Source organism: Scardinius erythrophthalmus (assembly GCF_964197995.2).
Source record: "Scardinius erythrophthalmus genome assembly, chromosome: 25".
Classification (NCBI taxonomy): Eukaryota; Metazoa; Chordata; class Actinopteri; order Cypriniformes; family Leuciscidae; genus Scardinius; species Scardinius erythrophthalmus.
This window is the reverse complement of record NC_138245.1, coordinates 22767414-23048925: the sequence shown is the minus strand read 5'-3', so window position 1 is coordinate 23048925 and position 281512 is coordinate 22767414. Positions and strand designations below refer to the sequence as shown.

General features: G+C 37.8%; 6 protein-coding genes and 1 long non-coding RNA gene across 10 annotated transcripts in view; 2 read left to right on the top strand and 5 right to left on the bottom strand.

Annotated features, from left to right (window-relative positions):
- Positions 1 to 536: 536 nt before the first annotated feature.
- Positions 537 to 7788, bottom strand: cfap107 (cilia and flagella associated protein 107). The gene is made up of 4 exons (XM_081357639.1): positions 7375 to 7788; positions 5780 to 5890; positions 5201 to 5375; positions 537 to 1290 (listed from the first exon to the last, which is right to left on the bottom strand). The coding sequence occupies exons 1-4, from the start codon at positions 7483 to 7485 to the stop codon at positions 1034 to 1036; spliced, it is 654 nt and encodes a 217-aa protein (XP_081213765.1). The 5' UTR covers positions 7486 to 7788; the 3' UTR covers positions 537 to 1033.
- Positions 7789 to 8200: 412 nt separating this feature from the next.
- On the bottom strand, positions 8201 to 14361 carry aadacl4 (arylacetamide deacetylase-like 4). 2 transcript variants are annotated; one of them, XM_081357645.1, is made up of 4 exons: positions 14212 to 14361; positions 9420 to 9645; positions 9267 to 9330; positions 8201 to 9167 (listed from the first exon to the last, which is right to left on the bottom strand). In XM_081357645.1, the coding sequence occupies exons 2-4, from the start codon at positions 9607 to 9609 to the stop codon at positions 8384 to 8386; spliced, it is 1038 nt and encodes a 345-aa protein (XP_081213771.1). In that variant the 5' UTR covers positions 9610 to 9645; positions 14212 to 14361; the 3' UTR covers positions 8201 to 8383. The 2 variants fall into 2 exon arrangements, with proteins under 2 accessions (XP_081213771.1, XP_081213770.1); XM_081357644.1 differs by lacking the exon at positions 14212 to 14361 and adding an exon at positions 13249 to 13342 and having other exon boundaries at positions 8202 to 9167.
- dhrs3b (dehydrogenase/reductase (SDR family) member 3b) lies at positions 13538 to 21842 on the top strand. The gene is made up of 6 exons (XM_081357646.1): positions 13538 to 14318; positions 19633 to 19776; positions 20057 to 20176; positions 20383 to 20621; positions 21200 to 21325; positions 21444 to 21842. The coding sequence occupies exons 1-6, from the start codon at positions 14124 to 14126 to the stop codon at positions 21526 to 21528; spliced, it is 909 nt and encodes a 302-aa protein (XP_081213772.1). The 5' UTR covers positions 13538 to 14123; the 3' UTR covers positions 21529 to 21842.
- A 33425-nt stretch (positions 21843 to 55267) lies between these two features.
- On the bottom strand, positions 55268 to 75699 carry lrrc38b (leucine rich repeat containing 38b). The gene is made up of 2 exons (XM_081357080.1): positions 73408 to 75699; positions 55268 to 57658 (listed from the first exon to the last, which is right to left on the bottom strand). The coding sequence occupies exons 1-2, from the start codon at positions 74033 to 74035 to the stop codon at positions 57411 to 57413; spliced, it is 876 nt and encodes a 291-aa protein (XP_081213206.1). The 5' UTR covers positions 74036 to 75699; the 3' UTR covers positions 55268 to 57410.
- A 28893-nt stretch (positions 75700 to 104592) lies between these two features.
- ephb2b (eph receptor B2b) lies at positions 104593 to 246722 on the bottom strand. Of its 3 annotated transcripts, XM_081357151.1 has the most exons (18): positions 196840 to 196867; positions 196652 to 196714; positions 194626 to 194676; positions 188989 to 189068; positions 179280 to 179964; positions 144192 to 144347; positions 140811 to 141146; positions 126259 to 126383; positions 124902 to 125064; positions 123351 to 123459; positions 123026 to 123090; positions 120520 to 120642; positions 120180 to 120427; positions 116349 to 116564; positions 116111 to 116260; positions 113484 to 113677; positions 111225 to 111380; positions 104593 to 109928 (listed from the first exon to the last, which is right to left on the bottom strand). In XM_081357151.1, coding segments are annotated over exons 2-18 (2967 nt in total). In that variant the 5' UTR covers positions 196653 to 196714; positions 196840 to 196867; the 3' UTR covers positions 104593 to 109819. The 3 variants fall into 3 exon arrangements, with proteins under 3 accessions (XP_081213277.1, XP_081213275.1, XP_081213276.1); XM_081357149.1 differs by lacking the exons at positions 194626 to 194676; positions 196652 to 196714; positions 196840 to 196867 and adding an exon at positions 246627 to 246722; XM_081357150.1 differs by lacking the exons at positions 194626 to 194676; positions 196652 to 196714; positions 196840 to 196867 and adding an exon at positions 246627 to 246722 and having other exon boundaries at positions 120520 to 120633.
- A 16171-nt stretch (positions 246723 to 262893) lies between these two features.
- LOC308685686 lies at positions 262894 to 264438 on the bottom strand. Its single transcript, XR_014029483.1, has 3 exons — positions 264239 to 264438; positions 263701 to 263774; positions 262894 to 263610 (listed from the first exon to the last, which is right to left on the bottom strand). It is a non-coding gene; the product is annotated as an uncharacterized lncRNA (long non-coding RNA).
- A 17042-nt stretch (positions 264439 to 281480) lies between these two features.
- Positions 281481 to 281512, top strand: part of lactbl1b (lactamase, beta-like 1b) — a gene marked incomplete at its 3' end in the record, with an annotated part of 14242 nt that continues 14210 nt past the window's right edge. The window contains exon 1 of the mRNA XM_081357492.1: positions 281481 to 281512. This exon is cut by the window's right edge and continues 99 nt beyond it.

The following is a 281512-nucleotide window of genomic DNA, read 5'->3' as shown; positions in this document are numbered from 1 at the left end:
TTCAACATAATTAAACACTTAATGAGATATGAGTTATGAAAGTCCCCTTAGAATGTCGATAAATGACTCGGCTATCTGAACTAGCGCTGTGGTCCAAATGAACTGTTGATTCTGCGTGCGCATGATAATGGAGCACATCGTGTACTGTGAAAAATAAGAATAATTTGCATGGTTTTTATTAACATGGCAAAGCTGTTTTTTCTCTCACATACACAGTGAATTGTGCTTAGTGTGCATAAAAATAGACCTGCAAATACACACCAACAAGTAGTAAGCAGAGAAAGAACAGTCTGTCAGATGGAAATATCTATGAAGGTCTTAAATATTGATAGACCATTATTATTTCAGTGGGGTTCAAAAGTTTGAGACCATGTAAACTCAGATGTTCTTTCTTCCACAGAAGCACAAGATGCTCTTTAGATCAATCTCAAATCATGCTGGAAAACAGGATCCTCAGGTCTTACACTAACTTTCTGCTGTCATTCAAATATAAAAATGGGACAAACCAAATACTAAGACACTTGGAAATTCATGTTAATGTTTCTGTTCAGCTTTTCACTTTAATTGACATGCAGAAAATATAATGTAATATAAAACTAATGCATTAAATGGGGAAGTCATGGCCTAATGGTTAGAAAGTCTGGTAACCCGAAGGTTACGGGTTCGATTATCAATAGCGGCAGGAAATGACTGAGGTGCCCTTGAGCAAGGCACCTAACCCCCAATCGCTCACCTAACCCCCAATCGGATGCCACAGCAAACTGGTTAAATGCAAAGGTATGGGTTACCATACTTGGCCTTTGGATGTCACTTTCACTTAAATTCTAAACGTATTTGAATTGTAACGTTTGGACTACATTGCAGTATTGTATCTTTTTTATTTGTCTTGGTTCAAAAACACCAAAATGCTCCTATTCATTCAGTTTTTAAGAGTCACTGATCAATAAAATAAGGTAGTCTAAGCCCTCTCCTGGTTGAGTCCAGTCTGTGTGGTACTGGAGGGCTGAAGGTGGTGAGAGACAAAGGGTAAGGGTCACAGCAGGCTGGCTGGATTACTGGAGACCTGCCTGCAGGGTCTGTGTTTCAGTGCCAGGTCCATGTTGCTGTGGTTGGCAGGGTGCTGACTGCTGGAGAGCCGCTTGGGCATGCTGACGTGGCGAGAATGACAGAAGGTGCTGATGGGGTGCAGAGGGTATGAAGCCTTATACACACTTAGTGTGGGCACAACTGCTCGCTGTTGTTGCATGTGAGCCCGCCAAGATTTCGCCAAGCCAAAATTAGTTGGGGGGCCTGTGTGTAAAAAAAAAAAAAAAAAAAAAAAAAACAGAGGGAGGCATAGAGAAAAAAGAGAGGCATGGAAAATGGAAAATGTATGTCGTTTCTGTGCCACTAGCGTCACCAAACAGTAGTATAATGACTCAATAAAAAGAGCAATGTTGAAGGGTAATCATCAATAACTTAACTTTAACATTTGTATTTATTCAAATATAAATATTAGATGAAAAACAAACTAAAAATTTGTAATGTAGCCTTGGCCAACTGAAGTTGAAGCACTAATAAGATTACTAACTGGAAATAATCAGAAACTGAACTAAAAATAAACCTAAATAGTAGCCTAATATTTAATGACAAATTAGAAAATGTATAAATAATAGGCTACTAAAATAACACTCTTTGGGAAATCAGCTGATGAATGGCTTAATTATAAAAAACGAAAGAAAAAAAAAACGATTGTTGTCCAAAAACGATTCATTTTTGTGGATCAATTGATTCATTGAAAAGATGACTCAAAAGAAAGATAAGAACATAATAACAGTGATCATTTTGAGTAAATCACCTTTATTTTCAATAATTTCCTCACACAGAGCTATGAGTCATGAGAATCACTTTTATGATAGGCCTACTCAAATTACTTACCGGTAAGTACATTTTTTTTCAAGTAGGCCTATATGTACTTAATCAGACATATCATTCCTCGTTGTTTCGAACTGAAGAAATCGCCACCTCCTTTTAGACGCCATATCCAATTCATAAACGAGCTGATTCTTTCCAATGAACCTGATGAATTGGCTCACAAATTACACTGAACAATTCATTTTTAAATCTGACTGATCTGATTGCAGCTGTTCTTGAGTCAACGACTCACTGATTCAATGATCCGGTCAAAATGAGCCATGAACCGGGATATCAGATTGTACAACTGATGGCGCGAAATGTAAGTTACTATTTAGTATTGATTATTGTAAATGACATAAAAATCATGACAGCACATTTGTACACTTGAATTATAAGTGACTTAAATTGATATTTTAGTATATTGAAGTTTTTTTTATATTGTATAATAAGTTTTGGTAATAAAAAAAAGTTTGATTATTTGCAGATCAATAGCCTGCATAGGCCTATTACATGTCTGCATTAATCTTTCTTATTAGTGCAGACTACTGACTAGTGCTGGCAAGAATAAATTAAAACATTGTTTATTGATCAGTACTTAGTTTTAATACTTAAAGGTGCTGTATGTAACTTTTTTTATAAAATGAATCCTTTTTTTATTGCCCGTCTGTGAAGGGGTTGTAATCACACATTACATTGATCCACTTTTCGTGTTTTGCTATTACCTCTGAAGGCCAGTATTCCTATTTTTATGTGAAGTCTCCGGGTCGGATTTTCTGCGAAATCCACCGGATGTGACGTGCATGCGCGCTCCCGAGCCTACAGTCTATTGCAACTGCACTGCAGCTAACGACATGGAGTCTGATAACACCAAAAAATGACCTGCCTCCAGCACAACACAGACTCCAACACAGGCTCCAACACAAACTCCAAAAAAAAAAAATATATATATATATATATATATATCTGCTGAAGCTCGTCAGGCCAAACGTCAATCGGATCGACTCAGGACGAAAACACGGATCAACATCGGCAGAGCGTTTGAATTGTGGAGAGACCTCCGTTTTGAAATAGCAAGGTAAAATATAACATACATAAGACATGAAATGAATACAAAAGACTGTTCCATGATAACAAAAAGCAGGTGCTTTAGGATGTAACTTTTATTTTATGTTCTAGATCTACTGTCTAACGTCACTCATCCCACTACTATCATATTGTTTATAATACACATTTCCAGACATGTTCAGTACAGTAATATTACTTACTGTCTTATTGTTACACTGAAATTGTCCAGTCTAGTTGACTAACCGTTTTCGTTTTCATTCATTGACCTATGTTGACATTGCTGATTGTGAAAGATACACAAATAGTTAGTAAAATAATGCTAGATAACACCACATGTCGGCAAAATACAGTCAATGTAACGTTATCATGGTACGAGCATGGAGCATTAGTTCTACGTCAAGCTGATAAAAGTAGCCTATTATGGTAATGTTGCAGTGGGAGTTTACATGAGTTTCCAGCATGTTGTGTGATGCTTTCTCCGTTGTGTTGAAAAGTGTGGCCGCCGGTAGTGAGTTCGCGCTCTTGAGTTTGAGCACGCGCACGAGCACTGTTGTTGCAATCTGAAACATCACCGCTAGAGGCCGCTGGATCCTACATACAGCACCTTTAAAGGAGACATATCATGCTTTTAAATTGTTCCTTTTTACATATAAATCATACATTTGTAGTCTATATAAAGCGGAACTTATAACAATAGGTCTGAATTCCTCATTATTATAGCTCCACAGGCCCCTTTTCTACCCCTTTTCTGAGGTGCGTCTCAATCAACCCGTTTTGGTGCGGTCTCTTTAAATACAACTGAGACACTTCATACCCCGCCCCTCTACAGGTTGCAGAGGTTCAACTCCACCCCGTTCAGCCATTTTTGTAGTTTGATAGCAGAGATACGATTATCTAGCGGCACAGAGACTTTTTATTCACACGTTATTAACAAAATGTCAACAACGGAAGACTTGTCCATCCAGCCTTACATGTTCGAGCCAGAGTCAGAGCCGGAGCGAGATGAAAATGAAGACGACGAATCTGCAGAACAACGTCTTCATATGGATGTATCGCAATGGTGTGTACTGTATTTACACATGAAACTTTGGTCTTCCGATCTTTTACCACCGTGTCGATTTATTTTGATTAATATGTGCGAGGGAGAGAGAGCAAGACAGCGTCTAGTTTGGAGACGGTGATGTCTTGTTTACACGTTCGTCTGGCTCTGAAGAGAGAGAGAGTGAGCGCGCGCGCGACCGGGTCTCTCTCTCTCTGCTCGTTCTTTCAGTTAAACATGCGTCCTGACACAAGCGCGGCAGTTCATCTACATTAGACGGTGTAATGAAGTGTGTGGGTTACTACATCCAACAACCGAACATTTTAACTTACCCTCTCGTAACTTCTGCATCCTTTAGCTTGGACTACAAAATTGCAGTGAGAAATAGAAATGGCGGATTGCTCGAAGTGTTGGGCCGGGAGTCAATGTCCTAATTTGGCAGTTCCGCTGCAAATACTGTGACGTATTAGTTCACAAAACGTCATAGATAACAGAAAAATCGGAACAGGTTGAAAAATATGACCAAAACAGAATATAAAGATATCAACGAAGCACCTGAAGAGAATAATTTCATATTTTCTGTACTTCTAAACACTCCAAATATACAGCAAAATGCATTTAAGGGCTAAAAAAGTGGATTTAGCATGATATGTCCCCTTTAAGTACATTCTAAAGCAAGTACTTTTGTACTTTTGCTCAAGTAAAATTGAAAATGAGTACTTTTACTGGAGTAATGTTTTATTAGGGTATCATACTTTTACTCAAGTACTTGATTTCTGTTCTTCATCCCCCACTAGGCCTACTTAAAAAAAACTGGGAAAGCACTATTAAAGCTCGAAAGCATCATTAGTAGAAATAGCAGTCGGTAACTACAAATCTCCTTACATACAGGTTTGAAACAACATGAGACGAGAGTAAGTAGCCTAAATTATGACAATTTTTTTTTAATTTAAACTATTGATTTAAATCAGCCACTGAAAAATATCAGACATCAATTTCTCATGCACATTTGCCACTGATATTTTCTCTCTGTGCTCCAATAAAAGAAGAAAAAAATAAAGACATTTGACTAATAATAAAAGCCAACGTATTAAAATAACTGATATCCATGATGATTTACAGAGATGGTCTCCAACATTAATTCAAAACGCTGGCCGAACAGCATTAAACCCCATCTGGAGTGAAAGGAATGCTTAATACCTTGGACTGGATGGTCTGACCTCTCCGGGACCCAGGCCAGTTTGTCAGAATGCCAGGAGCGCAGTGTGGGCAGAGAGGAGGAGGCCTTCCGCCCGTACGACTCATCATAGAGTGTCACCAGGTAGTGGGAGGAGGGGACGTCATGATGAGAAAGTAACAGTCTTGTGGGAACACCCTAAAGCATGGATTAAACCCATGGATGCGGTTTATCAGACCAGTGAAGGACAGGATGAATCATTTACAACGTACAGTTAACTACAATGCTTCAAATAGGTATAGCATGTTTAATATTTAGTCAAATTCAAAGTGAAATCTGCATTAGCATGCAAAGAAGTGTCTCAACTTAGTTTAAAAGTGAAATCATTCTTTATGGTTTTGTAATCTCTTCAAGGGTCTTTTAAAGAATCACAATTATTATTCAGAGTTTTACAGTGATAGTTCAAAGCTCCAATACTGATATTTTGGAGTTTGACATCTATGTATGCCTGCCGTCTGTCATCAAAACCGAACATGATTTACCCACTGGTGTGTTTATGATGTTTGGTAAATGATGCATGAACTGATGGATTTGTCCCAAACCTCAGATCTGTGAAGAGCCTTTCGCCGCATGGCAACATCAGGCCTGTGCAACATGTGGGGCGTGTAGTCCAGCCTGTTGGTGCTGTTTGCTGTCTTGCACTCTCGAGCGAACTGTCTCACCACACACACATACATTGAAACACTCAGTAAACAAATCCCACGCTCAGCAGAGCTCACGGTCCCTTATTGATCGCAGATGTGCTCTCTCGGGTCTGTTCCTGACTAGGGGACTGCAGCACGACTTGCATCAATCCCATTTGTCTGCCTCCAGTCTGTGCTGACCAAGCTGATCAGCGGCGCTAATCACTTTTGCATAGATCTGAGCACTGTCTGAAGAACTGCATCCCTTTCAGGGTTTAAACATTGCAGTCTGACAAGTGCTTAAGTAGTGTGTTAACTACTCGAAACGAGAGTGATTAGAAATTGTCTCTAAATAATCACCAGTGTATGTTATAAAAAATGTTTTTATGTAATATTAAAATAAATCGGCAACTTTTAATAAAATTGGATTTGAATTTGCCTAGAAACTAAATTAGCCTATTGGTTTCAATTTCAAATCAACTAACGTTATGTTATTTAGAATTTCTTTAACTCGGCCAACAGTTTTCATGAGATCCTCACTAAGGGTACGTTTACACGACAACGATGTACTTTTCACGTACAGATGACGTTTTCAAAACGAACCCCGTTCACACAGATCCAAGAAAACGACTAAAGACGATGTATTATATGGAAGGCCAATAGGACCAAAACGTGAAACTAACTAAACACGTGATTACGCCTTAACACATTAGTTTCACACGTTTTGGCCTTATAAGTTTGGGCCAGTAAACTGAACATGTAATATGCATGAGCATGACGTCACCGTTTTCACAAATTCGTGTTTTTGTAGTTTACACTGAGATGATAATGGTATCGTTTTCAAAAACTTGAATCATGGATCCTATTTTAAAAAGTTTGTGTTTTCATGCCCCCCAAAAATGAAATGAACGACCAAAACGCATAAAAAGTTTCCCGTTTTTAGTTGAAGTGTTGTGTAAACGGCCCCTAAATCATTTACATTTATTGTGAGTATTTGATGATGTAGTCGCTCAATAGGAAGTTAGGTTCGATATTTGCAGCTCTTTGGGTTTTTAAAGTGACTCTTGGTAAGATATATATCATTGCAGACTTTTAAAATCACCAGTGTTTAGAGCATTAGATCACAGCAATTAACAAAAGATCCAGACAATATTCATAATGGACAAAATCAAGTACTGCAGTACACCATTTCTCATTCACAAAGCTGTTTTTCTCAGATACAAGTCACAATATGGAAGAAAATATGATCGCAACTTCCGTTTAATGTCGACTTTAAAATAGTTGGGCCTTTGGTCAAGAACCCCTATGCAATGTTCCTGGATCAGATATACTGTCCATCAGGCATTTTGATTTTGAATTTGCATGTGCCTTGGTGTATCAAGATGAAACTTAAGTTAATAGTTAGACTATAAATTATGAATAGTAAAAGAAATGCATACTAGTGCATAAAGATATTTAGCATCAGTTAAGAATACCCACACAACACGATAATGTTATAAAAAAAATATACCTACTTGTAATTTCTCCTCCACCCAATTACCAATGAGTACTTTGTTGCTATACTTCTGCTCTATTCTCCAACCAGGCTGGCTCCACTTGTCATGAGAGTTTTCCATTTTTTGCATGCCGTAGTTACTTCAAATGCAACACTACTTCACACTCTCAAACCTTCAACATGGTTAGATGGTCAGTTATGATGCAGGCTTCCTTCATGACATCATCACAGCAGGAGACATTCTAGAGTTCCGTTGCCATGGACACACCAAACACCACTGCTGCCACATACAAAGGAGCAGCTGCTGCAAAAGAAGTTTCATCAGATTCCTTTAAACGCACCACGCAAATGCTGACTAACACTCTGAATGATGATAATTAGCTTCACTTGTAGCACCAAAGGAGACTGCAGTCTCATACAAATGAGGCTGTACAAGGGACATGCGATGTGGGAGGAATGTTAAGTGTGTCACATACTGAAATAGCATTCATGATTCAATGGACAAATTGTGCATTGTTTGTACATAACAAAAGCAGTTTAACACTTACATCAATCAAAAACATTGCAAATCAAATACAAAATTATTTGATAAATCGAATGTGACTGCTTTTTCTTACTAGGTTTAGTCACAGAATATTGCTAGATGACAATGAATCTTTCAAGGAGAAAATTGGTATAGAGTGCAACAGTTTATCAGCGGCCATTGTTAGAGAAGTATTTTTCCTATTCATTGTTCCCATAGGGATTTAAAAAAAAATACGAATAAACCAAACCAACCAGCTCCGAGATGAATCACATTTCAAACTTTGATATGAAGTAAAAAGTATACAAGACAAAGGTAAGATTGTGTTATTAATGGATTTAATGATGAAAAAGAAGACAACTACAACCAAATGAACCAGACTGTTCAATTCCAGAACCTGACTGTTGCGTTCTGGTTAAAGTGTATTTTTGCTCATTCATTTATCATGAAATTGTTTTTACAGGCCATAATCTAAATCATTCTGTCAAATCTTTTGACTTCCCAGTCAGAGAGTCTTTACATAACTTACAACGCTATCCATACACCTTTGAGAGGATTCAAATGTCATCCAGCCTTGGTTGAAGAAGCTGATGATCCCATGGAAGCCATCAGATAGATGCTCCCACTTGACATCCACTCCTACATCCTTCAGTCGCTTCTGGAACAGAATGCCATCGTCTCTCAGCACATCAAACTCACAGGTCAGGACGAAGGTGGGCGGATTGAGGCGAAGAACATCGTCCTCGGCTAGTAAAGGGGAGATCTCTGGATCTAGGCCCTGTTTGATGATGTGATAGACGTCAGCATCGTGGCTTGCGATAACTGGCGGGCTTATGGCTCCCTTTCTAAACTGTGGTGGAAGATTATCTGGATCCAGCCATTTCTTATAGTGACGTTTTAGCTCGGCAGGAACATGCTTGCCTTCCAGAATCTGCTGGCTCACAGAAGTATTCCCGTTGAGGTACTGCAGGAAAAAGAACACCGTTCGGCCTCTGAACAATATGGGCACTGATTGGTTCTGCTGGTATGAGGGCAGGTGGAAATCTGCCATCTGCAGAGCCGGGTAGATGAGAACCTGGGCACAGGGAGATGGCAGATGACCATCCTGTGTTTTCAACAGCCTCTGGCAAAGAGCGGCTGCCAGGTTCCCCCCTGCACTGTCCCCACCAACTGCCACCCTGCGTGGGTCCACCCCGAAATCGGTTGCCGCTACTGACAGGAAGTGGCGAGTCACAACCTCACAGTCGTCCAAGTGGGCAGGGTACCTGTGCTCGGGGGCCAGACGGTAACTAAATATGGGAAACAGAGAAGGAAAACGACAGAATAAGATTATGAAATTCAACCGGACAGAATTTATAAATAAAACTGAGTATGTCAAGTCAGCTAACCCAACAGACACAACTGTGGTGTCACTCTCCAGTGATATATACTGACACACTTCATCGTAATCATCTGTGGAAGGACAAACAATTAAAACATCAGTACTTAAACATCAACACAACAGTATATTACTGTGCCTGTGCATGCATGTAGAGTTTTACCAATACAGCCAAACATCCAGCCGCCACCATGAAAATAAACCAGGCCCCTTTTATTCTCTCCCGAGGCAGCTGTAGGCTCATACACCCTTACTGGAACTCCACTGAAGGTCAAGTCCTTAATATGAAGCCCGTGGGGCACTGGCCCTTTTCTGGCCATGATAAAAAATCTGCACCATCGTGTAAAATTCATCTGATGACACAGCCCCAATCGCTCCAGAATTTGGCCCTACAAAAGAGACAATGATATGCCAATTCACAATATTCACATGTCATTAAATGAGCCACTCAGGGGGTAAAGAACTCAACTTGGCCTTTTGAATGAGGTAAACATGTTCTGAGATAAGCAGAATGGCTCTATTTTGCCCTTGAGAGAATATCAAGTTAGTGATTACAGAAAAACATTATACTTGCTATGCCCAGTTTTAATTCATCAGACATTACTGAAGAGTTATTAAATAACTGAGATGGACTTTGTATTGAGCACTTTAATGTGACTAAAAAAGGCTTTGTGCTAAAATATTCAGAATAAAAACCAGAATCACAGTATATCCTACATAACAATCATTAGTCCTTTTTTAGAAATAAGGAATTAAGAATTTGACAAGAAATGGGTCAATGATTGGATTTGCCAGCGAATGCAACACAAACAGCATGAACACTCACCACAACGTTTATCCCAACATACGCACAATGAATCGCATGTAGTTTCCCAGGATTAGCAACTCCAGGAGGAATATTTGAATTTCTCAGCTCAAGGTATACTAGGACAATTACCAACAAACAAAAAGCAGCAAAAAGAGCTGCAAACACAATGATCAGAATTGCAGTTGCAGTGTACATGGCTGTTTGAATATGCTGCACACAAAGCAATACATGTTTAAGATACATGTACCCTCCCACTTTTATTGCAGATATAAAGTGAAGGAGAGCCAAGGTTGCCAAGTCTACAGGTTTCACACCGAACTGGGATGGGTCAAGTGTTGATTTTTTGCCAGAAGTTTGAGAGAGTTTTGCACAATTTTTTATGGACTTTTTGTGGCAGGATAATGGTGGTTATGATTATAATACAGTGAGATTGCAAAAATAATGTCAGCAGAAATAAGTTAATTATGGGTGACTGGCCTATATTAAGTGGATGGCTAATTAAATGATAATATAGCATAATGGCACTGTACACATTTATATTCTAACAAATATTATGCCTAGCAAATATTAAAGTCTACAAATAAAAGGAAATCTAATCTGGCGATCCTGACAAATGCCTTATCCCCACAATTCCAACTGAACAGATAACACACATCAGCTAATTAGTAATATCAAAAACAAACAAGAAAATATGCTGGCTGATTGTTTACATAGATATAATTGATGGTGACATGGATTTAGAGAAGACAAAACACTGCATATTCACCAACTGGAAAATAACATAGTTCCTTTAATCCTATTACTATGCAAATGCAAAACTATTTTCCATGACAGGTAATGTTAGTACTTTGGCTCCCACTGAGAATACATTCGATTTATTTAGTGAACTTTCACTATTGATCTGTAGATGGCAGTGACACTCTAACTGAAAAGAAAAAGCCATTGTGTTGAGCATCATCGTGCTGTTATATTTCCACAACAAAATGTGGAAGATGAAATAAAGCCTCACAATCAAATAAAAACAGAGGATAATAGTTTTACAGTATTCTGCGATACAGTAAATCAAATCAGCATCTGTGATTTTGGCCTATGTTTGATCATTAGATCCAGAAATGGACCAATTTAAATGGAACATGCTTTTTCTCCCATCAGACAACCATTAAGCCTTCTCTGAGAGTTGCTGGGCCATTACTAAGAGGCACATCATAGCACAAAGCAGTCTTTGTGAGGCTGCATTTCAACCAGTCCGGTCTGAGCAGCCCTCTATTCAGCTTTTAAGCAGTAGAAGCAGAGGCCAGGCCAAAAATCACAGTCTGGAATCTCCACAACGGCTCCTGGGTTTACTGCTTGAATTTAAGAGCCGTTTACAAAGGTCTCGATGTTCTGGAGGTGCACTGGTCTGCAGGAATCCTTCCAGTTTGAGCACTGTGGACTGAAACCAGCAACAGGAGACCCAAGTGTAACAACATTTAGGGCAAACAGTACCAAACACCTGTTCACATACACACACCACACTGAAGGAGTTTGAATTGAGAAAGAAAAAATAGGGAACAAATAACATTTATTTTACAAACCAACCTTTACAAACGTTACCAACAGTTTAATTTATCTCATAACCCATACAGTATTGCGACCAAAATACAGTCATCATTATTACAATAAAGGTAGCTTGACACTATCAATGCCATAAAAAATTACTAAATATAATAACTAAAATACAAATAAATGACAGGAATATTGAGTATCCCAAAAAAATAAATAAATAAATAAATAAATAAATTAGTTTTAGGACCATTCTTTTTCTTTTCTTTTCTTTTTTTATATATTACAATAGGCCTACACTATAATATCCGTAGGCACGCCCATTGATTACCACCATGCGGTTAAGGTAAGGAATGCCTCGCATTTATAATGTAGACCTATAGGCCATGCTATAGCCTACTAAAATATATTTTCTGTTCATACAAACATGTCTTGACAAACTGGTTAATTTTTTCCTAGACAGTTCAACAAGTCCTCTGTCGTGTTGACACTTGTGTTAGCTGGCAGCGTTTTGAATTGAAACAGTGTCAAATTCGGTCACAAGAGAATAAAGCACTTTAAAACCTAGGCTGTTAAACTGAAAAAGCCAACCCAGTGAATCTTGCAATCACATATAACAATACAGAACGATAAAAAAGAGCATTAATTATCGCGTTTCGATATGTTTTGAATTAATCTTTCATGTCAAGGAATCGTTTTACTCAAAAACTTGTTAGTGAACGAACCTAACTAGATCATCTCGTTCCTGTATATCTGCTGACCGATTGAAAGAGTCGTTCGTCCAGTTCGTTAAGTTTACGTCGAAAGAAGAAGAGAATGAATGCTGACCATGCACAATTAAAATGACATAACTTCATTATTTATTCTTTATCAAATGATTAAAGTCATGCCCAGTAACTTACAAAATAGAGGAAAATTACTGGCTTTCTTTCCCCGGGAAGAGCAGAAGTAGGCCTGCACGCAAAATTATTAGAAAATGACATGTTTCGTTGTTTTATTTATGTATTTATTTATTTTGTAAGAGTAGAATCTAATTAAAGCTGCAGTCTGTAGCTTTTTTGGGTTAAAAATGATCCAAAATACATTTTTGAGCAAGTACATAACCAGCCAGTGTTCAAAACTATCTGCTTGCCTTAGCTCGATTCAAAACGGTAAGCTTGTGGTACTGGTGGATTTGCGCGGGAAATTCGAGCATGTCTTTGCGCCATTATGTCACATCTGTACACATAAAGAAGGTGTCTCGGCTAGTAGGCTATGTTGCCTGTGAGGATGTTGGAGGTGGAGATTTATAGCCTTTTCTCACGGTACTTGATATAATTAAACGTATCAATTTGTTGGCGGATCCAGAAAGGTTCAAACGACAATCACCAGTGACAACTGGAGATTCACCCGTTGCAAAACGCGAAAGACTTCGGAGAAAAAGAGACTGCAACCGGGCCCCATGCGAAAACAAGGATAAATATCGGAAGGGCGTTAAATGTAGTCACGCAATGCTGATGTTGTTAACATTAACAATTTGAGAACAAAGTATAATTTGCACGGTTTGACGTGATATATAAGCGATCGTTAGATTTAATCCGCGCGATTTACTGCAATGCTTTTCCCCTTAGTTGGTCAGAACAAAAGTGGATGTTATACTTACTTGTTCAGACGACATTTTCCGGTGAAAATTCTTATGTTGGTCATACTTCCAAAAAGTAGCATCTGTGATTGCGAATGACAGTATCCACACCACCACCAGCGAGGTGATTGACAGCCACACATTCTCCTCAAAACATTGGATTCATCCGCGCTGTGCCCTGCCGAGGCACAACCCACATAAAGTTGATAATTCCGCGAATAACTGCAATTGCAGATTTCGAACAGAGATGGCGACAAAGAGGAAAAACTGCGGACTGCATCTTTATAAAGTGAATGATAAATGTCATTTTAGTGAACCGATTCAAAAGGTCTGAATCACTGGTATGAATCAAAATCCCCACGACTAGTAACAATAAGCACAGGTTGAGAGGCAATGAAATTGCCTTTGGTACCAGTTCTGGGGGAGGGGACTTAACGTCATAAAGAAACGAACCCTCACGTCGCCAACGTTTGATAATACTTCTGTCAGTCCTCCAGTTGTCAATCAAGATAAATGGTCTCTTTAAAACCCCTATCAGACCTGAGGTATCGTCATTGGGTGGCCGCTGTCAGTCGCGACAGGGCTCCGTCTCCGGTTCAAAGCAGCAGCGCACACTTGTCGCAGCAAGAAAACCGCTCCGTGGATAAAGAGTTTATGTGGAATTAAGGTGCGCAAAATGACAGATCTTCCGCCGAGGCAAACATTAACTGAGTTGGATAGTGGTAGATAGATGCATTCCAATATATTTAGTGTGCGTCAGAGCTGCAAAATTAGGCAAATTGCCTTATCCACTCATATAAATAGGAGTAAAGGTAATCGCTCCGAGCAAGGATTCAATTAGTTGAGCAATTGTTCCATGCGAGAACTGAGATAAGCGGAGACTGAGACGGAGTGAAATGGATCTGAAGGCGCTGGGCTGCGTTGTGCTCTTACCTATTCAGATACTCTACTATATTGTCAAGGCGACCGTGTGCTGGGTCTTACCGAGCAGGCGGAGAGATCTGACCGGAGATGTGGTGCTTATCACGGGTGGCGGACGGGGCATTGGCCGTCACCTGGCTAAGGAGTTCGCCGTGCGTGGAGCTAAAAAGGTAAAAACATGATGTATCATTCCTCTTGGTCATATTGCTGCGTAATATTTCTATTCAACACTTTTTATAAATAGTGCCAATGTTAGTAGATAGCCCATAGTTTCAATGCCAGGTGGTCTGACTCTTTCTTTCTCTTTCTGGCAGTATGACTGATCATTTTAATCATCTAATTTAATATTTTAAGCATTTAATAATAAACATTTCATCGCTGTACATAGCGGTATTTGGCAAAAACATAAAATAATTATTAAAACAACTACTATCAGTATAAACACATTATTTAGCCATTTATATTTAATGATTGATGTTACTATCAAGAAATCGCAATTGTCATGCACATATCGGCCTATAGTAAAAATAAATACATTTATTTCAAATAAAATAAAAAGTTAAATCTAAATGATTCAAGTAGGCTACATTGCACTTAATTCTCTTAATTTAATTATACTGATGAAGAATATCAATAAAAAAATTAAGTAATGGAAACTAAGTTGTTTCAACAACGATGAAAACAATTGTACAGTGTAGCTTGTAATAATCATAACTGTAGAAACTATGTTTAAGTAGGCTATGCTGTGTTTAAGTAAGTAACTGTGGCTATCATGGTAAGCTATTAACACAAATCACTACCCTAAATGGATGAGTTTTTTTTTTTTTTTTTCACTCAGGCTACTCCTCTCCCTAGAGACATTATAATGTCCTCTTTAAACCCATTGTCTTAACAGTGCATAGGTCATGACCCCTACAGTCAACAGACCAATCGAAATGTAGAGCTGGATCCCAATGTCTGGTTCAACTTGTACAACAAACTGGGTCAACTAACAAACAGCTAGTTTTTGGAAAAACAGCCTTCTTTCAAACTTTGACAGCTCTCATGTTCAAATTATTACACTGGTCTGGGTGGAAACCCCTCTACAGAGGCCAGTGACCCAAGAAATTCATGGTGCCAGCAACTTTGACCTTGGCTAAACGCTTTAAAGATTAGATGTCTGACCTCTCTTATGAATGTTTACTGTATTACGAGCTCTATCAGCAGTATTTAATGGCTTTATTAAATATCTCACATTGGCAGTAGTGTAGGCTAATGTTTTTGTGTCTCAGCAGTAAGATTGCAAATAAGAGTGATGTGTGCTGAAAGTCAAGAGCTGGGAAGAAATGTCTCAGCTGCCTCACCCACACAAGACATTGCATTATAAATAGACCCAGTGGCCCAACTGCAATAAACAGAGCTTAATAACTTCTGTAACCACAGTGACAGGGGCCCCAATGCTTGGCGGCGTTACACCCAAGGCTTTGATTTAAATGCATTTCCCCCCAGGACAAGCTTGTGTGTATGGGGCTAAATAAAAACCCAGTGTAAAAGTCACAGTGCAAACCTCACACGGCAAACAGCTCGGAGACCTCAGATCCCTGAATGCTCGCTGACACAAGTCACCTTTTACATCATCTCAGGGCAAAGGTCTTTGAAAGAAGCAGCTTTGCAGCAGTATGCTAAAGGAAGCCACCGTGCTTGTCAACACCCCGTTGTTAGCCATTGTCAAGGTGTGAAGACTCTGGAAAAGACACCTGCAGTGGCAATCTTCACAGTTAGCCCATTCTTAAGGAATGCTAAAAAGGCATGAATCATAAATGAACAGGGTAGGAGTTAACTTGACCACCCTTGCCTCTAAGTGGGGGTTGTAATTTTCCAGAAAGCAGGCCGTTATTATGGCGTCCAAGAGGTCAGCAAGTCCTTACTGCATGGTAATTCAACACTGGAAATATTCTGCAAAAGTTACATCATCGCCCACTAACCAAACCCTAAACGATGATTTGAAGAACCAAGAAAAATATTTCTGGACGTTACAGAAGCACCATCATCGGTGACGTGACCATCCATGTGGTCCCATGGCTGATGGCTTAAGGAAGTGTGAAGGAAGTGAGCCCTATGTAAATTACTTTCTGTATGTGTATGGGTTCGGGGGAGGGTGGCAGGGACCATACAGCTCCCAGCTGGGCAGTGCCCTGTGGCTGACCCTTCTGTCTCCACACTAATTAGACAGCGGCAGGCGACTGCCTCCTGAACTCCTTGTGCCCCCATGCACATACAGACCCTTTCCGATGGGAGCAAAGTGGATTACTTAGGCTACGTCCACACTATTCCTTTTGAAAATGCATCTTTTTCTTTATATTTTGGCCTTCTGTTCTCACCGAGACTGTGTTTTTGAGCTTTTTAAGACGCTCTTGCAACTGGATAAATTTTGCGTTGTAGTGTGGACTGTGAAAACAGAAGTATTTGAAAACAATGACGTTTAGTCATGTGACACATACTGTACCGATTGATAACTATGCTTATACCAGTATGTTTCTGCTATGTGCTGTTCACTTTCACAATGTTGCTTCATAATACATTCTTGCAAAACTGACAGAAAATGTACTCGCAATTTCTGTCCTGCAGCAAAATCTAGACGTGTTTATTCATGCACAGTTCGATGATTTTAGCATTTTTCGGCATTTGGAATACAAACTAGAATGCAAACTTGTAGGAAATGCTTGAAAATGATTGTGTACGGAGAGCGTTTTGAAATGAAAACACCATTTTCAAATGTATTTCGGATTAATGTAGATGTTGCCTTAATATAGCAATAAAGATATAGGTTAAAACATCTTTCTAAAAATAAAAGAACAGCAGAGTCCATACCACAATTATAACAATAACACCTCACCTTCAGAATGTTTTTTTCAGCTGATGAATGATAAAAACATTGACAGCCAATCAGAATCCATCCTGCTTTAAAGCGCTCGATTTAAAGCGGCAGACACTCAAACTGCAGTGTGCTTAAATAAACAGAATGGTATTTCCCACTGATGTGGACACTATTATAGTTATCATTCTTGGTGTGAACAGGCCTTTAGCGTGCAAATCGGTGAAACTACTGGTCTTTTATCATGCATTTCACCTAAACAATAGATTTTATGCTCCTCCATAAGCGTTTCATACACAGTGTGTTTATCTCTACGGAAACACAATATGTGTCCTCACAGGACCGGATTAAGCACGGTTTGTTTGCTTCTTATTTTCGCATATTATATGCTAATGCGGTGCACTCAACCATTGCTACTCTAAGGACTTTAGTGATAAGACTTGTAAATGTGATGTGTGCAGATGAAGCTCATAGTGTGATTGTATGGGAGACCACCTTGTGAGCTCTTGTTCTCTGACAGAAATATCAAGATTGTTGTGAAATCCTATTATAAGCTTAATCAAGACCTTCCCAGTAATTAGCTCAAAGGCCATGCATATAAAGCAGACACATACAAACACACAGGCAGGTTTATCAAATAAACGTCCATTAGGCCAAAGAGGTGAAACCACCTGCAGATCAGACCATCTTTGGCCTAATTCATCAGCAAACACCACTGATAGAGATTTCTTTAGGTTAATTAGGATGGCTAGCATTACATTGTTATCGGAGCAGAAAGAATTTAGCTAGAAAAAACACTAAGTACAGTAGTCTTAAATTGTTGTTGAATAATAATATCTTCACATTTCAAATTGACCCTACTTTTCCACATAGGAGTTGGCTGAAATGCATACTTAATGAAACGAACACACCACATGCTCAGAGGGACTGGAAATTTCCACAAGCCCTTTTAAAAAGAGAAAAACATAATTGGACCAATTACAGGCACCCGTGCAAATGAACGTGTATCATTCTTCACTATCAGCCAGCAGTGTGAACAAGGTTACTGTCAACTTTAGTATTGTTCAGTCAGTTTTTGCTGTTAAACACAAGGCTTTTTAAGAGTAAAAGCTTGAAAATAGACCCTGGGTTTAGCTGACAACAGTATTTCGGCTCTAATCAAATTTAATGTTAATGGAAGGCAAGGCCAAGTCCCCTTCACAGGCCGTTGTTATAAAATATCACAATAATGGCACTCTGGAGCTTGTTAGCTCTCCACAAGTCTGTGATATATTCACAGATTTCACACACATATTTTTACTTATGTGTGGAATCGTATTTACACCTTTATTTAGACCTCTATTGTTGTTATATAAAGTTAATTATAATTACTCTGGACATGTTTTTGTTAAAGCAAAAAAAAAAAATGTTTTTGTTAATTGAAATAAAGCTAAAATAAAAAAACATGAAATATAAATATAATCTAAATAAAAATCATAAAAATGGCAAATGCACATAATAAAATTACTAAAACTTAAAATACAATAAAAAATAAAAATGGCAAATATAAAAATAAAACTAATTCAACATATTAATAATCCTATCATAGTATATAAATATACAAATAGCACTTTAACTATAACAGAGCTAATAATAAATAAATAAATATTTATCATAAATCATTTTTCTAAATGAGCATGCCCCCAAAGAGAGGTTTGTCATATTTAGTTAACTACTGCAGCCAAACATGTACAGAAAGGATAGCCAAGATAACCAACACACTATTGTGCACACACTATTATGTGGTTGTTGAAGCAGAAAATGTCCGGGTCTGTACGCCCAGCAGGCTGTGTAATCTTTATGAGAATTTGTCTGTGAGAGATGAGGCAGCATCACTGATTTCATTACCTTCTCTTGACCTCCCAGACTGAAAAATCTAATTGACCAATCACTGCCCCCCATGTTCCCTGTCCCAGCCAATCCATTGTAGTCCATGCAGTCATCTCTCTTAATCCTTTCCCAAACTAATAGTGGCCTGTGAAAAATAGCCCCACTGTTCCTTCAATGAAATGGCCTCTTCTGTTCTTACTATAACTACTATGTTTCACATGTTGGTGGTGCGGTATATATTCCTCAGAAATGGATCAAGTTTTTGGGGTAAAACTTGCATAATTCTGATTTAAAATATAATTTCTGTGGAGTACTATATTCTGCTATTCCTCATATTGAGTTATAAGTAAATGTGTTTTTAATTTAAAAGGGACATACTGAAATACAAAAAAATAGATTATATTCTGACTCATGCTTTTTGTGTCAAAAGTTTTGGCATGAATATAGGACACATAGCCTCTTGTGTTTGCAAGTATACACCCAAATTGAAGAACAAGACTTGATAAATTAGGTAAGACACCATTCAAGCACAAGAACTGACAATATGAAATACTTTCAGGCAAATTGAATCTACTTTGAGACACTAATTCATGACTAAGCGCTTATCTGCGCTATTGAACAGTGACCTAGTATGGTTTTGCTTCCAGAAAGATGATTTATTGCCAGTGTGGCAGATCACATTATGTTTTGTAAACCTTTATATTTCTGGTCGGTTTTCTGTTCTGTTTCACCTTTGACCTTTGGTCCCTATCTCCAAACAGCTAATCCTGTGGGGCCGGACGGAAAAATGTCTGAAGGAGGCGTGCGAGGAGATCGCCCTCATGGGGACAGAATGCCATTACTTTGTTTGCGATGTGGCCAACAGAGAAGAAGTTTACAAGCAAGCCAAGGTTGTCAGAGAAAAGGTATGCCCCATAATATCATACCCTGAGGAGTTTCTTAATATGATTATAATAAGATTAGTTCAAACTGGTTGACTCTAATAACCTCTAATAACCCCAGTGCTGGCTTTGTCTCAGCTCTGCTGCCTTCCACCCCCATAGTCTGGATAGAGATTACACCTCGCGTGAAATGTCTGGGTTAGATAAGGCCCAGCAGAATGGCTGAGCTAACTAGCCACAAAGGAAAAGGAATAATCTGCTTTGGAAAGAATGTCTCACAGTGGGTATTTTGTTCTGATGGTAGGTGGGAGATGTTACCATTCTAGTGAATAATGCTGCAGTGGTGCATGGGAAGAGTTTGCTGGACAGTGATGATGATGCTCTTCTGAAGTCACAGCACATCAATACAATGGGACAGTTTTGGGTAAGTACAAAAATCAAGTCCCGTCCTAATTGTTTTTTTCTCATTCGAGAAGCTGTTTTACTTGGATATGCGTTACAATAGGGAAGAAAAGATGATTGCAAACTTTCGGTTTCATGCAGACATTTACATATTATGTTCAATAATTTTCTTCCAAGTGCCTACTTCCAGGGATTTAATTCAACTTTTAATAATCCTTTCATCCACAGACCACAAAAGCCTTCCTGCCTCGTATGCTGGAACTGCAAAACGGCCATGTTGTGTGTGTCAACTCCATCCTGTCTCTGTCACCCATCCCTGGTGCTATAGACTACTGCACCTCTAAAGCATCATCACTAGCCTTCATGGAAAGCCTCACTCTGGGGTTGCTGGACTGCCCGGGCGTGGGCTGTACCACTGTCCTCCCGTTCCACACCAACACTGAAATGTTTCAGGGCATGAGAGTCAGGTGAGCACATGGGTACAGCACAACTGGATTTACTATTAAAAACACCACTCATATAGGCAGCTTTTCCACAATCATGTAAAATGGTTGATGGCTAAAATAAAATTCCGCCCCATATTTCCTCTTGATTATTCTGTTTCAGTTGGCAGTAAGTAAAATGGGCTGGAACATCATTTCAAGTATTTTTACGTCAATGTGACATCTATTTACTTTGCTAATGCGTGGCTGTGGTCTAATTTTGAATGATTTCTCATTATTCCAAAACAATTTTCTTCATAATCTTTAATCATAATGCAATAATTTGCTTTTCCTCCAAAGCAACTTTAGTTTTCACATAGTCAGACTTTTTTTATATTATTGATCAAAAGCCAAATCGCTTTTAAGCCTTTGTTTTAGCAAACTAACATTTGGTCTGGCTTCATTCTGGTGTGTAACGCCCACTTATCATGATCCAAACAATTCCCAATGGATAAAGTCCTGGACCACCTACCTTTAAATGCAATACAATGGTACAAATGGAATAATTGTAAGTGTGACAACCAAGAAACATAAGTGTATTTAACTGGGGGTTTTCTCTGCAGGTTTCCCCAACTCTTCCCTCCTCTAAAGCCAGAGGTGGTAGCGCAGAGAACAGTGGATGCTGTTAGGACCAATACAGCTTTTGTTTACTTACCCTGGACCATGCATGCACTCGTTATCCTCAAAAGGTACAGTCTGATTCGTTTTACAAATAAAATAGTATTTCAAAAGCAAATTATTTCAGCAAACATGTTTCGGAAACCCTCATTCATTACATTTAATCACTTTGTTTTACCCATCAAACAGTATGCTACCGCAGAGTGCCCTTGAAGAAATCCACAAGTTCTCAGGAAGCTACACCTGCATGAATACTTTCAAGGGACGGACATGAGAGGTCTGGAAACGACACGTTCCAAGTGTTACATGTTTTTATAGTCAAACAGCTATGGAGTTCTTATGGAGTATTCCAGAAGCAATGAGTTAGAAGAGACAGGCGGCACGCCAGAGCACGTAGTGCCTCATATCCAGGACCATTTTAAGGTTTTCAGTGACCTGTGGGTTGAATTGTTGGATAAACACAGAATGGACAGAAAAAGCCTCAATCGAACGCTGTACTGTATGCGTACTTTAAAGTTTTTATCAATCACCTTTTAATTACTGTCACTGTAAATACAGCATCTGAATAAAACACAGTTTTAAATATTTTAAAAGTCTTTTATTGGGATGTTTTAAAATCAGCAAATTCCAGGCTCACAAAGTAAAGCTGTAGTTAGACTAGCCCTGGGCATTATACAGTTGGAAAGTCTGTGTTGTCCCACAAGCGGTGAATGCCTCTTCAGCACTTCATTCTCACCAGCACAACAGGCTTGACCTGGTGCTCTAGCACGTGCGCTGACTCGTTCCCCTGTCAGAAACATTCACCGTGCTGCTGCTGCAAAGAAATGAAATAAGTCAGATATGTTTTGCTTCATTTTTCTGAGTCTTGTCTCTATTGAGAAGATACAACAAAGATGTGAGATTGGTTTATTTTCAAAGCAAGGCTTGAGTTACCTCAGACTTTATCTTTGTGTTGAAGGTTTGGCCCGATTGTAACTGTTCTCAGAACAAAGTACAACATTTTGAAAGCACAAAGTTACAGGGAGACCAAAAATCACAGGGCTTGCTTTATGGCAAGCTGGAAATATTTAACCACACATCCATCCCACTGTTGCTCTTGCGTTATGTAAAAATACTCATGTGCTTTGCTAAAATTACTCCTGCAGTGAAAGCACTGCACTCATGATGTGATCTGAGAGGCTATTTAGTAAAGGCTGTTGATTTAGAAACATATTTAAATTACAGTTTTTTTTTTCAACTCAACATGCTAATTAAAAAGAAATATTGAAAAAGGTGCAAATTAATCATACCCTCCCATACAACGTCTATTCAATGAATGAATTGAATTTGTATATATTTATTTACATATTTAACATAGATTAATTGCATTTATTAATTACATTCATTAAATCAATAAAGGCCCTTTCCCATGCGGTAAATAAAATAAAATAAAATAAGATTTTGGCAGCCTAATGAAATAAAAAGAACTTTTAAGTACTAAGACTACTAAAACTGAAATAAAGCAGAAATATTTAGAAAAAAAGAAATAAAAAAAGCTATTAAAAAGGCAAAAACACAAAATAACTAAAACTTATTTCGTTAAAATAAAAACGAAAACTGAAATTATAAAAATAAAAGCAAATTCTAAATATATTCTAAATATGTATGCTAAAATAACACTGCGATTGGCATTCCCTCGGTGTGTTAAGTACTGTGCAAACATCAAGTTGAGCAAGATAGCATATGAATTCACCCACATCTGAAGTGCAAAAACTAAGTTCAACCCTCTGTGCAAGTAACAATGAAAAATAAATAGAAATGTGGGATCTTTCTGACCTCTGGCTGCCAGATAAACCACATAAGCATTCATATAAATTACAATGAACCATGCAAGCACCTTCCCCATCAATTACAGCTATGCTGCACATCCTGATTTTGAGTAGAAAATAAATTAGAACATGCTCAGTTAAAGGATAAATAGGACTCTCTTGTGGGACTGGTTTTTATTGCCCCAGAGTGGGCCGTTAGAAATGCTGCAAGAAGAACGTGAAGTTGGATAAGAGTCATGAAATTGGGGAGCTGTATGCAAGAAGAGAGAAGGGTTCAGACCCCAACGGGAAGGTTCAGACCAGAGTTAGTTAAATACAAGATAAATCCGACCACAACATAAATCATAGACTTATCATGCAGTTCTCACTGTATTCATACTCGCTTGCAAAGCCTGCTTGAAATCCTTAAACCATAATTGCAATCCATCCTCAGTGATCAGACTTTGATCAGAATCCCTATGAGATGTAAAAAGACACATGTGGAACAGAAAAACAAAACAACAGACAATGACTTTTTCCCCACCCGCAGTAGATTTATTATTCCCAAACACAGACAAAACATTTCTTCACAAAACACTGCTTATTAATTACTCCTCATATGTGAATCTCCCTCAGAGAAGCCTCATAAACCATCGCAGTACTGATAATTCAATTCAGAGCTCTTGTACATGTTTCACGATTTCTCCGATCAACTCAGTCCCTGCGGATTCATGAGTGGGAATCTTAATGTTGCAGGTCTGTGGTTATGCATTTATAACCGCTGTACTTTATTCTGCCGAATCTGTTTTCCATATTAGTCTGTAATCCCATTTTTTTCTTTCAATCCATATTTCCTGGCTCATGGATCAAGGCGGCTTATGAGGAAATTCAAAAAGCCACAGAAATCCTAAAAATGCACTTTAAAAGAGCAATGTCATGGTTGATTGAATAAGAGAAAACAAATCAAGGCAAATACTTGAATCTCAACTAGCTTTAAATATATTAACATACACGATTTATAGATTTTTTTTCCTTTCAAACTGTCTTAAAATACGTTTTAAAAAATATTTAGTTGTAGTTGTGTTCGGTGTGGCTAATCCTATCAGCTACCTTTAGGACGTTCCTGACACCTGGAACTGGATGGAAGTCACTGTAAATGGTTCTTTAGTGTTGCTACACTCCTGATTAGCACTGTTGCTAGTTCAGCATGTCATTCATCCATCATTCAGCAGCTGATCTGACAAAATGAGACTTTGCTGACCCCCAGCAAGGGGCTGAACTCCATGCCTCAGTTGCCCTGTCTGCTGAGAATTATGGGCAACTGAGGCATGAGGTTAAAGGTCATGCATAGTGAGAGTGCTAACTGCAAGTTCTTTGCAAGGCACTGTTCTTATGCCAAGACAGAAAAGTAGAGTTTTTATCTAATGGTATAAAGCTGCTCAATACAACTGAATTCACCAAATCCAACATTTATATTGTTTCATTTTAAATTACATTTCAATCAACATGTAAGTCATATAACAGCTTTGCGTGACACAATTTAATTTGTTAGTTATACAGTACATGACTGACAACTTCTCCAATGGGCAAAACAATGCAAATAAATAGTTGATTCAGGAATCAAATCAGTTGTGAATAAATCATTGAGACCACTTTTGAGAACTGGATCCTCTGATTCACTTAAAAGATCCGACTCAGGATGATTCGCTCACAAATTAGACTCATGAAATTTCATGAACATGCCAAGGAGACGAATATCAAGGTTTTAAATAAATAATGGTTTATGTTTAAGTGTACGTTTACACGACAATGGTGTAATAAAAATGGAAACGTTTTTCCTTTGCGTTTTTATAATGTTTTTACAGACGATATGCAGAAATGATATGCAGAACAGTATGAGGATCAGTATATCCAGGCATAATTTTCAATTTTTTGGGCAAACTATCCCCTTAAAGGGATAGTTCACCCAAAAATGAAAATTCTGTCAGTAATTACTCACCCTCATGTTGGTCCAACCCCGTAAGACCTTCGTTCATCTTCGGAACACAAATTAAGATATTTTTGATTAAATCTGAGCGCTGTCTCACTCCTCCATAGACTTCTAAGGGACTGAAATACTTTTTGCGCGCTCCATAGACTTCTAAGGGACTGGAATACTTTTTGCGCGCTAAAAACAAACAAAAATAGCGACTTTATTCCACTATTCATTTCCTTCTCTCTGGGCCTCGAGAGTTAACGTAGTGTTTTTGCGCAGCGCGTCAGTGTTGCACGTCACCACGTAGGTTCACTATTGGCTGACGCTGGTCATGTGTGTGACGCGCTGCGCAAAAACACTACGTTAACTCGCTCGTTATTTTTGTTTGTTTTTAGCGCGCAAAAAGTATTCTCGTCGCTTGATAAACTTAAGATTAAGCCACTGTAGTCACTTGGACTATATTAACGATCTCTTTAATAACTTTTCTGGGCCAGCAAGTTTCAGTCCCTTAGAAGTCTATGGAGGAGTGAGACAGCGCTCAGATTTAATCAAAAATATCTTAATTTGTGTTCCGAAGATGAACGAAGATCTTACGGGGTTGGAACAACATGAGGGTGAGTAATTACTGACAGAATTTTCATTTTTGGGTGAACTATCCCTTTAAGATGAATATTCCTAATCTATATCCTGATGTGTGGTTGTAGCAGAGAATGAACAGTTGCATGTTCCCATATCAGACACTACACCTGGTAATACCAGAGTACACAATGCTAAGCTAATGCTTCCTCTATAGATGAAGCATACAGAAGAGCAGTGTTCTTATCAGCAAGCATCTTTCCTGTGAGCTGTGGTGAACTTCCACTCCCGCTATATCTTTTTTCATTAGCGTCGCTTTCTGAAACACCGTTATCACTGTGGTAGATCAAAGCAGGAACAACAACAGAACCACGAACATCACAGCCAGGCGAGAAATTACATAAGGGCTGCGCAGCCATGCCAGATCACCTCGCCTTTATGACCAGGCTGTTTATTACACTCACGCTTTCATCTAGCTGCAAAGGGCCTACACCTCTGATATTGAGATTACAGTGGAGACAAAAACAAAGACTTGACATTGATTATGCAAACTGATCTCTGCATGTAGTCACTTTTAATGGAATAGGCATGCGCGTTTTACAAATTAGTCAAATGGGTAGTTCACTCAAACAATTCAATTTCTCACCCTCATGTCTTGACAAACATGTATGACTTCTGCAAATCACAAAAGAAGATATTTTGTAGAATGTTATAACTATTTTTATCCTTATAATGAAAGTCAGTGGTGTCCAAACAACATTGGACACCACTGACTTTCACAGTATGGACCACTTAATATCAAAAATATCTTCTTTGTGTGTTTCAAAAAAGAAAGAAAAACATAAAGGTTAGGAACAACATCAGGGTGAGTAAATTATGACTTTTTTAATTCTTTTTTTTATCTTTTTTTTGGTGAAATGCACCCATTATAGTGCTTTAGAGGCCTCTATGTTATCATACCCATGAGTTCAGCCGGCCGACAGGGGAAGAAAGAGACGTCCTACATGCTTGGAAACAAGAACGAAAGCCAGTGGAAAATGCAAACAGACAGAGGGAGTGGGGTGCATGGGTTAAACACAGTTTATGATTTGGCAATGTATTCTGGGGTCTTTATGAAGGCCACCAGGCTGCAAATTAGGAGCCTCCACTAAAAGTGCCGCTCCCAGATGGATCATTTCAGGCACGTTATTTACGACCCAGGCCACTTCATTGTCAGTTATGCAACCGTGCTCTGTTCTCAGGCATTGCACCAGAAAAAAATATCCCCCTTACTGCCAGAGTCCGGAGTTAATCAAGCTAGGACCATTAGTGGGTCATGAAAAGGATACATGCTCTTCATAGCACCCCGAGCTAATGGGGGGAACAGCTTAAAGAGCTTATGCACACTTTAAACACGCAGATCGAGTCATGACTAAGTGAGAGACCAGATGTGTTTGAACGCCTTCGGCCATTAATAAACACCGACTCAGAGGTCTTCCAGAGGAGACAAATAGAGTTACCTTTCTGTGACCCTGTTGCACTGTGTTTGCTCCCGTTGGATTTATGGGCCCGTTTGATGTCAATGTAAGAACCCATGTGGGAACTAAATCAAAAAATGTGACAGAGTTCTCACTCAGGGTTGCGCTCACCAGATCAATAAATCTGTCAGATCAGACATCATTGATCCTTTGGGGAAGACTTCTTCACTAGCAATTGCTTTGAGATTACTGGCTTGACATGCAAGGATGTGTGGCAGCTCTGGTAATCAAATTGTCTGAGGTCGGGCTTGCAAAAGAATATAGGGATGTTACAACAGAGGTACTCTGAATATGGCCCGAGTTACAACAAAGCATTGATCACAAAGCTGTTTAGCAGTAAGGAATAAAAGATGTAGCCTATGGAACAACACTTATGAGCTAGAAAGAGGTAGGCACTTACAGTTCTAATAATGGATTTAAAGCAATAGTTCACCAAAAATATTTATATTTTGTCATCATTTCCTTACCCTCATGTTGTTCCAAACTTGATTTCTGCAGAACACAAAATAAGTTACTTCTAGTTACTACTAATACGTTACTACTAAAATATCAGTCAATGGGGTTCTACAAAATATCTAAATAAAGACAGAACGTTCATTTTTTTTTTCATTAAACTATCCCATTTAACAAACCCAAGAATTATGCTACTCATGGAAAGACTGAAAGCTTATGTCTCAAAGCCCAAACACATGCAAGGAACTGAGAAGGTGAAAATAATGGATTTGGAGGGCAGCATTAAAATAATGAATACATGTATTAATATTCATTTAATAAATTTGAAAATAGACATCTCAATAAACAAACTGTTAAAAGCTGGGATTTCAAATTAAAGCACTGGATTTTCAAGAGGCCAGGCCCAAAATAAAAATGTCTTTAACAGGGTTATTGTTGAACATGGCCCAAAACTAACAGATGCCCTTGTTATGAATCACCCTTTACTGCCATAATAGTACTTACCCCCAAAAAAATACTCAAACTCAATTTTCACTCAAAGAAACCTTTTTTTAATGGATGGCTTAGAGACCGCAGGCAGACCAGACTACTGTATGTAAAGTCTAATATTTGTATCTGCATCTATCGTAAAAATCTATATACTTGTCCCTGGATCTCAAAGAGTAGATTGTGGCACTAGCACTGCCAATGCCATGGATTCGATATTCAGTGAGTGCATGAGCTGATAAAATGTACATTTTGAATGCATTGTAAGTTGCTTTGAGTGAAAACGTTGTCAAATGCATAAACATTGCACTTTGTGACAATATCCTTCATCCTGAGTTTATTGGTAGAGCTGCAAATGATGGTCAGGTCATGAGGGCTACTAGTCGTGAAATTAAGCAATTGACAAATCCCTAACCCTAACCCTAAATCCAACAACCAGAAAGTTTTTTTTTTGGAAGTCATGATGTCATGCATCAAAAGATATTGGCCTAGTTTGGACTGTTTAAAAACAGAAATTCCATCAGATTTTGACCTATTAAGCCAAAATTATGTTTGAACAACAGTCCAAAAGAAACCAAATGAAGTAAATGGTGCAATGATTGAGTGTATTTTGAAACTCCCCTTAATTCACAGTATGATGGTTTCTTAACACTGCTGTAATCTTTTGGCTGTCGATTTTCATCGGAATCAAATATAAATCTACACGTCAGGGTGGAGCTTCTGACTCCTATCGTTACAAGCGCAGTAAATTCCGAAATATTGCACTCGTTAAAGAAGGAAATGACTTTTGGAAATTGTACAAATGTGTATCAAAGCAAGGACCTGTAAACCGAAAAGAGTCCTGAAACCATGACCTTGCTCTAGTGAGTCTACAAAGAGCTCAGCTCTTGGCAGCTCATAGCTCCATATTTCCGAGTTGTCATGGTTCGAGTGATGTGAACTGAAGATGAAGACAAGCATGTCATTTGCTGGAGCAACACAATACCCGCTGCATGACCCTTTTTCCCTGGCTGCCACCGCCAGGCTGGATGGGGATGAGCATAGCTGGGCTGGGGCTTGCTGGAACAGAGTCTTGGAATCCCCACATCTGGCTTATATCTGTGGCTTACGGTCATTTGATTTTTGGCTGATGGTTTCCAGCAGTTCCACAAAGGCTGGATTGTTCTGAAGACTCAGGGCTTTTCTTCTCCACTCAGCACTGGCGCCGGTGACCACAGCTGGGGCTGCTTTTCGCAGACGCGGTTTCAGCCCCGCAAGGACTGGAGACAGGGAGGAGATGAGCACAGCCCACTCAATGGGGACACCAAGCTCCTATAGACCCTTCCAGCATTTAATGTCAAGAAAGACTGTTATGTCAAGTTATTTTCTGGACGTCCACCCCACTTTGATTCACGGCGGTTGTGATGTTCCAGTAAGTGGAGCATCGCACGGATTTCATGGAGAGAAACTGTTGTGAGGGGCTTAGACCAAGTTCCATTGCTCTGGTACATTCCACCTCTTCAGACCCATCCTCCCCTGTTTTTCTGCAGCGCATTGCAGGGCTGACAACTGGGTTCAACTTCAGGTCAAGCTCTTTGCTTGACAATGGGCAACCCAGTCTTGAATTGGAGCAGATCAGGCAGTTTTCCCATAGGGTCCTCACACACACTCAGATGGGACTTAGCTTAGTGGCCTTTCCCGTTTCAGCCATGCCATTGGAGATCTCGGCATTCTATCTCTCTGTAGACCTTTGCAGGCTCCATCCGTCTGTGTTCTTTCTTAACGGCATTTGAATCAGGGCTACGTGTCCATTCAGTGGAAAACAAGCTTAACCAAACTCTGAATTCAAATGTTTTTTCATTGTGCTGTTAATGTAATTCAAGCTTTTTAGCACAAGTTGTCCCATTAGCACACTGAAAAAATACAATACAAAAGTATTTTTTGTCTTGTTGTTCAGTACTAATATCTAAAAAAAATTTTTTTTTAAAGAATACATTAATACTTTTATTCAGCAAGCATAACATTGATAAAGAGTGGCAGAAAATACATTTACATTGTTACAAAAAATATTTAAATAAAATAATAAATTAATAATAAAATTAAATATTTTTTTTACTTTCTATTCATTAAGGAATCCTGAAAAAAAAAACGTATCACAGTTTCTACAAAAATGCATAATACAGCGTAATGGCATGCATAATACAGCGTGCAGTCGTTTTCACTGATCGTTTTGACATGTTGTCTATACGCAAATCTTTTACATCTTACATCGTTGTAAACTGTACTAAAGTAAATTGTAATAATTTTTCACAATTTTTCAAAAACATTTCAAATCCTTCCAAACCCATAATACTATAATATAATTGTATTATCTGAAACTTGTTTTCTTATAAATAATTACATATGCAATATATTAAAAAGAAATATAAACACAATACACAAAGAAAAGGTATGTTATATTTTTTGCATGTACATTCATCTTTTTTTAAGGATGATTTTTACTCTGGAAAAGAAAAAATACAGATTAACAAACTGGAAAACTATACCAATGACTTTTTCTCCCCATGACATCAATTTCCCAGGGAAGTAAAGTGATGAGTTTGACACTTACTATAGTAATTTTAGCAATACAGATTGGCAGTAAAAAATTTTTTTCAAAGAAACGTTGTTTCTTGAGCTCTTTTGGTGACAGGGCTGTAGGTATCTGCAGAACAGAATGTGCTGGTGCGGTCGAGCCAGCAGAGGACATGGATCCTACACATTTTGTGTGTGAACTCTGGCTGAACCCCTGGGTTACTGTTTCAGGCACGCTCTGACAGCCTCACCCCAATGACCCGGCTCGCGACTACGCAGTTCACCAAGAGGTCCCCTGTTCATGCACACCAGTCCCATCAACCCCCCGTGCTACCCCTCCATTATGCCCCACTCTACCCTCTGCCCTGCTCTTCAGTTCCACTTCTCCCCCCTTCAGTTTGCCACAGTCAAGGAGATGGGTTGGGAATCTGTCTTTGTTGAGTCTTTTAAATATGGACACAAATGTAAAACAATTTGTTTTGCATACCAGACATGCTGGTAAAACAAACTCTTGCTGGGAAAAAGCGAGTTCAATGAAAGTTTAGATGTCAGCTAAAGTGCAGCATTTGCATACACATAGAGCTTTTAGTCCAGGATGTACTTGTACAATAATATCAACAGATTTCAAAGGCTTGTCTTGCTATAAATGGATAGGAGAAATAAATTTGACCTTCATTTTAGCAAATCAGGGTATGCTATAAATCAAGTCATTTATCTTTTCCTTGGCAATAGTAAGATAACAACAATTTGGTCACAAGAATGCCTTAGAGGTAAACTTTTAGTACAACAGCATGCAAGTAAAAATCTGATCTCAGCATCTGCAATTAAGAGAGGTATCAGTTCAAAACCATTTTTAAACAAATATTTTAGGGTTAACTTGATCTTTCTTTTTGATGCACTTGTTAAAATCTGAATTATCGAATGGGATTACGATGCTGGCAACAGAAAAGTAAAAGGTTGAGTTTAAAAAAAAAAGAACAAACTTATTGTCGTACATGCATAAATGAAAAGCAAGATGAAGGAACAACACTTTCAGCTCAACCTGTGAAGGCAGAACTCCATGTAATACCAGTCAACACATAAATCGACTACAGCTGGGTTCCACAACACTAATGGCAGATAAAACAGCAAGAGACCACAACTTCACCACTCACATCTTGAATGATGTCTTGCAAGTTCACACTTTATAACGTCATGACAATCTGTCTTCCGCAATAACTTAACTTAGGCAAAGGAACTTCCTATATATAAAAAAAGAAGATTCTTAAAATTCTACTAAAAATTATAACTCAAAAAAAACTCATATGCATTGTTGGCTCTTGTATTATGCGTTTCTTGTGATATTCATGATAAGTCATTTTGGATAAAAGCGTCTGCTAAATGATCAAATGTAAATGAATAAGAGATTATGTGTTACTCATGGGCTGTTGCAACTTTTTATGTTAATTTTTGTTTATGAAGAGAGCAAGATAACAGATTTTAAATTCAAATTTCCTTTGTCATCAGTTTTCGCTGTTCATCCTAATACATTTTTTAGCAGGTTCTACTGTGGGGTGGTGCCTAGAAAAGCATTTCAACAAAGTCCCCCACGCCACACCTCATGAAATGTTTTCTTTTCTTCTTCAGTTTCTTTAATCGCAGACATCCATTTCTGAGCCCCAGGGTTCAGTCTTTGTCAACAAACACCTGCTCGCTTCAGAAACATGAGTTTCATTTGCAGTGTCACTACATTAACTCACTTCTCTGTGTAAGCCAACTCCTCATCTCATTATCTCCCAGCCAACACCCTCCATTACTGTCCCGGGTGTGACATAATGGTACGGTCTACTTATTCAATCAAAAGACTCCTGCTGGTGCTGTCTGTGCAAAGTGCCAGAGAACTGAGGCCACCCCTGACTCCTGAAGAATCCAGTGACTGACTGTCTCCTCTCTATCTTAACCCAGGGCAATATCTGTCTCCATCACCATATGGTCAAACAGACTCTCACCTGGAATCGACAACCTTTTAATATCATGTCACAGACGGTGCTTTAATGATGTGCCTGCTGTAAGAAGCTGCTCGGGGTTCATTTGTTCTCTTTTGAGGTGAGACGTTTGGTAATTAATTAGTTGAGGTACCAAGGGATTCATCACCAATATTAAAAATAATTATTTCATTTTATTGATAAATGAATAATTCTATACTAGTGCATCTAAATTAATGATCAATGCGAGTCAATGCAATCCCGCACTCCCCCAGCTGATTTAAGTGCTAAGGCCAAAATGTCTATCAAAAACACAAAGAAGGTCTGCGTCTGCACTCTAAAAAAAAAGGTGGAAATTAGCATTCACAATTAAAATAACCGATAATAATAAATTAAACTAACATCTAATATCGACCAATAACGAATATATTGTGCATCGCGAGAGGTATCCCAAGAAGACAAAATGCTGTCATGCTAAGGAAAATTTCAGCTCATGAAAAGGACAAATACTTTAAAATTAAAATGAAAACGTAAAAAATAATTCTCAAGATGCTTTCCCAGCATTCTCAATTCAGAGAAGTTCTACCATAACATTTTTGCACTAGAGGGTCCTGAGAGACTTCCTTCCAGGTCTCACGGCCTCCATGAGCAGCCCCTTCCACCATGCGTCGCTCTTCCAGTCAGCCAGGGAAAGACCTGAACTTGAGATGACCCTGCTGAGCGAAGTCCCCATTGGGTTCATCTACAGGCCACTGCACCGTTCCCTCCCATCCTTCCCCCAGCCCCACTATCATTCCTTAAATTTCCTATTTCCTTTGGTCTTGGAGTTGGATTCAATAGACATCTGCATAGAGAACAGCCCCCTCCGCTATCACTCCAACCCCCACCCATCTACTGTCACAGGAGGATGAGATCTTGTGTGTTTGCCACACCCCCATGACACCACCGATTCTCTTCCCTGACTGCAAGTCTCCTGTACTGACACAAGTACACAATAGTGTTTGTTATTGTCAGTGCAGGCATGCATGCATACATGCATTCCTGTCAGCAGATAGCTCTGAGTCAGTGCTGTGTATGAGGGTGAGCGTTTGCACCTCATTAAAAGAAGGGCAAAGGCTGCTGGAAAATCAAGTCAACAGAGAGGAACTTCGCATGTGGTTCAAGTTAACAGTTTCCAAAGTCTTTTTCATCATCATACCAAAGAGATGTCAGAGGGTTAGAGTCAGAACTATATTAATATTCCTTAATATTAGCAAATTAGCAGAAAATGAATATTTGATGTTAAAAAGAATGTTTTGGGTTCAATAAAAGCTTTTTTTCATTGCATTTGTCATAATACTCATCAATATTTTAATTATAATAATTAAAAGATTATAATATATCAAACTATCTTACAAAAGTTTCAAAAGGTCTTTTATGTTTATTTGTTTTTGAAAAAAAGTCACTTCTGCTCACCAAGGCTGCATTTAATGAATGCAAAATGCTGTAACAACAGTAATATTGTGAAATATTATTACAACTTATTTTAATAAAATTTTAATATATTTTAAAATGTAACTTATTCTTTTGCTGACGAATTTGATGAATTTGGAGTAATCAGACATTTTTTTTGTGTATAAATTTCTTAAAAATAAATCTTAATGACCCCATATTTTTGAATGGTAATGTATATACACATATAAATATTATTTAGGCAGTTTATTTACTGTAATTGTGGTTACAGTATTGCAGAGTTCCTGGAGTGTCTGAAAACTTTTGGTAGATTGTCATATGCAAGTTGCTTTGGATAAAAGCCACTGAAAAAATGCATGAAAATGTAATGCCAATTATGTGAAAATTACCAATTTTAAAACGGGAGCTCTGATGACACTAAAGTTGAATGATTGGATATGGCATTGCACAGAAAAGATATCACACTATTACTCTTATATGCTTGTAAATGTTCATGTCTTGAGACCATACTTTTGAAACTGTGTAATTGGCTGGCCTATTCCACTGTAAATGCAGTGAATGCAACCACGATTTCTGCTTTAAAAATAAATAAAAAACTGAAGAGTGAGTTAATATTTTTTTTATCCAAGTTTTTATTTTATTTATTATCTGTGGTAATTTTTTTATCTTAGCTTCTTTTGAACCTGGAACATTTCTTTAAGCATCGCTTGAAGCCCTCTTAATCATCTGCATATGTGGCTTTGAAGAAATGCTTTTTTTTATTCTCTTTTAAATCAATATGAGAAATCTGTGGCAAATCACTTTGAAAGTCTGGAGTACGATTCCACATCAGAGGACCCATTAAGTGAGGATGCTGCAGTGAGGGAAGCCATAGCAAGATTTCCTCTTGCTCAGATGAGGGTGTGGGCCATGAGGTGATTAAAGACAGAGCAAGCCGAGACCTGGGAATGCCATTAATGGAGAGTGCCAAGCAAACGGCCAGAATAATGCTGCAGACTTTTCCAATTAGCTCATGAAAGACCCATCACAAAGTATAGCCTGGTAGGAACAGTCCCAGAGAATGGACTTTCAAGGAAAAGCAAGAACATGCTACCCAAGAGTCCTTCAAAATCCAAACCCCTCGGAGAGAAGAATATAGGCAAGGAAAGAGATATTTTAGTTACCTTCTCCAAGATTAAATTGCTGCTAGAGAGCAGAGTGAATTAATACATCTTAAAATGGCCCTTATGAAAATTGGATTTCCATTAAGTACCGTAGCAAGGAATTTTAACAAGGTAAAGGGCCGATGTCTTGGCAGCCAATTCATGCTTTTTCCTGCCATTAAAAAGTCTAATGCTCATAATAGGTGCAAATTAGAATGTTTTCACAAAATTAACCTCATGGCTGTCGTTAATTTAAAGCAGATAAGACGTGGCTATTAAACGCCACAGTAATGGGAAACATCTCAGTATAAGAACAGCAAGAGACTCACAAAAATACATACAGTGGATAAGAGAGGACAAATTGATTACAAAGTTCTTAAATGTCAACGGACAGAAATTTAATTAACACTTGGATTTACACATCATTTTGACCATTAGCATTTTTTATAATCCAACTCTCTATAAAATGTTTAAACATGATAAAAAGCCAGACAGAGGACATAAACTGTCTTCAACACTATAGCTTGGATCAGCAGATGTTCTAACTTCCTTCATTATGTACTTGCCAGTTTTTGTTTGCAAGGAAGGTTAATTAAACTTTATTCATGAAATACATAAATAGTATGGCAAACATATCAACAACCAAAAATGGTCAACCTACATTTTCTCCTGAAAAAAATTTATCTAAGTAATTTGCTTAATAATATTATTTATATTATTAATAATAGATGTATTAATATTGTTGTTGTTAGTATTATTATCCCATCCACTCTCTCAGCTTCTCTTATCACTTTTTTTTTTTTTATGTATAACACTTCTTCTTGCTCACAGGTCATGAACTGAAACCTCTCTTGTGCTTTGCTGCCACTTTGTGGCGACATTGTGTTTCGCATTCTTATTATTCGACCTACAACTGATCAAAATGAATCGAAGATTTAAAGAAATTCAATAAAAAATGTGGTCCTATCAGCTAAAGGCCTATAGAGCACGGTGATCTCCAAGGCTAACTTGGTAATCGCTTTAATTCTGTGCATTTTTACAAGTCTGCAGTTACTTAACTTAAAGGTGTACTGTCGATGTAAAGTAGAACTCCAGAGAATGTTTTGAAAATGGTGTTGGAAATGGTCTCACTGTGATAGTTGTTAACTTTATGTGCACTTGTTACCAGCTGTTACTGGCCACGTACACACTGTAAAGTTTCAGGAGTGTAACCGCATTAAATGCGGGAGTGAGACCCCTAATTTTTCCTTCATGTCTGTATAGAACACGACTCACTCCGGAAACTGCAATGATTGACACAATGGTAACCTTAACAATGTTCCGCCATCTGGCGTGTTTGGTATCCACTATTCTGACTAAAGTAAATACAGTGACAAAGACTCATGTGTTCAGCAATTTTAACTAAAGCAGTCTTCTCCTTCTTGTTTTTTTTTTTATTTTTTTTATGGCGGTTGGCAAACAACTTTAGGGTGCATTACTGCCACCTGCTGGTTAGGAGTGTGGGCCAATAGTCTTAGAATGGAAATTACGGTGGATATTATAGAGATCGTCAGATTTAAGAGTAGAATGCTAGTAAGAACTACTAAACTTGCCTAATTAGGTCAGCAATTTCAGTTTCTGCAGAACCATATGTGGCAGCAGTTTCAGGCCAAACATTGGTTCTGCAGAACCATATGTAAAAGCAGTTCAAGACCGGACGTTGGTTCTGTTGAACCATATGTGAAAGAAGTTTCAGGACAGCAGTTTCAGACCAGATGTTGGTTCTGAAGAACCAAATGCAACAGCAGTTTCAGGCCAGACATTGGTTCTGCAGAACCATATGTAACAGCAGTTTCAGGCCAGCAGGTTCTGACCAGATGTTGGTTCTGCTGAACCTAATGTAACAGCAGTTTCAGGCCAGACGTTGGTTCTGCAGAACCATATGTAAAAGCAGTTTAAGACCAGACGTTGGTTCTGTGGAACCATATGTGAAAGAAGTTTCAGGACAGCAGTTTCAGACCAGACGTTGGTTCTGAAGAACCAAATGCAACATCAGTTTTCAGGCCAGACATTGGTTCTGCAGAACCATATGTAACAGCAGTTTCAGGCTAGCAGGTTCTGACCAGATGTTGGTTCTGCTGAACCATACGTAACAGCAGTTTCAGGCCAGACGTTGGCTCTGCAGAACCATATGTAACAGCAGATTCAGGCCAAGATTTTCAGGCCAGACGTTGGTTCTGCAGAATCTCATATGTAACAGCAGTTTCAGGCCAGCAGATTCAGGCCAGACGTTGGTTCTACAGAACCATATGTAACAGCAGTTTCAGGCCAGCAGATTGGAACTGCTTTTGCATTTGGTTCTGCAGAACCAACATCTGGCCTGAAACTGCTGTTTCATATGGTTCTGCAGAACCAATGTGTGGCCTGAAACTACTGTTACATAAGGTTTTGCAGAACCAATGTCTGGTCTGAATCTGCTGTCCTGAAACTGCTGTTGGTTCTGCAGAACCAATGTGTTGCAGGAAACTGCTGGTCTGAAACTGCTGTTACATATGGTTCTGCAGAACCAACTTTAATATTTTAAAGACAGTTCGACAATACTTAAAAACAATATTAAGTTTGAAAAATAAGAAACCTTTAAAATTTGTTAATACTTGTAAACATTTGAATGTTTTTATTTACATTTTTATGTATATTTCTATCTTTTGTTTTTATTAATGTAGCTATTTTTTCTGTTTATCCTATTGCATTGAACTCTGTATCCTATTGGTTTGAACTCAGACCTATTGGCCTATTGGTTTGTTAGACTTCAGAATTATTAAAGGCACATGAAGGTTCATGAGGTTTGAATATAAATGTGTGTTGCATATAATTTCTTCCATAGGCTAATTCTAATATGAGATTTTTTTTTTTAAAATATTGAGTTTAATTGGTTAATTTAATGATTGTATACTTTGCGGGTTCACACTAACCGTGTCTGCCTACAACCACAAGGTGCAGTCATAGTTCATTTGGCACATGACACCACAAGGGGGCAACCTAACATAAAAACACTCCATCCAGCTATTTTCAAGATTAAATAATGACATTTTTTTAATGCACAAATAAATAAAATAATTTCCTTGTCTGATATCCAAAAAGATATAGTGCTAAAATATTTTAACCTCACCTTAATTAAAATCTGAGAAATGGTTGAGATATTACTGAAAAGACATTGTTTACTCAAAACGTAACACTCACACTCTCTCAAACGCTCGTTCCTTATTTAAAAATCACATATCCAAATGTTCTTAAGCAGCTTCTTTTTTTTCTTTTTTTTTTGCTGACTTTCATCCACACTCTCCTCACAGAACCTCAATCTGTAGTCATTGAATACATTTCCTCAACCAGTGTGCCAGTGTGTTACTGATTTCCCATTGCTACTTATGGCTATGGGTATAAGTGAATATGATTTTTTACCATGGTTAAGATTGCTGTGGGTTTATAAGACCTCAGGCCCTTGATAATGGTTCATTCTGGCAGATATGATTAAGCTCTCTGACTCTGACATATGTAGTCTGGCTAAGCATAAGTATGTCTCTCTCTTACACCGAACACATTCTCATTTACACTTACATAGGCAGTATTTTGGTATGGATTACACTTCTTTATTTGATCTCTGTATATGCTGTGCTAAGCATTTATAGGGTAGTCGTAGTTTTTTTTTTTTTTTTTTTACAAAAATAAAACATCAAATACTACGAAATATGAGATTATGTGAATGAACCAATTTTTAGTGACCACTCAGTTCAGGTTAAATTAAATGTGCATTTCTTAGGTCTAATGAGGTGCCTATGAGCTTCATTACAGCCAAGGATTTCACTGTCAAATTAATGTGGCTATTAATGACCAAACAACAGTTAGTAAATAAATATTTTTTGTTAAAGATACTAAAATATTCCTTTAAGTGTGCAATACTGTATATGTTATTATATCTTAAACAAGGTAAAAGCATAAAATGTTAAAGTGTAAATCATTCTCCCTCAGTTCTAACAGCTCTGTGGTACAGCGATCTGTCAGTTTGATTGACAGCTGGGCTGATTCAGGGTTTTTGTCCCCATAGTCCCCATGTGGTGTGACATTCAGCTAGTCTGACAACACACTATCTAAGACAAGAGTCAAAAACATGATTTCTCTAGGTTAGATTGGCCTCTAGCATGCTTCTAATTCTTTTACTGTCACTACAAAGGGAAAGTGATTGGCTGCATCCGAATTCCCATACTTCTTTACTATAGTAGGCTAAAAACAGTATGTGACAAAAGTATGTCCGAATTCACAGTATTCATAAAAAGAGCAAACAGTAGCCTACTAGGCAAAAAGTAGGCGGATGACTTACTATTTCTGCTGAGATTCTGAAGTGTGCATACGATGGACACATTGGGCCTGTCAAAATACACACACTTGCAGTCTTGGCCACTTGAGAGCGTGTGCACGCGACAAGAAGTAAGTGTGCAAGACTGTCCCAGGTCTGAAAACTGCCAAAGAGCAGTACACTTAACGCACACTAAAGCAGACTTTGCATATCCTGTCATTCATCATGTTCAGAAACTTGCGTGCCCCGATTTTGCGTCATATAGGAAAACTTTCCAGTGTATGTTAAATTAATTATATACATATAATTTGATTGTAAAACATAAAGTGTTGCACATTTTATTGGTGCAGAGACTTCAGAGATTATATGTAGTTTGTAAAACGATTGAAAATGAAGCACCACAATCACGCGGTGATTAAGTGTGTCCCATTGAGCAAACAAAAATATTAAAAAGCTATAGTCTCCACACCCAATTTAACATTTTGGCCAAACTCCGTAAACACTTCTATAGACAAGCGGTCGTGCAAAAACCGCAACTGTGGGTATTTGGACAGGCCCTTTACTATCTGGCCACGGGAGAAGATTTGTGAATGGCAACTGACGCTGTAGTTCACATGATAATGACAACATGGTGAATGTAGTACGTCCGGATTACATTAATACTACACACATTCATAGAACATCATTTTTAACGGCCATGAAATAATTACTTAGGCCTATTCAAAATAAGTACCTACTCACGATTTCGGATGCACCCATTGTGAATATGCCTTGGCTTCAGAGAAACTTCAGAGAAAGAGTCTAAAGGGACATGGTGAAGGCAAAAAATTTTTTTTTGAAAAATATATATATTTCAATGCTTTTGCGTCACTCGCAAAATGTTTCTTGGGGGAAACCAATACTTTTGGGATAGAACGCAAAAGTTGTGCAAGTGGACTCAAAAGCATTGAAATATTTTTTTTTCTCGCATCTCATTTTTGCCCTGTTACTTTGTCCCCTTAGGCGTTTCATACTGCCCTCTGTTATAACTAATATATAAAAACTATATTATATTAGTTTTAAATATGTACAAATACAGCCAGGGGTTGTAGGATACTGTATGAGAGATATAATAAGCCTAGCTTTGGATATTTGGATCACACTGATATAATCGGCACCATGGTTTGAACTCTTGTTTGTTAGACTTCAGAATTATTAAAGTCAACTAAAGGTTCATGAGGTTTCAATTTAAATGTGTGTTGCATATCATTTCTTCCATAATTCTAATATGAGATTTATTTATTTATTTTTTAGTTTAATTGGTTAATTTAGTTTACTTGTTCTAATATGACCCAATAAACCTAGTGATTGTATGCTTTGCAGGTTCACACTAACCGTGTCTGCCTACAACCACAAGGTGCTGTCATAGTACAGTTCATATGGTGCATCGCACCACAAGGGGGAAACCTAACATAAAAACACTCCATCCAGCTATTTTCAAGATTAAATAATGACATATTTTTAATGCACAAATAAATAAAAGAAATTCCTTGGCTTAATTAAAATCTGAGAAATGGTTGAGATATGACTGAAAAGACATTGTTTACTCAAAACTTAAAGGGATACTCTACCGTTTTTTCATATTAAACTATGTTATTCCCTTAACTAAGACGAGTTGATTCATACCTCTCTCATCTCAGTGCGCGCACTTAATCGCTCTAGCGCACGGTGACACTTTTAAAGCACTTAGCTTACCCCAGCATATTCAATGGTATCTAGCAGCAATGAATTTAGAAGTGACCAAACACATCAACGTTTTCCCTATGTAGAAACAGTTACATGAGTAGTTATACGACCAAGTATGGTGGGAGTACTTCGACTGGCGCAGTAAAAAGTCACGCCTGATCCTCTTCCCACTATTGACAGAAGTGAGAAGAAGAGGATCAGGCGTGACTTTTTACTGCGCCAGTTGAAGTACTCCCAAAAGTGCTATTCCGCCATACATTATAGTTATCCTTTTTAACCCGCTTAATCTTAGAAAAGCGCCACGTTTTATTTTGTGTCACCATACTTGGTCGTATAACTACTCGTGTAACTGTTTTTAAATAGGGAAAACGTTGATGTGTTTGGTCACTTCTAAATTCATTGCTGCTAGATACCATTGAATATGCTGGGGTAAGCTAAGTGCTTTCAAAGTGTCACCGCGCGCTAGAGCGATTAAGAGCACGCACTGAGATGAGAGAGGTATGTATCAACTCGTCTTAGTTAAGGGAATAACATAGTTTAATATGAAAAAACGGTAGAGTATCCCTTTAACACCCATACGCTCGTTCCTTATTTAAAAATCACATTTCCAAATGTTCTTAAGCAGCTTTCAGTGCTGACTTTCATCCACACTCATTCCTCACAGAACCTCAATCTGTAGTCCTTGAATACATTTCCTCAACACATGGCCAGTGTGCTACTGATTTCCCATTGCAAAATGCTAAGTTTCTTGGGGGAAAACAATACTTTTGGGAGAGAACGCAAAAGTTGTGCAAGTGGACACAAAAGCATTGAAATAAAAAAAAAATTCTCCATCACCATGTCCCCTTAGGCGTTTGAACTGCCCTCTGTTAATGTGATGAAGTTCAAAAGACCCAAACAGAAAGATGATTTCCTGCCTAATGACACCGAGGGATTTAATTATCATGGGTCAGGAAATGAACAAGATCTGGAATCTGGAGTTTTTTCACTGTTAATTTCCTACCAAACTATGGTCTACCACCAGATCTATCAGATGAAAAACAGTATATAAAAAAATAATTAAAAAAATAGAAACAATATAAAACATGTTGAAAATTGCACCTTTACAAGTTGAAGTGTACACCAAGTCCTACTGTAGTTGTACTTTGCAGCTCAACCTATTTCTGTCTCTTCCTACTTTTCTTACACACTCTCTTAGATACACTCAGAGGGGACATGCGACTTTGCATCATGTGCTAATTAGCTCAGACAGGCCTCTGAAGAGAGCCAGAGAATGCTGAGTGAGACAGGAGCACAGCCAAAAGCCAGGCCACTCGCCCATGTGTAGTTTTCACTCCCATTGCAACAAATCAAACAAATGTTGCATACCTTTTTGCGCAGCAACATTATCAGCCTAATGGTTTTGCTGCTATTGTTATGATTTCATTCAAATGTTTTTATTTTAAATTAATGCATCTTTTCACATATGCGGTGTGCATTCAGGCTGCCTTGAAGCCATAGTGAACCTCACTCTTTTTAGAAACATCTTTGCACACTGTCATATCGTGTATTCAGAACTAAATTAGAATGAGGTGCGAATACATTCAGAGTCTTGCTACGTGCAATAAACTAAATGTTTATTTCCTCATCAAATAGGAACACCTTGTTCCCAGCAGCAAGCAACTAACTGAGACCTCACAGATTGCATCCACTTAAAACTTAATCAGAGAACATTAAAATAGTAACTCAGACCTAATATATCCATTTGTACAGTTCATATATGTATTTGGCTTGTAGCCTAAAGGGCTTCCAGGCATGGCACATTAACTGCCATAAAGTTATTTCGTTCTCAGTTAATTTGCCTGAGTTTGTTCCTCTCGCTTTCAAGCATGCTCACGCCACCCGCCCACTGCTTGTTATTTACTTTATTTCGTATTTTTCGTAATCATTCTCTTCTCTTGCTTCGGGCCACTGTAGCAGAGTCCTAATTACATCAGATTCATGTGCACTGAGGTGAGCAAAACAAAGCTGACCTTTTCAGGTATGCACTCCTTAACATGCTTTGAAACTTATTTTAAGGCTCAGGGGAAGAAAGTAAAAAGGTGTAGATGATATTAGATTACATCTTGGAGACCTTGACATTTGCGGTGTAAAAGGATCCCAAAACAAAAACAAATTTTATACAAGTGTGCTATTAGTATAGCTACTTTTAAACTAAAAATAAGTATATTTTAGGTCAACAGAAATATACTTAAAAACACTTAAATACTTGACTTATAAGTAGAAGTATATTTGGCCTATACTTGTACTCAATCAACTAAATCTTAAGTAGGCTATAATTAAGTATTCAAAGTATACTTGGCTTGTAGTTGTATTTACTCATTTGATTGAGTAGCTTATGAAATTCTAACAGTTTTACATATGGCCTCTTTAACTTACATTGTTTGAAAATATTGATTTACAAAGAAAACATGTTTCCAATTCTGAGTATCTGAATTTGTGTAGGCTATAGGCTAGTCCACTTATGATTTTACTTCAAATCTACTTCACCCTTTCCCCGCCACTGACAGAATTTTCTGGCTATTCATGTTTTCACTGTTATATGGTAGGGGGCGCTATTACGCATCTTCTGAAATAGTACAGAATCTCCTGATCAAAACACAGTTGAAGCAAAACAAGTGGTAGAAGATTGTAAAATAATGCAATCAAACAACATAAATTCAAAACTGCCTAACGTTACTGAATGAAATATTAGCCCAGAAAGGGTTAATGACTAAATCTTTGGGGGTGTTGATGGACTATCTACTCCATCTGTATTTTGATCATCGTTCTGAATCCAAACAGGACATAGTCTTTGAGGACAAATGCGTTTGTTTAAAATGCTGCTTTTTTTTCAATTAAACTACTATTGCAGAGATGGGGTTTGGGGCTGGGTCCGTGGGACAGTTTCTGGGGGATGAGTCTGAGGGAAGAACAGGAGACAAGGGTAAGGAGAATGCAGAAGACAAAAGGTAGGCTAGGTAAAATAAAAAGTGAACCCCCAAAAACAGTCCCCTGGACCCAGCCCCAAAAGTACTTCTTCCTGCCTCTATGTATTAATGCTCATGGGTAGCCTAAATGGGTTCCATTCCGACCTTAACATTAAAGGTATAGCGGAGGATCTTTCCGAATTTTAGATAAGACCCGCCCTCACCACTTTTTGAAAAGTTTGATTGATTCACCAGAATGATTGAAAATTAGGAGGACCAATAGTATAGGTGATCCACCCGGAAGTAAAAAATCCTCAGCTATACCTTTAAGTATTTTACTGTTATATGTCAGCAAGATTCAACAAGACATTTTCAACTGGCTATACCCAATGTTTAGATCTGTTGTGGTATTTATGCAAATTAGCAAATACGTAATTAGATTAAGCACCGTTTCACCATGTTAACAAACAATAAAAAAAAAAACTTGTAATACATTTTTTGTTTGTCTTGATTTAAGTAATCAACTCTGTAATTTTCATGGTGATATCTAAAGGTTAAAATTTTTACCCTATTAACGTGAGAAAAAGAATGAATAGGCGTATAATTAGGCTATATTTGGGTCTTTTTCGAAACTTTCCCCTAATGGGATTCTTCTGGACTTTTTTTCCATTACTCAGGACATATTGAGGACACAAAATCAGTTGATTTTGCTTCTGTTGCAATTTGTCTTACCTTTTTTCATAAAATGACTGGACTAATAACAAGACATACCAGAAAGCAATGAACACACTGAACCGAGGCACATGACAGGATCACATGATGGGATAATGGAATCACATGCCAAAACCAGGAACATGACATTGGGAAAACTTCAAAATAAGAGACATGAAACCATGGACATGAATACAAAACCAAATGTGACAGTAGTATATACTTAATGTGCAAAAGTATATTGTGTAAATATTAAACTATTAGTATGCTGTTAAAAAAAATGCAGTTTTTTTTTTTTTACTTGTTAGCTTTTTTTATTCTTCACAGGATCCTGAAAAAAAGCCAAACATTTTCACAAAAATATTAAGCAGCTGTTTTCAACATTGATATTGACGTTGATAACATGTTTCTTGAGCACCAAATCATCATAATTTAGAATAATATCTGAAGGATCATGCGACACTGAAGACTGGAGTAATGATGCAGAAAAATTGATCAATTATTTTATAATATATATTTAAATTATAATAATCCTTCACAATATTACTTATTTTACTATATTTACTGATCAAATACATGCAGCCTTTAAGAGCATAATAGACTTTCTTTTAAAACATAAAAAAATATTACCTCAAACTTTTCAATGGGGGTATATTTACATGCTTTATGATGTCAAAAAACAAACCTTTTATTGTATTTTAATGTGGGAAACATTTAACTAAATTGTAGCTTCTTAACTTTAGCTTTGGTTGCCTGAAGTTAACTTCATATTGTATTTTTGTTTTAATGCATATTTTCCTTTTTTCACCATAATTAGTTTGCGATCAAAATTACCGCAGTACCTTTCCTGGACCCCCTGCTGGATAGTTTCAGCACTGTAAAATCAACACCTGTCTTCATTATGCAGTTACTCTGCTTAATTTCACATGAAAACCTCTGTAACCTCTGTATTTAATAGCACATAATTACAGTACTGAATGATTCAATTACAGATTGCTGTAACACATTCAAATGTATAGTGGCGATTAGTTTCATAGCTCACTGAGTGAGGGTAATTTCTGAGGGAATAATAATTAGATAGTATGTAACAGAACAAGAGCTTCTGACCAGTTCGCAATGTTCCATTTACCTGTACTTTACTGCAGACTCAACACTTCTTAACTGAGTTTAAATAGGCCATATGGATCTATGCTCTATTTTCAAAAGCTTTGCGAATCAAAGCTGTTTGCTTGCACACTCTAACAAGTTTGCTTAGTTTGTAAGAAATACACTACGATGTAGGTGATCTATACATTTCAGATATGCAAAGGCATATTTCAATCGTCAACTTTAGACATTCTGCTAACTATACGTAACTACATGCCAACTAACTCTAATCAGTAGGGGAAAGGGGGAAGATAAGGGGAATGTTCAGTTTTAGCACTTATTTTGCATGGGACAAGAACAAATAGGAAACAATAAAAAAATTTAAAGTCACCCCATCTGAATCAAAAGAGCGTAGCATCCTTTTATTCAATATGTTCTTTGTGATTGAGCAGAAGGCTTTTGAAAGGACATCCTTTTGATGAATGGCTAATAGATCGACCTCATTAAGGATGACAGTTGTGATTGTGAATGTGGTTTGTCTCCCTCTCTCCGTCTTGCTGTCCGTCTCCCTCCCTGTTTTCCTGTCCAATCAGTTTTGCCACACTGAATTAATCTGAGAAAGACGAGTAGACATCAATCACATCAGAGGGATGTGGCCTTGGAGGAACATCCTATTAAAGCTCATTCACATTGTACAAGGCCACATCCACCATTTCCAAGCCAGACACAATACTGTCAAGGCTGGATAGATGATTACAGCGAAAACCAGACGCGGAAATTAAAATCTGATGATTACCCACAATCTGCCCCGTTGTTGTCTGTACAGGCTTTGTTTCCTAAAGGCATGTGAAATGCGCTGATTGATTCTTTCTTTTTTCCCCTTCAAATGTCAGGTTTGTCAGGGGTCAGAATGCCAGGTTGTTGAAAGGTAAGTGTCAACTTCTGCCCATACGCATGATTCAGGTCACATGCGCCTTTTGCATCATAATATCAAAGCTGTCCATACGCCCTCAATCTGTCAGGAGCGAACGGTAGGCCTGCTCTCTGGCGCTGCTAGACATCTGTAATCCATCTTCTCCATGCAAATGTGAGAGTATCATACAGTAAATTTAATGAAAGTCTTTAGGTTATTATTCACAAGGAGTCACTGTATATGTAATTCTGCTGTCGTTTTAGTGGTGTGATATGTGTACAGATGGCCACTGTGGAGAGCATGTGCAATTATATACTGTATTTTTCGTGTGATATTTTGATGGCACTGTACAATATGTTATGCTGTGTGTGATTAGATTTTGGTTTGAGGTCAAAGTTGTCCTTTTACTCACTTGTGCATCTCCAGTGGTCTGTAGCTTTAGACACACACACACACACACACACACACACACACACACACACACACACACACACACACACACACACACACACACACACACACACACACACACACACACACTCACTCTTGAACTACTGTACCAGACCTATTGATCCACTTGTTTGTGTATCATTCTCCTTACTTTTTTTTTCAATGCTCGCCAAGGCTGCATTTATTTGATCAAAAATATAGTAACAATAGTAATACTAAAAGATATTATTAAAATTTAAAATAGGCTACCTGTTTTCTGTTTTAATATATTTTAACATGTAATTTATATATTTATGATGGCAAAGTTGAATTTTCAGCATCATTACTCCAGCCTTCAGTATCACATGATCCTTCAGAAATCATTATAATATGATTTGATGCTCAAGAAACATTTCTTATTATTATCAATGTTGAAAACATTTGTGCGGCTTAAAGGGTAACTAAACCCTAAACCAACTTTTTTTAGTTAATGATCTGTAAGAATGGGGCTTTATTAGTGCTGTTCATTGATTCGAGTAACTTTTTTGACATTTGGGTATAAAGTGTTTTAATTCTACAATATATGGTGTAAAAACGTCTGAGTGCTGCCCTCCTAAGGTTGAACGGTGGCTACTGCAGTTGAATTTTCCTATTGGATGTTGCGGTACTGCGTGACGTAAACGGTACTGCGTGACGTAAGCAGGTTCCAGCTCACCACGCCCTCCCTTGGTACGAGCTCACCACGCCCTTGGATGAGCTAGCGTAGATTTATCTGTATTTAGTACAGTGGTAGGTGTAGTGTTGCTAGTGGCAACAGCACTGCTGGACTGCATAGCTTTCCAGCAGACTTGGAAATTAGACGCCAGTGTTTGCATGCACTTGGCCTGGAAGACCGTGAGTGTGAAACCTGCATTTTACACGGAATTGCTTTTCCAACGCAATAGAGGTGGAAATGGGCTTCTCCACACAGCTCGCGCTGAAAAGCGACGCAGTGCCAAACGCTGCTCCTCCTGCATGGACTCGACCACCGCAGCGGCGTCTTGATGTGAGTGATCATATATATTTTAATCACAATTTATGGTTAGGCTAAAGTTAATCCTCTGGGGTCGACAAACGCGGCAGCGCATTTTGCTGGATTTTTTCACATAGCGGCAAAATATGAAAATGCCTACAGAGAGTGCGCGCTATTGACATCTACTCGATAAAAGTCATCAGATGCATGTACTTTACGTCGTCTTGCGACCCTGTGAGTCACTCTCCATTTTAGAGAGTATGACAGCGGTCTCAGGTGCACGCCCCCTCCCGCTCACGGTTCGTCCCCTCTATCTCCGCTGGGGTCTGCCCACTTTTCTAGCATTTTTCAAATATTGCCAGTGGGTGGAGTCAGGCTCTGACCAGGGGTTTAGTTACCCTTTAATAGAGCTGGTAAGTCCCGCCCATCCGTAAAACCCCAAGTGGACCTCTAGGTTGAAAAATCGTCAATGCAAGTGAATGGGAGAAAATATTTATTTTTTGTGTTGTTGTTCACAATTATTTGAATTGTGCCATGAATGTGAACATATGTTGTCTGTGAAATTTTTATATAATTTTCATGTTACGAGTTTGACAGTATATGGTATGATTCTTCGGCTAGCAGTTGTGGAAAAGACATAACGAGAAAGACTACATGTCGCCAATGTGACGTCACCCCATAAAGTTGACTTACCCGTGGTTTTCGCCAACTACAATGATTTTGTCCTCTCCCTGAAAGAAGGCGGTGAAGTGCACCAAAGACACAGCCATGTTTAGCGGGATCCGTGAGCTAGTCCGTGTGCGAGTGGTGGTGACGTTTCAAACGCGTCGAAAGCAGCGAAGAGTTGTAGTCCACAAAGTGCTCTCACACAAAGTCTAACTGTATCAAACTTCTACCCGCTAAATTTTAGCATTCTTTACACGAAAAATTATATAAAAAATTCACAGACAACATATGTTCACATTCATGGCACAATTCAAACGGGACCAGAAAATAATTATTTTCTCCCATTCACTTGCATTGACGATTTTTCAACCTAGAGGTCCAGTGGGGTTAGCGGAAGGGGCGGGACTTACCAGCTCTATATGTTTGTGGAAACTGTGATAAAAAAATTCCAGGATTCTTTGATGAATAGAAAGTTAAAAAACAGCATTTATTTAAGACACTTACTTTGTAACATTATAAATGCTTTACTGTCACTTTTTTATTAATTTAATGCATTCTTGCAGAATAAAAGTAGTATTGTCTTTAAAAAAAAAAAACTCTCTCACCTTGTAATGGTAGAGTAAATAAATGTGACAATTGGTTAAAAAAAAAAGAAAAGAAAAAAAGAAATCTTACTATTTTCAAGCATTCTCTACTGTAAATGAATCCTCTTTTTTTTTCGACCAATTGTAATGTTAGTAAAAAAATAAAAAGTTTCGGCCCCAGAGGCTGCCGTACAGTAACTTGAGAAACCTACTTTACCTCAAGTTTAAGCTCAGACCAGCAAGCTTTCGCACAAAGATCTCTCTAGAGGTGTCTGCTTCTTTCTTCAGCATTCCTCTGTTTCTCTCTCAGGTTTCTAGGTCATCCTACTTCTAATTCACTTCACATTGTTTGCTGGGGGTAAACATGTATAATGTATATATACACATATAGTATTTCAAATATTTAAAATATTAATAATAATAGGTTAAACTATATTTTTTATAGTCTTTTTTGCATTTTATTTTATTTCTATATTGCCGTGGTTCAGAAATGTGCTACACAGAATACTGCAACTAATAGTCAATATTATTGCTAAACGCCTGTTGCTGCTCAACTATTTCTGGACTTTTTTGTTGTTGTTGTTGTTCTGGCAAAAGTGGGGACATTATTGTAAAGAGACAGTAAAACTCCTCCAAAAGGCTTAGTGTATTTACTGTTCTAAGAAAACGCTCGCTGTGCCACTGTACAGAGAGAATAGGGTTTCATTTCCATCTCATGTCTCTGGCTACTCTTGCACATAAAATCCTGGGAGTATTAGACCTACGTTCTTAGAGAGTTTGAGTGTGAGTGTGTGAGTGAAAAATAGAGGTCACGCCATCTTAATCGGAATAGACTTCTCTGTAGTGCGTCATGTGAACCACAACTAATGAGAAGAGACTGAGCTCTAAGCTTAAAGTGACCTGTCAACCTCCTACCTTAGCACTGAATCTAAAATCAGAGGATGGGACCTGGTAACATAGTCAGACACTGATCTCCTGAAAATGGCACTTCCTCTTAGTGTGAGCAGGACAGACAAGTGTTCCCGCCTCTCCCTCCTAGCTCACGCTTCGGCATCCCACCGTGCAAGCCTCAGGCCCTGTAGCCATGGTAACCAAATGAAGTAAATGCTTGCAGGAGGGCTCTCTATTTCCACCCTTCATTGCCTGAGTGTTCTCACCATAGATTTTCTAACACCAAGTTTATGGAGAATGGCATTACCGTTTCTCTTGCACACTTGCGTCACTGTCCACCTATTACTTTATGGTGCTTTTTGGAGTCATTAAAGAATCATGTGGACAAAATCCAAACAGTGAAATCAGGGGCTGACCATCTGCTCTATTATAAAACAGCAATGTGGGCAAACACCTGTCACATGACCCAACTAGATGCCACTTCTCTCCACAGCTGTAATATCAAAAAGCATAATTTGTGAATGCAAACACCGACTTGGAAATGACGTTAATCCATATGTGCGTGGAAACTTACAAGAAAAGTGGGTTTGAACGGCTAGGTATACTGACTAAATTAATATCATATTCATATTCAGTTTCTATGATAGATAAAGGAATAGGTCACCTAAAAATTTAAATGTCCTTCATGTTTTGTTTTTTTTCCACTGAAAATCTTGATTTCTGATGCAATTGATTTTATCATATTTGATTTGAGAGCAATAATAAACAATAAAAGGGATTATGTTCAGCCAATCACGACATATTTAAGTCTTGTCTTGACTTCTTGACTTCAGTCAAGACTTGTAATAGGCATTAGTCATATAGGCTACTTTCATATATGCATTTTTGTTATTGTAGTTTATTTATTTTTTGTCCTTTTTGGAGCTTGACAGATGTGATCTGCTGTTAAAAAATAAAATCATACAGGTTCAAAAAGACATGAGGGTGAGTAAATGATGCAAATTATATTATATCTTTTATTATTTCTGAGTGAATTATCTCTTTAAGATTTAAAGGGAAAGTAAAAAAAAGAAGAAGAAGAAGAAGAAAAAAAAGAGAATTGTTTGTTTCAGTCAGTGGTCACCAAAACTCTTTGACTGAACATTCTTTAAAAGATCTACTTTTGTGGTCTTCACAAGAAAGAAATGCATACAGATTTGGAACGACATGAGGGTGAGCAAATGATGACAGAGTTTTCATTTTGAGTGAACTAACTCTTTAATGCAAGTTCTGAATCAATATTAATTTCAACACCTATCAGGTAACAGGTGCATTTTTGACAGTTTGAGTTTATAACTTCCCTACATAGATTGCTTTCATCATTTGATTCTTCAGATCTATAAAAGTATCTAGCCAAACATGCCGTTATTGATTACTGAGACTGAAGTCCCTTAGAAGTCTCTTTCACAGAGATGTACATTGCTATTTAAAGAAATGGTAAGGAAAATGAAGAAAATCAATGTAAAGAAAAAAAGATCAGTCGAAAATAGTTTACTGTTTAATATATTGTACAGTATTTCATCAACAGTGCACTGCCATATGGAGTAAAAAACAAAGTACTGAATGATATCACCATTGGGTCATGCAGGAAAAAACCTTCATTTAATTTCTTCCCTCTTTCTTTCTACTGTAACTACATAGTAGTTGGTTTTCTAGGTATATTGTGTTCAGTTAAGACTGAGAACAAATATACTCCATGTTATAATGCAACACACATCTTTACTACATCGCTCAGTGTGACAGTTGTGACGCAGGATAATAATGGGAGCTCTGGGCTCTTTTCAAATGACACACATACTGAATTATTGACAGATGATACAGCAATGAACACGCTATATTTTACTCGCTATTGTAGACAATGAAGCAAAAGTATTGTTTTGATGCATTTTGTCATTGCACATATGAAATGATCCATGTAAAATCAGCTGCTGTTCTGTTTGTAGTGCTAAAAACTTCGAAGTCATGGGTTCCCTCAGGAATTTCAAATGAATTAGCACTTTTCAATTTATGATTTTAAAGAGGACCTATTATACTTTTTACATTTTCAACTTTAGTTCATGACAAAGGTTCAGTGTGCACAAAGTCCGCTCCAAAGGGTGACACTCTATATCAGTACTTTGAACTCCCTGAAACGCCTCATTTGTAGTCTTGTTTTCTTCAGAGAATGTACACATCATAATATTCTTTATTTAAACGGACAGTATGGAATTTTTCGCCACTAGGGGTCGCTAACCTATTTACAATAACAAAGGCGTAGATTGATGACGCAACATTTTCTAAGAATTATGGATCTTGTCATAGTGCCATCTCGTCAACGTCAAGCCGACCGATCTAATAATGTTTATGGATGACTGAATACATCGATGCTTTTATCATGACTGTGATATGAAGCAGTTTGGGATTGCTAAGAGACAGCTATCAGCTCCACACGTGACGCGAGTCCCGCGGATATAAAAGGAATAAGGACATTTCATTCTACCGAACTACACGCAGAATTACTACTCACAGGTCAGTTTATTAGACAAATAAAACTTGTGAGGTAACGCAGCGCTGTTTCACTTGGTCTAACATTACACTATCACACTAAACTGCATTTGAATGTGTTGAAATGTATGTGTTAGTTTGTCTGTATGAGACTAGCAGTAAGCTAGATCAACATTAGAATAACATACAGATCATATTCTGACATTTTATCATTGTTGAACTATATAACATTGATTAGTTTTATGTAAATGTGCTAACCTGTTTAATAAAGTACATGTAGGAGCGGTCGAAGTCTCGGACGTGGAGCTCTCGTTTATATACTGTCTATGGGAGCTCTCGGCATCTCGAAAACACCGCGCTGATATTGACTCTCGTATTAGTTCTCCTTTTTTATCCAAAGTCTGCTTGCCATGGTCCATAATGTTTGAACGAAACAACAACAGCGTGCAAATAGACATTGCGAACTACTCATTTGTCCACATCTGTCGCTTTGGTTACTATAGACGTCTCTGGTTCATAGCTCTGGTTGCTATGGCAGCATGAGCGGAAACCAGGGACAACGCGGATATGACGCCATTGACGGCGACAAAACGGAAATAAAGAAACGGGACGTGTCTTCGAATTAAATTACAAATTTCTCCTGGTTTGAAAGTTGTTGGAAACAGTCGGGATAATGTAAGTACACAACTAAAAAAAAATATGTAACATAGATATAGTGATTTTTGCTATTTTTAAAGCAAAAAAGTTACATATTGTGCCTTTAAATAATTTCCGCCCTAGGTGTACGCAAAAAAAAAAAGGTGAGGCCTGGTTGAGTAGTTAGTGTTAGTAGTGTGTTGAAACTCATGGTTTTGGTCAGCGTGACATTTCCAAAACACGCTCAAAGTTGTTGACCAATCACAACACACTTGTCCAACCAACCAATAAAAGCACATTGTGCTTTTCAGACGGAGGGGCTTCATAGAGACCGGAACTAAACAGGGCTGCGTTTCCCAAAAGCTTTGTAAGCCTAAAGGCCCTTTCACACCAAATGCGTAACGAAAAAGCGAAACGAAAAAGCGAATAGTTCGTGTGCGAATAGTTCGCATCAAAACCATTCACAGCAGCCGCGACGCGAATTTGCGACGTCTGTGATGTTCAGAGAGCTTCAACATTCCAAAACTTTCGCGCCGACAGCTGAGAAAACATGGACACTTCATCATCATCATCCAGTGAAGACGAGCTTTTCATTTTCTTTAAAAGACAGAAAAGAAGGTTTTGGGTGCACCCAATCTTAAAGAACAGAGAGTCTGAAGGGGAGTATGCTAATGTGCGCAGTTTTTTTGCGTCTTCAACTAAACACAGTGTGTTTTGTAATGTCACTACACATTACATGTAACACAAGAAGTAAGTTAAAATCACTCGACTAGAAACTGTAGATATCACACAGAGAATGTATAGTATACTAAAAGCAGCCCTAAATAGTCTCACTACATTTTGTTACATGTTCAAACTAAACACGGTCTCTGTCTCTATCTTTGACGATAATAGTGTTAGCTTTCTATCCCAAATGTAGTTTAGCCTGCTAGCCTACACAGCACAGGACTAAAACTATCACACTATATACTCACAGTCGAGATAACCTAGTTGGTTGGCAATGCTACGCCACACATTGTCTTTCAAATCGTTGTCCTTGTAGTATGTGATTGGCTGAAGCCTTTTCTGTCTCCGCAAAAGTAAAAAAAAAATCGACATCGAAGCGAAAAAAAATAAAAGTCGTTTTTTCGCCGCAGCACATTCACGTTCGGTGTGGAAGCACTCATTACACAAACAGCTGATCAAAAAATAAAACCATCGCGCGAATTATTCGTGCGTCAAAATCGCGTCCAGTGTGAAAGGACCTTAAGTTGCTTTTAGAGACAATTGGTGGCAATTGTTCTAAGATCAGCTGATGCTTTTGGGAAACGCAGCCCAGAGCGTTACTGACCAGCTGGGAAGAGAGGTGCCGCAAAAAATGTAAAATATGTTTTTTGAACATTCAAGCATGAATATGACCTATTCTAGTAGACCCCAAAAACAAATTCAAGACTTAGTTATAAGGCATAATATGGCCTCTTTAAATATCAATAATAAGATGCTTAATCTAACAACTGATTGTCTTTATATAGCGACTTTTAAAACATTTTCTTTTTCAAATTTCACATTTCAGGTTTGACTATGTATAATGTATGTTGCAGAACAAAACATGAATGGCCATTCATATTATTATTTTTTACTCTTATTTTATGTTTTTTTTTTTTTTTTTGATTTTATCCATAAAGCATAACCTGCTATTCAAAAACTTTGAAATTCCAATGGGAAACCATGCCGAGGTCGGCCTACAAACAGACGTCATTGCTAAACAGCTCCATTGTCATGGCATATGAAGTGTCTATAACATTCGGAATTTTCAAGAAGACAATACCTCATTTCACTTGCAAATACATACAGCTAGCTATAAATATTTGGGTAAATATGTGTGTGTGTGTGTGTGTATGAGGGGGGGTTGCAGCAAAAAGCTGCAGGTTTGATTTATGCTGATGATACCATGCTACAGTCGAGCTTTGAAAGATTGTGCATATGGTCAACCGTGTCCTGACACTGGAAAATTTACACTACATTGATATGCATTCGTGCTTTCTTACATCCAACACAATATGATGGCTGAGGTTGTGACTGGAATAAAATTAATTTAAAATAAGACGGCTATTGAATCACAATGATTTCTTTTTCCATCCCCACCATTTTTGAAGACTAGCACACTGTCTGCCTCATTTCACAGATCCGATTAATTATTCATGCACTGCAAAAAATGAAGTTGTGATACCTGTCTGGAGAAAAGCTATATATTCTCAAAATAGCACATCCAGAGCATCTGCTAATGGACAGCAAAAGTGGAACAGTGGATGGTGAAAGATATTGGGATATTAATGAACGTGATTGATTGTGCAAAAGACACGAATAAACCAATTCTTAAGACACATGAAGCCCTTTCAAATAAGGATATGAAAGAAGCAAGATGTTGAAGTAATAATAAAGGAAAACAAAAAACAATCAAATGTCTTTTCCTGACATTCGAAAATCATTTGCCCCACACAGTCTACTGACAAAATAATTTTCTTTAAACAGACGGTATTGATGGAATTGACATCATTAACAAATTTAGTTATACACTGTAGTATTATTATTATTATTAGTTGAGAGACACTAGACAGCAATCTGAAGACACATGAATGTACAATGGCCTCAAAACATATTTGGACACTTAAGTCACACTTACAAATTCTGCAAAGAAAGGATGCTGTACTTCCCTTTTCTGCAATTGCTTTTTTCACAAAACAGTCTCAAAGCAATTTTTTCTTCTGTATACATTTAATTGAATTATTCATTAACATACAAATACATCATATAAGGCATTTTTATTTCAACCGATCACAAATCTTTTGTTTGTTGTTTTTGTGCTTTGCTTGGTTTAATCTTGCAATGGCAATATAGAAGTTTGACTTAAATATCCAAATACTGTTTAGGCCCACTGCATGCCTTTTTCAAATATACCTTTTAAGACATGAATAATACAATGACATTTGTAGTATGTACTTATCTTTATCCCATAAATATTGTCTTCAGTCACATTAAGGGTAAATATGTGAGTAGTACCATAATTACGCTAAATAAATGTAATCTTGCTAAGATTACAGATTCTCTTTGAAGAAAAATAAATCTATATTTCAAAACACATTAACCTCAGTCCCTCAGTCGAAGCGTTCTTTGGCAGATCTGGGCTGAACCAGTATACCTGGTGCTTTGAGGGCAGGTGTAACTTAGCTAGAACCATTTTAAAGTGCGGCATTTGACACGGCTATTCACATTAAGCTCTATTCTAAACTTTCAATTTCAGGTAATGCTTTCTAAAATCTCTCTAAGCTCATGTTATTTTCCCCCATCCTTTCAAAATGGAAAGAAAATGGCTTCCATCACATATACTTGGCTGTATAAAGCTGGATCGTTTGACTTCTGACTCACCTTGCATGACTTCGTATAGCCATTTCATCAGCGCTGGTCTGAACCATTGCTGCCTACCTGTGCTAATTTGGCACAATCAACAAGTAGCACAGTTGAAATTTGCTAACTTTATATTGACTACATGAAGGGTAACTCTACGGACAATAACACTGAGAATTCTACTGCGGGACAGGATCTCAAAGAATTTCCTTCAACCTGGAAGTTTGCATACTAAGGCTTACTTTCATACCAAAAATCCTTTGATTCTGAGGGTACTGCATCCGTGCTAGCCACTATCATTCAGGCTATTTCTGCTCAAGTTCTACCTGGTGTCTGTTCAGTCACGCTGTTTGTTTGAACTCTGTCAAGAACTGGCAGCTCTGAATCATATTGAAGGTCGTTCGGCTCCCTCCTCATTCTTCACTCTCCTCCTCGTCCCCTTTAGTGCCCTTGCTCCAGCGCTGAAAACAGTGGACGGTGGATGCCAGGAAGAAGCTGGCCATGATGGCGGCCACCGAGACGGAGATGCCCGAGAAGATGATGATGAAGAAATCGGTGAGGGTGAGGGTGATCTGGCACTCCCGAAAACTGTCCTGGGAGAGCTGGCTGAGAGGCACACGGCGTCCATCAGTGAGCAAAGAGCACTCCATTCCTTCTATACCTGTATAAGAAACACAAAAGCATAATATAGTTTTTAGTTATTATTATATAGGCTTCACATTACAATGGCTAGATCAATGTACATGGTTTCCATAAAACAAACTGTGCAAAGCAGTTGCTTAAACAGATTTAGGCCTAAAAGCCCAAGTGGTCTTCCTCTGGCTGTACACTTTCCTGCATGGGCTGTTGAGTAATAGTCTACTGTGGAGTGGAAGATTGTTAAAATTTTAACTAAGAAAGCAGGACAAAGTTTGAATGTGGCTTAACGGCCTATTTTGAAAGATTTAAAAAGTGTTTCTTGAGCAGTAGATCAGCATTTTAGAATGATTTCTGAAGGATCATGTGACACTGAAGACTTCAGCTTTGCCATCACCGGCATATTTGACATTTTAAAATATATAAAAAAGAAAAGAGTTATTTTAAATTGTGATAAAATTTCAGTTTTACTGTTTCATTTTTGCTCAAATAAATGCAGTCTTGGTGAGAATAAGAGACTTAAAGACAAATATAATTTTTTTTTTTTTTATAAAATACAGTAAATTACTCTTCCTGTTATTCCAATGTAACTTCATGTGGGTTGTGATCAATTCACACTCACACTTAAACTTTAAATTTTGCACAACCCTAATATATAGACATTCATGTTGTCTGTATATCTGATAATTTAATGATATCATTGGTTTAAACTGGACTATACTGTAACAGACAAAAAAACAATGACCATAATAGTACAGCTATATTAGTTTACATACAAGGACTCTACAATTGCACTGTATGGACATTCAGATCAGACTCATCTGACACTAATGGAATTTGTGGACTCGTTTCAAGAACTTTTGGATTTTTTTACAGATGGAAATGAAATGGCAGGGGGCTTATGAGAAGGCCAAAAATAGCTCTCATGTTTATTTATGCCACTGTTTGACCAGGACAGAAGTCAGACTGTCAGCCCTCACTCATTTAAAACAGAAGTAAAAGACACACACACAAGCACACACTCTCAGTGTGACCCTGTTGACTCACTGCTGTGTGTTAATGAGACTGAATCAAGGGCATATGAGACTCAGGCACATCTACCACACATAATCATGAAATCCACAGAGAAGAATATCCGACAACAGCTATCAGCTGCGCGGAGAAATATAATCAACTCACATTATATAAACGTAAATTATATATTTGTGTATGCGAGTAGATGTTAATAAGAGAGTGATTAGAGTTTACGCAGAGGAATCCGACAGAAAAGAATGCATCTTCATCTAAATGAGCAGAAAATAAAAAGAAATAAGAAAGAAAAGTAAATGATATCAAGGCTGGCTTGTTTTCTTCTATGGCTGAACGCTTGAACGCAAGAAATAAAACAGCAGGAGCATGTCATGAGATCCAAAGATGATAAAACAAGTATTGGGCTTTTTCACTGGTCTCTCTCGCAGTCAGAACGTGCGGTCTCACTGAAGAATGGGAGTGATGACATGTTCGCTCTCATTGCTTTTAACTGCCAGGTCATCCGATGCACTGGAGCGTGAGGCTCTGTGTGGGAGATGTAACTATATCCAGAGCGAACTCACAGTTTGTGTGGGAAAGCTGCACAACAGCAGAAGACGACAGAAGTGTGAATCTAGCATCTCTCATTTTCACTTGCTCTGTACTGTAAAACACTGCAAGCATTTCGCATGCTTCAACTACTATTTTACAGTAAATTACTAAATTCTGCATTTTACTGTGAAACAGATAACATAGATAACATACACTGTAAAAAATGATCGTAATTTTAACGGTAAAAGACTGTAAAAATGCTACAGTGAAAAACTGTTAATTGGTTAACAGAAAGTTTCCGTACTATATACGGTAAATAACTGTAATATATCTAACGGTACATTTAATGTAATTTTACTGTAACATACCGTTACATTTACAGTTTTTGAAAGTGAAAAAACAACTCGTATAATTTACAGTGAAAAACGGTAAATTGACATTCCCACAATTCCCTGTGACAATTCACAAAGAAACACTTTGTTTCTTCATAGTTTTCTTCGTTTTTTCTAATCAGTTATGTACATTAGGGGTTTATGTTACATTTAATGTTGTTAAATAATGTTTATTGCATTTTTAAAATTTCATGTGTTACCATGATGGTGTTTAATGTTTGTGTGAATGACACTGTGCAGCTTCTATAAATATTAGTATTAACTTTCTTGTGGATAAACTGCTTGTGTTGAGCTTGATTGATTATGTGACTCTCATCACTGCTGTGATTGGTGGTTATCAGTAGGGCTGGGTAAAAAATATCGATTTCTCGATTTTATTCGATTCTCATTTTTACGAAACAATATCGATTCTTAAATCCCAAGAATCGATTAATCATCCTGTTTTCAGTTGAGGAATGAATGGATCATTGTTGCTCGCATCCCATCCAATAAATCGCAATAATCTTTGTGCTTTGTTATTATTGATATGAAACAAAGTCTCAGATTTCAAATTACGTCCATTTTCTTACGAAATTCAAAAACATAAAGCGTTTTGGCGCTGTGACGTGAGATCGCTCTTGCGCAGCTCAAAGAGAAGCAGCAGCGCGGAGCGCACGTGATCTTCTCTTCCGCCTTAATAACACCAGTTACAGCGCGAAATAAACATGAATGAGCATCTGAAAGTGTGTTAAAAGATAGAGTACAACTTATCGAAGTCCGTATCATGTCTCATGGAATCGCTCAATCAGTGTTTCAACCGTGCAAAGAGGTTAGTAAACAATGTCATGTCATGTAACGTCACATTTACCTCAGAAAAACCATATCCAGTGACCATAAACCATAGACTGTGCCATAAACTCGTTAGTCAGCTAGAAAAGTTAACTCTAGAGAGGAGCATTTTGTTAAATATATGCACCATATTATATATTCATTATAATTTTTAATGTTCTTCAATATTTAATGCATGTTTGAATAAATCTGGAAAGTTTTTTATGACAGCCATCATTTAAAATTGTATATGATTTCATATAACTTTATTATTATAAAAATAAATAAAAGTGTATTTTAAGTGTTTGTATACAAATCAGTTAATTTTTATCTTCAATATTATAGTAGGCTAATGAAGCCTATAGGCTACAAATGACTCCCAGTTACAATAATAGTTAAGAGATTTGTTTTCCTTGAGAAAATTTGCAATGTATTGTACCTGATAGCCAAAATAATCGATATTGAATCGAATCGAATCGTAATCGAAATCGAATCGAATTGCAAGCTTGTGAATCGAAATCGAATCGAATTGTGAAATTTGTGTCAATACCCAGCCCTAGTTATCAGTGTACAAAACAGATATTAATACTTCAATAGGATGGTAATATTATCATATTACTGAAATCCAATGTTAAATATACATTTTTTTTTTCGTAAAAACAACGGGAAGAAATTACCATTTTTTTTAAGTATTTTTCTGTTTTTTAACAGAAATTTTCTGGCTGTTTTTTACGTTTTTTTTTTTTTTTTTACAGTGTATTACAGTAGGGTGATAGCCATAAGCCCGGAAATGATGTATAATGTAAAACAATGATTAACAATTAATATGTAAACATTTTTTTAATAAATTATTCTGAAATTTACAGTGAAGCACTTTATACATTATTTTAAAATTGAATTAATCAAGTGCAAGGGCTTATAGGTATTCCCCTTTATATGGAATTTCCCCATGCAACAAGATCTGGTTATTTTACTGTATTTTTGTTTTAAACCATATTGTGTTATTAGGGGGGAAAACAACAAGATATTGTGCATTGATTTCGCTATACATTTCTGTATTTATAGTATTTTATTCTAAAAATAGCATGCTTAATTCTACATTATTAATTCAATATCATTCATTATTTTACATTATGCATCATTCATGTAAAATAATGAATAAATAATCTACCAGTGATATTTTATTATAAAATACTATATTCAGAAATTATATACAGCAAAATCAATGCACGGTAGGTCATTTTCACTCATAACACACACACACACAAGCAAAAAAAAAAAAAAACAGGATTGTGTTGCATGCTGGGTTCCCACATTGTTTGTGTGTGATGAAAGATTTGCTGTGATGAAAAAGTGATGAAGGATTTGCTGACTGTCATGGGAGTTCAATACTAATTTACCATAATAGCTCTGAAGTTAATTCCAATTCAATGAGGTACTGTTATTTTACAGTATGTACAAGCATTATAAGTGCTATCCAGTAATATGCGGTCACATTCACAGTCAGTGCGTATTAAACGCACGTGTAATTTCATTTAACAGGATCTGATGTAACAATTAAAGCCTATAAAGACAATTTAAATATGGGTTGTCACAGTCATGGCCTCAGCCTCAGTCCTGACACCAGCCAGCCGTGTGCTTTTATTATGCTACTGAAACTCATGTTCGTTTCTGGCAACTAAATGATCATTTGAAAAAGGAAACCTGTTGGCTAAAAAATCATGGACAGTTGTGGACTGATACACTCCACAGGCCTTGAGGTTGTCAGGATATTATTTACAGGATGATATTAGTCTGATACCTGTTCTCGTGGCATTAGTCACCAGTTCTCAATTACAGCCAGGACTACCCAATGCCAATATGATACGTAATGCGTCACCTGTCCTTTCCAACACAGCACCATCATCACAGGTCATGAGATTAAAGAGGCCATATGATGCTTTGTAATACGATTGTTTCAGACAGACTAGCAATGAGATTAAGGTGCTGAATATGTGAAAAATAATGTTTTTTGAACATTAAAGCATTAACCTCTAGTGCACCCAATAAACAAAATATAGCATCATATTTTACCCCTTTAACAACTGTGTCATGGCTGTAGACAGATATTTAGCAAGGAACTTAACATTGTAAATATTTCCACAGAAACTGGTGTGTATTTTTGTGTTAAATTACTGGCTTCTTAGATAAACAAGTTCAGTGGGCTAAATGTCCTGCAGGGATCAGGCATGACATGTTGATATGATTAACTCACAGGTGGAAGTACCGGGGGAAGTCGAGCAGGTGGGTGGATGATACCGGAGCCAAATGTAATGGAAAACCTCAAACACTGAAGTGGAGCATAGTTGGAGTTTAGCTTGTGGTAAAAAAATCAGTGTAATATACATAGTTTTAAGTCTAAAATAACCAATTTTTTTCTTAGTTTTTTGAGTAAATTATTTGACAGCCTTGATTGTTTCTAAAATATTTTTCTAATGATAAACAATATTTTCCACTTTTATTGATAGAGATAATACAGAGAAAGAGGACTCAAACTCAGGCTCAACTGCTGCTCTGACTGCTAATTGTTTTAACATGATTTGATAACTGTATTTATAACTATAACATACATTTATATAAGTACATAGCAAAAAAAAAAAAATGTATGCACCTCACAGCATTTACATTACTTTCTCTTTCATCTCCAAGTAAGAGTCTATGTATCGACATATTGATTTACACATTAGATTCAAGAACAAGTCTGAAATGTGAGCTTGGACAGTCCATATGTGTTTTAGTGTCAGAATAACTCACTGGAGGATGAAGGAGACAAACGGCCTGCATTTATATTCACATAGCTTCGTCACACTCATCGCTCTGCTAACTTCAGACACTGGCCTTTGGCACTTTAAGAGGCTCTCTTTGATCATGTGATCCTCACCCGCCTCTCCAGGTTGATTAATGTTTCTTAACACTTCACATATACCTGCGCCAGGTATATTCTTCTTCTTCTATTTTCACTCTTAGGAGATGGAGAGCACAGGCTGTGCTCAGAGAGAGATGAATTAATCAATACTCTGTGGCAGGAAATATTATTAACCTCAGCGCATCGTGGCCTGGTTACGGTTTGCAAATGATTTATTTCCGTCACAGGTTACTGTACTTGAACTGGTGGCCTGGGCAGCCTGCTATATTGGAGCTATATTTTGCAGATATGAGGTTTCTGAAATTTCAATCATATTTATATGTCCGCAGGTGCACTGTGCCACGGTTCAAGGAGATTTTGAACACTGTTTGAGATGTATGTGTTGTGTTCATTGAGGGCACTAACCAGGCAAAAACAACTTGTCCTATAAAGAGCCTGTGGAAATTTTCAATATGTTTGTTTTCCGAATACAAAGGTCAAGTTTATTTAAAGGAACTGTTCTACTAAGGATGCTCTGATTGATACTGAGGTGTCAGTATGTTCCCCTACCATAAAAAAGTAAGCTGAAAAGTGGAGCAGCTAATATTAATCAGAGCCCATAAAGGGGAGTGTTTGAATTTATTTAGGAAGGGGAAGAATGAGTCAGAACAGTTGGTTCAGGACAACAGGGCAGAGGGTTTCAAATGGAAATTACTACATGTGGATAATTTTTACAGAATTGTTTATATATATATATATATATATATATATATATATATATAGTATTTCTGTTAGTATTTTGCAATTATTAAATTGCGTTTTTTTATATAATTTTCTTAACATAAATCTATCCACTTAGCTTGTTGATGCAATGTTTCATTTAATAATTTTGTTTATTATTTTTTGTTATTCAGTTTATTTCCGTTTACCAAGACTGCATTTATTTGAACCAAATACAGTAACAAGAGTAATATTATTACAATTTAATATAACTCTTTTCTATTGTATTTTTTTCCTGTGATATCAAAGCTGAATTTTCAGCATCATTACTCCAGTCTTCAGTGTCACATGATCCTTCAGAAATCATTCTAATATGCTGATTTGGTGTTTAAGAAACATGCTCAAAAACATTATCAACGTTAATATTTTTGTAGAAACAGTGATAAAAACTATTTCAGGATTCTCTTTTTTTTTCTTTTTTTTGTCAAAAAACAAATTTATATTTAATAGAAAACTTTTAAAAAAATAATATAGAGAATATATTCATTTTAAAATACATTAATATTCAAATAAATATGACCCATAAAACTTGCTAAAAGGAATTTGTTCCTTGTTCATCCTGCCACAATGTCTTGTTAGAGGAACTGTAAAATATATGACTCAATGATAGGATGAAGTTTTGCATTTTGCTTCAGGTGCATGTTAACACTGTAAACGTTGAAAACGATACTAGGTCTCTTCACACCCTCGGCTGTGAAAGCAGAGCTGTGAACACTCAAAGTGGTCAGATTCTGAGGCCCAGAGGAAAACTAACACACTCGCTTGCTTTTAATGAGAGGATCTGAGACGAGCTGTGCCTAGACAGTGTCAAGTTCTCTCTCTCCTGAGTGTCAAAAGATAGTCTTCTGTCAAACATGTGTCCAGGATAGCTGAGATTAATCACGCTGATTTTCTCTGACCTTTCAACCTAAATAAGTTTTGCTACAGGGAGTAAGCCTAATTCTGTCAATTTGAACATTTATTCTGACCCTGTTATACCTGGGGTGCACGAGTACTACAAACCATGCCCCTCTATGTTACACTTACAAGTTTCGAGTGGATATCACTGACCTAAACAATCTTTGGGAGAAAGACTAGCTTAGTAGCTTATATTACTTTTGAATCTAATGAAGTATGAAATAACAGCAGTAAAACATAAAATAAACTATGCTATCAAATTAATACACTCATGGTAATTAGGGGTATCACGATTTTTTATTTTTTCTGGTGCGCTGTTCTAACATGCGCCTAGTTACTGGACTAAGTTATCTTACGAGTCTTGTTGCAGTGTCAAATACACACAAGGTTTACATAAACACAGTTGGTTAATTGTAAAATGAAAGCAAACATTTTAGAGAAACTCTGGTGCGTGTCATGTGCGTTTATATTAGACGTGTCTCGCTGGTCTTAAAGTGACAGTATAGTATAGTATAGACAGGGACAGCCCGGTCTCACCCCAAAACGTCACGTAGTGACGCGTCTTGACCAAACGGCAACATACGACGAAAAGGGTACCCCTAAAACGTCCATATGAGACGAAGACATAAGTGCACCAGCAACGCCTCCTAGCGGTACCCTAACACATACCTAAACCTACCCATAACCCGAATCGTCACATATGGACGTTTTAGGGGTACCCTTTTCGTCGTATGTTGCCGTATGGTCAAGACGCGTCAGTATGTGACGTTTTGGGGTGAGACTGTGTTAACAGGGAGTATAGTAAACATGCTGCTGCTTAAAGGGATAGTTCACACAAAAATGAAAATTCTGTCCTTATTTACTCACTCTAATGCTCTTCCAAACACAGAAGTGTTCTGTTTGTTAACAGAGTTGTTGAATGTTAAAATAAGGTGAATTAAATAAAAAATAAGGAACATCCTGGATCTGTTTTTCGCTCTTCTTTATTCTTTTTTTATGTATTATAGAAGTATCGGATCGGGACTCGGTATCGGTAGATACTCAAAATCAAATGACTCGGACTCGGACTCGAGGGCAAAAAAACCTGATCGGGACATCCCTATTTGTTACCTATGGCTTTGTTTTTAAAAATAGGGACATTAGTTTGGCTGTAATGCTCCATCACTTTCAAAATAGTGTAAAACCAGCACGAAAAAGAATCGTGATAAAATCGTGATATTATCTTTTTGCCAATATCGCCCACCCCTAATGGTAATTATAGCTAAAAACCTACCCCCTAAACCTAAACCTTACCCTAAACCTACCCCTTCCATAAAATTAAAATGAAAATACTTAAAAAAACTGATTAAATCAAACAGGATGACTGGTACAGCGTCTGGTGATCTTATGTTTCACGATCGGTATGTATTATCACTATGAGGATAGTGAAGCTTAAAAAGTGAGGAAACTGAAGTAGAAGAAGAGCAGAACTAGTGACAACATCAGCAATTTCAGAGGAAGGGGCTCTGATGACATCTCGAATGGCAGTTTCATTGTAGGGGGCGTAATTTAAGGTAGCGGGGAGTAATTAGTAGGGGTGTGGTTTGTAGTACTGCGGGACACTTGTTTTCTGAAAGAAGCGTTAGCCAAATTCAAAAGTTCCGTTCGTTACCAACATAGTTCAACGATTTGGCGTTTCCCGAAACCATAGTTGGGCACATAAGCAATCTAACATTCAGTACATTCTATATCTTTCAATCAGAAATAGAATGTATATGTATATAGATATAATTTATGTCTTCACTAAAATTCATTGTCATTTAGTTCTTCCCCATATAGTGAACCATGTGGCATTCACTATACAAGTTATATAGTGAACAAGTGAGGGATTCAAATGCCATCAAGCAAGCGAACAGCCAGGTGATTGTCGGCACTTGATGGATTACATTCAAAATTAGCGTCTGGTAAGAGGAATGAATGCTTCGGTGTAACGCACTCTCTCGCCAGTGATTGATTTACTTGCCCGACGTGAGCCTGATATTGGAGTCTGGCATCTTCCCCATCTCTAACTCCATTCAGGCCATTGATTGTAGGCGCATGAATAGTCGGTGTGCATTTCAGCGTATTGACAACCTTGCCTGACCTCAGCTTAACTCTAGCTTTGCTCTCTACCTTGTAATACACTGCACAGAAACTCAAGGGCTCTCTTTGGAGGTACAAGTATAAGCTGTTTGATTGAGCTCTGAAAATGGAACTGTTTTGCATGTATTAGCATTTAAACGGAAAATCACTGTTAAAGATGAAGCTCACATAAAGGTCAAGGGGAGGTAGAGAATTAGCAAGCGAGATATTATAGTAAAGAAGCTTTCGGTCCTGTGTCAGCAACAGCCGTGCGTGACTCATTCTAATCAGGAGGGGTTTCCCTCAAACAAGGGACTCAGTGATGTCACAGAAACACACAGGCTTGCTCTTAGTTAGACATACTCTGCATACCATTTGTGGCATGAAGCATACGGTGGAGTTATTTTAGCATGCAAAAAATACACACTATCGCACTTACGGAAACATGCCAGCAGTCAGAACCGCAGTGGGGGCAGAACATACCACATGCATTTAAAACAAACTATGTGCTGAGGATTTATTTGATCTCTATTACATAATAAGGATATATGCAGAAAGTACAGCATGCCAGTCGATATGCAGCCTAGGACATGCCAGATGGTGGAATTTAGTTTAATTATAATGTTGTTGTTTTTGTGTGTGTGTGCATGCCATTTCTGTCTGACTGTTTACTTCATTAGCAGGTCATATTTTGATCATGTGATTAAAGACTAGACATGATAAAAGCTTAGGAAAATAGTCTTATTCAAGTGGTTTGTTCAACACTGAGTGTGAATCAATTCGTAGAGGTCATGGGTTCAATTCCTAGGAAACATACTTATAAAATGTTTACAATAAATAAACTGTGTTGCTTTGGGGGAAAAAAGTGTTGGCCAACGATCAGCGACGTTCATCTCAATCTGAGGTCAGTTTATAAGGTTTTCAGTTGACACGTCTTGGGTAAACAGCTGGTTGTAAATCAGTTAAAATGAGCCCCTTCAGGCTACTTTTACACTGGTCAGGGCAGTCTGAGGTCAAAGGTGATGTTAATTATAGATGCGCTTTGTTCTGTCTCAACCATGAGCAGTGATGACAGCGGTGGATCATGTTTACACTTGTTTCCCTCGTAAAAGATTCATAGCAGCGGCTGCTGGTAGACTGAGAAAGTCCACTGAACACATCCTCTCCTGAGGACACTTTGTGTGAGTGTCAAAAAGAGTCAAGTTATTTTCGTAAAATCGTAAATTTTCACATTGATTTCATGTGGTGAAACTATGTAGGGAATTCAAGTTCTCACAGCCAATAAAAGCATAAACTGCCACATTTAACTGTGGAGAAATGTGGAGAAATGTTAAGGAATATGCAAATTAATATACAATAATTATATTAAACAATTATATTCATAATAATCTTAGAATAATTTTAATGATAATAACAATTAGTAGTAGTAGTAGTAGTAATATACATGCCATCTTGTCATATATATATATATATATATATATCATGTGCATCTCTTAATCACAAGCAGAAGCATATGATGGGTCACTTAAATACATGGTCACATTATAAAAAGTATGCACAGTTGGTTAGATTAAGGCAGCACTTCTTACCCCCCTCTCCTGTATACAATTCATAAACTGATCTTGATCTTCATTAAAGTTATAGATTGATTTTTTTTATGTTGATTTTATTAAAAAAGGCACTTTAGTCTTATATGTATAAGCCGAGTAGTTAACGTCTGTTCACTTTCTGATCGGATTTAACTTCATATTAATCCATCTGTTAAATGGCAACCACCAGTGACTAGCTCTTTGCCTTCATCCACCAGGCATAGTTCAAAGGTCACATAGTAAAGGGCCCATCAGTCCATTAAATCATTACATCAGCCATTATCCATTGCAGCCCACACTGCCAGGCTGCCTAGTCTGTGTTCAGGGGCGTATGATCACATGTGCACATGGGAAATCAAAATGTGTGAAAGAGCACCAGCACAAACAAGCGCAGAGCAAGTCTGCACTAGCTACACACCAGACACGATAAGCGTAGAATCAGTGATGTCAATAAAAGCAGAGCCATCCATCCAGTATATATGTCTCTGTCTGTCTATCTGTCGATCTATGTGTGTGTATAGACTTAAAAAACTGTTTCCTGTGACCATTAGCTCAAGTGATTTGGTCTTGATATAAACCAGGCTTGGCAGTGATCGACTGTAATGGGCTCTCATTTATTTTGATTGTTGATGCTCACAGAGGATTATCTAGACGCTCTCTATTCTCCAAACGAGTCTCCATCTGTCAAACATAGTGATGATGCCACATACTTGTGTATTGAACACACGCATACAGATTGCAAATACTATGCTATTGAACCTAAGTGCGTACTTAACATTTCAGCTGAACATATCAGTTTGAATGTGGTAGATAATTGCATCTGAAACTGCAATAGCAGAGAGATTGAGAATAAAATGGTCATTCTGGGATTCAGCAATGTTTCTTATGATTTTTTTTTATATATCTGGGTAAGACAAAGTCCAAAGACAATTACCAAAACTAAATTAAGCATAAACATATCAACAGCTCTTTGACGGAATATAATGTCCATTTTCCAAAGCTCTGAGCAAAATTTATTGGACCTGACCCAAGAAATCATCTTTCAGCCAGGCAATGCAGAGGACGACTCTAAATGAAAATGACCACAACCTCAAAAGAAAACTTAGAAAGTGCAGTCTCACAAAAATAAATTAAATAAAAAAAATTACTAGAAAGAATGCGTCCAGTAAAAATGGCCCTCCCCAAAACAAAAAATGGTCTCATGCTCAAATATATGAAAAAAAAAAAAAGACTTCTAAAGGCACTTTTTGGAATTGAATAAATCGATTAAATGCTTATAAATGCCACTATAGTGACTTTGAATTATCAATAATATTTTCAATATTATTATTAATTTGGAGTTGGGAATTGTAATTCAATTATATAATACAGATCATGTAATTCATTTGATTACAATTTTTAATTGTTTGACATTAAGAAAGTAAACAATGACCTAAATGACCCTTACTGTACCATCACTATCCAAACCAGCAGATGATTTAAGGAAAATGCTATTGAATAACTCAACTTTGGGAATAATTTATTGCTGAAGCTCTGAGATCACATCAGAAGCAACGGTGAGAGGATAATCTACAGTAATATTTTCAGCTTCTAATCCAACAATTTCTTTCTCTTATCATTTTTCTCATGCAGCTAGAAATAGAGGGACTGATAGTTCCTGCTGCTGGGAAATCCATCTTCTCATTAAGGGGATAATCCACGGTGAGCGCTGATAATGCAGATATGCATTCGCGAATTGTGTCTGACCAACGCAAAGCATCTCGGGTAAGATCAGCAGTTCAACTGAAGAGTTTAAGAGGGTAATAAACCATTCCTCTGATAGGAGGAGAACAGCTACAACGTTTATTTGATTTAAAATTCCATTTTCCTAAACCTTGAGGCAGAATATACCATCTCTCGATAGACTCTCTTTCTCCTGAGAATTTACTATCACATTTCTTATACTAGAAATGCAATGCACCAAGCATAATCTACTGTATTCAAATCAGTAATTGCAGCAGCAGTCGTTGATTAGATCACAACACATCAGTCACTAAATCTAAATGAATTAGCATGGTACTCTCATTCATCATATAAGTGAAGTCCATCTCTAGATAGATAAATAGCCTATTAGGACATACTGTCCATGCACAGTCCAGTCATCTGTTTATGTCCGCTACAAAGGTCATTCTAGGCTGTTTGTAGTTATCACCAGCTGCTCTCCGACTTCCTCAAGTCATAAGAGCCCAGTGATGCAGAAATAAGTGGAAAACATGAGGTGAGATGTGCGCTCCTAACTCAATTTCAGAGTGCATCTACGGTGTGCCTGTTGGTGGGTATGCCGGAGGCTTGGCTCCACTTTTGGCTCCCCGTCTGCTGCTGACGCTGATGCTGATGCTGATGTGAGCTTGGCTTCCTTCTCTCGTACAATTCATTATTACCCTCTAATAACTGCGTTGAAAGCCCATGATGAATGTATTTGTCGGAGCCACTGAGGGATCTCATATTTCACCCAGTGCAACTTCTTTTTAATGACCAAACTGAAATGGACATTAGCATAGCAAATGTGAATGCAATGACAAATAATAGTCAAATGTGATTTTCTGTTCACTGTGGTTGCATTCTCAGATACTTTTAGAAAAGACTAGGGCCTGGTTTCACAGACAGGGCTTAGACTAAGCCAGGACTAGGAAATTTAAGTAGCTTTTATAAACGTGCCTTATAACAAAACATCACTGGTATGCATCTAGAGACAAAACAATGGCACTGACATATTTTCAGATATGTCAGTGCAAGTTGCTTTCATTTAAAACAGCTCAAACATGCATTTAAGTCTGGGACTAGGCTTGAGCCTTGTCTGTGAACCCAGGCATATATGTTTCACAGTACTCATGAGGACTGCATTTTATTAGCCATTGTGTGGTTACTCCGCAAGAGAAGCTGTTAATTTCTCCTTGCGCTAAAGTAAGGTCATGTTCATATGTAAACAAACAGCGCAAGCAGCTCAGCTAAATGACACATAATGGAGCTCTGGGGCTGCATGGTGTTTGCCCATTTGATAATGTTTGTTCAGAGTTATCTATTTTCCATTTTATCCACAGGGAAATGATAACTAGGACGGTATATACAATTTCAAGTTGTAAATCTCCCTGTCCTCTTGCGGTAAAATCTAGCATGCAGATAGATAGAGGGAGATAGAGTCAATTTATTCACCATCTGATTTATGGGTTTATGCTGCTTGTGGGTTTTGTTGTAAACCATAAAAAGACACAGTGACCGTCATTTATCACAATGATATACAGGTTTGCTACATGTATAATATGTATTTAAACAGAATGAAACAACTTTCAAATGAAATGTTATAAACTATATGTCGAAGAGAATAAAAACAGATGATGACTGTATATGTTTGTGATCTATTTTTGCATTTTATTTCAGCTACATAGTACCACTAATATGTGTACTTTTCAGTCACTAGAGGAATTTATGTTTTGCTTTCAGTAAATATGCTTCTTTCTAATTTCGATGTCGATGAATGTCAAATAAAGTGTCCAGTGGAAAATCTTGATCTATTTCACAGAGCTGTATTTATCAGACAATGAACTGAATCTCTGAATAAGTTGATTTTTTTTTTTTTTTTTTTGCTATTGTGACCCTTCCCCTGAGAATGATGCTCTTTAATTTTCTCTCTTTCTCTGTCTCACAAAATATGTTTTTATGACTGTCTGAGTCTGAAGATTATACCTGAACATCTATCCTAAAAGTAGTAGCTTTTTATACTGAACTTTACTTTAAAAACAGTACTATGGCTATACCATGGTACATTAAGGGTGTTAATATCTTACTTTCATGTATATTTTGATACCGAATGATTACCATATTCATGCATCATGGTTTTGTTATGGTACAATTATTATAGTCCAAAAAAAACATGGTATTACCACAGAAGAGTAATACATACAGTAAAACACCCGAAAATTCGAATTCCATCATCATTACTATAAACTTTGTTGTTCCAAACCTCTTTCTTCCAAGGAAAATAAAGGAGAAAAATGTTTCAACAGTTTTTGTCTATAAAATGAAAGTCAGTGGGTCCAAAACAACACGGGACCCCAGTGACTTTCAGTGTATAGACAAAAACGCAGAAACATTCTTCAAAATTCTTATTCTTTAATGTTCCACACAAGAAAGAATGTTATATGTTTGGAACAACAAAAATTATTACAGAATTTATATTTTTGAGTATACTACCCCTTTAACCTCTGTGAATACTACCACAAAGTAATCACAGATCAGAAAAAACAGGTTATTTCCATCACTGTCACCTCAATGAACAGCAGAACAATATCACAGCAAGAAGCAATTGATGAAAGTTCCCAGATAAATAGCATGTCCATAAAACGACTGTGTGATATATCACACACACAAGCACCCTGGCCTGGCGGGAATAAGCAGGTGTTCGGCATGCGTAGCATGTCCAATGTTCACAAACCACATCCCCATATGGAATGTAAAATGTGAGCTCTGTAGAGGATAAGGGCATCACTGCATACTTAAACATTGCACAATATTTTGGCACTGTCCTCATTTATCTGTCATTACTCTGGAAATCCCTTGTAGTCATTGTAGCGGTGGGAGAGAGCTAAATTTAGATCAGAGGAAGAGGTCCCTTGTTTAATCTGGAGTAATATAAATAGCAAAGAATCTTGTCATACAGTAACGTTTATGCAACAGTAAGACAAGGCTCAACAAGCTACAATAGTTGATGTCAAATTCAAGGACTTACCATTGGGAAGCTTGTGACTGTTTTCCACCAGCCAGGTAAATAGGTTGGCAAAGTTGCAGTTGCACACCCAAGGGTTGCCCTCTAACCTAACCACCCGGAGGGAGGGCAGCTGGCTCAGGGCACTCACCTGTAGCCCGGACAGGGCATTGCGTTCTAGTTCTAGTTCACGCAAGGAGGTAAGACCCATGAAAGCATCTTCATTGACCATGCTCAGATACGGGTTGTTGCCCAAGCGCAACTTAATTAGGCTCCTCGACTCTCCAAAAGTCCCTTTGGGGATCTCGGTCAGGTTGTTGCTGCCGAGATCCAGGAAAACCAGCCTGGAAGAAGTGCTAAGGGTGCCCGGCTCAATGTGTGAGAGCGAGTTGTTGCGGAGGTCCAGGTAGACCAGGTCACTGTAGAGCACTAGGAAGTCCGAAGGAATCCGTGGGATCCAGTTGTCTGCCAACAGTAGCCTCCGTACGTCCAAGGGGATCTCGTCCGGAAGACGGGTAAGTCCTCGGCCGCTACAGTCCACAGTGTGAGGGTCTGGGCAAAGGCAGGTGGCTGGGCAATTTTCCCCTTGAGTCAACAAAGTGAAGGAGAGCAAGGCAAGGACAGGCTGGAGCCGGTGGACACATGGCAACATGGTCAAGAAAGAAGGGGAAAAGAGAGGGAATAGGGTTCTGGGGTGAAGGGGATCAGGGTCAGAGGGCAGGAGATTAGGAAAGGGGAGGGGAAGGGGAAATCGAGAAGAGAAATAGAGGAATCAGTGCCAGCGCAGGAGCATCCTGCTGTCCTGGGCAAGAAATCTTAAGGCTTGCACATAAAGCAGCTCGAGCAAGACGTGGACGCTGTTTTCCAAGAGATCATGTAGCAAGCAGCCCTGGAGTGATGAGCAGACTGCTGGCTTTGAAGGCACGAGGGGAGGAGAGATAGCGAGCTGTGGGAGGGAGCACGAAAGCATGAGAGACTGAGAGAAAGGGGTGGAGAAATCAGCAGACAGAAGTAAACAGAGACCAGAGAGGTAGAATGAGTGGAAAATCAGAGGCACGGACAGATTGGCAACGAGGAAGAGGAGGTGGTGGTGGGGGGGGGATCTTCCAGCCGCTCTCTCGCAATTAACCCGCGCTTGATCGAAGTCTGACACAAAAGGATTCAGCATAGAGAGGCTCGGTCACGGTGAGCAAAGAGTGACATTTTTGCATCCCTCCATTTGTCTCTCAGCTGAGCGCAGGAATGAATGCTTGACCGCCGGCTGTTCTCATGAACCTTGGCACTTTGGAGCCGTTGTAACTGAGCTGTCATGGTCCTAATGAGGAGAATTCCCACAGAGAATTAGGTGCAGGGCAGCGGTGTGCTCTTCCCTTCTCTTTCCTCTTCTTATCTCCCTTTCGTCTGGCTCCCGCGTGCCGTGCGATGCCAAGGCACGACTGTGTCTGATGAGAGGTTGTACAGCACGGTTTTGCAGCTCTGTTGCTATGGTGAGGAAATCCAAATATCCACATAGAAGTTGTCTGCATGCAGATTAGAGACCAGCGTGGGGAACGGGGGAAGTCTATCAGCATGCTGGCTCATGGACTCCACTGCTTTTGTCCTGTGTTGTCTTTGCCGTTTAATATGGAGGGATGAGGCGACCATGCACTCAACACGTGATGTCATTTCCTAGTAAGATTAATGGTCACACAATTGCAACAGATTTTACATGCAATCATGTTCTTGTGCTCATATCATTATACAGCCTCTTCCACATCCACATATAAAAATCTATTCTGTAGTTCTGTCAATAAATCTGTCAGAAAAGTATTTGGACCCACATAACAGATTTTAGAAATTCTCTAGACTTGACCTTCATATGACATAAATCGATTTCAAACCAATCCCAGAGTTTTTTGTTGTTGTTATTAAACATCAGTGCCAAAGGTAATTAGGGAAATTTCTAGAAAGCAAAGGGCACGTCTTCATTCATTTAGCTCTCGTCGGGCAGTTCATTCAATCATTGCTGCTTAAAGTAAAGGACAGCGAGCCGAGGAGGGGCTAGACAGCATAAGACACTCATACAGATCCTTCAGCATCTCCAGACAGGTAAATGGAATTAGGTAAGCAGACTTTGGTCACGACACAAAGTAAACCAGGAAATGACATGAATTGTACAGGACAGGTGAAACATGCCATAATGGGGTCACAAACATATCAGTGTGCAATTTAATAGTGCATTTGAAAGAGACGTATCCCAGAGTGTCATATAGAAAAAAAAAAATGTACTGTATTGTATGTGAATACATGTATGTTTTATAAATAAAATGAACTGTAGAATTTACTGTTTGAACTGCCAAACTTTAATATACTGTAGTGAGATTTGAGAAATCCATTTTTTTGTCTCTAATATTTATTACCCTAATATTTTTGACAGTATTGAACCTACTTCAGTGAAATATGTCTAATCAGGTAAAAAAAAAAAAAAAAGAATAAATAAGCAGTCAAAATGAATGATTGAATTGATGTCACTAATTATGTTTTGGACGAAATTCCTCTTTTGTGTAACTGCTGAATTTCTTAGACTTCTTATCTTTCCATTTCAGCATCCTGTGGGTGTGGCCAATTCAATATTCACATTCAATGGAGACATGATTCCTTTTTCACAGTAAAGTTATGAGAAATATATTATTGTACATTTTCATGATTCCACTTGGGTTAAAAATTTCTGCAAAATGAATGAATATCAAGTTATATAGCATTCAGTAGCTTTATTACCTAAAAATTCTGTGCCTTTCTGGAAATACAGGCAGGATCTAGAAGTCAAACAAGGGCAGTTCATGCAAAACAAGAAAAGTGAAGATGTATCTAGAACATCGCTCGTGTCTTCATAATGGTGCACGCTCCCGAAGGTAAAGGTCTCTATTGAAGTTCCATAGTTAACTTTGCATGTGTAAAATTAAGTCTCCTCCCGGTCAATCCCCACAGTCTCGGTCCAAGGAACTTTGAAAGATCACTCAAATTATGTTTGGAATGAGGCCATATTACCATAAAACTGCACAATTAATTAGAAAATATGTAGGGGGCATGTGTGTCTGTGACAGTGGATTGCAATCATAACTTTCCATTCCCTGTGAATAAATACCACACTTTATATGTGTCAGGTTTGTGCAGGTTGCTGAAGATGAGGGAACAGAATTTTAATGCAGCTGGTTTATTCTCAAACTCAGGTTACAGGAAAACCAGGAACTCAGCAAAACACAACCATACAAAGACGAGAACCAACAAACACTGAGGGAAAACACAGGGTTTAAATACACTGGGGCTAACAGGATAATTAACAAGGTGATTGACAGGACACAGGTGAAAGACATGACTAATTAGATAAGTAACAGGACTAAACCAAAAGCACAAAAGACAGGGGAAAACTACATAACATAACTAAACCAAAACACAGAAACGTGACAATATGGGACAAGCAAACTCTTTTTCTTTTTTTTATGACAGGCCATATAAAAAAAGAATGTCTTAGATGGAAGGATTTTTTTTATATTAGGAGGACCATGTCAGAATATAAACCAATGAATTCTGTTCCTCGTTACTGATTTCTGCAACTGGTTGCCACGTAAAATCAACAAAATAAAGTAAGTTAAATAAGCAAAGCTGTCCTCTCTTTCTTTACCTACTTACTAGGCAAGAAGTTTTTCTTCTAAAGTTTCTCTTCTATTGAGAGAAACACAGACACATATTAAAAACAATAGGGTGTGGTGGCATGACTCAAAACAACAGACATGGCAAACCTTAACATATAACACAAATGATAATTAGTTTAATTGTCTAAGAATGAAGTATAAAAAGAATGCGAATGGGGCATTACAGATGTGTGCAGCAATATAATTATGGAGGAACTGATAAGACGACTATAGAGTACAAAGGGAATCAAAGTACCTTTTGTTTTTGTTCTTTCATTCAAGGCTGCAACAGACATATTTATTTTGGCTGACATGGTTTGCTCTATATAAAAGAGTTGCCAAAAGAATAAAAGAATTGCCAGTCTGCTCAGGTGTGCAGACAGCTGTAAATGTAGAACTACATAACCAGCCCTGACCTCTCAGATCGATTCAGCTTGATTGTGCGTCCATCATACAAATCAGGCATGTTTGCACTTTTATTTTTAGTTGTTGTAACCGTTTATAATAAAACTAAAGACAGGGCACTTCTTGGTTTGTTCTTTGTTCTATGGCTCTCTTCTCAAAAGGCAATGATAGGTATTAAATATTAAATATCACCTGCAGCCTGCAACAGCAGTTCTTGCCTGCCTTATGTTTTATAGCTCTGGACCTGAGGTGCTACAGATTGTGTGTGGATTTAGCGCCAGACGCTGCTAATGCAACTCAATAGCTTGATATTAAAACTGTTAACTACCTAGAACATTTCAGAGGAAAGTGAAACGGCAATATGTTGTATGCTAAATTAAATAAGATCAACTAAGACATTACTGGAATAAATTTTAAAGACTGTTATTCTGCAGGTGTTATAATGAAAAAGTAGGTTTTGCCAAATTACTTAATTGATATTATAACTTGATGTTACAGCTTTTTAAAGGTTAAAGGAACACTCCACCGTTTTTTGAAATAGGGCTTATTCACATTCTTTCCTACATTTAGATAGGTGGGCAAATGCATTTTTGTCTCAGTGCATGCATTGTTTTAGTTTGACAGGGTCGGCGCTAGCTTAGCTTAGCATAATGAATGGAATCCTTTGTTGCCAGCTAGCATGTCCTGAGTAAAAGTGATATAAAAAAAAACACCTAATTACTTCTTGTGGCCTGTGTATTCACAACAAGTACAAATAGCGATGCAGATTAACACTAGGCGATTTCCTAGGCAGATATTGACTTGGGACTATATTAGGGGGAAGCACAGGTGAAGCACTGCTACTTGGGTGCAGAGATATCACGCCCAAGTAGCAGTGCTTCGCCTGTGCTTCCACCTAATATAGTCCTTAATACATAAGTCAATATCTGCCTAGGAAATCGCCTAGTGTTAATCTGCATCGCTATTTGTACTTGTTGTGAATACGCAGGCCACAAGAAGTAATTAGGTGGGGTTTTTATTTTTTATATCACTTTTACTCAGGACATGCTAGCTGGCAACAAAGGATTCCATTCATTATGCTAAGCTAAGCTAGCGCCGACCCTGTCAAACTAATACAATGCATGCACTGAGACAAAAATGCATTTGCCCACCTATCTAAATGTAGGAAAGAAGGTGAATAAGCCCTATTTCAAAAAACGGTGGAGTGTTCCTTTAATGACCACAACAACATACATATCTTTATAAATCTGTAGTTATCTGAAGTATTGAAGATTGCCACTCTAGATATGCCAATTGATCTAATGATCTAAAATAAGTAATCTGACTTAAAATGTTAACATGCAGAAGTTAGAAGACAATAACTGATTGACCGATCGATCAAAAATGATCTTTAAAGCGTGAACACTTAATGCATTCATTTATTTATTTTTTGACAGAGACGAAGAATACTTATAGGAAATAAACCACTAACTCAGCAGACCCTTTGTATAGTTTATGCATTGCTAAAGGGCAAGTGAACCAGCACTGCCCAGCATGAGACGATGCAATTAAAGCCCTGCGCATCAATAAGTAATGAATGTCAAGTGCAGCGTGTTGTTTGGCTTGGCAGGGTGCTAGTGGCCCGTGGAGGCGGATGTCCAGTCCAGGATGGGCCGGAGGGTGGGGGGGTAACATAGAAACAACAGGTATAGGCGGATGTTGCCCTTTTACTCTGTTGCAAGAGCAGCTTTAAGGGTTATCTCACAATTGTTAACAATAAGCAACTGGACAGAACTAACCGGTCCTGGAACAGAGCAAAAGGGCAAACGTTTTCCCAGAGGAGGGAAACAGAGGCTTTGGAAATACTTGAAATGTCACCTCCCTTTGAGTCAATCTCGGAATGTGGTGGACATTCAAAACGCTCGGGCAGCTGTCGAGACTAAAGCTGTGGGCAGAGTGAAAGGATGCCAAGTTTGAGCCAAGTCGGGATAGCGCTTATATCAGGGATAAATGTGTTATCGTGGAGAAAAGCAGGTGACGGAAGCAGACACATCTGATCCTGAGCTGTGATAATGTTGATTCACAAGTGTGCCTCCTTTATTGCGTGTGTTACATAACTCTTCAGTTACAGACTATAAACAAGAGATATATTACCCAGCAAAAGTGAGAGCTTCTAAAAATACTTTTGACATTTTCATGTGAATAAGAACCCATAACTAACACAACAGCCACACATGATGCATGTCATGTACTGAGACAAATACATTGAGCTTCTTAAATACAATCTCTTCCATCTTCTGGCAATCCATTACAGTTCTCAGTGTTCTAACTGTGGATACAAAACAGCAATAACCAAATGACCTAAAGCTGGCGTACTTATGTCACATACATCAAGTGTGATATATACCTAAAAGATATTCTTATTCTTGAACGCTTTCTGAAGAGTTTTGTCTCAAGGTCAGCAGTGCATTGTGCAAATAAGCTCAGACAGGAGCAGATGCAATGAGAAAACAGAACAATTCCTGATAAAAATGCTTCACATTCAGAACAGATGTTCTTGCACTGAGTTTTAGAAGAATTGTCAGTGATTCTTCTCAAAGGTATAGTGCACCAAAAAATGACAATTGTGTCGGTGTCGTTCCAAATCAGTATGACTTTATTCTGTGGAGCACAAAAGGAAAAATGTTATTTAAAGAAGTCTCTTATGATTACCAAGGCTGCATTTTTTATTTTTTATTTTTAAACTGTTATTTGATTCTTTTATGAAAGTTAAAAAAAAAATTTTTTTTATTAACATTACCGGTATACATGTGTTTACTGTCACTTTTGAGCAATATAAAGAGTCCTTTCTGAATAAATCTTGCTGACCCTGGTAGTGTATAACTGGTCTTGTGAATTCATTCTAAAGCTCTGTGTGAAGAAAGACACATTTAAGTTGTTTATTAACTGATAATCTTACAATACTGTGAGCTGTTAATACATGTGAACTTGAAACCAAATCATTCAGACCAATTTTGTGAACAGGATCAACTGATTAATTGAAAATTGTTCACAAATCAGTCACTTCATAACTGGTTTAGACTATTTTGTGAGACTTTAATGGTGCTTTTTGAAGCTTCAAAGTTTCAGTCAGCAAATAGTAGAATTTTGATTAATTTCCCAATTTACACTCCACAGAAGAAAATCATGAGTGCGAGCGAGTAAATGACAGAATTGTTATTTTTGGCTGAACTATCCCTTTAACACTGGCTTCTAAATTGGCTTTGTCTGAAGCAAGCGTGTGTATTTTGTTTATTGTGAGTCTTGTTAAACTTTTCTGCCCTTTTCATCTTTGCTTTCTCACCAGCATCAAGCAGAGACTCTGCGGCAATGCAAAGTGAAGTCTTGTTCTGGGGTCACAGTGAAAGGAAATTAAAAGTATGGATTGTGAGGGGACCACATCGATTCCCTCGCAGTGGGGACGTACTGTCTCACTCTCTTTATCTGTGTCACGTCTCAGCAGGGGTAATGGGTGCAAATCACTCGCCTCCCTCCACCACAGGAACACCGTGAGGCGAGAATGACACAATCCGCCATGAGATAAAAAGCAAAAAAGATAAAACAAACAGGGCAAGCTAGAGGTGACATCCATTTAGTTTCTCATTCCCTCATCACGTTGTTTGCCACCTGCCCCGTCGCCCGTCCCCTGAGCGTCCTCATCCCTCCGCCTGGCTGTGGTTCGCTAGTCGACGGCTTTAGCTTCGAATTGCTCGAGCCATCTCAGCATCCTTCACACTCGTGCTATTACAGGAGGCGTTTATGTGAGCGTGACAGCCAAATGATGACAGCGCTATCAAAGTGAGATCTGTGTTTTTCTCGGCTTCAGCAGATGTCAAGGTCTTCGTGACACTGTATTTTGCTTCGTAAAAAGGGATCTTAAGGTCACATTTATTTGATCCTACAGTCAGTATTTTAAAAGAACAGCATTATGTGAAAACGTGTATGTTTGATTGTTTAAGCCTCAACCTTTTTGAGAATGTTAACAGGCATTGTGTCACGGGTGGCACTGGCCCTCTAGTGGACAGAACCGGAATTGTTTTTATCATTGTGCCTGTGAAATATTAATAGGCTACATATTTAGAAACAAATATGAAGACTTCAGATGCAAAAGCCTCTAAGTCCGTCTAAAGTTTTTGTTTAATATTAACATTTTTATCAGGCTCCTAGGTTTCTACCCAAGTACCGGCATTTCTGAATGGGCTGAGGCTGGGATTTAGTGAGTTTGAAGTGAAAGTATTTGATGAACATATACTATGTGCGGAGAGCATTCACTCAATATTATTATCTCATTTTTGACAGAGGTGGCTTTTTTTAGAGGCTTCATATAATCTGAATAAAATACTATATTTCTAATGCAGATACTATATTATTTATATTATAATAATATTTATGATATTATATTTGGAATTTGTTGTATTAGTTTTAATGCATACAGTAGTCAACATTTGAAGTGGATCAAAAAAGTTAATCAAAGTTGTCCTAAGACAAGAATGGGTATTGTTCAAAATTCATGTATAACTCTGATGAAAGGTTTTGATCCATTTTAAATGTTGACTACTGTAATATTTAGAAATATTATTGTGTGTTTAGTTTGGTGTTCTTATGACTAAACTAATATCTCATTTCTATATCTTAAAAATATATTTAAAATAAATATGAAAACATAATATCCTTTACTTTTCTGTTATTATTTTAATATTAAGTTTAATTTTATCATTAACTTGTATTATTTTATTAGTTTTTTTATATTTCTATTTAGCTTTCCGTTATTATTATTATTTTATAAAGTTTTAGTAATTTTAGTACTTCAATTACAAATATTTTATTAATGCCAAGGCAACATTTCTAAGTTTTTCATCTAATATTTATATATTATTTTATTGCAGCTTTATTTCAATTAACATTTTAATTGAAGTTTCAATTGTTTTAGTTAAAGACAACACTGCAATTATTATTATTTATTATTATTTAATTAATTAATTTAATTTCCCAAAAGCACAACTGGACCTGCCTCTCTGAAGTACTAAATGCTACGGCTACGTGTGCTACAGCAAAAAATCAATAAAAATGAATACATTTGGTCGCACGACTGACCATCATTTTTAACAAAGCCCTAGCATTTTTCTTCTGCATCCCTGTGACATGTCATTCCCAAATAAATGAATGCATTTGTCTGCTGAGAGGTGTCTGAAGGGTGTTGTGTATCTGAAATGAATATATAAAACATAATATTCTAAGTGTCAAGATGCTCTACCATCACGACCACATCTTCAGTTCAATGCAGCACTGTCATAGCGACTCTGTGAAAGCACTTTCTCCACCTATAGAGCCCAATTAGTCTGCCATTAGCCTTGCCAGCAGAAAGTGATATATTCAGAGCAGCTCATTTTCCATCAAGGCCAAAGGGCATAAAGGTTCTCCTCCCCTCTATTAAATGTCAGCCGCAGAGGATAAATAGTATATTATACTTCATTGCGATAGCAGTAATTTCAGCAGTTTTATTTCATATAGTAAAAGATATAAGGTCAGAAAGGTACAGACTTGTTCCTGTTAATAGCCATGCGGCTGAAAGCTGAAGTGACAGAGCGTGAAATGGGGAAACGGACACCTTCGGATTCAGAGGATTTTCAAGACGTTCGTTTAAGGTATGGAAAGCCTTAGAGTTAACAAGTGATGGCCGCCTTAATGCGATGCAACAGTGAGCAGTGAGAGTGACAGGAGCATGTGGCAGCACCCGAGCAGACAGGTGTCGTCACGCGTGCACATTTCCCATGAACCACTGCAGTAAGCCCACACTGGTCCGGGGCTTCACCTCGTCAGCACTGCGTGTCCCAGAGGGAGTAACTGAGGTAGCTGCTGATGGACATGGCGGCTCTTGCTGCTAGCGATTTCTGTTTTGCTGAGAAGGACATTATGTGTGACGTAAGGTTAAAAAACTGTGATATGTTTAACAAGTATTCAAGTCAATACTTGGATGTGCCTGAAAGAGAAGTTTATTGCTAAAGCGGTCCAGAAAAGCCCTACAGCCACCCAGAAAATAGCAACATCTAGCAACTGGCAGGACACTGCTCAAGTCCCACACTTGGACTCTAGAGGCGAAAACACTGACGCCTCGTGGAGTTTGTTTTGACATGTGAGACTGTGCGCTGCACAGAGCGAGACACTTCAGATACAGATTTTAAAAAGACCGCAAAAAACGGTATACACAGTACAAGTGTTCTAAAAATAGAAGCAAATAACATGTGAGAGTATACAATATACATAAGTGTCTAATTTCAATGCTATGGCCTATGTGTAGATGTTTAAAGATGGCCATCCGTAGGCAATTTTCGGAGCGGCTAGCGATAGCAAGTTACGATAGCACGAGATCCCACCCTCCCTTCAGAGCATCTCCAAAGCCACGCAATCTTCAAAACACATGAACACAACGCACACAGCAGAGTTTGCAAAGCGTCACGAGACAGCTTAAATTCAATCTGTTCATCATATAAAACGATAGTCTCTTCAGAAAATTTGGACTAAACCGCTCAATTCATATGGGTTAGTTTTATGATCTCATTCTCTTTATGAACTTTTTGAAGCATCAAAGTGTCAGTTGCATAGCTGTCTATTGAGGGATAGAAAGCTCTCGGATTTCATCAAAAATATCTTCATTTGTGTTCTGAAGATGAATGAAAGTCTTACAGGTTTGAAATGAGGGTGAGTTATTAATGACAGAATTTTCATTTTTGGGTGAACTATCCCTTTAAAGTTCTGCACTATTTTGTATTATGTTTATTTCATTCAGTATACATTTTAAAAACTATCGGTTGATTAATCCGTTATAGACTAGCGTGGTCCAAAAGTTATCGTTATTGGTAAAATCCACTATTGGTTGGCCTCTACCCAGAACACCCTAGCAACAACACAGAACACCTTAGCAACATATTAGTAACAGCCTAGAGCATTCTAGCAACCCCCTACAACCTAGAAATCACCTAGAACACCCTAGCAACCGCATATCAACACACAACCCCTTCCATTGCGGAAGTGAGTTTTGCTGCTGGAAGCATTACAATTATTTAAGGCTGCACAATATATGAAAATAAAATGGATTTTGCAACATGGCTTACTGCAATATTCAAATCACAAAGGCTATTAATGCAATACATTTATTTTTTTCTGCTCTTAGCTGGTTTAAGATGGTCTCTCAACCAGACCAGGATAGGAGATTAGCAAACCAGCTTAGGCTGGATGAAGTAGTTTTTTTCAGTAAAGAGTTTGGTGGTGGGCTCTTTTAATTTGGGCCAGTATGCAACCACCTAGCAACCACATAGCAACACACTAAAAAAAACACTCTTAACACTTTTGGCAGCCACCCACAACACTCCAACATTGTGGTCGTGAGTTCTGCTCAGGCAAACACCCCTCACAATTTCATCAGGAAATGTAAAAGTCTAGTTCTGAATAATTATAGTAATTGAGCTGAGCTTGTAACGTCAAAACATTGGATCATGCCACGTTTAACAGATAATAACATACTAAATGCTGCAACTGCTGACAATGATGACTATTGCACCTCACCTTCCTCAGCTCTGTCATACACACACACAAAGATAGCACAACCTGACCTACACACATGTACCCACACACGCATCCACTCCCATGGCTGCTCCGCTTCACTTGGTTAATCGAATTTGTCTCAGTTGCAGTCCTTTTGGTTCTGGGATTTGAGGGTTTTTGCCCATGAGCGGTGTGAGTGCCCCATGACATGTCATTATTCACTTTTAGTTATTTTACGTTTAGCTGCTCTCACTCATCCGACCCAAACTCTCTCTCTATCTCTCTCTTTCACCCCCCTTCTCAAACTTTTTAATGCCACGAACCACAAATTATCATTATTCTTTTATAGCCAGGGACTTTTCTAAAATATGAAAGCAGCTATATATTTTAATCAAAGAGCCATTTATACAGTAAAAAGTATATAAAGATATACACACACACACACACACACACACACATACATATATATATATATATATATATATACACTTTTATTAGGAATTTATTAGGAACACCTGTTCAATTTCTCATTAATGCAATTATCTAATCAACCACATCATCACATGGCAGTTGCTTCAATGCATTTAGGGGTGTAGTCCTGGTCAAGACAATCTCCTGAACTCCAAACTGAATGTCAGAATGGGAAAGAAAGGTGATTTAAGCAATTTTGAGCGTGGCATGGTTGTTGGTGCCAGACGGGCCGGGTCTGAGTATTTCACAATCTGCTCAGTTACAGGGATTTTCACGCACAACCATTTCTAGGGTTTACAAAGAATGGTATGAAAAGGGAAAAAACATCCAGTATGCGGCAGTCCTGTGGGCGAAAATGCCTTGTTGATGCTAGAGGTCAGAGGAGAATGGGCCGACTGATTCAAGCTGATAGAAGAGCAACTTTGACTGAAATAACCACTCGTTACAACCGAGGTATGCAGCAAAGCATTTGTGAAGCCACAACACACACAACCTTGAGGCGGATGGGCTACAACAGCAGAAGACCCCACCGGGTACCACTCATCTCCACTACAAATAGGAAAAAGAGGCTACAATTTGCACGAATAAATGTTATAACGTATAAATGTTTAAAACACTTTTTTTTGTGGAAACTGTGAAACATTTTTTTCTGGATTATTTGATGAATAGAAGAATTTGAATCCTTTGTAACGTTGCAAATGTATTTACTGTCTCGTTTGATCGATTTAATGCATCCTTGCTGATTTTCAACCAATGTTTAGAAAGCATACTCAAATGGGTATAAATGTCATGAATTTTAACTTGTTTATAATTATTTTACACTGCTGCTCTCAGAACTTCTCCACCCTTTGTGAACTGGACATTGGTGCAGTTTGAAAAATCCAGATCTAAATAATTATTGCAAGGATCTAAAGACATAAACTAAAGAGAAACTGAAACTGCCAAGTAATAAATATGGCCTTTTCACAATTATTATGCTGTCTCCTTATTATGCACCAGTATGCAAAACAGCTAAAAGCTGAATTTAATTTCAGAATGATCCAGTTTTCAGTGGAAAAACTAGTGCAAGTAACTGGCGACTTGAAGCTGCTATATTGACTAACTCCCTCTACCGGTCAAAACAAACACCACATGACTGAGGCAATTTCCTAGGCTCTGTTGCTCAGCCTTTATTGCCCACATTTAGAATTGTTTCACTTTGGTTTTTAATGCACAGTACAAAATGTTTCCACAGACAGCTCCAGCAAAATGAAGCCATCTGGTCACCCAAGCTCTGGGTCTCAGTAGACTACAGAAATACAAAGGGCATGCTAGGTAGCACAAGGCAAGCCACAGACGAGACCATGGTGTCAGGTGATGCGCATGCAACAACAGCATCTGTTTTTCTTGGATTGCAGAACTTGGTACAAACACACAGTTAAATCGGTTCATCATAAACTGAAAAGGCATCTCTCTGTATTTTATGATCAAATTTCTAATCATCTATAATGAGTTCCTTTGAATAGTGAGAATTGGCAATTGTAGTGCGAGTTTTGGGCCCAATATAACTTCAGAGAAGCTGGACAGTGCATGCAGCAATCCTGGCATGCAGTCTCGGTGGCTCGGCTCTGTCTGCGAGGGATCTGGCACTCAGTCTTCCAGCAGTGCCAGCATACCCTCCATACACAGACACACCGCTCTCCTAATGCAGGACAGAGAGGCTTTCAGCCCTGCTGTACAGGGCATCTTACATCACACACTCAGTAATGTGGCTCTTTGTACCCTTTAAGGACCTACTTCTATCTGTTCCAAGTAAGTGGTTTTCATCTGAACATCTGCTCGGCTTATGCAGTTTATTAACCCCATATGGTGAAAGGCTGTTTAAACTTCAGTACACATTGGTTGTGGTCTATTATTCATGATTAATTAATGTTATTTTTGTAACATAACAATTGTTAAATTTAATTATAATTCATTATATATTAATGATATTTAGCAACGTTTCATATTAGGCCTGCGCAATATATTGAAATTATCGAAATGTCGCAAATGTACAATGTACAAATAACTTTTGTAGCTTTAATAAGAATCAGTGTACATTTAATTCATCCAGTGAAGACTAAGCAGCGTTTCATTTTTACATTTGATTATTCAGTTTCTGTTGTTAAATAAAACTTAAGGTAGGCCCTACCTGAAACCCTAAACCCCCTGGTTACACTGATGTTAAAATGACACTTACTTATGCTACAGTAAAACACTGCTGTTCACTTTCAGAAGTTGCAGGGATGCTTTCTACTGACAAAAAGAATGTGAAAAAATGTGTGTTGGTTATATAATTTTAAATACATTTTAAATATAATTTAAGCTTATTTTAACACACTTCAATCATTATCATATCGGATAATATATTGAGTTATCGCATTTCTCTTCAATATCGTGCAAATGGAGCATTCCTTAAAGGTGCAATGCGCAACATTTCATGTTAAAAATACCCGTTTTTCTAACCCATACATGCTTAAACAATTGCCTGATGGGCTGAATGAGCCCTTCTCTGATCACTGCGATTGCCTCTATAATCCTGTACAGCAAAATAAATAAGAGGGATTCGGGACAGAATTTGAGACTGGGCCTATTAAATTGCCTATATTGCAGTTTCGCTTGTCGCCAGAGGGGGCATAGTTCTGCAAAAACTCAGAGACTTGCACATTGCACCTTTAATTAAAAGAGCTGTGTGTGTATATTAGTGATGGGCATTTCAAGCAAAAAATAAGATCGCTGGGAATTATTCGATTATTTGAAAATCGCACCCCTCCCACACATGCTCACCAGTAAAACGCTCAAATCCCGCTCTGACATAAAATTTCTCTGTACTATAGGCTATGTGTTGTAGTCATTAAAGAAAATGCATTTAGTTTCATAATGATGTTTAAATAATATAATGTTATTTTTTTTATTTCATCTATGTTGATTATATGAAAAGGGAACATCATGAGTAAGATAGGATAGATGCACAATATATTCATATGGAGTGGGTCAGACATGGTTTTGACCACTTCAAGTTTTGTTTTGTAGGAAGCCTTTCTTTATGGTGAATTTAATTTTGTATTATCTTAATTTGAACCAATGTTTCATCAACCAATTGCCTGGATTTAATAAATAAGCAGCAAATATAGTAGACAATATAATCGCCGGCACAATCACTTTCATTGCAAGTGAACTGGAGCTCGTCTCATTAATGAACCGAAACTCAGCTTATAAGCTGCCTCACAGACGTGAGAAATATCTATACAGAAAGCTTGAAATGTCTACTTTTAAACAAAACAATTCAAACGAAAAGAAACAGACTACTTCTCTGCTTATGTAATCCGTATGAAATGTGCATAGGCACGTTCAATACTGCGGTCACTATTGCAGCAGACACTCACATAGAAAATGTTTATTTTTACACTAGTTTATTAATAAACAATTAAAATGTCTCCTTGCTATATTTGAAACATTCATAATCATTACTTTTGCCGGTTCTTTGTGACAGCTTTTAGAAGCGTTATTGGCAGCGTCAACCTCTGGTTACATTATTGCGTACTGTATACACAAAGATACGTGTGTGTATTTCAATTTTAAGGAATGTTTAGGTTTTTTGTAATAAAAAATAAAAATAACTTTTTCATTTAATTCAAACTTTGCTGTATTTTGACATCAAAATACATAATTCCCTAATTCCCATAAGTCTCTAATTTTGGTAACAGAATTGAAAAAAATATTAACCTCATATTAACCTCATATAAACTAAACAGAAAACAATTTTCAGGTTTCAGGTCTAATATTTACCCTAAAAACGACTCCCTTTTTGTACCATAAATGTGTGGAAATGGCCTCCTAAAGCAATGCATCAGTGCTGTTGACAGGGTCAAAAGGTCAGCTGAAGAGATGGCTTGAAAGAATGACATCATTAACATGCCGCCACCAGCCAAGCAGGCAGAGGGCAAGTAGGGTGGGAGCTGCGGGGTACAGGCCAGAAATAAACCAGAAATGGAAATCTCCTGCTCTCTTTCTCCTTTATATCATCCCTCTCAACCATTTTCCTCTATGCCGCAGCGACTACTGATTTAAAGCAATAAGATGTAACCTCAGAATACCAATTGCGTGTGTAATCTATTACAAATGACCTTGGTGACACAAAATTCAAATGGACTTCAATTACTCAAGACTAACCAAGTCACAATTGGTTACTAGAAAAGGCAAATGTGAATTATGCTCCCATTGAATAATTTCCATTAAATTGGTCTGGTTTAGGATCAGCCCTAGGACACCCTGGCATGTCGGTTGCCACGGAGATAAGTCCCCTGTGTGTGAGATGTGACGTAGACTGCTGCGATTTAGCATTCCGCTGCCTCCTTACATGGTAGTAAAGAATCCCTCTCTGGGAAGAGAGGCCACGTGACACGCACATCAAGTCAGTCGCTCTCTTTCAGAAAGGACACACACACAGACTTTTTATCCCTGTTATATGAAAGACGTCCTCTCATCTGGGAAAGAGACACCAGAGATGTCCATTCATCTAGCAGATAGGCTGCGGGTGAAAGGGTGGGCTGTCAGTCATGGTGACTAAGCTGTGGTACACTTGATGAAAAATTTGACATTTGAGTGGTGTTTGGTACATCTTGACTGCACAGTGACAGGAGCAGTGTTACCCTGCTGAAGAAAGCCATTTTTTCCAGGATAACTACAGTTTTGGGTGATTTTCAGCATATATTTAGACATTATTATTTAACATAAAAATAATGAACAGACTGATCTGGTATGGGGAGAAGGCTCGGGCTGATAACCAGAGGGTTATTGGTTTGATTACCACAAGGAACAAGATATGAGCTATTACTGTGTACAGCTTCAGTTTTGGTTGATTTAAAAAAAAACAGAATCTACTCATACTCACAGAGTGAAAACATTGTCATTAGACCAATGAATCTTGGTATTTACACTGACCAACTAAATTCTGGGCCAAGAGTGTAGGGATGAAGTTGATAAATTGAATATGTTCATTTGACTATTTTTATTTTTTTTTTCATGCGCAATGGAAATTGACATTTAATTTTTCTTTGACATTTCTTAGATCAATACATCACACCACAGCATTTTCATAAACAGACGGTAAAATACCATGTTAAAGGTACACTATGTAATTTTTTGTTCAATATATATATAGATATTTTTATACACAATGGAAATTGACGTTTAATTTTTTTTTTTTTTTGACATTTCTCAGATCAATACATCACACCACAGAAATTTTCTAAATAGATGGTAAAATGCCATGTTAAAGGTACACTATGTAATATTTTTTTGTTCAAAAGTACTAAATTTAAATAACGAGTCAATACATCATCAATCTTTCTTCCAAAGCAATTTACCCACGTTGAGTAACCGGCAAAATAACGGAGGTGCATTCCACGGAGAAGAATCAATGAAACGCATTATTAATCTGAGCATCTCAAACTCCATCTCTGCATATGCTGTGAGTTTGGGATGCTTATAACATTCATCTGGGAACACAATGGGTGCCAATTCATAAGCCAACATGGGAGAATACATCAATAACTTTCTAAATATGTGAACTGTTTATCGCTATTTCAAAATAAAAGTTTAAACCCTCGCTCTTTGCATGTTTTGATGTCCACAGAGGCTGTAGGTAGCAATTACCATAAAGAAGTGGTCAAATATTATAGATTAAATGAACATTTGGATTAAATGTGGTTTGGCCAGTATTAAACAAGGATTTGATCTGCTGTAAAGTGTAACAACACCATGCCGCTGGCGCCCTCTGCAGACATTTGTTATAATACATAATGTACATTTGATGATTGTTTATATTATGTATTTTGACAGGGTTGTTCTATAAAACTATATGATTACTTGCTTTTGATACTTTATTTCATAATATTATTGCCTCGTTATTATGTATTTTAAGTCATTTTAAAGGCTATTATTTGCTTAGGTCTATTTTAATTACCACTAAAAATATCAGGTTAATCAATTAATTGTCAAAATTACAGACGAATTGCTTACTTACCAAAATAATCGTTAGTGACCGGCCTAGTTGTCATAGAGCAGCTAAGTCTCGAACCTCCGGGGAATCAAATGTTGTAAAAGCGACACAAATCTGGCGTTTTTATTACTCAACAGGTGAGTAAGGTATTTTATTGAACAAATAAATTGCTATAGCTCCCTCAGAGCTCATTGTAAAGCATTAACTATTGTGAAGGGTCATTAGAAGTAGGCTACCATGTCTATCTAAGGGTATAGCAAAAGTTTTGTTTTTTTTACTTTTCACAATCAAAAAGTATGCCTGTGAAACACACATTTACCTAATCTTCTCAGGGAAACACAAGGCATAAATGTCACTATTTATGTCTATTAATGCAGATATGCATTGTACAAGTACCTGCAAACATACAGTATGGTCTCTCCGGTAAATTGGTTGTGTGGATTCACAAAGTTGTTTGTGTTGGATTTCCCCACTGTAGGAACAGTAGGAACTGATAGTGCGAGTCGAGACTGGAGACACAGAAACAGCCTGTGAGGGCGAGAACTCACTGATATGTGACAGCCATTTTACTGATGAAGGGAAGGGCACAGCTGTGTGCTCTCAGATAAGTCCAGTGAAACAGTGATGACAGACAGAGATGCTGTGTGGGATTCTGATTTTTAAGTCCATATCAGATCGAATCAGATTTCATTTTATTAAACAATTTTGTATCTAAACATCTATCAATTAAAACATGTTGGAAATAGCCTATTTTTTTTTGTCATTTCTTTAAGGTAACTTTTGTCGTCACTAGATAAGAATCATAGCATTATTAAAGGTGAGCTACTAAAGCATAAAAATACCATAATATGTTTATATATATATATTTAGGAAACATGCTGAGTTCACATACTTTCTGTGAAAAACACTTCTACAGCCAGTTATTTTACTTTGAAAGGTGCGTCCGTGTGGGAATGTCTGTTTTTGTTTTGGTCTGTGTGATCTCGCCCACTGCCAGTTCACCCAATAGTACTTTCGACACCCCGGGATGCCAGTTGGCAGGAAACACGGTGTATTGCAGCCAGCAAACAAACTGGGTCAGAGATTGCAGAGTCTACCCAACCTAAAAAGCCTTGGTATCCATCTAAAATCTCTATGAACGAGAGCATATTAAAACGTGGATAAATCAACTCATCAACTTACAGTGTGTAAGTCTCCTCGGCTTTCATTGTCAATTGCGCTCGTTCCTGTTGCGTGTCCTCAGACTGGTTACGTTTAAAAGTGTAATTCAGTTGTTCTGTCGTCACTGGCGCGCAATGAATTCTGGGGTAGGCAAGGCCGCTAGGGATCCATCAGTTGTATCCTTCATTTCACAGGCAATGAAGGATGCATTCGGAGATCGCATTTAAAGGAGCCATCGAATTGGGACAGACTTCGTCGCATTGCAGTGACGAAATTGGCCTTGAATGCACCCTTCAAAGGATACAGTATGGAAATACTTTTTTGACAGGCAGGTAGGACATTGTATCATTGCATTCGGACCGAATGCTTGGGCGAATGGACGCAATGATTGGACGAACATATGTACTAGCCTTCCAAAGACGATACATTTAGTGGTGGGCAGATCGAGGCTTTGTGAAACTCTGAAACAGTTGAAGCAAATGTGCCGTATTGTGTCAAGGCTTCGAAACAATCCGACACCTGTCTCCCCGGGTGACTAGATATTAGAACAGTGTAAATGCAACAAAAACACGGGCCAAACATGCAACACCTTTTACGAATCTATTGAAATTTTTTTATTGAAAGAAAAATCTTTCAAATGCAATTATTTTTATATTTTTATCAATGGACTACTTGCATAACTACTTCCGCGTTCTACTTAGTACATATCGGAAGTTTTCTGGTTAGAGCGTTCAGCGCACCTACATGTATGAGAATGCAGATTATCATTACGTTTTATGGCTGCCAATTGATTAAAACAATGAATAATGATCTCTGTATGAATTATCTTGAGCCAGCTGATTTTGGGCATAAACATGTAAATAGTAAAAAGATTGCCATTAAAAAAAATGACACAGAATGATTAAAATATTTAATCCAAATAAATAAATGTTCGTGGTTCATAGTGATGTTATTCATCTGTTCTCATACACTTCAGCGTCGCGGTCACTAGTTTAGACGAACACTGACACCCTGTGGTGAAATAATAGCGTATTTTTAACAGCCACAGCTTTCTCAGAACGGCTTGGGTTGGATTAAAACTTCATGTTCCGATGAGTTATCTTATTGCGGACACTAATATTAGGTGGCGTTTGATCAACTAAATGACCACAGTACATTGTAAGTAAACATAACCGGAAATAAGTGAGATGTACTATTTCCAAACGGAAGTGTGTCACGAAGCTCAGTGCAAGTGGTCCATTGTCAGGGTTTGTTTTGTTTGTTCTATGAATGGCTCAGCTAAACAGGACAATAAGAGAAAATGAATTATCATTATTCATTTTAATTATACTAATGTATAATTAAAACATCTACAAATGTATAAATCTGATCAGAGATCAGGTAAAACCCACAGGCACTTGTTCATCGGATCTCAGTGACTCCTCATGATTCATGGGTTCTCAATGACTCCTCATGATTCATGGGTTTACAGAGATCATCGCCCCAGCGGTGAACCACTGTTTCGATCAGGGTTTCATAAAATATTGAAGCTTCTCCGGGCGCCGCCAATTGATTAGCGGACCATCACCTGCTGTTAGCATTCCATTGACTCCCATTCATTTTGGCGTCACTTTGACAGTGAATAACTTTACATCCGAGGCGTTTAAAGACTCCATTTGTCCATTATTTATTTCTAAAGAAACACTAAAATGTATAAAAGGCTCCATTACCTTGTATCTTACGTTATGGCCCCGTAGAAGCAGTTTTTGTAAAAATAGGCTAACGATTGCGTTATAACCACGCGACTCTCTGTCGCACAGTAGAGAAATTACCGTATGGACAGGAGGAGAAGCTCACAGGCAATCGGGGGGACGTAGAGGCAAAATGACAAAGTAATTAATCAGAATACTTAGCAAAAGTTACTCCTGCTCCTAGCTCCTAAAAAGAAGATAGTTTCAAATTATTATTAAACAGCAAGCACAAACTACCCAAAAGCGGCAGCCCTTCTACTCAGTGTCTGAACTGACTCACTCCTTCAATTGGACTATAATAGTGGGGTAATGTGGAGAATAGTGAATTAGGGGATAGGGGGTAATTTTGAACACAGCTTAAATTTGAGTGAATTGGATGAGAGAATGATTCAATGACTCAGTCATAAGACGGTCACTTTCGTTCCTAAATAAATCTGTTGTTTGTTTGTTTGTTGTAGTGAGTAGGCTATGAGTTATTAATAATTGTAACTCAGTTTATAAGGGTTTATATTTCACATATGTTAGCTTGCAATGCTCTGTTAAAGTCTCAATGCAATAAAAAATAATTAGAGCAAATCGGTCGAAGGAATGATTCAACCACACACTTATTGCCACCTACTGGCTCTAAAGGTGTGTTCGACTTGAAGCGGCGCTGCGCAGACCAATCGGTGTATGACATCAAAGAAAAGAGAGAGCGTTTCGCAAGCATAAGGAGCGGTCCGCTCTCTAATCGCTCTCACAGTACTTTGATGTCATACACCGATCAGTCTGCGCAGCGCCGCTTCAAGACAAACACATGTTAAGAGTTGCAAAAATCAATTGAGCTACAAGAAAACAAGAAGCAGCTTTGAGTTACAAATACATGTTTTTTTGTTTAAAACATGATTTGTTTAACTCCAATTAGTTTAGTCTATTTGGACAATATATATCCAAATAGTCAAAACATTGTCATGTCATTTTTTTTATATTTATTATAGCTATAAAACTAAATCCAGTGCTATACATTAGATAGAGGTTATTATAGTAATGATTTTTGGCTTGAAAGTCATTCCCGACCCAGTGGCGGTGCTTTCTGTGGGGAGGCAGCGCTGTAAGGCGCTCACAAATCTAGTGTTGTCCTCATAACTTCCCTGACCAATTGGCTTGCAGGGCTCTGCCAAATGACTCAGCTGTCCCCTCCAGGGTCCAGCCCATCGCTCTGCCAGAATAATGCCACAGTTCCAACAGGGGCCATTCCTCCACGGAAGCCACTAGACGATCATTCACTCTACAAAAGGGATATAGAAAATATGATTTAGAAGAGGGGTGCAGATGGATTTGCTCTTCATCAACATAAAACTGATTAGTATAAGAGTGATTCAGGCTGTTATGGAAGGTTTCGGGATTGACGGATGAGGGACGGATTGTGACTGAAGCGAGTAAAGGAAAAGATGCTGAAACCTCATCTCAACACAGCCCTTCTGGAATCAATATTCAGCTAGCTCAGGGTATTGTGTTCTCACAGCCACAGTTTTGTGCCCACTCAGCAAAGACAGTAACTGGAACACAGCATTAAAAATGAAAGAACCAAACTATTAATCTTACAGTTTACATATAGCAAAGGAATTCATAGCAAACTGTAATTGATATTTTATATATTATAAAAAAGAAAACGCAAAAAAAGCAGACTTCTGCTTTGTGTGGCATTGCTTTAAAATAAACTGTGAATGACTGATGTCTCCGCTACGCTTTAGAGAACATCTATTCTGCGTCTGTGGATTCGATTAACTTAAATTTAAAAAGCAGGACTGGTTTTACATAAAGATGATGAGCTGGACATTTTTACATTTTGAAACCCAACGGTTGGGTTTGTTCATATTTGACCCAAACATGGGTTGAAACAACCAAGCATTTTTTAGAGTGAGATGCACAAATCCCTGCTTGAGCACATTACGATTTTTTTGGTGTTTGCAAAATCGCCAACATGCAGTATGCATTGAAAGAGAATTATAAATGAAAGACATAAACATTTCACCACACAAAAAAATAAAAAAAAAATAAAGAAAAGTTATAAACAATTGCTAATCTTAGTTTTGTGTGTTAAACCAAGCCAAGGGGGGGGGGGGGGGGGAACAAAGGTGCTCTTGGTGTACAATGAAGACAAGGCTGCCATCTGCTGGTCAGAGTAGCAATTGTTTTTTCTTCCGAAACACAGATTGACTAAATTTTAATATGTAATCATAAACTACGTTCATAAACACTTATGTTCACTGATCCTTACACACTAACTAGAAGACGTCTTTAATAAAATGTTAATTTGTAATACTTTACGATGGCATAAAAACAGAATTTCGCGGTTCCCAACCCTGGTCCTACAGGACCCCGAGCACTGCACATTTTGGTTTACGTTTACACGACAGCGATGTACTAAAATCGGAAAAGTTTGCCTTTTTTTGCGAACAGACGACAACGTTGTCAAAACGATCCCAGTTCGCACGGATACAAAAAATAAATAAAATGTGATATTTTTAACCTACAAATTTTAGATTTCTAATCACCATCATGTACTCTTTATAGTATTCTGAATGTTTTAGTATTACCACACAAGCATGTAATTTTTCTTTATGATAGGCCTTCTGCATTTTCTTATAATATATATATATATATATTTGCATTTCCTTGCTATAAAAACTATGTAAAATTCTTAGATTCTTAGATGTAATGTATGCTTCAATAACAGACTGAATCAGACAAAGTCCACGGTTAAACAGTTTTAAAAAGTCCACAAGTGAAATAACACCTAATGTGTGGCAGGAAAGGCTGGCGCAGTTAGTGCGGTGTTTGTTTTGATCAATAGATGGCACTGTTGCTCACTTTAGCAGCTTCAAGTCGTGTTATTCGTCGTCCTTAACTAATTACTCTTGAAGGTTTTGCTTGTTAACACAAATGCTCAAGGTTTGGTTGGTTAACAACATCGCCTATATGCAATAAACAAATATTCACCTAGTCCTAGAATGTTAAATCAATTAAATTATTTCCATTCTTACACTTCTTCTCTGTTCTGATATACCCACAAATCGTCACTAGATGGCGACAGAGTACTTTTTTTTTTTTTTTTTACGCACTACCACCAATTTATTTTTCTTTCAGGGTGGCAGATGGCACAGTGAAAACAATTTAGTGCCAGATAAGTATTTAATGAAGTTGTTGGGCATGTGTGCTGTTAATACATCTGAAGGGCATAACTGACCACCGCACTAATGTGTCAGTGTTTTCCCCCTCTGTGGAATGTGCGCATGTGCCCGGGCTGAGTTACCCAACGACCCATAGTTCATAGTGTTAAGTAGGTCATACTCAGCAGGTCAGACGTGACGCTCGCCTCTGGAGGAACGTTCTATCATAGGCGCGCGCGCGCGTTTGAACTTCACACTCGTTCACAATGTTAAATAGGTCAGTCACATGTGAGACACAGCGGGTCAGATACAACCATGTCGACCGTGGAGAAATTTGTTCTCTAAAGTGTAGGCTACGTGTGTGCTGTAAATATTAATGTAAAGTTATTTTCATACCGCAGTAAAACAATGAAATCTGGTGATTGTGATTGAATGTCAGCTGTTTTCAATCATTTTGCATTTACATTTAATCATTTAGCAGACGCTTTTATCCAAAGCGACTTAAAAATGAGGAGGAACAATAGAAGCAATCAAACCAACAATAGGACAACAATATGCAATTGTCTCGCACAGTACATGTGCACAGTGGCCTACACTTCTCTTTTTTTTATGAAAAATAAAAATAAAAAAAGGATCTAGAATAGTATAGTGTTAGTTTTAATGGGTCAAGTGTTGACGAATTTTGGACTCCCAAATATGATCATCATAAGATATATATTTTCGATATAGGCCTATAATATTAATATTATACACAATATACATTTTTACAGAAGGCTATAAATATTGTCTTTATACTATATTTAGGGCTGTCAAAAGATTAATCGCGATTAATCGCATCCAAAATAAAAGTTTGTTTACATACTATATGTGTGTGTTTATTCTGTATAATTATTTTGTATATATAAATAAACACACATGCATGTATATATTTAAGAAATATTTGCATACATATACTGTATATATTTATATATCATTTAAATATAATTTTTTTATATATAAATTACACATTTTTCTTAAATATATACAAGCGTGTGTGTATTTATATATACACATTTAATTATACACAGTACACACACATATATTATTTAAACACAAACTTTTATTTTGGATGTGATTAATCGCGATTAATCTTTTGACAGCCCTAATATATAGATAGATAGATAGATAGATAGATAGATAGATAGATAGATAGATAGATAGATAGATAGATAGATAGATAGATAGATAGATAGATAGATAGATAGATAGATAGATAGATAGATAGTATAAAGACCCAACTTATACTGTACAAATTTATGTGTAAAAATATTGGTACCATGTTAAGCTTTTTCCGTTAGATGTATTTATTCTTTTCTATTAAATATTTTATTATTTATCTAAATATTTTTTAATTTAGTTTAATATTATTTTTATTCATTTATTTATTTTGTACACTGTTTTTCATTCCCATCCTAAAATGTTAAGGGTAGCTTTATATTTTCATGTGTAAAGACTCAATATACTGTAAAAATGTATAATTGTAAAATATTATTTGAAAGATATTTAGTTACATTATTACGTTTTTCCGTATTCACTAAAGTACTGTTTTATATATTCATTTAGATTAAATATTTTATTATTTATCTAAATCTAATTTTTAATTAATTTATATATCTTTTATAATTATTTTTTACACTGTCTTTAATTCCATCCTAAACAGTTTAAAAGCATCTATATATTTTCATGCACGAGGACACAATTTATACTGCAAAAATCAATATAATGTGTAAAATAGTTTCTGAAATATTTAGTTTATTTTATGTTCTTTTCCCTTGCTATAGTGCTGTATTGTTTAATGTATTTATTTATTAACAATAACCATTGTGTTATTTATTTAAATATTTTTTATTTATTTGGTTTAATCTTATTTTATTATTTATTTATTTTACACCGTTTCTCTCTAAATGTTTCCACGGACACTCTATAGCCCCCATTTCTGGCATTATATCTAATGCTATTGACTGTAATTGTACAGACACTGACCTAAATTATGCATTTAAAATCCTCCTCAAATTACATTCTGTGTTCATTAATACACAAATCATGCAAGTCATTTTCTATTTTGTTTAATACCAACTGAAATATTTCCATCCTTTTTAAAGCATGTATAATGCCTTACCTCAGTTTGTAATGTTTCACATGTGCTGAATACTAACATATTATCATTCTCACATAGTTTCCATCCTTCACCAATTCTGCTTTAGAAAAAAGAAGATAATTCAGTTATTATGAACATCATCACTGTACTGTATCTCACTGCCTCCCTTTTTTTCCCTGGCTGGCAAATGGTGTGTGTCTGGGACACATTTTCAAAGCATTTGGATCTCTGTCTTGCATTAAGTTCCTCCACAGACCTTCAAAAGGCTCAGGTCTTTGGTTAAAGTTAGAGAGATGTGCAAATGATCTCTGGTAATTGTGGGGTGGAAGAGCTCCAGATCATCTATCTCAGAGAACCATCAAAGATCTTTTAGGTTTTAAGTGTTTAAAAATGGTGGCTCTCAAAAGGAATGTGCTTTGAAACAGCAAACGGCAGACCTCTTTAAATACATCTTCATTTTCGCCTGTGCGTATCTTAATCCTATCCATGATGCTGTAAAATGGAAGCAAATACATTCCCTGTGGGTCTGTTCCACATAAAGCCTGAAGAACATTTACTGCTTCTGTTGATGGCTGCTGCTACTGAAATGAGAACTGACCATGCACAGATCTGTTAGTTGGTTGGAAATTGTTTGATTTTGCCTAAAACAATTATGAAAATACCTCCAACTGCTCAATAATTCACTTTAACTGGACTACTCGGAAAAGAACATTTTAAATTATTTATGCATTGAATGTTATATTACACAAATGATGACTAGTTCAGCTGTACTGCAGTGTATTATTACATGAATACATATTCCACTGAATTATATACTTGGAACATTATGACCTTTTTGCAAAACTATTCTGTTTCTTCTAATGGCAAATTATTGGACACCGCTGACATTTTTAATGCAAGCGCTACGATATTTAATGACCCTTGCGGTCAAAACATTTGTATTTTTCCATATTTGCATGTATACAAAGTTGATTGAAAAATCTAATTCTAAAAACATTTAAATAATATCTTACCCTGCTGTCTTTTTGTTATATAATAATATAAAAAAATAATAATAATAATTTATATTTATTTTAAGAAAAGGTTAAAAATAGCATATCTAACTCTTGTATTAATTCAAACAAATAATACAAAAGAGAATGTTTGAAAGAGTTAGATATGCTATTATTAATAATAATAATAATAATAATAATAATAATGCTTCCAAAATGCAACACACAACAAACAATAAACAACAAATAATAAACAACAAAAAGAACAAGAACAACAACACCAAATAATAATAATAACAACGTGGCTTTCCAAAAGCTCAAGATCACTGTACAAACAAACAAATAAACAACAACAAATAATAATAATAATAATGTATAGCTTTCCAAAAGCTCAAGGTTACTGCACACACAACAAATAAACAACAACAAATAATAATAATAATAATAAAATAATAATAATAATAATAATAATAATAATGAATCTATTTAGAGGAAAAAGAAAACATTTTTTGGAGCATTTTTATCTTAACAGTGTCAGGAATTTTGAAAATGATAAACATTTGGATAATTTGTCATCAAAAATATTTTATTATTATTTAAAAAAATAATAATAGTAATAATTAGTAATAATAATAATAATAATAATAATAATGCTTACCTCATGATGAGAGTCTTATATAAATATTTTGTATTTCAGGCAAATGTCCAAAGCAAAATAAAGCACACATTCCAAGTGAACATTTCCAGTAGCCTACTGATGAATTTTAGACTCCAGTCTCCATATGTGAGGAACTGCTCTTTCACACACCGTCTCAAGGATTCTGAATCAACAATTTGACAGCAATCTGGCAAAAAGCTTCCATGCCTGTCATAACTGTCCCAATGCTGAGGAAATCTGTGGAAGTTAATGGTTTAAAAAGGTCTCATGAATCGAATATTTTCTAGATGTAATTACTAAGCTGAAATGTTCTTAAGCAATTTATATCACAAACATCATCTGGCTGAATAGAACATTATTCATATTAGTTAAGTATTTCAGAAATATTAGTATTCAGATTTTTTCAGAATTACAAAACATCACAGAATTATTAAATATTATAAAAAAATAAAAAATAATAATAATTCCAGGTATACTGCAAGTATTTCCATCAGGTTTTCCAATAAAAATATCTAATAATCCTTAAAACAAAGATCCTTTTTCTGAGATTCAAATTTGAATGAGATAAAGATTATTTAGTAACGTTTGTTCTTGAAACATTGGCAGAAAGGGAATAAAACGTTTTAAGGATGTGTAAATATTTTTAACAAAACTAATATAAATTATATTTGCAGTGTATTTTCAAATCATTATTCTATCTGCATATATTTTGCTATATTCTCTATGACTATAAATGTGATCCCCCTGCCTCCATATCTATGGTAGTAATCTTTTTTTATACATATATAAATATCAATATTTACATGAACTATTACTTTTACGCCATGAAATGAAAACTTAAAGTAACATCACGGGTCAGACTTTATTATCAAGACTATCATAGTTCTGTTTATATTTTCACACAACATGATTTAACATGAGTAATGTTTTCCCGATGTGAAAAGCTGTCATCGTGAGCTCAAGTGGTCTTTCTGAACTGCACACACTGCAACCAATCTCTGTAATGGCTCATTTGAATGGCATTTCTAATATTTGACTGTATAATATTTGTACTAACAAAGTGCAAATATGAGAAATGTTGGGAAGTAAGTCTTCTCAGCATGGGATGATTCAACTAAAATATACACGACCAGAACAAAGCCAGAACAAACGATCCGCTCCAAATGGCTTCCACTAGTGATAGATGGATATTCACAGTACGACTTGGCCATCGGATCCAGCCAGTGTTTCAGTTATCTGCACACGCCACGACCTGGAAAGCTCACTGATTGCACTTTGATTGACCTGATACTCTTTTAAATATCTGCCGATCGCATATGTGGAACAATGAACATTAGCGGCCCTTCAAATAAGTGAATCGCATACATGGCCACTGTTTACATAGATTTGTAGTTTCCTTTTTTTTTTCCTTAGCATGACCACATCATGATCTTTTAAAAATGTGATTCGAAAGCAATGATGTGTGAGTGCAAACTATTCCGGTCATCATCATCGTCATGACCATGAATGAAAAAGCAAGGGACGTTTCCATTAATCTAGATATTTCTGGGCATTCACGTCGAGTTTGATCACTTTCATGTGCATTTCCAGCGAAAGATGATTGTTGGGTTTTTGGTCCCGTTCTGTTGAGGGTCTGGCGCTGGTGCTATTCCCGCTGAGCCCGCGGTGGCAGTGGTTAACAGGGCGTAAAGGAGGGGGAAGCAAAGGCGGTCGGGATTAGATGAGAAGAACTGTTGGATTGACAGCGGGTTGTGCACTGAACTCCTGAACTCCAACTTCTCCTCGCAGGAGCCGCGCTTTTTTTCGCCTGCCAGTCTCGGCGAGGTCAGCGAGAGGTCACGGGGCTTTCACACATTTGCCCGTTAACGAGGCCTCCGAAGCGGGGCGAGCTGTGAGGAGACACTGGGATCCGGTCGGAGAGAACAGCAGGAGGGGGAGTGCAGACTAGTGCACTTTGTGAAAACCCAAACACCCTACAGGAACATCAGCACAAAGGCTGTAGCATAAAGGCCAGTACTATGAGGGGTGATTTGGGGCGTATAAATGCATTTAATGTGAACTTTTTAAGGAGATATTTCACTTTGCTCCTGTCTTCAGGGTGATTTTACAACCGGGTCTTTAAAACATTGAAATAAATGTTCCAGGTTGAGTATAAATTAAAATCAGTAATGTAGATAAAAAATAATTCTGGCCAAAATTGAGGTGATGGTAAGGATCTTACAATGGAAGTGAATGGGGCAGTTTAATTTTATAAAAGCACTTACATTCATTCTTCTGATAAAATGTCTGTATTATTTTTGCTGTAATGCTGTTTTAAATAATCAATATAAGGTTTATTGCATTGTTATTGTGAATAAGTTGTAAAGAAAATGTTACTGAGCCCCTTTTCTCTGACTAAAAATAATTTTAATGCACATATTGTTAATGTTTTGAAGCTATGCTCTTGAAACAGTGAGTATTTTAATTTTGACGGATTCACAATACGGACGGCATTATTCATTTCCATTGCAAGTTCTTTACTGTAACCCATAATTATTATTTATTTTATTTTTAAAAAGAAGGGACAAGTCACTTCATTTTTGTGGTTATCAACATTGTGCCACAAACGCTGTTGATTAGACATTTTGTTCATCACAGAAATATCATTGGACCATGTGAAGATAACTTGATGGGAACAAAAATATTATAAAAAATATATAAAGGTTTTTTAAACACCATTTAATTTTACAATAATTTTTAAATCTTTTTTTAAGAAAAGGAGGGACAAGTGGAAATTGTAGTATTTTTTTGTGGTAAACAACATTATGCCACGACCATAATATAAATATAATTGGTCCATGTGAAGATAGCTTAATTTGATCATGTAAATTATTATTTATTTTGATTATTTCGTTAGTTTACGCTTTTTATTTAATTTTACTAATTACAACATTTTAAAATAAACTTTCTAATCAATATATTTTTTAAGAAAATAAATAGAAATACATTTTTCTGGTAATCAACATTAGGCCACAAATGTGTTGATTGAGCAAACATACTGAACTTGGAATATTTCTTTAAATATTTTGTTGCCACTTTTATCTGAAGCAAACTACACTTCTTTCAAGCTGTATATTTTTAGTATTATGCATTCAAATTCAACCCATGACTTTGGCATTGCTAACGCAATGTGCTATCAGGAAAACAAGAACTGAGGCTAACACAAAACACAGAACGTTGTAAAACAGATCTCATTTCATTTTTTAATGAGGAGAGTCAAGTCGGGCTTTTTTCAATTTTTAGAAAATAAACCAATAACAATATTACAAATAATGAAATTGTTACATCATTCACAGGGTTACAGTCAAATGTACATTTTATACAGGGAAACAGGACCTCAAATCTCTGTCACAGTGGTCCAGGTGTCCAGGTGCTAGCCAAGAGAGAGAGAGAGAGAGGGAGAGAGAGAGAGAGAAAGTCTGCTGCCCCTAATGAAAACCTGGGCTGAGAGACATGCGGAAGAATGCACTACTGTCTTCCTAACACCAGAGGGTGCTGCGGCCCTACAGGCACTACAGCTCGGTTCAGGAAGCCATTTTCTATCTGAGAACTTCCCACCATATTTGGAGGATGCAGGCAGAAATGTGGACCAATAAGAGCGGGCCAGACCAGCTTGTATTTACGTTCACAGTCGCACATAATCATCATAATAATGGTTTTGGATTGATATTATGCTGCGGCTGTAGCTGCGAGCATATGCTGTTCACAGCTTGCTGTCACCCAGCTTTCAACAAAAAGCTTTAAATGGTGCACGGTTCTGTGCTGATCACGTTTTAGCTTGCCAGAAGGAGCATTTGCAGTTCGCATGTCCACATAATGGCAGCTTATTGGTTATTTTCTCAAGCCATCTGAGCAAAAAGGGTTCTCAGTTTTAAAAAATGTCTACGTACCATCTTTCCCAGCACTTTTAAAGGCCTAGAGCTGTGTTGTGGTAGAAACTATGTGTTTAAGGTGATAATCCATGAGAAAAAAACAATAAGAAGTGCTTAAATCACTCAGCGTGACATTCTTTCTCACTCTTGACGCCACATCTCATTTGTCTGTGGTCTACGTAGTGTTCTGTTAAACGACAAATGAGGGAAGGAGACGTATGAAGTAATTAGTCCCCTACTGAGAAACAAACTTGAGCGGTTAAAGATGCAGTGGAAAAACAGAATTACATAAGATCGTTGTGATGAAATATTTCTATGTAAATACAGGTTTGCTGAAGAAAACGCATAGCAAACGTCAAGCATGTCATAATCTTTCAACGTATCAATATCTTAAAACAGAAAGGCTCATTGGCTGCTAATGTTCCTTCGGATCTCTCGATGCAAAGTGCCAGAAACTCATGTGATCATCATTGCCAAACTGCAAGAAAAACGTCTTTTTGCAAATAGCGAAGACCCATGAAACTACACTTATGAAACGACACATTTCATTGGAAGGAAACGGAGATGAGGATCAGGAATACAGGATATCCCTTCAACACTGGATTTCATTCAAAGCTCTGTTAATCTGGTGCTGTTAGGCAGATTTAAAACACGCCGTAACTTGCGGGCAGCACCTCTAAATATTGCTGAGCTACTGCCATGAAAACTAAACTTCTAAATTTCTGTAAGTCCAAGTTTTTTTTAGATATACAGCAGCAATGCGTGTGGATCATTGTGTTTCTGCTGCAGCTTTGAGTGACAGTGATTGTCCAAGGAGGGTGAAGCAGAAAACAGTGTTATTCTGAGGAAGATGAGGGATTCAAAACCTTAGTCTCACACTGCAGCAGTGACACTGAGAAACCATTAAATATTGAGAGGATGTGTGCTGGACAGACAGGTAAAGATGGCTGGTGGCACCATCGCTGGCAAAGTTTTATAATGCTAGAATATTCTGTCTCTCACTTCCCAGACTCACTCCCTGTCCTAACCAGCTGTTGAAAGCAACCAAGGTCCTGCATATGGCACTTATACCATGTTTACACAATTTTAAATGTATAAAAATGTATTACAGAAACAATTTTACTTGTCTTTTTGCTTTTAAATCAATAGTTTATTTTTTCACCAAACAGGACATTTTTTCAGACAGAAATAATGAAATTGACTTTATTTTCCTTATCTCTTATTTTATGTTAGTTAGTTTATTCTCATTTTTCTAGTGTATTTTATACAAATAGGTAATTGTATATTATTTTTTTAGCCCTGCAAGTAATGGGACATTTTTCCAATTGCTTGATATTTATTTCCATAGTGGGCTTTATACTGTAGCTCGGCCCACTGTGAAATCTCATTGGTCCCAAATCCACATCCAAATATTCACTACCGTTCAAAAGTTTTGGGTCAGTAAAGAGTATTTTTAAAGAAATTATTACTCTTATTCAGCAAGGACTGTGAGAGTTAAGAATTGTACATTATTACAAAAAAAAAGTGCAATTTAGATAAATGCTGTTCTTTTAAAATTTCTATTCATCATGTGATCCTAACAAAAATATGAATCAGCACAACTGTTGTCAATGATTTCTGAATGATCATGTGACACTGAAGACTGAAGTAATGGCTGCTGAAATTTCAGCTTTGCATCACAGGAATAAATTACTAAAATATATAAAAATAGAAAACAGTTATTTTAAAATGTATTGATATTTCAAAACATTGCTGCTTACTGTATTTTTTAACAAATAAATGCAGCTTTGGTGAGCATAAGAGACTTCTTTCAAAAGCATTAAAAAGTCTTACCGCCCCCAAACTTTAGAACAGTGTAACTGAAACACTGGCAGTGATTGTGCCGCGCTGAATTTATCGCTTTCAGTGTGGACGGACAAATTACACGTTGCTGGTTAGGACAAGGTGTTAAGCCCAGATTCATTTCCTTTCTCCCTGTATCCTCCTGCTGGTGATGAATTAGTTACCAAGAACTGAGAGCTAAAACCACTTAGTTTGTCAAGCTCATAGGAAAGTTAAATCCTACCTCTTTCTGGACACAGAGGAAGGTAGTCGCGGTTGTCTCTCAAGCCTTTAGATTTTTATCACTACACATCTCAAGAGTTCACACCTGGCATGGCCTGTCTGCTGGATGTAGTGTTTCCTGCCCAAACACTGCGCGACAGAATCTTCATTCTAATGGAAGCATTATGTAATGGGAAGAACAGAGAATGGTCAACACCATCTGATTAGAACTTCATCAGCACTCTGAGATTCAGCCTGTGGACCTTACCTACACCGAACTGACCTCACAGCACTGCATGCTTTTAACAGATGCATGTCAACCCTGAGGTTATGGAATAAAGCGAGCCCCTCGTCGACAGAGCGAGAAGTATATTGTTTACCACAGTGACCTTAATGCTGGTACATGGACGTACCTGCACGTGCACACACACAAACACACTCGCGCACACAGACACTCCTGCATGGATGAAGATGCCTCTGGCTCGTTCATCTCTACAGCTGCTTTTCATCTCTCAGCCCATCCTAGTACAAAATAAACACTGACAATAGCGACTCTCCATTCAGTTTCAACAACACATAAAAAAATTAATCTGTACACTAAAATCCAACACAGCTTTGAAGAAAAACCTCTTTGAGGGGGGAGTTTATGCTTCAGAATATTATATACAGAGTTTTATTGTTCTTATGTCTATGACATGGAGGTGAAAAATCTCAGAGAGTACCGTGGAAGTACCTTACCATGGAGAATGGTAGGAATTACGGGTGTATTCTCTGTAAAAAATAAAACAAAACCTATACACACTCATTTACAGCCGTCATTGTTTGTGATTTGTTGTTTAAATGTCCTATGAAACTCCGGCTTAATATCATAAGCATTTTAGATGTAAAATTTAAGCTTTGCCCCAATTGGTGAATGTAACCAGTTCAAATATGTCCTACAATAACAATATCCTCATATAAAACTATGCTTCACAATGAACAATCACTTTCCTGTTATGAAAATGTCCTCTAACGGCATACTTTATCAGATATTAAAACCCCTAAACACCTTATTATAAAACATCTTTTTTTTTTTAAAGAAATGATTTTGGTGGCAAAAATATAAGCATATCAACACAGTGATCTCCAAAGTGTATCAAATCCAAGCTTCCTGTGAAATCAGTTTCCACCACACATGCTCTGCAGCTCCATGGGCTCCATACGCACAGCGCACACATGCACACGCACACGGTAGGGATCCAAACATAAAAGGAGAGCATTGATGATGTGAAGACCACACCATACTGGCACTCGGGGTCCTTCTCTGTAAGCAGTTTACGCAAAGAGCACACAAAAAAATTTCTTTATGCAACTGTGGGGGAGAATATTGCATGCCGTCTTTCAAACTAAATAATCTTAGCCCATGACAAAAAGGAGGAAGAATATAAAAAGATGACCCCCTCGAGCCATATACGCACACGCACACGAAAGAAAATCCATCAAATGTCAATGTAGATCCATCTAATACTGAAACTGGAACTAAATGTTGGACTACATCAGGCTCGTACTGATGACCTCACAACGTCAAGTGCATCTGATATGTACAGGACGAGGTACAAAGGGATGATGCTCTATTTGGCAGACTGTTATGACATCTGTAAAAGATTTCTTTTTTCTTCCCCCAAGAAATTCAACACTGTGATTACTACTTCGACTTTTTTTCTCCGTTTGTCTGTTTGTTTGTGTTGATGTAATTTAAATGGCAACATGACTGAAGTCTCAGATTTTCTTCAAGGCAGTGTCAGCTGCCGAAATGAAGTCCCATTTCATGGTGTTCACATACTTTTCCCTCGGCGGTCAGCGAGGGGACAGGGATCAAGGTCCCGCAGGTTGTCCTGTGTGTATCCACTAATCAGACAGTCTTTCTTTCTATTCAAGATTTTCTTAAAATATAAGAAAGAAAATCAGAAGCATTTATTGTGAGGTGAAGTTTTTTTTTTATCTCCTGTTTCTTCATTGCCCTTTTAAAGGGTAGCCTTTCGATTTAGTCCACATATTCAGTCAGCAAGTTTACACCAATCTATATATTTATATAGATTCCTTGTTTTCATAGCTTTAAAAATTCTTTACAAAAAAACTCTTTAAAAAAAGAAGACAATAAAAACAAAACAAAACAAAAAAAATTAATAAAAGAATAAAACTGGAAAAAGTAAGAGGAAAATTCAAGGGGGCGGAGCCAGTTGCTGGCAAACTGAATGGTCATCCTGTGATTGGTGGCGGCTAAAGCTAAACGATCAGGTGTTGTGACCATATTTTCCAGACGCAGCTTTCCCGAGTCGAGCCCATTAGGGTGTCTGGGGGTTAATGGGGGATTCAGATGTCACAGATGGAGAAGGAGAGTTTTTCGGAGGAGGGGGCAGGTGCATATCCTAGGTGGTCCAGAAGGAAAATCAGGCTTAGGGTCTGTGGTTGCCGCCCCATCCCTTCACGTTGGCTCTCCGCCGCCTTCTCTTGTCCTCCTCCCAGTCTAATCGTGGCATGTGGTCAAACCTCTACCGATTGGATCTGGTTCATCTGGGCCCTCATCATCTGAACGCTGTTGAGGATCTTCTTCTGATGACCTGCTAGTGTCACTCCGACCCTGAGAATATCCCTACGTACAAACACACAGAGAGAAAGAGGCGAGATTAAACATGAGCACTCTGAAGGCAGATACCATAATGCTGTAGTAACACATTTTTATTCACTGGCTTCAGCACATTAAGCCAAAGTAAACTTAGCATGTTAGTTCAAGACTGAGTAACCGGTAAATTCCTTTATCCCTATCATCCTGTTTGTTGCACAATCCAAGCGTCTCTGAAACAACAACACCTCCTTTGTTTTCACGGTGTGTCTGGTTTGGCTAGGTAACAGTTGAGGTGAGGAGAGGAGAGGAATCTAAGCGTGCATTTCTCTGGCTCCCATTTCCACTGTGATTGACAGCCAGCAACAAAGATGAGGAAATACACCTATATTTATTTCTGAATTTAAACCTAGACTGTGTCTAGGTTTATCATTTCTTAAATCACTAAGAAATGATTTCAGACTGCATTTGATAATTCATTTTGAAAAAGGACAAAGGGGATAATAAGGAGATTGAACAGTACAGCTACACAATCAATCACATTGAAACTGAAATCGTAATATGGCCTTATGCATTTATCATTACACTGCAAAAGGCTGTCACTTACATAAATGGTAACACTTTATAATAAGGTTCAATTCTTTAACTTTATTTAATGCATAAAATATTATAAATGAACAATGAACTACATTTTAACAGCATGTATTAATCTAGGTTAATGTATAAACTTTTTTATAATACATATTTATAATATACCATTCAAAAGTTTGAGGTCAGTAAGATTTTTTGTTTCTGAAATAGGTCTCTTATGCTCACAAAGGCTGCATTTGTGGAAACCGTGATACATTTCAGGATTCTTTTATGAAAATTAAGTTTAAAAAAAGCATTTATTCAGTATATAAATCTCTTGTAACATTAAATATGTATTTACTACCGCTAATAGTCAATTTATTGGCTATTATTATTTATAGTATTTTTACTTATTACTATTATTATTATTATCTTACTGACCCAAAACTTTTGAATGCTAGAATATATATATATATATATATATATATATATATATATATATATATATACACACACACACACACACACACACACACATACATACATACTGTATATATACACATATTTGTATTTTATATACTATGAAATATTATATTTTATACCATATTGTGCAGTGAACTTAAAGCAATAAAGAGCCAAAATATTAATTGATAGTCAGCACTTATGGAGTAAAAGATCCCCTAGAGGTTCTGCTGACTTGGTGATCAAAGTATGGCTGTATTCCAGGCTGTTCTCTCTCGTAGGCATAACACTTACTCCATGGTCATCTGGGAAACGAGGTCGAAGCTGGTGAAGTTGCCATTGGCAAAATTGTCTTTGTACTGGCCCATCTTAATAGCGTCCAGCCAATCATCCACAGTGCTAAAGCTAGAGAAGTCGGGCACACTGCGGTCAAGCAAGGGCAAATGCACACTGGAAGTCAATGAGAAAGAGAGAGAGACATGAGTCACACTGTTGCAGTAAAAATAGCCTTTAGCCACCAAGTACACACTGAAATCCCCCTACTGTACATGGTACATTCCTAAACTACATGTGGTTCACATTTATTTGCCATATTATCATCAATGCAAGAAAAAAAAAAACTAATCTTGTGCATATTTTTGGCAATTGTGACACGCTTGGGATTTTTGAGCTATATTATTTCTTGGGTCAATATAATTCAATCTCTGGAGAGGACAAAAAGATGTTAGGGAAGAATTTAAGTGCAAAATATCCTCTGCCCTGCTTAATTCTTCAAAAAAAAAAAAATGCAATTAATGTCCCCAGATGACTGTACTTTTTAGCAACATTACTGTAGCATATAAGCCTCGAGGCAAAAAGAGCTGGTGGGAATCGCGCAAGACCAAAGACTCTCACCATCGGTGTGATGACAGAAGAAACTGGGCCACTTTACATTTGTCCACAAGAAACTGACTAGAGTGTTTCCCACTGTTACTTCGTCTACCAGCTTTACTATTGTTTGAAGTTCATGATCGCCTGAAGCTTTCAATAATGATTTGATCTATCACCCATCTATTTACCCAGTTGATTTTATTTATGTACTAGCAATTCAATTCCAAAAGAAATAACTGACAGCATTAATAAAGTCTACCACAGGTATCAGAACTTAAACCAAAGCATTGACCCCAGATTGAAAACAGTATGGTAATAATTTAGAAGGAGGCTGTTTAAAGACATTTCTATTAAGGTCATATTCCATTTGGTTTTGTAAATATGCCTTGAATGATGCGAGCGAGACGGGTCTGGCAAAAGGTCAGGCGTAGAAAATTCCCTCTAATATATGAGACGCACACAAAAGGACACATGCAAACAGACATACACTTCAGTGTAATGGCGAGGGTGTAAGTACTAAATACCTTAAAAAAGAAACTTCAAAGCAAGTAATAAAGCTGTTTTTGTAGCCACACATATATCATATAACATGGATGGATCTGCACTCCTCTCCAAACAATACAGTATTATGTATGTGCAGCGGTTAGACTGAAAACGCCATTACGATCCCTTGATGCTGCCACGGCATACCATAGTGTAAAGTTTCACGTCTGTGTCTTTACTCTTTTACAAAAAGGCAATATGTCTCCATAAACTAAATACTGTAGAAACTTGTTTAAACATCTCTGTGACATTCTACATAAATGTGATTTATTGTAATGACTATTGCACACTACACTGCACAAGTTATGTCAGATGAGTCAAAGTGTTGAACGCATGCCCCGTTTCAAAGCTTAGAGAGCTGCAACCTTGCAGGTGACTGTTTTGGAACACACTACACGTGAATTTATTACAACAGAATATTATGTTAGCATGAAGCTCTAATACGCATTAACCACATTGCACAGATATATTTGGTAAAATATATTTAACTTTTGATATTTTTTCCTAAAAAGAGAAAAAACACATTTAAAAAAAATATTCACTCAGTCTGTTGCTTTCTCAAAATAAGGTATCTTAGAAGGTAGCATCATGTTGCTCTAAGGGTCCGAACTAACAATTATTTTGATAATCGATTAATCTTGATTATTTATTCGATTCATCAATGAAAAAAAAATCCCCAAATAATTTTAATTAAAACCGTATTCATTTTTCCACTTGCATGACTAATATTTACAAATAAGGATAAAATTTAAGTTATGTGCTGAGGAAAAGTGTCTCAAACGCAATAAACGGCACACGCATACGTCGCATTAACCAATTTTTTAAGCCCCTAATGTGACGCATTCTCGTGTTTAAGACAACTTCCCCAAAGAAGTTCACACTGCATCCTCCACTGTTTTCCACGCATGTCAAATTATTCACTTCTTTAATGTGAGTTGACTGGCAGATATTTTCCTTGTATAGTGCGCAGACACGATTAACCAACGATTAGCTGCAGCCCTAGTTGATTCATATCTTTTGAAACACCCTTCACATCAGTGATGCACTAAAATGCTGGGCAGCCCACTAGGTTTTACAACCACCGACTCATCTGCTTCTGATAATCCAAAAAAACTGAATTCCGCATGTTTTCTAACTCACCCTGATGACAGTGGAGTCATGGCCTTCAGGCTGTTGGGGTTACGGATCATCTTGTCCAGGTTGTTGACAATCTGGCTGAACTTGGGCCGGTTGTTGCGGTCTTTCTGCCAGCAGTCCAGCATGAGCTGGTGGAGGGCACTCGGGCAGTCCATGGGAGGGGGTAGCCGGTAGTCTTGCTCAATGGCGTTGATGACCTGTAGAGGGAGACACAGATCCGTAAGGGTCTCTAGCCTGTTATTAAGAGGGGCGGAGAAAGATACGCTTGATGCATCTCAAGCACTATATATTAAAATTTCAGTGGCAGGTGACAAACGATGGTGGGAAAGAGGGAGGGGATGGTTTCGGGAAATGACATGAGGCAGATATGAACTCAGGGTGCCTGCACAAGCATCACTACGTAACATGCGGTCACGCTCTTAACATCTTTAATTGTTTCTCGGGCCTGGTGTTTGTTAATCAGTACGTTTAATTCTTGGAATTGTAACATTTAATGTAATACATTGAAATGAATTTAATTTAAATAAATGTAATGTATTGCCATAAAACATTGTTTTGATAGGAGCTGTCGGCATGGCGCAAGGCAGGTGGTGGTAGATACGAGCCAGCGTCTGGGCGGGGGGTTGTAACACCGCAGGAGACAGAGGATTGATCTGCAGTCTTCATAAATGCACTGTGATCATTATCTGGGTCTTAGGGGGACACAAGGAAGCCATTTGTCATTGGCCACAAACACACACACGATCACACTCACCGTTCACACTTACACAACCACACACACAGACTATAAATAAGCGGTCACAGTCAGCTGCTATCTAAATACCTCCTAAAATCAGCTAATAGATCTTGATTATAAGGGTGCTGATAACAACAATTTGGCAGTGCATGCGTTTCCTCTCTGATCAAATGTGAAAAAAGAACAGTCGTAGAGTTACTAAGTTTTTTGGCAGCCTTCAGCCTGAGTCTGGCTCCCTCCCGCCCTACTCATTTCCAATCATGCAACATCTGTCAGATTAAATATGATTAACACATGGCCTGCAATATACACGCTGACTAAATTGTACATTTGGAAAATGTGCTGCAAGTTGTTACAGGAAATTAGGAATGTCACTTAAATAAAACTTAAATACATCTCCAGCAAATTAACTGTGTAGCGTCACTAAATGTTCAAAACAGACATGGAGCGTTTATCTGAACTGAGCCGATGGATGTATCGTCACATTTGAATGGAACAGGATGCTTCAAGCGGCCTTGGTGGCCAGGAACGAGATGCACGGCCATGAAGCGAAAAGTGCGAGCAGGACCCGAGTGAGACCCGTCGTTCCCCAGCTCATTATCGTAGCCATTACGGCACTCCATTCAAGGCCTGATTAATCTCATTCAGGCGCCTCAAACGGCCAGCCCGATGGGAGGACCGCGACGCTATCTGGAGCTGCTAATAAGATAACAGGCGAGATCTGCGCTCCCTCTTAGCGCATTAGCGTTCACACTTTCAATTTGAAACTATTTTCATTATCTGGACCCATAATTTGACTTTTCGAAGCCACCCAGAGGGATGCTAGAAATGGGAGCTGTCTTCAAGGGCAGGGAATGTTTAGTGTGGCACCGTGCTTTGCATGTGAAATCGTCTTTTTGTTCATCAGGAAGTGAATGTGAAGTACAGGTAAATTTTTGTGGTAGCCTTTATGAAAGATGTATATAGAGACTAAATGATCCCCTTTGACACAATACAAGGACAATAGCTTGAAGACACTCTCAATGTCACATGATGTAGCCACGAAGATCATACGTTCCAAAACAAACACAAATACAGTCCAAACCTCTTATTTAAACCCCAAAAATTTGATTTCTTGACGCAAATCCTTATGTCTTCAGCAAACTGATGCCAATCTGCAAAGACTGATAGCGCTCATGCAGTGTTTGGGGTTTGAGGTTTGGCCTTGCATACAGCAGAGCAGCACATGGGCAGATTTACGACGTGCTCTCTGCTGTTTACCTTAGCCTCTGATTCAACATTGCAGCACAGCGCTCATCTATCACGTGCTAACACACGGCAACCGACCAATAGTCTCTGGCATGAGTGTGTGACTGCTTCTATTGAAAATTTGTTTTATAAGAAATTGGTGGTTATACTTAATAAAGATGGAGGATGTGGAGCTTTGAAAAGGTTATGAGGTTGGAACAGATATTGGAAGATTTGAATAACTAACTAAAGTAAAAAGAATTGTATGACTGTGTTTAAAACTAGGAATTCAAATTCCTTAACCATGAAACCACAGACCATTGAAAAGTTTGGGGTCAGTACGTATTTTTTTTAAATAAATATAGAAATAAATATTTTTATTCAGCTTATTAAGCAGCACAACTGTTTTCAACATTGATAATTCGAAATGTTACTTGAGCACCAAATCCAAGGATCATGTGACACTGAAGACTGGAGTAATGATGCTGAACATTCAGCTTTGCCATCACAGGAATAAACTGTGATAATTGTTCAGAATATTACTGTACTGTATTTTTGATCAAATAAATGCAGTCTTGTTGACCATAAAATACTTCTTTCAAAAACATTAAACAAATCTTACAGACCCTAAACTTTAGAACAGTAGTGTAAGCACTTAGGTACTTACGTCCTGATTGGTCATGTCCCAATATGGCCGCTCTCCATACGACATCACTTCCCACATGACAATCCCATAGCTCCATACATCACTAGCAGAGGTGAACTTCCTATATTGGATGGCCTCTGGGGCAGTCCATCGAATAGGGATCTTCCCACCCTGTATAAACCCAAATCAAAAACATCATCTCAAATCAAAGCACAATTTTACATGAAACTTGCTAATCAAATAAAACAAGAGTTTTCACCAGGGCACTGGTATAGGTGGGGTCAGATGTGTCATCCTCCAAGAAGCGGGAGAGGCCGAAATCAGAAACCTTGCAAACAAGGTTACTGTTAACTAAAATGTTGCGGGCGGCCAGGTCCCTGTGCACGTAATTCATGTCTGCGAGATACTTCATCCCAGAGGCGATCCCTCGTAACATGCCCACCAGCTGAATCACAGTGAACTGCCCATCATTTTGCTGTAAACAAGTACAGGATAGAAATGGGTCAAGACATAAAGATAAGTGTTTTAAGTAGTGATTTTAATATTTATTAGCATGAAAATTATTGTATAAAAAGGGACAGAATGCACTCATAATTCTTAATAACAAAGAAATATAATCTGGAGTTATTTCACACTAAATAAAAGCAGAGCCAAATGTGACTTTTTATATTAAGTTATCTTATGATTGTTAGTGTATGTCTATGTATAGTTTACCTAAATTGCTATAATATTTACTAATAAGATTTATTATACGATTGATTTATTAATAAATGATAGACTTTCTTATATTATTTTAAATTATGTAATTATTTTTATTTCAGCGATACTGGCCTTGATAATAAAAATATACCATTTATTATTTAAAACCTTCTTCTTTTATGTTGTTTCTACATTAATTTGAGGATTCAATGTGTAAATATATTTATGATTACAAGTTCTAGTCTATTAATCAAAATTAAAAAATTGATTAATTAGATACAATCTTTTCTTAAAAACAATTCACAGCCCAACTTCTTATACAAGGCTTTTGTAAAGGTGAAGTGCACAAAAAATATTATATGAAATTGTGCTACAGTTTTTTTTTTTTAAATTGTGCTACAGTTATCTCTCTTGGGCAACCTATAAATCCCAAACAACAGCACTAAGACAAGAATAAAGCTGTGGAAATCACAGTTAATGTCTAGTGTGCCCAGTCGGATAAGAGACCGAACACAATGCATTGAGTCAAGCCCGGATTGGGTTGGCTGTGCAAACACTCTGGTGAGGATTGGTAGAGTTTATGCTACGCAATGCTAGATCAGACATTCGATGATCAATGTGGGCCCGTGGCAAATCTTGCAGCTGTTGACCATGGTGGTCAAAAAGCCCTTTGCTCATTCGGAGGTCCAGCAGTTTCTGACCCAGCTGTGCTTGCAGCTGCCTTCATCTGCAGACCCTCCGCAGACAGCCATGAGGCAAGCAGCATTCAGCTTCCGATCAGAGACGACGAGTGCAGCCGGCGCAGTGTGGACAGACACGCACGCGTCAAGTGGAGAGAGGCGGAAAGCATTAGACGGTGCATGAAAGAACCATACGATGTCTTCATTCTGTGTCGCATACAAACTATTCCTTCTCTAAACTGCTTGTGTCACGCTCAAACCCTTCCCCCATGTTAAGTCGACTTCATCGAACTTCTCCTCACCCTCCACAGCAATTAAGCGGCATCCATTATTCATAAAGCTGAAATCCTTCGCAAATACAGCCTGGCACTCTAATCTGCTCACAGAGTTTGCCTATAGTTTAATTGGAGGGATTCTTCACCCCAAAGTTATTTGGATCTGCAGTCTGAGCAAGCAAACATTCTTTTTATTCCGATTAAACGTGAATTATTCTATCCGTGCCATTTCTTCTCAGACATGTCTTTGCTGCGGGTTCTGTGAAGCTGTGCTTAACTTTTCAGTTTGACGTTTCTCAAATCTGTTTGAAAGTTTTTGCAGCATACCTTTTTGAATTTCTCTCTCTTCTCATGGTTCTTAATCCACCACAAAACAATATTGGAAGTTGGATCAATGCAGGAATGACAGGTTAGCGTAGAGTCCCCCCCCCCCATCCTCACTGTCTTACAAGAGCTTCATCAGACTCATATTCTAGAGCTTCAGCACTAACACACAATGTTGTCATCTGCTGTCTTAGTGAGGTGCCACAACAGAGATGTGTTGTTTTCAAAGAATTCAGCGTTCTGTCAGAAATGGATGACAGTCTTGCAAAAACAACACAATTGTGCGGCTGCACAAAGATCTGAGGCGTTTCAAAGCTCCTGCACGCCACCAAACTGACGTTATGAGAGCAAAAACACATTAGCTGGTCTTTTTCAAATGTTTTAACAGAAATGTGATTTAAACCCAGAGTAAACCTGATGTATGAGGTGTTAGTTGTAATTTTTCTCTCTTACTTCTACTTTCATTACCAGACATCAATCTTTTCCTCACGCTATGGCACAGTGGGTCATGTGTGTTCTGTCATGGGGTGGGCTGTGCAAGTATAAACACGAGCGAAACAACTGGCTGGCCAAACAGCTAAAATAACATCAGAACCTCACAATTACAGAGGTTAGCGAGAGCTGGATCTGATTGTGGTGAGAAGTAATACATTTATTTCAAATATCTAACAAATGGCGGGTCGTTTGGTTCCTGTTTACTCGCCTTCGTTTAAACTACATAAACATAGAGGTTTCATGTTTCAGATAATTACACTTCCTGAGCCTAACACCCCGAAAAGCAATGTGTCAAGGATAAAATAAGTTTTCTCTTATGATAGATCAGAGGCAAAGACTTACTAATGAGCAAAATAAATCATTCCTTCCCCAAAGATTACATATTTACATAAATCAAAGGCATATTTTCGACGCAATACACAGTGAGGCCAATTAGCAGCAATCAAGGCATCCGGACACCTATTTTATCCACATCAGCTCTGCGTTGAAATCAAATTGACGCGTGCCAGTCATAGGCTGACAGAGCCATTTTCTTATCATCCCCCACGCTGTTCTGTAAGCGGGGATTTGGATGGTTTTTGCACTCGGTTAATCATCTAAATGCATCTGCAGGGATGGATGCTGTTATGGGAAACTGCAGAGAGATGTTTCCTCATGCTAAGAGTTTTCAAATTAAAACAATAAGGACAATTTTCTTATCATTCAGTGTGTTCTACGATATAGGATGGAAGTAAATATGGCGGCTCAGTTTATAAGACAAACCGCTCATCTGATGCTTGTAATGCAGAGAACGTGGCCGAGAGAGCATGACCAATGCGAAATGAGGCCATGACTAACCACAGAGCAACGATTCAACGAATTCTTTAGAGAGACCATCTTAAAGCAAATGTTAGTGTGGCAACCCGTAGAGATGAATGGAAGAGTATTGAGCTTATTACAACAGTCCTACAGCTGGAATCAATACTGAGAGTAGATGTTTGCGGCAGGGGAAGCTGGGTATTACAGAGAGACCCTGTGGAGAATTACCTGATGGACAGCATGAGAAATTAGGATTGAACATTTGTATGATGTTCAGCATGGTGATGTGCATACACACCTGCTGATGTGAGATTATCACTTCAATGCAACCAGCATTTGAAGCATGTTTATGGTACTGAGCTCTTGTTTGCTTGGGGAAATCCACATTATTATAAAGAATCAGTTCATTCAGAAGGTCTGTTTCAAAGAAGTCATTGTCCATGAGTGTTCACACATATTGCCCTGCATATTTTGAATTGTATATTTTGAAGTACTAGGGATGGACGATATTAAAATCCTAGACAACACTAATAAGATTATAATTATGTAATGGACAATAAATGATAAATGGCTGATATTAAAATTCAATACTATTTTGTCTAAATAAATAAAAAATAAAACAAACAAAAATCAATTGTTTTAAATGCTAAATTTTTTTTGAATTTAGGCAAAACAATATTATAATGTATATTATGACATTTTGTATTATATATTTATATTATAAATTATATCTATAAATATATATATTAAATATATATAAAGATTAATTTATCACTGCTTTCAATTAGGTTATATAGTTTGCATCACAACAATCCTCACCCTAAGGAAAGAGTCCAATGAGCCATTCTCCATAAACTCAGTGATGATCATGACGGGGCTGCTCTTGGTCACCACTCCCTCCAAATGGATGACATTGGGGTGATCAAACTGCCCCATGATGCTTGCTTCACTCAGGAAGTCTCGCCTCTGCTTCTCTGTGTAACCTGACTTCAGTGTTTTGATGGCCACAAACATTTCTCTCTTTCCTGGGAGCTTTAGGTTTCCACTGCACACCTCTCCAAACTCTCCTTTGGATAAAGACAAGTGGATTGCTATTTAGGTCAAGGCACAAGAAAAGCTTCATGGTAAAACACTGTTGGATGTTTGGAGGTTTGATTACCTGCTCCAATGACTTGCTCAATTTTCACACACGAGATATCAATCTCCTTTGCAAACTCCCTCACAGCTTCATTGGGGTCTTCATATGTAAATGGATCAATGTAGATTTTCATTCCTGGTGACACTTGAAAAAAAACAAAAAGCAGCTATAATATTTAAAACTAATTTAAAATACTATACACAATACTGCACGTCAGAATAGTCAGTGTAAATGTTTGAAAGCATTAGTTATGTGGGTCTTTGGAAATTTTGGGAATGGCTGGCTTTCCAGTAGCTTTGGATTCTGAGCCTGACATTGGAATAGTTCATGACTGCAGTCAGTGGAGTGTAACAGCGTTCGCTAGGAGAAAGATAAGGCATTTTAATGTATGTATCAGCTCTGGAGTGTCATAGTCCCTGATGGAGACCATTTATCAGCAATTTCCATTGCTGCCAATCAAATGGCTTTTGATTGCAGGTAAATTGGCTTAAGGTGAACTTAAATGTGTGGGGACTCATGTGTGTGTCATTCCTGCCTTAAATCAGATTATTCAGCCTCTCAGCTCCAAATCTACCCAAAGGCATTTTAATAGACATTGTGTTTTCTTGCAGCTGGAGTGTTGTTTTTTTTTTTTGTTTTTTTTTTATAATTGGTGATCTGGCTGCACAGACATTTTGGAATTGATAAATGTATTCTCACAACAGACAAGGAGAAGATAAATAGAGCGAGAGAAGTGAATGGCATCCAACGTCAAAGGATTTGTGAACGTTACAATATTACAAATTCATGAGGTTGTACTGTATGTGCTATGCTGGAGAATGTTCTTCTGAGTAGAGCTCGCTTTTAAACGGATAGTTCACCCAAAAATGAAAATCTGTCATCATTTACTCACCCTCACTTTGTTCCAAACCCATGTAACTTTCTTTCCTCTGTGGAGCACATAAGGACATTTTTAGCAGGATGTTGATGCTGCTCTTTTTCCCACTCCCTTTCATGATATGGACAAGAGCAGCACAAACATTCTGCATAACATCGCCCCTTTTTTTACAGACGAAAACAAAAATGGTGACAGTTTTCATTTTTAGCAAACTTTCCCTTTTTTAAGATACAAAAAAAAAAAAAAAACACTGGGTAAGCAAAAGAGAGAGAAAGCGTGAACAAGACAAGTACAGGTGAGAAGAGTGAGAATTAGAGCACTTTCTTCTCTTGAGCACTAATGGATGAATTCTGACCTTGATTTTTCTAGGTTTTACCAGCCCCACACTCTTCCAGAAATGATTTCAATAAATACAGCATTTACCAATGATTACACTGCGTAAAAGCTGTTTAAATTGATAAGGAAGGGCAAAGAGAAATAAAACTTGAGGAAAAGTGCCAGACCATTTTCATTCAGCAGAGTGAGCAAGAGAGAGATAAACTATAAGCCCTCAGAGAGAGAGTGAGCAAGAGCAAGCGAGCAAGCGAGCAAGCTTAGCTTTAAATTATTGCCTCGAGAGAATCTTAAAGATTTATTTCTATAAATGGAACAGCACTCCGAGGCTAAGATGGTATTTACTGAAGTATTGCTCATCTTCTGACTAATCTTTGATGGATCTTACTAACTTTGAAACACCTGGCACTGAGCTCTTTTTGCATTCGATTTGTGTACTACTGTGATGGGAAAATAAACAAGTGGCGGAAAAAGAACTAAGCAAAAGAACAAAGACAAACAACGAAATCGCTCGTAGGGAAAGTGGATAATATGCTCTCTGATGAGATTTTTGAGGGAAACTGGGATTAATATTTCACAGATGAATCTTGAGAAACCAAGGTCCAACTTTGAGACAGTGTGTTTTACAGTGAAAGAGATACAGTAGAGGTGTCTGAAGTGGGTAAACGTAAGAGAGTGCTTTAGTAAGTGTTTGTATGCATGTAACAAAACAAAGTATGGAGAAAAAAATACATTGAAGTGGATTCATGTAAAATGTTGATAGTTTTACTGTCTTAATGACCTTCAGTTTATTTGTATGCCTGTTTGAGATTTTGCTAGCTTTCTGTTTGTGTAAATGATATACTACCATTCAAAAGATTAGGTTTAGTAACATTTTTGTTTTTGAAAGAAATAAATACTTTTATTCAGCAATGATGCACTAAATGTGACATTAAAGACTTTTGCATGGCTACAAAAGATTTCTATTTCAAATAAATCTGTTCTTTTGAATCTTTTGAATTTTCTATTCATCAAAGAACCCTGAAAAAAAGTATCCTGGTTTGAACAGAAACATGTTTTCAACATTGATATAATAATTTTTTTTTTACAACATTACAGGAATAAATTACAATCATTGAAATTTAATTTCACATTATTACTGTTTTTATAGCATTTTTTATTAAATAAATGCAGCCTTGGTGAGCATAAGAGACTTTGTTCAAAAACAAAGTCTTAAACAAAAAACCTTACTGACCCCAAACTTTTGAATGACAGCGTACAAAGAAATGTATACATAGTGTGTGTATACTGTAGTATTGCCAAGTCCTAAGTACTCACTGTGGCCGCTTGTGTAGTGCTGCAACTTGTCCGTGTATTCTGAATCCGCTCTCTCGAACCCACGTCTGAAAGAACAAAGGCAAACAGCTCTACTTGTACTGTTTAAAAAGGTGCTAATGCCATGAAAACAACACTTACTACTGCCCACCATCATCTTGTTAACACAACCTCATCATTAGAGTTTTTACGAGCTATGCTGCTCTGTAAATGTCCACTAATGAAGCAAATGAGGACAAAGGCGTAAGATTTTGACATGTTGTTGGTATAATTGGGGGAAAGCTATGCTAATGGTTTACATGTCTAGAACACACTGAGAGGAACTCACCGGTTGCAAACGATGATGATGACCACCACCGCAATGAGAAAGACCAGACCAGCAGCCGCCGAGCCAATGATGAGAGGCAGCTTCTCTTGAATGCTAGTGTTGTACTCCTCTGTAGGTACACACACACACACACACACACACACACACACACACACACACACACACACACACACACACACACACACACACACACACACACACACACACACACACACACACACACACACACAAATCCAATAGTTAGCACTTCCTGACAAACCCCACCAGTGTGTGTCTATATATGAAGCAGCCTGAAGCAAGTTCAGACTCCACTGAGGCACAGGAGTCCTGCAGTGTATGTCTACACAGGTGAGAGACCCTCACTTCCCCACTTTCACAGTGGGGAATCTGGGACAGGAAGCCCTGTGCAAGATACCTTCAGGCAGATGGGGATGTACACTTGGACTCCTTGGCTACAGCAGCATATGGGCAGGCAATAGAGGAAATGTGTTGGTGCAAAACAGACGGATTGGGATGTTGGGAAGGCCTGGGGAACTTTCTTTTCCCTTCCTTTCCTGCCTAGCTTTCTCGTTCTCCTCTAGTTGTTTATAATTACAGACTATTCGTTCACAACGCAGACAACCCCCTGCGCTCACTCTGCAACCCTAGAGGCAAAGTAAGCTGCTAGTGTGCTACCAGATTTTACCACATTTAAACACTTGCTCCGAGCTCCCAAAAGCTGATGTAGTAAGTAAACAAAAACCTGAACTTCATCGGGTCTCATGTGAATTCAACTGCACTGTAACTTCCTTTTTAATCGGTTTTAAAACTCTTGGTTAAACCACTCCAAATGAGCGCAGTCTGCTGGCATGACACATCCGTGTTTGGATCACCTTGCTGAGTTGCTGTCTCTCATCATGCCAGGAGAGAGCTCGGGAGGATAGATCAGACTAATTCTGACTCTCCGCTCGTAATAAGCGGCTTAGAGAGTAAGGAGCCATGAGTGAGCAGCTGCCTCTGAATGAGGAGATCTGGGAAGGGCAAAACGATGGGCGGCCATCCAATGGCATGTTTCAGCCACCATTCTTCCTCTGCAGAGTTTTGCGAACAGAATCTAAAAATGGGCCCAAACTATATAAGCAAAACAGTATTATTTATGTAACAAAATGTATGTATAAAATTGTATGTTTTCCCCCCAAAATTATTTATATTATTAATAATATAAATAATTATTATCTAAAATATGTAGTGTATCTTTAACTACAAATCTGTTCAAATTTTATTTTTTTGGTCCAAGATATCATTTATTCTGAATCTAATCAGAAACATGCAGCAGAGAGAGGACAGGACATTTGGAGATGTAACATGGATCATCATTAGACGATTAGATTAGTAGATGAACTATCTGCTTCAGCAAGTCAATTACACACAGGCTTGCTCTTAAGATAAGAAGTGGGAAAATGATGGGCTAAATCATATGCATGTAATTTATTCCCATGAATGGCAAATTTGAAGAGGTGATTATGTATTAAATAAACCACTGTTTTATCATAATTTTGATTAGATATTCACCCTCAGTCATGGTCTGGAAGTACATCTTGCCGCTGAAGCGTCCGAACCCCGCCACCGTACGGGCTCGGACCTGGAAGACGTAGATGCCTCCAGGTTTGAGGCCACGGATGACTGCAGTGTTGGTTTGACTCTTTACTATGGAAGAATTATGCTCCGTCTGGTCCTGAAACAGAGAAATGACAAAAAAGGGTAAAGACATTGATTTGATAAATCCAGTGGTGTTTTTGGTCAGTATTTCACAACAAAGGACATCACAAGAGACTCAGAAGAATACATATGGCTCTCTAACAGGACTATCTATCTCATCAAGCCCCATCAGGAGAGCCCGACTGAGGGTGCTGGGCACAGAAACGGAGGCTGACACTTTCAGGCCAGCCACGATTCATTAGTCTGGGTTGAAAGCTGTGGCCACTGTCGTGCTGCATGAGTGTCTGTTTGTGTAAGCAAAGAAGAGAAAGAGTGATAGTGAAGAAGCAGATAATGTAGGACTCAATGTGTGTCTATACATGTACTACTTGAGTGCTCCGTTTTTTTCTGTCAGCTCTATTTCTGAGCTCTGTGATGTGAGCTTTGCTGCAGTGTTTTGCAGTGTTTTGACAGGCGGTCCTCAGCACTGTCTGCGAAAGGAATTATACTGAGGAAAGACTAAGAACAGGAGCAGAGCCCATGGGACAGTCAGCTTATGTGTGTGTGTATTACAAAGAAAGAAAAGACAGAAAGTATCTGTTAAACTATGCGTGTTGTATTTAAGGGTGTGGTTGTCTTATGTGTGTCAACCAGCGCAACAAAGCGAGCGAAACGGGAGACTGAAAGAATATCGGCATACTATGTGGGTGTGCGTGTTTCTCAAGCACAAGTTAGCGTGTGTGATTTCTGCGGCCCGCGCTGACAGAGAGGAATCTGTAACTGAAATATTTGTTTTACTTCAGTGAAATCTCTGTTATTTTAGCCACTGGTATCCGGATCGAACCACAACAGTCTTTTGCAGAGCGACTGCGTTTGTAATAAAGTTCGACAGAAAAGGAATTTGCTATTCGATATGTCCGACAGCTGCCAAAACCCTCAATTAAACAGCAATCGAACATCAGCAACCTTTTTCACAAGGAACTTTAATACATTAACATTACTTGATTTTTTTTTTAAGTTTAATTTATGTTAAGTAAAATATCAAAATAGTTTAAAAGTTAATAGTTTAACATTTTAATATTTATCATTATTATGATTGATAATCTTACATTTATAAGTCACCCTCACATAACCAAAAATTAATAATGCATGCTTATGAACATGTTAAATGACACTGCATGCTTTAATTCACTAAAAGTGCATACATTACACAAGTGTGTTTATGTGGTACCTTCTCATAATACTGCAGCTCATAGTCGAGAATGACCCCGTTGGGCTGGTCAGGCTGGGACCAGGAGAGAGTGATGCTGTCAATGGTGCGACTGACCTGATGCATGATAGACACCGTAGAAGGAGCTGGAAAACAAAACAGAGACATATTATATGCAGTATTTAAAGATTGATGCAAAACAAGTTGTGGACATGCCTTATATTCAGCAATATAGGCATTAAAGCACAGATCCTGGTGTGTGATTAAACAAATGCAAATTGCACAGCGCTGAACCACATAAACAAGGTGGGAAAGGGAATTTCCAGGCCAGGCTCTGTCTCTGTCTCACTCATTGGTCATGGTTCCTCAACGTGATGTAATCTAGCCTGAAATCTCTTCTCTTGTTATATTCTCCTGAAAAGGAAGGCGGACTAATTTTGTGGTGTGCTGAAAACACATAAAACCAGGTGCAATTTCTACTCATGAAAACCACAAGTATGTTGAACACAACTGGCATTTTGTGTCTTTGAATTTGTGAATTATAGAGTTTATTTTTTATTAGCATGCCCGGTAATTATGCGGGAGAGTGTCAAACCCTATATTAGTAGCTCTGTTGTGTCGGACTTGTCCAACCTGACTGCTGTACAAAAGAATGCTTCCCTGTTCATTACTGAAATAAAAGTCCAGGGTGTTCCTAATGGCCATTAAGCATTAGAGCGTGGCATACTGGGTCAGAAAAACTCAATGGAGATGCTCGGGAACAGAGTTGAAGCAGTGTGGGCTTTGGAAAGGCGGGATTTATGACCCTTGCCGTCTCCAAGGCTCAGGCCCGTTAAGACACGGGCCTCTCCTCAGGCACACACTTCTCTACGAAAAAGCCACTCTTTGGGAAAGCCCGTCACTACTATCAGCTTGAGCTTTTGGTCTCCGGGGTTGAAGGAGAGCTTAAGTGGCTTATTCGTGTGCTTATTTCCCACTCTTGAGAGCCCAGAATGAGTTGTAAATCTGTCTCAAATACACAGGTGATAGAGAAGCTTAGAGCAGCACTGCTCATTTTTAGCAGGTTTTCTCTCTAGGGGTATCACAAATATGAAATCTTATAACAAAATTAATTGTAATTAATGATTAAGTTGTCTGTTAAAATAAAATAAAATAAATTACAAAAAAAGAAATAAAAATCTAATTTGTCCAACCTGACTTTTGTACAAAGGAAAGGTCCCCTGTTTATTACTAAAACAAAACAAAATATAATAAAAATACAAAAATAAAATGAATTAATTTAATTAAATCTAACTTGTCATCACTTTTATTACTAAAGATATAAAATGATAAATGAATTACTAAAATGAATAAATACATTTCAATTTATGATTGTAATTTACAGTGGACAATAATCTCAAATAATTGTAATCGGGCAATTATGATAATAATCTAATATAGGATATTATAATAATCACTACAGGCCTAGTCTGACCTAGTGGGCATTCATTTATCCAAATGTACATGCTGAACAAGCTATAGTCTTGTTGTCCCTGCCAGTTAATAAATATATGTCAGACGATAATGAATGGCTTCCCAGAACCCTGAGCACTACGGGAGGGCTTGTGAATCCTCGGTCGGTATGCGCCACCGTGCTCGGCCCAACCAAGACCTGTGTTCTAAAAGGCAAGCAACTGGCAGCATCTTGTCTGCCTTAATGGTGGTATGCAGTATCAACAGAGGACTAATAAGAAAAGCAGTCAGGCTTCCTCTACAGGGAAGCATACAGGCATCATATTATACATGAATAAAATATATATATTTAAAGGCAGACATATGTGCTTTGTGCGCTGCATTTACATTGCGCCCAGCCTGTCGCTGGTAATCCAGTCTGGGCTAATGCAAACAAAGTCAGAGCATGTACAGCAGCTCATAAGAGTGAACATATGCTGATTTGAGGCAGATTGTTGCGGTTTTCCAGTTACTGGGGGATGTTTTCCTCATGCCTGAATGACAGCCGAATCTTCCTGAATCACAGAAAGTTAGCGGGCATCATAGTTCAATCTAAAGGAAAACAGTAGCATCATAGGTAAGAAAGCGACAACTTAAACATCTTAGCGAAGAAAGTGCACTCTCAGAAATGATTATCACAGCTAGTAAAGTGTTTGTTCTGCTTTTGCAGAATTCCAGTGTTTCCACACAATTGCGCTCCATGGTACAGCTGATGAGGACTATTTATCTGCAAGCCTAAGTGCTTAACTTTTTCCTGGCAGACTGAGTGTTCGGACACATTGGAACGATCGCACTATGTGCCGCACGCGGTCTCTGTGCGTGAGGTGCAGAAAACATAAGCATGAGGAAGAGATAACATTTGCATATGGGCGCTGAAGAAAACAACCAGATGGAACAGAACGGTCCTGTTTAAAAGTTGGATGGAATAAGGATGAGCTTATAGAATCATACATATCCAAACAGTTGATTGGTAATTTATTCATCACAGTGCTGGGCATTAACATTTATATGGGCTGTTCTTCTGGACCAATATGACAAACACCAGGATTTGTGCACACTTTATGACTATTCTGCAATAGTTTCTGAGAACTAATTCGGTGCTATATGTCAGTATATCTTTACTTCAACGTCTAACAGATCCATAATAAATAATATACACACGGTTTACCAAGTTAATTCCACTCATATAAGTTTATTGGTCTGTAATGGGGCATGGACTTGCAAACACAAAAAAGCCAATTCTTGAGCTCTGATCCAGTTGAAGTGCCTCTCAGCCATTATAACTACAGCAAGCCTGGATTCTGGATTCTTTCTTAGAATCCCAACAAATACTTTGCCCAAAATTCCAAACAATAAAAGAAACAAAAAAAGAAATGAAGATCATGCTGCTGAAAATTCAGCTTCGCCATTACAGGAATAAATTACATTTTAATATATATTGAAATTGAAAAGAGTTAAGCGTTGAATTACAATAATATGTCAGAATATTGCTGTTTTTACTGAACTTTTGAACAAATAAATTCAGACTTGTAAGCATAAGCATAAGCATTTCAAAAACATTACCCCAAAAGAAATCATTCTCAGGTGACACTTATTCTGATACAATGTATATGCATATATGTGTGCATTTGTATGTAAATTAATAAATGTAAATGATCTCTATTAAAAAGATGCTTGATTGAATTAATATGTATGTGTGTGTGTGTGTGTGTGTGTGTGTGTGTGTGTGTGTGTGTGTGTGTGTGTGTGTGTGTGTGTGTGTAAGTAATACACAACATATATTCATATTAATTCAATCAAGCATCTTTTTAATAGAGATATTTTTTTTATTAATTTACATTATATCAGAGTAAGCGTCACCTGAGAATGATTTCTTACTTATAGGTGTTTAATGACTAATGAGTGATAATTAGGGACAGGGCGTACAGTGAGTGAGCAAAGAACCAAAAGCTCGGCCTAATAATCATATAAAAGGCTCTGAGTGTTGTGGAATGTTCTCTCAACTCCACTGGCTCTGCACTACGGGTCTATATAATAGGTTTGGAAGGCATGTGGATCTCATTTGGAGGCGAGTTGTGGTGTGGAAGAGCGACGTAGTGATTTGGTAAGGTTGGTAGAAGTAGCCCTTACAGGTCAGCGCTTATAAATTTCGTCCACCCCCGTCGACTCCCCGAGCCCCTTTTACGGTAAAACTTTTCCCCACAGCAAGCTTTTCCCAGCACAATCTGACAGCAGCTGCTGTTCCTCTACCACGCAGGACCGTACACTGCGAGTATTCCCTATTTACGAGACTCACGTCCAGAGAGAGCCAGAAAGGAGGGGAAGAACCCACTGCATTTGCATGTAACATTTAGCAATGGTGTACGACCTAAAAAAAAAAAAAGGCAGAGAGAAACAGTGAGTCTGGCAGGCGTCCCTATTTCCCATCTGCATTGGATTGAGGGTTTTATGTCTCCACAGAGTTTCCAGCGCCGTAAAGCAGCGCACCCCCTTTTCAGTTCATCAAGCTTTAAACCATCTGCACTGGAAAAGATTGAAGCATTAATGTACTCGTATACACAACATAAGCTAATTCAAAAAATAGGCACTTCAGCGTCTTAAGAAGATTGCAGACACTTACAGAGAGTTTGAGCCTAATCTGAAACCCTCAGCACAGTTTCACTGTTCGAGGTACTCTAGTGTTTAGTGAAAACCCAAGCAAGTCTGTAAATGGCAGCTGTCCAATGACGTGCATTAGCATTCCTTCTTTTATGCATAGACGCATAGTCAATATGATGTATGTCGACTGCCATCTGACAGATCTCACAATCTTCACAGACAATCAGAGGTCTGTTGGCACATCACATCTAAACAAGGGAACCTGTTCAACTCTTGTTCTTTTTGCTAACAGAGAGGAGGACAAATTATATTAGCGTTCATGATTTTGTTATCCTGCCATGATTTATTTGGATCAAGACTTAGGCACAAGGACAGTGAGCTAATCACGTGATCCCAAGCCGGTACGTGATTTTAGCCTGGGACTTTGGACTAAAAAAATAACCTAGGGAAATAGAAATACAGAAATACAGATACAAGCCCCACGAAAATCTATACATTTATGTAACATTTTCATTTGGATATTATCTGCATGATACATTAAGATATCATCTCTAATAAACTTTTAGCTAGTATTCTTTTAGCAGAAGTCTAAATAGATGCTGAAATGTAAATTATGTCTAAAACGTAAACATTAGGGAAGTATCGAGATATTGCGATATAAAAATGTAACGATATGTATCGTTGATGCAAAAGAAAAAATTCCCGATATATTTTGTCCTGTATTTATAACGTATAATTCACCCACAAATGTAAATTCGGTCTTCGTGTACTCACTGTAGAACCACACTTTACGTAACAATACATACGAATACTCATGAGATCATGTTGCATGATCATATGATGCTGAGAGCTGACAGAGTATCCACATTACAGAGATCACTTGTCTGAGGGCTGCAAAACTAACCTTATTAGCTGTCTTTGTCATTGCTCATAGCTTTGACGTCTTCTTGTGCTGTACATCATCACTTCCGATACACTTTGTAGATGAATGCAAAGAAATGAAAAACAGAAAAATGCTACTTTTGTGCTTAATTTTATCACTATTCAAAGTACTCATTCACCCTACTGTGTTTTGCTTTTTCATAAAACAAAAACAAAAAAACAAAGCAACTAATAAAATATTGTTAAATATTACAATTCGAATTAAAATTTTCAGCAGCCATTACTTCAGTGTGATGTTTTGATCTTGAAATCTATGTGCAAGGAGTAGAAAAGTAAATAAAAGAAATGCAGCGGAGGGTCTTGGATATTTTAAAGCCTTGAATTTCAGGATCCTATCAAACAGCCGTTCCATACAAATTACACTGGACATTTGTTTATACTTCTTGGTCTTTTTTAAATATTTCACAAAAACACAATAAACTTTTCCACTTCCAGCAATAAATCAACATGTCTAATTGAGCCTTTGCACCTGTCACTGCAGTACTTTGTTAATCCAGGATGATTACAGCAAAACAAACTGTTCTTTGTGAATATTATTGGCTTTGATTAAACAACAGTGATTTAAACACTAAATCCCTGTTGTATTGTATTTACTGTTGTTGGACGTATGAGCGGAACGTTTTCAATCATCAAAGCGTTCATAATTGGCAAGACTTCAAACTTATGACAATAATGCACTTATATTGTAGTTTTCTTTTCTGTACACATGCATAATGAAATGGATATTTTATGCACTGCTCACTGCATAGTCAACAGCTCCTGTGGCCAGTTCTGCATACTTATGAAGGCCTTTTCCCTGGCTAATGCAAATGAAACAACCCTTACTTTTCTCCGATGACACCTGATGTGATTAGTATGCAACAGCATGTGACAGGACGAGAGCTGTGATTTTGGACTTTGCCAGTGCTCCAGGTGTCTGGTGCAGTCTCCTGCCCGGCTGCCCCCTGACCCCACCTGGCACCTTCCATATGTGCCCTCTCTGCCACCTTCTGTCACAGTGCTCCCACACCAGCCACCCCCTTTATATTTGTGAGGGACGGCATGAAAAGGGCAGCCTTCTCGGGGAAAGATCCATGTCCGAGGTGGAAAAATCCCCTCCCTCCCCAGCTCTTCTACATTACAGGTGGCAATCGACATCCATCTGAAAGCAACACTGAAGCGAGTCCATTTTGAATACCGAAATGGATGACTCTCTCTGCAATAAGGTCAAGACAGTAAAATACAAAAGTGCACTTCTCAATTACATGGCAATAGAATCATCTAGCTCTGTATCGCCACATTCTCCAGAGGCTGCCGGTGGCATCACTGTCTCTGGTGGCCCGACAGGAGTTCGCCAAAGCAATTCTGAAGATAATTAAGTCATAAATCTTCCACCAGCACCCGACAGCGCCCGAGCCAGATTACCAGACCCAACTCTGCATAATGTAATTCATTCACACAATGATTCCCCCATCTGATAAGGAACCAATTCATTTTCTCAGGTATTAAGGAAAGCCTGACACATGTGGTACTGCTCACCTTGGGCTAATGAAATGGATAAACAAACAGTAGCTGGAGTGTATTATACTGAATGACGCAATAGAGTACATGTGAGCTGGCAGACGGAAACAGCATATGGGTCGGCCGTTTATCTGGGTGCGCCAGACTCTCACGCAGAAAGCTAATGGCCGGGAGCTAATGTTGCCAGGAGTTTTCTGTGATGGACAACAACTGTTATGCTCAAACAGTGCGTTAGACTGGAAACATGCTAAACAAAAATGGAATATAAAGAATAAAATACCATCTGTAATAACTTGGAGTGCACTATTAAGTCATTAAATATGTTTCACCATTTTATGTAACAAAGTAAAACCGTTTCAATTATTATACTGTATGTAAAAGTTTAGAAGAAATGTAATAGAAAAAATAAATAATTCTTTTCACAAGTAAAATTTTCAAAGTTCAATTCATCAACTGTTAATGCATTAAGTATTATGAACTAACAACATACAACCTTTTGTTTTTACAGCATTTTATTCTAGGTTATTGTTGTTAATTACCATTAACCAAGATTAAGAAATGCTGATATTGTTCACTGTTAACCATAATATTAAGTGTATTTAAATTCTGTATATTACAACAGTAATTTGTGGTTATTTGTTAAATGTTTATTAATTTCTCATAAACCTTTTTTTAAATATACATTTATTAAATGTGGATAATTTGTTTTATAAAATTATGCAATATTTGGTTGATTCGTAAAACCATCATCTCTGTTGCAATATACAGTGGTGCAATGAATTCAGGGATGTAAAGCTCAACCACATAAGGCTTATTGAATCTTGTAGACAGAATTGTTGATTTTTTTGTGTGTGTGTTACCATTCATCCATCTCTGCAGTGGGAAGAATAGCACTACGTATAAAGTGAAGCGGACTGAGCCATGTGGCTCTATTTCTCTCCATTCATGGGGAGAGGCAAGTTAAACGACCCCTTGAGTAGCACTTGCCAAGTGCTTCCCGACTTTAGGCAAATCACAAATTGCATGCGATCTGTCACACACTGCTCTAATAAAACTTTCAGAGAGAGGGACACCCGGGCGGACATTTTCTATCCTTGGCTTGATAAATGCTGGTCTCAAATGTGTGTGTTAGAGTAAAGTGAAGGGCCTGGAGTCAGTTTGGGTTTACTTGATGACTGATTAACCTTGCTTACCCTGTTGATGCAGAGCTGCAGGGGACAGGCGAGGAAAGCCAAGCAGAAAGGAAAGGTAAAAGCTGTCTTTGTGTCTCCAGCTGTCCGACAAAGACGTGCACTATTACTGTAGCCGACCAGAGCTCAAGGCCTTCATTCCAGTTTGCCTCTGTAAAATTGCCTCAATAACACATTGTGCCTTTCTTCAATACAGCTTTGTTAAGCTTTCTGGTGTGCCATAATTAAGACAAATCACTAAACTAATAAAGGAAAAGCATGCTCTGTTTAGACCTCCAAGGGACACTGATCTAGATTGCTGCTTGGGCTTCAGTCAAAGATCAACAACTACCCTCAACAACACACTATGATGCAAGTAAATGGACGCTCAAGCTACTTGTATGCATGTCACTGCATTACAACAAAGTATCAAACCAAGTGAGGAATTAAACCACACGTCTATTAAGCTAAATAAAAAATAAAATAAAAAAAATAAACAGGTTAGGTTTTCAATGATAAAACAAGATAACATTTTCAAAAATAACACGAAAGGTTTGCAGAAATGAAATGTCCACATTTTAAGCATGGGTTAAGTGCATCCTATTATTTTTTGGGCTCCACTGTATCAGTAATTCTCATTCAGGCTACTTCAAATTGAATTTTTATCCATTAAACTCAAAACCCTTGAAATAAGGGGGTTTTCAGATTTTTTTTCTTTCTGCTATTTGATTCACTGGTGGAAAAGTTTGAAGGCCTTCAAAAGATTAAAGGACCCTTGACACAGTTTTACAATGACCAAATTCATTTCAAAGGTTCTTCTCTGCTAACTTTTTAAAGCATGAAGTGTCAACGTGAAATGAAATGGCCTAGATTTTTTATACCAAGATTAGTGGTTCTCATCTAGTTTTGCTTCAGGGCCCACATTATATAATAGACATCAAGTGGTTAATTAGCATAGTACTTAGTACATAAAAATGTCTTTACAAACGAAGTGTTTATTTATACTGAAAGCAAATAGCCAACAGCTAACCTGGGTTTTTTCCTGTAACTCTGCCCACCTATATTTATACTTTGTGTGAATAGCATCTATCAGTATTAAACAACTGAAAAATGTATTAACAAAAGGATATGGGAACTACTTTTTCCCTTTTTTAAAGGTTAATGAATTCCTCTCAGACAGCAAATGCAGTGAGTTTGCTTCCTTCTTCTCCGAGAAAATCAATAATATCAGAAAGGTGATCAGCACATCCTTGAGTCGTGCTGGGGTCAGACAGATCAAACCACAACCTGTTACTATGTCTGATTTCGAAGAAATTGATGGCAACATTTTGGAATAAACCGTACAGCACCTTAAAACATCAACCTGTGCCCTTGACGCACTTCCCACATCTTTTTTCAAAAGTGTGTTAAACTCTGTTTAGAAGCAGATCTCCTAGAAGTGGTAAACTCCTCGCTTCTCTCTGGGAATATCAACATATCACACCAATCCTCAGGTCTTTACACTGGCTCCGAGTTTAATTTAGGATTGATTTTAAAATATTATTACTGGTATATAAATCACTAAATTGCCTAGGACCTCAATACATTGCAGATATGCTCACTGAATATAAACCCAACAGATCACTCAGATAATTAGGATCACATCAACTAAAAATACCAAGGGTTCACTCGAAGCATTGCGAGTCTGCTTTTAGCTACGATGCCAGCCGCAGCTGGAACTAGCTTCCAGAAGTGATCAGATGTGATGTGTCACATTCAAATCCATACTCAAAGCACATCTGTTTAGCTGTGCATTTAATGAATGAGCACTGTGCCATGGTGCGTCCGACTGATTACACTGTATTTCATGTCTGCATTCTCCTTTTGATTCTAAACTACTGTATTCTTCCTTTTGATTCTAAACTGAACTCAAATGGCACTGATTGATAACCGGTGTTATTTAGTGTTGTTTTTTTGATGTTCACAACCCTATCGCACCCTCAATTTTGGGTTGTGACCCACAAGTTGAGAACCACTGGCCTAGATAATAAAATCATCTTAAAAACTAACTTCTCTGCAGTGAAAAATGGCAGAAAAAAGTGAACCATAGGAACTTTTTGCAACTTTACTCACTACTACATTCTGGGTCAATGCAGAGAACAACACCAACCTGATACTTAGTGGGCAGACTGGACATAATTCATCAAGACCTGGAAAAGAACTCTCCAAGGCCAAGATCATAACACTCTCCCCATAATAGCAGTGTTTATGAATTGTTCATCCCTTAATAAGTGTGCACGAGGACAGTTTAAGCCCATGATGTATCATCACGCATAAGTATAACTCGGGCTCTAAAGACCGTCCAGCATACAAACTTGCGCTCAGAGTTTTTCTTCCTTTGTCTGCTGTCCTTTCAGCCACTTGAGTCAAACTTCAACTGTATTGTGTGTGATAATGATGGGCAGTGTAAAAAGGCCTGGGAGAGGATCATACCGGCAGCAGTGGAGAAACTTCCTGAAAACAATGCTTGAGAAAATAGTAATTTCAATTGACGCCTACTGCAAATCTCATCATCGAACCTAAAATATAAAAAGGGGCCATTCGCATAAGAAAACAAAAACTTTTCACAGCAATCACTTTTAATTTTCTAATTTGTTTTTCTCTTGCAGAACGTACCTCACCTCTTGGGCAGCCAGGCTTAAAACTTGTCTAATTAAAGCTTGCACATGGATACGGACAAAAATGCACACACACAATCTACTGCGAGCACAAAACGTGAAGGGGGAAGCTCGAAGCCGCCTTTGCTAATGAGGGGTGACAAGATGTTTATGTAACCCCAAAGCCCTCCAATCCAGACAAAATTAAAGGCCAGGACAGACTGACCCAGGCCCCTCAGTCCTAGTGCCCTGTCCCAGGGGGCCCGGGCTGCTAACAGGGAGCTGGAGTGAGTACTTTCACAGCTCCCCCTGATGGAGGTCCGGGGCTGCTAATCCAAAGTGACAGGCGGAGCGGGGGTAGAACGTCCCAATAGCAGGGAGGAACTCCAGAAGGAAGAAAGCACGGGTTAGAACAGGGCAATGCCAAATGAAAACATATGGAGAACAATCTTTCTATAAAAATATATATAAAAGCAATAGCAATTCATTACGTAAAAGGTATTAAAGGAGCCATATCATAGAAAATTGGATATTCCATGCTCTTTTGTAATAATAAAATGTACTAAGTAGACCTACTCTACTTGGTTTTTATATATAATCCTGTCTGAAACTGTGATTTATGTTTACACCACAGTTTCACCCAGTGGACCAATACCTAACTATGATATCCTTGCTTAGACTAGTAAAATGCACTTCTACAAAACTAAAACTTTCTTGTCAGTCTAAACAGAGCATTTACTGTATTGACGACACAGAGCTAAATCGCAAAACATGACCACCCATATTTACACATCAATGACTAATAGGAGATCAGAAAGCTGCTCTGCCCAGAACGTAAGCACCAAAGTACACCCAGGGCAGTTACTCATTTCACATGCCAGGAGAATGTTTCTTAAAATCACTGCAACAAAAAAAAAAAACAAGAACATAATTGTCCCCCTCCCAACAACAACAGTTTTTGATACAACATTTTTTTAGTGACATTATAAATGTACTAAAATAATAATATAATTATAATTGTATGATAATAATAATAAAAATGTATCAAAAGACATTTTAGAAAATAATGGGGTTGAATTAAATGAAAAATTAAATTATAAATACTGAAATATTCAACAAAGACTTTTATTTTTTATTTGCAGTCCCAGTATGCTTTTATGTGCAGTAATGTAACATAAATGTAATGTTTTAAAAAAACGGCACAAATTCTAGGCGATTCTCCAAGGAGAATATGTGGACTCATAAAGCTTGGGGGGAAAACGTTGGCTTTTGTTTCAAAGATGCTGTTCAGCAGACTCATATGAAGAGAATCTAACAATTCTTCTGTTTCCAGCAGATCAGTCATTTCTTGTTCAAAGAAACATTGAAAGCCTCATCATTCAGCCCCCATGGCAGTTTCACATACGTTCATAAGTCCCCTAAATGTCTCAAGTGCACTTAGTGTTACTGTTGAGAGACTGAATGTAAAAAGTTGAAGTCTTTACAGGATCCCCCTGTCAGTTTATGAGAGCGAGTCTGAATACGCCTTTTCGCCTCTAAGACCTGCTGCGTATGTATGTTTTTCAACTCGAGTTTCAGTGACAATACTTAACGCATTGTCTCTACACTCAAATGTCTGTCATAATTGGATTTCAGTAGCTGACTGCATGAATGCAAGTGAACTTAGTTAGGAGAGAGTAAATAGTTTCAGTAGGTAATGTGTGCATGTAAACTAGTTGGTTATATACGTTTTATACTACGGGGCTGTTGAATGCTTGATTCTGATTGGTTGAAGAACGTTATAAGTTGTGAAATTATTTTTAGGGAAACGCACGGCTAAAGTTCCAGGCAGGTCTTGAATGCATTAGTTTCATAAATGATTTTAGTTATTTCAAAGGTCTTTACAGCCCACAAAACTAAAACCCACAACGAGCAAATAAATATAGTAAACAATAGGATAAAAACAACCAATTATAAAAATAATTGCCACAAAATTACGTTTTATTATGTATTTAGCATTTATTAGTTATTATGGAAAAGCACATATCTCTTCCTCGCGCTCTCTCCCACTTAAATGCACATACATACAGTAAGGACACACACCTGCACAGAAACGTGTTATCAGCGCTGATCTGACGATTTTATCAGTAAAATAGTTTAGAAACTTAAAAGCTACATGACATTTCATTTTAAGGACAAAAACTTGGCAAACGTTTCGAGATACATCATGTTTTGAGGTGTGGTAACCGTGGAATAAGCGGAATAATTGACTCTGGGCCGTGGACTTATAAAAAAAATAATGAACACCCGAGGTGCATTACCACCTCGAGTGTGCATTATTTTTCTAATAATTCAACGGCCCGTCGTCAATTATTCCTTACATGTATGATGATGAGGACACAACATATGCACATCTACTCAATCACCTCTCTCATTTTGCTTTGGTCTCATCAGTTGTAAACACTCCAAGGATAAAAGATAGATCTCTTCCAGCATGCTCTTTGCACAACAGATCGGTTAAAACCTCCCTTGAATGTTGCAAATGTCAGGAAATTGTAGAATTTTGAAGTAAGCGATGTCACAACCAATTAAAATACAGTCAACAATAGAACAAGGAGCTTTACTTGGCTAAAGCGGGGATGGGTTTGATGATCTGTCTGTAGCCAGCAGGATGAGGAACATAAAATAATGGCTCTCTGTTTGAGCCTCTAAGAGCTCCAAGTACCGATCTGGCACAATCAACCGCACATTTCATAGAGACACTTAAAAGTACAAATCAATGCTGCAGTCCCTCTTAAATAATTGGAACACAGTAATCTAAACCACAATGGCATCAGTGGAAAAAAAGCAGACTTCTGTTGCCTTTGCAATGGCAGCTTCTGATTGTACTATTCTTGAAGGCATGGCTGTTGCTTCAGGAGGTGGAAGAACGGTTTGTCTAATCAGTAGCAAGAAGCTGTTTTTCATTAAAAGTCATCATTGGCTGGAGAGATCCTAGGCTCCGGATAATCTGTCTCACTATGGTTTGGGTCTGATTCAACGTGGATCACGTTGAGTTTCTGGGAATTATGTCTAACCTCATGGTGACATGGTGGGATGTGAGCCAAAAAGTGTAATTGGGATGTAATCTGGAGGTAACAAAGCGAGTTACAGAGTATTTTGAGATCTGTTTAACGCACTATTACACATAGTGAGTTTAGACTAGTGGGTAAATAAACAATGAAAGCATAGATGGTTATGTGGTAGAGATTACATTTTCTAAAATAACTGGTCAGTGGTTTACCTGAACAACTAATCGCCTAATCTTAAATGAGCCTTTAATAATTAGGCTGGTTTCAGATTCACCCTATACTGAACAGACATATTTCTTAAGAAATAAAAAACTTTTAGATAGAAACTTTCAAACTTGACAAAAGCAAAAAATTATAATAAAATGCAATGCAACATCTTAAACAACAGCTAAAATGAAAATAAAATAAAAATAAAAATAACCAAATAAAATAAAACAAAACAAAGCATCATGACCATTGTGATCCATCCCTATTATGTGTTCAAACAGCTTAACAAAAATGAAAAGCTGAATTTATGAGTATGAGCATCCAACATGGCAACTTCCTGTGGTACTAGTGTTAATTTTGTCAGCTAATTTTACATTTAGTCTTAGTCCTGTGTCAAATGTACTTTTTTATCATATTTAGTCAACCTTGCCCTGTTTTCATTCAGTCAAGTTTTAGCCAACTACAAGCCTAGGCATTTTAGTCTAGTTTTAGTCAATGAAAAAGTCATATTTTCGTCATGCTAAATAATGGTTAAATTGATAATAGGCTAAAAATTATTTTGCTTAAAATTATAATCATAACAATTGTTGTCATTTCAGAAATGTATATTTGCATTTCATCAGAATTATTGCACTTTCATATAAGTATACATCTAGAGAATGTCTCATATAGTCTCATAATGTCTCATAGAACTCATACAGTATGCATAGTTTATTTTACCTAATCTAGTTTTATAGGCTATTTGTCATAAATTAACCCATTCTCTACATTATGAAAACAAGACATAATCTCTAAAAAATTAAACAGTGAAATTTCTAGCCTAATTCCAAATTACGTTCATGTTTTTTAATTAAAAAAAAAAGAAAAAGAAAAAAAAGACCTGCGTAGGTGGTACTGTGGTACCAAAGCACCCAGTTGAGACAAAAAAAAAATAACAAATAATTACAGGATAAAAAAAACCTGTACAAGTGTAGACTTACCAGCCTGGTTAGTAGTGATGTTGACTGATGCATATTGGGGTGAATAAGGGCTCTGGTCTGATACACCGTTGACAGCCTGGACTTCGAATGTGTACTGGGTGTGAGCCAGAAGTTCACTTATAAAGACCCGACTCTCCGTGAGTCCCAGCTGCCGTGGAACAAACTGCACGTTGTCTCCACAACGCGTGCAGCCCCCTCTGCCACCTCCGCAACTCTTGCAGATGATGTTGTAGACCACATCATCACGACCACCAGTCTCCCGCGGAGGATTCCACTCCAGCATCAGTGAAGTCTCATTCACACTGGAGATGACATTTTGAGGAGCCGATGGCACAGCTGGAAAAACAAACAAGAAAAATATTTTTATGAAAGTCTGAAAGAAAAATTATGTTACCCCTGTAAATAACCCTGTGAATTGTTGTCTGCCCTTTGTTTGAAATATATATTAGGGGTGTAACGGTTCTCTGTTCTCCACCCACGGTTCTGTACACACTTGCACCGCGGTTCATTTAAAATCTGACGCCGTATACACATATGGTTTGCTGAAAATAACAAGATGTAGACTAATAGGCTAATTTAGTTTCTGACGATGGATCCGCATTCTGGCTTCCCTTAAACTTTGTTCAATGAGAGTGCTGTATGCTCTAACATGACCAGTCATTTACGCCGTCATCACCTGGGTGTCGATAGTGCGCAAGTGCAGGTCAGACTTGAACAACACACATTGCTATCAGTGTTTAAATTAAACTCATTTGGCAATTTAAACATTTAAAGAAGACGCAAAAGAGAACTTGCGCACGTTGTGAGAAGATTTGTGTGAGCACTCATCCGAAGCGTGCACATGGAAAGCCTTGCACTCAAACACAGTGCGCAAATATTGAGTTCTCATGGACAATTTCACACACAAATTATGTCAACATGCCCATCTTGGCGAGTATCCTAGCAAACAGTAGGTTATGTCTTAAGTGAACGTAAACAGTCGAGAAAGACAATGCATGTGTATCAGTATTAGTGTACTGGATCTGGGCCCTATTTTAACGATCTGAAACGCAGTATCAAACGCGAAACACAAGTAACTTTGTGGGCGAATCTCGCTATTTAATCTGTTGCTATTATACCGGCGGGATAAATGACTCTTGCGCCCGACGCAAATCTAAAATGGGTTGGTCTGAAGGAGCTACATTACTCATAGGTGTGGTTTGGGCGTAACATGAAATAAACCAATCAGAGCAGTTCACAGTCGGGGAGACCAACGTTCTCGTCAGGGCCGTAAAAGACAGAAAAGTGACATTGTATGGGGATGGGAGAAACCCACCCAAATTAGCTTCGGTTAAACAGGCGTATAATAATTTTGGTAAGTGTGTAAGCTAGATTTATGCCTATTTTTTCACATCTTCATGGACACCACAATGATTTCCCTCGTGTAGAATATTTTTCCTTGTAATTATGTATGGTTTGCAAAAATGGCAACTGCTGCATCTGTGTGTAGAGTAGAGAAGCAAAGTGTATACGTGTTGTGCACACGCTACATTATGGCCAAGTATGCGCCCTTAAAACAGCATCTGAATAATGCCCCACTGACTTTAGACTAGGTTTTTCCTTGTCTGTGGCGGAATTGTTATCTGGAACTGCAAAATAGCACCAGGGAACGTTAATAGTTAACAAAATAGCACCAGGAGCACGCCTCTTTTCACTGAACCGCCCCCGGGAGCGCAAGTTCATTCCCTAATTTACCGACGTGCATCTGTCGAGGGAAAAGTCCGCTGTGCGTCGGGTGCAAAATAGGAATGGTACATGCGTTGTTGTACAAAGTCAATTGCGCTGGGTGCAAGATAGGGCCCATAGTGTTAAAGTGACAGCTGCCTAATTTTCCTGCTGCTGTCTGTATTTTTAATGTTAATCAAACAACAACAGACAAGGGAATTACTCACATACTTTTATAGAGAGGATAGTAGCGTGACAAATAAATGAAGGAAGGTGAAGGAAATGAAAGGATCAGTAAATGTGAAGTCGGACTTGAACTCCCAACAACCACTTAAACTTCCCAGCACAAATGTGTCAGAATGTGTGCTAAGCACTTTAATTTTAATTTTCAGAGGGGTAGACAGAATAATACAATGAAACAATGTACATTGTGTGCAATTCCATGTGTATTTCCTTGCATATTTCCATCATGCTAATTTGAATTATGATAACATCGCACAAATCACAGGCTTACTTGGGTCTATTGAGAATTTTTTTTCGAGCTGTTCCTGTGTTTGTAAACATCATTTGCATTTGCTCATGCACACACAGCACATTTGAAGAAGAGTAAGAGCACACCAAACAAATACACCTCCGAGATCTCGTCCTGACTGACAGCGCAACTAAAGCTAACAATACCCTGTGTTTATCTTCAGCCGGCATGTGCTCCCAATTACTGTGGGTGCTCCTCTAGGGCCAAGTGAGGTAATCAAGAAACAACCCACTGCCTTTTGCCCTTTTAAAAAAGCCCCCCAAAAAATGAAGCCTCCAATTGATTACCCATTTACAGCTGTGAATCATTAAGAGCCATCTCTGTCTTGAAGCTCTGTCGCACGCAAAACTGTTTCTAAACATCCCATTCCCAGGTTAGTGGGCGGTAAAGGCTGCCGTTTCCTCTCTTTAATCAGGCAAAGGCCCACTGAGCTTCAACTCTGCGACACGATGCTGCTCTCTTATTCACAACAGCTGCTCTCCTCCCAGGGCCAGGATTTTGCAAATGGCTTTTGTAAAAAAGCTCTCGTTCTTCCCTTTCTTTCTCCTTCTCTGCCCCCACCTTGCCTTTTTCAGGAAGAGACAAAAACATGCCGTTCACAACAACATAAGGAGCTGTCTGTCTCTCTTTTCTAGTCTTCGTGGCCTCATCTGTTTCAATAATAGGGCCATGAGTAATTTTTCTCTGCCTGATCTGTAGTCAGTGGGAATGAAGAGAAAAGGCTGCTGTTTGCAATGGTTTTGGAAGAGAGGTGTGCGGTTGACTATGATGTAGGGGTAGAAAAGGTTAGGAAATAATCAAACTTTCCTAACGTTCTCTCATATGCATCATTGGTACATCTTATCCATTTTAGTGATTTACTTTGTATTGTTGGATCAGTTGAATCAGTTTGGATTTTTCAGCTTAATTTTGTGCAAGATACATATTAAAAATAGAATTAAAAATACTCTATTATAATATAAATTACAATATAAATCATTTTATTTTGGGCACTTGTTTATATATATATATATATATAAACATTATATATATATATAATTATTATTATATTTTTTAAAGACTTTGAAAGTTCACACTGAAAGTTCAGAAATATAGTTTTAAAATTAAGCTTTCATGTAGATTTGGAAAAAGCATAGAGGACGCACTTGTACAGGGCATCTCTAAGGGGTCAGAGTCTGTGCGGTAATATCCATTTCGGCAGACGCAGTTGGTGGCTCCGTCGTTGGTTGTGCGGCTGTTGATTGGACACTGCAGGCATTTCTCGTCACCTTGCGCAGTCTTGAAGAAACCTGAAGGGCATGCTGAAACAGAGACAGAGAAAGGGATGAGAAGGGCAAGAAAGTGAACTTTTTAATATTACATGATTCCCAAGTGTTGGAGGACACTAAAGAAATGATGGGCCACTGAAGTCAAGCTGAAACACACTTTGGAGCATTTCACACACGTAAAGAGAAGCAGTATAGTCAGTTAAACATAGCATGTTCAGTATATGGGGCTGAATAATTCAAATCATGTGCTCTTTCATGACACGCTAAAAGCGATCCACTTCACGTGATCTGCTCATGGATGTCCTCACTTTGATAATTTATAGGTTGATAGTAGAAACAGCGTGCAAAAGACAGGAAAAAAAAGGCCAGAAACAGTATATTCATGTACAAATACGCAGATTAGTGTGCTTCAGGTCTCAAGGATTGTGACTCCTCTTTTCTTGTTTCCTTTTGCTGTACTTTTCACCTGTGACACCCCCCACTTACAACCACACATAATGGAGTGAAAGAGAACATAAAAAAAATAAAACATGTAGGGTGTGACTTGATTTTATCAACAGGGAATTGATTGGATTGTGAAAAGCAGACCTCCAAAGCCAAAATGCAGCAGGAACTGATTTGCAGTGGATTGTAAAGACCTTTGAGAAAGATTTTGAACTGTGGAGGTCAAGTTCACTCTTGGGAACATCTCATTCTCAAAATAATGGTAATGTTTCTTTTCAAATCTATTTTTTTTTCTGCTATTGTTAAGTTTTATTATATTAAACAAGGATTAAAGTGATGTCCTTGTATTGAATTCACCCGACTGGATGAAAGTCAGTCATACAGGCAGCAGAAAGTAAATTCGGGTTTGAAACAGCACAACAGCAGTTTTTTTTTTTTTTTTTTTTTAAGTTTTAGGTTGTCTATCCCCACAGGACCACCAATGTGTATTAAGAAGGGAACAGGGTAATGTTTGATTTACATTGACTCTGTTTGTTGTTTTAATCACCGTTGCTCTACCAGAGAGCAGGAGTGTATTTTCATGTGTACATACCGGAATTCCCTGGAGGCCTTTCAGACCTTGCGAGTTTTCATGTTGTACTTCTCTGTACCAAAGAAACAAAGCACTTCCCAAAGAGTGGGATAACTGACAAGCACTTGGCCCGGATGAACAGCACATTGCTGTGGAGTACATCCCCAGCACTAACCCAACCATAAGCGCAAGAGAAAAAGACCACAGCAAGTGACGGCCCACATCCACACACATCTGGAAAGAGAAGCCGCCTTGGCTCACTAAGTTTGAAAAACCCTGTCACCCCATTCCTAATGGGTGACCTTGCTTCCACGCCAAATTATTTGAACACACCTTCAATATCTGAACCGTTTTAGAGGAGCTAAAAAGCAATAAAGCACAGACACTTCGGCCTCCATAGTCTAAGCTGGCAATCACGGCAAGGATTTGTGCAGCGGGCCGGCCAAGGAAAATGTCTGTCGACGGGTTTATTTGGAGAAAGCAACTCCAGTCAGGGTTCAGCCGTGCTCTTAAACATGCACAAATAAGCTGGACTGTACATCCGTTGAGGCGGTGAGATTACATTCTTTCAGCTCAATTACAGGGGGCAGAGGTTAACTAGTGCCCAGTGGTCATTAAAGGGGAGTCTGTTATTTCAGTGAAATGTTTCAGACAGAAAGGGTGCTATTCCCCATTTCCTCTGACCTGCTCGCCACAGACCGTCTCTCTTGATCCCATTTCAACACCCTGGCAAACCACAGGACCAGCTCAGCATCTAGGAACACTTTAGACTGCCATACACAGACACACAAATACATGTTTTTACATTCCCTCTTTGCACTCAACACATCCGCACTCATTTTCTTATTCCAAAAACACCCACGCTCTTTCTCCCTCTTAAGAGTTTAAGCAAACTTTTTCCTAAGCAAAGTCTTTCCCAAATCCAGCTGACAGGTTTCTATAAGCCTCCACCAGGAAACTAACAGCCCAGTTCCCCAGAACACACACAGACACACACACACACACACACACACACACACACACACACACACAAACACACAAACACAAATGTGTAAAAGCATGGCTAAATATCCCATGTGAATAAACGAGTATAATAAATGTTTAGAAATGGATTGCTGGAAAAAATGCACAATGTGAAAGCGATAGAGCACCTCGATATCACCTAATATTAGATTTGACATGTTTTTCTTTTCAAATGATTTATGGCAAAACTAGCTGTGTGTAAAGTGAAATATGAGGCTTGTGTGTTCGGAGAAAGTGTCATTGGAGTCACAGAGACAAGCACAACTGCAAAGCTTCAGCATTTAAGATTAAACTCGGACAGAAAGGTAATCAAAAACAGCAATGGAAAGCAGACTGGACCCAAATGGACTGAGATCAAAGAGAGAGAAAACAGGAAGAGATGGAAAACTGCAGCAAGAGTGCTTAAAATAAATCCGCTTTTGTCCCCATGTCTATTAATGTATTTAAAAAAATATATTTGAAAACTTGCTCTGTGATGAGCAGGTTTTCAATTTTTGAACTAACTAATTTTATATATATTTTCGGGGGCACAAGGTAAAAAATGTCCGGGTGATGCAACATTTTATTATAATGGGATGGGGGGGGGGGGGCAAATGAAATTATTGCGGGGTAAAAAAAATAACCTTTAAACTCCAAAATGAAAAATGATTATCATATTAACTTATTTCAGTAAAAAAAAAAAAAATTATTTCTTATTCTAACAAAACTGCATAATACAGTATTTTGGGGGGGGGGGGGGGAAATCATTGCAAAATAAAAGTCCTGTAGTGTGACCAACAAAGTCATGACTCATGTGGTCCAAACAAAATAAAAAATCAATTAAAAAACTTGATGTCATATGATGATGTCATAGAGAGGACCCCTGCAGACAGAAATTAAAACATTCTTGAAAATGGTATAATAATAATAATAATAATAATAATAATAATAATACAACAAAGATTACATTTCTAAGAACTTGGCACAAGTGTTTTAAACAAGATTTTTCGTGTATCGTCATTGACACCTTATCTTGCAGGTTGACATACGCTAACTAGTGTTGAAGGGAAAATTGTGCGCATTCACTACAAAAACAGAAACTGAGACGGCCCGATCCTCCCTCCATTAACTCTGCCAGTCTCCTAGAGAGGGTTAGCCTATGCCACGCTGACGAAGGAAGGGGGAGGAAGGCACTGAGTATCCGCGCCTGACTCCACCACTTGCCATCTGGGCATGACCTTGCATGTCTCCATACTTGCTTCCAGATGGTTCCATCCAACCAAGGGAAATAATGTCAGCCGTGCTAAAAACGTGGGGACTGTGCTAAACATGGCTGTAGAAGTGTACGACTCTGCTCGCAGAACTACCCTGTGCGGAGGAATGCAATCGAGAGAAAAACCGTGTCAGCTGTAGCCCCAGGGACGATAGAAACCCTGATTAAAGAGCACATAAGTGCTTTGATACAGCTCACATCCAGATTAGAAATGGTTGCATTGTTTGATCACAATGTTTCTCTTGCAAGCTCAGAATGGAAATAAAGCCTGTTTTTTTTTGCAAAATTGAAATCTTTTTGTATAGAAAAAAACAAATAATGACACTTTTGAAATTGAGCTTGACACTTAAGCTTGAGAAGAAACCTATGGTGACACCAGCATCGTAGCAACTTATGCTAGTGACCAGATATGGGTGTTTCTTCACAGCTTTATGTCATTTCTACCACACTAAACAATTTTGCCCCTAATAGTCTGTGTCATTTCGAGTGAACATGTAAATTATCAACTATCAACAAAATATCCTCTTAAAATAAAAAAATATATTATTTACATACAGCTAGCAATAAAATTAACCTTAGTAACACAAATAAGTTGCTCACCAAGTGCACACTTGTATGACCAATATACAGTAAAAACAGCAATATTGTAAAATATATTACAATATAAAGTAACTGTTTTCTATTTTGATAGATTTTTTTTATTTATTCCTGGGATGGTAAAGCTGAATCAGCCATTACTTCAGTCTTCAATTAAGGTGTTAAACTGAGAAAAAAAAAAAATTAGCGAGTTAATTTTGACAGCCCTGAATTTAACATAAAAAAATCATGCTGAGTCTAAGCGTTGGTATAATAGTGCAAATTGAGAAAAAAAAATTCTCCAGTTATAGATAATTACATATTAATTACCAATGAGAAAAGTACAGAGTTATCAGTTTATTTTATAAAAATCCACAAGGCCAAAAGCACTTCTAGTTAAAGAAACACCCATATACTGTCATTTTTATCCAGAACACATCAAAGAGGTTCAAGACCCGCCGTCAAAAACTTAGTTGTCACATTTCAGTGACTACGGGTGAGAAGTATTGAACGCAAACTGCCTGGCACTCTTTCAAACCTTGCCTTGCTTGTGTTTATTGCCTCTAATAACAAGTGCAGACCGAGGAAAAGGTAGCAGTGGCATAATGGCAGGCTTAGTGGGCTGTGTGAGTGAAATCCCGTTGTGAACATGTGCTCGGGTGCCAGAACGCTAGTCATGTTTTATTACAGGTAATTCGCTGCCGATTTCAAAGATTGCCAGAGCGTTTTCATGCAGTCTGATTTACGTAGGTGCTAAAGAAAGAGGCGTACACGCAGATGGCTGCATGTGCGCTGGAGCCGGTTGGTAGCGGGGCAGGAATGTGTGTGTACATGTACCGGCGGATATGGCTGCGTCCAATTCAGGAGCCAGGAGTGCAAACAACACCGGAGCCTTTGGGGCTGGCATTTCCATCATGGCTGCCTGTGCATTATGCTGGATTCTCTACAGACACTACTGGCTGTACACAGTGTCTAATCCAGCTAAAGTCACAGTTACTTAGGGAAAAAATAATAAACCTGGTCACTCATGTGCATATGCAATGAACATTTATGTACCTCAACCCATACACAGTCACATGTCCTTTGTTCCCCACCAGAACAAAAAGGCCTCTTTGTCTGGGGTGACTGTAGTAGTGACAAACTCCCCTCCCTTTTTTTACACTGCCCGTCTATTCAGCCACTCAAAAGCTGGTTTGAAAGTACTGCATTTAATGAAAGCTATATTAAAGAGAGACCAGGGACAGAGGTGTGTGCATGGGGGGGGGGGGGGGGGGGGGTTATGTGTATGTGAAGAGAGATGCATGGAAAAGAAAAACAGAAAAGCGAAGAACCAAGGGATGCTCGGTTTTGTTTGCACAGCAAAAAATGTGCTGAAAGCAGGGAAATGGGGCAGAGTCTGAGGGGTTTTCTGTATGAATGGGGGAAGTCCTATTGTGACCAAGGGGAGCCGTGTGTGAAACAGATGGGTTATGTGTTTGTTACACATCATCATACAACTGCTTTAGAACAGCTTTATATTTAATCAAGCCTCAAAATTAATTTCAAATGATCTGGCAGAGCTTAGAAACCTTCTCATCTATATAAAAAAGTAATATTAGGAGGAATAGGTCTTTGATGATGTATAAAGTTGGTAGTTGGGCTTGGGCGATATAAGATTTCTTAACTTATCCAATATTGACCAATACAAATTAATTGTGCATGCTCATTTAATTTATTTTTCCATTTAAATTACCTTTGCTGTCATATAATAATTTTTAAAAACACTGATAGTTTAGCAACACTGTTATAATGTAATATTCAGCAACTCTCAAAATGAATATCAATCTTTCATATTGTACATTATAATGTTGTGATGCCTAAATTCACTTGCATTTAAAACAGCTGACTTTAATCGTTTAATGTTAATTAATTTAGACAAAATAGGGTTGAATTATAATTAGTTATCAATTATAACATTAAAATCAGTTTCAGCTTATCACATTAACCAGAATTGTAATATTGTGCATCCCTAGCAAAAACAGACCTTGTTCTTTAATGATATTGTGGATAGTCAACAATATGCAAATTATGCAATGCGACTCTGAATGGAAGTGTCCTGATATAGTTGGATACTAGTAGGAATTCCTACTAACATCAAAAAGAATTGAAATTAAACTGCTTTTACTAGTAGCGTATACAGTGTGTGCAGAATTATTAGGCACATTGATTTTCTGATTATATTTTTTTTCCAGGCACATTTTTCGCACTTATTTTATCTGTAAAAGAAAACGTGCCTAATAAATAAGGCATTTTTCATTTCCAGCCTTCATGAACAATTATATATCACTTTTAAATGATTAAATACAAAATTAATAGTATTTATTACGATTTATGTGGTTTGGAATTGGTAAAATGTGCCTGGAAAAAAAATATGATCAGAAAATCAACGTGCCTAATAATTCTGCACGCACTGTAATATGATCAAAATATTCAATATAAGAATATGCACAAGGCAGGGTAATATGAACAGCCAAGAGTGGTCTTTTGAATTCTGCTGAAATCTGCTGTTTTTTTACGCAATTACATGGCCACAGGTCTACACATGAAAAGGTAATACAAACTTCATCATTCACCATCTCAAGAGTGTGAGAGTTAGCGAAAGAACTCAGTTTGGAAAAGCATCAGTGGGTCTTAGAATTCAATTAAGGCTCAAGCCTGACCAGCTAATTCAATCAAGACTGTGTGAAAGCAATTAGACAACTGGCATTCAGCTCACCCCACCACACGGGCATAAATTACAAATTTATTTCCCTCTCTAGGTCTTCTTGTCTGATGCAATTAACATGCCAGGAACATGTCTGCCCGGCATGTTAGTGAGGAACCAGGCCGTGTTCTTGGGAATAAAGGAGAGCATCAATGATCTTCTCAAGGTCTCTCAATGTCAACTCTGACTCCATCAGTCATAGTAACTGGTAACACAAAAAGGGTTGAGTTAGACATAGGTTAATCAGTGCCATATGCTTGGCTGTCTTACCACAGTATGGTCAGAGTAGACACCATATTTAATTTGACATGAGCAAAATCGGACAGTGAGGGACAGAAGAACAGCCCATTTAGTTTCAAATTTTGAAAAGTCTTTTCAATTTAAAGTGGACAAAAAAATGCAGACTATTATGAATAAATACAGGTTATGAATATTAGATATGACCTAAGGCTTAAAAGACATGTTGAAAAGGCTACTCAGAGTACTTCTATCCTTCACAACCAGGTTATTTTTCACGTCCAATTACATTTGCTGATCTATTCTGACTGAAAGACTGCTACAGAGTTTCTCAACTAGTTATGATGTGTTAGCTACAGAGAATGAAAAGTCTTTGACAGACACAATAGCCGCTTTTCCACCGCCAGGCCGAACAGTTCTCATTGCAAAACCGTTCCATTTCGTGCAGCTCCTGGCCAGCCGGTACGGTTACGGTTTAATTTTCCACTGTGGGGCAGATAACAGCTGCCCTTTGGAATGTAATAGAAGCGTCAGTCATTGCCTTGGTAACGCACGCGTTTACAGACGATATGAGATGTAAATAACACCTGCGTTATGGAGGATGATCAGATTTATTTGAACTTTATTATTCATTTTTGTTAATTTTGCTCAAATAGAGTGCTTAGCCAGCTACAGAGAAACTGGTAGCTAGGCAACAGACAAGTGACCAATTCTGAATTTCTGAGTTGCGACATCACTTCACGTATTCTACCAGCACGGTTCAGCCCAATTTCACACCACACGTTTGTTGGGTTTTACCTGATCAGTGTGTGTACCCCTGTCGGCGTCTGTTGGCGTTGGTCAGGGTTTGTTTTCATCTGACTGACCATGTTCAATCAGTGTTTGTTGGGGCAGTGTGAACATGAGTTATTTTTCATAAAATTCTAAATCCAACTGCCAGCTTGTTTGTTAGCGTTTTTTCTGTGCAGTGTGAATTGGCCTTAAGACAACAGTTCAAAGAATTCCGTGCCGAGAACAGTTTGTAATCGTGCCGTACCGTACCAGGCTCAAGTGGAAACACAACTGGAACCGTTCCTTACCATTCTAAGAATCGTTTAGTCTGACAGTGGAAAAGCAGCTAATGCCAGGAACACACTTAACGACTAGCTGAAACATTCTAAGACTGAACTGAACACACCGACAGACTTTTCAACGACTGGAGCAGATTTTAATCAACGACTGAACGCAACCGTCTCTGACTTGGGCATGATCAGTCGTAAGTGTCAAATTACATTCATAATCGGCCTTACAGTCGTTAAGTGTGTCCCCAGCTTAATGTGACAAATTGTATCTGAATATGTGTACTTCCCTGCTACATAGTATGCAAAGAGCATTACGTCCAATAAGCAGGATGTCCGTGTACTAAATATTAATGAAACAGCAGGGAAACAAAGGAGAAAGTGCTGCATCTACTGAGACTCAAGTGTGCAGCCAATGGATAAAATGGATATGGATGCTATCCCATGAGACCACAGGAGCTGAGCAACCATCAAGTTTCAAAAAACTGAAATAAAAATAAAACTTGGATATTTAAACACATCCCTGTGACTCATAAACCACAAGCTCATGGCCTCGTGAGACTTTCAGAAGTTTTAATACTCTAATTTGCGCAAAATTCTGACATACACGTGCAAACTTCTCATCAAAAATTAGGGGATACATCCTGGTGTCTGTGTCCAATCTTGGCACCTTTGCAGTTGTTAGAGCTGTCTTCAGACAGGATCTGTAGCCCAAATCCGCCCAGCAGGCGCCGCCGCCACAAATTAAGAGCACCGGTGGAGTGTGTGTGGAGAGAGATTACAGGGAAATGTGTGTGGCACCTGGGAAAAGAGCTCTGTGGAGCGCCTGCAACAGCTGGAATGTGCCTATGAGCGCGCTTATGTGTGTGCGGGCGTATGTATGCATTCGTCTAACATGCATGCCTCACATTTTAGATCAATGCATGGTCCCCACATGTTGCAGTCAATAAACACATCCAGAGAGAGAAGGAAAATGCAAATGCAAAATCTATTCTAGCTCAAAAGGATCCCCTGACATCTGCAAATGGCTGAAGTGAAAAGGTGTGTGTTGTAATTAGAATAGATCAGAATTGACAACCTGCTGTACTGTGTATGGGTTTGTCTGTTTTTCAGTAATCAGAAAAAGTGCCCAGACAAAAAAAAATAAAAATACTGCGGTTGCCAACTTTATCTATTAGGCTTTTAATAAACACACACACATTTATAAGTATTTATGGATATACTTTTATAAGTTTACTAAATGCATAATATAACAGTATAATAATAGAAAAATACATTTTAAAAACACAACAACTTCACTTTTAAATTGCTAAATGCATAATATAACAGTATAATAATAGAAAAATACATTTTAAAAACACAACAACTTCACTTTTAAATTCATTAATTTAGCTTGAGAAGGCACAGTGCAATTTCTAAATACACATTACAGTATATTACTTTTTGTATTTTAATTTTTAATTAAAAAAATATATTTTTAAAAATTCTTTATTAAAACTGTAAAAGACACCGGTTTTCACAGAATGACTGTCTAAACACAGATCCAACAGGTCGGTCACAGAAATGTCTGTTTAGTAGGTAAAAGGACAAAGAGGGCAGAAGGGACACAGCAGAAACGCTGCCTCAGCTGCATTATAGGCCTTTACCGTAATGACAGAGAGAAACAGGGCCCAAATGGTCCACTCTCTTAGCTCCTTTGTTTGTTGTCCATAATTTGAAAAAATGGCAATGGGCAAATTAGTATTTTAGAGAGGAAGATGGATTCTGGCAATCATCAGATCACAAACATCCAGACATTGGAAAAAGGAAAACACAAAGTGAAAGAAATGGATTTCTAAAGCTATATCGGTAGAACAATTTTCTGTCATCCTCAGCAGTCTGAATTACAGGAATCTAAAAAGGCTGCTAAGAAACAGACAGACAAGGATCATTTCGTGTAGGTGGATTGCTTGACAGAGGTCACAAGAAAGGTGTCACTAAAGGCAGACAAAAAAAAATAAAAAATCTGTACACCACCACACACACAACCATTTTGTACCTTCACTGGAGTCTGTTGCAGATGGTTGGGGAGGGGCAAAGCTCAGCAGCCACATTTATCTCCATTAAAGAGCGATTGTCAATCACAGCAAGCTGTCCAGTGAGACAGAGTAAAAATCTTGGGGATACAGTGAACTCTTGGGTGACACTCAGAGCAGTCAGATGGGGGCCACAAAAGGACGCCCAACAGACACACAAACACAAAGACCTCTAGAAAACACTAAACTCCAGTTATCCAAAGCACTCAACATCAACCAGACCCTTGGCTAATTTGATTATGTTTTCAGTTACTACAAATGTAATAGGCTCAGCCCTGAAACAAGCTGGACTTGGTGATCACATATCCTGCAGCCGTGGCTCAAACCAAACCTGCGATAATTTTAGAGAAGATCAAACTACACAATCTGGAAATCGGATGCTGCTATTGTGACGACAATGTTACGACAATTTGTAACTGGAATGGGTTCTGTCTACAAGTGTCCTTCCCTTTCTTCTAGGGAGGGAAAATGAAAAGACGTGATGACTGTGGTGGTCTTTGATGACTTTGTCCACCTTTGACATCTTGCCCTTGGTAACAGGTAACAATAGGCTATGCCCTCTGCTGCGAGATGACACGGCTTGTTTGTGTCTTACTACTAAAAATACAACTAGCCATTCAACATTATGATGAAATAGCCCACCGTAGCCTAAGGCACAAAGGCCAAGCCGTTTATTAAAATGATAAACAAGCAGATGAATCATGCAATTTTGGTCCTGAACACTCATGATAGCTGGATCGACGCGTCAGGACGCTTTATGAGTTTTGACTGTGCCTGTCAAAACCTTGGCCCAAAAACTCCTAACGTGCCCTTTCCTCAAGGACGGGGAAGTTGCCAGGGCAACCACAGCCGTTGCCATGCAGGGCCCTCCCTGGTTGTGCATGCATTCCATGTTCAGGTCAAAGGCGCGAGATGCCTCTTTCAGGAGGGGCGGAAGGAGAAGGGGGAGGGCTCTCCTCGCTGGAAACCAAGGTGTCTTCACGACAGAATCAAAATAAGATTGGAGGAGGAAGACGTGTAGTTCTGAAAAAAGGAAGCAGCGTGAAGGCAAACAAAGAGAATCAGTCAGGCAGATGGAAATGGGCCTAGTTTTCCTAAACGCAGCTTTGAATCGCTGCGTGGCAAGGCAATGTTTTTCTCCGAAAGAATGGAAGGTGTTTGTGAAATTATGCCATCGAAATGTTTTTTTACCTTAATGCTTTAAACTCAGCCGCACGTACAAAAATCAATACAAACACAAATAAGTCTTCCGTTAAAAGGATGGCATTTTTTTCCACGGGTAAATAATAGCTGCAAAGTGGGGAGTCGGCACTTGATGAGAAGCAGAAATGAAAGAGAGAGAGAGATTTAAGGAAATTGAGAGAGTCAAAGAGAGAGCGACAGGCAGTGAGACAGACAGGAAACGAGGGGGCTCTATTGTTGCCCGGCAGATGCAGTGTCTAATTGACAGAGACTGTCTGTGCAGCGTCCAGTGACAGTGGCGGCCTCAAGGTGGGGTGCGAAATGATGGGCAAGCTGCATAAAGGAGCTGTATGTTCCCTGTCAGAGCAGACAGCAGGAGAGGGAAAGGAGGGGACGGCTGTGGGGCAGAGGATCTGGGGAGAGCAGCTGGTGTCCAATCCTGTTGCGATCCCTTCCTACAGATATAAACGCAGATGCACGCAGACTTACACACACACGCAGATGCAATCGAAATGAGTCTAGTCGTGTTCATTCGATTCCAGCCTTGTTTCTGTAGCAAATCCCAGGAGGGTATTTATGTAAGATTATATCAGTTCTGACCAAAAGTTTAATGAGCCTTTGGGGAATCCGACCTCTATTATCTGTTTAATCTGCAAAAACAACAGCTGCATAATATATCCAAATACACACATAACCTGTTTTTATATATCAATAATCATATCAAAATCAATTAGTGTCAAAGTCCTTTTTTTTTCTTTTCTTTTTTTCATTTAAATATAAATATAAAAAATTCCGAAAATAAAATTGTATTAAAATGAATCAAAATATATTTGATAAAATATAACTTTTTATTTTAAATATTTTATAAATAAATAAACACACACACACGCTTGCAAAAGTGTTCTTTTTCACATTTTGCTATGTTGCTGCCTTATTTTAAACTAATTTAAGTGACTTTTATTCACATTAATCTACACTCCATACACCATAATGACAAAGCAAAAAACAGATCTGTAACAACTTTGCAAATATATTAAAAAGAAAAAAACTTTAATAAATACTGTGCATACGTATTCAAACCTTTAACTAAGTTTTTGGGTATGATATGACAAGCTTTGCACATCTGCATTTGGTGATTTTCTGCCATTCTTCTTCTCAGACCCTCTGAAGCTCTGTCAGGTTGGATGGGGGCTATTGGTGGACAGACATTTTAAAGTAGTTTAACAAGGCAACAACATAACAAAATGTGAAAAAATGAAGGGGTTTGACTAGTTTTGCAAGCCACTGTACATAAACACACAAGTTCAAAAGTTTAGGGTCTGTAAGATTTTTTGCTTTTGAAAGAAGTCTCTTACACTCGTCACGATTGCATTGATTTGATCAATTTTTTTATATTTTTATATTGATTTTTATATGAGAAGTTTGCACGTTTTACATGGTTAAACGGTTTACAAAAAATATTAAGCAGCATAACTGTTTTAATAATCAGTGTTTTTAAGCAGTAAATCAGCATATTAAAATGATTTCTGAAGACTCATGTGACACTGAAGACTGGAGTAACATACTGAAGATTGGAGTTTATAAACAGAAAGACAGACAGAGAGACAGATAAACAGACAGACAGATTTCCTGCACAAAATGATGAAAACAAGACATTGCATGGATTCAAGTAAAAAACCTGTATCAAACCACATCGATATTCAGCATTTATTGTGTGCCTCCCTGAGGCGTCTACACCTGCATTTTCCTGGGCGGGTATTGTTCGTCTGCAATTCATTTGAAGGGTTTAATGGTGGCTATTTAGGGGTGGAATACATTATAAGTGTCAATCATCAAGGCAAAGAGAGGTTGTGCTCCTTAAGCACATATTCTTTACATGCATTGCATCAATTAATTAGCCTATAAATTATGGGTTTTATTGAGAAAGAAAAAAAAACACTTGCCGGTGTTGTATGCTCCCCTAAAATGTCTTCCCCTTCACCACTGTCTGCTTAACCCTGTTACAGAGACTCTGGGGCCGGCTCTGTAGTCCTGCATTTGTACCAATCAATGGAGCCTGTTAAAAGCAGACCCTGGGGGTCAGGGAAATTAAGCGGCTCTGCTTGTGTGGAGAAGGGGCCAGACCAGCACGAGGTGCACGGGGGATGAGCAATGCTTCTCTGTTGCTATGGTGACGGGGTGCCAAACTACTATTCGCAGTCTCCTTCATATTGGCCGATCAGTCCTTTGAGAACAATGGCATCTCCATGGCATGGGGAAGGCCATTATATAAATGTTAGGCAGAAGTATGTTGAAGAAATTGGGATTTATATATTAAAAAAGATTGCTTTGTCAAACTTGTCAGGGCAGAGGTTTTCAAACTTTTTGATGCAAAGGCCCCCCAAATGTGATTAACTCCTTGTGGGACCATCCTACTAAAATACAAACGGCTATATACCATCATGCACAAACACACATTTAATAAGCACATTATTATTATATACTGTACATATTAAGGATATAAAAAATGCCATTAAACTAAATGTTATGTGAAAGATCATAGAAAACAATTACATGCACTAAATCAAGTTAAATCTATAATTTAGTAAATTACAGAAAATGTATTAAAGACATTGTTAATATAGTCCAAGTGACTCAAGTGGCTCAATCTTAAGACTATATTAACAATGTCTTTAATACATTTTCTGGGCCAGCAAGTTAAGGTGTCCATAAGCCTGCAGGAGGAGTGATCCAGCTCTCAGATTTCATCAAAAATATCTTAATTTGTGTTCCGAAGATGAACGAAAGTCTTACGGGGTTGGAACAACATGAGGGTGAGTAATTACTGACATAATTTTCATTTTTGGGTGAACTAACCCTTTAAGTTAGGCTATTTTCTAGGTCAAATCAATGGCTCTCAAAAGAACAATTACGTGTGTTTTTATTCTTTTTGGACCACACACACTAAGAGCATGAACTGACCCTCCTAAAATGAGTTCACACTGGAATGAAACATGGGACATTTTTCCCACAAAAGATAATGTGTGCTTGGTTTACTGTTGTAAGGAGACCATATCTCATGACAAGTAGCTTTAGCATTTTCGCACACTCCATTATGTTCCTAAAATCCCACCTGAAAACAATATAATCATTTATGAGACCACAACACAACTCGTTTCCGGATAAACGAGTGTGAGAAATTCACTCATACATCTATGCATTACTGCTGCTTTAAACACAGGTGCACATATCACGTAACATAATTGTCACCGTAACTTTCTCACTACGCAACGTGCCAAACCCCAAAATCAACACGATCCTTCCCTAAAAACATTTCAACTTCCAAAAACACTAAGCATTACCATGGGAATGGAGGCCAAGGACATCTTGGAATTCAGCAGAGTCTGATTAGGATGGACCAATTAAGAAAGGTCCAGCTGTCAATCATCATAAACTGCAAATTCATCAAACAAATGCTGAACTCACGGAGCCACAATTGAGACATTCCGAAAACATGTACCTGTCATATTCGCACAGACTGGTGCAGAACTCAATGCCGGGCCCGTGACAGCTCATTACTGTAATATGAGCTCATGGTGGTTGTTTGCCAGAAGGTCACTTATATACTCTGTGTGAGTAATGAGTGTTTATATATGACTTATATATAGAGAGATATTTATTTCTTTGCACTTCATTTGTTGGCTGAAGAATTTTAGCATGAGGAAGAGCAGTTGAGTAAATATTGGGTAAACGCCAAGTAAAACATTTACGATCACATGGACGTAAATGCACACTTACTGGCATCGAAACGAGTTTAAAATCCCGTATTGTGACCGCAAAAGGTCACTTAATCTAAACGAAGCATAATGGGACCCCCGGAGGTTCAGCCCGGAGACCGACTGTGACTGAGAAACTAGCAGGATTAGTCTTAGGTTTCTGGAGCTAGTAGGATTAACCCACAAGGCCTGACAGGGCCGGTTGGACGGACACACTTCACAACAAAGATCTTTCTCCCTGGTGTAAGAAAGACATGACAGTTGGATGCTGCTCGGTTATGGGGCCACATGCGGCTAGCCAGGACGTACCGCTCACAAGACTGCCTGCCAGAACAGGGAGAAAAAACTAGACGGGGTGAAACAAAAAGCACAAATAGCAGCATTCAAAGATAATTTAATGGCTTTCAGTAGATTGCATCAGCAAACCTTAACCAATGTGATGGAATTTAAATTGGGGGTGGATCGTTTAATCCCAGCTATGGAGCCCGGATGAATGATCCGTGTCCGAGCATGGCTCTGGTCTAGTTCGGCTTTTGCGTACGCTATGTATAAACACAGAGGTCTCCATCATGCTTTACAATCTGTGACGACATCCACGGTCTTTATGGGCTGGACCTGCTATTTAAGGTCCAGTGACACCGAGCTGAACCACAACTATTAAGCAGGCGCCTGCTGCTGGAGGCACATAGTGTTTTGAGCTGAACATGCTAATTGAGTCTATTTCCAGAGAGCTTGAAGCAACCTGGGCCTCCCAAAGGGTCAAATACCTGCTTATCAGCACAACTTACAGGTCATGCCCAGACAGGCTCAATTAGCCAGCACTTCAGCTTTGTATAGGACGACTCCTGCTTTCAGCACACACGCCCCATATCAACAGAACCAGGGCGTCAACAGGGTGACAAGCAGAACTCTACAATAGCCTGATTGTGGCCTGTGCTGAAAAGCTAAAGTGGGATACTGGATGAAAGATGGACCCTAGTTGCAGGAAGAGTGCTTTGTCTGGACATGAAATGCATGTTGCTAACACTACCATTTTAAAGCATGTGTATCACATGCAAAACTATGTAATCATGACAATGGGGGATTATACAGAGTAAATAAGTTGATTTTCTCAATTACAATTTTTTTTTAAACTTGAACTTTTCAAGTTTCCATGTACCGTGAAATAATGGGAAGAAATCAAAAAAATTCGCCAAATTGACAACTGAAATGAATAAAATCTGAATCAAAATTCGAGAGTGAATTGTGAATAAGAACAGAATCAAATCTAACTGATAGCTTGTGAAATGGAACTGAATCAAAATAAATCGAAAGCTTGTAAATTGGAATTGAACCAAATCTTTAAATCTATATCAATACTCAGCCCAAATACTGACAGTTTGGACAATCAGAAACCAAACATTAGTCTTCAAATCCATCTTGCATTTTCCCTCAAACATTTTACTGACAGACAAAGTCAAATGTTGCCCTGTAACAAGGACATGGACTGTGCCAACAGCTCTATGTGCAGTGTCAAAAAACAAACCTTAGAGGCCAACCTCAAGTGTCTGAGCCTGTGCTTTGATGCATTCTCAATAACTTGTTTAATTTCTATTTATTTCTCTAGCAAAAGCATCTAAAACAGAACATACTGTTGGCATGTACGTTTGAGGTCTTGTTGAAAGACCTCAGACATGCTTGCACAACTACTTATTTTAACTAGTCAATGGGTCAATGTTTACCTTATGCAAATGACTCACGCAGTGCAGCATCAGCAGTCTTTGCTGTTTCTGGCAAGTTCTACGCAGAGTTGATGGAGAGTGTGAGTGGAGAAAATGTTGTGCAGCTGAGATGATGAGGGTGAGACACCAAAATGTGCAAAAGGTTTAGCCTGTATGTGAACACAAATGAATTGAAGCCATCCAGATGTACACAGTACCAGCGTGGTTCACTTATAATGTGCTTTGTAAATGCAAATAGCTTCATGTTCACCTTTGCATCATTTCAAATATCCTATAAAAAAATGTCATATGCATTAATTTTACTCTAGGGTGAGTAAATAGTGACAGAATTTCATTACTGGGTTAACCATTCCTTTAACATCACTAGATTTTACCAGTCATTGTTTAAGAATGCAAACAATTGTATGTCGATACATATAAAACGCAATGCAAATACTTCTGAGCACATGATGAGCATCCTTTACCTTTCTAACATCTAAGCAGCTAAAGAGATTATTTAGATTGCTTTAATGTGTGCACTAGATGTCATCTGATATGCTGCTGTGAGTGGGGGCCATTCAAAAGTTGAACTTGGAACTCTCACAAGAACACGGAGAGGGAGGGACCTGGGAACTGTGTTGTTATAGGACCAGGGCGTATTCATTAGTGGGATCAGCTGTACATAAACAACAATTAATACACGGAGAAGGTATGGTTGTGAATCCACTGCCCCATTGAAGATCATTGCTTTCTGGTGGGCTTTGTTATTGAGCCAAAGTGATCTGTTGGCAAAATAGGTCAATGTGTGAAAACCCTGTCCCCAAATCAATATGTGTCATTCTATTTATGGTAAAAGGGTCACAAGGAGGAGCTGTTATAGCTGTATGGGGAGGGAGCGACATCACCTTACGAGCTTCAGTGTCAGTTGGCACTTATTTTAGGTCTCCACAAGCCTTTTTTCCACTGAGATCGAAAAATCTCCTTTTGATCGTGCCAAATTCCAAAGTGTCAAAGTCAACCATGTCCCATGCCGTTCAAGCCTAGTCAATGATTTATTATGCTCACTGTCGTTTACTACTTACATCTAATTCTTGCTATTGATAATCATGGATGATTGAGAAAATTGCAGAAATTTTCCAAAAGTATTATGGAATTAATTATAGTAAATGTGCAAGCTAGGGCTGGTCGATAAATTGATAACGATAATTATCATGATATAATTTTTCTTGATAAAACGAGAACAAGAGTTCAATAAATGTTCGATATCATGTTTAAGCGCCAAAAGCGGAACAAAGCAGCGCTTACTAGAGCAGATGCGTTTACTTGCTGATAGATTGGTCTCGGTCACGTGACCACTAAACAGCGCCGTGAGATCCAGTGAGAAGCACTTGAATTCAGCAAAGAGCACAAATGCCTCTGTGATTTAAAGTACTTTAATGTCAGATGAAACAGCTCTGACATTGACAGAAAGGAGAAACGCTGTGTGCAATGATACAGTCAGAAGGCTTTTCAATCTACATATCACCATTACTGTACTAACTGGACCATGGTATTGTGGCAGAAATATGGGATATTCAAATAGAATTTTATTATATTATTAATGCAGACATGTATTAAATGTATTAAATGAGCAATAGAAAATAATTACAGTATTTTTTTGTGATTAGGCTATAACATTTGTGCATTTATACTAAACGTCACCTAATTAAGCTACTGTTTTTCATAAAATACCTTAGAAACAATATAGTTACATTTTACCTGGTAGTGAGTTGCTATGTGTGTGGTTTTAAATGTGGTTATCATGATCTAAATGTATTCTACTATGGAAGACCAATGGTTAATTTCAATAAAACCCAAACAGTCAGAATATTTACATTTTACCATATTCAAATTTGTTGTTGTTTTTTTAGTTTTTTTTTTACAGATTTTTGTTTTTACGGTTTTTGTTAATAAACATTTACATCTGCATCCTAACTCAATCAACTGCTGTCAACTCAAGCTACTGTCAAATGTGCATTTATAGGAGACAAAACATTTATTAATAAAAAATTATTGGAGCCTGCACTGCAAACTGTGCTGAAGATACTGTGCCATCAAAGTCAGGCAACACAAACCCGTTTCATGACTTGAAACAATATCACCTGTTAGCACATGCATAATTTTTCTACTGAGATATTTATTATTATTTATTATTATATTTAGGAAAAATGACTGGAATTCAAAAACATGAAGTGTTTGTTATGTTCTGACAATAAAGAGTACTTTAAAAACAATTAGCCTAATGGTCTGGTTTCTACAACTTTCCCTTATGAGCAAAAATCTGCCTTTAAACTTGAAAGAAATAAACATTAGATAGATAGATAGATAGATAGATAGATAGATAGATAGATAGATAGATAGATAGATAGATAGATAGATAGATAGATAGATAGATAGATAGATAGATAGATAGATAGATAGATAGATAGATAGATAGATAGATAGATAGATAGATAGATAGATAGATAGATAGATAGATAGATAGATAGATAGATAGATAGATAGATAGATAGATAGATAGATAGATTGATAGATAGATAGATAGATAGATAGATAGATAGATAGATAGATAGATAGATAGATAGATAGATAGATAGATAGATAGATAGATAGATAGATAGATAGATAGATAGATAGATAGATAGATAGATAGATAGATAGATAGATCATCATACAGCTCTATTAGACAGGACAGCAATACAAAGTCCAGTTTGCCCCCACTACTGGGCTGTTCCAGTAAATATAAGGATATAAATATAAATATAAGCAAAGAACAGAATGTTTGCAGATGAAAAAACACACATAAATTAAAAAAATATATTATTAATTAAGAAATGAATACTTCAATCCAGCAAGGATCCATTAAATTGATTAATAGACATTTATAATGTTGCAAAAGATTTCTATTTTGAATAAATTCTGTTTTTCTTTTTTTTTTACTTTCTAGTCATGAAAGAATGCTGCATGAATGCATCACGATAATAAGAAATGTTTCTTGAGGACCTGAGTATATAAGATGTATATAAATGTGACTTGAGTATATAAGAATTCTATCTGAAGCATCATGTGCACTAAAAGTAATAGCTGCTGAAAATTCAGTTTTGCCATCACATGAATAAATTATGTTTTAAAATATAATATATATATAAAACAATCATTTTATATTGTAATATAATTTCACAATATTACTTTTTGCTGAATTTTCGGATCAAATAAATGCAGGCTTGGTCAGCATCAGAGACTTCTTTCAGTCTCACCAACCCCAAACTTATATATATTCTGTCAGTGGCAGTCTGAGAAAGCAGTCTGCGTGCAGCAAGGCCTACGTCTTAGTACTGTGAAAAGAGAAATGTGGTCTTACAGGCATATTTATCATTGTTGGTTAGTCTCGACTAAAGCTATGAGTTTTTTTTTTCCTTTTTTCTGCTTTCCCTTTGGTTTCACCAAAAAGGACCAGCGAGCGGTCAGCTTAAGAGGACGCACGGCAAGAGCGCGCTAGTGGTTTTTCAGAATACTCAGTTCTCCTGTTATTTCAGTGTTGTATTTGACTCAAGTTTCGATTTGCCCCATTCTCGCTTTATGACTTAATTGGCCGACTGAGACAGCAACTGTAAGAATAGATATAACTGGAAGAGTTTCAGGCCACTTATTCAGGACCAGCGAGCGGTCAGCTTAAGAGGACGCACGGCAAGAGCGCGCTAGTGGTTTTTCAGAATACTCAGTTCTCCTGTTATTTCAGTGTTGTATTTGACTCAAGGTAAGACTATCTTCGATTCTCTGTTTACTTTCCTTTTTTAACTTCACATAATTCTGTATTTTATTTAGACGCGTTGCTACATTAATCAACGGCCGCGCGTGGAAATTATTATTATTATTGCAGTTCTAATAGCACTTAAGTATTGACTCCTAGCAGTTTCGATTTGCCCCATTCTCGCTTTATGACTTAATTGGCCGACTGAGACAGCTGTCCTCACTCAAGCAGTGATAGCAGTATATCTATATCTATGTAATTTGCGCGCTGTCGCGGAAGCGTCAGCGGAAGCGTTCAGCTCTCATGTTCAGCCTCCTCGTGTGAAGACCGACTCGGGTAAAGACCAGCGACTCTACCTGCGCGACTCCACCGAGCAAGGACACCAGGAAGGCACTTAAGTATCTCCTTCTCCCTTTCCCTTCCCACTTTTTATCGTATTCTTCACCTTACTCAACATGTGCTTTCAATACATTCCTGTTATCTCTCGGCAACGCCCTTTCATCACACGCAAAATGCAGCGCAATACTGCTAATCTACGTCCCATTCTCTCATCCTCGCACACACCTCTCTCTCTTTCCGTGGGTCTATGGAATTGTCAGTCAGCAGTCAATAAAGCTGACTTTATTCCAGCCTTTGCATCTCATTCTACTCTTAGTATCTTGGGCTTGACTGAGACCTGGATTCGTCCAGAAGACTCAGCAACCCCCGCTGCTCTCTCTAGCAATTTCTCCTTCTCTCACTCCCCTCGCCAGTCTGGGAGGGGTGGGGGTACAGGGCTTCTCATTTCTAACAATTGGAATTACTCAGCACTGTCTTCTCTATGCAACAACAACTCATTTGAATATCATGCTATAACACTTACAACTCCCAATAAGATCCATATTGTAGTCATTTATCGCCCCCCAGGTCAGCTGGGAAACTTCGTAGAGGAGCTGGATGTGCTGTTGTCCTCTTTTCCTGAGGACGGCACCCCACTTCTAGTCTTCGGTGACTTCAACATCCATCTCGAAAAGCCGCATGCAACTGACTTCATCTCTCTCCTAGCCTCTTTCGATCTCAAACGACTTATCACCACAGGTACTCACAAATCAGGCAACCAACTGGACCTGGTTTACACACGAAACTGCATCACAGACAACATCTTGGTGAGACCTCTCCATGTTTCAGATCATTTCCTCATTACTTTCAGTCTACATCTCTCTACCCCTGTACCACCAACCCCCCCACCAGTCACTTTCAGGCGAAACCTGCGCTCACTTTCTCCCTCCCATCTTTCCTCGGCCGTGTCATCTTCTCTTCCCTCACCCTCACAATTCTCATCTCTGGATGTGAATACCGCAACGGATACCCTATGCTCCACTCTAACCTCTTCTCTAGACATTATCTGCCCTCTCTCCTCCAGGCCAGCACGCGCTACTCCCTCCAACCCCTGGTTGTCTGAGGTTCTTCGTGAACACCGGACCGAACTCAGGGCAGCGGAGAGGAAATGGCGCAAATCAAAAGACACATCTGACCTGAGTATGTATAAATCTCTCCTCTCTTCCTTTTCTGTTGATGTTCATGCTGCAAAATCTTCCTACTTCCACAACAAGATCAACAGCTCCTCCAACACACGATCACTCTTCAAGACATTCAACTCTCTCCTCTGTCCACCTCCACCACCACCCACCTCCTCTTTAACTGCTGACGACTTTGCAAACTTCTTCACCAACAAAACAACATCTATCAGCAGTCAGTTCTCAGCTCCACACACACAGGAACCCAGACTGACCCCTTCCACAGCCAATAACCCTCTGTCCTCCTTTTCTCCGCTAACCGAGGAAGAAGTATCTACACTTCTCCTCTCCAGTCATCCTACCACCTGCCCTCTAGACCCCATCCCCTCACACCTTCTACAAGCCATCTCTCCCACACTTCTACCAGCACTCACACACATCATCAACTCATCCCTCCATACTGGCACCTTCCCTACAGCATTCAAGCAGGCTCGGGTTACTCCACTGCTTAAAAAACCAACACTAAACACATCATTTGTAGACAATTACAGACCTATCTCTCTCCTACCATTCATTGCGAAAACACTTGAAAGAGCTGTGTTCAACCAAGTAACATCCTTCTTGTCTCTAAACAACCAGCTGGATGTCAACCAATCTGGCTTCAAGAAAGGGCATTCAACTGAGACTGCACTACTGTCAGTCACAGAAGCCCTACGGATCGCAAAAGCTGCTTCCAAATCTTCAGTCCTCATTCTCCTGGATCTGTCCGCTGCCTTCGACACTGTGAATCATCAGATCCTTCTGTCCAGCCTCTCATCACTGGGCATCACAGGAACTTCCCTCCACTGGTTTGAGTCCTATCTCACAGGTAGGTCTTTCAGGGTCGCATGGAGAGGCGAGGTATCCAGATCTCATCAACTGACCACAGGTGTTCCTCAGGGTTCAGTGCTGGGACCCCTCCTCTTCTCCATCTACACCACATCACTGGGACACATCATACAAGCACACGGCTTCTCCTACCACTGCTATGCTGATGACACACAGCTCTTCCTCTCATTTCAACCAGATGATCCCACAGTAGCTGCACGGATCTCAAGCTGTCTGGCGGACATCTCGACGTGGATGAAGGAACATCACCTGCAGCTCAACCTGGCAAAGACTGAGCTTCTCGTCCTCCCTGCCAATCCGTCTCTACAGCACGACTTCACTATCCAGCTAGATTCATCATCAATCACCCCATCAAGGTCGGTCAGAAATCTGGGAGTAATGTTTGATGACCAGCTGACCTTCACAGATCACATTTCAAAGACAGCTCGATCATGCAGGTTTGCACTGCACAACATCAGGAAGATCAGGCCTTTCCTAACTGAGCATGCAACACAACTTCTCGTCCAGGCCCTGGTCATTTCTAGGCTTGACTACTGCAATGCTCTTCTGGCTGGACTTCCAGCATGTGCAACCAAACCTCTTCAGATGATCCAGAATGCTGCAGCTCGTCTTGTCTTCAACGAGCCCAAGAGGGCCCACGTCACTCCTTTGTTCATCTCTCTGCACTGGCTACCTCTCGCTGCTCGCATCAAGTTCAAGGCATTGACGCTTGCTTACAGATCTATCACAGGCTCAGCTCCCTCCTACTTTCACTCACTACTACGAGCCTACATCCCTACCAGAAGCCTACGATCGGTCAACGAGCGACGTCTTGTGGTTCCATCACAGAGAGCCACAAAATCACTGTCCAGAACATTCTCATTCACAGTTCCATGCTGGTGGAACGCTCTCCCCTCCCTCATCCGGAATACAGAATCCCTGACAACCTTCAAAAGACAGCTGAAAACCCATCTCTTCCGTGAGCACTTAACCTCATAAAAAAAAAAAAAAAACTTTCCCTCTAAAACCTCACTTATTGGGCTTATGCTACTCTGAATAATGCCTGAACTTCGTATCTTGAGCACTTCTTGCGTTGCTTTTGTTTTTTGTTTTTGCCTCTTCATGATGACTCGCTTAATCTAGTCCTAACTTGTAAGTCGCTTTGGATAAAAGCGTCTGCTAAATGACTAAATGTAAATGTAAAAGCTTTTACGACAGCCCTATTTTCATTCTTAGCTTGCAAAATGCCAGAGGGACAAAGAGAGTCATTAATAACAGGCTCTAATCCATTCCTGCCGGTCCTCCGATCCTAAAGCCGGCCTACTCGTCTGAAGCAGGGCTGCCAGTTTGGTGAGCCACTGTGGTGCCACCACACAGTCTGCTGGCACCAGCTTGAGAAAAGTGAGCCGCCTTGAGAACTAGCATGTACAGGCGCCTCCTCGCCCAGCCCAAACCTCCCCACATACCACTACAGTGCCAGTAGCCTTGATTTGATAACACTGGACTAAAACAGACTATGCATATAGTATACGTATATGGTCATCAACTATATATATATATATATATACAATGCTATTACATTTTTTTAACGTTTAATTTAAAAACATAATATTGAGTGGACTAATACAATAATAATAATAAAAAAAAAAAATTATTTGCTTTTACTTTCAGAAGCAATATGCATGTGTAAACCAAAATGTTTCTATCTTGGTGAATGAACATGTGCACAACTTTCTCACCACAATCCACATTTATTTTAGAATGTATATGAATGTATTTTCTTTTGAATGAATCCAGGTTTCTTTGAAACTCAAAGTACAAAATATTTCATATTGCATCAACAGAATTGTGGTCTCCGCAGTGGACTCAAGCAATGCGGTACCTGTTGGATGTTTTCAAGCCAGCATCACCATCATGTGGCTTCCTTATAGGATTCCTGTCCCATATTCTGCAGCTCTCCAAGCACCTCAGTATCCACAAGGCCACTATTTATAATTGGAGATCGTCCAGGCCTCACTTACCACCCCACATTCTATTCCATCATTAGAAACCGGGTATTATCGTATTAGTCTTGGAATGTTCCTTTTCATGAGAACAGAGTTAACCATCCTCTGTTCCACATGCAAGGAGATATAGCCTACTGTGTATTCAAATTCAGTCCGATCGAAATATAAAAGATTTTAACGCTGAAGAAAACCCAGTGAATCACTGAGTCATCAGTTTTCTCCATGATGTCCAGCACGTATGCTTTGAGTTGCCAAATGTACTAAGTCTGCAAGCAAGCCAAGAAATTCAATTCAGTGTGTGCCCAAAATCTGTGGAGAGATTGAAAATCCAAACATAAAAAAGAAAAGAAACAGAGAGAAAAATATATTAATGATTAGCTGCATTTATTTATGAGCAGTGTGTTTGTTTTAATATTACTCTGGAAGGGAACTGAAAGAGGGATTACCTATTTAATTCTAGTTTACTAGGCACACAAGGCTATTCATTATGTACACTGCTGCAGAAGAATGCACTCCAGAGACATGCTGCATGGACCACACAGCTCTGCATTTCATTTGGTCTATACACAAAACATGTATTCATTATTGCTTATTCTTTTTTGGCTCAAACATTAGCCTATTAGTGTCTCAAGTAAATCCGTCTGAAAGTATAGGACTGAAACAATGTTTTAAACTACAGTACACCACTTGAAAGGCCTTCTTAAGTGCAAAACAGCAAAAATAACACAGCATGAGGCAAAGCTCGACGTCTATAATGGCGACAGAGTTTCTGTGATTAAACAAGTACTCTTCAAGAGGACACTGTCTAAGTGTGCCAAATAAAACCACAGACAAGTGAGAAACAAATCATTGCTCAGGACGGGATGAATTTGGTGTCCGCAGAATGTTGAACTTGGCAAGAATTCGCTCAGACTGAGGCCTGTATTAGTTGTTGTATATTTACTTTAGCCCTTCTAAAATGGAGTCCAAAGAAGACTCACTTCATATATAGATTTATATATCTTCAAGCAAACAGCAGGTGAGTATGTGATGGTATCCTCTAGATGAACTCCATTTCCTAAACAAAAATTTAGAACAGCGGTGGTGAGAAGATATCCATCTCCCAGTGTGAGGCTCTAGATGTTCACAGAGTCTAAGAATAGCTCATTAGATTGTGTAATTTGCATTGCAGTGCTTGGGGCAATCAAAATGTTGAATTCTTAGGCTTGTATAAATTTGGCTGGAATTTGAACAGCAATTGTTTTTTAATTATTTATCATCAACTTCAAACACGCTACAATTGTGCTTGCTTACGACACTGAAGACATCATAGACATCAAACCTGGCACATTTTAAATATGCACAAAAAGGAGTAATCAGAATGTCAAAGCAACTAAAATGTATGCTGATCACTGACTGTCAAGCTCAATTGCAATATAAATTAATGTATAAAAAAAAAAAAAAACTTGGTCATGTATTATCTAACCGTAATTGGAGCCTACTCAAAAAAACAGATGCAAAAAAAGTACGACATGAAAAATTATTTTAAAAACAATTGATGTGATATGCAAAATTATGTTTTAGGTTATAACACATTTCTGATTGCAGTAAGAGTCTTGACATTCTTCAAATCAAACATTCACAAATAGGGCCCTATTTTAACGATCTGAAACACAAGTGTCAAGCGCAAAGCGCAAGTAACTTTGTGGGCGGGTCTTGGGCGCTGTTGCTATTTTCCCGGCAGGATAAATGACTCTTGCGCCGGCGCAAATCTAAAATGGGTTGGTCTGAAGTAGCTTCATTATTCATAGGTGTGGTTTGGGCGTAACGTGAAATAAACCAATCAGAGTGTCATCTCACATTCCCTTTAAGAGCAGACACGCTTTTTCCATGGCGGATTGCTATTGTAACGGCGGATTTGCCAGGCGCGCGCCAGGAGCGGTTCACAGCCAAGGAGAGCAAAGCTCTCGTCACGGCCGTAAAAGAGAGAGAAGTTACATTGAAATGGAGAAATCTATCTATTGTAATAATGTATGATTTGCAAAAATGAAAACTGCTGCTTCTGTGTAAATGAGAGAATCAAAGTGTATGCGCGTTGTGCACACGCGACATTGATTATGGCCAAGCATGCGCCCTTAAAATAGCATATGAATAACATGCGCAACGCGCCACTGACTTTAAACTATTTTTTCCTGGTTAGTGGCGCAATTGTTTTCTAAACCTGCAAAATAGCATGAAGGAACGTTTGGACCGCAACACGCCTCCTCTTTGCGCTGAACCGCCCTGGGGAGTGCAAGTGTATTTCCTAACTTACCGACGTGCGTCTGTGGAGGGAAAAGTCCGCTTTGCGTGGGTGCAAAATAGGAATGATACATGCGTCGGTGTACAAAGTCAATTGCGCTGGGTGCAAGATAGGGCCCATAGTGTTAAGTCTTAAAACTAAAAAAAGAAAGTCCTCTCTACCTGTGGTGCATTTCACAGGTGAGTGATAGTGTAAAGTGCATATTAATGATCAGGGAATAATCTGACAGTAATCTCTAAAGGTTTGATTAAGATAAACTTTTCTGAGGAGGACTTTAGGTGAATCTGCTCAATTTCAAACTGAAAAGCTGTAAGAAAACATGCAGTTCAGCACAGACAAATAAAAAAACTAGATTGTCTTAATTTGTTCTCAGTGTTATCATACAAAGCTCTGTAGAGGTGCTGGGTCATCAAACAAACAATCCCAACAAACAATTCAACGATATGAATTCTACTACTGACAAACATTTGTTTCTCTATTATCATTCATGCTATTTGGCAGCAACAGTTCAGCTCTATTCAACTCGAAGTCAACTAACACTGGTCATAGCATGCTTTTATTTTTCAAATTTTGGCCTTTTACTTTTTTGATCCCTTGATCCCAAAGCTTTTACACTGCACTTTAGGCAACAAAATATTGAAGGGTTAGGAAAATAGCTCTTTTGAGACCTGCATTGTCGGAAGAGCTAACAGCTGATATTAGCACAGTACGTCAGCCCAACTGTGAGGCATCCATTACCAATGATCCATTCAAGGGGTGAACACATGCTCTTATCTTCTGCCCTTCACCCACTTTCTTGTTTAATCTTTAATCACCATGAGAGAGGGGACGGGAGACATCATGTAGGGAGACCTTTTGTCAGCAACGGTTTCTTATTTTAGAATCCATTACTACTCTGCAAATCTATCCCCATGAAGGAAAGAGGCACTCCTTGAAAGACACGTGGCTTTAAGCACAACTGTAAGTATCAAGCATTGTTGTGAGAATCGCCCAATGACGAATCGTATTTCACCAGAGAAAAAAATCTACTAAAAATAAATATACATATACTTTATGTTATTTTAACCACCGCTAAGAAATAAAAAATATATATATAAATAATAATTAAAACATATGTATATATATATTTTTTTTTTTTATTAAAATGAAAGAATACAACCTTTTAAAGTTCTCTTGAGCCACATGTGGAGCGCATCAAACTGAAGTAAAACCTTAGAGAACCTAGTGTAACAAGATCGCCTAATTGATCTTTGTAAGGTCATATGACAGATCAGGAAACGACACACTTTGTAGCCTATATCCTTCAGAGCATAGCTGGGGGTCAACAGAGTGCGAACAACTGGAATCCTGCAGCAAAGAAAGACGCAGCGTGACACAGATTGCAGCACTGGCCTCACATCGGCATGAGAGCCATCTATCAAAATCTCCAGAAAAAGGCTTGAAGTGTAACAAATTCCTAACCCTGCACTAACCTCAAATGTCACTCAAGGTTAAAGAATTGCAATTCATATTGGCTTGCATGTCAATTGAATTCATCCATCACCAGTTGCTGTCGTAGTGGTACAACAGCTGTACTGCTATTTGATCCTGATTTCTTCCCCAGAATCGAATGGTATTTGTGACAAAACATGCCCCGCTTTCTGTAACCCCTTGTTCGTTATTTGCCAGCGGTTAGCACAGACTTATAGCTCTTCAGAAGACACATGCCCTGTTTCTTTTCTTTCGACCCGTGACAAACTGATACTGCATCCTGTCTAGGCCTTTCAGTGGTCAGAGCATGAATCAAAACAGATGAAAGAGATTTCTGGCGTTTGTGAGAGGTCCCATGTATGATTGGAAAAAAAAAAACATCCATGGCTTCTGAAGGAGACCAAGCCCCTAACCTCTTTTCCACCTCGGCATAGTTGTGCTAGAAGAAACCGTTCCATCAGCATAGACCTCTTAACCCTTCGATTTTCATCTCTGAAAACTCATAAGGTGTCCTGAAATAAAGACAAGACGTGAGAAATCCCACAAATGATCAGAGATGCCACAGAATAGTGATTACAGCCTCTGAGGATCATGAGACTCCAACAACGAGAATCCCAGTGGACATGTGAGCTAATGACTGGCTGCTCGGAGATGCATGTGGAACAAGTTAACACATCATGCTCCCTGAGCTCTGGGCCGTTCCCAGTCGTTTCAGTTTGGCGTTATCACTTACAAGGGAGTGATGAATGTGCTGAGAGAAAAATGACGAGTGTTCCTCAAAGGAGTAAGTGTGGGTGGGTGAGTGGGGAGATATCTTTAGCTTTCAGAGAAGTTACATTTATTCTGCTTCATAAGAAAGAAAAAAAAAAAAAACTGAGCAGAAAAAAAAAAAACACCTGGAAGAGCTGAAATCTCCATTACGGCTAGTCAACATGAAATAAAAGTGTATCACTACTCCCCTGGGTCTCGGTAGGTGGGTAGACAGCTCCTATGGTACTTGTGATCCTAATCCTTGGCTAGCGTAGAGGAATCTTTATTTTCTGGCCATGCAAGCGACGAGTCTAAGGACTCGACTTGTTGGCTTTACCGTGTGTCTGCTGTCACCAAGAGCACTTTGAGCTCTTTGTCACACTCCCACTCCCAGTGTTGGGCTCTAGAGTGAACAACTCAGTATGAGAGGGTTTAATTTCACTGCTTAACGTTCTTTACTTTCCCAATTAGAGTCCAGACTGGAGGGTTGGCAAGAGCAGAGTAGTTAGGAGCTCAGCCATAAAAGCGTGCCATGGGTCAGATGTGGATTGAAGCTGTCTGAAAATTGCTGCTAAAAAGGTTGTATTGTACATACTCAATAGGTGAGGAATAAGGCCGAAAAGAAAGTCGAGAGGTTTGCATTACATTGCAGCCATGCTATTCTGAAATGTATGTGTCCATCAGCAGTAGAAAATGCAGAAAATTGCTTGATGAAGTGATGAGGGGAGGCTGTGGTAAGAGGCCACTTCAGTGAAACAGCACTACAATGAACCATGAACATGGGATTATATGAATGCTTGTGACTGAATACTTTATTGGGACAGATTGAGCATTAGAGCTGTGTCTAATATTGATTTTCATCTATTGTTCAAACCTTCAGCACATTAATTGAATTATGGTTTAGATTTCATGTCTAATTTCAAAAAGCGCTAGAAAAGCTCATTCAACAGCACAATGGGTCAAGCTATCACAATTGCAGCATTAAGTCTATATCCACGTTTGGCTAACTGTAAAAAAAAAAAAAAATGCAAATACTCAATTACACCTGAGACATATGCACCATAATCAACAGAACATTTTACAATAAAGTTCAATTTTTTTTTGCAATACTTTTACAGCATTTACTAATCATGGTTAGTGTTCATTTCTTTAAATACTAATAAATATTAACATTTCAAGTGGTATAAATAAAAAAAAGTATAGTATAGTATATATATATATATATATATAGTTTTTAAAACTTCAAGGAACAAAATCCCAAACATGGTCTCCTACCTGCAAAGCCCTTCATTTAAACAATGAGGGCTGAAAGATGATACTGGGACAATTGTTTGTTTAGCTTCATGAACCCCTGGGATTTCAGGCTGACCATAAGCATTGCAGTGCCCCGTGTTTGCTGTTAGCCAATTAGAGCTATCACTAAAAGCAGATGCAGATGGGAAATAAAGGGAGTCACAGTGGTGCCTGTGGATCATGATGACTTCTTCGCTAAAGCCTTGTCTATGTGGAAGGTAGCCAGCACCAGGAATCCAGAGGGACACACTGTCCTTTACTCCTTTCCTCAACCTCTATATCATCAGGACATGGTTTGTCTTAAGCTTTTTTTATTATACGGTATTGAGAATTACTTTAAAATTACATCAAACCTCAGCCTTAATCTTCTGTCTATGAATGTGCCACCACTCCACTGTCTCCTACTAATTCAAGCCCAAAACTGTGGTGAGAAACAAAAGTCAGGATGCAAATGATTCATAGCATTATTATTTACGTTTTGTCCCTCTCACGTGTCGTCTGTTGTAGCATTTTTGTATCAACAGCTTTAAGAGATTTCCCATTTATAATGTCTAAAATTTAGATGCCATAAATGAAACACTCGTGTAGAAAGACACATATTTCTCCATATGGGAAACTGCTGTATCTATCGTTGCAGAGCCATAAATAAACTCTTGTGGATCTGGATCACACAACCACATTCCTGAAGAACAGACGAGTAATGCTTACCACTGTAAAACCTGCTCGCTCTCTTTCATCAGACTCAAGTTCATGAGAACTTCTCAACAGGTGGAAGGTCTGCACTCAATCAGCTTTGCCAAAGCAAGCACTTTGTCTTTCATCGACAATGCTATGTAGCTTAAAATACCTTCACCAAGAAGTCCCCCAGTGCCGTTGCATTTGTTTGTGTTCATCTGATGTTCTTGCCTAATGGGTTTTAGTCAAAGTAGACTGCAAAAAATACTACTTTCAATTAGCCTTTTTTTTTCAGTTTTCCAGGTACATTTTTTAACTACTGAAAAAGGTGTCACTGCAGTAAGACAAAAATACATTTATATTAAAGATATATTCTCTGAAATCAAGTCTTAATATCAGTATTAATATGCAGTGTTGCTTCTCAAGTGAATTTATTTTTTTTAAAAGATATTTTAACAGGAAAACAAGTTAAAAAACAACAAATTAAATTTTACTTGCAATGTACATTCAACACGTTCTCAACAGTTAGTTTTATATTCCCATAGTTTGCACTTCTAAACCCATTTTCCATAGACTGTGTGATCAGATTACAATTTGGAAAAAATATGAGCATTGATTGTGGACCTAGAGCCCCTAACCATGAACATGTCTCCTATTATGTTCTTCTGAGTATTCTGCTACCATTTCAAATGAACACGTTCTCCGAACAAGACCCTGTGCATCTCCAGTGGGTCCACGTCTAACGCAGCTCTAAATGAAATCAGATCTGCCTTTATAAAGGACATTTCTGCTAAAGGAACCTGGCTTGCTTCATTAACTTACAGCGCCTCCCTGGGAGGAAATTTAATATTGTTAGTAAAACAATCTCAAATTTCTGACAAGAAGCCAATGCCATCACAAGCAAAAGTAAATTGGTATGTTGTCAATATTTTGACAGACGTCATATCGACCAATCATTATCTGTTGAAAGTGCTGGAGAAGACTTAATTGAAACATGCATAATTACACGCTTGTTTGTAGCGAGGTGTCTGCATAAAGTGTTAGTGGAGTTGTGAAAGTTGCTGTGAGACAGATCTTTCATCTGCAGATCTTATGACCTCTTGGAACCAAGAACGTAAGTGGATACCACGGCATCCCGGCGAAAACATCTTTCACAAATCAATTCATTACGCCCAACTCTCAGCAGTTAAAAGCCCTTCTTTCTTGCATCAACCCATCCCCCGACCACTGACCACAGTCCTGACATTGTCTCACGCAGCGGTATCAGCTTTCCCCTGCCAGAGAGATAAATAGCTCATGAATTGAAGGCAGACCTCGATCAAAACCGCTTATGTACATACAGTCAACCACCATCAATAAACTATTTTCAAAATAAATCTATCTACTTATCAATCTATCAATCTATCTATCTATCTATCTATCTATCTATCTATCTATCTATCTATCTATCTATCTATACATATACTATATATGTCTGTCTAATTCAGTAACATTTTACAATAAGGTTTAACTTTGCATGCAATACTTTTACAATTTATTAATAATGGTTAATGATAAGTTCTATATGTACTAATAAATTATACGATTTATTGCTATAAATTGTTAATATGTATAATATTTAAGAAAATAAATAAATGCATATAAAAAATTATCCATCCATCCATTCAACCATCCTAAAGTTGAGAAAATAATTATCTCTATTCCTTTCAAATGTATCTAGCCATTTTCACACCCTCAAAACACATCTAGGCAGTGCTAATCATCAAACGCTCCGTCAAAGTTTTCTCAAGCCTTAAGAGTGCTGATCCAAGGTCAGTTCTAGCGCCTCATTAACATTTAGCTCATGGGATTAGAGAAATTTCATGACATTAGCACTCTCTCACTTGCAATCAGGGCCTGCTGTCAAAAAAATATTATGAAATATTCCTCAATGAATTAATATTCACAAATGCTTTATGAATATAAGCTAAATGCTCAGTGATTAGGATCATTATTCTCTCTGTTAGGAGTAACAGTCTTTCAGCAAAACACTGACAGTGTTATGTGAAAGGCTTTAACAAGTACCTTTCTATAGCTTGCTTGATTTGACTTTGAGCCTCTCCATTTGTCTTTCACAATTGTATGTTTTTTAAACCCAGGTGTTTATAGAGATACCTCAATTCCAAGCAGACTCTTGAAATATTAAAATCGATAGCATGCAGTAAAGTACATGACGATCAAAAACAACCAAATGTGTATAATTATGTCAGCTCTTCAATTTAAAGTAGACTGCTTAGACGATTTATCGGCAGGTGCTCCTGTGCAAGGATTGTGACCGTACTCATTAACTGTCATTGAATGCATATCGGCAGAGCGCCGCCCTGCTAGCGCCTGCAATGAGCGGCTATCATCACAGCTCATCCTGGACTAGACGGGGAGCCGGGGTGGTAATTACAGCCAGGCTCATGAAGAGGCTGAGCGAGTATGTGTGTGTCTGTCTGTGCGAGTGGGTGCGAGAGGGAGGGGAGGGGGGGTCTGAAACACAGGTGGGCGTTTTATTGTGTCGTCTGTGTCAGCGTGGAGCCTGTCTGAAGGCTGTCGTTGCCGTGGGAACAGGGCCCGCCGTCGGGCGAAACGAGAGCTCCCACTGTAGAGCGAGTTGAATTACAGGTGAGGTAGGCTGAAGGAGAGGAGCACTGGGGTTTGGATAAGAAACGATCAATACGCTCACACGCTGTGAAAGGGCCAGCTTACATTGATGCTGCACAGGGATACTGTGAAAGGGGGAAAAAACAGCCATACTACCCACATCAACATGTTTGAGTTGCCTGGGATATCACAGTGAAACCACAACATCAACAGCGGGCCATTTCTAGAACTTCAGCTTGGTAGGAAACACATGCTGTAGCTTGTAGGTCATTTACACAAAAAAAATTACAATACAAACATCTAAAAATCCTTAAAATATGATTCATTTAACAAAGCAAAATTGCGCAGATTAAAAGACCCAGTCACACCAAGAACGATAATTATAAAGATGACTATAACGATTACTATGTTAGCATCCACACCAACACACAATTTCGTTTTGTTTATTATAAGCAAGGGCTGTTGTTATGTCGTCTGCCTCTTTAAAACGGATGGATTCTGATTGGCTGTCAATGTTTATATCATTCATCAGCTGGAAAAAATACTTGTGAAAATGAATCCAACAATATTGCTATTGTTGTGGTGTGCTATTCTTTTACATTTAGAACTATTTTTAAAACTATATCTTTATCATTATAGTTATCATCAATTCCTTTTCACAGAATATATCTATCTATCTATCTTATAAAATTCTAATAATTGCAATTATTTGAATTATTTATAATTATAATAATAGTTTAAAAATAATAGCATTTGCTATGACAAAACGGCAGTATTTTGTTACTTATGCTTAAAACAAAACAAAAATGTTGCCAATGGTGTGTTGCCGAAATATACTCTCTGAGAACAAGCCTTAAAATATACTGCAATTTTGTTTTAAGCAAATATATAATATTTTAAGGATGCATGTTTTTTGCAGCATATGAGACTACAAGAAAAATGTGCTGAAAAGACGACAGATAACCAGAACACACAGACAAGCAAACAAATACATTTCTGCTTTTTAGGGTCAGTAGCAGCTGTGACCAAAAAATGAAAAGAGTTTTGTGCAACATGACAAGACCACTACACATTAGCAGAAAAGCATGCTTACCTCTGCAAACAGTTCCATTCTCCACAGCCTCGTGCCCTGCTTTACACATACAGCGGCCAATAGGGACCATCCACTCTCCATCTCCATTACAGTACAGTTTAATGGGAACGTCGACCTCCTCGGCATTAGGGACGCACACTCCCCTCGCCGCCACCAGTGAGGTGCTCTCTGCTCCCGAAAGCGTCTCCTGAAATATCGCTCCGTTGCGGATGGTGCGAGGGCACTTCCGGTAGAACACTCGCACGGCAATAAGCGACATGCACCCGCCGTAGTCCTGGAAGGCTAGGTAGAAACCGTTACGGGAGACGGGGCCGAAACTGCGAACCTCTGTGTTAATCTTCATCACGCGTCCGCCCAGGTCTACTTGCGAGAAGCTCTCATCGGCCGCAATGGTATCCACCTTGATCCAAGGGTTCTCCATCCATGGGGGAAAGACTTTGGTGGCCGTGTCAGAGTCTGATTCATAGTAGTAGAGGTTGAACGTTTCCTTACAGGAACCAGGGACTCTTGGGATGCTGCTGCAGTCTCGTACTGAGAACTTCATCTCCACATGAATGCGTTGAGCACCTCTTCGGCGGATGTACTTGGTGCGCACCCAGTTATTTTGGTTGGCGACGAAGACATTACACACCTGATAGGTACGAATGGTGTTCATATTCTCATCGTAGCCACTCACTTCTTCCCACTACAAAGAAAATGAGAAAGCAAAGGTTTACATATTTGATTTACATCCAAGTTTGTTTGTTTTTACCTCTAGACAAGGAGAAATGGGACAGGAAAGGGAAAAATTCTTTATTTTCTACCATGGTTACATTTTAGCCGTATACATTTATTTGTATGAATTATTAAACATGTGCTCATGTGACAAAAATGGCAGATTAAGAACCGGCTACAGGTAATACAAATAGTCAATCCCTTCTCATAGATCTAGCTAGATTTAAAAAATGATCTGACAGCAGAAACTATCATGTTATAGACACATTTGTATCTCTGCATCAAATATCTGGAGGGCTTTACGAGCACCTGAACCGTTTTCAGCAGCTTTCCCCATATGCACAGGCCAGATTACTGAGCACAGGAGGAATGAGGTGGGAAAGAGGGCAAAATTCTCCTGCTAGACTGCCAACAGGCCCTGGCACTAGGCATAGAGAGGACTGGCATTGGCTTGGGTTTCCTGTAGACCCCCACATTGCCGTGCCAAACGATTCTGGTCTCTATTTATTTTTGTCTCTCTCTCTTACTCTCAATTTCTTGCACTGTATAAAAATATGTACTATTAATATAGCTCAGACGGAGACAAAGAAAAGGTGATACACTTTGATGTTTACACAATCATCTATTTTTTGCTTTTCTGCCCTCAGGCAGCTTAAAAATGGAGCCAGCATTAGCATTATTAAACTCTTTCCCTCACAACGAGAAAACAACTGAGTATAGGTTATTGAAATTAAACAAACATGCTGACTCAACAGCAAAACTAACAAAAAAAAAAAATGTAAAAAAAAAATTAAAGGGAGTGTATTAAAGGGATAGTTTATCCAAAAGTTCTCACTCATGGTATGGATTAAAAAAAAACTCAAAAAGAAAAAAAAAAGAAAAAGTCATACAGGTGACATGAAAGTGAGTCAATTATCACAGAATTTTTTTTGGTAACCTATCGCTTTAATTAGAGACGAGAAAGAAAAAAGAAAAGAGAAAAGAAACGAAATGAACATACACGAAAAGAAAAGAAATGCAGAACATTTACCTTCAGTTGACCTACTGATCATTAGTGTAACAACTCACATAAACACATTAAAAAAAATCCATCCCGTTGAACATTACAAACCTAAGATAATCAAATTATACGGAACGCATTTGATAGAGTGAAAGAGACTTCTTGTAAAATTTACAAGTATATATTGCGCAGACTAAAGCATGAAGGGAACATGCACCAGGGACTTCACTGCTCGGCCTAAAGTGACTCCAGATGACTCCATTGTGGTTTTCAGCCAACTTGCCTGCAATCAAGCCACAGGCTTACCAGGCACAGAAGTCTTGACCTAGTCCAAGAGGGAAAGCCCTTTTCTTCACCTTAAAAAACATTTTCGCACCACGGCCTCAAAGCCCAGCAAGCGATCACCCAAACCCTCCCCAAATCACCCTCCCCTTGAGTGTTATACTCTTCACTTAACAGCTGACATAATTTCCCAAATTAGTTGCTGCTTAACAAGGATTTTGACAGAGTTTTGACAGACTGGGGGAGAAAGTCAAGCCTGTCCAAAACCTCCATTCTATCAAATGATCTTGGACTAATTAAAACAGCATTCTTTCCTTGCAGCTTTTGTTCTTTGTTCCCATGTCCCTGTTATTCGGCTGAGATGAACTGAAGTGATTCTGGATAGGATTGTGGTCATTAACACTTGCACTGTGTGTGTGTGTGTGTGTGTGTGTGTGTGTGTGTGTGTGTGTGTGTGTGTGTGTGTGTGTGTGTGTGTGTGTGTGTGGGTGTGTGTGTGTGTGTGTGTGTGTGTGTGTGTGTGTGTGTGTGTGTGTGTGTGTGTGTGTGTGTGTGTGTGTGTGTGTGTGTGTGTGTGTGTGTAAAATTAAGTTTTCCATCACTTCAGCTCAGTCCTTTCAAGCAGCCAGATGTGTTTTGGGTCAGTGGCAGCCATTGACCTTGCCACCTTTCTTAAGGACGACTCATTCTTTCATGAACCAGAAAGGGGTGAGAATGAAGGGTAGTTAAACAAGAGAAGACAGGGTGTAGCATCCTCTTGTTTGTAGTCTGTCACTCTGACTAATCAAATTAGAAAGATTTTATATAAAAGCAATGTTGCTAATGAGAAACTGAGTAAGCGCGTACCACATGATGGTCCAAACAAACGGCCTTTAAATGGAAAGCCTCCCTTTGTGCTGTCTCGGCTTCCCTGTCACTCTTTCATCAGAGGCAAAGAGGAGAACCAAATGAGACATAATAAGAGCCAAGCGATCAAGCACTAAGTGTGAAATTAGAAGAAACATCTTCATTTCCATAGGGTTTCTCCTGGACTTTCAGTGGGAGTGTGGCTAAAGGGAGACCATGTGTTTTAAGAGGGATTCATTAAATAGCCTATGTTTTTTCTTTTTTTTTTGGCAGGAAAATTATATAATATATAAGCAGTCTTTTTAACCTTTATTGTTAAAAAACTAAATATAAATGAATATTTTATATATTTTAACAAATAAATACAATTATTGATTTTAATAAGTTAAAATAAATCAAATTATCGATTAAAATTGATTTAATTAGTTAAAAAATTATATTTTTTAATAATAAAATAATTCATTAAAATCAGTATTTTTGTACTTATATTGCGTGTGCTGAAAAATATTTTAAATACTACTCTTTTTTTAAATAGTCAATAGTTATTAAATGTGAAATATAAACTAAACAATTTAAGTTATGGACTTAACAGAGAGAGTCATGCTTACTAAATCTATTTATAATCTATCATATACTGGTTGCTCCTGAATCTATGGGTATTATACCACTCTCACAAGTGTGTCAGGGCCTTTATCAAAAAGTGTTAAGACCCACAAGAAGAGGCTGGCTGCCCTCTGGTTAAGAGGTCAGAGTCTTACATGGGGGGAACTTCAGCAGTGGTGCACCACTGGCTTGTGTTCCTATATACTGGCACCAATATAAAATGATGCCGCCATTAGGTCTAAGGGCTCGAGCTATGCTTTGAGGGTCACAAGCAAATTATTACAGAGACTGCTAGGGCAGAACCCAGAGATTCAGTCCACTGAATGAGAACACAACCTGGTATTTATAGGCCTCACATAGTCCTGGTGTGCGTTTCCCGAAAGCATCGTTGGCCAACTATGGTCGCAAGTTCATCGCAATGTCCATTGAACTCTATTGGTAACGACGGAACTTGCGACCATAGTTGGCCAACGATGCTTTCGGGAAACGCACCCCAGATCTGCAGTCTTTCAATCATGACAAGACACACTAATTGTATTCTGTGTTCTTCTCTTAATCTACTGTCCTATAATAGTTCAACTCAGTGTTGCCAAGTCCGCTTATTATAAGCGACTTTGGGCTTGTTTTTCTGCAAAGTCGCTTACAAATATTGGTAGTCGCGGGTTGCGGTTTTTTTTGGGCTTGTTTCTAAAGTGTAGTTGCTTATTTTGGGCTTGTTCCCAGCTCCATAAAAAGTTGTCAAACAGATATTGCCTATATGTTAAACGTAGTTTGTCTTGCATGTTCCCTCTGTCCCTCCCCTTTCCCATACACACAGGAGAAAGCAGGGTTGACTCAGATGTCAACGAGTACTAACGTTAGCCAATCAGAGGCAGTCTGTTTTTTTATGGTTAGGAAAACGTCAGTGACGTTTTGTTTAAACCTCGTGACGTTTAAATGAAAATACGCGCAAGTCGGAAGAAAGAAAAAGGAGTAAAAGTATGGATTCAACCTGTCGTGGGGGATGACTCAAAAGCACTGTGCAGAGTATGTAGCGGACCTCGAAAATAATTTAAAACAAGTAATAAAAACTCAGTGAGTGTTTTAGCGCAATTTTCTCACCTCATGGGATCACAACACTAAATCTTTTCCTGGATTTTTTCCTGGATTTTTTTTGTGCGTTCCCGAGATTAGACCTTCCTTAACATAATGCCGAAAACCCGAAGTCTCTAACTTAGGTGGTCTGGTTGAGGAGTAGATAGAAGTGCAAGATTGGTGCGCACAAATGCACAGAACAGAAATCATGAGTTAACAATCGCAATTTGTCCAGTGGAAAATTGCGCTAAAAATGCAGCACCGTTCTCCTCAATGAGGCTTCCGGACATTGGATTTACTGTCTCCAAACACAACGAGTCAAGACAGATTGAGAGCTGTGCTAAAGGTAGATGTAGCTTGTCACACACATTAAATCAGCCGATCACCTTGGGGAATTAATTTGCTCAACTTGTGACAAAGACATCAAAATGCACCGCATTATTGCTCTGTGTTTGTTCACAGAACATAATAAATGAACAGATAAATAATGTATGTTCACAGAAACATAATAAATAAACAAAAAAAATACAAATAAACTGTAACGTTACCATGTGTAGGCTACAGTTTTGCAAAACTGCGCACAGTTAACGTTAACCAATCTGTCCACATGGATGTAAATCGACAATCTGTAGCAACAGTTTAAAATCAGTCCCTACGTCACAGTTTATTTATTATTAATAAACTATTTATTATTAATTAATAATATGTCTATGCGGGGGGGGGGGGCATAGACAGTATGGGATGGGGATGGGGGGGGGGTCGCTTGTTTTGGGCTTGTTTTTACTGGCCTGGTTGCTTATTTGTCTCGCGAGATCTGGCAACACTGGTTCAACTAGACATTGCAGGCTGTGTTATATTAAGCCAAGCATCACTATATCTCATTAGTTAAGGTTAAGGATTTGAACAATCAAAGATATCTATCATACGACCTTAAAATTTTGTATTCACAAAGTTTGCTTTTCTAGTTAAAAATTACAGTTATACTGTACAAATTAATTTTAATTCTACTTCATTACATTTAAATTTAAATTCAGGAATTACATTTTAATTTAAAGTGCGTTCAATTTAATTCTGAATGGTACACAACCCTACTAAATAATAAACAGTGACATACATTATCCCATTTGTGCTAAACCTGCTAAAAAAAAAACTTTCAGAACACTAACAACATCACAACATCCAGGTAAGAACCAACAGCATGAGCATTTATTAAATTAAAACAGTTCTGTCTTGCTGTTTTTGGATGCAAAAATGTGTCCTCAGTGAACATCATGATGATAACACTTTGGCAAACAGAATGTTTTAGCTATATGACTAATCTTGTGTAAACAGTGTCTTCGGCATAGAAAAGTATCTAATTTCAATAAATCATGCACAATTTTTTTTTTTGACAATTGAACTGAATTAAACTTGTAACTTGCACTGGGAAAAGGAGCTCTGTGATAAATGGCACACTGTTCTTGTAGACAGAAGTTTAGAAACGATAACTCCCCAGCCACCCAAGACGAAGGAAAGTTCACAGCCGAGCTGTGATCTATATGTCTCCCAGACAGAGGCTCTCCCGGCTAGAGCGGAGCCGCACGCTTGTGCTGAATTATGAAAAAGTCTCGCTCCAGGGGATGCAGAAGTTGGCCGCGATCAAACTTTTGTGTTATATTAATTGTTCCACTATGACACGGCTCTGAACTTTTATTTGGACTTTTACAAATAAACTGTCAGAACCTTATGAAGTTTACATGAAGCCAGCAATTAAAGCTCTCCCAAGGCTGTCATTTGTATTCAAGCATTTGTAAAGTCGAAAGCTGAAATATGCTGACTCCACATCTCAATGCAAACCGCTCTTTGGACTCAAAGAAATACATCGTAAATCTGCATAAATAAATCATTCACGCAGAGGGACGAAAGAGAGCATGTATGACAGCTCCTGAGGGAAAGTTTCCCAATTTGCAGTTGTGGGAAATCTGACAGATAGAGTCACATTGAGACATTTGTCCTGAGGGGACGTGTGGGACAAATGACATCCGGATATTTCTGCTGAAGTGCAGTGGGATTACAACCCTAAGCGAGATACTGAACTCCCAACCATTAGAAAGATTGACAGAGGGACAGAAAGTGATTGAAAAAAATGAGGCGACCTACAAACTGAGCCGTCTTTGGCAGTCAGCTTCAATTACCTCCATCCACTGGTAATGCACAACATGTGAAGTAAGACAAACAAGCTTCCTATTGCTTCTTTAACCCTTGTGTCTATCTATATACATGTGGATCATGTTTACATAACTCATACGAATCAAGGACATGACAAAAGAGTTATGCTGGGGAAGGGCGGCTTGTTTCAATCTTGACATGTGACCACACAGAGATTTGATTCCCTGATGGTGGGACCCTAAAATAATACAATCGTTTTAGACCGATCCACATTGGAACTGATTTCAGGACATTTCTTGAACCAAATTATTTAAGGCGGTTCTGATAGGTTTGTGTAGGTTGAAACATCTGTTTCTTGATGACTTAATCTAGCTCATGTCATGCTAATCAGAAATACTGAAACTACATGGTTTTTAACAAGGAAACCACAGTTTTAAGAGAAGCTAAAGGGTTGTTCAAGAAATGTATGACTTTCTTCTGTGGAATACAAAATTAGATTTCATTGTATGGAGAAGAAGAATTGTTTTTGTTTTTTTCTAAATATCTGTCGACTTTCACAAAAGACAAAATCATACAGGGTTGAAATGATATGAGGGTAAGTAAATGATGACAATTTCCATTTTTAGGTGAAATATCCCTTTTGCAGAGGACATTTGTGAGCATGTTCCCCTTTACAGCATCAAATTTCATTTATTGTTCATTATTCCTCGCAAAACAGACAGAAGCAGTTCATGAGCATGCAAATAAAGTCACAGATGATTAATGACAGTGTTAGATCTGGACCTTGAGGCAGTCAAGTGAGGGCCACACTATCACACTGATTAGTTACACAAATGTACTAGCTTATTTTCATGTTCTGCATCAGTAAGCAATGAGTCTAGATGCATGACCAATACTGAGTTTGAACATGTTTGCATTTACACACATTTGTAATGTCTCCTGCTACGCTGTTCTCTAACTAAGCCGGTAATGACTTAATTTACAGCCTCATGAGGATGTGTACAGACTGCACACACCATTGCTGTTATAAATTAAAAATAAGTCATCCTTAAATAAAATGTTTTACATTACATAAAATGCTCCCAGACAGGCATAAGAGAAAATTGTCTTTTTACGCAATTTATAAAGTGCCCTTGGAAAAGCTGAAAAAACTTTATGCTTTTTGTTGATTTAAATTGTGAGGTTAACAGAATGAATTAAAAGGTTCACAGAGTGCTGCTTACTGACATTTTCTCTACCACTTACTTTGTTTGTTTTTAGAGTGAACACAGTGTTATCATAAAGAAAGTGTCTGATTCTGTGTAGCTGCTCAAATCAGGGGTTGCATGCCACTTTACAGTTATATAGAATAGACGACCAAAAATCTAACAGACCAAATTTAAAGCCAGCAAATTCCTCCTTTGATTTCAATAAGTCTTTAAATTATTAAAAGGCATCTGAAATTATAACATAGGATTTTAAAAAGCTGATGTGCAGGTCCAAACACGTAACTATACAGACATGTGGAGTAATAACTACAGTCAAAAATAATAACAGAAAGCGCATGAAGTATGTGCTCCTCACACCTGGCTGTGATAAAGGGTTACCATAAAGCTTTCTTTAATGTAGGTGTTAACTTCCATAATTACACTGTTCAATACAGTATATTCCACCTGCACAAACCATCAAGGGGTTTAGAATAAATTCAGGACACAAATGTGAATGTATGAATGAAAGAATGAATGAGTGAATGAACAAACCACATCTGGATTTCGGCAACGGGGGGTTGTTTTGCAAAGCTATTCAGTGGCATGTAGGCCAACTGTTGATGGAGTGCTCTATATTTTGACTGACACTGATACTTTAGTTAAGCCCACACGGCTCTGCAGGGGTGTAAGACAATAACTTAAAGCCTTTCTCTCTATAAGGTTTACAGAATCCCACCTGTTTAATGCTGCTGCGGGGAACCGCCATGTGTGAATTTAGTCAAAGTGTGCTATGTCTTACTAGAGACTATTCTCTATATCTTGTTTCTTTTAAGAAAATGTATATGCTCTTTGAAAATGCATGGTGTCCGACAGCAGAATAACCAAAAAATGAATCTGAGGGAAAGTTGGAACAATCACTAGCATTCCTGGCTGAAGAATCAATTTCCTCTGAGACGCTGGGGTCATTTTGGATATATATTCTATAATTTCTGAATGTGTCAGAACAGCAAATAAGTTTTGCATCTGAACTATGCGATATTTAATTTCACACTTTATATCATGACATTCCCTCTTGTCTGTGTAGCTATTAGATGTGGTATTGAAATGCTCTGTTAATTCTTCAGAGTTGTAAAAATGAAAAAGATGTGATGACGCAAAGCATGTGTAATTCCGTTTCTTTTGTTACAGAGGAAAAGGAGAGGTGAATCTTATTCGGTGCAGATTGAATCCAGAGCCTCAGACCCGAAGACACCAGCACTTTGTTCTTTAATATTGATTGCTCTAATCAGTACAGGGGAAAAAAGCTGCGTGCCCTCAGGTTCGAAGAGAAGATGGTGAGCAAAATGATTTCTAAAGAACTTTGAAGTTGCTCAACCACATTGTCAGAATTCTATCCTCTTTTCTTCCTCCATTTTTTAGTCTCTCTGTCTCTCTCAGTCTTCCATTTTTATTTTACTGCTTCCAGACGCATGGAATGGTATAATTTAAACCATCCCCCCAAACAGACACAGAAGCATAAATAATTGAATAAAATAGGGAGTGTTTTTTTAGAAATACACCAGCAAATTACTCAGGAATATATTTTTCTTCCCCCCGATCTGTTCGGAAGAACATAGATCTTGGTGTCGGGGAGGAGACGATGAATTGCTCCTGACCAGTGGGCGCTGAGCAGGCATGAGCCTACATGGATGAAACCTAGTCTTAGTGGCGCTATATCCAGTTTCTGTCATAATCATCAGAGTAGTAGGATTAATTGATCATTTCATGTAACCTCAGTAAACTGTGTGCAATAAAAAAGACTAACTGAATTAGAAAAAGAAATCTGTTAATATATAGACACATTAAGAGAACTTACACTATTGTCACTTGTCCCCGACAACGGATATACTGTCCAGCCAAGCTCTGCGGTCGCTGTGGTGGAATCCATCAACATTTCTGTGGAAGTAAGAGGAAACATAAAAAGGTTACACATCCAGGTCATCTTTTGTACAATGTTCAATGTCTGTAATCTTTCATTTATCTTCAATAAACAGAGTGAGGGAAATTGCTAATGTTGTCTCAATTAACTCCAAAAGGTTCCTAAATTACAAACAAAACCAGAGCTTAATCGCTTTTTATCCCCAGTCTTTGCTTAAGGAAATGCTGGGGAAGAATAAAAACCTATGAATATTTCATTTATTTCCATGCATTAACATCATTCTTTATCCAGACATTTATAGAGGCTTGTGATACCACTTAACCAACTGCTCCATAAAATACTATCAACACGTTTGACACGAATCAGCCTTAAATCTGTTTCGATATTACAGCTGTCTCCAGTAGTAAAGATGAAAAATGCTGTAAAATCAAGAAGGGGGCAGGAAATAGTGGGTTCTGCTTCCCTGCTGTTTGATTCAGCCAAGATATTTTACAGACAACAGCACACTATCAGGCTCCACCACTGCAGAGGTTACATGGGTACAGGATGTAGGTAAGCAGTTGGACAACGATGAGATAACCACCAGAGACATTTTAATAATGACATGGCAGCGTCCTGATACTGAGAAAGGTGCATCTGTATATTGCATCGTTCTAGCCATAGCTAAATTTGTGTTCAGATTGACTTCTTTTATCACAGTACTAGGGATGTCACTAATGCCGATTATTTTGGTAATTGTGTAAAAAGGGTTAAAACTTCATTTTGAAATCATGATGAACAGTTTGCATATTTAGAAAGTTATTGATGTATTCTCCTAAGTTGGAGTAGGTTTATAAATGATTTACATTAAAATCTGATGAAATGGTGCACATCGCATTCCCAGATGAACGTTATAAGCAACTCAAACTCACAGCATATGCAGAGATGGAGTTTGAGATGCTCCACACATGTAAATGATAAAAGTTCAAGTGGAGCAGTATTTACTGTGAACACATGTAAATAAAGTAGATATATTAAACCCGCAGGGCATATATTTATTTAATTGAATCGCAGGCTTTCTCAGTAAATTGCAATCGAGGATTTTTTTAAATGGAGTACTCGAATTTAATTGAGGAATTAAGACAGTCATTCACAGTACACAGTTTGGGTCACCATTTATATGTGTACAGGATTTGAAACCACTTGAAAATACTATTTTCATGCCAAACAAGACAAGCGAATTTTAATTTTTGCACATACTGCGTGAAAGTAAATTTAAAATATAGCCTATTGTAGTTGAGTTTTTCAAATATTGTGACTAAAATATAATTCTGCTGCCTCCTAATATCCTAATATTTTGGGGGATTTAAATGTGTAAACTGTGCTTGTCGTTGATGCTAAATCCACACATTTGAAAATATAAATCTAATAATGCTGACAGCAAAAAAAGAGTAAAAATAAAAATCACTAAACAGGTGTAGCGCTGCCTCATCAATATTCAGCATGGAAATAATGGCTTTTAAATCAGTTATCACTCAAAAAGCTCCATAAATAGCCCCTCTGTGTACATTTGCATCAAAAATGAATGCGTACATTCTTCTTCCCTAGATAAAACATTGATATTCTACAGTTTGTATAGGGACAAGCATTTTATACATGCCTTCATAGTAAAGAAACTGCAGATTTGAGTGCCACTGAAAGGGGACGAATTATAATCAGATGAAAGATGACCGTTTGGTTGAAAAGAAATCAATCTAATAACAATTACTTCAATTACTCCAGCTGTTCAACATCAGCTCAGACCTTCAAGTAACAATTCACCCACTCGTTCTGTGCTGAGACTGCAAGGTTGGAGAAAAAAAATCTAGTAACTGGAGGCCAGTTACTCTACTTCTACTGATTAGTTGGTGTTAAAGAACATCTCAAGTAATTGGGGTCAAAGAGAACACATTTTGCCGTCTGGGGTCCTCAGAGGCACGGGGATGATAGTTCTCAGTTCAGATTGGCCGTCAGTCATCCCTTGTGAATATTCCATGTTATCGCATTGATGGCTTAATTAATTTCCTCTAGTAATTAGAGTAAGACTAAGTTGTTAGACTTTTGGAGGGAAATAGAGGAAGTTTGTGTTTTATCACAGTCGAATGCAGCTGTTTTGACTTCCTTTTACAAGCATCAGAGTACAAAACGTCTTTCATAGCCTCAGCTTGGGGCCAACTAATTACCAGTCTTAGCTATTGGAAATACTTATTCATTTACAGAATTTTCATTAATCTTGCATTAGGCTATTTGATCATTTTAAATGCGCTTTCAAACGCTGGTTGCAATTAAAACGGGCCTTGAAAACGACAGCGATTTTGAAGGAAAACAGTAAGTGTACTGTTTGGGGCTGTGCAGAGGAACGCAGCCTTTCGGGCATGTCTCTATACCTCAGATTCCCTCTGAATTATATTCCAGGAAAAACCAAAAGCATTCAATGAAAAAAACTACATGTGGGTCCAATTTATTTGAAAAAGGACATATTCCATCTCTAAGGCACACAAATTTAAGCTAAATTACATGATTATCACAAAGCCTAAAATTTATATTCAGAGACTCATGAAACTTACTCTGGATGTCCATTCATAGCAGTCTAAAATGAAGATCTGCTTTCAGTTGGTACACAGAGGTGAAATCAAAATGCAATTATGGGCCATAATAAACAATAGAATTGAAAAAGTGGCAAAGTGAATTTTCTAACCTCATGCCGAGGACTTGTGGGCATGTGGTCCTTTATAAAGCACCATGAGTGCATTGACTAGCGGTGAGGTAAACATTCTTTCCCTTTCATAAGCTCCTGTGCTTTATACGCTACTGCTTTTCGCAGTCTGGAAGAGTGATGCACTGCCTGTCCTGTACCGCACGATGGATAACCCCCCAACCAGAGGCCTCATGCGTACTCAGAGCCAAGCTAGAGATTTACGACTCCCCGCAGTTATGGCCGTACCTCACTGCTACGACTTTCTTCCAGCTCTTCATCCTCTGTGACGAGGTAAACCAGAGGGGTCTCTCGGCTCCACAGGACTCTCTTATGGACTTTTTGAAGAGAGTGGTAGATGTGGCACCATGAGGATTGAATGTGTTTATGCTCACACCATGTCTGGAGGTGACAACACATTCCAACCAGGGCCTATGAATAAGCCTGAGTCATTGTAAGGTCCAGCACAGACACCATTTTAAGACCCAGGAGGATGGGAGAGTTTAAGCTTTTCAACAGGAATAATTTTTATGAATTTTCCCAATGTGAATATGTAATGGTAGGAGGAGCTTTCTGACCGCTCAGTAAAATACCTTCTCAGAGTATAATGGAGTTCAAGACACCTTGCTTATGCTTTACACTCATATTACTCACATTTTACCTGAGTTTGTGGTCCGAATTGAGTGTGATGAGATAAAAATAACGTGTACTGCAAAATAATTGATTTACACAAAAACAGTGCAACCCTATTCATGAATAAATTAGGGATAAACGATATATCGGCCACCATATTGGTATCGGCCGATATATGTTAATTTTTAATGTAATCGTTATCAGCCCGAAAAGAACATTTGACCGATATATTAAAGCTGATAAATAATGGATCATTTCCTTCAGCTGAGACACTTGAGATGCGAACTGTTCACCATGATGGTTTTGAATTGCTTGAAATATGATTGGAATAACTTAAAGGAAAATACTGTTAAGTGCAACATGTGCAGCGCAAGTCTGTCATATAGCCTAAGCTACATATAATTATAATGAGAACATTATAATTGTGTGTTTGGGTCATGGCTTTTAACGGTGAGGCTTTTATTTTTGTAATCAGGCTCTCAAAAATTCTATAAAAATTTTAGTTTAGATTTATCAGCCAATATATCGGTTATCGGCATTTAAATACAAAGATTTATCGGTTATCAGTATCGGCCAAAATTTTAATATGCATCCCTAGAATAAATTACTCTTATAATCTGTTCTTTTAAGTGAACTAGAAACACACAGCACAACTAATATAGTCTGATTCATGCACAACTTACTCGTTTGAACCACTCCTTTTAAACAATCATTCAAAAAGACTTCAAAGTCAGTGTGAAGTTGAACCCTATCATTTGTATCATTCTGACGAATCCTCTGAACTCACTGAATCCATCTGGTAATATATTCAAATACAGTAAAAGCACAGATGATACATATACATATAGATGATGCATAGATATTGATGAAAACAGAGAGATTTTGAGGTTTTCTACAAACTTTCATAATAGTAGTTTGTAACCAAAGAGTTCATAACTTTATAATAATTTTACTAATTCAATGTAACTTAAAGCTTATTTAAAAAAAAAAATCTTGATTGTGTTGATTATTATATGTGTTAGCCTAAATAAATATCTGAAATTAACCCAAATGAATTGTAAACAAATCAATTTTGAACTGAATTGAATGCTTGTGAATCTGAATCTAAATCAGGCCATATGTATTGATGCCCTTGTTTTCGCTGGGATTTAGGGTGCCATGGCATTTCATCCAAAGGTTAGACAGGCCAGCTGTTCATTGCAAGGCTGTAAACAAAAGGAGCCTCTGAACACCAGTCCACGTTAATTGATAGGAAACAGGATCCTTTCAGACCAGGGATTACTGTTGGGAAAATTGATTGGTCAGCAGCTATGCTCCTGAGCCAGAAAGTGGCACCTGTTAAAATTGCTACTTTTAAAAAGGCCAGAGAAAGCTATTTGGGGAACGCTGCCGTGTAAAATGGCTACACGGATCATTAATAAGAGGGTCTGTTTATTTGGGGAGGTGATTAGGGTTTAAGCTGTAGACCACAGAATGCCACACACACTTGTTGCACAGTCACTGGACTGTAGCCACTTCACACAGTCATAGATAAAGGCTACATTCAGTGACCTTGAATCTAGGCCTGTTTCCAAATCTGCATCAAGAAATGTCAATTGGAATGATAAATGGAAAGTCTTCGGATGATAATTCCATTTCCTAAAGAATCCCTAATATCTCTAATACCTGTGTATGTCTGTGGCTGATTTTATATACTCTCCTGAGGATGCTTCCGGAGAAAGCGGCTTGGCTGACTCTAACTCAATTATGTGGGTGGGCTAGTTATGACAGAAGACTATGGTATCATTATTCTGAAACTTGCAGAGGTGTATGTGGAGAGACTGACTGAAATGTTTTGGCAGCTAATGCCCAACAAACCTCCCCTTGCCCTTGGATAGAGCATGGCGGTGCTTCAGACGAGTACTGGCTTCCAAACAGCCTAGGCCAAAATTTACATCAGTGACTCACAAGCAGCATGTAGAAGCACTGGTAACACTTCAGAACAAGGCTCAATTTGTTAATACTAGGGGTGTCCCCGACTAAGGATTTTCATAGTCGAATCACATTTGTCAAGTCTTGTCTATAGTCGACTAATAGTCAAATCATGGGTGTGGGGGAGGGGAGGGACGGGGCGGGGCTTTAACAATTTAAAGCCGCGATGTACAGAACATCACACAAATATATAGAAGAAAATGTATAAAAACATTTTGGATTAAATTAATTAAATCAAATTAAATCGTCTAAATTACCTGTGCGAGCACGCTCTAAGTAGCCTAGGCCCACAGTGTAACATTTATGCACTGAAAAACAATTAATTAACAGAATTAAATTAGAACAGAACATACTGTACCTTTCTAATAAATAAAAATACAAAACGAAATAAGTCATAATCAAGTTACTAGATGCAGAACAAATGTGTGCAAAATGCCTAAAGTGCAGGGGAACGTATATTCAAAACACAAGCCACAAATAGTTAAATTAGATAACCCTGAGTGACCAATTAATCAAATTAAAATAAAGAAAATATTAAAATAAATAAAGTATGGCCAGAATTGTCAACTTTGTCTTTTGTGTGCGCAAATAAAATACATTCTAAAACTATTAACGTGAAAAACGTTTAACGGCTTAATGTCCAAAAACTTTATATTAAAAGATCAAATTCTGTACACACCTTATTAATAAAGCATACTATATAGCCTAAAGAAAACCAGATAAGCCCAGAATATGAACACAACGTGATTAAGTACTACATGTTAAGCATTTTCCTCCCATAGAAAACCGTTAAAGAAAAACGCTTTACGTGACTTCCTCTATAGGAGGAACGCATTGCGTTCATATTCTGGGTTCATCTGCTTATCTGCACATTGTATGGTTTCTTAATAAGGTGTGTAGCCTACAGCGTTTTAAAAGCTTTTTTCACGTTAAGCGTTTAAAATAAACTGACTGTATAAAAACATATGGTGATCCGATAATCAGGGCCGATTATATCCTGTCTTTCAAAAGGGGACGGAAAAACTTGACAGACTGTTTTTTCATACTGTGTAATGTTGAATTTAGGGCTATCAAAGTTCAGGCAACACAAACACAACAAATTAGCAGTTAAAAATTAGTGCTGCTAAAGCAGGCTTTTTTTAAGCCAGGGTTGCCAGGTCTGTGGGTTTTTTTTTTTTTTTCTTACACCAAACATTATTTGTAGCGTACCTGCCATCAAATAAATCACAAAGAACTTTGTGCTTTACTACTTGTGGTAAGAAACAAAGACTCAGCTTTCAAATTCTGTCCATTGTATCACGAAATTCAAACAATAAATAGAGTTTTGAAGCTCTTAAATGTGACGTGACAGATCGCTGTAGTGCTTCAGGTCAAGTGGCAGCGTGGAGAGCGAGTCATTTCTTCCACTTTAAAAGTTATAGCATGCAAAAAACATGCATGAACATCGAATGTTGAAAGATACAGTACAACTATGTAATGTAATCGCTCAATGTTTCAACTGCGGAAAGACGTCAATAAAACTATCACATTATATATTAGCATATAAAACATTATCACATGTTGCATTTACCTCAGGGAAGTTATCAAGTGTTCACAGTTCCACTAGAGGAGCTTATTTACTGTATATGTATGCTTGCTTGAATACATTTGCCATGAAGACAAGTGTGTATGAAAACTACTTTAAGTGCAACTGAGTTGTATACAAACATTTCAGTTTGTATTTGAGTGTGATTATTATAGGCCTATATGAAAATAATTGGCAGTAGAATATAATACTGCTGTTAATTTCAACCTCTAATAATATAGTAATGTTCCAGAGGGTTCCTTGTGCATTTGGTATCAGTAGATATTCTTAATAATTATCTCTCGGTATTTGCAGAGAAACTTAGTATCGGTAATGACGCTGAAAATTTAGCATTGTCATCACATAAATGGCATCTAAATAGATATAAATAGAAAACAGTTATTTTAAATTGTAATAATATTCACAATATTACCGTTATCACTGTCTTTCTGATCAAACAAATGCAGCCTTGGTGAGCATAAGAGACTTACTGACTATTAATTTTTGAACGGTAGGCTAGTGTATCTGCTGTTCATTGTTAAAATAAATAAAATAATTTAATTTAATAAAATTAAAATAAATTAAATAAATTTTGGTAAATATTAAATAAAATAATATTAACCACAATGTATAAATGCTGTGAAAGTACTACTCATTGTAAGTTTATGCTAGCCATAGTATTAGAAAACGTAAAAAAATAAAATAAAATAGAACCCTACTGTAAAGTGTTACGAAGCACTTTGGACACTAATACCATCTGTTTCCCAGTGCACCTTATTTTCCTGTAAGGACACAAAATAATAACTAATGATTAAGATTAGCCCATTGCACCATGATTAAGAATAACATCACTCCTTGTCAGTCAGTCTGTTATGAAAAAGAGAAATACTGTGTAAGATTTGCAAACCCTCTGATATCAAAATGTTTCCTCATTAGAAGCAGCAGTACTGTACGCTCCAGGCACATGCTCCAGCACAGATTAGAGAAGTCATCTCTACTATGCAGCCATTTGTTCCTCTCAGGCATGTAACCTCACGCTGTTCTCTCTGAGACACACCTGAAAAATTAAAGCTAGTTGGTGTGGGAATACATTAGAATCGAAATGAGTAGTTAGGGCATCTGAGCAATAACCACATTGCTGTTGCTGCTATTCAGCTCAGGCAAATACTTTTACATATACGACAAGAAACCACAGAAGAGGTAATTAATGCAGGATCGATGTAACACTAGGATCTTGCTGCAATTTATCGAAGGGCCCGGAGAAACCATTTGATCTGAGTGGCATGTGTACGTGATAATGACGTTCATATGTCACGTTGAAGGGTAGAGGCCCGTGTGGTTGGAATGATGAGTGAACACCGCGCCGCAGCTCTGACGTGCCCCTAGTCGTCCAGAAATCTTTCAGCACAACGAGGGTCAATTAGGTGGAGTGCACATAACCGCCGCATTACAGAATTGCTTTGTATGGTAATTGAGTCCGTATGCCAGAGCATACGGCACCCAGAACGTGCTTGGAGAGTAAGGGTTTAATCCAGGAAGGTGGCAGATCCCCAAACCCCACCAGCATTACTTTAGAGGCTTGTGAGGACCAAAACAGAATCTGTTATACTTTAGATACATCCGCAGAGAGGTCTCTCACTCTCTCTCTCTCAAGGAGATTAATGAATGCTCTGGGATTATAGTCGGGCTACTAAATGCTGAATTTAGGGGTCAGATGATGATGATGATGATGATGTAGGGAAGTGTGGAGGGATGTGGAAGGGAAGGCAGAAATAAAAGTGGACCCAGCCAACACAGAGTATCAGTGTGTTTCAGAGGAAGAGGAAGCGGGTGGTTGATTTTGGCAGTGTGCGGTTCCTTGTGAAATATGCTACCACACAGTCGGCGGAGCGTTCCTGACTGCTTGACACAATGATGTAGCTCTGAATTCCCAGGGTTCAACGCGGGACATACTATGGTAATTCTCCATCCTTACATAGCCGACTAGCACATCATTCAAGACCGCTAAGGGTTGAAAAAGAGTTATACCAAAATAGAAATTAGGAAAAACACTGCATTTCTTTATCTTCCACTCAGACACATTGAAAGATGCCCCCCCCTCTCTCTCTCTCTCTCAACAAATGAGATGTCCTTGGCTACTCTCTAATTTGTGTTTGTCTCAAGGCCAGTCCCTCAAATCAATCCCAGCGCCTCTTTAGCAGTTTGTTTAAATGGGTTGGTGTTTCTTCAGTGAAAAGCTTAATTATTTACTTTGAATGTGCCTCACAAAGGGACCACGAAATGTTAATTGCAAGCTGCACTCACTCTTTCCCTTTTTCAAACCCTTCTCGCTTGTGTTGGGATCCGGCTTCAGATGATTGGCTGTGTCTGACAACACGATGGAGAGAGCTGACAGACAAACTGCCTTTCCAACCGATCGCTATTCCAAAGCAGATCAGAACACAGACGATGGACCTTACATCATATTGGATTATAAAATCCTATTCTTCCTGCCAACCATTTAAACACTGTGGTCTTTCCATGCTTCGAAATATGTTTTTGCCGTTAAGGAGGCTAGATGGTGTGCCGCCAACTTGTGAGATGCTAAGGGCTAATGTGTTTTGGTTTTCAAAGAACACCGTATTTAAAAACCATTACAGCTGCTGCAATGTAAATCAAGTGTCATAAATGAATCATTCTACAGTATGGCTGCATAAATATAATAATGTGAGCAGGAAGATTTAGATTTAGAAAAGGGGCTGCACAATGAATTGAAATAAAATTAAAATTGCAATTATTAAACCGCGAAAGGCTACGTTTTTTACATTAACAGTGAAAAAAAAAATGTGCAAGGTTTACATCACTTTTACATTTGCATAATAAACTTTTGCCAGCTACACACAGAAACTTTTCCTTTTTTTTTTTGCCAAAATAAAAGCTGGAGAATTTAACATCAAGTAATGCCATGTGAAAGTACGAAAGAAATGTACTACGTTTGTGATGTTACTTATCAAATGTTAAAATCATCATCATCATCAACAAGCCCCATTTCTAACAGAAAGCTGAAATTCTAGGAATAGACCATCCTTATTTGCAAGGGTGTAGAAGATCAATACCTTCTGACAGTGTTGCATCAGAGCAAGAATACCTGCAAGGGAACTGACTTCGTAAAGAAGCATGAAAAAGAAAGCTGACAGGTTTACAAAAATCATCATGGATCAAGTTGATGAAAATGATAATTGCCAGCATCCTACACCTTGCCCGCAAGCCATAGACCAAAGCAATGACGATTAAAAATGTGTACATTGTGCATGCATCATGAACACAGAGGAATCCAATTAGTCACGGCTGTGCGGTTTGGAGGTTTGCAATACATGCTGATTCCTTTCTTCTGACACAGCGTGGTAAGGATATGCCTCTCCTGGGCTTCTTGTACAGCGTGGGCCCTCTGAACAAGGGATGTATGTTCTAGTCTCGGTGACTAATGATCGGAGATGCATTGTATTCCAACTTAATATACTGTATATTGTGACAGCAGAATAAAGATATTGTACTATGGATTTGAAACATCACACATGGGACGCTTCTTCAGGTTGACCCATGAGCAAAATAATGTATTCCAGTTGCATCTCGATCTCTTTAGGTTTATCTTGTGTTGCAAGTTGCATGCTCTTTGAATAACCCCAACAGGGAGCACAAAGATAATGCATCCAAGCGCTTCTTTCCTCAGAGTGTTCTGCAATGAAAAACCAAACATGACCCCTTTTATAGTTGTCCAAACAACCATCACCAAATAAACCCTCTCCTTGCCCGTGTGATTGCATTAACAAGTCAATTTTGCTTGGTCATTAACCTGCCAAAACAATGGTTTATTGCGTTTTATGAGCTAAAAGATCCTTTAAAACAATCAGTAAAATTTGCTTACAGTCAGCGTAATTCTGTGCTGGGATTTTCTCATTGATATGGGACTCCCAGGAACCTATGCGCGTCCTCCACGCAAGCCAAGAAAGCTTTCTTGGAGGAGGAAGCCACAGATGGGCCACTCGCAAACTGTCAGAAACAGACGCTGCTCTACAACACCCTGTTGTGTTCCAGAACCAACTGCAGACAGATAAATATTCATAAGAGTGAAGGAGACGTGTGGCTACAGGTTTCCTCTCTCTGATATCCTTTTGAATATTTAAATCTGGCCATAAGGGACCCTGGACTTTCCTAGACTCACGAGGTTAACCTCAAACAGGAGGTTTGATCTCCTCCTGCTAGCTTTGGAGAAGAGTTACAGTGCTGCATATTTACATTCATAGATTTGGCAGATGGTTTTATCCAAAGTGACTCTCGGCGATATACATTTCTCATTTTACCAGAGAATCGAACCCCTGACCTAGGTGTTGCTAGCGCTTAGACCTCATAATTGTCAGACATTTGTGACCATGCTAATTTATTGCTATATAAGACTATCAAATTTTCTATTACTTAGATATCACAGAAAACATACTATAAAAATCTAAAATGATTAGTCTGGGATCTATAAATCACCAAGAGGCGGAAAGAGGCAGGTTTGTATTATAAAGAGGGTAAAGGTCAAATATTGAAGCTGCACTCACCTGCACTGCAATTTTAGATGTGTCATTATAACACTAATGAAAGTGAACACTTCACGTCATGCAGAATAGGCCCTGTGGCCGTCTAACACCTCAGAAGAGAATCCACTCCGACAGTAGAGGGAAAACAGCACCATTTAAACCTGAATGGTTTGAATTTACTGTTCGAATGATCATGATGTTACAGCAGCCTGAGGCTGGATACAGATGGTGGAGGGATAGCAAATCTAATGCATGCTTGCTAACACTTCATAACTAAACACTGTTCAATATGCCATGACCTTTCACATAAAGATTTTTGGTAACACTTTATTTTGCAGTGTCCTTGTTACACGTTACATGCAGTTACTATAGTAAATAACTATAAATGATGCATAATTACATGCAACTAACCCTAAAGAAAACCCTAATCCTAACACTATAGTAAGTATATGTAGCCTAGTTAATATTACAATATTTAAATGTATAATTATACTGTAAAAGCAACCCTTAAAATAAAGTGTAACCACACTCTAAAAAATGCTGGGTTGAGAATTTTGACTATGTTGCTAGGTTATTTTCCCCGTAATCTTAAGTAGTCGGCAAGTCAATAAGAAGTTATGTTGAAATTAACTTTGAATTATTGACGACGGACCCTTACATTATTTAACACGAATGCTCTAGATTTTGCGTCTGTCGAACTAGCGACCGTTAGGCTACACATAACATTCATTATTTTTACACGGTCTGTCATCAATTATTCCACTTATAACACGGTCACACAATGTCTAAATACAGTTGTTGGTGTTTTATCTCCAGAAATTTTGCACGCTGGTTTCTTGTACTTGAAAAAGACTAGGCTACTGACTGACTGACTCTGTGTTGGATTGCAGTGTAACGTCACTGGCTAGTGGCTAGCGGCTGCACAAGCTAAAGAAGCTGTAAGTCTACCTATTATTTATCTGTTTTTGTTAGTCATTTTCGAAAGGTAGCTTTACATAAATATTTTATTATGTTGCATTATGTTCTCTGTGTTTGGGTGCGTGGGCCTATATATTTGGCTATAAAGCAGCTCTGTAGAAAGTCATCGTCCAGCTTGTACAATTTTAATCAAAAACGGTCATTGTTAAGCTGAAGTCAGTTCATTGTTGCTTCATTTCTGTTCAAAAACTGTGCAAAGATGCCCAATTATGAAGTAGTTACTGTAGTTCAATTTGGTCTTAAGGTGGCTCTGAAAAAAAAAGTCATTCAGTTCAGTTCTCATCTGATATGGTCTGTGCAATCAAATCAATAAATATTGAATATTAAGTGCCCCTATAGCAAGCCAGAGACAACAATGGCAAGGAACCCACACTCCATCAGGTGACAGAATGGAGAGAAAGAAAAAAACCTTAGGAGAAACCAGGCTTATGTATTAAATAATACAATTTATTATTTTGGTTTGTCATGCAATTTGGTACACAATCATTAAAATAATTATGATGATCATTGAATGGTGCATTTTTTTAAAAAACTGACAGGAAGAATAAACATTAACAACATTTCTTTCTTTTTTGTTACTATCTTGAAACTGCAATCAAATAGTCAATGAGTCAATGGGCGCCTCAGGCAATCGTTATATGAATAGTCTAATACATTGGAATGAATAAAAAAATATTCTATGAAATATCTACAGGTGATTTTATAAAATATTTTTGAATTATTATTTGAATTACCCACAAAATTAACATTTCTTCTGTTTACAGTCTTGTGAATTAACTATAGTTAATTAATTCATTGATGTACAACCTGTAAGTAAAACAACAGGGGAAAATAGAGCAGGCTCATTTCTTTACACCTGTTTGTAGGGCTGCACGATAAATCGTTTTAATCGTGATCATGGTTATTGCTGCTTGGATCTGACACGCATTTTATTTTCTCACAACTCTAAGTTAATTTAAGACGTTATTTAACTAATTTAAGACTGCTCTTATGAAAACCTAAGACACCCTTTTAAATAATTATCTGTGTCTGATATTGTCTTTCCCTCATTTAGTCTGGATCCAACATGGTGCTTTACCTGGAAAGGCAGAGAGAAGCGAAACCGTTCCCCTTTGTCTTGGAGCTTGGAATGGCTGGACAGTTTTTTGTGGTGGTGAATGGGCAAGCTCTGGAACAGTTTACTCTCCTCAAGGCTGTGGATGTTTGTTTCAAGGCATTTTATTGATTCATTTTTTTTTTTTTTTGTATCTTTGTGTGAAGAGAATCTTTATCTTTTTTATGCGTTTTCACGTGTCTCTCATTTTTGCTGCACAGGACTAATTGAATGTTTATTTAAATGAATTGCAATGATATATATTAATGTATTTTTTTATTATTGTATCTTTGTGTGAAGAGAATTTTTAGCTATTTTATACAGTTTATACGCACAGTTTTATGCTGCAGTTGACTAATTGTTGATTACACATGAATGTATTTATGATTATATTAATTTCCTGGAATAAACTTTAATTAAATCAATAAACAGTAGTGCTATTGTTATTAATATTATTTTTAAATTTTGTTATTAGTATTTTTATTATTATTATCATCTAAAATGAATAACCTGTGACATGGGGTTGTTTGACCCAGCACTGATAAAAGAAATTTAGCATTGAACATTTTTTAAATATTAATAAATATTTAAATGCACGGATCCAAACTCCACTAAAAATCCTGTTTGGAACAAGATTTAATGTTTAGGGCAATTAGTGCACATTTTGAAGGCTGCAAGAACATGGTTTCAGCTCTGTCCTGATAAGGCGAGACATATCAGGCTGTAAATGTTTAATGAATGCCAATAAATAACAAATTTCTTAATATGTAGTAGTCTCACGTATCTGAGCATCTACAGTGTGTGTCACATCACATAATCAAATGGGTTGTAAACTGAGCATGCTTGACCACTCTCAACCGGATGTCATTTGGTCTAATATGAAAGGATTAGTTTACTCAGTTTCTGAAATAAGTCAATATCTTGCAGGCTTTCTTTTTAGCAGCCATGTGTGTCAAAAACCATGTGTGCGGAGGGGACACTTCATTACCTTTCCCTCTTGTTCACATTAAATCCAGTGAATTGAAAACAATGTTTTTCAACATGAACACATGATGCTCCAAAGAGTTTTGAAATATAATAGGCCTAGTTCAAAAAGAACACATAAAATGGAACTAATGTGAATCAGATTTTATTTTGAATTGTGGAATACACTTATGTTTTGCATTAAAAACAGAAAATGAATGGTGGTTGACTGAAACTATAATTTTAAACAAGTAAAAATCACACTGTTAATTATTAATTATGCAAAACACTACCAAACCTGTTCAAGGCCACAAATTATACTCAACAATCGAACAGAATCTCTAAGAGTAGGCTAACCTGGAAATAAGTAAAATGGCATTCATTTGGCATGCCAAAAAAAAATAAAAAAATGACAATGTAGCCTACTACAAAGTAGAGCTTAGGAAGTCCTGCACTGATTATCCTGAACATCCAGTGCATTCAGTATCTGACTGGAGTCACTGGCGTCTGTTTTCATTTAAAAAGGGTCTTCATCAAAAACCTTGTAATAAAAGGAAACAAAGCCAAATATGAAACAAACAATAAGGCTTGAGTCTAAAAATATGTACAAAAACATCCTACGAGCATATGCTCAGTTTACAGAGATCTCACAGTTACCATTAACACCTAGCATAATTACAACATGATAATCAGCACTGCGACTCAGCAAAGGCGTGATGAGAAGCCATTTAGAGCAACAGCTTTTACACTCGATAAAGAAAAATTAAAAGTAGTGACCTGCTGGGCTGGATCACACCCTCAAATTACCCCCCTGGGTAATCCATAACCATCTCCCAAGTGCAAATTATTCAATCTGCTACAGTATAGTACGGAGTGTACTGCTGACACCCAATATGTTCATAATGCTGTGGCCTCATTACAAAAGCCTCTCTTTATTACCTGCAGCTACGATTATGAACTTTACCTCGTTAATATCCATTCTGAGGCTTGATAATAGGTAATGGTTTCTTTCGACAGAGCGAGATCCATTAAAGACACAAGGGTAGATTTTCTTGTCGATACTTCTGAGGAGGGAGGCGCACAATGGCACTGAAAACGGGTTTTAAGGGGTCTGACGCGACAAGATGATCTCCTGCCAGTCGATGGAGTGCTGTCTGCCAAAGAACCACTTCATTGATATTTGTCAGCATGTAGGCCAGGGTTTCAATGCATAATCAATGCAAAGCTTCTCCTTACTATCCGTTAGTAGTCTCTATTAAACCATAACTGGACATTATGAAAATGACCACTTATTCGACAAATGAGCATTAAAAGTGTGATGAGGTGGCTACAAACGCGGTGAAAAATCTGTAAGAGAACAGAAACGGTGTTATAGATAAGAACGATAGCCTGGAACGATTATTCTTCAGGGCTGACAGAAGCAGCGCCTTTAAGCTGTTATCCAGACCACGGACTGATGTTTTTATCTCTTCTGGATTTTTTATGGGTGGACCGTATCAGTTGCAGCTCCATCATGTTTCCTGACCCGAAGAGAAAAGCAGAGTTACTCTTCACACCCGTGACCACTTAACCAGGATCCCCCTACCAAGGGGTTGCACGTTAAAGGGAAAACTAAAAATGAGTGGAAAGTAAAAGCGCAGTCTCGCTGCAGATTCCAGGCCCGTGAGTTTGCTCGTCATCCCGGGATGAGTTATGGCTCCCTGTGGTCCTCTGGGAACTATAAACAAGAGCCTCTGGGGCGGCCTCCACTGCAGACCGCATGCACCGGACCATTATGTATCCGCTAGCTTGTTGCACCACCCAGACGCCACTAGCCAAGCACAAACACAATTCTGGAAAATGTGCTCCAGGACATTAGAGTGACCTGTTATGTCACTCTGGACAGACACTAGCTTTAGTTTTACTCAGATACTTGAGCCAAATGACAGAGAGTTTAAACCCATTGAGGGCTCTTATATGTCTAGCATTAATTCAATGCTTGCGGAACAGAAGTGAGGAAAGAGGCCCATGAGTGTGCAAGATTTCTGGGATGGATCTCGGTGCAGCTGTGGAGAGGGAAGCACAATATGTAGGGCAGCAAATTTATCGGGAACTTTCCTTGGAAGACCTTAACTGATGAGTCTCGGTCCGTAAACTCCCTCAGATGGAATTACTAACAGCTGAGGCGCACGACACCCATCTGAAATCTGAACTGCACAAAAATGTTGCAATATCACATAAGCGCCAACACAAACCATGCTTGTATTTCTTTAATTACTTTGAAATCGCAACATAATGAATCGGGAACACAAAAAATGTTGTCAGATGAAAAGAAAGCCGCTTGATCTTCAAATCCCAGACAGTTAAAAGACCATCAGACATCAGTGAATCTAATCAGTCGTACAACTGATGGGCCTCATTGCTTATCTAATGTTATGAATCAAAAGTTAAGCCCTCAAACAGATCTTGCACACAGACATCTCCATAATTCAGGATCCGCGCTGGACGTCTGTGTGGGCTGGAGTTCCTGTGATGAAGGGGTCAGTCAAGTGCACTTAGATTTCTGTGCTTCTAAGTTGACAGATGCTTTCAGGACTAGTGTTAATTTCGTTAATGAAATCTATGACGAAAAATGTTTGTCGAAAAGCTTTTTTCCCATAACTAAGACAAAAGGATGACTAGACGACAATAAGGTCATTAAACGATAACTGTGACTATGCAATTTCGTCTAAGAAAAAGGACGAGACTAAAATGTAATTAATGAATAAAACCGTTGCCAAAACCTCTATTTTTGTCTGAGAAAAAAAGACAAAATATTACAGATTGCGGCACAAACCTCTACTACAAGTTTTTGTGTTTGCTTTTGTGTTAAAAGGATACATTTTCTGCCCGGTGTTTTACTTAATCTTCACAATCTGACAACCATCCGCACGCACTCTCTCAACACTGCAGAAGAAGCGCCGAGCTGAAAACACTGAACACCAGCAAACAATGAAGCTGGGTTTTAATATCTCCATGAGATATTCTGCTTAAATGAAAGTGTCATTCAGTCAGTCAGAGTTCTTTCATGAGCCGCTTGCTCTGTTTGCTGTGACTAAATCTGCGATCAAACCTTCTCAGTGATGAACTGTAACATGGTGATGAAAAAGCATGGATCTCGACAATATTGCTTGTGATTGTGGTTGCTGAATAAACGTAGGTACGCAGCCTCTGTGTGAAGTCTTTTTTGCTGTTTTTTTAATAGAAAAACATTAATGTAATTTGGAATTATTTGGAATTATTATTTTGACAAAAAGAGTGTCACTTTATATGATAAATAGCCTATAGTAAATCAGTACACTAGATTATGTAAAATAAACCATGGCATTATCTTGATTTGTGCCTATGGTGAAAGTGCAATAATTCTAAAATGTTTTTTTCAAACGACAACCACAAATGTGATTATAATTTTGAACAATATAGCCATTATCAGTTTAACCATTATGCAGCATGATGATGAAAAGATTTGATTAATTAAAACTAGACTAAAATGCCCAGATATTTAGTCGACTTAAACTTTACTTGACTAAACAAAAACAGGAAAAAGTTTACTAAATATGATAAAACTAAAAAGTACATTTGACACAGGACTAAGACTAAGCCTAAATAAAAAAAATAGCTGACAAAACGAACACTCTTCAGGACGGAGCTCACTCCCTCTACTCCTGGAGGAGTATGGATCAACGGCTCATTCAGAGGGCAGACGTGAGCCGAGGCAACCTTGAATGTGGTATAATATTGCAAGCTGACAGAGAGCGTGCAAACAAAACAGGGGCTCAAAATACTGGGGTAATTGATCGCCAGGAAGGGCAAGGGTAAGAAGTTTCCCCTGAGCAGAAACAGGCACAAGCCTGTTTGTCAAGCCACTCTGTCACCTGAAATTATCAAATGAAAGAGTTCACACAAGACAGAAGTAGAGTCTTCAATTTTAAAACACACATAAACGTTTGCTTAAGACCCGTGTAATGTGCAGAAAGATGGCTTGTTTAAAGTCTGGAGTCTATGTTCTTTTTGTTCTGAGGCTTGCATCTCCAACGGCCATTCGTTCACATCCCTCAATGTTTGCTCTCGGTCGATTAAAGTCACTTAAGGTGATTTGAAGATTTGGTCTGATTATCTAGCAAAAGGCATAAAAAGATCTGTATTTTAAACCACCAAACAGACCTTAAGGCACATCATTTCATTGCTTAACATTAATGCTTTAAAGTCCTCCTGTGGTAAAAATCAAACTTTTAATGTTGTTAATATTTCTATGTTGTGTTTTTAATATGCTTTTAGACAAACCATGTGCAAATTCACAAGTCAGCATCATTGCGGAGTATTTTCTCCTTAAAACAAAATAAAACCAAAGACAGTCTAAAAATCGCAGTTTGAAATCGCTGGTGTTTCTGACATCACAAACCTTGTAACCAATTACATAAGTGTGTGATCGTCAATGAGTGAATCTCTGAGCTGCCGTGAGAGAGTGGAGGTAGGGTGATTTGCATATTCATAGAACCGCATATACTAAATGAGGCAAGGGTGTATAGTTACATTCAAACTATTTTAAGGCATGAAGAAATAATTTTTCAGAAAAAACATGTAAATGTGTTTTTTTGGTGATCAAAGATGAGTTTTAAGGGATACAATTATTGACTACAGGGGGAATTTAAGCACTGAAACACTGCACAGACAAAACAAGTAGCTTAATGTCTAACTATTAAATCATCTGGAAAAAAAAATCAACTTCTAAAACTATCTAGGTAATGATAAAAACGTGCCAAAAAACATTGATTAAGCAATAGAACAGCATGCATATTTATTGGGCAGTCTATTTCTTTTTACACCCTCTTCTGCTAATGAAAGATGGGCCATAATAAAAGTGTCAGTAAAGTCTGGCAATAAAAAATGGCTAACAGATTCATCCAACATTGTTCTGGCAAAGCAAAGCAGTACCATCAAATAAGGTGCTTTATCAGAGACAAAGCACAGGGTATCTGGGTACACACAGTCTGCTACAATTGCCAAGATGAAGAAAGAGATACCATTTTCGAAACGGTTTAACTACATTCCACAGACACAATGCTGCCATTAAGGTATAAAAGGTTTTGCACATTTAAAACAAATCCAACCACTATGACAGCTTATTCACAAATGTGATACATAATTTAGTTTTATGATGTCCTCTTCCAACCTAGAATTTTAATGTACTGTTTATAGTGAATGAGTGTTTATCACATTCAGAATCAAATAAGTAGGCTTATAGTGAATAAAGTGCAACTTTAAAACCAAGGTGATCGTAAAGTAAATGTAACAACTACTGCCAACAAAACTATTTTGTGTTTATGACAATTGGATATTTCTGCTAGCATCTAAATAGAGACTCAGTACTGAGCAGTTTAATGTATTTAAAATAAAAAAATGAATTTATTAAAATTAATAATTAATTTATAATAAAATTAAAAATAAATTTAAACATAACTCTGAAAGCTCCCTGTGAATAAAAAAAAGTGCATAAAGTCTCTTTTAGGGTAAAGACAGTTGGACTGCAGGCATCTTGGTAACGCACTAGCACAGGCTATTTCCCATCATGCAAGACAATTTCCTGCTCAAAAGGGGATAGACCAACATTTCCAAAACTGCTTACATAACATATTTGAATAAGGAATACAAATCTACAGGTATACATGCGTACACATATATAACAAAAAGAAAAATATATATAGGCTATTTATTTTTTAGGCTGGTCCAGCTAATGTGCATGCATATTGATTAAAATTATTTATTTATTTTTTAAATCAACTAAAAATGAACTGAAGTACATTTTAGGCAACAGACAAAAAGGAGCCATTTTTCCCTCTGGCTTTTCAACACTTGATGCTCCACCTGAGAGGCAAATAGTAGAAAAGATTATTGTTCTATATTGTGGCACATTCCCGTATCCACAGAACATCAGACAATACCACACAAGAGGAGGAGCTTTCTCTGTATTTCTAAAGGACACAGGGGTAGAGCTCTGCAGCCTTTTAAAGACATAGTCATTCCTTAAGAAAGTCTTCAATGCCAACATTCATTGAAAGAGACAGAGACAGGAAGCAAGAAAAGAACTTCGATTTGTGTGTGTGTGTGTGTGTGTGTGTGTGTGTGTGTGTGTGTGTGTGTGTGTGTGTGTGTGTGTGTGTGTGTGTGTGTGTGTGTGTGTGTGTGTGTGTGTGTGTGTGTGCCTTTGTGAGCACTGGAGTGTAAAGATCACTCTAATTTAAAATTTGCAATCTTCTGCTATGTTTCTCTTTAGTACTAGTCGCTAAATAATGACAATCAACAGGTGCCTTAAAAACAGAGAGAAGAGGCTGTTTTTATCAGTGCGTGAGTACATTATTCCAGAGCACCAGCTCCGCGTTCAACTCTAAACAAAGCTGACGAGTGATTTATGCCCCTCCACTGAATATAATGAAGCTCAAAATAAAAAATAAAAAAAAAGAGACAGTAAACCAACACAGAACAGAAAGCGGCCAGCATGACTGAGCGATTCAGCGCACACATATCACACCCAGGTGCACACGGTCAGCTGGACAGACAGAGAGAGAGGGAAAGAAAGGGAAAGATAGGGACAGAGGGTTTAATTCACTGGCTTGGCTGGGCAGTGGCCTGGGAAAAGCTGTGAGGGGAAAAAAAAAAGTGTGTATAGGCATGCAAATCAGGTCTGCATGTGGACACGCGGAGCTGAGCGGGGCTTTTAGGAGAACCAGCGTTCACCTCCCATTAATATCACACGCTGTTAATGAGGAGCTGGGGGAGAGTGGCGGAACAGGTGTCGGAGCAGCTACAGAATGGGAATAAAGAGGGCAAAAGCAGTGATCCGCGAGGAATGCCTATGTGTGCTGGGACTGGTGGGGTGGGGGTGGGGGTGGCCGAAATTGTGCCCAGTCTGAGGGGGGGATACGGCTGGCCCACAGGAGTTTTTAGTTTGAATGCATCCTGCTTCAGTGCGTGCGATATTATAATATTCATATGCAACTACATACACTACCACTCAAAAGTGTAGGGTCGGTAAGATTGGTAATGTTTTTAAAGTCTCTCCACCAAGGCTGCATTTACAGGGCTCGCCCCCAAAATGAATGCCCGAAATGAATTTTACTAGCCCAAATAAAAAGACAATTTTTAATGTAGAAAATTGGTTAGGAGTCAAAACATCAATCAAAAACTTTTTCAAAACACAAATATCAACAATTGGATTTAAATAATCAAATTAGAATCGTCAATACAAATATGCATCTGGTTCTAACTGAACTGAAATTTGTGTGACCCGTATGGAACATGAATCAGTCTGTGTCAGATTCTGAATCGGAGATATCAACTGAAGTGCGCAGCTCCGTTGTTTTAAAGTCTGACAACATTAAAAGTGTTAATTTTCTGATGGAATAATTCACATATTGAAGTGTAGCAATAAATAAGAATAAGATAATTTGAGGCAAGTAAATGGTGCTGTAATTATGTTATGCTGTTTATATAGCAGAATATATGATGGTAAAGTCACCTTTATTTATGTAGCACTTGTTACCATACAGATTTGTTTCAAAGCAGCTTTACAGTGATAGTGTGTTAGCACATGGATTCAAACATTCTGACACACAAAGTAAAGCATTCATGTGAAAGTGGAGTTTTAATTTTTATTGATCATGTGGATAGGCGTAATTTGCGGGTGGGGCGGGTGGGTCATGTCCCCACCACTTTTTCTCAGGATCGATATTGTCCCCCATAGGGCTGTGCAATTAATCGGAATTGATTTTCGGTTTCGATTTTGGCTTCCAACTATTATGAAAACAAGATAATCAACGTAAAACGATTATAGTGCCGCTGCTGCATTCTGTCCCACGCACCTTCCTTTCATTCACAGCGGTGCACTTTCATTCCTCCCTAAAAGCCCAAACTAAATCAGGGTTTTTCCTGCATTTAATTTTTTTTTGGCAGCGGCCAAAGCGAATTTTTGTCCCGCCAAAGCCTTTTTTGATCGGTGAGTAATAGATGACTGCTGCGCATGTTAACCTAAAAAACTAGCAGAGACATCGTAATGTTATTTTTTCCCTAAAATTGTTATTGTACACATATCTGATTTAGCATTGTATTAGCAACATTAGCTGTCACTTTTGAACAATTTAATTCTTCCTTGCTGAATTTACAGGTTTGTTTTTATTCTTCAGCTTAGTGTTTTGAAAGAAAGCTGTGATGTGGCTAGTCATGTGATTCGTTTCTCAAAGATGAACTAACACACAGGAAACGCTTTTTTACAGCAATGCTATTTATGTCTCTTTCTTATGGGTGAATGTGAAAAAAGTGGGTGAATGGCTATAATAAAGCACTATACAACATCCTTGTGCGGCCAGGAAGGAAACATGGTCATCTGAGGTTCATGTCCACATTAAAGGCGCAATGAAAAAGGAAAATGTTTATTCAATTTTAGAAAATTTCCATCAAGGTCTTCCGTGTTGCTTTACTGCGTTTACAATCAAATGCTTGACGATTTACAGTCTCTACTGTGCTGCTAACTAGACCGCAGTCCATAAAGTATGCTGTAAATCCAAAATAACAATACAAAACTGCTACATAAAACTTGAAATGGGACTGCCAGGCTTAGACACACTAATTTGATATCCCCTATAACAAGCATCCTTGGTCCATCGCCCAGTCCCTCACATTCCTTTCATGACAGGGTGCACATGGCTGGAATACAAGATGAGAATTTTGGTGCCAACTTCAGGACAAGATACTTATAGAGACAGGATAACAAGTTGAGAATCTGAACCTTAAGGAAACTGACAGGGGTGAGATTCTCCAAGGGAAGCAGCCACGCATTCCAGCCTCAGCTCAATGGCATCTTATTATTGACCGCCAAAATCAATAAGTAGCCTAACTACTGAAAAAAGCAGGAAACCATGGAATCTAAAACAAATAATTAAGTGTCTTTCTTAAAGAGATATATTGGTATGGTTATCAAAACATGTGCATGGTTTGAATACTATGATGGTGCACTTTAGTTACAGTATTCAAAAAGTTCCAAAAAAAAGAAGCGCTGAAGAAATAAATATGATTTATAGATGCCTTTCAAAACACTCAAAGACATCTTACAAACCCATTTTACAAACCCAATTATAAACAATATAAAAGAGGCAAATTAGGATAAGTCAAATTCAGCAAGTTCAGCAAAAAGAGGCAAATTCAGCATAAATTGATTTTGAAATGTATGTTTGCATAAATTATTAATAAATCTAATAACTATAAATGTAGAACTATAAATGTATCTACTGAATAAATGCAGTACGTACTGAAAAACTAGTCCCATCTGAATAGGGCTTTGTGTTTATTACTTAGTTGATTAATATTGTGTATTGTGTGTGAAAGAAAACAAATAAAGGATATGATGAAACACGCCCCGGCTCCTGTATGACACATGTGGCTAGACGCTGTCACCATTCAGACAGAAAAACTGCTGTCCTGTTTATTTTCACTGCATGCATTCTTGTTATGATGACAAAATGGAACAAACTCTAGTGTAAATCTTGACCCTCATGCATGCAATAAAAGTTGACAGTATTTCAAACCAACACACAAACAACTACATTCTTGCAGTTTTTTCCTCTATCAAAAATTAACTTGACTACATTATTTTGGGTTCTCAAAAATCAAGTAACACCCCATCCTAGAAGTCCAGTGAACTAGAAAATCAGCATAGGGTTAGTTAGGTACAGAGCATGAGAGCGGGACCATGTGCGGGACCCTCTCCCTAGCGACCAGAGAAGGTGTCTGTACTGAATAACCACTGACAAGCCCAGGATTGAGATGAAGGCTCAGAGGTTAATTGAGTCTCTGTGCTGTGCCTTCCTCTGTGTAATTTACTGTGATTAATGCAGCAAGGTTTCTGTCAGACTCATTTTTACAAATCGGCCAAAGCGCAGTAATTAACTGCAGTGCTGCAAAGGAGCTGCAAATGCGGCTTCGCCAAAACATATTCTTTTACGGTTCGTGCAAGTGAAAAGGAGACACATCTTTAATGGCATTCCTGTTCAACATTTGAAATATTAATGTATAAGTAATTAATTATAAAGATCACTGTATAAGCTCTTCAAATATATGCATACATGCTCTAGCCATGTATAGATGTTTCTGGAGAGCTTGTACAAAATACATCACAATCCAGAAATTTGCCCGAATTGTCTTAATTACCAAAATTCCAATAGTCGGTACCGATACCATTAAAATTTTACGGTTCTTGGTACCAATTTCGGTACCACAGCAAAATCTGCATTTTATTTAACTATTTGAAAAAAATATTAAATTCAATTTAATTACTTTATTTATAAAGGCAATCATAAGTAAATGATACATACAAGCATTAAAGGCTACATGCTGTTTAAACGTAAATATTGCTTATAAAAAAAAAAATCCCATGGAGACGTAGCTAAATCTACAGTACAGTAGCATAATTATTTCTGTCAATTTCTTCAAGTTAAACCAAACTTTTATTTTGACAGGTTGCTGTGAAGACCTTTGAGTTTCTGTGTGTGTATGATATGATTTTTTGTGTATGATGAGTTTTTTCTTTAATGAAACGGTAAAATGCTCATGAAGTGACTCTCAGAGTGGCTCTGGAGATGAATTTCATCATGTCCTCATATCGTGAGGCAGCAGAGAGACTGAAAACAGCGCGAGCGTCACTCGTGCTTCAGTGTGTGTGTGTGTGTGTGTGTGTGTGTGAGGTGAATGAAACCGCACATCTGCGCCATTCATTCACACAGAGACAAGCAGAACATGCAGGGTTAATATTTAAATAGTCTTTTTGCAGTTTAATATACACAGACACTATATATATCGTGGTATATATCGGCTACAGACAGTGCTCCAAGTAAAAAAGTTAGTCTGGAGTCCCGCGCTTAGATAAAAACACGGAAGTGACTTAAAGCAGCTGCTTATTAGTGGGTACCGAATATACCCGGTACTACAGAAATGCTGGTATCGTCACATTTTCAGTACCGACTTGGTACCGAATTACCTGTACTTTGACAACACTACACATCACATTCTTTATGAGATGCTCTGAGTGTAGTTCATTTATATATGAGGAGTGGGTTGCTGAGGAAACAGAGGCCTGCATCTATACTGTATACACTTTAGTTACTTAATTTGAATGCATACAGGTATATTAGAGTGCACTATTAATGTACTTTGTGCAACTGATTGCAACAACTGCAATGGAAATAAAAATGTCTTTGCATGTAACTGTTGGGCTTTTGTCACCTTGTTAGCCAGGTGTACATTGAAGAGCAGAAATTGAAATTATTAGTGATAGAAGGGTATGTTGCAGGGCAAACTCAAACCCTCATCACCCAACATATACACCATGGCACATGGCAATCATATCCAGAGCAAACAAAGTAGATAACACACTGTCACTCCTGTGGATGTCCTCATCAAAAAACAGATATTTCGCTCATGCTATTTTTGTTATGTTTTGTCACTTTTGCACACCTGTACAAGCTGCATTTTGGATGTGCGTGCTTAACATAAGTGCCAAGCACAGCTACAGTACTACCAAAGCCGGTTTTCAAGGAAATAACAGAGAATGGCATGATTAGTTAAGGCTTCGAGTCTTTGAGAAGGGAGACAAGAGGAAGCTGGAGCGTGAAAATATTCCTCAGATCTGTGAAGGTAAATGCAAACAGTATGAGACAGTAAATGTAGATGGTTTAAGAGGTAGTGACGGCTGTCTTTTCTGCCAGAGGGCCAGCAGCAACCTCACCATAACCTGAGTAAAACGGCAGCCGCTGAAACTTTCCACTGGAACTTTCTCTGGCAGCTCAAACTTTACTTCAATGAAAATCTCCAAAGGCACACAGATCATAGCAGACTCATCAAAAAGGCCTTCCATCTAACAATGAAATTTCCAGAGCGAATGTTTCATGTTTCACGTTAGTCTTCTCCTGTCCGCGTCTTGTCAATGTTTCTCTTAGCAGTTTCTCTGTATTGTCAGAAATAACAGAACGAACGCTAGACAAAGAAATCGGTTGGAAATAAAATGTGATCCGAGTTGTTTTTCTTTGTTTTGTTCTTTTCAAATGCACCTGTTTAAGTTTTCAAAGCTGAAGTACCTGTGCAAATTCAATTTTGTGTCTGCCAAGCCCATTCACTCCTATCATTATCTTTCCCTGATGAATATAAAGCGAGGAATGACAAATGTGTCTCATGGCTGAATAAGTTATGGGTTCTGCAGCTGACTTTAATTTAAAAGTCGAGGTGACAAAATGGAAAAGATTCTGTCCTGCGACCGGCTCGTCTGTGTGTGTATTCTTTTATGATACGGTTGGCCGTATTCCCTTGGCAACAAATTCACTGGGCTTATCGCTGGGAGTGTGTGTGTGCATCAATTTTCCAGCGTGTTCCCTTCACAGGGGTGTGTGCCTGCATAAGATGTGTGCATTTGCCAGCATGCTCATTATAACCTTGTGTGCAAATCTGCATGTGCATTCACTCCCAACCTTTTTATTTATTTTTTATTCTTTAATTAGCATATAATTTTTATAGTAGAATACAACAGATTCCTTCTGTCTTTTTTCTTTAGTACAAGGAGAAGATCTTGGCAGCATTTATTGCAGGAGGTCTTTGCTAGAGAAATGGAAACCAGAGAAAACAAACAGGAATCCGCTCAGATTTCCCTCATTGTGACGCTGACCTCATTTCTCTCACTTTGACAATCTAAGAGGCTGCAGATGAGGGGACAGACTAGTCAAAGAAACCTAATTTCTGGCCAAACGTGCGAAAGTTTCTCTTGACAAGTAACGTGAGTGGCTCGTTCTCACACCAGATTAACTTTAAATCTTTGTAAGATGATGTGAGCGCTTCAGGCGGCATTTATCATTAACACCTGTTAACCAGATTAGCTATTCAGAGTTGGGCGGGATTGTTTAACAAGGCTATAGTTGCATGTCATCAATTTCAAATTAATCATTCACTTGTGACAAGTGTGACTGAAAAGTTTACTCTAATCAAATGTTGTGCCAAAATGTATAGTGAAATCTGACCCCTGCCTTTTAGACGAGACGTGTTGACCTGAGCTTTAGTTTCGACAGTTTGAAACGTTGAAATGTTTTGCTTACAGTTGGCAGAGGCCTTCTCATAGTCAAATTCATTCAATTAATCATATTTACTAGTTCTCACTAAGGTTAGCACTCATCATTAGTACTGTTCCACATCCAAGGGACTAGTGATTAGAGCAAACTAAATAACCCAAAAATTTTAACTTTGCCCTTGTTCTGTATTTGTTGGGGAATAAATTATACCAAAATCATGTGGTTTGTTGGAGGGAGATGTGCTATTTTTCTAAATGATCTGACAAACGATAAAATGGGCGGGCTTGGCTCGAGAACAGCTTAGTTACTGCACAGAAACACCCTGACAACCACCCTAGCATTGTGGTGAGGACTTTAGCATGGGCAAGCCAAGCACCACTAACATTTCTTTAAAGATTGTGAAAAGAACTGATGACATTTACAGCAAACTCATTTACATGCAGAATGAATGGAAGACAGGGTATCTATGTCTGTGGTCCTGCCAAAGCTCTAGGCTCGGTGCAGTAGACTAGAGTAAGCAGCCAACCACACTGAGCTCAGCTCTTGAGGGAAAAGAAATAAAGAATTGTTGTTCCTAATTAATTATGATGAATTTGCTGCTAGATTACAAAAGATAATAACCATGCTATTACGACATTACTGCCATTTGAGTTTTGAGATACGGATATTTTGGTGTTTAGTGTGTGTGCATGTGTTCAGTAGGGAGGTGTGTATGTGTGTGTGAATGGCTTGTTTTGGCCCAGGGGACTGTGAGTGAAGGGGAAATGGGGGTTAATTAAACAATCAGATGTAAATACATGGGCAGGTGGTCTACTGTGAAACAGAACATAAAAATCTAATCAAATACACTAACAGCTCCTTAATCCATAGCCTGGCATGTGCCGTCAAAACGCAGACGCACTTCAGCCTGTTTTCCTGTCTCATTGGCCCTGATGCGGTCCACTTAATTCACGGCTGGCCAAAAAGCCTATCCGGTTTCAAAAACACTAAACTACCTGTGAGTGGGCCATCTCACAGTTTGTGCACACAAAAGCGGTAGTTAAATTTTTCCGTGGAGCATAGGGTCCCTGATGCATTTTTAGAGTGACTAAAACTCTGGGTTGGTGTTCCATTATTGGGGGTTCAATTGTTTGCCCTTTAACGCTCAGTGATGCAGAACCGCGCTCTGGGCTATTCGCTCCCGATGAAATGCGGCGCATGGCGTGCATTCCAGCCCTGTCCCCGGCACTCCAAAAAGTGGACAAATGTTTGCTGTGTGACGAGCCACTAAGCCTGCAGAGAATGACACCTCTTTCTTCAGCACCTCACTCTCTCTCTCACTTGCTTTCTCCATCAAACTCACTCTCTATCCATCTGGACAAAAGCTATGAAAATGCAAAATGCTTGACCATTCCACTAGCGTTCTTCCTCTGTTCAGACTTGCTCCTTTTGTCCGATTAATACCTTCATGTCTTTCAGAGTGTCCCCTTCCCCCTTTGCCCACTTTAGCCTGAGCTCCAGCCCCCCTCAGCCCCGGACGAGCCATGCTCCTCATTATACTGCCCGCTTCCACTCTAGTTCCCAAGATTAGGCAAATGAGCTCCTCAACACACTCTATAGACTCCCCTCAAATTGCTAACTCTTTTCAAAAAGTCTAAACAACAAAAAAATGGGAAGGACTGAATAATAACTACTCTCCTGTTTGTCCACCAGAGTCATAAAATGCAAGGTTCTCTTTCCGCCTGACACAGAAATCGTTAAACTTAGGACAATACGGCTGTTGCAGCGGTGATGAATAACAACTTAAAGCTCTAGAATGCATTCTTATCACAAATAAATTTGGAGTAAATCCTGAATTTATAGCTTTCCACTTAAAACCCCTTATGAAATCACTGTGCTGCTTTCTGTCCTGTGATCATATTTCCAAAAAAGGAAGTTTGTTGTAAAAAAGGCTGTTTTGATTAGTTTGTTACTTGCTAGCTGGTTGCAAGTTGTCTGAGAGGGCGGGACAGTCAAATTCTAAAGAGAACTTGATTGGACAAATATCCAATTGGGGGGGGGGGGTGTTCACAACTGTTTAAGATAAAACTGAAACACTGAGTACAGTGAGTAAACTGAGTACACTAACATACAAATCAACTAAAAGCTAACACAAAGACTAAAATACTTAAAGAAAACTCAAATTTTTACTTCATAGGGTCTTTTTCTGAGACTTTAGGCATCTGTCCTACTTACATTTAGTAGTATTACGCAACAGTGCTGTTTATTCTGTGAGAATGGCAGAGAGAAAACACAGTGGTATGCTTTGATTCGCTCAATACAGTGCAACATAAACAAAACCCATGTTCCCCTGCATCAGATCTGAAAGATGTCACAAGAATGACAACTGAGGTGGGTGGGGGGGGGAGCCTTTTCAAACCCTGTCCAACTAACAGGCATCTTTCTTTTCCCCTCTCGCCCCCCTCTCTCTATCTGTTTCTTATTTTGAGATTGGTTCTCAACTGACAAGGTCGTAGGTCAGTAAGCAGCAGCGTGTGTGCATGTCTGTGTCATGGTGCCTCAGGCTGCGATCAGGGCCGCTGTGAGCAGTAGAGGGATGAACTCAACACAGAAGGCAAGCTGGAAACCTTGACATAAAAGCACAGAAGATCTGGAGCCTTTCACTGTAATGAACACAACCTGCTGATGGCATAGTAGGTTCGCAGACAATGTCACTTGCCCTCGGTGTGTGGCAGTGATCACTGATTACATACAGTAACAGAAAATACAATGCAAGGGATACTTCACCAAAAATAATTACAATTCTGTAATTTTTTACTCACTCTCATGGTTTTGTACAACTTACTTTCTTCTGCAGAATGCAAACAAGAGATGTTTTCACAAGAGTTCACATGCCACTCTTTTCCATATAATGAAAGCATACAGTGACCAGGGCCTGTTAAGCTCCAAAAAGGATTATCACATGTGATTTGCGCACACACACACAATATATATATATATATATATATATATATATATATATATATATATATATATATATATATATACACACTAGGGCTGACTTCTAATAGTCGAGGATTCGACGATTCGATTCGTAGAGGTCTGATTCGACTATGAACCTCATAGTCGAATACATGGGCGTCAGTTTGGTTTGAAATGTGCTGGGGACAGAGACGCATTCGCATTTTCAGAAGGGCTGGGTACCATTTTTATTTTATTTTTTCGCTTTCGCGCAGGTCATGTTTTGAAAGACGATGTCCTGTAGCTTACTAATGTAAATAAATATTCAAAAATCTGCTTCACATTTTCAGCAGGGCTGCGGAGCGGCTGTGAGTTGACTCCACACGGTTCTCATGTGCGTTAAAAAGCTTTACGTGGTTTAATGTACCTAAACAATGATTACCAAATTCCCCCCTCATGTTGCTCCTCATAACCACTTAAAATGGTAAAAAAAAATCGAACCCAGAGTCCAATTATTATGGACGTTAACTGATATTAAGCGTTTCTGCTTCACATTTTCAGCAGGGCTGCGGAGCGGCTGTGAGTTGACTCCACACGGTTCTCATGTGCGTTAAAAAGCTTTACGTTGTTTAATGTACCTAAACAACGATTACCAAATTTCCCTCTCATATTGCTCCTCATAACCACTGAAAATGGTCAAAAAATCGAACCCAGAGTCCAATTATTATGGACGTTATCTGATATTAAGCGTTTCTGCTTCACATTTTCAGCAGGGCAGCGGAGCGGCTGCGAGTTGACTCCACGCGGTTCTCATGGGCGTGAAAAAGCTTAAGTGGTTTAATGTACCTAACAACCATCACCAAATTTCTCTCTCATATTGCTCCTCATGTTTATGAAATGTTATGATATATGTGTGATATATATGTGTTTTTTAGCTCTTTTGTTTGAAATGGAAAAAATCTAGCTGCTATCTAAAAAAAAAAGAAAAAAAAAAAGGTTCGACTATCAGTCGACTACGGCAAAATCTAACGAATCAGATTCGACTATGAAAATCCTTAGTCGAAAACAGCCCTAATACACACACAATCTGAGGATCTGACTGAAATTTAGGTAATCATTTTTAACCACTTAACCAATAACCACTTACATATTTTAGGTTTTTATTTTATTTTTTAGGTCCAGGTTTTAAGCCAATGAAGCTGAACACCATTGGTTCTTGAATATGACCTGACCAATTTACAGCAAGTTACAAAATGTGAATGACTACTGAGAGCTACAGTAGAACTAGTAACATTTTCAGCCAATAATGACTTAAATTTCTTACTATTCTGAGGATGAATACAGAAAAAAAGGATGGCACTTTTCATTTTCAGATGTTATATTCCTTATATTGAGGGAACAGCACATTTCTAAATTAGTGCACACATAATAAATCTATGCTTGCAAATATAGTGTCACAAGAGGTTTATGCAGTTGTAAAGTGGCCCTCTCAGAAGCTACTTGAATCCAAAAATTGGTTCATCGAAAAAAATCTTTCCACCTGAATTGTGATTTGGAGAAATTACCAAAGGACCTCGGTTCTAATCCATCAACAGGGCCAAAGACACTTAGACGTCTAGATGAATAAATTAATTTTGCAATAATACTCTACAGTCCAAAGTAGTGACGTCTATGGCTTATATTGGGTAACATTCCTAGAGAAAGATTGGATTTCATATTATATTTTTCTCTGAGTAAAATGTCAAGTATCTCAGTGCTTCTCAGACACAAGCTGCCATCTTTGGCGTGAAGAACGCAAATCTCACCCTCTTCTCCGGTACTCTCTACGGTCTGGTATCCTCTCTAAACGCAAGTGCGGCTATTGAAAAGGTGACAATAGGCACAGTATGACGAGAATTCCTCCTCTTCAATGTTCAGTTTTACATGGATTAATCAGTAGAAAAGCTCTCAGCGAACTTCCACAAACGCCGGACCTGATGGTTGAGAGGCACCGCTGCTCTTTAGCGTGAAGGATGTGCATTAAGAGAGAAGGAGATAGGAAAAGAGCAGGAGAGACAGAGAGAAGTGAATGAGAGATGAGAGAGTGTGGTGATATGTTCCCCGCTGAGGTGATAGATGCACTTATGCAAACTGAGGGGTAAATCAGCCGAGACTTGTCTGGCCTGCTGTGCATAGGCAGACCGCATGTCAGATTACATTGTGTTGGACTGAAAAGCATACTTGTCCAGGTGAATATAGAAGTTGGACTTAATCTGGGAGTGATCTGCGCCAGGAGGAAGGGAGGGTGAGGAAAGCGGTGTGAGCTGAGGCGGTGTAGCAGACAGGGTGAACCCTATTTATCACACTCAGCTGAACACCATTTTCGCCTGAATCCAGACTGGAACGGTGCCAGTGCAGCTTTCGCATTAAACTGGGAGATGGAGAGCAAAGACACCTTAGTCCTCGAATATGAATAAATTCAGATGTTGGCACATCAAATTCCTCTATTTTGTGTGCATGGTTGTAGAGCAGAAGTGGCACATTATGCTGTGAAAAGGCAAAAAAATGGGGATATAATAGACTGCGTTAGTATTTTGTCTAGTGCATAAAATGCCTAGGGGTATCAAGCTTAGGTGACATACAATGGAGCAGAAAAAAAAAATCATAGCTTCATATTTTATTTTTATTTTTATTATTTTTCAAAAAATGTCCCTAATATCTCACAACCTGGACTCTTTCACTTCACCTTTGTCATAAACAAGGATGCTTAAAAAAATGCAATCTCTATGTGATACGTTTGAAGAGTAGATCACAGCCTTCTCTATCACTTTTAGAGGTGTAAAGATCAGAAAGGATCAATGAGATGTGGCTTAATGGATCATTTTTTCTGCTCGGACTGAATAGTCACTCTTTGTCGATAAGTCCGGTTGTCTCTTTCTGTGGCACACAAATTACTGTAGGTCACTTCTCTTAGATAACACATTTAGTATCGGCACTGACCAAAAATCGATCAGTGTTGGCTTGCCTCGCTTTAGAATGCAGCCCAGTGCCGTGTCAATAATCCTACAAATTACAGAGTAATCCTCGTGCAGCTGCTGTTCACTTCATTTGAGCGAATAGATTATGTCCCATTGTGGCATAACCAGAATGGGTTTTGTGTCATATATAACAGACATCCATCCTTCCAAAGCTATAAAGAGCATTTTTAAAGTCTATCGAATTTCCATACATTCATAATTTGATCAATTCCTTAGGGAAACAGGGTATTCAATGAGGGGAAAAATGTAGACTTTGGATCAGGAAAGGTGGATGTTAAACAGCACAATAGACAATGAGTTTGCTAGAACAATATCTAAATAGCTATTTGGCTATTTATCAAAAATTTTCCACTAGTTACAGTGAGCAAGTTCAGTGAAATGGAAAGATAGCCTACCAACAAAAAGAAGTTAACTACACATTTAAGTTCTTTATATTTTTAAACACTAAAGAGGAAATACATACTGTTTTTATGATTATGATTTAAAAAAAATAAAAAAAATTAAAGCCTGTTATTATGATTTAGTTATCTTTTACAAAAACAATTAGTGTCTCAATAAGGGTAAAGCATTTAATTAATTTGACAACAAAAAAGAAAACTGCTGTGCACTACTACTGACTCATTGAACCATCATGTCACACACTCTTTTTATATTTTTTGCATGACCTGTCCAAGACATCCAAGATCTGTTTTAAATCCGCATGAAGCAGGACAGCGCCATGTTTTAATGGAGGAAACTAATGCGGCAAAGTCCAAACTTTTTCCAGCTACACTGGAAAACTCGTTGCTTTTTCTATCAAAGCTAAGAGCACAAGGCATTCCTCAGACCAGCTCTGCCAATCAGCACTAAAGTGAGGTCAAGGTGTCACTTCCCCTCCCATTTCTCATCGGAGGGTGTTTGTGTCACAGCTTTGAATGTAATTCTGTTGGGACCGAATATGTAATTGGGTTTGACTGAGTTTGAGTATTATGTATCTGTCTCCAAATCACTGATGATTAGGCGTTTGTTTGATGTGTGAACATAAGGTTTAACTTAATGCAGAGAAGTGCCTTGTATGAAAACAGACCATTCCTGGTGTGATTTTGCGGACGAAGGTACAATCACTGGGAGTGAATGATGGGGACAGGGTTAATCAAGGCTGGTACTATTTGTGAGGTGTGCTGAATTTAAAGATGGGTTTGGGCTTATTGTACCTCACAGCTCTGTTCCTTTGAAGTGCAAATCAAAAAATAGGCTTTAAAATATACTTTTCCTCAGTGAGAGCAAACTCGACATCTAAAAGAAAAAATATTTTAAGAGATGTTTAAAAAAAAATCATACTGATGTCTGAACCTAGAGTGTACCGGGCATTTAGTCAAATTCACACTAAAATGGACAAAAATATATAAATTATTATAATAGAAAATAACTTAAAATAACTTAATTTTCACTTCGAACAAATAATATGGCAGGACACTTTTTTTTTATTACTTTTTTGGGGACAAGATTTGAACCTGTCTCAACCAACTGAGTACATGTCTGAAACCATGTGGGCTAACCACACAGCCAAGGCTCAGACATGATGTTGCGACTTCATTAATCACTGCAGAGCTACATAAACCATACTGAGGACAATCTGGGAATGGCGAGAGAGAGTTGTATCGTCCAGACAACTATCTACAGCTTTCCTCTTCTAGCAGTCTGACAGCCCTGTGAGGCCAGTCCAGGGCAGATGGACTACACTGTCAGGGTACAGATGAGCCACGGCAAGACATCAGAGAGGAAGCTAGTCAAGCAGAGAGTCCAATCTCTAAAACAGGCAGAAATCCAGCTGTAGCTTGACTTACACTGCCCAACAACATTCAATCCATTTAGCGCATGAAACCATCAGTGTCCAAAACAGCTATAATGACTTGAAAAGAGCAGATTACAATTCTAGCTCTATCCAGAGAGCTTCTCGCCGTCTGAATCCATGTTTGTCCACAAAATGGGGCTGAAATGATCCAGCAGCTCCCCAGCCAATCAGTTTAGGACGCTGACGTGTGAGCCTCACCATTCTCGAAAACGGGGTCATCATTCACCTTAATCGTCCCTTTAAAAAAAACACTAAGAAAATAATCTGGAAGGACAGACAAAAGAAGAATCCCTGCCTTGGTTTTTACGTCTATTTCTGTCAATGCTTCAAACACTTACTATGAATAGCTCTCGCTCCCTCCTCTAAATCAATGGGAAAACAGATCATTGCAACAACAAGGCTGACACATATAATCCTTGTAGGCTAGTATGCCATAGAGTGCTAGTGCTGGAATAGATCCAGCAGAAACATTACCAGCGCTTCAGGCGAAAAGTCAAGTAAGTATAACTCCCCGTCCTGACTGAACTCACTTTTTGGTATCCATTCCACTTTTCCTCTGTAGTACTTTTTTGTGCCAGCTAAGATGTTGAGTGCCAACTAGAGTGAGTTGCCAGAGGTCTAAAATGCACAAAACACTAAAACAATGGCCACAACATTCCTTCATGCCTGATTTAAAGATTAATGCTCAACCAGGAGAGGATCGAGTGAAGGTGCACAATTAGAAAGTGTGCAAGACTGACCTGCTTACATCAGTGAGAAGCTGTTGATTCATACAAATAAGATTGTCCTTTGTGAATTAAAAAACAACACATCTGGTTCCAGTTGTCTTGGCTTACCTAATGTGGAGGTAATATAAGGTTGGCTACATCTATGAAGTCCATCACTGCTTTTGCCATCCGTCATCAGGCACCGTAGGGGAAGGTTCAGAGAATATCAGATACATTCCAACTCCAGTCTTAATTAGAAGACTAGAAATGATTTTCCTGCACGCTGCTAATGCTCTGAACATACTCGATCAGTGTAATGCATCGCCCTGCTCCGGTATGCCAAGACGGACCTGAGTAATGAGCATATTAAATGCACTGCTGACAGAGAAAGCAGTTTTGTACGGTTGTGTAGAACTCGTCGCTTTCCAACAAAAATATTTGATTATTGTTTGCAGAGAGTCCCCCCGATTTCCCAGACCAGAGTCCTGCATATACAATCTCTCAATTCGAACAGCTTCCTCCGAGCCCACAAAATGAGAAAGCCAGAGGTCGAGGTGAACTCGTTACGGACTAGGAGAGCCTGAGATGTCTCTTGTATAATATTTAAGTTTGTTGTGTTCTGTTTTTCTGCACAGCATAAAAGTGTAAAAAAAAAAAAATCTGTTTGTTTAAAGTCAGTCTTACATTGATTAACACTGATGCATAACTACTTTGCTCTATACAGCTGTCAATTTATTTAAACAAAATGTTAAAAATAGCTGGAGCCTATGTGTTACTGTAAAGTCATCTACTGAAGGACTAATCACTATCTGTTCTGTTAATCAATTTATTAAAACAAAGAAAGGCTAAATGTAGTTTTGGCCTTTGGTTTAGTGGCTGCCAAAATTTGGCTGCCAAGAATTTTCATTTTGGTACAACGCTAAATAACATGCATTAGGATACACAGTCAGAAACATGGATAAATAAAAATGGATTTAAAAAAAAAAAAATTTTGGCTTGCACTCATTGTACATTGCAAAAATCGTTGAGGATAGTTTTAACCTGCTTATTGACTTCTGTCACACACCTGCCATAAGAGTTTGAGTAGAGTAAAAATTGTGCAATGCACTAGTAGCGAGAATGAAAAACACATAGTTTTGTCCTGTAATAATGTGAAACATGAGGACATACTTTCACCCTCACCCTGTTAGCACACACTCAAATCACCTGAACAATAACTCAACTGCCTAACCTAAGCAAATGCAACTTTCCTTGCAAATACATGCAAGCAACAGCATACCGAAACTTGTCATGTAAACAAAATGCTGTTGTCAAGGTTACGCGGCTAAACATGAGAGGAATTAATTTGTAAAGGTTTCAATCGTTTTTTTTTTTCAAAATGAAGTGGGCGAAGAGTGACGAGGACAAATTTTAAGCCCTCAAAAGGTGAAACAAATGGGCAAACTTTATTCTGATGCCAAAACGCATTAGTTGTACGTTTTAAAATGCTTACTGTCTCACTGAGAAATACCGAAAAGCTTTTAGCGTAGATCTCACAAATGAAAACCACAGCCACACATGGAGAAGGTTCTCAATTACTCTTTACAAAGGAAGGTGCGTTTTTTTTTGTTTTTTTTTTGGACAAGAATCAAAAAGCTGTGAGCATTGTGTTCTAAGAAATGAATCGAGATGCCAATATCCTTTCTGTGCTGAGCTATATGAATGAGTCAGGGGCTCTCATGCAGTATTCATATCCTCTACAAAAGATTTTCTTGGCTGATAAATCTATTGCTATCTGGACATGGACAGGGTAATGTCTGAGTCTCATTTTCAATGGACAGCGGGGCAAAAGGGAATCGAGGGTGAGAAAGAAACCTGTTGATTCTGTTTTATATTATTTTCCTCCTCAGTGTCAAAGGCAGCAAGCCAGAAACCAGATGCAGTCTGTGTGTGCCCATTAAAGCCAGACTGACAAAACTAGACTGCTATTGACTTCTGTCACACAACTCCCATTAGGGTTAATTTTGTGCAAAAGTATAAAAATCATGCAAAGCACAAGAGAGAGAGAGTGCAAAACACATTGTTTTGTCTTTCAGTAATGTAAATTATTTGAAGGACCTAATAGCACAATAAGACGCAAGAGAACTAAATTTGGTACCGCCACTCTGTCTGTGAAGCATCTGTGAAGATTTCTCTTTCACGTTTGAATGGACAAAAACACACACCAGTTTTGTGTCTTAAATGAATTAAAAAGTCTTAAATGAACGTGAAGAGTTGTGAGAAAAGAGAATGTGTGTCAGATCCTTGTCATGTGTGTCAGGTGCTAAAGTCTTAAACCTGCTGCAGTCTGTCTCATTAATCAAAGAACAAAAGAAAAAGAAAAACATCACTCACTGCTCCCTTGAATCCCTTGTGAATCTTAATAAGGATTAATCTATATTTAATTTAAACAGTGAAGACTGTGCAGAGTTATTTTGATTATATTTTTGAATATGTGATTTTTTAAGTTCTGTATATTTCCTACCTGAATACCTGAAAATCTTAAATCCCCTGGGGGGGCGGGGCCAGTGAAAATCTGCTATTAAAGGCACAGCTAAATGTGACATTTATTATAATGGGTTTATGTGAAGATTGTTTTAAGTTCACATAAATTAAAAGTTGTTACATATTTTAAAGCCTATTGAATGTTAAAAATGATGGCTTTCAGTTACACTAATGTTGCATTGCATGGCTATAATTAATGGCTAAAATAGAGAAAAAAGTATAAAAGTAATATTTATTAGAAGCAGTAGCTATTGGTATCGGTGATACTGGCTTTTCATCCATGTACTAAGTAAAAAGATGCCATTGAACAAATTATTAAAAATATACCGTCTTTATGTTGTTTCTACAATAATTTGGAGATTTAATGTGAAATTATTACAATCTAAAAATAAATATTTTTTAAACTTAGAGTTGTGTTATGTTATTAATAGCAATTAATTACAGAAAAATGTGGGATTAATTCATTTTTACTTATTTAACTTTTAACGACTGACAGTAGACGTGCATATAAATTACTGACATTAATGCAATAGCAGCTATTTACTTCTGATAAAACACTGAATATAACACACAAAAAGACAAATAGCCACTGCCTGCCCAGAACTAATGACTTTGCTTTTGAGGTAATGGTTAATTTTCATCTTTCCCATTCATCTTAACTTAAAAAAACTAGCGAAAATGAAAATATGTAATTTGGTGATAAAGTGTTCGAGTCCTCCGACTCTTCATAAACACGAGGACTGCACTTCACAGACGGATAAATCCTTTGGCCAGTTTACTCTGGAGACCACGGATGCCTCTACATTATCTGCCATAATGTGGGTTCTTTTGTTCCCCAGAGGAGTGGAGAAACACTATTATGAGTATAGCCGTTGAAAACGTGTTGAATAATGCATGGCGAGTTAATTAATTCACGGAGGTGCTTTGATCGAACAGTGCATGTTCTTACCACCCTTCCCTAGAGGAGGATTTCAACCCTGCGTCTAAACCTTCTCGGCAGGGAGGCCCTCCGCTGTTTTCCCTGACACACACACACACACACACACCACACACACACCACACACACACCACACACACACACAAGGGAGACCAGACAGGTTTGCCACGGAGCCTGGATGATTGTCATTCTCCACCTGTAATCCTTCCCGACACACGCGCAAACAATTCTCTACAGCTTCGACTGGGAATGTGGCAACCCCAGGACAAACGAGGTCTGCCTTTTTTCCTTTATTTCTTTGGTCCCCTCCTTTTTCCCCTCTTTCTCTCTCCTTTGATTTGCGCAATCGCCTCTCTGGTTCATTCGCCTGTCTGGCAGCTTTGACACATGGAAGGTGAGAGGAAACCCGAAGCACTAAGACTCCCACATCTGGCCCTGGTCCCTCAAAGAGAACACGTGTTCTGCGATGGCCCTGGGCGAAATCGTGTCTAACTGACGTCCAGAGCCAAAGCTCTTAAATCTTTTGGCACTGATGAGGTCTTAATACAAAGCAGAGTGACAAGTAATGTTTCCTCCACATTGATCCAGCCACATTGGCTTATTCCTGTTAATATTTCACTCTTTACATAAGCAGAACGAGAACAAAAAAACAGAAGCAAAGAAGCATTTTCACTTAGATGTGTCTCCTGTTTCCCCTCCCTGGAAGACTGTATGTGAAAGAAACAGAAAGAGAGGGCAGAAGAGAGCTCGATTTCCAAAGAACAGAGAGTGGATAGAGACCCAACAATGGAGAATGAGGTGGCAGCTGAGTGCCCATCTTTGAGTGTAGTGGATTGTGTTGTCTAAGAGGTCACTGAGCATTGCCCTCCAGCTACACAACTCAAGTGAGGCAGCTTAAGACTCTTCTCTTCTCTCGGTTTCAAGGATTTGAAGATGCCATCTAGAGGGTGCCAGCAGCAAACCAAAATAGTCCAGAAAAAAATCTTATGAGTACATGCTTTGTGTTCACACCTGAAGCGGTTTTCACCTCTCGAGTGGAGTGTAAATCAGAACATTAAACAATAGTTTGCTCCCTGAATTTAGAAAAGACCAACCTTATGCTAGATTCCCTGGGCTGCCAGCTTCCCATCGGAATGTTCTGTTAAAGTGTTTTGAACTTGCCAGAGGATAAAAAGGTTAAACGTGGATCCATTAGGAGAAGCAGGGGTGCTGCCAACCAAGGTCTCCATCCATTATTCAAAAAACATGGCCTTCCTGAAAGCAGGCTTTATTTATGATGTGCAGCAGATCTATGCCAACGACATGTGCTTATCATCAAACTCTGTAATAACCAGTGGGTGATCTGAACCACGTGATGCTGCAAGAGTCTGAAGAAAATCAATTTGTACTTTGTGTGTATGCAAGTGTTTCTGACCAAGACAAAAAAGTGCCTCCAGAAGTTAGAATTGGAAAAATCAACTGCTTTTGGGAATGTCCTCAGAGGAAAAACACTTCATAAAGGGGCTAAATAACATCTTTATTTACTTAAAATGCCTATTGTAATCGTGATTAGCTTAATAAATCAATAAAACAATAGCACAAAATAGTTTGTGTATCATGCAACTTTCACACAGACGCACATAGCAATCTGTGACTCAAGATGGAGATACTTTCTGTGTGCTAAATGACTTCTTCCTTAATTCGACCCCTAATTTTATAGAAATTATGCAAGTTTTTGAAAACTTTAACATTTTGCTTCTGAGTTCAGACATTAACTCCTTTTTCTCAACCAATCAACACAATGTGAAACTAATTGATTTGATCTGTACAAAGGGTATTGAAACAAACATTCATCTGGTCTGAAAACGTCTTTATTTAATAGTCTGTTAACTTGGATGGAACAACCTAAATGCAATTTACTCTTGGCAAGTAACAAGTGGCTGATAAAAATCGAAAATGACCCAATAAGTGACTCTCCTACTAAAAAGCTTTTTATAGAGTATTGTATTTTGGAAACAGTCACCAGTACACAAACTGAGTACATTTGTGTGGTGAAGCACATGTTTGTTTTTGAAATGTGTACGAGAAGGGCTCATTAGCTTCTAATGATTTTAGGCAGCAGTGTCTGATGCTGTATACTACACATGTTGAGCACATGCAAAACAGTATCTGAATGATAAATCTGACTGATGGGACATGTGTCCAGAAGGCTGCAAATACTACATGAAGAGTGATATTAATTACTAAATTAAAAATGATGGGCAGCTACCATAAGGCAAGTTGGCAAGTGAAGTATGCATGTCAGCTTGTCAACGTCAGAAAATTTATAGATTCAGCTAATGCTAATATCATAATGGCTGCTTGTGGTAAAAAATTTTTTTACAAAACTTGAATGTAGCTGAAGAACACTATTATTACTGTTATACTGGCTTTCTCATTTCAAGCGTTGCTCCAGCAATAATTTAAAAATGGCAAATGGCCTAAAAATTAAGCACTTTCTCAAGGGAAAAAAGTCTGAACATCCAGTTTTAAAGCCAGTTCGAGCTGCACCAACAAGCCCCAAAAACATTTTCCAAATTTCAATGTTTTTGAGAGAGTAAAAATAAATAGTATTTAAATAATCCTCAAGAAAAAATACTGTGCCATGCTTAATTCAATAAACAGGCATAAAAGCTGGCAAAACGTTAGTCAGTTTGCCATTATTGTATGTAATTAAAAAGCAAATCATTATTTCTGATCTTCAACAGTAACTGCCAGTTAGCTTTAATGAATTTGCACAATATAGTTATTTTTGATTTAAAGCAACACCATGTAGTTTTTCAACCTTCATAATATATTTCCAAGACCCTTGTGATGGTACATCGACTTACAATAGGTTGAATGACACGTCTGCCATAGCCTGACGGGGTCTGTATCGCTTTTACTGGCACTACGGAACTTCGGGGTTCAGGTAGTAACCCGAGCACAAAAAGAACTACAAAATTCGACTGCTTTACGGCATACCTCACTTCCCCCTGCACCCCCCACCCCCATTTCCTCAAATTCGGACGTATAGCGTGTGGTATAGTGTGTGTATGTTGTTGTCATGGCCGAAGCAGGAACGAAACCGAAGAAGGCAAAGGTTTTGTCGGAGGAGACTAGGAAGAGAAAAAGGGAGAGTGACAAAATCAAAGGCCGGTGAAGCAGTCGATTCTGTTCCCTACCGGAATTCCTGTTCCCCTCAACGAGCCGTGTCTGCTGACAGCGCATGTGTCAAACCTTAATAAATCAAAGCCTTAATAAACATTACATTGAAATCAGTAATGTTTTAAATTTGAAAAGAAATAATCTGGATTGAATTGACAGATGAGGACAAACTTCTAATAAAAAATAAAAAATAAAAAAAAACAATAAAAAAAACCTTAAATTTCAGAAAAAAATAAAATCCTTTTTTTAACCTTTTGGGTTCCCGTACATCCAGTTGAGCTTCTTGCTCGTATTCAGTTCTGATGGTACGTATGGTAACTCGGCAACTACGCATGATTTGTAGTATGATTGCGTAAAAGGAACAGGAATTCCGGTAGGGAACAGAGTCGACTGCTTCACCAGACGAGGATCAATATTGGTCCAGCGTTTGCTCGCTGGCGTGAGATAAAGGAGGAGGAGGGGTGCCCGACCGATGCTGACTTGGCCGTCATGCTGTTGGACTAGTAAGTATATTGCTTGCATACTATCTCTAGTTTTTCGAATTTGTTGTCTGCCTGCCTATGTTACGGAAGCTATCTGGTCCTCCATTTATTTTCATGAATCAAGTTATGCTAGTAGAGGAGCGAATTATCAATCTGGTAGCTAGTAAACGCTAACATGCTAGTTTTTGATGAAAAAATAAAACCCATGAAATTATATTCATATGACATGCTGAAATATATGCCACTGTACCTGGGATGAAGACATTTCACACGCAACGGAGGCAGTCTGCCCAAGACGTGAGAACTCCTTCTGCAGAGTTCGGGGGTATCGGCTTGTCAACAAATGCACGTGTATCCCCTGGTGTAACCATGACAGATTTTACGACAGTAGTAGAAGACAATACTGATTCCCAACTGTAGGGGGACCCCGAGAGTAAAAGTTACTTGGTGTTGCTTTAAATTAGGGCTGGGTGATTAAACGATATAATCATATATAAAAATATTATATTGCAATATAATTTTCCTTAAAATTATAACAAAAGTTTTATAAATGTTCTATGTAAGCCGCACCACACGGACCATTTATCAGCTCGGCTCAAACGGCAGCGCAGCGCAATTTAATCGGTTCATCATATAAAGTGATAGTGTCTCTTCAGAAAATTTGACAAACCGCTCAATTCATATGGATTAGTTTTACTATCTCTTCATGAACTTTTTGAAGCATCAAATTGATAGTTGCGTAGACTGTCTATGGAGAGTATAGAAAGCTCTTAGATTTCATTAAAAATATCTTTTGTGTTCTGAAGATGAGCTTAAGATTAAGAAGATTAAGCTTTTATGATTTGTAAAGCAATAGGTTTAGACCACTGTATCAAATGAGCAGTCTGTATGAGGCAGCAACAAATTGGCAGATCACGGTAGCAAACGACAGATGCACAATCTGTTAGCTACCATTTTAAAAGCTTTGAAAAGCATGGCAGGCATCAGTGCGCCAGCCATATTGGCAAAGCACTGAGGATACGAATCCAAAAAGTTTAAAGGCGTTAAACGATATCAAAATGTAAATGTAGGCTAATGTCAAAAATATGACGTGCCTGGTGCTAGCTATTCAACCATTTTCATAGATTAAAATTACCACATCCGTATCAGACCACCACCACAAGAGTCTGATACTTGACATGTAGAGGGAAGCATAATGAGCAATAATCTGTACAATAATTTGAGTCACCTGACCCCATGTAACATGCAGTCGAGGTGTGGTCTTGTAGTTCAAAGGCTAGCCATGCCCTTGACCCAGTGTTCACACCTCATGCACTAATCCAACTTCAGGCCTCTCGTTTCCACGCGCTCAGGCAAGACACGTTCTCCCAGCCTGATCCTGCAGGTGCTTCGGCAGCCATATATCACCACGCAACGGCCTGAGCCATATGGTCACCACAAAGAGCGGCCTCGCACGGTATGTATCAGGAGAAGCGTGGGCCCATTCTTCATCCCAGACGGGGGGGAAAGGGAGGAATAAGTAGCCTTTTCTAGCCCCATCACTCAAAAGACCCAAGCAGCATACAGAAAAGAGGGACATTTAGGTAAAACCCAACATGTTCGGTGCCCAAACTGTGTAATCAAGAACATGTTTCTCCAATCACATGAGCCAGGCCCCTCTGACGAGAGAGAGACCGTCGAGGGACTCGTACAGTTACCACATGCATGCAATGTGTCTGCCACATATCACCGCAGGCCGCAGAGAGAAAGCAAATGTATCAAGAGACAGGCCTGCAGCGGGAAAACGCCTTCATGTCACCAACTCCACACACTGTGTTGAGTTTTGGGGGCGGCTCTTAATAATTCACTCTAAGCCCACCAAAAACATCAAATGCAGATTTATGTTCTCGCTTAATCAACGGCTACTGTTTAATTTAGCTAATAATAAAAAATACCCCCAGACTGATTGATATAATACATAGGTGCTTTGCCAAAAGGGAGCACAGACAAAAGCTCAGTTTCATATAAATTACTTACTTGGACCAGTAAAACGGCACATGGCGAGAAATCAAAGAAATGAGTTTTAAAGGGTGAGAATGATCTTAACAATGAGAGCCAAAGCTTAAAAGATTTAAACATATGACAGTTGAGCCAGCGAAAGTCTCGTTCATCAAACGCAGAGCTGTGTTTTCTCAATGCGTGACTAAAGTGTTGCGTAACAAAGAAGAAATCAGGCCGCACAATGTTGTAATTGATATGCCAGGCCACTCCTATTGGGACGGTGTCTCTTAAACAGGGGAAATTGGCTGGGTGGTATTGTTTATTTCCCTAGACTGATTAGGCTTACATGACTCATGATAAACAGCACAGGTGGCAGAGATGTCTACTATGAAAACACTGATAATATCCATAGAGAATCAATCCAATTTACATATTATTCTATAGGATCTGATCCTGAGCGCAAAAATCATCACCCTGCAGTGTATTCGCAAAGCCACTGTGGTTGAGCGTGATGCTGATGGATTGTAGGTAATGCTTGGAACTGACATCCTAGCTAAACCTATGCACATGACATCTTGTGTTAGTGTCAGATAAAAACGGCATTCAGCATACGCGGCATGAAAAATAACATTCTGCACATTAACTCCATCACATGACTTATTCATTTTCATAGAACCACCTCAGTCACATCCTCCTCTTCACATTTATTCCCTCAGGAGGCTGTATAGATTTTCCAGCTGCCTGCCTGGATGATCCATGATGATTATTATCTGAAAGGTAGAGCTGGTGGAAGGTATGGAAAATAGTCATCACTCTTTGCTATACCATATATTGCAGTCCTGTTTCAGCGAGCAGTGTTACTTCATGGCTACAGTTGTTCCAGACATTGTTTAACCAACCCCAAAGGACGCATACCACAGTAACTTGGCTAATGAGAAAAATCTTTATTGGAGGGACACACTTCAATATAATAAAAAATAGCGTAACTTTTTAGTTTTGAAGAGCTGATACCAAAAGCAATTTTTTTTTTTTCAGTTAAATTTGAAAAAGGAAACAAAATGACCTCTCATTATCGAGGCATCACATTTTCCACTGATAATTGCTGTTGCATTCTAACTGATGAGCTTGAGCTCAAATAATGGGTTGCTTATCATTCTAAATCTTTATCCATATTTGCTTGAAATGTCAAATGAACATCTCTGAATAAATGAATGCTGATGAGGATTCAAACTTATCTTTTTGCCACCACATGCATATGTAAAAGGGTGAACAGAGAAAATGTAAATATTTCATAATTTAAGGCCATCAAACTGCATTTAGCGTAATTTCTAGATGAGCTACTTTCTCTGTCATGAAACCACATCTGTCACAAAAACATGAATGCAAGTGATTCTGCTCTCATATTTTCGCTTGGTGGTCCTATTTCATGAATTATTACATCATTGAATATATAACATTAATTATAATTAATTAAATTTAATATATTACATTTAATGTATTCCTGTGATGACAAAGCTGAATTTTCAGCAGCCATTGCACCAGTCTTAAAGTGTCACATAATCCTTCAGAAAACATTCTAATATACTGATTGGTTGCTAAAGAATTTCTTATTATTATCAATGTTGAACAAATCATATGACAAATTGAATGACGTTGCTATTCCTACTAGCCAAGTGGCGAGTTTTATTTACAAAAGATACTTCGACCCTGACTGCACTGCAAGCATCTTTTTGACTGTACACAAGACAGTTGAGGCCCTTCCAAAAGAGGGTTTCAATGTCTAGATACATTTATTAAGAAAAAAGAAGTATTAATGCCTAACTAATTCTATTGACCATCACACCCACCTGCTGCCCCTTGCTAAGCTCAACCCACCCACGGTGCTTATTGGAGATAATTCAGAGAATAAGGAAGTTCACCATGGGCCAGTCCTAACTGGACTGCAGCTGCTTAACCCCTAATAAAGCATTACATACTCTTCTGTTGCTGTGACCCCTGGGTAAGAAAATATTATTTATATATCCCCACCAACAATTCTTGATTTAATTCTGTTTATTCTATTCTAATGGCTTATGTGAAGCTTACTAATGTAAACATACAATTATACACAATTAATGGAATCACCAACAAACCATAAACATTTAATTATGCCTTCTATTATGATGCAATGATCTCAACTTCAAGTCAGAACAAAAAAGACAGACTTTCTTAAGGGTTCAAATTACTTATGAATTAATAGGAATACAACAGAGTATTACCCTGTCCCTGCCCGCCCTTTCTGAGTGCAGTCAAGTCACAGCTATGGGCCAAATCGCTCAATTATCTCTGCTAATTCCCTCTGTGCCAAGCTAATGCAATTATATGCAAACAAATAGCTCCATGGTAACACTTTTTCTCTTTGGGGCACTTCGCCTTTCAGCGACAGGTAATTTTGATTAGCTTGGCCTGTCAAAAACAGCCTGGGCATCCACTAGTGGAGAATTTCTAAACACAAGTGGAGGGCAGTCAAATAGCTGTATTTAATTTCAAATTGTTCTTTATAAAGCGAAGTAGGAAAGTGGCAATTGGACCCCCTACAAATTATTTCAACATAATTCTGTCACCGGAGGGCCCATAGCATGCAAACTTAGATTAGCCATGAAAAAGTCACAGGTGGCCTGGGAATGGAGTCCGGGTGTTAATCCTGTAAGGAGAAGGCTGACACATAGCCTAAAACTGTGCTTGTTCTAGTTCTCATTGCACTGCCAAACCAGTCTGATTCTTGTGGAAAACAACCAAGTGAGAACTGTAATTCAGCACTAGTGTGGAAGGAAAAGGCATCAATGCAAAAATACTGCGGTAGCAATCAATGAATGTTTATACTTCAGCAAATTAACCCAAGTTGGCTGCTTACTCCCTTGCCCAGTAGTTCGATTGCCCGGAATGTAGAGAATTCACCGTTTGTTTAATTACAAAATTAACGGGAATTCACGTCTCAACAATTAGAGTCCACTGAGGGATAAAAACTGCAAGGCATCTATCACACCATTCGGGGGTCTAAAGGCAATGAAACAACAAAAAGGCATCCTGTGGCTAACAGAGAGGGTCTCCACTCCTTTCTGGGAAGAGGAAGCTTTCTGGTTGCGAGTGCATGTTGTGACCCAGCCCTGAGCAATGGGAGAGTCAGCGTCATAGTGGTCCGAGACCATCGCTGCATTTGCCATTGACAGGGATGAAAGCAATAACATCAGACTGAGTTATAACAGGACCAATGGTAAGATCCCCAAAGAGATGGTGCAAGTCAAGCCGTCAGCCCTCCAGCCTGAGAGAGAAGATGCATGCAGTCAAAGCCTGGCAGACATCATGCGATGGCAGAAATGCCCGGAGACGTCAAGTGTGCGTGCTGGGTAACAGCAGTTCAGGTGAACGCAGCTTCCCTTTGTAATGCAGATGAGGATGCAATCAGCCTGCCTTTATCTCTGAAGACAGACTGTACTTTGGGAGACACAGAGCAGCACTGCACCAGTTCAGAGGAATTGTGTTTGTCGAATGCTTTGATGGAAGGCAGATGTTTAATAGTGTGTGAACAAGGTCTGACCTCCTGCAAGAACACAACTGTCACTAACTTCAGCTCAGGAGGATTGTTCTTAAAAGAATTGTTGAACCAGGAATGAAAATTCTGTCATAATTTACCCACCCTTATGTCATTTCAAATATGTATGACTTTTTTGAAAAGATTTTGAAAAACTCCTTTGCCCATACAATGAGAGTCTAAAACACATTAAAGCCTATTGACTTTCACTTTATGACAATTATTTTATTTTTATTTTTTATTTCCAAAATATCTGCCTTTGTGTTCCACAGAAGTAGGGCTGTGCAATATAGCTAAAAAATGTATCACGATATAATGTTTCATATCGTTCGGTATCGATAATTATTGACATTTTATATAACCTTTTTTTAAGTAGAAAAGTTTGAGTTTAAAACCACAGTTTTTTTATTTTTTTATACACATTATTAAGGCAAACAACAAATTATATTAGTTTTAGCAGTCAAAAATAAAATGTACACAAAAATATCTTCTTTATGTCTTACATTAAGTTAAAGAAGTAAGTGTTAAAGAAACTCTTGAACTTAAATAAAATGTTACAAAATGTGTGCAATGTAAAAGTGTAAACGTAGAACAATCAAGGTAAACTTTGAGGTAGATTAACATCTGTAATAAGTAGGGGTGTAACGTTCACAAAATTCACGATCAGTTCGATACACCACAGTGGTGTCATGGTTCGGAACGTTTTTGATACAGCAAAAAGAAAGAAATGCCAGAGAAATTTCCTTGATTTAATATATATATATATATATTAAAAGAAAATTCATTTTTAAATAAGTGTGAGTTTTCCCTACATCTTGAAACTTTAAGTTTTAGAAATAATTAATAATGTTAATAATGAAGAAATTTGAATGCTTCTCACTGGATCTCGCAGCGATGCTATTACTTCAGTGGCGAATTCAAATGCTCAAATGCTTTCTTTACTGGATCTCTTAGCACTGTGTAGTTAGAGTTTCGCTTGATCAAGATCGGCTCGCGCTTCACTGACAGTGGTCCAAACTGATAAACGGTCCGTGAAGCACAAAATAATGAGTAGTGCAGTTTCCTTCCGCTTTCATTATGTTTGCCATTTGATGTTGAGCAACGCTGTGGTGGTCATGCTAGCGATCAAAATACCGAGCGCTATATCGAACATTTTTTTATATCGTTTATGGACAATGGTGTACCGTCGATAAATACCGATACCGTTTTATCGCCACACAGAAGAAAGTCATTCAGGTTTAAAATGACATGAGGGTGACTTTCATTTTTAGATGAACTATTCCTTTAAGATTGACAGAGAAATTTGTTTGTTCTTTCAGAAAATACAAACAGCATGATCCAAGTATAATTTGCATTTCTTCACAGGTGCAGACAGGATGATTCATTCATTTGTTTGTTTGTTCTCTCACCCTAATTTTATAATTGGCCACTTGTGACACTGATACAATATTTCAGTATCAACTGTATCAAGTTCATGTGATTACAACTATCACACATGTTATTAAAAAGTGGTTAATGTGGATACTAAAAGTGTCAAAAAGCTTTCTGAGTCCCGAAAATACCAATGGTCCTAACAGTGGTTAAGTGGCCTTGCAAGTACAAAGCGAGGGCTGGCAATTAGGCTGCTTTAATTAGCCCCTTAAGACAACCAGCCAACTGAAACTTAATTAGCTAAACTGCTCCCTGTGCCACAAGCTCAATGTACAGTAAAAATCACATTCAGGGGGCAATAGATGAACTGAGCAAAAATCAATATACTCCAACATCATAGGTGATGTTACAACATATTTGAGGTCTAGGATAACTTGCAGTATGACGTGCATGACGGATGTTCATCCCCTAAGACCACCTTTTAACTGGACGTATTATTATGGCTACATAAACATAGACTGAACAATGGGAGCTTACATATGCATGAGTAATCGCATTGCTCACAGCTCTAAGGAGTAAAGGACTGCCTGCATATTTCATTTTCAATGTGTTTTGCAGAATTCTTAGTAAATTGCAGGAGACAGTTTGCGCTGCATTTGGTTACAGTAAAGATAAATGTTCTCACAAACTAGGCCGATGGGAATGAGAGAGCCATTCTGATCCACCAGTAAGCACTTAGACATGATTAAATGGATTGATTAGGATGCATTAATCTATGCTCAAACATAGATTAAATATCTAATCATGCCATGATTTAAATATGTTCTACGTAAAGTCTCTCTAGCTCTGTCCTGAACCGCAGCCTGAGTCTTGTCTTGTACTGCAGATTGAAACAATTATCACCTCAAGGTAGAAAAACACAGCTATCATTTAGCTGTTTCAAGAAAAACCCACATGACCTTCAACCACACACTCAACCGATCCTCTGTAAGTAGTACAGAATTATGTAGCATACAGACCCTCATTTGTCCACTCGCTACACTAATACTAAAGTCAGCGAAGCTCAGGTAATGGTCAAACTGACATGTTATTGTTATTATGAGTAAAGAATATGGTCCTTCAGCTTTGAGACCCTGTGTAAATAAACACAGAATTACCTAAATATATGTACAGAACATAATATGAAACAAAAATACAAATGATTTTAATTGATTGTCAACAGCTGCATTCATGTTTTTGTGAACCTACAATTGTAAATAGGCTAAAGTTTGTTTAGGACAAAAAAGTTAACTTCAATTTGAAAAAAAAAAACATAAAATTGCCAGGAAGGAGAAAACTACACAAGAACACAAAATATAATGTCATATTCAATAGCCTTCATGTAAAACATTAGTAAGCTTCTTCAGTGGTAGTCTTCCATAATTATGATTCAGCCTAGTGCAACTTGGTGGAGTATTAATGGAAAAAAAAAAATCGGATCATTAACATTTCACTGTGAATGCAGACTATGATGCAAGGAACTGTGTGAGCTTTGAAGGGAGATAGATTTCTATTCCACTGGGGGTGTGAGAGCCTCTCTATGGATAGAGTGACATCACTCTTCGGACTGATCCAGAGGGGAGGAATGTGGTAGAGAGCGCCTCTGATCCGCCTCAGATGCTCACTGGAAACTCCCTTTATACTCCCTTCAGTCACTCGCAGGAAACTGCCTGGACCTGACCAAAGAAACCCTATATTACAGTCAAATAGTTACACTGAGATCCAGTGCTTGTGGATCACACGGACATGGTCAAATGCTGAAGAGAGGAGTAATGAGCATAAGTTTGGCAGTCATCACTAAAATTATTTTACAATTTCTGCTAAATTGGCAGTCAAAATTACATAGCAAGATGAGTTAACTCTGACTGGCATGATTTGTTTAATAGATTTCCTTTCTTAAACAAAAGTAAACATCCTTGATATGATGACTATTGACAATAGGGGTGGGCATCTGGGCGATATGACCAAAATTTTATATCACAATATGAGTAATTGTATCTCACGATAACGACATCACAATATAGTTATTTTTGCTTTAAATATGGTTTTTAGGATATAAAAAATGAATACCATTGAAATTTCAGAATTCGTATCAAAATTTTCAATATCACGAAAAATTAATAGCCTAAGTAAAAAAAAACTCAAGCTTACTGAATACAAATAAACAGTGATAAAAATAACAAAGAAATTAATTGCAAGCATATAGGAATAGAAACTACAATAGATTAGAAAATTGTCAAGCAATATAAATAAGAATTACCAGGCTACATAAATTGTATAAAGTAATCAAGCACTGCATAGTCTTCACTGTGTAAATTACATAGGCTATACATTTATTCTTAAATAAGTTACAAAAGTGATTCAGTGAAGATCAGTGAGAGATTTCCTCTTTTTTGTTGTTTGATTAACATTAATAACAACAGCAAGCAAATTGGGATGCTGTCATTTTAAGACCTACTGCACGGATCCAATATACTCGTGCGCTTTCTTTCACAACTGTTTATGTTAACTTAAGACATAAATGACTGTGTTTACTTCCAAAGACATGATCACTTTGACACATAAGTATTTAACCGTTTAAGCTCAATTAGCCTGCAAAAAGCACTCAGTTCAGTTTGCACGTGCTTTATGAGCAGCGGCTTCATATGTGCACTACTAGTGTTGTCAAAAGTACCGACTTTTGTGCCAAGTCAGTACTGAATTTTTTTAAATGTGACAAAACTAGCATTTCCCATTTTGAGCGCTGTTGAGTGGATTCTGTTGAGCGCTGTTGAGCAGAACATATCTGGCTACAATGATCAACACTTCAAAAACATGTTGTAAATAGACGCCTTTGCCGCTCTTCACCAAGCACTTACACAGAACACAGGAGCGTCTATCAGCAGATCTCAAATATATCTGCTGATAGACGGATCCTCTAAAAGATCATTGTAGCCAATCACAGATATGTTGAGTGCATGAACACAATGGCCAATCAGAGACCAACCGTTCAACAGTGCTCACAATGCTAGAAGGAAATGCTGGTATCGTCACATTTTTTTAATTTCAGTGCAACATTAGTGCGCGTGTCTCTCAGATACATATACGCGCATATACTGTAGCTAAATTAGTTGTCTTTCGCTGCTTACTGTGCTTCAACGGTTTAAAATCACTTGCTTTTAAACCGCAATACTTAAAAAGCATGCAAAAGATATGCTTTTGTGACTGCGTAGCAAACGTCACACAAGCGTAACTTGGATAGAGACTATAGTCCAAAGTCTCTACTACCGGTTAATCATGTGGGTATATCGCCCACCCCAGTTGACAGACTATGAATTCCTTAAATTGCAGGTTTATTGTTACAGTGCACAGCCACTCGCCGGACACAAGAATACACAGCAAGTGCAGAAATGACACACTTGTGAAACAAAAACTAAAGTCCGACACTGTCAAAGATAGCATGCTGTGCTGAAAGCGGCTGTATTTCTACAAAAAAAGAAAAATCCCTCAGCTATTCCAGACTTTCTGCATGGTTAAGGTAGCCCTCGGCCGTTCCCTCGAAACGTGACACTCGTCTCACTAGAGAAACAACTGGTACCAGCACTAATTGAAATTTTGCATGCAAAGTGACAATAGCCAGGCCCTGGGTAGCATGGATTAGGCGCTGAATGGAGGCGGATTCTTTGTGAACGCCACTGTGGAGGCTGGTGTGCAGACGAGCTCCCTGCATCTGCTCATTCAGCGGACTGAGAAAACACAGGATTGCGAGCAGCCGCTCACTTTACCTTTATCTAATCCCGCTTCTGAACCCCTATCACCACCTCTCTACCCCACACTCTGCGTTTTGTTACCTTCCCGAAAAAACTGTACCGCTATGTGTCAGCTTATGCTGCAGTGGCCCACACTCGGTGCATAGTTGGAAACGGACGTGACACATTTACATTTGAAAGCAGATTATTCAAACTTGGCAGGCATTTCAAAGTGGAAGTGTTGATATGAGGGCTAAAACGGCTATGTTAACAAACAATAGCTTTAATTATCCCCTCTCTCTGTTGTTTAAGAGTATTATGGAAATAGATTATGAAAAGCTTAGCTGAAACAAACTTTGCACTTGTACAAAATGCTAAGCAACATTTTTTTTGGTAGTACTTCGGAAATACTGTACGATCAAATGGAATATTTTGATAGCTTTACAACGATAAACTGACCAATAAATTCTCGGATGAAACAACTGACGTTATTAAGAATTATATATTATAAAAAAGAATCATCTCTTCAAGCATATGCCACTATGTATTTCTTGGAAACAAAAAGTACACAAAGCAGAAGCTGAAAGAAATATGGAAAATATTCTGATAAAACAAGTCATGAAAATAGTATTGTGGTACTACATTATCACCAAGGCCCGTATTAAAACCAGCTGTAAATGCTATTTTTACCCTTTACCCTAAAGACAAACATCCATCATGTAGACGAGCACATCAATATATAATCAGCGTTCAGATATTTACAGTATGGGAACAGGCGCAGCTGCTTATGGGATGTCTCAAGATGAGAGAGAATTTGCATTGTATCATGACATTATGACAGCAAAATAGAATGCATGCTGGGAATATTGAAATAGCGAGGAATCTTTTGAACGCCTGGTGTCCTACTTACAATAGATGCCAACTCTTGACGTGGTAAAAACAAAATGCAGCTCGGCTGTGGCCTTATCCATGGTATATCCCTCTTAATAACATTTTAAAACCATGAAACATGTAATTGTGATTTGTAATCACATAAAGCAAATCCAGCAGATATAGTAAAAAATCGATTTTCTAAATGTAGCCTAGAATCTGATACGGAATATTGTTTGATTACACTGTGAACCAACTGAGATGCAAAGCAGAATAGCTAAGAATGAAAAAGGCAAAATTGGAACTAAGAAATAGAAGAATGACACAGTTTTTTTTACTAATCACTGAAGACGCACAGGTACTAAGACTAATACTAAATTACACTGTAACTCAAACCGCTGCATAATGCAAGATGCCTTACAAAATCTTGTCACTGAGAAAAAAACTTCAAAGCCCCTTAGACTGGCAGCATCAATTTAAAATAAAAACAATAAAGAGCAGAACCATATTTTATGGACACCTACTGGGAAAAATCTGTCTAAATTCACATATGCAAATCCAACGTGGGTTTAAAAAAAAAAAAGCACTTGAAGTACTTTATTCTTCCACTAAAGGAGTCTCAGACTCAGACAGAATCTTATATCCTGAGGGTCACCACACAACCTAATTAAATTATACTGATAATATTTCACACAGACAAGTACACACAAATTAAATACAAGAGAACTATTCCATCCTCACAACTGAAATAAAACATCTAAAATTCATTGAGATAATTTAGGCTACACAGTTAGCGAGGAGGATAAACACTGTTGTATAAGGCTTTAAGATGACGTCAAATCTCACCTACCCATCTCATCTACTGCCTGCCATCACTTTGTTTTTAAGGTCGAGGCAGTGTTGACCTCTTTTTCAACTCTCTAATTTTTTACGTGTAAGCGCCCACGCTTTCACACCATTGGTTGAAAAACTAGGGTGATAGACAGAGGAAAATGCAAATCGACCAATCACTCCAGGGTTTGTGATTAAGCAATCCACAAGGGAAAAAAATCTTTATTAGGTGAAAAAAATATATATAAATAAAAGAATTCAATAATTGAAATAAACATTTCAAAACATTAAGACTAATAAATATTGTGTGTGTGTATGTGTGTGTGTGTGTGTGTGTGTGTGTGTGTGTGTGTGTGTGTGTGTGTGTGTGTGTGTGTGTGTGTGTGTGTGTGTGTGTGTGTGTGTGTGTGCGCGTGTGTTAGAATCTCTTTTCCAAAAAGCAATGTTGGAATCATAATTTATACTTTTCTGAACAGCGAAGACATACTAAAAGCAACATATAGGCTACATTATATAAAAAAAAAAAAAGGTCAAACAACCTTTGAGGACCACAAGGCCTCTAAAAGTAATCAGGAAAATAATTTAGATTCCTTTATTGAACACTCAGGCTTTTTCTAATTTGTGAATTATAATTACTGCACATATTAGCCTAGTTGATATTAAATGTGTGCGCACATTTCAATTGAAATTAAATTAGACTGGCTCTAAAAAAAAAAAAAAAAAAATCTAAATTTTGGCACAGTATTGAGGAAAAAAATACCCCCAAAATATTTGCCCGCTTTGTTCAAGTGACATGATTGGTATAATAATTAATGGTCATGTTAAATTTAAATCCCTGTACAACATACATTAAAAAAGTTATAATAATGTTGAAGCAGTTATGGTTTATACTGCTCCATAAAAATGTTTTAAGAAAGATTTATTAGCAAAAGAGAAAAAGACAGTCATGCAGTACTGTTGAATGAACTCTTATTTAATTAAAATAGAGTTGTGCCTGAGAATGCAAATGTGTTCATTGTATTATGCATATTTTAGTATGCATATAACTACACTGTTGTTAACCTTACTGTGTTCTGAGCATACTAAATTTGATAAACTTGATAAAACCTTGAAAAAAAATTCTCTTCTGTTAAAATCTCCAGTCTAAAAGTACAGAATCGAGTAGACCTATGCCTATATTAATCCATTACATTACAAACTCAAGTATCATTAAACTTGAGAACTAAAGCCACAAGAGGTTCCTGTAATACCAGCAGTGCCTACTTAAAATTCATTGAGTATAATTCACTGGACACAGACACTTCAAATCGCCTGGGATTGAATGTGTGGTCAGTAAATGAGAATAAAGGACTGTATGGTTGTTTTGTTATTGTATGCTCACTGGAAACCTGCTTCATTGTCCAACATGCTGAGTCCAGCATCACCATTTCAGCTCTGAATTCCCGCTGAACACGAGCGTTAAACAACACGTGAATGCGTTACAAGAGAAATAAATATTAATAAAGAAAAATAAACAAGATTAACATATAGAAGTGGTTTGGGTTTGATATTTCACCTCTGAAATGATTGTACAAATAAGGGGCGCGAATCTCGTGCAGGGTTCGCGCACGCACACGTATCAGCGCGTGGGGATAAAAAATAATGCGTTTTAATGCTCCTATTGCACATGAAAAGATGAAAAATATATTATTTCTCAAACTCACTCTGATGCTGTCCAAATAAATGCGTTTCTAAGCCACCTGTGATGTTTTAACTATATAGTTCGCATGACAGAACAAGCCTTATCAAAGGGATACGTTGGGTCAGGGGGAAAGCAAAAAAATGTCACATTTGTCCCAGTATCATTCCACATTTGTTAATTAGCGAAAAAAATGGTTTCGTATCTTATTTCTAGGATGGCATTCAAAACTAACGTGCCGTGACCGTAAACTCTCAGTCTGTCGGCAAGATGCTGGACTCGCAAAACACGGGGAGAAACATCTTACCTTCAACAGCCAGGACCGAGGGTAGTAGTGTCCATAAAATCCATAGGATATCCATCATTGGTTTCTTAGGGGTGAAATTGTATAAAGTCCAGACATTCAAATAAATTGTGCCCTGAAAGCCATTGATATCAGACACTGGCGCAGACCGGCAGACTTTCACCTTCCGTTGCATGAATACGATGCCATAAACACAACTAAAATCCAAAGCGAGTATGGACGAGACCAAATGAGTCAGACGAGGGGGGAGGGTGGTTAGAAGCGCCGCGTTAGATCGGCCAGATTATGAATGTGCATAAGAAACGTCGATTTATAAATACCAAAAACTCGTAATAAAGATTATTTCATTGATAAGAATCGACCCGAGCGGATTCCCATCGGTTAGACTACAAAAGCGTGAAGCCATCCAACCCGAAAGCGCTCATTTCTTCTGTCCCACCTGTCAATCAAGGCAAGAGCGTAACTATTCAGCCTTATCAGCGGATGCTCGGTAGAAAATTGTGACAATTGGGAATACAGGGATATGTGAATTTAGACAGACTCTGAGATTATTTATGAAGATTAATCGAAATTTATGTTTGTTACAGTTGCACTAATGGTAGCTAATGGAATAGTCTGTCGCCTTCGTTTTTTTCTGTTTACCATATTCTTCATAAAAAAAGTAAAGGTAAGACGGCTTTTAAAATTACTGTAAAACGAGGGGACACATAAATATCAGAAAGCGTAAAAAAGTAGATATATGCTTATTGTATAAATGTTTCTAACGTATAGGGCCTACTTTATTACATTGCTTTAAACAATAGCCTATAATGTAAAAATATATAGAAGTTAAAAAATATATTTTTTTTTTTTAATGAAAAAAAAATGTTTTACATGCATTGTGGACAATTGTAACTTAGTTTTAGACACACAGATGTTTTATGTGTACACACTGAAGCAAAATCAATTAGAGCACAATGAGATACAATGTGTGTGTGTCTGGCAGCTGTGACAAACTCACTAGGCCTCATTTGCAAATTTAACAATGTGTGTCCATGGACTAACAATATTTTCAATGTGTTTGTGTAGGTGCCTAACAACTAAAGTGCAATGTAAATAGGATAGCGAGAATACACAGAAGAAGAAAAAAACACAACAGAAAGGCTAAATTTATGCAACAAAAATATAATAAAAAGATAATTTTGTCCCTCAGATGACGATAAAAACAAATCTTTGAGAAATTGTAGCAGCCTTGCTCCATTGTTCAAAAAAGACATTTTTAGCATAAATTCAAATTGTCACCAATTTACACAATTTCCTTTCAGCTCCCGAGTGATAAAAAAAATAGCGAACCTTGAAACCTTGTGATGAGTGAATCACGTTATTTTCCAATCACTTATTCAACTGAAAAGTCTCTTGGCAAGAGATGGAGGTTATATTTGTTATGTGAATATAACAGGATCATGGTGTAGGCTATAAATTATGCACCTGCTCTTTCTTTTCTAGTCCTCGCTTATAGATTAAACTCATTTGAAATTTAATAATATAAAAGTAGCAGACTTTGTGAAGAAAGAAAGAAAGAAAGAAAGAAAGAAAGAAAGAAAGAAAGAAAGAAAGAAAGAAAGAAAGAAAGAAAGAAAGAAAGAAAGAAAGAAAGAAAGAAAGAAAGAAAGAAAGAAAGACCTATGCTCTCTAGTATGTGAAGCTTTTTGTTTTATTCTTGCCTACAGCTCAGTTGACTCTTGCTTGAAAATCTCTCGAAAGTCTGGAACTAGAGTTACCAGATCCCAGCTGGTTGTGTACTACACATCTTCAAATCACTATACAGAATGTCCATCTTTACTAAGTAATTTGTGGAGTTTGTTAAATAAAGCTCCACAAAAAAGGTCACTAGTACAATGCAGGTTGTATTGATTATTTACTGCATTGCCCACTAGTGTTTCAGTAAATTGATCTTTTCAAAAAATCTATGCAGAAATTGCAAAGGCAATTTTGACTTTTCGGTTTTAAATCTATTTTATGAGTGGATCTACCCTAAAGTAAGAATGTGGCCTGAAAACAAACCTTGATTAATCACCTCCTCTTACTTTAAAGCAAATCTATAAGCAGTTTTATCGGCACATTAATAAGTGACAGTCACTGGTGACAGTGGCACTGTTTAAAAAAATAATAATAATAACTTTACATCTCAGACAGCCAGAGAAGAAGAAAAAATGTAGGACAGAATAAAATCCCTCAAACAGATTGTTAATGGATAAGCTTTTTGACCTGTCAGTTGTAGTTTGTAAGAAGCGACAGCTGAATTTATGTACCATTGTGTGCCAAGCCACAAACAGAATTTTGAAATATTCCTTAAAGCAATATACGACTGATTTCCTGTTTCAGCAGCTGGTAGTGTAATCCAAATAATGCTATAGCATAATAACCAAAAAATTAGGCACTGGCCCACAGGCGGAGGTGGACACAGGCAGAAGGTAAAGTTCGGAGAAGCCCACCAGATGATTCTCTACACAGATGGAATAAAATGAGTGGTTCTGAGCGACAGTAGCAGGGTATGTATGGGGCACGGACTTCAGATTAATGGCAGCTGAGACTGCTTTTACCATTCCCTGCGAGGTCACAGAATTTGACCAAGTAAATCACGGCCGACTTAGAGGATCACAATATATCAGAACGCAGATATAGACCTATAAGGTGTCTGTCTAAATAACCCGAGACTTGCGGGCAATGACGGGATTAAGTTATTCTGTTCCCTGTTATTGAATTTGGAATCTGCGTTTTGTTAGTCCATGCTCTCATGGAACAAAGCTGTTATTGTAATATAAAGAACTGGCAGTATTTTACTTGAAAATACCAGTCAGTCTGTGGAGAAATATCAAAGGATATAAAACTAGACTAACCATGGGAGACTGGACTTTAATACTTTGACTTATGTCTGCTAGAATATCAAGTAAGAAATGTTTTAAATTATTTTTATCATTTCCCGTATGAAAAAGAATGTGTATTGTGAATTGATACCATTCTCTAATATCACAGCACATCAAAGAGAAAACTACTGTGTGTGAATTAGTTTCTGGTGGAGTTATTTAGCCTGAACCAAAATATTAACATTATAACATTAAAATCAATGACTGATTTAGCTTTTCTTTTTATTTCTTTTTTATATAGTTTCATTTTTGAGTTTTTGGACTGTGTCATGGATACATATTTTTAACTGCATAATGTTAATAGCACCAAACAGATTTTGTTTTGGCTCTGCGCTTTCTTGTAAACTTTTTATGCAAAACCATTTATAAAAAAAAATTAATGAAATAAAAATATAGAAACGCACACACTCACAAGGCAACACACGGGATAGGAGAGCGGTTTGAAAGTTCAACATATGGATTGCATTTTCAAGGGATACTATAATTTATACTTTCAGAAATAAAAAAATAAAAGAAAATTATATATGCTCAACACTGGAGCCAGTACAAAAACTGAGCACTAGCAATATTTAAATTCAAGTTTTGTTTTGCTTTGTAATTGGAAACTCGAATTTCATTGTAAAAAGTTTTAATTGTAACTGTAAAACATGATCAATATAGAAACAAAATATACACAATATATAATAATCAAAATGAACACAAAGAAAAACTTACGAATGCTAATGCCAAACTCAATACGTTTATCTTGTTTTGTCATATATTTTTGCTAATTACATATCTAAAAATAATTAATAAATAAATAATTATAATTATGCTGAAAGTTAGGCCTAAAAGTTCAACACATCAGTCAAATAAATAACGGTATCTGATTAAATGTGTGATGTGGGTAACTTCAATTTGACTCTACTGAACAAATAAAGTACCAAATTGCTTCAACAGCGCCACCTAGAGGCGGGGAGTTGCACTTATCTCTTCATTCTCATTCTTTCCTTCTAGTTTTTGATGCACCTAGAATAAAAAAATACTTTTCTGTTGACTCAAAGTATGAATACTTAAACGTTGGGCTTTACTACTTAACATTGGTGTCTATTCAAATTGAATTTGAGAAAAAAAATCAATTCATGGAAAAAATGCATCTCAAGTATCTCATAAATCAGCTGTAAATCAACCCACTAGGGTAGGTACACAAAATCCCACATTTTAAAGCATGGTACTCTTCGAAATCAATGTTTTCCCTGTATCCATTCACAAGCAGAGCCATTAAACAACCATTTAGCCAGTGTGCAGGACACCCTTATCTGTATTTTGTTATTGGCATGGCAGTCTGCAGAACTTAATGAAGGTAGACTTTAAAGTGCTCTGCTATCTGTTAATGTGTGCTTGATCTCTGACCTTTGCGGCAGATCCTGGCTGGTCTAAAATCTGAGAAGACTCTTCAGATGTGAATTAACCCTCAAGGGATACCGCCTCACAGGTCAGAGAAAAAAGATAAGGCTTTTATACCGGCACTTCACATTCAAGGCTTAAAATTAAACTTGGGCTTGACTCGAGGATGGTATTCCACTGGGGGTTTCTTTTGCAGTTACAACTTTCTTTCTTTTTTTAGGTTGATAAATGAGCCTTTCCAGCGATAAGGGTTGAATATAATATGTGAATTTGAAAGTTAATGAATTCTATTCTTCAAAGTGAGCACAATAATCAAATACATTGATATACAACGCCAGCTCTCTGTACTTCCTCTGTGGTCAGGTTTAGTTACTGCTTATCCTATTCACTTAAGTCATCCTATTAGTGTTTCAGTGACTCGCTGCCAAAACGTGAATTTAACCTCAATTAGGCTGTGCAGATTTAATCAAAAGGCCAGAAGTCCTGTCCCTCTTTAATTAACTTATGGAGGATTATTATATCCAAAGTGTAACTTATGTGATCAGAGTTCCTATAAAAATGCAGTAAATCTATTCGTGTGTGATCAGAGTTTTAAATTGGAGGAAAGTCATTCTTATAAAGTAGTTTTAGCCATTTGTCATACCGCATTACCTCACTTTTGGGTAGTTTCGTCGCAAGAATGCTTTGTTGAAGTGCTCAGTCAGTGTGTCATCCTGTAGCCTTGCATCTTTATCCGTTTATGAGGGAGACAAGCCTGTGTTAAACAGTCTCGGAGACCTAAACCTCACAAATCAGCCACTGCAATGCCGGACATGGGTTTTATCACCAAAATAAATCCATGTCTGTTATGGGAAAAGCACAGCCTCTGCTGAAATGATTCAAATGACCGTCGTAGAAAGGCAAAGTGCATCTTTCAACGTTTGTCGTCAATCATATGATCTGGGCCACATGAACCCCAAATAAACCTTATCCTAATTGATAGAGCTCTCTTCATATACAACGAAGATCGCTTCAGCAGCCATGCTGAAACACTTTGGAGGGTGGGGGTGACTTTAGAGCCAGACCTCCTGTAATGTTCCTCAGGTGGACGTATGCAGCCCTAAAGAAGAGTGGCTTTCATTAACGGCATGAAACGCAAGCTCCCTGTCCCCAGCTTTGTTCACTTTCCAAATGCAGATTAGCCAGAATTCCCATGCAAAGCTCCTGTGCGTCCTGTCAGATTTCTTGTAGCCAAAAAATATAATCCCAAGAAGGGGATTTTCTCATGTGCACCTGTGTGCGCATGTCAAATTCCATATGTAATTCTAGACAAAACATGTGCGTTTGTTTCTGTGAAAAGCCAAAGCATATGTTGATTTTGTGGAGGATGCTTCAAGCTTCCTATACACATTTGCTGCCGATTGTTTTGTACAAAAGCCAAAAGATTGGAAAAACTACACAGATAATTCCCATTAACTTTTATTCTCAACAATCCTTCATGAGCAGACAAAAAAATCATATTGTTCTTTAAAAGCATCAAAAAGTTGCAGAATTTAAAATCTTGTTAAATTGTAGCCCAAGTGGCCCTGAGAAATTATGGGAAAAGTGGTGCAGGTTAAACATCCACTATGTGAAAGAATTTTCATGCATTAACTGCCTTTTTATTGAACAGCTTGCAACGAAACAAAAAAAAAAAAACAAGACTTTCCTTGACTTCCTATATCTGTCTATGAAACGCTGTAGACAGATTTTTATGTGAAGGACTGGGGACGTTTTTGCCGGGAAAATCAAAGGGATGTGATGTTTACGCTCTTGAAAACCTTTCTTCTGCTCATGAAACATGAAACAAATGCTTCTACAATGTTCAGGATACTGCCGAAAAAAGTTATTCTGTATTTAATGTCAATGTGTCAAGCAAAGAAAAGAGATTCATTCAAACTAGTCTCACACAGCCAGATGAGATGACCTATATAGTTTATAGTATCAAATATAGGCCTACTTTATAATCAAACTATCACAACAGTGTAATCTTAATTATCTGTCGACATGAAGCCGGTGAATTGCAGAACTTGTGCATAATATATATCCATATTATATATCATATTATATATATATATATATATATATATATATATATATATATATATATATATATCCTGCAGCTTTCTCACAGCTGTCATTTTGTGTTTGTGTGTGTGTGTGTGTGTGTGTGTGTGTGTGTGTGTGTGTGTGTGTGTGTGTGTGTGTGTGTGTGTGTGTGTGTGTGTGTGTGTGTGTGTTTGTGTGTGTTTATTTTGCTATTAAAAGGGAAAGCATGCAGCACATATTTACATAATTATCTAACCCAGCAAGCAATAGCCATCATCATCGTCTAGGTTAATAGACCGGCTATGAGTAGCCCACTTATAACCAAAAAAATAACCTTAAATTTGATTACATGTCATTTTTGCCAAATTAACTTCCGAGATGTATGATATTCCATCATATAAGCAAAGTCAACAGTGATTACAAGGTGTTTGGTTTCGTATCTTTGACATGTTCTATGCGTAGCCTGTACTTCTATTCTTGGTCTATAGTTAGATGTCTATTATAAAAAATGTACTGACAGCCCAAATTTTGCCTTGTTTTAGCATATACAGTACGTCAGGGCTGTTTGGACGGCTATTAGACGTCTTTTAAATCCAAAATTGCTTGCTGGGAAACGTCACTCTCAGCAGCGTGTATGGCGTCGGGATGTTCGTTATATCGCTGCAAAGGTATTTCCAACTTTTTTTTTCTTCTAAGCGAAGAACGAAAAAGATCGAAATGTACAAATCGGGGCATTGAATCACATTCAGTCTCTTGTACGATACGTGTGCGAATTGTTGCTGACTGCAGTTCACTTAACGGCCACCAGTGGCACTAATAACAAAGGTTTCTGAATTCTACATATAGCACCTTTAATGCTATAAAGTTATTGAACAACTGCAGTATTTTTACTTTTAGGTCTTTAGCAGGATATAGATAAACTAAAATATATATTAAATGATGATGATTATTACAACAATTATTATTGTAATGATGATTATTATTATACAACTGCAATGTTTTACTTATGGATCTTTATCAAAATAAGTAAATAAATACATACATAGTTTAGCATTAATCTAAATTTGCTTGATTTTTATTATTTTTCTCTCTGTATAATTCTGTCCACACACCTAAAACACCAGATGGAACTGGTAAACAGAATTCAGTGGCTAATAGGATTTGCCACTATGATTGTGAACTTTTAAGAGTACGAGGACGCAGTCTCCCACCCTACCCAACTGCATTTACCATTTCTGACATAATCTCCACGCCGCAAAGTAAAAATCCTTTATTTATAGCAAGTGCAGTACGGCAGCTCAGTGAACTAAAAGATTAAACTCTGTGTGTCAGTCAAACCATTAATTTCCAGTACATTTCCATAAACTTACCATGACTGACACCAACAGCCCATGATGTGCAACATTTAACGTCTTCCTATATTTACACAAAAAGCGTTTAATGATAATGCGTTTAATCCTTAAAAATTACATTTAGCAAATACACAATTTGGCTGATCAGTATGCTGTCTCAGTGGTGCAATTAATTTGCTAATGCAAAGAGCTCACCGCTTTCAAACAGATTCCTAACTCTCAGAATACTAACTCTCTGCAAATTCAGTAAGTATTCATTCTGTGTTGTTCTTCTTCAGACGATTATTACTGCACAACATCTGGAAGATATTTTCCCGATTTACCATCAGGCCTGTGGAACACTCTCATTTTTAATCACTGTTTCGTGGTCTGAGGGCGGCTGGGTGCACCCATTTCTTACTGGGCTCCTCAGTACCACACTGACTGTAAAGAAATTCAGCGCTGTGCTAGCTCTCAGAGGATGTTTTATTAATGGATGGGGATGACAGTGTTATGGCCAGGCCAGAGATCGGCCCCTTTAAAACCGCAGCAATTGCTTTTTCAGAATAATTTCAAGGTGTTTAGTTGGTGCCTAGACATGAATTACTGTCCAGATTTTCTCCTGTTACCCTTCACCCCAGCTGTCATACTTCAAATGAATTTATAGTTTTTATTATTAAAGCTACTCTATCTTAGAACACAATTTAGATTAATTGTTTTTAACATTGATTTTGTGCTTAAATATTATTAATAGAAAATTCACAATTAATTACAACATATTTGAAACTTTTGGGAAAATAAACATTTAAAATGATTTTTGATCTAAAACATGATTTATAAAAATCAAAATATCTGAGTAAATTAGTAACTTTAATAATAAATATTCCACGTCATTTCAAAAAGATTTAACTGCTTTTACTTTTAAAATGAGGTCATTTTTCTGTAATACCTCAAATAAAATATAGAATTTTGTCTTTCTTGTATTTTGTTCCTGACGCTTTGCGAGAATTGTCCATTGCACTAATAAAGTACTTTATAATAGGCTAGATTATATGAAAAAAACTTTATGCAGCTTTTTTGCAACTATTAAAACCATACTAAAATAAAACACAAATCTTAATACAATTAACAAATCAGCATCCTTGAAACATTGAAAAATTGTCTGTTTGTCTGGCCAAAAGAGCTTTACACAAACAAAATTAAACAATTTGCCAATTATTCATTGTGTGTCTAGAATCATTGTGTGTGTGTGTGTGTGTGTGTGTGTGTGTGTGTGTGTGTGCCACTGTGTGTGTATTACTTTGTGCGGTGCAGTTGGGAAATAGAGCAGAAGAATAGAAGACTGACATTCAAGAATCTGGATCATTCTGCCTCTAGATGAGCGGGGGCAGTGAAACAGCAGACTGAATGATCCAGGGGTCGTTCCCATGACAACCTTTGCCCATGGAGTTTGCTGACCCCTTCAGCCTGCCAATACAAGCATACAGTAGTACAGATTGTAGGTCACATATGGCACAGACGATCCAATCAGGACTAATCTGGCTTGACTCGGGTCATAAATTACACTGCAAAGCAGGCTTCTACCCAGGCTTATCTTGCTGGACAGGACAGGGCCACATTAATGTGAGTGTTTATGAAAACAATATGCACAAAGGAATCCTGCATCCGAGTAAACACTTGTTAGCGTGATGCTTTTCTGTTGGCCTGTCTTTGTTAAAAACAATCTTTAGATGAAAATAAACAAAATTATTAAAAGAGTTTTTTTTTTAAATACATTTCCCATGGGAGGAAAAAAATACATATTCATAATAATTGTAAATCAATGGCATTAATTTTTGCGCTAACATCAGAGTAACAACCGAAGCTGATCAATAACATTGAATAGTGACTATCTGTTTGTTACCATGGTGACGTAAGCATCTGAACATTAGGCACAATCAATCAATCATTCAATCAATCAGATTTTGCCTGCATCCCATCTGTGGAGGCATGAGGGGGGGCTGTTCACTCTTTTTTGTGTCTAAATACGTGAACCCAAGACGCAGTCAGTGACGAGCAGACAAATGCACATGAAAGGGAATCTTTTGGACTCAATTTGGCCCATCCCTCCGGTTCTGACATGCTTAGTCTAAGTGCATTATTTATAAAATTCTGTGTCAGTAAAGACAAACTGCTGAACAAAAGGTTCACATACAGTAAAATAAGATGTTCAGCATGCAAGAAACTGGCACGAAGATCCCAGTGACTGCCGACAGATGGGCAGCCGTATTCCGTGCTTCATAGCATTTGCCAGGCTCTCATTTTTAATGATAAAGATGTTCAGTGCGGCAAAACCTTTGTTTGTCTCATCTGACACTGTCACACCGACTTATTTACTGTCACTGTCAAGAATTTAAGGTCAGTATAAGAGTTTTGTTTTTTTAAAGAAATTAATACTTCTATTAAGCAAGGGCACTAACAGTAAAGATATTCATAATGTTACAAAAGATTTGTATCTCAAATAAATGCAGCTCTTTTTAACTTTCTATTCGTCAAAGAATCCTGGAAATAAAAAATAATTCACAGTTTCCACAAAAATATTAAGTAAGAAATGTGTCTTGCACAGCAAATCAGCATATGATTTCTGAAGGACCATGTGACACTGAAGACTGGAGTAATGATGCTGAATTTTTTTTGCTATCGCAGGAATAAGTTAATTGTAACTTTTTTTTAAGATTGTAATAACATTTCACAATATTACTGTTTTTCTGTATTTTTTATCAAATAAATGCAGAACTGGTGAGAAAGGTTATTAGAGTATAGAATACAAGTAAAGAATACAATAGAGTATAGAATACAAATTATTTAAGTAGTAGTTAATGGATTCCAGATAAACAAATCTCTCTTATTTAAAAAATAAATAAATAAATAATAAAGTAAAAATATCAAAACATCTAGACATTTGTACGGTATGTGAATAACCTTATTTCTATCCTCTTAAAAAGAAAAATTTACCTTTTTTAAAATAAAATAAAATAAAATAAAATAAACCTTTACTTAGGTTTAAAATAAAATCAGATATTTTTTTTGTCTTACACAATTAAATCTAGGACATTTAAATATATTTTTCCTGGAAAACAAGATAATATATACTAAATACAATTTTTGTGCGTTTATGTAGAATCCATCTTGGAAAAAAAACAAACAAACAAACAAACTTATTTTTAAGTAATAGTCCAGAATACATGAGCATTATAAATACTGCACACTTGTGTCCACGTACTGCCTTTCTCCAGAGAGACCCTGTATAGATTTCCTATACCATAATTCTTTTTCATTAAAGGTTTCTTATTTTTTCTGGTGTCTGGTCGACTGCTCTCACAGTCACAGAGGACGACCAGATCAGCAGGGGAACAGATAAGTATGATTTATTTGTCATGTCTTTGGAACAGCACAACAGATACAAGATACAACTGCCGAAGGGGCCTGATTTTATTTGAAGATGGTAGAGAAATTTAAGGATGACGTTTAACGTACTCTGTTTTTAATATATACGTTGAAACATTAGCTCTTGGTTTATGGTTTACGGTCTGCATCTGAGAATGTCTGTGATTTGTTTATAAAAAGAGAATTATTTTTCCATAGGGGTCAAACGTGTGGAAACACTTACTTGTCACCACACCATGCACACACACACACACACACACACACACACACACACACACACACACACACACACACACACACACACACACTTAACTAAACATCCACTAAACACAACAACTTACATAAACAGGCGTGCACTAATCCACAAGTAAGCACTAGAAAAAAAGGGTCAAGAAAGAAATGGCGCTCTTAGAAATGAGCAGATGTTCAATTTTAAAGCAAATTAAAGCGACACACATATAAGCGGCAAAGATCAACGATTAGGAATCGGGTACATGTAAAGAAGCTGCACTTTCCATTCCTGAGCAATGAAATAAACATCTGTGGAGTCCACTTGCCCTGCACTCCAAGTTCAAATGTAGAGGGCAGCCTGAGCTTGCTTAAAGAAAGGTCCAATTACACTTCCTATCTCTGCCCTCTGGTTGGCGATTTCATGAATGAGCTGGTAATAATCGTGGGTGAATGGATTGTCACCTTTTCCAGTGAACAAGGGCCAAAAGGGAATATAGAAACATAGAGAGAGAGGGCAGCCACAAAGCAGTTTTTAATGGACAGATGCGAATGTCTGGACGAGACTTGGAAGTTGGCAAGCACGAGCGGATGAGGTCTGCAGAGAACGCTGAGCACCGAGACCCCATTTAGCCTCTCTGCCGTGCTGACAGGGAGGAAGCAATCAGAAATAATATTCCAAAACCAGACATGGGATAACTCATATTTTTCAGATGGGAGGTAAAGGCTTGCAGGTGCAGAACTAAACTAATCTGATTTTGTCATTAGCAGTAATTTGATTTTTCACACGGGATCAAAGTAGCCGCTTCTGGAGACCATCGATCAACTCTCAAAATGTAGAGAGATGTCATTCAGAAATTTGGCATGCATCTGAACAAATTAGTTTTGTTCTCTAAGTATGTCTTGAAATCTGTTGAACAGCTGTTTAAACTACACTTAGGGTCCATTTTAGAATTTGCTGGTCAAGGACATATGTTACAGAGTATTTTCCTACAATTTTCTCATTTTTCTTAGAGCAATAGAGTATAATTTCTTGTTTAACATCCTGTATGCATTCCACAGGCACCACAATAGTGCTAGATGACAAGGTTCTCTTCACATTTGACCGTGTTAAGATCTCATTACATTTAATTTACGCATCTGGAAAAGTGTCTGCAAAATGTAACTTATACTGCATTCAAGTTATATTTTAATCATAATGTTTTCCTTGGGAAATGAACCCACGACCTTGGTGTCAGCGGCACCGCGTCAAGTCAAAATACAGGAACACTTTTATTACCGCGCTCAGAGTCCAGAGTTATTTTCACTTACAACAACTTAAATTAAAGGGGAAAATGCATTAATGTTAATAAGTTATGCTTTGATTGCTTACAGATATGCATTAATAGCAATCAAAGCATTTCAGACTTCACATTTATTACTGACTTTGTATCGATTACATGCATTTAGCCGATGCTTTTATTCAAAATGACTTGGAGTATATTTAAGTTACTGTAAAATTAGCAGTATGCAATAGTTACCTAAAGTATCTATTTCTACTATTTTCTATTTTCCATTTAGGGTTGTACCAATATTAAAATTATTGTTGATACCCATAAGCTGATTATTTTCATGTTATGCCTGTTAATCGATAAATAGCTGATATAAAAAATAAAAAACAATAACAACAAAAATCAATCATTGTAAATACTACAGGTGAATTTAAGCATCACAACATTATAATGAACACTATGAAAATGAATATTCATTTTGAGATTTGCTTAAGATGTTTAAGATCTTTAACAGATAAATTATTTATATTATTATATAATATTTATATATATTTATATTATTTATAAAATAATGTATTTTTAAAGATTATGTTATGACAGCAAAGGCAAACGTAATCTAAAATGTAAAATTAGAGCAAACGAGAATGCACAATTCAATCAAATATTGATTGACATAATATTATTTAAAATTTTAGGTTCAGTAAGCTTCGGTTAAAGAAATGAATTTATTCAGCAATGATGCATTTGATTAAAAGTGACAGTAAAGGTTTTCATTTTTTGACAAATGTTTTGTAAAAATGTACTGTTCTTTTGAATTTATTTTCTATTCGTCAAAGAATCCTGGAAAGAAAAATAAAATCACGGTTTCCACAAATTAAGCAGCACAACTTAAAAAAAAATGATAATAATAAGAAATGTTTCTTAAGCAGCAAATCAGCATATTAGAATGATTTCTGAAGGATCATGTGACACTGAAGACTGGAGTAATGATACTGAAAATTCAGCTTTGCCATTACAGGAATAAAGTTTTTTGCATTTTTTTTTTGTAATACAGTAGTCAACAAGTGGATCAAAAAAGTGCATCAAAGTTGTCCTAAGACAAGAACGGGTATTGTTCAGAATTCATGTATAACTTTGATGAAAGGTTTTGAACCACTTCACTGTATATTAAAATATCAGTTATTTTTTATTGTAAATTTTAATTGCAGACTTAGTGAGCATAAGAGACATTCTTCAAAAACATCCAAAAATCTGACCCCAAACCTTTAAACTGTAGTATATATATAAAATATAAGCTTTTATAGTCAAAAAGACATTCATATAAATCAGAAAAGTTCTGATTTATTTACAGTCCTGCAAATTACTCAGCAAAACCTTTCAATGCTTACAGCTTTTCTTGCCTCTTCATTCACCACCCGGGAATACACAGTCTGACAGAAATGCAGAGTTTGGGTTTGAGGGCACTAATGAAATTAAGGCAGTAGAAACTGAATGTGTTCCCTCTCACAGCTCTCATGCGCTGAGTCTTTAAAGAATTGTTCAGGTTCACTGAGCAGAGATGGAACTCTCTGGTGCTTTCATGTGCGCGGGAGCGTGAAGGATTTCATTTCAGAATCACGCAGAGGTCACCTCCCGAGTGTCTTGTTTTAGGGAAGCATCTTATCTGAAGTGTGAAGGTGTCAGTGAATAGAAGTTGAGGACAGGAAGGAAAAAGAAAAAATTAGGGTGTAGGGGACGAGGTGGCAATATTTTGAGGTTTGATGCTAATGTGAGCCGAAGCACTCCTCTAATGCCACTGCTCCAAATGGGAAAAATTGACTTTCTGTGGAGAGGTGCCACACGCCAGCACTCTGAGAAGCCGGAAAAGGGCTAAGTGGAGGGTTCAGAGCAGGCAGCAGCAAAGCCTGGTGCACAAGCAAATATTTCATGAGTAATTTAATATCTGGAACATGAACACTTCCCCCCTATCATGGGTTGCGGGAGGACAGACAGCCAGCGATCTGGGAGAGAGAGTCAGGCGGAGGGAACACGACGGAGACTGAGAGGAGGGGACAAGAACTGTGTGCATGAACGTTTCTAAGGGCCAGTTAAGGGTTGAGAATACCCGCCATACTATGCTGCCCTCCTGCTCTGGGTCATTGCCTGGACTCAATCTGTCTTGGCCTAATGCGCCTTGAACGGCGTGCCTGCTTACGGTGGGGCCAACGGCAGACTCACGCTACCTATCAGCGGGAGTTTTGCCTTGTCATCCTGCAGGGTCCTCCCTCTGCAACTTCAGAGACCGATGATGTGTAATGAGTAGCCATTAAAATAAAACCACGGATCTAGTATCTTGCCCTTTGGATTCACGGACTCATTGTCTACTCTACCTTGAATGTACGGCTGAATCGAATGAATTGCACGGTAAACATGGCATGCTATCGTCCATGGGTAAACTAGAGACAGCTAAATATTTTCTAAGGGTATATTTTTGTTGAAGCTGGGTCACTAAAATGACAAGCAGCTCCACAACGGCCGCAGGGTGTGTCTTAATCAGCCTAGTTCAGTAATGATTGCACTTCATAAGACAACCGTCCTATAGAAAAGTCCTCCCAAAAAAGTCCAAAATGCAAATGGAAATGTACTTAATTGGAACTTATTTTTCTGTCTTTAATTGACTTTCATCCCTTACATGCATAAAATGGAAACAATAATTTGTTTAAAAAAAAGGTATAGGGTAAAAATCTCATGTGGTAAGTAAAAAAAGAGTAAAAAGAGGCATTTAGACATTAAATATAATTGTAAAAAATGAACTAGAGAACAACAGAAATAAGTTTACAAGAGCTCAGCTCAGTATAAGTTTTACTTATTTAAAGAAATTGATACTTTTATTTTGCAAAGGTGCATTAAACTGTTCAAGTGTATGTAAAGACCTTTACAATTTTGCCTAAATTCTATGAAAAAATTATAATATAAAAATGCATTCATTCATTAAAGAAAATGTTAAGTATATTAAAATATTTTCACAAAAATAAAAAAAATGTTTTTTAAACTGGAAGAAGAAGAATTAAAATATAAAAATATATTATATATTAAAATAGAAAACTACTTTAATATGTTGTAGTATTACTGTGTTTATTATATTAATCAAATAAATGCAACATTGGAGAGCATTTGAGATTCCTTAAAAATAACTTACCGAACTTTTGAACGGTAGTTGTACACTGTAAAAATAAAAGGTGCCTGGAGGAACCTTTTGGGGTTCTTCACTTTGCCACACCGGCGGAACCGTCTGTAGATCCTCTAGGCACCCTTTAAAAAGGGCCGGTTCTCTGAGGAACCACACAGGTTTCCTGAGGAACTCTTATATTAGGCACTGTGTGGAACCACTTTGGGTGCCTCCAGGAACCAAATTTCATTTTTTTAAAATATTTAATTTCATGTTGTTACTATGGTTACCTTTGACTTCTATTATAATAAACAAATTGAACCAAATACAAAATAAGAATTGTTTATTACATATTTGATATTAATTTTTATACATACACTTCCATGCACATGGGGAAAAAAGCTAACTAGATTAATATCAATGACTACACAAAAAAATAGTATAATACATAAGCAACATGAATAATCAACCATGTATATACAATAGATAAACAAGAAAAGACATCTCAACAAAATGCATGGAAACACATATGTTCCACTAAATAAATCAATGTAAAAAAATTACATTTGAACTAATTAAAAATGTCCATCATACTTAACTTTAAAACATTTGTGTTTCAGTCCGATGGTAAGTCTGACATCACTGTTTCCAAGTCCAAAAGCTCTATCAGATGCCAAAAACAAACAAACAGTGCTAATATACACTAATTGTGCTGTAACCTTTATCTCTATACTGAAATCTCTGATGGTTAGTTATTCAGCTATTTTGAATCATTAAATGTTTAAGTCTGGGATGCCGTTAGACTGGAGACTGTAATGTACACTATGGCTTTTGAAAAGCTTAAATGTGTGACTTGAATCAACAGTGTTCATAAATGGTTGTTGAGTATTCTCATGAAACAAGATAGAGGAAGTAGAGGCTTCGACCCGGAAACAGAGTTAAGGTGCAGTAAAATGATCTGTTGTTCTGTGAATGTTCACTGGTGAATTCAGTCATTTCAATATGAATTCACACGATCAGCAATTTCGTTTGTGGTCAAAAATGTCACTATGGGACCAAGTTGGTGTGAGGTACTTAACGAGTTAGAAAAGTGAAAAGGTACAGCATCGTTTTCCGTGTGTTTTTCCTCTTTTCTGGTGGATGGTCCAGGCACTTCGATGATTTTCAGGTCTACAGGAGGATTTTTATTCTTGGTCAAACTTGTATTTCAGCTTACCGAGATCCCTGCAAAATACAAAATTTACTGTTAGTAATGTTATTAAAGTGATAGTTGTGAAATTTAAATAATTTCCTCAGCCTTGTGACGTTCCAAACCTGTTTGACTTTCTGTCTGTGGACCCAAAAGCAGATCTCAGGCATAATGCAACCCCAGTCACCATTCAGTTTCACTGCATGAAACACAAGAAGAAAACAATTGTGTAAATCATTCATGAAACCATTCTTATGCACACTTGTCTAGTTCAATTCAATGCAACAATTTATGTAAAAATGGTTAAGCTCAAAAAATGTCCCAGAAAAGATCCTAAAAATAATCAATGAGTTCACAACTCATGTGTTATGGGTTGTGTTGCAAGTCTTCTGAAGCCTAATTGCTTTTTCCTATTTATTTATTTTTTTGTCGAAAAAGACTAAACTTGAAGTTATAATTCAGAGTTAAAATGTCTATAGCATTTTTTGTGAATCAAACCTGTGATATTATTTTTCTGAGTAACATGAATGAGATTTGAGATCATGAGAAAAGATTTTCAGAGAGTAACTGATTAAAAAACACAAGTACACAGTCAAACAATACAACTTCACACAGAGAAAGTTCATAGTAATAAAGTACTTGCATGTGGTGCAGGTAACTTACTGTAACGTTAATTCAATGTTGCCACTGAAATGTTCAGATTATTTTAGAAATGTAATGGTTGTTCTGGGGAAACAAAAGAACAAAGCTGATTATTCACAACATAATATTTATTGACCAGTAAATGGCTTTAAAATGGTATTTGAGAGAATGAGGGCACCTGTAGTAAAGTTAGGCTAAACAAAAACAGACCAAACTATAACCTGTTTTTGTTATTCATAACAAACGCCAAGAATCAGAGAATTTTCTAAATTAGTTAGGCTATATCAGCAATTTGAAGACACAGTTGTACAAAATATGTTGAATTGAATGACTAAATCAATCTAAGACAATAAGTCAATCATTTCCATTTGTTTATTAGATCAACGTAGTTAGCATCGCGGCTAAAACCTTCATACCTAATACTGTGCAATAAACGAGTGGTAAACACTGTAAAAACGTAGTAATGTATAATAAATTTAGTTTATATATATGTGTGTTTAAATATATAGTGAGTAGACTCTGTATTTATATTTATTTGGCGAGTTTACAAACCTTGTAATGGAGAGCCGAATAAACGGCGGAAGCTTTGATGAGAGGAGCCGTTACTTTCCTGATGACGATCAGCTGAGCTTTGTTGCGCGCGAGCAGCGCGAGGATCACTGAAGCGACGACAGCAGAGGAATAGCAGCAGTTTCGTGACTGAATAATACTTTTCTCCTCCTGCTTCTTCTTCTTCATATAATATTACAGGGACGTGCACAGGGGGGTTGCTCAGGTTGCCCGGGCAACTGCCCATATGCCCTTCTTGACTCACGTTGCCCTTCCGAGGGGGAAAAAAATAAATAAATAAAAAGTACAATGGATGCAGAATTTCACGTAGGCCTAGATAAAAAAAAATCGCAAAGCCTCATTCAATTCCATTCGGGCACCGAAAGTGAAAGTCACTAGGGGAAGGGCAAACTCTGTTTACGTGGCTGCAGCGCTGCACGCGACCGGCACCTGAGCTGAGCCTGCATGAGCGGCCCTAGAAGGAGATTGTCGCGGTTGTCGGGTGAGACGACTCAACGTTGTCGGAAAAGGTGAGTTTGTGATGTATAACAAACGAACGATCATCATCAGGGTTCCAGACTGCGACCATTTTTTGAGAATGTGCGAGTTTTATGTGGTCACATTTGTGCGAGTGCATGGTCATGTACTACTCAGTTAAATTCACGCAAGAATTTTCCTGCATTGAACTTGTTTTAGCGCCCGCCAAAGTGAATTTTTGTCCCGCCAAAGTCTTATTTGATCGGTGAGTAATGTAGATGAACTGCTGCGCCTGTGACGGCGCATGTTTAACTGAAAGAACAAGCAGAGAGAGAGACCCGATTGCGCGCGCGCACTCTCTCTCTTCGGAGCCAGGCGAAAGTGTAAACAAGACTTCACCGTCTCCAAACTAAGCGCTGTCTTGCTCTCTCTCCCTCACACATATTAATCAAAATTAATCGATACGGTGGTAAAAGGTCGGAAGACCAAAAGTTTCATGTGGAGCATTCGGAGATTTGTTTTCCTGAATTACCGCTGGGTGTGAATTGTGCTAAATAAGTTTCCTTAACTTCTCTGAAAAGTGTTCCGGACATTCAGCTGACATAAAACAACACTTTAATTAAACGAAAAAAACTATCCAGTGATGAAATGTTTTCTGTGTTGACAGAAATCTTGGATGTCCATGTCCTAACTGCTGGGATAATCACACAAGGCGCATGACACGTCCAATTCGCGAACTAATGACTCATTTGAACCGATTCATTTTAATGAATGGCTAAAACAACTGATCTTTCCAACAGTGAACTCAGGAGACGTCTGAATCGGTGTATAACTAATCAGTAACACTTTACAATAAGGTTCTATTTATTACATAAATTACATAAAAAGTACAGTTTGCTTACTCAAGCTTAAGCTTTAAAATAAATAAAACCACTTGTTTTTTTGAAAAGCATACTACATTTTTTCCACACAGTGCTATCAAGAAGAACCGTTAAAGAATCGGATCGATAATCAGAATCGTCAGTGGCATTATTATTGATAAAATCTGTGTTATTATTATTAGTAGTTAAGGTGATTGAGTGCTGTATTTCAGTGTTTTACTTCTTTGTGTATATATATTTTAATAAAGACCCTGTTATTCTAAGTCCTTCATATAGCCCATGGGGGGGGGGGGGGTCAGAGCAACTGCCCCTCAAAATTCCTGTGCACGTCCCTGTAATATTATTATTATTTAGTGTTGTTGTTTAAGGTTTAAATGACTTAATAAAATAGGCCTATAATAAATACATGTAAGCTACCCAAGTGAAAAAGACTATAGTTACTGTTAAATGTATTAAAAATGCATTAAAGTATATTTGTATTGTAGGTCTACTAAAAACACAAGTACATTTTTAATACATTTAATAGTACGTCTTTTTCACCTGGGTATGTATACTGAATCAAACTTAAGTAGCCTATAATAATAATAATAATAATAATAATAATAGGATAATAATAATAATAATAGAATAATAATCTAATTCGGGCCTCACTGAACCATTGGGTTCCTCCAGATGCTGGCTTTAACATAAGAGATCTTCCAGGAACCACTTAAATGTTAAAAGATCTTCCAATAACCCTTTTATCGCATTTAAGTTCCTCTATTTTCCCCCAAAGCACTTCGAGGTCTCATGGTAATGAAAAGGTGACTCCAGAACCTCTGAAGTAAATACAAAGTGCTTAAAGGATCCCATAAGTTCCAGCAAGAACCTCAAAGATTGTCAATGCTCCTCCAGTAACCCTACTATAGGAGAAAGAGCTTTGAGGCACCAAAATTACATTTTGAAGTTCCTTGAGTATCCAACAGGATACTTGAGGCTCCTTTAGTTTTTACAGTGTACATCTTGCTTAAAAGTGCATTTCTCATAACTCAGTTACACAATGACTGAAATCAACCTAAATATATAAGGTTACACCGACAAACAATACTGACAACTGCAGGTTCCCACTATTCACATTGTACTTTATAATTGTGTCACAGGTAATTGAGTCAAGTTTAGTGAATCAAGGCCATAATGTCCAAATTCATGTACAATACATACCGATTCACATCATCGTGAACTAGGGAGCAGAATGACACAACAACAACAGTTTCCCCAAGCATAATGCATCAGTATATCATTAGGAGGAAACCAAGGACAACATGCAAATTAGCAACACTTGCTGAAGGTCAACCACAGGAGTGATCTAAATTCAAAGCATGTCTACACATCACTACATTATCTGTAATTATTCTCAGTGCGGCCAGTGAATACATGACTTTGAGGATGGCATTATTTATTTATCGTTCTCCTTGTCTAATTTTTGAATTGGAGTCAAGAGTTCTCAAATGGGCAAAAATCCCTTGTGATGGTGTTAAAAAAGTGAATTATTCATTCACACAAACCTCTTTCTTCTATTTTTATCTATCTGTCTATCTATTTAGGTGAAGCTAGTTCAAGATATGTGTGTAAGGGAAACTCTGACAAGCAAAATCTGTTATGGAAGCTCATGAATGTTTGAGAAATTACTTGGAAAACACTGTCACCATAACTCTGTGAAATGATGTTAGTGCTTGAAAGCACACAGAGCATGTATTAAGCTAGACTTAAAACTATAAGGCATCGCACAGCAAGAACATTAATTATGTGGGGATAAGTGACATTTTTAACATATAATAGCTTTTGATGACCAGTTTTAGCACCTAGTACATAAAGCACCTCTAAAACCAATGTCCAAAGAAAAAATGATATAGCCTATAATGATTATAGCTGTGAATGCACATATAATATATAAGAATGTGAATAAAACTGACTGTTATACAGAATAATATATAGCTGTGAATATTTTGTCACAACTAAATATATATTATGTATTTCTAGACACTTGTGCTAGATTGATTGAAAAGTGCTATACAAATACAAACGCATAAAATGGTACTTCATAAATAAATAGAAATACACAAATTATATAGCCTAATAAGAAGTCATATTGTATAGCACTGTATCTAAATTTGGAACAAAAATAGGAAGATACTGGATTTTTTTTTTTTTTAAGTTTGGAGGCTAAAATTAAATAGTCAACATCCTAATTCATGGCATAGTAAGGATGTGAAACCAACATTCAAAACCCCTGCTACAAAAATCACACAAAATATATTTCTAAATACATATCTTCTGCTGAAGCCATTTTTAACAAGGTATGTGAACCTTGTCTTAACATTGTTGTTCAGTCTGTTGCCTCCATTGCCCAGCGGACAAATGCACAGGTCATCTGTTGTTGGATAACAGCATAACAGCACAACATTTCTCTTGGACGCGCAATTGGTCAATGCCCCGCTCCTGGAAGCAGCTGTTGCCCTTTTTATTCTGAGCACTGATCAAAGCCCATCCTTAAACCTCAGCCTTAATCATTAATAGTTCCTGCCAAACTAATCACAGGTCAGAACAAATGAGACACACCCACAACTAGTTGCTCTTTGAGGTGGTGGTGAGTGTTTTGCATGTCTACAGATAATAATAATAAAACAATTAATATTAAAATATTGTTATTACTACTAATAGTAGTATTTTTTTTAATCCTGGACAACGATACAATATTAAAATATATTACTATACTACTAAATAAAGAATATATTGGATAAATAAATAAAAAACTACTGGTACATTACAAAATATACAAAAAAATGCTTTGTGGGGGTTTAACAGGGGTCCTTCATTAAAAAAAAAAAAAAAAGTTATACCTACGATAGTGAGATCTGGCATTTCAAAGACTTTTATAAATAAGAAACAGAGATGAACCAGTTCACCCCGACCATGTTTTGAATCACACTCACTTAGCTTTGAAAAGCTCTCAGAACAGCCTGCTGTAATTTCCTTTTGAATCTGTATTGAAATTCTTAATGTCTATTATTTTCTGTCTACTTCGATTAGGTATGCTGGCCATTCCTAAAAAAAAAAGGCTTCGCCATATGTGTTCAATCAACATGTGTGCATGAACGTGTGCATTGATGCAAATGTCCTTGAAAAAAAAAAAGTGCAAGAGTGCACAAATGCATTAGGGAATATCCACACGCTTCCTCGACAATGTGCATGCTTGCACGCCTGTACGTGAGTGCATGTATGTAACTAATGTTTGCTCTAGGCTGCATTGTTCTCTGCAAAAGAGGAGGCTGCTCTGATGATGCCCTCCCGCTGGCCCAATGCCAGACTGGATAACGGGCGCGAATCAGAGGTGACTGACTGGTGAGAGCTGGCCTTATGAACTCTGGGATATTAGTTAGCCCCTGTTGATTCTCTTACCCCCTCTAGCTGCTCTGCCCGGTTACACTGTGTGAAACGAGCACGTAGAGAGCGCTGCCACGCCAGTGGTGCGGCCCACATTACGTAAAATAAAACAGCTTTTCCATGCCGCTGACTCTTCATTTCATGTGAGTGTCATTTTAAACATTTTGTCAAAGGTACTATTCATTCCTTAGGTGTATTTTTTTTTTTAAGTCAGAAAAGAAGTTATGCACTTTGGGCTTAAGATTTGTGTGTTCAAGAAGTCATTCCTACTGTGCAATACATATTTATGACTCAAATATGTCTACATATATTACATAATTATCATACACAATTTAAAAATGGAGTTACATTAATTAATTGTTTAATTATGTTGTTACATTAATTGGAGTTACATTAATAAAAAATACAATAAAACATGGAGTTACATTAATTAATTTTTTAATTATGCACAATTATGTGAAAAATGTACTACTTAAAATAATCTCCAACCAGGTATTTCAAACAAATATCCTAAAATTACATGCATAGCTCTGATAATTATGACTATTTCAAAATTAAACATATGTTTCATTGCATAAATAATCAGGTTATAATAAAATACATTAAGTGCCAACACTTTCCTGGAAGACTTTTCATAAAAACCAATTACCTTAAATTAATAAGCACTAATTATAACAGTTACTAATATTTAAAAGTAAAACAGTTAAATAAAGTTTTTAATGATGATGATGTTGATTATGATTATTAATAATAATAATAGCATTAGCAATGTCTCATGCAAAAAAGTAAATTATACAAAAACTTTAAAATATTATATTATTAATGTGCTAATGCCTGAGACACTGTGTAAATGCTAGTAGTTTTATTACTTTACATTTTATATAATCGTAATAGTATAACACTTTACGATAAGGCCTTATTTGTTAATGCATTATAAATACATTTCACAGCATGTATTAACCTTTTTTTTAATGTTACTTAATTTTAATATTCATGTCAGTTCACAGTGCGTTAACTAATGTTAACATAAAACTTTTGATTTTAAAAGTGTATAAAATGAATAAATGCCGTATAAATATTGTTCATTGTTAGTTAATGTTAATGTAGTTAACTAATGGTAACAAATGAAACCTTATTGTAAAGTGTAACCAATAATTATTATTTGTATCATTATTGTTGTTGATGATGTTAAAAATAAATTACCAGCATTAAAAATGTCTTTAGCATTAGATAATTTAAATTGAAAAGAAAACCACTAAAAAAATGCCAGTGCAATGTCAGCAGTTGAATTACTTTATAATAATTGTAATTATAATAACAATCTCTACCTAAACACCATCATATTCATTCTCACATTGTTGTAAATGAGAATAATGCTCATGACATTCCCAAAGTGTAAATTGTCAGTAATAGTCTTGCTTTGTTTCAGTGCGCTACACAGTGTGTATGAAAGGGCTTGATACACTCTGGGTCAAATCAGTAAATGAATCTGCACAACCATCAGCAGCGAAATAGGCATGAAGCCTGAAGAGGCACTCACAACAGATGGAATTTCCACCCCTTTGCATGCCATTCAAATAGTATGATGGACGTTACACAAAAACAGAGGCTCTCACACACGCACACACATTCAGAGGAGGCTTGGTGGCCGTCATCTCTGACCTAGACGTATCGGGTCATGCTGCTTTGTGGGTTCCTACAGGGCACGCCGTGTCAAAATGCCACACTCTTGACGGAGGGCTGAAAACGGGTTGGAGGTTGAGGCGACCGGATGAAAACAAGAGGCGCAGGCAATCAGCGTGAGGAACACTCAAAAGCAAAGGTGGTCTGTTCTGTTTGCCCCAAGAACGAAAAGCGAGAGGCAGAGGCCCTCTCGTTATTTTAGAATCTGTGGCAACAGACACTGCGGGCGACAAACACGGCATTCACAATAACCTACTGAGGCATGAGGCGGGAGGCCAACGTGGGTGAAAACATTGTGCACTATTGAAAGACAAGTGGCAATGGTGTTTTGAGTGTTTTTTTCTGCTTCGGTAGTTCTAAAAAGATCACGCTGAATGTTTAGGCATTCTCACACAACACTAAAACACTCACACGAAACTACAAGTCTCAATGATTAACCAATTCTGAAGTGATGGAATATCTAGTGCAAAAACGCAATACACATAGTTTCACAAAATGTAAATGTTTTATTCACTCACCTTAGCCCTACGGTTACATCTTGATTATAAATATTTGATTAGTGACGGAAAATTTAGATGACAGCTGTGGCCAAGCCCTGGTGCATAAATGCCAAATAAAACATTTGGAACATGACTGCAAGGAAATGCAAAGCAGCCAGCTCTGTTTTCATCCAAAAGGCAAGTTCTTCTGGACTCAAGGGGAAAATGTCAGGCATGCATTTGTTGACTGGAGAAGTGACATTGGTGAAAAACCACAAGGCGCTCGTTTGAGAAGAGGCTGACTCTGCATGCATTCTCTGGTGGATAGGTCACCCTCAGGGATGTTCAAACGGCACATCGACCCAGACTGCTCTCCAAAAACACTTGAAAATAAATACTATGAGACATTCTGCTATAACCCAAATGGCTGGGAATCTTTACAGACAGAATGCTTATTACTTGAAATGACAAAACACATTTATTTTTGTTCAACTCGTTGTGATTATGTGCTCTGCATTCCATAACATTCTTCCCTCAGATAAATTGATGTTCATTTCATACTTCATATACTGATTCGGTAATATTCTGTTTAGATTCTATTCATCATGATATCGTGAGAATCTTGAAATATTTTGCATAGCTTTTGTAATTCTAATATGGCATCATTGAGTCACATGTTTTTATTGCAACAAAATGGTTTTGGGCAATTGACTTAATCAAACATGCTACGTTGGATTAATGTCTAGACTTTCCCTGATCACTTTAGGGTATGAACTGTCCTAGTCAATCTCTGACCGTTGACTTTCTTTTACTTCTTACACTAGGGATATTTGTTTGTTATGTATTATCAACAATATCATATGACATCTGCTTTATAGTGCGTATTAAACCGCAGCATTCCCTAAAGGTTCAAAAACAACTGTATTTGTTTGCATAACCTACAACTGTTTTCTCTGGATTTCAGCTGCACAATGTGAGTACACTACCACTCAAGTTTGAGGTCGGTAAGATTTTTAAATGTATATGAAAGACAAAAAAAGAAAGGTACAGTAAAAACAGTAATACTGTGAAATATTATTAGAACTTTAAATAACTTTTTAATTACTTCCTGTGATGGCAAAGCTGAATTTTCAGCATCATTACTCCAGTGTCACATGATCCTTCAGAAATCATTCTATCAAGCTGATTTGCTGCTCAAGAAACATTTCTTATTATTATCAATGTAAAAAAAAAAAAAAAAAAAATGCAGGATTCCTTGAAAGTTTTTTTGTAACATTATAAATGTCTTAACACTTTTGATATATTTGATGCATCCTTGCTGAATAAATTAATTAATTTCATTTAAAAAAATGTCTTACCGACCCTAGACTTTTGAACAGTATGTCAAAAGTGTCAGTATGATCTAAATAGAAATGTGCAATAGACTGGGGAGGGGGGGGGGGGGTGAAAAGATGAAAGCAAATAAATAAGGAAAACATGAAGTCATCGGTCAATCTTTTCTGCTTCGTTGTCGCCCTAAAAAAACTAGATTTATGAAACATGCATGATACCTTTGTCTCCTGTCTATTTCCTCCCAGCTCTGTGGAGTGCTGTTCTTTTAGGGTTCCAATAGGCTTGTCTTGACCTCCTTTCTTTAAGCCTGTTTTGGAGAAAAGCAGGTTTAAACACTCATTGCAAATATGCTCACATTCACTGAACTTTTAGACGTCTAATAATCTTTGCCTAAGACCAGGGGTGTCCAATCCTGTTCCTGGAGGGCCACTGTCCTGCAAAGTTTAACTACACACCTGAACCAGCTAATGAAGATCTTACTAGGAATACTAGAGACTTCCAGGCAAGTGTGTTGATGCAAGTTGGAGTTGAACTCTGCAGGACAGTGGCCCTCCAGAAACGAGTTTGGACACCCCTGGCCTAGACTCATATTTTTCTCTTAGATCATACACAACCACAATTTCACACAGGTGAAGTCCAATTAAGTAAAGCAATTTTGTGAAAATTAAAAAAGGTGGGTTACATTAGAGGTAATTTGGGTGTGTCAAAACAAGTTCAAAAGAGCTATGATGAGAACTATAATTTGGTGTAATATTGAAGGGTTATGCAGAATGTTCCCTCTAAGGGGCACCACATAACCAGCTTTTCCATTTAGATCCTACTTTGTATTACAATATTTTGAACGCCATCTGCTGGTGGTACATCACATCGTTTTGCAAAAAGCCACACACATGCACAGCTACTTATTAGATAATATATGCCTTAGACCAGTGGTTTTCATTCTGTTTCTGGTTTCAGATAAATGCTCGATCTTGTTTATCCCTGTATCTCAATATATTCTCCTTGCTAACTTTAATATAGCTTAAGTTAACAAGTAGTTATATAGTCTACCCTTGATTAATTTTTAAGGAATGTAACTATGATATCTGACCGTTGAAATGTTACCTTGTATGTTATCTAGGGTTGCCAACCCTCTGAAATGAAAATAAGGAACGGGGGGACACGCCCCCGGACACGCCCCCCAAGGAATAATTAAAAAAAAATAACTCCTGAAATGATGACTTCTGGTGAATATTGTGGAAACTAATTTATATATTTAGATAAATATATTTAATACATTGTAGCATATTATAATACAACTTATAGGTCTATAGAATAGCAAAGTAGGCCTAATCAATATACAAGACTGAACCACATAAGTTAGATGTGAAATATAAAGCCTATCATGATCATTTTGCCAACAATGAACCATGGATTTGTTTAGTTTATAATACATTTTATTTTTAACTTAAACAAATACAACATCTAACATTCAAAACTTCTGTAGCCTTGTGCAAACTTATTCAATAGAATTAGACTTCTAGAATGCTCTTTCCAGTGCAAAAAATATATTTTTAATTTAATTAGACAACATTTTAAGGAGGTGTAGTGCAAATATATTTATATAATTATACTTCCATTATAGTTAACTTTCTTTCCAGTGCAAAACAATAATATAAAAACATAAATAAAAAAGCTAATAAAGAAAATCTAAAATATTGCACTCAAATACTGCATTCAAGCAATACAACACCTGTATGTATGCACATGGAAAATCTCACAGAAATAAATAAACCTCCAGACTAAGCACATTGTGCAGCTATTTTTTCCATGTGTACTTTTTTTATTTCTTTACAATGTTAGGCTAAACCTGTACTATCTCTTTTAATATAATCACTTTCTTATGAACTAATTTGAGTTTTAAAATTACATAGCCTACCATATCAGCTGGAGACGTCTGACGGACAAGGAACCGTGACATCGCTCGGCCGTGTATTCATTGTCCCTCACACATTCCAGCCACGGGTAGTCATTTTCCCATTCAATTCTATATTTTTGTGCTCTTTTCTTTTTCGCCGGCTGCTCGGAGGAAGTCATATTTACATTTCCCGCTGTTGTCACTTGTCGTCATCGTTGCTACGATACGTGACTCACAATGACTGAAACGACCAATTAAAAGGGCATTCTCTGATGATGTTCCAAGATGTTAAAAACGCTACGCTGATCATAGACAATCCGGAGGAGAAATTAGTAGCCTATCTACCGCACCGTCGGGGTTTTTTTTCACTGCACTGAATTGATTCTCAAAAATACGGAACAAAGTGCGTTCCGTATCAGTTCAATACGGAACAAGACTTTTATGTGTCAAATACGGAACGATTCCGTATTATACGGAACGGTTGGCAACCCTAATGTTATCTTGCTATCTTGGAACGCTCAGTAAGTGCACCTGTTCAAATGGTAATATATAATTTTTACATTTGTTTGGAGTTTACTACGCCAAAATGCCCGTTTTTAAGAGAGAGGTCACAGGAATTGTGCGACAGGTAAGTTAGGACTTATTTTAGGCGCCAACAGTCTAAAACTCGGAAAGCGTTTCACACCTGTGTTTGTTTGGTTGAACATTTGACATAATAAGATTGGCTAACGGTTAACCGAACTTGAAGTGCCTCTATTATGGTGTTTTTTAATATTAACTTACCTGTCGTGCAGCTGTCTGTGAATGTAACCTTAATAAAGTCGAAACTGCACGATAAATAAAGTTATTGAGATAGTTCACCCAAAAATGTAAATTCTACACACCCTCATGACCGTTCCAACCCCATTTCGGAAAACATATTAAGATTGTTTTATGAAATCTGAGAGCTTTCGTTCCCTCCATTGATAGCTATGCAACTGAAACTTTGACGCTTCGAAAAGTTCATAATGAGATAAAAAACTAATCTTTTATGAATTGAGCGGTTTAGTCCAAAATTACTGAAGAGACTCGATCACTTTATTTGTTGAACAGCTGAATTTAGGCTTTTATTCACATACAGACATTGATTAGCGAACATAAACAGAAGCTCAACCGAACTGTTTGACGCGCGACAACAAACCTCTGGCGCGAAACTCAAACGTGATGCGAATGAACCTTGGTTCTTGCACGTCAATTAACATGATGCTTGGGCTTCCTTTTAACACAAACTGATGTGTAAGTTGATGAATGTTTATATGTGAACAAAAGCCTAAATTCAATCTGTTCATCATATAAAGCGAGTCTCTTCGGAAAGTTTTGGACTAAACCGTCTATTCATGGATTAGTTTTGTGATCTCTTTATGAAATTTTGAGGCGTCAAAAGTGTCAGTTACGTAGTTGTCAATGGAGGGACAGAATGATTTAATCAAAAAGATCTTCATTTGTGTTCGGAAGATGAACTCTTATGGATTTGGAATGACATGAGGGTGAGTGAATAATGAAAGAATTTTCATTTTTGTGTGAACTATCCCCTCATTGAATCGCCTAAGCGAGTTGCTAGGAATTCCAGACTTATTTCCATGACCAGCATTGGTAATACATTAGCATAATGCCCACCTATGGTCTTCATTGGCTGCCCGTTAACCTTCTTGACCCATAAAACACTGAATTTGGTTTGTGTTGTGTACATGCCAATAAGACGCTGTTTTCTGCTCTGTAAAAGCAAATTCTCTTTATAAACACTTCCAAAGGATATGGATGTGTGGTTAAAATTACCACAGATAGGCTATACAACAGCTGTACAAACTTTTGCTTCTCAAATCTCTGTGAGGTCTTGGGATTAAAACGCGTATCCATTAAGATGGGACAGTACCCACATTATTTGGACCAACTTGCTTCTTAGAATCGCATAAATATGATTAATAATTGATGTACATACATTTTTTTGTTTTGTGTTTTATATTGTGTAGGTCTCCAGCTAACTGCTAATCATCTGTGGGCACACTATTATTACCTAAAATGGTGTCCTTTTATGCATTTTGTCTGTTGTTCTTACTACTTTGAATAATGAAAAAGGATGGAGCAAGATTCGTTTTACAAACTTTTATTGTTACATCAGTCATTCATGTTAGTGCTCGGCTAACATATGCGCTGTTATTGATACAGTAATGATACAGTTCCCACATGTGCACCACAATGAATTAGAATAGCTTTTGTGAGGAAGTAGCTTATCATAATGAATCGACTGCCTGTTTGCTAATCTTCAACATGTTTTATACTAGACAATACTTTGGGAACTAGGCCTATATGTTTAAAAAATATATATTTTTTAAGATAAGGCAGCGTGGGGAATGTCACAAGAGGTTGAACTTGGTCTCATTTACGGCATTACCACCAGCAAATGTAGTAGTATTTAATAATAGGCGTTGTGTAATATTGAGTAATATTGTATATGACTGTCAACGCAGCTTTACAGAAAATCACGCATTAATGTTTTAAGCCTTAAAGCTTCCAGTGAGTAAGCAAAGGGTGACTGATGGCAAAGAAAAAAAAAGAAAAAGAAAAACTCAATAAGATGTCAAGGACGTAGTGGAGAGGGGAAAAAAGCTATGGGAACCATTTTTTATAAGAATCAGTCATTGAAAGGGCTGTTAGGTGGCCAGTGGGTGTGCTGTCTGAGGCTGATATAGCCCATCATTTTTGTATAAATTTGAGGCTGTAAATTGTGCATCAATGACATGACAACTTTATGCAACCCTTTTAGCCTATACTAAAAAAAAATTCAACATTCACCTGAGATAACCTGATTATTCTGGCCAACTGCATCATGTGTGAACACCTTTATGTATTTCACACACTCATTAAGAGTCATAGCACATCCAGAGAGCCTTTATATTTCACAGGAGGTTTAAATATTGCATTTTTGTTCTCATTTAAGAAGGTCCTTTTGTTCAGTTTCTTTTCTTTTTCCCTCATTGCTGCTCTAAATCTGACAGCCACCCTGTTGCCTCTTTAATTCCAGTCGGTAAAGGACCAGGTATAAAGCCTTTTTATCTCTTGAGCTTTTTAGAATCCAGAATCCAAAGAGATTGCATCTCCTAATTACTTATTAATGTAACAACATTATCTTGTTTGAAAAGTTCTTCTCTCACATATAGACATGTAAAAAAAATAAAAAAAACTGCCACAACATGATTGTGTCATCTGCTTTTAACAAAACCAGACCATTTGTCCAGCTTCTCTTTTAGTTAAATACAAATGTCTATAGCAGGCTGCAAATGATGCATTTGCATATCATAGATTACATCTATATCAGTACTTTGGAACAAAGAGCCCAGCTGACCATCTTTGTGTAATTGTGTTCAAATATTGATTGCCATTTTCACATGAGCATGCAGAATTCATTATAATTTGTTTTCGTCTCTGTCCAGCAGTAAAATGAGCCGGGAGAGGAAAATAAAGCCCAGAGTGAATGGCAGACGGTCAAATCATTCACTAAGACTCTTTATATTTTCAGGAATGTTTCTCTGGCAAGACGATTAAATCAATGAGGACAATGATAGGAATCCATAAACCCATCTACGTGACTTGGGCATGTTGTCATGAGGGATACAGGAGAACTATGTGGCACCCCTTGGATAATGTGCAAGGTTAGTGCCTTGATAGCTTTTGCAATACCACAGTGTAGAAATTAATTTCCCATCTTGAATCCCACATTGCTTTTGAATCAATTTATGCATCAAAGCCTCTGTTTAAGTGATCTTTCTGTCTATAACAGCCGGTCAGAGGTGGACAGTAACAAAGTCCATTTACTTGAGTACTATACTTAAGTACACTCTTTGAGTATCTGTACTTTACTTGAGTACTATTTTTTCTGGAAACTTTTTACTTTAGATTCACTACATTTGAAAGACAAATGTCATACTTTTTACTCCACTACATTTCTGTCAAGGTCCTTGTCCTTTTTCTTGTTGTTACAATTTTCTGTTTGCTAATTTAAAAAAGCATTTCCTTTCATTCAATCTGCTCAAACTGAGAAGAAGAACATTAGACAGTCTACAGAAGATTACATTAATTATCCAGATTGTGTGTAATCAATATCTCTAGCTCTAGCTGCAGAGAGCTTTTTGCTCACTTGCCAAAGGAAACATACTTGGAAAAGTAGTTTGAAGACTGAATGAGTTTGAGTTTTGTGCTGTCACCTGCTTTCAGCTTTGCCGTCACCAGTCAAATTGCACACATGGGTCTGAATCATAGGTCTGAATAATATTAGTTCATCCCCAGATGTAGAACCCTTGTGGGCTTATGAGCATGACTCACTATACGACCACAAACAGGTACATTAATCAAAACTTCAACTATGGATGTCTATACACACATCAGATCTTGTACTGTCTCAAAGATTGCCACCCATATGGGTTCTGTAGAGACAATCACTGCTGAATAGTTGAACATGTTACCCTCTGTAAAAAATTATATGATCAAAAAGTTATGACTACCTATGTTTTTACATTGCTTTATATGTTTTAATAAGTTAAGCAATTTTCAACTTTTTTTCTAAGTTATACAAGATTCAACTAATTTTTAAGTCAATTTAATGTAATTGAAGTCAAAATGACTTAAACATCCAAGTTGATTGTACCTAAAATTTAGGGCAGCAACTTTTTTTTTACGGACGCATTTTATGATTGTTATAAAATAAGTATAAAGCTTAATCATTTTATCCCACAAAGTAGTAGTTTCATTTTGCTTTCCTTTATCAAAGTATACTACACAGAAACATTTTCTTTTGTGTTCTGCAGAAGAAAGAAAGTAGGTTTGAAACAACATGGTGAGTAAATGATGACAGAACTGTTCCTTTTCATTCTGTCATGAACTGCTCTGAGACTCGAAGGTAGAGGATCCAAACGCAGTTTATTAAAAGGGTTATCCAGAATCGTAATCAAACACAAGCAGAGGGTCAAGCACAGGAAAGCAGTCCAAACAAACAAATAAACAAACAAAAAATAAACAAACAAACAAACAAGGGTCAGAGGCAAAAGAGTAATCCAGGGAACAGGGCAAGAAATCCAAAAACAAGAGACATGAAAACCAGGCGAATGCTCAGAATTGCAGTGTGACACTAAAACAAGACTTCGCAGGGAATGAATGAGTGTACATGGTATAAATAGGCTGAGACTAACAGGGTAACGAGATACAGGTGAATGCAATCAGTGATGATGAGTCCGGGCAGTGAGTTCTGGGAAATGTAGTTTGTGAGAGTGACAGTAGTCTGGTGTGGAGTGCCCTCTGGTGGCTCTCATGGGCACTCCAGCTGGTGACCGTTACCAGAGACAATTTATATGAGACATGCCACTTCCTCAATCCTCAATACAACTATATAAGGAAAACCCGTAACGGTTTTACGATGGCGGTTGTATGCACATGTCCCGCCCCTCCCGCTGGAAAGCCAATCATCTGCTTTTAACAGTCAGCAGCTGACCACTAAGGAGCGAATGTACAGTGACGTGACATAACTGCCATATTCAACCTGTGCTTTCGCGCTGTGGTTGGCGCTGAGCCAAAGACGGACGCGCTCAGCGCTTGTCATCTCTATCACAACTGTTCAGTGTTTTAACCACATAATGTTTATTTTAGGTTTCAGACATTTAAATACATATAATTGTTTAAGTGCTTGGCACAACACCGGCATTCTGGATAGAGACGTAAATGAAGTTTGGTGTCCTGAACGTGAACCCTTGCGCATGCGTAGTAAAGGTATAACCTGTGGGGAAAAAGGCATTTTAAACCTTATTTTGGGGCAAAGTCATCAAACTTTTTCAGCAATTTTTATCATATTTTACTGCTGTTTCTATACATGCAGTTTTTATGTCCCAGTGACCAGTGAAAGTAAAGTTCTGACTCTCTGCCCATTCATTTAGATAGGAGCCTGGTCTTGTTAGTCCGAAATAGCTGCCCGGAGGCGTTGCCAAGATGGCGGCCGAGTGGCACGACTTGCCTAAAAGGACTTTGCCGTTACACATGAACAGTATAACCAATTGTAATTCTTCGTGTTTCAATCACAAATCACAGCTTGAAGGTTTTGCGGTTGTGAGGCTCAATGTATCTATTTCTCCAACAACTATGGTGAATCCCTTTAAGAATAAATAAAAAAAAAAAAAACATTTTTTTTTATTACAACTGAAATCTCTATCTAATGGAAACCAAAGTCAAGTGAATGAATTCAACATTTTTGAGAACCTTTAATGTTATTAATATAGTGTAATTGCCTTATACAAATAGATTGTATATTGGTTTGATATTTTGTCATGCAATGCATTTAATACACTTTTAATTTAGCTTAAATGTCCAAATACTAATTAAGCAACATTGCCTGCTAGGCCATCTATAGTGACATGGTTTGCTGTGTAACACTACAGCTCAATATTTGTGCTGCCTGTTCTCCAATGTTGGCAGATGTTGTAGATGGCAGATAATCCAGAATCTTGGGTCTGGTGCAAGCTGGATTTATTCATGACCATGATACCAACATCTG

Excerpts from the sequence above, each read along its gene's own strand:
- cfap107 (XM_081357639.1), bottom strand. The coding sequence starts at position 7,485 with ATGCAAAAAATGGAAAACTCTCATGACAAGTGGAGCCAGCCTGGTTGG. Across the intron at positions 5,891-7,374 it reads GGGTGGAGGAGAAATTACAA|TTCGCTCGAGAGTGCAAGAC; the intron begins GTAGGTATATTT and ends GTGGTGAGACAG. Across the intron at positions 1,291-5,200 it reads GTCAGACCATCCAGTCCAAG|GCCCCCCAACTAATTTTGGC; the intron begins GTATTAAGCATT and ends TTTTACACACAG.
- dhrs3b (XM_081357646.1), top strand. The coding sequence starts at position 14,124 with ATGGATCTGAAGGCGCTGGGCTGCGTTGTGCTCTTACCTATTCAGATA. Across the intron at positions 14,319-19,632 it reads CCGTGCGTGGAGCTAAAAAG|CTAATCCTGTGGGGCCGGAC; the intron begins GTAAAAACATGA and ends ATCTCCAAACAG. Across the intron at positions 21,326-21,443 it reads GCACTCGTTATCCTCAAAAG|TATGCTACCGCAGAGTGCCC; the intron begins GTACAGTCTGAT and ends CCCATCAAACAG.
- aadacl4 (XM_081357644.1), bottom strand. Across the intron at positions 9,331-9,419 it reads CTGGATGTTTGGCTGTATTG|ATGATTACGATGAAGTGTGT; the intron begins GTAAAACTCTAC and ends GTCCTTCCACAG. Across the intron at positions 9,168-9,266 it reads ACCACAGTTGTGTCTGTTGG|TTACCGTCTGGCCCCCGAGC; the intron begins GTTAGCTGACTT and ends TCCCATATTTAG.
- lrrc38b (XM_081357080.1), bottom strand. The coding sequence starts at position 74,035 with ATGTTGCCATGTGTCCACCGGCTCCAGCCTGTCCTTGCCTTGCTCTCC. Across the intron at positions 57,659-73,407 it reads CAGTCACAAGCTTCCCAATG|GTATAGAAGGAATGGAGTGC; the intron begins GTAAGTCCTTGA and ends TTTCTTATACAG.
- ephb2b (XM_081357149.1), bottom strand. The coding sequence starts at position 246,684 with ATGATGGATATCCTATGGATTTTATGGACACTACTACCCTCGGTCCTG. Across the intron at positions 144,348-179,279 it reads GAATGGAACTGTTTGCAGAG|CATGCCCTTCAGGTTTCTTC; the intron begins GTAAGCATGCTT and ends TCTCTGTTTCAG. Across the intron at positions 109,929-111,224 it reads GTTTCCCAGATGACCATGGA|GGATATTCTCAGGGTCGGAG; the intron begins GTAAGTGTTATG and ends GTTTGTACGTAG.